This window comes from Leucoraja erinacea, chromosome 17 (assembly GCF_028641065.1).
Source record: "Leucoraja erinacea ecotype New England chromosome 17, Leri_hhj_1, whole genome shotgun sequence".
NCBI lineage: Eukaryota > Metazoa > Chordata > Chondrichthyes > Rajiformes > Rajidae > Leucoraja > Leucoraja erinaceus.
The window spans coordinates 13960659-14215968 of NC_073393.1; the positions used below are offsets into that span (position 1 = coordinate 13960659).

The 255310-nt window shown below is 42.5% G+C and overlaps 1 protein-coding gene and 1 long non-coding RNA gene across 4 annotated transcripts; one reads left to right on the forward strand and one right to left on the reverse strand.

Moving 5' to 3' along the window:
* Window positions 1-41771: 41771 nt before the first annotated feature.
* Window positions 41772-241070, forward strand: LOC129705161 (guanine nucleotide-binding protein G(o) subunit alpha). Of its 3 annotated transcripts, none has more exons than XM_055648601.1 (8): window positions 41772-42453; window positions 42673-42715; window positions 110521-110662; window positions 188328-188488; window positions 207896-208024; window positions 211753-211882; window positions 217172-217325; window positions 221048-221561. In XM_055648601.1, the coding sequence occupies exons 1-8, from the start codon at window positions 42336-42338 to the stop codon at window positions 221233-221235; spliced, it is 1065 nt and encodes a 354-aa protein (XP_055504576.1). In that variant the 5' UTR covers window positions 41772-42335; the 3' UTR covers window positions 221236-221561. The 3 variants fall into 3 exon arrangements, with proteins under 3 accessions (XP_055504576.1, XP_055504577.1, XP_055504578.1); XM_055648602.1 differs by lacking the exons at window positions 217172-217325; window positions 221048-221561 and adding exons at window positions 230146-230299; window positions 238360-241070 and having other exon boundaries at window positions 41789-42453; XM_055648603.1 differs by lacking the exons at window positions 217172-217325; window positions 221048-221561 and adding an exon at window positions 238360-241070 and having other exon boundaries at window positions 41791-42453.
* On the reverse strand, window positions 118516-131698 carry LOC129705162 (uncharacterized). The gene is made up of 3 exons (XR_008724861.1): window positions 131501-131698; window positions 127736-127966; window positions 118516-119421 (listed from the first exon to the last, which is right to left on the reverse strand). It is a non-coding gene; the product is annotated as an uncharacterized LOC129705162 (long non-coding RNA).
* Window positions 241071-255310: the final 14240 nt, after the last annotated feature.

A 255310-nucleotide genomic window follows, 5' to 3' on the forward strand; every position in this document is an offset into this window, starting at 1 on the left:
GTTAGGGATAAGGGAAATGAGAGATATGGACGATGATGTGGAGAGATAAAGAACAATGAATGAAATATGCTAAAAAGTAACGATGATAAAGGAAACAGGCCATTGTTAACTGTTTGTGGGGTGAAAATGAGAAGCTTGTGCGACTCGGGTGGGGAAGGGATAGAGAGAGGGAATGCCCGGGCTACCTGAAAAGGTTGTTCAATGATATTCAATGAGTCAGAATGCTGTGAACCTCTCAGAGAATTGAACACAAAATGTATACATTCTTTCCTCTAGCTTCACAATTCACAATCCTTTTGTCTCACATCTTCTGTTTTTTCATATCTGGCCTTTGTCCAAACATCTGCCTATTAAATAAACATCCTCACCTGTGTCAGCCTATTACCAGCCAGGTTTTGTCCTGCACCTCCTCACTTCTAGCTTTCTTCTCCCCTCCTCTCCACAATCAGTCTGAAGAAAGGTTCCAACCTGAAACGTCACCTCTCCATTTTCTTCTGAGATGTTGCCTGTCCAGCTGAGCTGCTGCAGCACTCTGTGTCTTCTTTTGTAAGCCAGCATCTGCAGTTCCTTGTTTCTACAAAATGTATATCGACGGTTCTGTGCAGTACTGAAGGAATGCCGCCATTACAATGAAACATTAAAGTCAAATCTCTGCACCCTCTCAGATGAACAAAAAGTGCCCCATGGTACTATTTATGCAAGAGGAGGGTCATATCTAGGCCAACATTTATAACTGCACCAACACCTCAAACAATTTATCTATTCATGCATCTCACTGCTGTTTGCCAAGCGCGAATCACATGCTGCCTGTCCTACATTTCATGGTGACTACACCTTCAAAACAACAAATGGCAGCTCCATTGAAACAGCTGAGCACCTCATCCATGAAGCAATCACTGTTTTTGGGAAGAGATTTGATGCATCTCAGGGCCTTGTAAGGCATCGTAATTAATTGCTAGCTTTTCATGTTTGTCTCTTATCATGCTGTTTCTCTCAATAACGCAAACACTCGTAGGATGAATAAATTGTTGCACACCTTACAGGCTACATTTAAAAAATAAAACATTCTGTCGAGCATCATTGTAGCTGGGAGCCGGGGTGGGGGGGGGTAGATATTTATTTTTAGCTCATTCCTGGATTCAGAGGGGAATGTACTGAGCTCAGTAACGTAGCAGGAACCCAAATTCAATGGAGTATATGGAGATACAAGAGACTGCAGATGCTGGGATTTGGAGCAAAAATGAAACTGCTGGTGGAATTCAGCAGGTTAGAAGAAGGGTCGCGACCCAAAAAGCCAATTGTTCATTTCCCTCCACAGATGCTGCCTGACCCGCTAAGATCCCCCAGCAATTTGTTTTTTGCTCTGTGTATAATCCTGGAAAGGTTTCTAAACAGAATACAGTTATCTCGTTACCATACACTGTTTGCAGAGTTTAATGTTACCTGTGCATTTTCTTACGTGTGTGGGAGGAATATTTCCAAGGCAAGTGGAAACAGACATACATTTTTTTTATCCTGAAATAATTAAGAAAATCTTGGGAATGCCATTTAATTCCCTCGCATGTTCTCACCAGATACTGTAGATTGAAGTTTCTCAGCACCATCCTGACTGCTCCGCTTCAGCTCGATCAAACACATGCCAGGTATTCCCACAAATCAGTGAGAATATTATATTTTTTCAAAGAAGCTTTGAGACTCTCCATTGTGAATACATTAAAGTGCAAAGCAGCCAACAATATAAGAGCTGAGCTATTGGTTGTGAATTAACAGAATTTGCTGGTTGATTTATTCTGCAATTTTGCTGTTTTGCTACCTACAGCTGCTTTCCTATTATTTTTTTAAAATATTACTGGGTTTGCACATTAATTGCCTATTACATTTGCTGTTGAAAATAAAGGCTGATAATTAATACCACCAGTACAAATTTAACAACATGATAATTGTTAATGCAGCACTTGTTCATATTTTTGGCGCATAAAGGGAACATTTTAAATTATATTGTCTCATTCCTTCATGTTGATAATTATTGTCAGAGACTTGAAAAATATAGCATTTCAATTTTTTGTGCTTTTCTTCATTTTCCTTTATGCTGTTTCAGTTTCTCGTTATATCCATGAATTTTGGCCTCACTGCATTTTTCATTCTATACTAAATTTATATGTATTTCATTCTCCTTCTGCTCATGCCTGTTTTATATAATGTGTAACTGCATGGAAACAGGCCCTTCAGGACATCATGTCTGTGCTAGCCAGCAGCATCATCCAACCTCGTGTTATAGACACCTTCGCTAAGGTAAAGATTACTCACTCTTGGCCCTGTCTACACCCTTCACAGTGTTTATATCTATCATGTCTCCCTTCAGGCTCCTCCATTCCAAGAAAAATAAATCCAGTCTATCCAAATTCTCCTCATAGCTGAAACACTCAAAGGCAAGCAACATCCTGCTGAATTTCCTTGGCATCCTCTCCAGTGTAATCACACCCTTCCTATATTTTGGGGACCAGAACTGTAGTCAACTGTGCAATGGTCTTATTTTGAGCTAATGAAGGCAAGTATCCCGCATGCCTTAATTCCTCAACAATCCTTAACTGTCATTGCTTAAGGAAGTAGACTGTTGACATCACCATTCGCTGATGTTTCAATTGCCCACAATTAAAAGTTAGCAGTTTGCACTGCCAGGAATATGCAGTGTCAATGGCTACTGATCTGAGAAACCAAGGTGTGCAAGAAACAGTGAATGGTGCAAAATGCCCGGTTCTGCAGCATTTGGTAGATGACATGTACAGCTACTCAGGGAAAATGTCCAATTTCAACACACACTGTCACAATTTGCCTGTGGTGATAAATTAAAAAGCAAATGTCAGTTGAAGTCGTTCAGATATAACTTCTAAGTAAACAAAAAATGAGATGTGACCAATGGCAATAAAAGTATTCTAAATATATAATCAATGCTTCAGTTCTAGGACCCTTCATCTGATGCAAATTGCAATCTGTTCTGATGATGTGCCCAGACTGTACTATGATGAACATGTCTTTCCGAAGGTGTTTGTCCAGACCTTACAATACTCCAGTAGTGTAAAATGCACGAACAGCTGCATTTCCTAGTTAATGAAGGGTGGCAGGGTTTTGCAGCTGGTAGAGTTGCTGCCTCACAGTGCCAGATACCTGGGTTCAATACTGGCCTTAGGTGCTGTCTGCGTGAAGTTTGTTTGTTCTTGGTGTTGGACAACAAAGATTGTTCCATCGTGAATTTGCTGATCTGTTTTTTAGGGGAATATTCTTATTGTGGTGAACGCCAGGTTTAATAGGCTGGAAGACAATCTTATCTGAAATGCCTTGGTCTTTTTGTGCTTATTTTAGTGAGAAGATGTTAATCACAGGCTATATAGGTTTCATTTTATTTTTCTAATTAGCATTGGTGAATGTTTATTATTATCACGTATACTGAGACAGTGTGAAAAGCTTTACTTGCATGCTGTCCAGTCAAATCATACAACACATCAGTACAATCAAGCCAGACCTAAGTATCAAGAGAAAAATACCAACTGGACATATCCACATAACACATAGGAAAGACATGTTCGTGCTATAATTGGTTGTAATAAATTACCTCTTAGGTGTAGGTTCATGGCAAAAAGATATCAAAGATGAATTGATGGGCAAATGAAAGAAAGCAAGTTGTGGGGCTTTAGTGAAAGAAGGAGAGGGAGTGATGAGACGGATGGGGTTTTCCTGTATGGACATCATGGGTAAAATGCCCTCCTTCCATTATAGGTTTGTGCATCATTTGTTCCAGTCATCACGGACAAATTTCCTGTGCTGAGAATGGATTGATGATCAGTCATGCAGTTGAAACTACTTTACTGCTGGTCTTAAGCCAGATCACCTTTGAGAATGCCTTAGGTATCATTTCTGCTAGGTGGCATAATAGCATGGAACATGGAACAGCACAGCAGAGAAACAGGCCCTTTGGCCCACAATATCTGTGCTAAACTTGAGACCAACATCAACTGCCTACACATAATCCATATTGTTTCATTCCTGCATATCTATTGTTTATGCAAAAGTCTCCTAAATGCAACTATCGAATCTGCCTCCATGGGCACCTGGCAGCACATTCTAGGCACTCACCACTGAGTAAAAAAATTGCCCCACACATCTCCTTTAAACTTTGTCCCTCTCACCTTATGCCTTCTGGTATTTGATGTTTCCATCCTGAGAAATAAGTTCTGATTGTCTACCCTATCAATGCTCCTCACCATTTTATATACTTCTGCCGGGTCACCCTGCAACCTCCAGGGTTCCAGAGAAAACAAACCAAGTCGTCCAACCTCCCTGTAACTAATACCACCTATTTCAGGCGTCATTCTGGTAAAGCTTCTCTGCACCCTTTCCAAAGCCTCCACATCCTTGCTGCAATGGGGAGACCATTGCGCGTGTGGGTGAGTTTGCGCATGCACGCGTGGCTGCCAAAAAATTGTGTCCCCTGTCCCCTCCATGTTTTGATAGCGAGTTCCGCTTTTGCTTGCAGTAATTGACGTGATTAGAGGTGAATGGAGGTTAATGCAGCCGGAATTCATGACTTAGGACAAATACATCGAGGTCAGCTGCAGAAATAGAGACACTCATGCAGTGTACACTTACTGTTTATTGTCCCTTTTCTAATAGCTGCAGTTTGAATTACAGCTAAGTAACTGTCCGGAATATAACAAGTTATTATTCATTCACAGGCTGAATGGCAAAGGATATTTTTAGGAATAATTTGTGGTACATCGTTGATTGTCCCCTACACGTTTGTACAAAAGCAAAATGTGGCAAAAACTGGGTACCTGAAATAAAAACAAATATTCTGGGAATGCCCAGAAAGTCACGCGGCATCAGTGGGGAGAGAAACTGAGCTAATGCTTCAGGTAAATTTCATCAGAACCAACTTAAGGTGTAGGTTTATATTGGCATGTGCTCTGATGTACAGTGAAAAGCTTTGTTTTAAATGCTGTCCAATCTTTACTCTGAGTTGTTGCTTTATGTATAAAAATTATCTTGAATTTTGAAATATTTTCATGAACCTTAGCATACATATCTGTCTTATGTGTCATTTGGGATCTCTGGTAATATAGTTATCGTGCTTCTGAATCTGGCTCCTATCCAGTTTGAGGTCATATCCTAGGGCGCGATTCCAGTGCATTATTGAGGAAACGCTATACTGTCTCGGGTTCATTCACCAGACACGTTACACACCGTGTACTTCTCAATAGTTCTGGCAGAGGTTAGAGGCTGTCTGGTATGCTTAAACATTGGACACATCAACAAAAGCCGAGTAATCAATTCTGATTCTATGAAAATTGGCATTAAGAAGTTGTTGTTAAGTGATATCTATATTACTAAAATTCTGATCTTGTCAACTTCCTGTTGTTCTGTATATTGATTTTAGAAAAAACGCTGCCACTTACGGCTGTGAATTTTGGCCACCTTACTCAAAGTCCCCCTCCACTGCGCAGGACAAGAGGATTTTTCCCATTGATGAAAAATAAAAGAGTTATTAGTGTTTAAAAAAATGTTAGGATTCCCTCTTCTGAAGGCCACGCCCCTTCCGGAGGGACTATAAAACCCGGAAGTGTTGAGTGCCTCAGTCAGTCTCTGCAAGATGGGGTAGCGAGAGGGTCACGTCTTTCAGTCTGAACTGAACACATGTCTACTAAACTGTGAGTGGTTTTACTGACCTGTCAGTGCTCTTAATGTGGTTTGAAAATATAGTTTGGAAATGCTAAAGCTGTGTTGCCTTTGGTTTGGAAATGCTAAAGCTGTGTTGCCTAATTAAAGTTGCCTTGCCTAATTAAAGTTGTCTTGCCTAATTAAAGTTCCCTTCTATATAATTAAAAGTCTAACCTTGACCATTTCCTATTTGCGCTTTATATTGAACTTAGAAAAGACGCTACCACGTATGGCTGTGATTTTTGTCCATCTTACTCAGTCCCCCTCCGCTCATCAGATGCTGAGGATGTTTCCCAAATAAAAGAGTTATTAGTGTTTAATAAATGTTCAGATTGTCTTTCCTGTCAATCAAGCCATGAAGGCCACGCCCCTTGAGGTGGGAGGGGGGACTATAAAAAGACAGAAATGTGGGCGTGGCTCAGTCTCTGCAAGATGGAGGAGGGAGAGCTCATGACTCACTGTCTTTAGTGGCCTTGCACCCTGCTTGAAATGGTATGAAACTGCACTAGCATTTGGTGGCCTTGCATCCTGCTTGAAATGGGATTTCAAGGAATAGCCGTGAGTCAACTGCCAGCCCACCAGCCGTGAGTGAGTGAGCTGCCAGCACAACAGGCTTGAGTGACAGAGCCGCCAGCCCAAGAATCCATTCAGCCCACAATGTCCATACTAGCCCTCTGGAAACCTGTCCCTTCAGCCCACAACACCCATACTAGCGCTCCAGAAAGCCCCTCCCCCCCCCCTCCCCCCCCACCACACTGGCCACCAATATTGGAACTGGTGGAGAGGTGGAATATTGTGTTGGGGGAACCAGCCCTCCCGTGTGATGCTGGAACCCAACGGGTCCCGCTTAGTCTAGTTCAGAGATAAAACTGAATTTACTCTGCATCTTAGAGCTAAGGTCCAATCTTTTCATTTCTCTTGGTCATGTCGTCTTATTTGAAGGATTGACTGGAAATGCACTGGAACAAAAAGGCAAGAGACAATATTTAATACATCTGCTGTATTAAATATTGTGTTGAACTACAAGTAATGTGCCCATTAGCCATGGGTGACATATGCCCCGGTACAACATAGAGATGACAAGTCAACATTATACGCAAGCAACAACAATTGGTAATGTGTAGAAAGGAACTGCAGATGCTGGTTTATGCAACTGGTCTGCAGCAGCTACAGAATGGTTCATAACACTGCCAAATGAAACTCGCTCAGGGAGCTGCAAGGTAACTACATAGTCTTTGGCCCATTGTCTCCACTCCAGGGCTATTGGTTCAAGTGAGCAGCACAGTGGCACAGCTAGTAGAGCCCCTTGCAGAGCGAGAGGCCTGGGTTCAGGTACTGTCTGTGTGGAGTTTGCATGTTTTCACATTGACGTGAATGTCATTTGGCTGCTCTGGCTTCCTCCCTCCCCCTTAAAGTGTGAGTGAGGAAACCAGTTAATTGGCTGCTGGGAATTGCCCACTGTAGTGTGCAGACGAGCGGCAGCATCTATGGACATTTGATGAGAACATGGCGTGGTGGGGCTGGATAAAAAATAGATTGACGCTGGATCAATGCAAGTGCGTGCATGGATTTGGAGAGCCAGAGGATGTTTCTGTACTGTATCTGTGACTTAAATTCTGCCCTGGGTTTTAGGCCAAAAGGGATTCAAAGCCACATTTGCCCACCAGGTACGAGAACCGTGGGGTTTAACAATATCTCGATGTTTGGCTCCCTCACGTCTGAGTTCGTAGAAGCGTGGAATCATAGAGAGGTATTCATTTATTCTGATCCTAAATCAACTAATTTTGCTCCCCCCACTCCCCCATATATTCTATTAGCTAAACCCCCCCAAATGAGCAGACTAGCAGTAAGTTGATATGTGTAAGGAATTACCTTCTGCATAATGGACTGTAATGTTCTGTAGCATCACAAAACAGCTAGTGCCACTAAGCACTTACATTGATGGCACCAAGTCTACAGCCCAGTAACAGGCTCTTTGGCTCAGCTGGTCTATACTAGCACAATTCCCCTCCTTTTATCCTGCACCAAACGCCATGATCATCCCCTTATATTTCTTTCCCTCTCGTGAACTAACACACTCTTTGCCTTAAACTTGCTTGGGTGGCCTGTCCACATTCTAACAAGACAGTGGGTTAAAGTTCTCCTCTGAATTCCCCAGCTGGATTTATTCTCCTATAGTTTAGACCTTTGCCCATCATCACACACAGCCCCTACCACCTTGGCCATCCCAATCCTCCACAGAACAATAGCCTCATTTTTCACCAATGTGTTTCAATGCATCTTCTCATGACTTGAGAATTAGTGAGCTTTCTCAATGATACATCACAAAGCAATCACTTACTGAACCTCTTGACTAACAGACTAATGTTGACACTCTCACTATTCTGAGGTGTAAGGAATGGTGTCGGCATCTCAGCATTCTAACAAAACCACACTGAGATACATCAAGATCAGCTGCCAAACCAGGTCAGGCTAAATCATTGTTTAAGAAGGAACTGCAGATGCTGGAGAATCGAAGGTACACAAAAAAGCTGGAGAAACTCAGCGGGTGCAGCAGCATCTATGGAGCGAAGGAAGAGAAGGGTTTCGGCCCGAAACGTTGCCTATTTCCTTCGCTCCATAGATGCTGCTGCACCCGCTGAGTTTCCCAGGCTAAATCATTGTCCTGGTTATCGGTAGGATTTAAAAAAAAAACATGTCAAAGTTAGTGTGTGAAAGTAAAGTGCGATGAATAAGTCCATAAGAAGTAGGAACTGGAGTAGGCCATCCTGCACCCCTCCAGCCCACTCTGGCTTATGGATCATCTGATGAACTCTGCATGTCCTCCTGATTTATTATTCAATTGCCATTTATCTTCCATTTTTCATATCATAGGCATTCTATAGAAGGTGGTCATTTAGCCCACTGAGTCTATGTCAGATCTCATCAATCTCTTTCCTCCACATTTTCCCGCAATGTGTTCCCGATCTCCCGTCAGCCTGCTACACACTCGGGCCAACTTATAGTAGATGATTAACCTCAAGCTGGAGTTTGCAATACGAAAGAAAACCAGAGCACCTAGTGAAGCCCACATGGTCACAAAGAGAAGTTGCAAATTCCACGGAGACTGCACCAGAGGTCAAAGTTGAGTCCCGGTCACCTGAGCTATGAGACAGCTCCTGACCTCCAGTACCACTGAGCTAAACTGAGAGACAAAACCAAAGGCAATCAGCTTGTGAACGTCCCATACAACAGTCTAGTGTGGAAATAACCCTGTGTCTCAAGGGCATTCACAATGACTTCAATAGCTTGGCTTTGGTATGGACATAATAATCCTGCTGCAGAATCAGGGTTGATGGGTTCAAACCCAGCCCAGAGGTTTTAGCAGAGAGTGGTGTGATGTTCTAATGCTGAAAGGAGGCACTGTTGGAAGAATGTTTTTAACACAAGATATCAATTTGAAGCTTGCTCTCATCTCTCAGTGGGTGTAAGAGATCTGATGGCATATTTTTGAAGAGAGTGGTTTACATTCATCCCTCAATGGGTATCACTGCAAAGAAATCTAATTATGGTCACATTGCTTGTTCTAAGAATGAGCACTGCAAAGATTTCCAACAGCCACCATTCATTGGTGAGAACATCACTTGGACCACCTGGGATTATAAGACTTTCTTTTCATTTCTTCACAGTGCGTGGTTGTCACCAGTAGTGCCAACATTTACTGAACATTCTTAATTGCCTCGGAACAGTTAAAAGTTTACAACATGGGGCGGTATCGTTTACAAGTAGATGTATATCACATAGATCTGTCACATCCCAAAGACATGCAGGTTGACATGTTAACTGGCCACTGTAAATTACCACTAGTGTGTAAGCAAGTCATAGAATCAGGGCATAGTTGATAAAATAGCAAGGAAATTAAAAGAATGCAATTAATGTAGGATTAGTTTTCATGGCTGGTTAATGATTGGCAGACTTTGTGGGCCAAATGGCCTGTTTCATGCTGGATCTCTCTGTGACTATGACTCTTGACAAGCATCGGCAGGTACTGTAAAGATGGCAGCTTTCCTTCCAAAACAGGTGGATTTTTATGACCATCCAGCAGTTTTATACTTACTATTTCTCAACAACATTTTAATTGCATTTGAATTCTAGATTTACTTAATTATCAGAATTTATATACCCTAGCAGATATGATGGAATTTGACTGTACATATTTGATCAATGGTCTGGAATTCTGGTAGCTAGCCCAGTAATATTAAAGAAAGAACAGCAACTGCTGGTTCAAATCGCAGGGAGACACAAAATGCTGGAGTAACTCAGCGGGTGAGGCAACATCTCTGGAGAGAATGAATGGGCGATGTTTCGGGTTGAGACCCTTCTTCAGACTGAATGTTATTCAATGCTCTTGATGTTAAACAAACACTAGTTGAGTCCGAAGAAGGGTCCCAACATGAAACGTCATCTATCCATGTTCTCCAGAGAGAGTTTGAAGAAGGCCCCTGATACTAAATGTCACCTATCCATGTTCTCCAGAGATGCTGTGTTTAAGAAGGAACTGCAGATGCTGGAAAATCGAAGACTCTGAACAAGGGTTTCGGCCCGAAACGTTGCCTATCTCCTTCGCTCCATAGATGCTGCTGCACCCGCTGAGTTTCTCCAGCATTTTTGTGTACCTTCTCCAGAGATGCTGCCTGACTAGCTGAGTTACTCCAGCATTTTTGTACAAATTTTGAATTTGAGGTTCCTTGTTTCTACTCGTTTTAAAAAAATATATTTTTCCTGTGCGTTCTCACCTGGAACTTTTATATCCACCTGAGTTCACAGTTCTAGAGATTAATGTCACTTCCACAATAGAACAGTTCTACGCTTCAGTAGTATATAGCTATTTAGGTTTATGATGCTATAAATGTTGGTGAGTCATTTACTTCTTCCTTTATATAGAGAATAACAGATGGTGGAGAGTCACACATAACTCAAGGGGTTTTGATGATGTCAAAGACCGTGAGAAGAAGCCTCATGCATTTTTGACCAGCATTCAAATCTGCACTTTGGTTTAAGTACATTGAAAATGAAATCGCACTTGTCTTGCAAGTTCTAGGTTGAAATACAAATTCAGTTGGGTTTGACAGAGATATCTCCTTAAGTTCTGTTTAAAATCACTCACCATGACAACAGAAACATTTCACCACCGGTTCAAGACTACATATTTAGCTGCCAATTGTATCAGCTGCCATATTAGAGGTCTAACCAATACAAATATTTCATTCTTGAAACCATGCATTATGAGCTGTAGCCATTTTTGCAATATTCACTTTCTTTAAATGCCTTTATAAGTACATATACCTCTAAAGAAAATTCATTGCCACTGTAACCAGGTTCATTGAGAAGCCAATTCTTATCATTATTGGAGAAATCAACAATGTTTTGATAGTTTTTCAATGCATTGCTTAAAGTTGTCAGTAACTGCTGAATTGAAACTTTATACTGCCAGAAGTTTAATGAAAAATCTGCAAATAAACGCAATAAGTGCTTAAAAAAACAGCCACATAACTCCACATCTTCACTACACTACCTGGATGAGTATAGCTGTCACTAATGATGATTCAAGGTGTTTTGTTTCCTCAAGATAATGTTTTCTTTCCTTGTGAATATTTTTCACATACCACTGCAATAGGCAAAGCCAAAACTGCTCCAAATGGAATCTGAAAATTCCACAGTGTTACATACCAATTTTATGGCCAGAAATATTAGTTTACAGGTTACCTGGGTCTCTTTTTTTATCTCTGGATAATCCAAGGCTTGTGTACATTAAACAGTAATAATATATCTCTTTAAAATCCTTTGGTACTTGTTCAACAAAGAGGGTTGAGTACTTATGTTAGAAATACTAATGTGAGATCGATTGGCAATGCCCATCCTTTTGGTCAGTCAGAGATGGAGCAATTTCACTCTGCCCCAACTTGTGTAAAGAAAGTCTAAAACCACATTTCAGCTAAAGTGACCACTGAGTACTAACTGGTGAAGCCAAAGGCGGGGGTAATAGTACAATGTCTGATGGGGTTCATGAAGCCCTTTTCCAGCTTGGAAGAGCTAACTCCACCATTAGGCAGTGCCTCTATGTTCAGGGACTTTATGTTTCTCTAACATTGTTCTGTCTTATACACACCCATGATAATAGAGAACGCAAATGTCTTGTCAGGTGCTTTCTTGAAATACACTAAACTGAGTAAAGATTTTGTTGACATTAATTCATGGGGATTTATTTTCATTCCATCATACGGATGACATGATACCCAGTCAGTCTAGAACATGGCTCTGATTTGATGGAACAGTCAAAGACACAGTGGCACAGTGGTATATTTGCTGCCTTACAAGCGCCAGAGACACAGGTTTGATCCCGACGACGGGTGCTCTCTGTACAGAGTTTGTACATATGTTCTCCCTGTGACCACGTGGGTTTCTCCGGGTGCTCTGGTTGCCTCTTACATTCCAAAGACGTGCAGGTTTTTAAGTTAATTAGCTGCTGTAAATTGCCCCTAGTGTGTAGGATACATCTAGTGTGAACGGGTAATCATTGGTTGGTGTGGACTCAGTGGGCCGATGGGTCTGTTTCTAAACTAAGCACTCGAAGTAGTCGAATCAATGCTTGTCAAAGTGACTGACACCACCAGGAAAGAACGTGATGAGGGACTGACGATGCAAGCCCTTTACAAGCTTTTCTTACAGACTTTTTTTAAACACCAGAATCACTCAAAACTCTGGTTAACTTGAGCATCTTTGCTCACTCAATGAAGGTAATGCTGTGACTCACACAAAGAATTGCACTGATCTTTGCTAGTTTTTCCTTTCTTCTTCCACTTGACTTACAACTAAGGCAATCAGAAGTGATTGTTGGATTTTTTTATAATGGACTTCAAGTAGATGGGCCATGATCTTGTTAAATGGTGAAGCAAGTTCAAGGATGAAATATTTTGCCACTGTGCTAAGCAATCATCATGTTCAAGGCTGAAATAGATTTCCACTGTGCTAAGCAATCATCATCAGTAGCCTGCTCCATTATCCAGGAGACATCACTCTATGTAGGCTTTGCATTTTTGGGTATCTGATAATTGCTGTTAGTTAAGCTGCTTACGAGCATTTTGATGGAAGTGATCAAGTGAAGCAGATATTTCTTAAGAGCAACTAAGCATCTGCTTACAGCAGAGAAGGGGAATTATTTAATTGTACAGGGCCACAAGTGAAACACAAGTGAAACATAAACATATACCCCTGATAAATAAATACCGGTTCAAATATTTTCCCAAAACATTCCTCCTTCTAGCTTTGATTGAATGACAGATTGTTGTTTGCAATTCATATGATTTCCATTGTAGAGAGAAGCCGGGCTCTGAACTCTATTGTGTCTTAGTTTTTCATGTGTAATATTGTGGTTGTGATGGCCAATGTAGCTTGGACTCAAGCAGTAGAGTGGTTGGCGCTCTGGACCCCCAGGGGTGCCGTAGGATTGGCAGCCCCGCCAACAGTCTGTCTGTTTTTTCCTCTTTTTCTTATTTTTAGTGTGTGTTAAAAGTCTGTGTAAATGTTCTCCGGTTTGTTTTATGTGGGGGGAGGGGGTGGGGGAGGGGTGTCAGGAGAAACATTTGCCGGAGATGCAACTTTTTTTTACGGGTCGCATCTCCAGGCGCTCTGCGGCCTACGCATCGATGGAGTTGGAGGCCTCCTCGGACTGACGTTGGGCCCCACCGCAGGGCGTGGACTTAACATCGGAGCCGATCCCTTGCCCCAGGATCGCTCCAACCGCGGCCTACGGACTTACCATCAAGAGCTCGCAGTCTCAGGAGAGGTTTGTCGGAAACCTCCAACAACGCATAGGCACGACCAGCCATGACCTAGTTCCGATCGCCCAGCGTAGGGGAGCTGACATCCCCCCCCCCCGATGCAGGAGCTGATCTCCCCGATGTGGAGGCCTAAAATGCCGTTGTAAATTGCCCACAAATCTTACACTTCTGCAACCATCAACCTCAATGTCGATGCTGCAAAAAAGTCTTGAATCTACTGGGACAAGTAATGATGGCCATGTTTTGATGTACTTATTAATAACCAGCATCAGAGTAAGACGCTTGTAAGGTCTGGTGCAAGTTTCTAATTGAAGGCCTATTGTTCTAGAATATTGGATCATGGTGCATTGTTCTGGAAAATCATTTTGATGGCAAATTATCCTGGAGAGTTGAACACAGCAGATCATGCAGCAACGGGCATTTATGGCCAAGTTAAGACTCTACATGTTTAACAACTTTGGACTTGAATCATACTAAATGGCGCCAGAAATGTAGCGACACTTGTGTACTGTCTCAGTGTAATCTACTATTCCTGCACTCCTGTACTTGTCTGATTGTGTCTATGTATGGTAATTTTTTTACTGAATAGGAATTTCACTGTACCTAGATACATGTGACAATAAAGTATTGACATTGAGTCATTGGATACCTAACACATGGCGAAAGATTTTAGTATATTTAACAATGGGAGACTGTTCTGGAATAGCTAATTCAATCCGTATTGTCCCAAACACCCAACTGAAGGCACTTTCGCCCAGAATATCTAACATTGTTCTAGAATATCAAACTGCAGCCAGTGTTCCAGATTATTTAATGACAGCACATTGTTCTGGAATATCAATTTGCCGACACAACACGAAAGATTATTTCTGTACAACTGCTAATCGGGAGTTGTATGGTAATACTTCATGGACTGTTTGTAAGAAAAGAACCTCACTGTGTGTTTGCACTTCACACATTTGACTTGAGAATTAAGGGACTGAAGTTTAGGGGTAACATGAGGGGGAACTTCTTTACTCAGAGAGTGGTAGCTGTGTGGAATGAGCTTCCAGTGAAGGTGGTGGAGGCAGGTTCGTTTTTATCATTTAAAAATAAATTGGATAGTTATATGGATGGGAAGGGAATGGAGGGTTATGGTCTGAGCGCAGGTATATGGGACTAGGGGAGATTATGTGTTCGGCCCGGACTAGAAGGGTCGAGATGGCCTGTTTCCGTGCTGTAATTGTTATATGGTTATATGGTTATATGGCAATAAAGCACCATTGAACCATTGATATTTAATTCATGACAATCATCATGAAACATCTAACATGTTCATTCTTCTAGAATATCTAATCGAAAGGAGAAAAATAAATTAATAAATTATCTATTAACATGTATTTTATCCTGAAATCCCACTCACAAATCATAACCTATCATGGGTCTCGACCCAAAACATCACCCGTTTCTTCTCTCTAGAGATGCTGCCTTTTGCTCCAGTTACTCCAGCATTTTGTGTCTATCTTCGGTTTAAACCAGCATCTGCAGTTCCTTCCTACACATATTAGTGCAGAGCACCATTTTCCTTTCAGAACAACATTCAATTAAGGTGAGCACTCTTTTCATGAGTGTCTGCTGTTTCAATAGACAATAGGTGCAGGAGTAGGCCATTCAGCCCTTCGAGCCAGCACCGCCATTCAATGCGATCATGGCTGATCATCTCCAATCAGTACCCCGTTCCTGCCTTCTCCCCATATCCCCTAACTCCACTATCTTTAACAGCCCTATCTAGCTCCCTCTTAAAAGCATCCAGAGGACCAGCCTCCACCGCCCTCTGAGGCAGGGAATTCCACAGACTCACAACTGTCTGGGTGAAAAAGTATTTCCTCATCTGCGTTCTAAATGGCTTACCCCTTATTCTTAAACAGTGGCCCCTGGTTCTGGACTCCCCCAACATCGGGAACATGTTTCCGGCCTCTAGCATGTCCAAACCCTTAATAATCTTATATGTTTCAATAAGATTCCCCTCTCATCCTTCTAAACTCCACAGTGTACAAGCCTAGCCGCTCCATTCTCTCAGCATATGACAGTCCCGCCATCCCGGGAATTCACCTTGTGAACCTACGCTGCACTCCTTCAATAGCAAGAATACCCTTCCTTAAATTAGGGGACTGAAACTGAACACTTCCTGTTTTTGCTACCAAAGTAGATAACCTCACATTTATCCACATTAAACTGCATCTGCCATGCATCTGCCCACTCACCCAACCTGTCCAAGTCACCCTGCATTCTCAGAGCATCCTCCTCACAGTTCATATTGCCACCCAGCTTTGTGTCATCTGCAAATTTGCAAATTTGCTACTTTGAATCCCTTCATCTAAATCATTGATGTACGTTGTAAATAGTTGCAGTCCCAGCACCGAGCCTTGCGGCACCCCACTAGTCACTGCCTAAGATGAAGAAAAAATAAATTAAAACCTGTATTTCCGAGAATACATTTGGACTATTCTAATACTATTCAAACTCAGTCTGAATACGACCTGGTCCGAACCTTTGACATTCAGTATTAAAACTGAGAGTATTTCTTGCTGCCTTACCACCTCATTATTAGCTTAATTGACTGTTAATCGTTCATGGTGGTAAGAGTTATTATTGGTCGTCAACACTGAATAAAAACTGGAGAAAACACTCTCCTTGTAATATGGACCGAAATAAAATATGGATTATCAGCACTATCAAATCTGTTAAATTACTAGCTTGTGTGGTAACAAAATCTGTTAAAAACAAATAAATCTGATATGTCGAATGTAAATACTGTAACAGGCACATCGGCATTATAAGGCAAGACAATTCTGACAGGCGTCTCATTCTTCTAAGGGACTGAGACAGTGAATAAATAAATAATGTGAAGCATTTGCAATGCAGAATAGTTTTGAACATGTACGATAATTTTATGAAATGCTCAAACTATATTTATGTTTAGAAATATATGCATCATATACCACCTCTATAAATGCAAGATATTTCTTTCAACATTGGACATTTCTTTGAAATTATTTGTGGGTCGTATTTAAAAATATATAAAGACATTACTAGTTCAATTGAGTGATCCTTTGTGTATACAAGATTATTCTGTTAACTGATATAAATATCAGATGAGGGTGTAATGAAAATGGTAGAAGATTATCCAATTAGGAAAGATTCAGAAGGTTGGATGCTGTTAATACCCTTTTCCTTTTCTATTTCATTTAATTATGAATGTCCAACGTGGAATGTTTGTTTAAACCATATAAATCAGTCCTGTCCTATCAAGTTATAACGCATATTATTCCCACTACTTTTCCCTGCAGCATTCCCATCACTTCCCGTATGATTCAACCATTCACCTGCACTTAAGGGGCAGCTCATAGTGGCCAATTAATGCACCCATATGATTTTGGCATGTGGGAGGAAGCGAGTACCCAGAGGAGATCACATAACCACATGGACAGCCTGCAAACTCCACAATGCCAGCACAGGAGTTCAGAATTGAAAAAGGCTTATCGGGGCTGTAAGGCAGCAGCTCTATAGGCTGTATCACTGTGCCACCCTAACTTTCCATGCAAACTTAAAAATGGAGTCCATTGTGACATCTATCCTTTCCTGAATTAGCTTTTGTTACTTTGAAGGTCTGGAGGAGAATCACTCGAAACAGTCTCCCACGATGTTTCTCTGGTATATGTTCCTGATCAAATATTACAATCATTTTACCACAGCTATAAAATGTTAGGCCTTCCTTCAAAATACACAACGCCATCAAATGTTGTTTTGAGGCGAGGAATATGTTGTTATATTAAAGGTGGCGAGTCTCAACTCTTTCTGGTTTTTGTCTGTGATTCCTGGTCTTACTCCAGTGGTACTAAACAGTTTTATTTTTCCAGCAAGGGCCAGATTAACAACTTTGGATCAGTTTTGAAGGCATTCATGGAAAAATGTGTGGGATTTCCAGACTTCCTGAGAGGCTCGTGGCTGTCATACTGGCTGTAGTCCAGCACTGGACTCCAGAGAGACAATGCCACGCAGTTTCCCAACATTTATCTCCGTCATTCACTCGGTCAGAGGTACTCAAAGACCTTTGACAGTTTTAACGGCTGTTAATCCGGGTTTCGCCAGCTATTGCAATATTTCTGGGGGTAAAGGAAGGCCCGAGCTTTGCAGGACTACCCCAGTCTGTAGCTGCCTTTGAGATCAAGGTGTTGCTGTAACTCTATGAGGATAGGGGAGAGGCAAGTACCATACAGTGACTTGGCTGCAGCCTAGACTGAGTCCACTCATGGACAAGGTGTAGTCAGTAGAACTATTGTTTTAACCTGACCTTTTTTGTTTTATCCTGACCTGAATCAAGGGATATGGGGAGAAAGCAGGCACGGGTTATTGATTGGGGACGATCAGCCATGATCGCAATGAATGGCGGTGCTGGCTCGAAGGGCCGAATGGTCTCCTCTTGCACCTATTTTCCATGTTTCTATGCCAGCCTTGTGAGCTAGGCAGTAAGACTCATATTAGTAATTCTTGTGCCCTTCTTTAACTTGGTCCTTTACAGTCACTCACATATGACAGCGGTAGAGTTGCTGCCTCACAGCGCCAGAGACCCGGGTTCGATCCTGACTATAGGTGCTTGTCTGAATGGAGTTTGTACATTCTCCCCATAACCTGCGTGGGTTTTCTACAGGATCTCTGGTTTCCTCCCACACTCCAAAGATGTACAGGTTTGTATGTTAATTAGCTTGATATAATTGTAAATTGTCCTTAGTGTTTGTAGGATAGTGTTAGTGTGCAGGGATCGTTGGTCGGCAGGGCCTGTTTCCGAGCTGTATCTCTAAACTAAACTATAAAAAGCTAAAAAGCTTGGATAAACAAACCAAGCTTATGTTTGCTTCAATGCTGCAAGTTTAATAATAGCTGGAGAAAGGAACAAAGGAGGGTCCCGACCTAAAATGTCATCAATCTATTTCCCACCACAGATGCTGCCTGACCTGCTGAGTTCCTTCAGCTGTTTGTTTTCAAGCAAAATTGGTATTCAATTGTAAATATTTCCTACAATACAATAATGACTGCATTTCGTACAATGCAATAACGACTGCACTTCAAAAGTGCTTTGAGAGGATCCTGAAATTATAGGACTAGAAATCAAAGCTAGAGGCATGCTCCACTAAGGCCTCATCTCTAAAACTTTCATTTGCTCCTAGAGTTTATATATCATTCTGAGTAACTCTAACTGGATCATGATTCACAAAGAACAAACATCAACAAGAATCCACTGTGTTGGTTCTTTGATAAGATTTCAGGGTCACCGCTGTTAATGACGCTATGATCCAGCGAACGTTTCTCCGCACACCTTTATAAACATATATCCCCAAGGATCAGGAAAGTCTTCTTCCTGTGGTGATTTCCTTGCATTCCCTGATCCTTGCAGACTGGGATGTACAGACAAGCATTGCATTGTGCAATTAATAATTATTCAAACCACAACATTGCATTTGTTAAACTACATCCATTCTCGTAATTCTTATCTTCTTTGACCAGATAATTCTGAACCCCTTTGAAATGAAAATTAAGACATTTTTAGAAGCAAGGTTGTTCTGATAGAACATTATAATTCCATTCCTAAGAAACCTTGCGTTGTAGTAAATTGTATTATAAAAGTAATTCTACCTATGGGGCTAGAGAGTTCCACTCACAGTAGTAATGTTATTTTACCTGCATGATTTTGAAAAATAAAGATCTTTTTTGTAGCTGTAGTTTATTTTTGTCACTCCAAGCTAAAAATACTAAAGTATCATTGCTGAATAGCTCGAATAGAAGTGATTGCTTGTCAATTTCAATGGCAACCCGGAGTGAAACTAATAGTTGTGTTCTTAAGAGACAAGTGTGCCTGATTACTGTGAGGAGGTTACATGAAAACTTGGCTTTTTTACCCACATACTGTTATTTTTTTAACCTGAGACAGCTTGTTCTCTGCTCGTTTATTTCCAAAATAACTTTTGAGAGGTTCTCTAGTTCACGTTCAAAATTGGCTTCTAACCGGTACTGCCTGCATAATACAAATAGTATTTCCTATTTCATCAATTGTGTCATATCAAATTATCGTTCTGGAAGCATGCACTCTAGCAGAACTATATAGCAGAACCCATAAATATATTTTATAGTATGTTCGGTAACAGTCAAGATGTGTGTGAGATTAATTTCCTGTTATATTCACATTCTAGTCTAATTGAACCATAAGGAGATTGATTGATTGATCGATCATTTGATTGATTGCTTGCTTGCTTGATTGATTGCTTGCTTGATTGATTGATTGAAAGATACAGCATGGAAACAGGCCCTTCAGCGAACCGTATCTACGTCCACAGTTGTCCATGCACACGCTCTTTATTATCCCAATTACCGAGGCCTATAAACTCATGCATCTTTAGGATAGAAAACTGGAGCATGCGGAGGAACCAGTGCAGTCACAGCTGGAACGTGCAAACTCCACACAAATAGCGCCTGAGGTCAGCATTGAACCCGGGTCTCTGGTGCTGTGAAGCAGCAGCTCCACCAGCTGTGCCAATGTACCGGATGAAATTTAGGTTGAGACAACTTACAATCTTCCTAGCTTTTTTTGACAATTATCAAAACAGTATAGAACAAAAGAACCTTCAATTTCGCCCTCACTTTCAGCTCATTTGAAGCTTTTAAAATAATTCTGGTGGTGTGGTGCTGCTAAATTAATTTACACGTCAATCGTCGCAAGTTGCCCTGAAAAGGAATGGGCAGACTGATGGGATTAGTGGCCTCTGCAGCCGTTTGTATCAGCTGACTGGTTTGCAAGATCACTTCAAAGATGAGATTAGGTAAAGTGAACCTTTATACAGTAGGTCACTAGAGTTTTATTACAACAATCTGACAGCTTCATAGCAGTCCCAGATTTCAATTTGTAGATTGGTTGCCGATACCGAATTCAGACTGATACTTTTGCAGTGCGTATTAAAGGCATGAATTATCACTGCAGGTTTCTGATTGCTAGTCCCGGAATACAACCACAGCATGGCTGGCCCCATATTTAAATTCTTATTGATAGTCTCCTGTGTGTAACAATGATACAATCCTCGTTGGTTGAGCTGAATGAGGGTGATTTCACTTTAGTGGGTGTAGGTGGACCACAAAAAACTGGCCACAGCTCAACATCATACTGGCAGAGTCTGTGAGAAGAAAAGGCAACTCGTTCCTCAAGGATTGCCTCATTTGTCCTCTTCATCAGTGCTGTAAACATCTGCAGTCTTTGACTCTCCCCATTTAGTCTGGCAAATTATTCCAAACTTTTATCTCTGGGCGAAGTGATATCTCCCTTAATTTTACCATTCATCAATCCTCCACTGAAGTTTTGATGTAGAAATATCCTGTTGATGAAATGGTGACATAAACTGAACAAAGGCACGTATAGAATATAGTGTGACAGTGTTATAGTATCACAGCCACAGCGAAAGTGCAGATTAAATAAAAAGAGCAATGAGGTGGGTTGGGAGATCGGGATTGCGATTGTGATGAATGGCCTGATCAAGATATTTTGATATACAGGAATAAGAGTCATGGAAGTCTGGTATAAGAAATTATTAATTCACAGTAAGGCAACAGGGTGCCTCTATTGGGGGAAGGAAAAGGATGGGGTATCTTGTTTTGCAGCAGAATAAGCCCCACCATCATCAGTTGTTTTATTAATGGCCTTCCCTCAGTGATGTGCTCAGGACGCTTACATTTGACACCTTTTGGAGAGGCATGTGGACTCATGCATATGTACTGAATGTACACGTGCATGTCTGTTATACGATGTTATATTTATGTTTGGTTGATTACCATCTCAACTTGGTTTGGTGAAAGCTCGTCCCAGGATCACAAGAAATTGCAGGAAGTTGTGGATGCAACCCAGACCAGCACACTTCCCAGACTCTCCACCAGGGGCTCTGCACTTTACACTGCCTCAGAGAGCAGCCAACATAATCAAATAATCAGACTCCAGTCATTCACTCTTATCCCCTCTCCTACTGGGCAGAAGGTACAAAAGCTTGAAAGCCCATGCCACTAGATTCAGGAGCCGTTTCTTCCCAGCTGTTATCGGACTGTGAACAGGCCTCTCAAAGATAAAGGTTTGTTCCCAATCTCCCAACCTACCTCTTTACAGCCTTGCACTTTTTATTTAACCTGCACTTTCTTTGTAGCTGTGACGCAGTAACACCTTAACACTATATTCTGTAATCTGGTGTCTTTCTCTTTGCACTACCTGTTGTATTTGTTTATGGTTTGATTATAGTCATGTATGGTATGATTTGACTGGATAGCATGCAAACATGTGTTTTCATTGTATCTCAATGCACGTGAAAACAATAAACCATTTACAATACTAAGGTTTGCCCCAATGACAAGCGGATTTGAAATAAATCTTCGGCACAACTTGTCCATTCTGACCAAAACGCCCATTTATGCTGCTCCCATTTGCCCCATCTTTGGCCCATATTCTACTCAATAATTCCCATCCATATACCTGTCTAACTGTCTTTTAAATGTAGTTACTGGACCTGCCTTCACCACTTCCTCTGGTAGCTCTTTCCATATACATAATCACCCTCTGTGTGAAAACGTTGCCCCGCAGGTTCCTTTTAAATCTTTCCCCTCATTCCTTATACCTATGCCCTCTAATTCTTGATTCCTTGACCCTGGAAAAAAGACTAAGTACATTCATCCTATCTACAATCCTCGTGGTTTAATTAATCTCGATAAGATCATATCTCAGTCACCTATGCTCCAAAGTAATTCCTTCAATGGAGAAGTATGAGGTTTGTAAGGTAAGGGAGGTACATATTTCACCCAGTATCAATATGTCCGTTTTCCATTCAGAAAAGTCGGGAGCCTCTCTCTAACGTCAGACTGATGTATGTTTGCTATCTTCATGGGCTGTTACATCCTGTTGGTAAATATAATGCTGTGTGTTTTGAGGTCACAGCCACACACCCAGGTTTCTGCGGTTCTGAGCTTCAAAATACCATTGCATAACCCCATTTGTAATTGTCTCTCCATCCCATAGTCTTTTTAAAAATATAAGCAAAGCCAGAATATATTGCCCAAGCTTTACTTGCTTTGTAAAGGTGTGTATGCGCTGCCTTCAGTTACAAAGACTGCTAGCGTAAATAATAGGTTTATAATTGATTAAAAACCTGCAGACATTAGGGGATGTTAAGTGTTCCTGGTTTGTGAGTGGGTGAGTTCCCTTTCGCACACTTCCATACACATACACTGGATTATAAGCTGTTTGTGCTAACCAGTTATCTTAGTTATGTTGGCATGGCCCTGAAAGGTTTAGTGTGAAATTCCTTACATGAGTTATCCATCGCTGGGTGATGTAGGTTAGAAAACAATCCTTGGTGTCTCATGCTTCAGTTTGATAAAGATATTGGGCAAGTGCTGTTCAGATCCTTTTGTTTATGAACAGTACGTTTCAGAAGGATGCGAGCCAAATGCAGGCAAACAGTACAAGCATAGATGGAGGATCTTGAGCGGCATGCACGAATTGGGCTGAAGGACTCTATGACTATGACTGTATGCTCTCCTGGCCTTTCTTTGTGGTGGAGATTGTGGGTTTGGTGCTGTCTGTGTGGCTTAGGCAAGTAACTGTAATGCATTTTATTGGTGGTAGACGGCAGGCAGGGAGTGCTAGTGGTGGAGGGAATGCATGTCTAGGGTGGCAAAGCAGGTAACAATCTGAGTGTCAGTCAAATAGCAAAGGATTTGAGTATAGGAGCAGGGAGGTTCTACTGCAGATGTACAGGGTCTTGGTGAGACCACACCTGGAATATTGCGTACAGTTTTGGTCTCCTAATCTGAGGAAAGATATTCTTGCCATAGAGGGAGTACAGAGAAGGTTCACCAGACTGATTCCTGGGATGTCAGGACTTTCATATGAAGAAAGACTGGATAGACTCGGCTTGTACTCGTTAGAATTTAGAAGATTGAGGGGGGATCTTATAGAAACTCACAAAATTCTTAAAGGGTTGGACAGGCTAGATGCAGGAAGATTGTTCCCGATGTTGGGGAAGTCCAGAACAAGGGGTCACAGTTTAAGGATAAGGAGGAAATCTTTTAGGACCAAGATGAGAAAAACATTTTTCACACAGAGAGTGGTGAATCTCTGGAATTCTCTGCCACAGAAGGTAGTTGAGGCCAGTTAATTGGCTATATTTAAGAGGGAGTTAGATGTGGCCCTTGTGGTTAAAGGGATCAGGGGGTATGGAGAGAAGGTAGGTACAGGATACTGACTTGGATAATCAGCCATGATCATATTGAATGGTGGTGCAGGCTCGAAGGGCTGAATGGCCTACTCCTGCACCTAATTTCTGTGTTTCAATGTTTCTAAATAGATGGGGTTGTCATGCATTCCAGAGGTCTGTTGGAGCTGCACTTATCCAGACATGTAAAGTGAGGGGGACAAAGTTTAAGGAAGATGTACGAGGCAAGTTTATTATACCGAGGCTGATGGGTGTCTGGAACGTGCTGCCAGGGGTGGTGATGGAGGCAGATATGAAGGCGATGTTTAAGGCTTTTAGATAGGCACTTGTATATGAAGGGAATGGAGGAATATGTATCATGTGCAGACGGATGAGATTAGTTTATCTTAGCACCATGTTCAACAGAGACATTGTGGGCCTGAATGATCTGTTCCTGTCCTGTACATTCAATATTCCATGTGTAGATTATACCTGATTTGTGCCTCCTTGATGGTATGAAGGTTTTGGTAAGGAGTCGCTTACCACAGTCTATCCACCCTAAGACTCACTCTTTTGACCACAGTATTTAATTAATCGGAAGGAGAAGGCAGGAGAATGAGAAAAAGATAGATTAGCCACGATTGAATGGTGGTGTATATGCGATGGGCCGAATGGTCTAATTCTGCTCGTATGATTTATGAAGTTATGAACATTTCTGCTCTCACTCCCAGGCTGTTGCTGGTGAGGTTTCAGCAAAGATAACATTTTTCAAAGTCAAGCAGAAACAGTTGGAATCTCTCTTGTGGGATATGGCCTATGTCTGGTGTGTTGTGAATGTCGATCATCATCAGCTCAATGAACATCCTGCATGGAGGCAGTGGCCAATGCATTATCTGAGGAGCTGCAAAAGGAATTGAATGTTGTGCGATGTTGTGAATGTTGGCCATCCCTACTTCTGACCTCAATGATGAAGGGAAGATTATTGACGAACCAACTGAAGATGGTTGAGCCTACGGAATGTGAATTCTTGCAGCAAAAACCATGAGGCTTGGATAATTGACTTCCAACACCACCAATAATGTATGAAGAAGGGTGTCGACCCGAAAAGTCACCTATTCCTTTTCTCCAGAGATGCTGCCTGACCCGCTGAGCCAACCCAGCTTTTTGTGTCTGTCTTCAGTTTAAACCCGCATCTGCAGATCCTCCCTACACCATTAATAATTTACTTTATACTAAACATAATTCGAATCATCGGAGAGTTTTCCTTTTTGACGCCAAATTATTTCACTTTCACCAGGGCTCCACAATGCTTCACTCAGCTGAGTGCAGCTCGACCTCGAAGGCAGTCAATTGTACCGCACCTCTGGAATTCAACTTCTTGTCAATGTTCACTGTAATGAGGTCTAGACTCACTGGTCCCAACAAAACCAAAACCTAGCATCAGGAAGTAGGTTACTGGTAAGTGCTATTTAACAGCTCCATCAGTGACACATTCCAACCCTCTGCTGACGATTGATAGCAGACTAATGGAGCATTAATTAGTCAGATTGGATTTGTCCTACTATTTGTGGATAGCACAGACCTGGGCAATTTCCAAATTGACAGGAAGATGCCAGCATTGTATCTACATTGGGACAGCTTGGCCTGAGGTGCAGCTCGTTCAACAGTGCAGTTCTTCAGTCTGCAAGTGGAGCGGTGTTTGGCCCCATCGCCGTTTCACACAACTATTTCTTCACAATATGTGGAGTGAATTGAATTGGCTGTAATCTGGCACCTTGCCAGGGGAGACATCAGAAGGAGGAACATTGTCCAAATGGCACTCTGGGGAAGAAGGTAATTCCAAATGCTCCATTCTTTGGCCAGAAGACGGAAATAAAGGATAGAGGAAATCTGAAATAAAAACAGAAGATCTTAGACACACTCAGCAGGTCAGGCAGCATCTGTGAAAAGACAAACCTTTCAAATTCTGAGACTCTGCTAACTGTCTTTCCAAAAAATGCTGCTGAGTTGCAGTGATCCAGCATTTGCTTCTTTTTATTATCATTGAATATGGAATTGTTTTTGAGCCACTTCCTCTACAAATGGTTATGACAGTGTTCAGAGCTTTAATCTGATCAATTTTATGAGATCACTTTATTTCATTATTCTCTCAATGTTTCATATGCTTTATTTAGGTTTATTACTGTTACCTATACCAAGGTACAGTGAAAAAGCTTTGTTTTGCATGCTCTCCAAACAGATCAAATAATAATGTACATAAATGGAATCAATTCAAACTCAAGTACAATAGTTGGAGCAAAGGGGAAGAAACAGAATAGGTCTCAGCATTGCAGCGCATCAGTTCCATAGACAACATTCGATGGCCATATGGGGTAGCGATAAATAGAACAATACTTATGGAAGGACCATTCAGAAGTCGGATAATGGAAGGGTAGAAGCTGTTCCTAAATCTTTGTGTAGTTTTGTTAAGGTGCATCATTTTAAGGTGAGCATGGTACCACTCTGGCCATGGCCACCTGCACACCTTGAATCAGATTGGCTTCCCTAGCTTGAAACTAATGGCACCGTTCTGTGTGGTCAAGAATGTACAAGTTCCAATGGAGTACAGTTCTTCTGCTATCTCCAGGAATGTGTAGTATTTACTCCCAACAATACTGTCACACTCGGGTGCATTGAGTTGCTGATGGTCTGCAGCAGCCGACCTAATCTAGCAGATATTTCTTTGGGGGCTCGTTCAACAGTCAGTGGTAGGGACACATTGACTGAAGGAAAGGATTCAGTAAACATAGCTCCAATCAAATGTTCATGAGGCTTCACAAGGATAACTGGGAAGACAGAACCTTTGCTACATCTGAGACCAGTACATAGATCAATATTGGATGTACTATTCATTTTATTCTTGTGTTTAAATAGACTGGTTTAATTGGGAGGTATTCCTGATCTTCCAATCTATTTTGCTGCAGTCCTTATTTTATTTTAATCTGCACTTTCTCTGCAGCTATAACACTATATTCTGTACTCTGTTTATTTTCTCTGTTGTACTACCTGTTGTACTCATGTAGAGTATGATCTGTCTGGACTGGAAGTTTTTCTCTATTTTTCAGCACACACCACAATAATAAACCAATTTAAACTGTGTGGCTTGCAAAGTTAATGCAGAAGGCAGTTAATACTCAACCTTGTAGCCATAGGTCAGGAGTCACCTAGAGACTAGACTGGGTGACAGAGTCATCAGTGAAATAAGTACATTTGTTTAATCAGAATCTGGCAGTTTCAGCATCTCCATTCCTCTTGAGACTTTACTTTAGACTTTAGAGATACAGCGTCAAACAGGCCCGCCGGCCCACCGAGTCCGTGCCGACCAGGGTTAGTCACCCCATACACTAACACTATCCCACACACTAAGGACAATTTACAATTTAACCTAAGCCAATTAACCCACATACCTGTACATCTATGGACTGTGGGAGGAAACCGGAGCACCAATAGAAAACCTACGCAGTCACAGAGAGAAAGAACAAACTCAGTACAAACAGCACCTGTAGTCAGGATTGAACCCTGGTCTCTGCCACTGTGAGGCAGCAGCTCTGTGGCTGTGCCACTCTGCCACCCCTCTTATTATTTTATTTAGAATGTAATTTTCCTGGTGGACTGTCAACTGAGGGGTTTGGATGATTTGGCCAGGCCTCTGGATTGCCAGTCTGACACTCCATTCATTATGTTGTCATTCTCTTAACGTCTTCTCCTAACAGTTATTATCTTGATGTCATTAACTTTTCTCCCCCTTCCCAAGCAGCTGCTGCAGAGTTGTGAGGGTTGGAATACCTTACCCGTGCCTGATCTCTATTAAGTCACCTGCATTTATGTCAAAACAGAGGCAACTTCCTAGGCTAATGTTACCCTCCTTGTCCGAGACTCGTGTCTGGGAGCAATGCACTTTTGCAGATTCAGCTCTGCTATCTCAATCTCTGTGCCTGCAGAGGTCAGCATCTTGAAACCACTGCAGAAAACAGTAAACAGCTGTAAAGCTGTAGAAACAATGAGAAATTAACCAGCAACACCTCCTGTAAGTGACTGATGATCCCTTTAAAAAGGACTGGTGTTGGGATCCATCCTGTTGCTCCACATATGTTCCGTCATTGCTGTTGCATTGAGCTCTCAGTGACAAGCCTTGAGTCAAATCAACTGAGAGCCTGCAGTGATTTGTTTGCCTGCTCTGCGGATTTATGGCAGGCATTCAGCGCGCACACACACAAATATGCCCTGTATTGCATAACGCTTGAATTTGCACTACAGATGCTATTTTGGATATCTCAGGACTCTGATATAGAATCATATGTAGACAACAGTGTGCTGGTTTTCACTGAGCTACAAGGACTGCAGATCAAGGGATTGCTGTCAGCTAGTGTGAACGGGTAGGAATTAGAACTGTACCCATCTCTTGCAAATGTAGCTGTTGGTTGATTGTGCAAGAACTTGCTTTGGAGTGGACTGGTGAGGTATAAATACCAGCCGCACATTCAACAGAAGAGGCTGAATGAACAATCTGAAACGACAAATCTCCCGATCTGACCTACATTGCTGAAAAGGTATTCGAAGCTGGAACTTCATCAACATTACTCTCGAGCAACCTTGTGAAATCTGCAAGCAATAATTGCTCGAATGGTTCCACACCCATATCACGATCTTCCAACATCATGCACACCTGCTCAGTACAGGCCGATTTTGCATTCCAGAGGAATTATCTTGCAGTAGAATCAGAATCAAATCAATTGGGCTAAAGAAACAAGAAAAGTAGAACATTGAGTAGGCAGCAAATGGACACTGAACTCTATGACCAAGAAATATTTGACATAATGATGACATCCTGTCATCCATCGTTCCCTTTATATATTTTCCTTGAATTATGTCACACTCTCTTAACTCAAGCTGTCCATTTTGATTGAATGGTGCAGGTTTTTGGGCCCACCAAGTCCACGCTGATCATCGATCACCTGTTCACATTAGTTAGTGTTATCCTATTTTCTCATCCACTCCCTACACATTTGGGACAATTTACAGAGGCCAATTAACCTAGTAGCCCTTAAGTCTTTGGGATGTGGGAGGAAACCGGAGGACCCACAAGAAGCCCACTTATTCACATGCAAACTCCACACAGACATCACTCGAGGTTAGGATCAAACCTGAATCTCTGGCGCTGTGAAACAACAGCTCTAACAACTACACCACTGTGCCACCCATTCACCCTCAACTCGTAGAATCTTTCCTCATAACATAGTTTGCGTTATCTTTAACTTTTCACATTCCTTCAATTTTATATCTCTTGATTTGCGACAGGCAACCCACAGATCATGTCAGGGTTCCGTTACTGAGAGTTGTTTGCAGTCTAATTTCTCCATAAATTTCTGCTTTCTATCATGACCCATATCATCTCACTCGATACACATGATAATAATTCTTTCATTTATTGAACAGTCAGCCTAACATCCCCCATAATTAAACTAATGTAATATATGCTGTATCCAGTCATCAGTGAATACCTTGCTTCAATTTCACTTTTCCGTCTGTCAGGTCATTCGTAATATGGGTGACTATTTCCAGCTTTCATTGTACTTGTTTTTTATTACCATATTATTCAAGCAATTAAAAACCTTGTAAAAATTTCCTCTAATCACATAGCAATATAAACATCTTGTAAATGTGTGTTTTTTCTACATCATCCAATATTGTCACAGTAGAGAAAGATGTTCTATACATGGAGTAAACTCTCATTTATCCAGGTTTAATACATTGTGCAATTTGCCAGAATTCTTGTGCAATTTGTTAAGACGTTCTAAGAAAATTTAGCATTATGAAAATAGGATAAAACAGTGGCATTTAGACAATAGACAATAGGTGCAGAAGTAGGCCATTCAGCCCTTCGAGCCAGCACCGCCATTCAATGTGATCATGGCTGATCATCCCCAATCAGTACCCCGTTCCTGCCTTCTCCCCATATCTCCTTATTCCGCTATCTTTATGAGCTCTATCTAGTTCTCTCTTGAAAGTATCCAGAGAACCGGCCTCCACCGCCCTCTGAGGCAGAGAATTCCACAGACTCACAAATATCTGTGAGGATAAAGTGTTTCCTCGTCTCCGTTCTAAATGGCTTACCCCTTATTCTTAAACTGTAGCCCCTAGTTCTGGACTCCCCCAACATCGGGAACATGTTTCCTGCCCCTAGCGTGTCCAAACCCTTATAATATTATATGTTTCAATAAGATATTTATTTCAAGTGTTATACAAAGTAAGTGCGGAAAGATTTATTCTGTACTCCCGTACAGAAGGGGAGTGCAGTTGTTGGCTGGTTTGCAGCAGCATCCTCTGGAGATTTTACTTCATGTGATTATGAGTTCAGATTCATTTGATTTATTTTTGCTTCATTTTATATTAATATTACATTTTATATTAATAGTGTTTGGATTTCAAATATAGAAATTTGCTGTAAAACACATTGTTATTTAACGTAGTATGAAGATAACATATAGTTTGGTAATTTATTAAAACAGAGTGTTAGAACGCTATGTTTTAGAAATGCCCATGCTAGTGAACTAATCACACAACTGACACCTTCCATTATCCATGGTTGCCGAATGGCTGAGAGTCTACTGTATTATTTATACTGTAAATCTATGCCGAGCCACTTGACTGTGCTTACTGGATGTGATGACATGTTCAGGTATGATGTTGGGTGAATTGCAATATATTCGCCATCAGCTGGTTGTAGCAGACACAAAGGATGTAGCAAATTACCTTTTGTCTGAGGGTATACCACTAGATACTGTGTGGGAAAGAACTGCAGATGCTGGTTTAAACCGAAGATCGACACAAAATGCAGTATTACTGTACCTTAATTGGTACACCTGACAATGCTGGAGTAACTCGGCAGAACAGGCAGCATTCTGGAGAGAAGGAATGGGTGACATTTCATGTCTGAAGAAGGGTCTCGACCCGAAACGTCACCCATTCCTTCTCTCCAGAGATGCTGCCTGTCCTGCTGACTTACTCCAGCATTTTGTGTCTGCCACTGGATACTAATCCATTTGTCCATTCTGCTGACCTACTGTAGTTGTGGGCTTGTAGTTGTAGGCTTGTAGCTTGTAGCCTGACCAAACCTCTTCTTTCCATTTTTTATCCTCTCCATTTCTCTACCTTGCATGTGAAAGCTTCCTTCTTGCTATATTCTCTGAAATGGATGCAACTGTTGGTGCAACAGGGAGAGTATTGATATCAAAATCCCATGGTTCGTAATAATCTGCCCACATAAAAGAAAACTCCATTACAGGAGGGAAACAGAACAAGATCTTACTGCATGTGAAGGAATCCAAGAAATGGGTGGCCTCAAACCTCCTTAGGCATAAAAGAGAATTTGCTATTTGTTTTGCAAAGTTGCAATATAATTTTTATGAACTATTTTCATAACTGGCATCTTCCCCAGAATTGTGATGACAGCTTCTGCCGTGAAGCTCTTTGTGCAATAAACTATAACCTTCAACCTTAGTCTATCTATTTTTATGGTGCTGCTGTTTGTGACACTGCCTCAATAACTGCTGGACAAGCCTGTATTAAAATATTTTATTTTGGTTTATGTTGATTGCATTTATTTTCTTGCAATCCCCATCAATTCCCTTTCTTGTCCTGTATGAGGAAACTAAATGCAAGTTTGAATTATGGCTTGATACAGAGCAGTGTTATATTAGAAACTTCAGAAAGCTCACTTAAAGAGTGAAGAGGATTAGACATTATTGCCTTCCAACACAGTGAGGAATGTGGGGAATCCTTTGTGGTGGATGTTTATGTTAACTTTTATGGAGTTGTGTGTCTTGTTGCATTTTCTTAGTATGGCTGTACCAAGCATCACTGTACCTTAATTGGTACACGTGACAATAAAATACCCCTTTGAACCCCTTTGATTTTTGGGCATTATTGTATTATCCTGGCGAACAATGGCTACCTCGCCAACAGTCTGTTTGTCTTTTCCTTCTTTGTGTTTTAATAGTATGTGTTAAATGTATGTTTTTAGTGTTCTGTAGCTTGTTTTATGTGGGGGGTGGGGGGGAAACTTTTTCTAATCTCTTACCTTGACGGAGATACGATTTTTTTCCATATCGTATCTCCATCCACACTGCGGCCTAACATCGAGAAGTTGGTGGCCTTTGCTGAGGACCGATTTCGAGAACTCCACTATGGGTGCCTACGGGACTTTAACATCTCAGAGGCCACAATCCCTTTGCCAGGGATCGACCTCGGAGCCTCAACCATGCGTGCTTGCGGACTTTAACATCATGGAGCCCGCGATCCCTGGTCAGAGACCGACTTCAGGAACTCCAAGCCGCAGGAGTTTCGACCACCCCGACATGGGAGCTTCGACCGCCCCGACGCGGGAGAATAAAGAGGAAGAAGTTGGACTTTTTGCCTCCCATCACGGTGAGGAATGTGGGGAATCCGTTGTGGTGGCTGTTTATGTTAACTTTCATGTTGGTTTTGTTTTCTTATGGCTGTGTGGTAATTCACATATCAATGTACCTTAATTGGTACATGTGACAATAAAAGACCTTTGAAACGTTTGGAGTTTGCAGTTCTCGGTATCAGAGCCTTTCAGTGGCCTGGTGGTCTCTCGGGGATGAACTGTAGAAGGATTCATTAGGTAGCAATGTTAATGGACTTAGTGGTTTTGGGTGGTGCATTTAGATCAACTTCTTCAGTTGTCAACCCAGAGTTGTATGAGTTGTTCTGTTCACATTATGAATATAAATGCTTCATAAGTGCATACAAGTAAATAAATATTTTATTTTATTAAGTTATCAAGATGATGGCTATTCCTTATAACTGCAATAAACAGGGCATGGATGAAAGCAGGGTAGCAACTTCATACATGCTGCAAAATGTTTAATTGATCACCCATATTCATTGTCAACATTAGAGAAGATCTCCTCCACCTTTCAGCAATTGGATGACTAGCCTCATACACTGCTTTGTACAACAACCCCTTATTACTCACCTAACAACAATTGTTATCAATTATGCCTCCTACCTAACATTTATGGGCCCTATCACAGCCCAACTAACATATCATTACTTTGGATTAACACCCACATTTCACACTCTCCCAGCTATTGAATCAAGACAGACAATTGGTTCTGATTTATTATTGCCACGTGTCCTGAGATACAGTGAAAGATGCTGTTTTGCTTGCTCTCCAGGGAAAGCATACCATACGAGAGAACATCAAGTTAGACCAAAAACAAAAAATAATCAAGGAGCAGAATATAGTGTTACGGCCACAGAGAAAAGTGCACGGGCTGCACAAAGTAGATTGGAAGATTAAGAAATCATCCTTACCATAGGAGTCTGATAACAGTGGGGAAGAAGCTGTTCATGAATTTGGCTGTATGTGCTTTCAAGCTTGTGTATCTTCTGCCTGACCGGAAGAGGAGAAGAGAGAATGACTGGTTCTAGAATATGTTAGTTGCAATCGAGAGGCAGCATGACGAATTGATGGAGTTGATGGGGGCGAGGCTGTTTTGCGGGATGAATTGGGTTGTGTTCATAACTTACTGCAATTTCTTGCAGTCTTGGATATTGCCATTCCAAGCTGCGATGCATTCAGATAGGATGCTTTCCATGGTGAATTTGTAGAAATTGGTAAGAAATGGATCATTGGTGACATACTGAATTTCCTTAGACTTCTGAGGAAATAAACATGTCGCTGTGCTTTGTCGGCCATTGTAGCTTGGTTATTTCCTACTAACCAATTGTAGTGCTTGTTAGTAGTTGCTCCGTTTAATATGCGATTTATATTACCAAGACTCAAGATTCAAGATTCAAGAGAGTTTATTGTCATGTGTCCCTGATAGGACAATAAAATTCCTGCTTTGCTTCAGCACAACAGAACATAGTAGGCATGAGTCGAGTCGAGTCTAGTACCAACTCGACTCAACTCATTACAGCCATGGCATTAATGTGATTGGACTAGGACAAATTGTTAGTGATTGTTCTAGGAACTTGAAGATCGCGACCATCACCATTTTCACACACACCATGTTTCTTGAAGTCGATGTCCTGCTCCTCTGTTTTGCTGACATTAGTGGTGAGGTTGTTTCCTTGACCCCATGCTACTAAGCTCTCTATCTGTTTCCTGTACTGCATCTCATCATTATTTGAGATCCAACCTGCTATGGTGGTGTCATCTGCAAATATATAAATTGTGTTAGCCCAGAATTTAGCTGCACATTCATAAGTGTATAGGTAGTAAATAAAGGGATGTGTAGAATGCTTGGTGGGGCACTGATGTGTCCTTACTGATTATGGTCTTTGGGTCAGGAAGTCAAGGATTCAATTGCGGATGAGGTGCTGCGACCAAGGTCCAGGAGTTTGTAGATGATTATGGCATTGAAGATGGAACTATGGTCAATAAATAGGAGTCTGACATAGATATCCTTGTTGTCCAGATGTTCAAGAGTCAGTGTATGGCCTCTGAGATGGCATCTGCCATGTACTTGTGCAGAGGTAGATAAATGACAGTGGATCGATGGACTTTGGGAGGCTGGAGTTGATGTACACCATGGCCAGTGTCCCAACTTCATGATGGTGGATGCCAGAGTCACCAGACAGGAGTCATTAAGGCACATTATCTTGTTTTTCTTTGGCACCAGGATCACAATGGTCTTCTTACCTCCGATTGGAGTAGAGAAAGGTTGAAGATGTCTGTGGAATCTCCTTCCAGCTAGTTCATGCAGGTTCTGAGGGCAGAGCTGGGGACTTCATCCAGGCCAGTTGCTTCCCATGGTTCTCTCTCAGGAAGGCCAACCTGACGTCTGCAATGGTAACCGTGGGTACAGATGCACCCAAGGATGACGGGGTGGTATGATCTAATTCCACTGACCTTTTGTTCAAAATAAGTATAGAATTAATTGAGCTCGTCGTTGTTGCCAATGATTATATTGCTTTGTAGCCCATTATACCGTGCAAGATCTGCCACAACTGGCAGGTGTTTATGTGGTTAGCTGGAGGCTCCAGCTTGGTCTGAAATTGTTTCCTGGTGTCCTTGATGGCTTTGCAAAAGTCATGCCTAGATTTCTTCTGCAGTTAAGAACCACCTGACCTGAACACTTCAGGTAGACACAAAAAGCTGGAGTAACTCAGCGGGTCAGGCAGCATCTCTGGAGAATATGGACATGTGACGTTTCAGGTCGGGACCCGTCTTCTGATATAAACCAGCATCTGCAGTTCCTTATTATTGCAATTGAGCACATCAAACTTGGTCTTCAATCGGGAGTGGATAACACGGTTTATCCATACTTTCTGGTTTTGGAAAACGGATTGACTTATTTTGCATGGCAGTCCTCTGCGCACTTTCCTTGATGTTTGTGATACACAGATATATGCTAAAGCATCAATCTCTGTCTTGTTGGAGAAGGTGTCTCACAATCACACCAGCATTTGGCAGAGAAAACACTACAATTTACATAGAACCTGCCACAACAAACCTCCGCTCCATGTGAACCTGCTTTCGAGCCTTTCTTATATCAAGGAAGCTGCTGAGCTACGAGGGAGCAAAGAAGGAAGCACTCCATCTGCCCATCTGACACAGTGTCATCGTCTCAGATACAGCCACATGGTGCACCATAGAGAATAGCATAGAAAGACACAAAGTGCTAGAGTAACGCAGCGGGTCAGACAGAATTATCGGCTGAAGGGCCTGTTCCTGTGTGTACTGATCTATAATTTCTGATAAGACATTAGGGACACTAACAGGATTGCCTGAAAGACTGCGTGGGATGTACCCCATTGTGGGAATCCCTGTCCAATCTTGCACACGGATTGTGTGGAGCCGACAATTCAGCCTTTCCAGGATGCAAGTGGTTGCCAGCTTCATTACAACACTTGCAGTCCCAAACATTACATATGTGTGAGGCCCAAGATTTCACTTTCCATTGTAGCAAGAAGCTGAAGCTCCTCAACACATGCACATTACAATGCAAGCTCGGACTGATTAATAAGGCACAGGCTACATGTTACAGGCACAGGCACATGTTAAAGCCATCGCAACTCTCCATCTATCCATCTGTACTTCAACTGGTATCAACTTCTTTGTACCAAAAACCGCTAAGGTACCAGTCTGGAAGAGTGGAGCACAAACCAGCTGACCTCTCTTGGAACAACAACATTCATGACTCCGCCACTATCACTCCCGGCCCCATCACTGGTGTTTGTCAGCTAGCCCAGACCCCGAGGCTGGACTAAGTGGGTCAATAATTGCTCAAGATTATCCGTCCATGGCTGTATATGGGAGGCTCGCCATCAACCTGGCTGCAAATTCTTGAGCAATACTGTAGTGGGCAGCACAGTGGCGCACAGGTAAATTTGCTGTCTTACAGGGCCAGAGACCCGGGTTCAATCTTGACTATGGGTACTGTTTCTATGGAGTTTGTACGTTCTCCCTGTGACCGCGTGGGTTTTCTCTGGGTGCTCCGTTCTCCCCCCACTCTCCAAAGAAGTACAGCTTTGTAGGTTAATTGGCCTCTCTAAAAATAGTAAATTGTCCCCAGTGCGTGTAGGATAGTGCTGGTGTATGGGGTGATCGCTGGTCGACGCAGACTTGGTGGGCAGAAGGGCTTGTTTCTGTGCTGTATCTTTAAAGTCTAAAGTCTAAAGGTGCTGTAGGTGAGGCTAAAGAAGTCAGACACCAAGGATAAGGTGATTAGTAGGAAATTGTATGGTTTAACTGGTATTGTATATATATAAATTGGGGCAGCATAATGGCACAGCTTGTAGAGCTGCTGCCTCACACCTCCGGTGACCCAGGGTCATTCCCTACCTCCAGTGCTGTCTGTATGGAGTTTGCACGTTCTCACTGTGACAGCAAGGGTTTCCTCTGGCTGCTCCAATTTCCTCCCAAATCCCAAAGACTTGCAGATTGGAAGATTAATTGGCTACGGTAGCTAACTTGCATGCAATGTGTTGGTGAGTAGTAGAATCTGGAGAAATCGATGTGAACGTGGGAAAAATAGGAAAACTGGGATTAATGTAGGATGTGTGTAAGCGGTTGGTTTGTGTCCGGCACAGACCGATGGTGGGCAGAAGGAAATGTTTCCATGCCATAACTCCCTGTGACTCTCTAAATGTGGTTTGCAAATGATGATATGGTTGGACTGTTTTCAGGAATTGTGGTCTTGTGACTCTGACGAAGATTACAAAAAGAGTGATGGTGATGTTGCAGCTCTGGCAAACGAGGAATCACAGTTTATGTTATTAACCCGTGGGTATGGACATTACTGGGAGAACAGGATTTAACAATCACTGCTAACCGCGTTTGAGAAGATTATGACAGACCTTAACACTATAATTGTTGCAATGCTGTTAAACCTGGAAAACTAGAATGCTGATCCAGTGATAAGGGAGAAGTGCAGCCTAATTGTAGGTTGGTGTGTGACTGCACCTCAAGTGATTGTGAACACACGTCTTGCTGCCAATATCTCTCCACATGACAAAGGCAACAAGTAAGTTTGTCACTGTCACCACAGCACCCATTATTTCCTGGTCTAGCCTATTATCCCCAGCTATATAACATTGATTCGCATTGTACACTGTAGAAAATCTCTCGGTGTTTTTAAATGTACACAGTATACTGCATGTCCCATTGTTCTCCAAGGTACTGTGATAGGAACTAACATCATTCACTGGCAGTAAATTAAAATTTAAAAAAAAACTACAGATGTTGGAATTCTGGAAGAAAAAAAGAAACAAAGGTGTTGGTTTCACACAAAGGGCAGTGGGTGTACGGAACGAGCTGCCAGAGGAGGTAGTTGAGCCAGGTACGATCGCAATGTTTAAGAAACGTTTGGATTGGTATATGGATAGGACAGGTTTAGAGGGATATGGGCCAAGTTCAGGCAGGTGGGACTAATGTAGCTGAGACATGTTGGTCAGTGTGGGCAAGTTGTGCCGAAGGGCCTATTTAACACTGTAGGAGTCTATGACTATAAAATGCTGGAAACATTAAGCAGATCAGGCAGCATCCGCAGAGAGACAAACAAAATTAATGTTTCAAGCCTGATAGAGTCCCTCTGGTAGACTGATCAGGAAGGTTAAGATGCATTGGATCCATGGTGACTAGGTCATTTGGATTCAGAACTGGCTTACTCATAGTACACAGAGGATTGTGGTGGAAGGGTATTATTCTGGCTGAACATCTGCGACCAGTGGAATTCTGCAGGGATCTGTGCTGGATCTTTGTTGTTTGTGATTTATTTATATATATATATATATGACTTGGATTTAAATGTAGATGGGTTGCTTAGGAATTTTGTGGAGTTGCAGACAGTAATGAAGGATGTCAAAGTATACATTAGGTACAGGATACTGAGTTGGATGATCAACCATGATCATATTGAATGGCGGTGCAGGCTCGAAGGGCTGAATGGCCTACTCCTGCAGCTATTTTCTATGTTTCTATACAACAGGGTATAGATCAGCTGCAGACGGGGGCGGAAATCCCTATCAAAACATGAGAGGGGGGACACAATTTCTTGCAGGCCGCGCGCATACCCACACACAAACGCGAGGCTTCGAGAGGCTTCGGCCATGGGCCCTGTGGACGGTAACATCGGGAGCTGACCTGGTTGGTGACCGACTCTGAACTCCAGCAACAGCAGCTTCGTCCACCCCAAATCGTGGGGCTTGAATCGGCACATTCGTGGGGCCTTTCATCGCTCAGCACGGCTTAAAATCAGCCAGCGGGGACTTCAACATCGGGAGCCTCGATCGCCTCGATGCAGCAGAGTGATTTTAAGCTGGGCCGGGCAATGAAAGGCCCAGCAAACGGGCCGATTCACCCCTTAGAAAGCGTCTGATACCCGCTTGAATCTTTCAAAAGCTACAATGTGATAAATAGCGCAAACAAATAAAACTGAAGCAAATTAATGCAAACAGTGCACCAACCTTGGAAGGGGGAGAGAGAGAGAGAGATGGTGGCCGATTAGGAAAAGGAGAGATGCAACGAGACCTGGGTGTCATGGTACACCAGTCATTGAAAGTAGGCATGCAGGTGCAGCAGGCAGTGAAGAAAGCGAATGGTACGTTAGCATTCATGGCAAAAGGATTTGAGTATAGGAGCAGGGAGGTTCTACTGCAGTTGTACAGGGTCTTGGTGAGACCACACCTGGAGTATTGCGTACAGTTTTGGTCTCCTAATCTGAGAAAAGACATTCTTGCCATAGAGGGAATGCAGAGAAGGTTCACCAGACTGATTCCTGGGATGTCAGGACTTTCATATGAAGAAAGACTGGATAGACTCTACTTGTACACGCTAGAATTTAGAAGAATGAGGGGGGGATCTTATAGAAACTTACAAAATTCTTAAGGGGTTGGACAGGTTAGATGCAGGAAGATTGTTCCCGATGTTGGGGAAGTCCAGAACAAGGGGTCACAGTTCAAGAATAAGGGGGAAATCTTTTAGGACCGAGATGAGAAAAACATGTTTTTTCACAGAGAGTGGTGAATCTGTGGAACTCTCTGCCACAGAAGGTAGTTGAGGTCAGTTCATTGGCTATATTTAAGAGGGAGTTCGATGTGTCCCTTGTGGCTGAAGGGATCAGGGGGTATGGAGAGAAGGCAGGTACAGGATACTGAGTTGGATGATCAGCCAGGATCATATTGAATGGCGGTGCAGGCTTGAAGGGCCGAATGGCCTACTCCTGCACCTAATTTCGATGTTTCGATGAGAGATGGGAAAAACATACTAAATACTGTGAGTGACCTGAATGAGGGACTGACCTACAAGCCAGCCAGGAAACCCGTTCGACCGTATTCCTTAATGACCTGACCCATTTAAATCCGATACCCGTTTAAATCTTTCCCATCCACCAATACATCCAATTAGTTGAAATAGTAATTGTACCCACATCAGACAGCTTAGGAAATCAAAACATAACTGGTGACACATTGTGTTAATACGGTGTTAATAGAGACATATAACAAGCGCTGAACATTGATACCCCCACTGTCTCACGGAAAGCGGAGATTTTAAGGGTTTTTTTTTCACCTAATTTCAAAATCTGGATTAAAAAACATGGGGCTGCGGAAATGGGCAGAGAAATAGCAGATGGAGCTTAACCCAGTCAAGTATGAGGCATTGCAATATGGGAGGTTGAATTTGACCCTTAACAATGTTGATAAATAGAGGGATCTTTGGATCCTAGTCCATAGCTCCCTGAAAATGGCCACATAAGTAGATAGAGTGGTAGAGATGGTAGAGTGGTAGAATGGCATGCTTGCCTTCATTGGTCGGGCATTGAGTATGGGCATCAGAAAGTTTCATTGCAGCTTTATAGAGTTTTGGTTAGGCCGTATTTAGAGTATTGTGTGCAATTCTGGTCCTTTTCAGAAAGGATGTGGGGACCTTGGAAAGAGTACTGAAGTAAAACAGAATGCTGCCTAAATTAGAGAGTTTTAGCTATATGGAGAGATTGTGCAAACTTAGATTTTTTTTTCTGAGGCATCAGAGGTTGAGGGGGACCTGATGCAAGTATATAAAACGATGAGAGGCATAGAAAGGGTTGACTGTCAGAACCTTTTGTCCCTAAAGTTTAGAGGGCAAAGCTTTAAGTTGAGCGGAGCAAAATTTAAACGAGATGTGTGAGCATGTATTTTACCCAGAGAGTGTTGGGTTTGTTTGTACCAGCCCTTTCGGTCTTCTTGGGTGGGAGGATGGGGCGGTAACCAGTGCCCATTGAATCATGTGAACTTTGGAACGACAGCACTGCAGCGGCAAGCAAGCGACGTGGGACATGTAGGGCGGGGAATAAAACAGCTCCTTCGACGGAAGGCCAATTCTCAGGCGGAGCTGGTATTCCGGCAATTATCGAAGTTAGTGTCAACCCACATTCATCCCAGAGTTTTCACAATTCCCATTTTAGCACGCCTTTCATCTTCGCCTCTACTCAACACACCGCCGATGCACATCTCCTCAAACCACTTCATAAATATTGCATTGATTTAAAAAAAAAAATGTTTAGTAAAACATAATCCTCCTAATGGATGATCGGATATTGTAAACCTGTTTGCTGCGGGAATTATTATTCTGGGGGGGGGGGGGGGGGGGGGGGGGGAGGGGATTGATCCAGATGTCACCGTGGGAGAAATTATCAGTTAGGGATATTTTTTTGGGGAGGATGATGTTCTACAGAGATTGTAAGAATTTCACAGGCAGTTGGGAAAGGGCTGTTGCAGCGGGAGGGGTTTGGCGGTGGATATTATTTATAGATTTGAATTGTCAACATGATGCTTACTTAAGCTGGGCGGGAGCTTGTTTGGCTTGGGTGCCCTGCCTTGCCCATCTCAGGTACACGCCCAGAGACCTGGAAAATAGCATAAAATTAACAGCATTTATTGGGCCGTAGGCTCACGTCCCCGACGCCGTGTTTGTGCTAATCTAACACCACTCCCCTCGCTTCCCGGTCTAATAGTCCGATTTAAGACGCGTTTTCCAATCTGCGTTACGCTAAAACGTCATAGGCATTAGTGCTTCAGCGCCCGGCGATATTGTGGTTAAAATCCATTCGGAGACGAGGGTGTGATCAATTGAAAGTGCTGACCATAATATCTGGCTCCCGGGGGCGTATGGATCACAATCCCATTTAAATTCGATACAAGGCATGTTAAACGAGCAAGCGTGCACGTGTGCGCAGAAGTGAGAGCGGGTCTCAGACACTGATACTGCTCCGCTTTGCATTGAATATTGTAAGCACACAGGTTGATGGCTCTGAGTTCAGATTTCGCAATGCAAATATTGACTTCAGTCGCCTTGATCCCGTACGTCCACTCCCACAAACAGTTTGAGGGGGGGGGGGAGGAGGGGTGTCACAGGCGAGATTGCAGCCTTTACTGGCACGCCTTGCAATGAGGAGATGCACTCGGACGCCCACACCCCACCACACCTCCAGTGCTCCCTCCCGCTGCTTAAGGTGCAGTCAGCGGCGGCGCTGGGTGTTGGTGGCTTGGCGCAGGCTCAGTGTGTTTTGACGTCAGTGTGGAGCGGGGCAGAGGCTGGTGCACTCTCGGGCTCTCTCTCTCTCTCCATTGTCAGCAGTCGAACGATGCGATCAGGCTGAACCGCCGCCGCCGCCCAGCACATCTCACCCCCACACTAGTCCACTGACAGCCTCGGCCGGCCCCAGTCCCCATTCTTTCTCTCTCTCTCTCTCTTTCTCTCTCCTCCCCTCCCCATCCGAAGGCTCATCCGCTGTCTTGATTGTGCAGAGCTGCGGCGAGAGAGTGAGGGGAAAAAAAATAACGCCAGCTTTTTTCCAGGATATTCGTGCTTCTGTACAACGGTAAAGGGACGGAGTGAGTCCGGCTGCTTTTTCCCCACCCCCCCACCTTCCGGCTTTGGATGTGCGATTAGAGCCCCGGCGTCTCGCAGCGAGAGGGTTCAGTCGGAGCGAGCGAGTGTGAGTGAGTGAGTGAGGAGAGAGGCCAGAGCTGTGCGAATTTCCACACACTAACCATGGGATGTACAATGAGCGCCGAGGAAAGGGCAGCCATGGAGCGGAACAAAGCCATCGAGAAATCCATCAAAGAGGATGGTATCACCGCCGCCAAGGATGTGAAGCTGCTGCTTCTCGGTAAGCCCTGAGTTCCCCGAACCCCTCCCTGCCTCTTCCCCGACTACCCTCACTGACAGCCCCGGCCAGCAGGCAGCGAGCTCCCGGCAGCTCGGCGGGCCTGCCCGCTCACTCTAATCTCTCTTTATCTCCTTACATTCACGAACGCACCCTTTCCCCCCGTCCTCCGTAACCACTTTCTCTCATCATCCCTCGTTCTCTCTTTCTGTTTTCCTACAGGGGCGGGCGAATCGGGGAAAAGCACCATCGTTAAGCAAATGAAGTAAGTGGCTTCTGCTTTTATTTTGAGGGGGGCGATGATTTGATTTTATCATTCGAAATGGATTATAATATCGCGCACACATCACCCTCTTCATATGTTCACGCCTTAGTTTTGAGTCGAGACTGTATCTCGAGGTTAGATGTGTATTAATGATAGAGACCGCCATATTTATGGTGCTGTTACCCAGTCTCCTGTCTCCAATATATTGAAGGTTTTGGTGGAAGGGCAGTGACTTTTATCAACATGTGCACTTTGGCCATTGGAGGGTCCAGACTTGTTTTTGCTGAGGATTGGCTGTTTATTTGTGTCCAGTGTCCTCAATTCTTTGGGAAAGGGTGTGGATCCGGTGTATTTAACGTTGTAGCTGTGTTGGCATGGCTGGGTCTGCTCCAGTGAATGTGCGAGTATGCATCAAGGCAGAGATTGGGGTTCGGTATCATCTACCGCTACCAATTAAGATGTAATACCAAGCTCTCATGTTTGTCAAGTATTTTTGCCACGTTTGACACTGGGCTGGAAGGCCAGCTCTCTGAGATTTATTAAAACAAATGTCTACATTGGATGCGAAATTAACCCGACAGACGGCAACCTGGACATTTTATCGTCACGATCCATTGTGGTAATTAATCAGCCTGGTTGCACAGATTCCGATTCACAGTATTAATAAATGGGTGGAATTCGTGGAATTTCTGGTCAGTTTGGTCCCACCCTATCCAATACATTCATTTGAATCCTGATTTCTTCAGGCAATGTGGGATGGAGACGATTTGAAAGGAGGGGGGTGGTTTAATAAAGGAATGTGCTGAACATTTCTAATCAGTCTATTTTTGCTGTATAATAATGATCGAGGCCTGTCTGTAATTTTTATGGCTGGCCCGGGTTTGTGTATGGTGGAAGTGAATGTCCATGCCCACAAATCGCTAAAAGATAGTGAGTGGGTTGGGACAGCAGTCCAAGGCATGTCTCATTTGTACAGAGCGCATCTGGAGTGTCATGTGCTGTTTTCTGGTCATTCCATCCTAGGAAGAGTGCAGTGCCTTGGATAATAAATGCAGCACAGATTCACTAGGATAATATTGGAGCTTAAATTACGTCCTTGGCTTGTTCCCTTGAGTTAAGAATGCTAAATGGCAATCTGTTAAATATTTTTTGATAGTTAGAAATGATAATTTCACCTCACACTGCCCCGCCCCAGACCAATTGAAACACAGGGTACATTAAAAACCAATAATAATCTTGGCATTTCAATATTGAAATCATAGAAAGCTTTCCCCATGTAAAGGTAGTAGAAATCTGGACATTTCTTCTCCAGAAGTGTTATGATTGCTGAGACAATTGAATTGTTCAGGACCATGATTGATAGGATTTAATTTGGTACGGTGTCAAGAAATGTCTTGGCGGTGATTGCATGGAGTTGATTAAAATAAAGCATGAGCTGATTGAACAGCAGAGCTGGCTCCAGGCTAGAATGGCTGCATGTTTCTTCCTGTGACAATGCCTGCATATCTCTTTGTATATCAACGTGGAAGCTGGAGATGGTGCAACTCAGTGGGTCAGACAGCATCTTTGGAGAAAAGTTAATAGGTGGCGTTTTGGGTCGAAACCCTTCTTCAGTGAAAGCTGGGTTCATATCTGGGTGATGAAGTTTGAGTCTTACGTGCTTCTTCTTGGAAGAACAAGCAGATAAGGTTGAAGATGCTGTTTCTGGGACTCATGTCGGTGTTGCAGCCTAAATTAGTTTGGTTTGTGGATTGTTTTACACTGGGTTGGTACAGTTCAGAGACACCTAGTATGGTCAAGGTCTACTTTCTGAACTATGCCTTCCAGGCATTGGTTCTTTTTGTACACATTAGCAGAGGTCTGCTACTACTGCTACTACTATGTCAATGTTCTATATCTCCAAACTGCCTCAACTAAAATCTCACCCATATTCATGTTACTTCTGGACAATATCAAAAATCGACCCTTTATATCCAAACTAGTGCCAAGTTCTGTGTTTCCCAAACCCCTACAAACCAGATTACCCCCCCCCCCCCCCCCCCCCTTAACTCCAGTCACCTGGTAAAATCCCACCCTTGCATTTAGATCTTTCCATAGCTCCATCAGTTTACGTTTTCCACCCTGCAAGGCACAGACAAATGTGCATCTCTGGTTCTAGCTTTCTGGTTGTCTTTGCTTCACCACAAGAAGCCAACCATGAATTTATGTCTTCTACCCACCCTTAAGCACCCGGCCTCTCCACCCCTCCTCCTGAAAAGCGCTTCTTCTAGTCCTCTCACCACAACCAGGCATTTGATTATATGTCCAATGTCTTCTGTCAAGCATTTTTGGAGATATTTTATCCCGTTTTGTGGCGTTTGATGCCGGTGTCCGTGCCATCACCGTCCACGTTTGATTTGTTGGGCTCTTGGCTCCATGTGTTATGACGGGCCCTGTGTGTGCTGAGCTGGGTCAGTGCGCGCAAGGGGTGCGTTTCACCGCCGCTCAGTTCTGCGTGGGACCAGAGTTTAGCCCGGACTGTGCTCTCTGATCGGCCGGGATGAAAGGTGATAAACCCTGCCCTGTCGCTCCTGACCAAGAGCTCCATTCAGGGACTGTCCCTGCCCCCTGGATGGGGTTTTTAAGCTTGGAGCCAGACCAGTGGCAGGTTGGAGCCGGGATGAGGAGCCGGGGACCGAAGGGCGAGAGGCGGCGTGAGCTTGTGGAGACCGGTGGCGGCCCAGCGACTTTCAGCCGCTTTCGTTGGTGGACAGCGCCCAGGCAGATACGCCGAGCGGCTTCGGCAGCGCTCGGGCGAAGTCGGCGCCGCGGGAGGGAAGGAGAAGGCGGGGAGAAGGGCGGGGCTGAGCGGCCACGCAGCGGGCGGAGCTGCTCGAATCCCCGCGGGTGCTCCGAGCCTGGCGTGCACTGGGCTAAAAGCCCGGAGCTCACCGTGCTGGCTCTGGGGAACGCTGTTAACAGCAGGAAGAGTGGCGAGGTGCGGTGCGGACATCAGCAGAGAGAACCATTCTTGCTTTCCTCACGACAATCCTGCCGAAATTGTCCCAATCTCCGCGCCGTCAAACAGCACAGAACACCCCGAGGCAATTAGGGAGTTGCACCTTTTCTTGTTGCCCCAGCCCTTGGCATGAGTGAGCTATGTACCACACAGGCATGAAGCACTGTCTACCAAAGATACAGTATCTTGCTGCCTACCGGTACAGAAAGGGTGCTGGAAGCAAGGCTGTAATATGTTCACTTACACAGCACGCCTGTCGCTAAGACTGGTGTCACCAGTGAAATAAAACGAAGCTACTCTGCAGTTCAGAATTGAAATATATTTTACCGTGTGTGTGACCAGATCTTGCCACACGGTTGGAACCCGGCTATGCGTGTTCTGAGTTTGATATGATGTGGTCTTTGCAGTGTTTCAACCGATTTGAGGTCGAGTGTTGACTGACCCGTGGAAATTGTACAGAAGTTGAAGTCCATGCAAATGATGCAAATACAATCACTTATCTCTCAAAATAAATAATTTTCAAATATATTTACATTTTTTAAGTATTGCAGTACTGACCAATTGACACTACTGGCAATGGCACCAAACCTAGTTGTTGTAGGTGGATTCTGGACCAGTTTGGTTTTAAAGGAAAGAGATGTCGAATGAAAAACATTGTCAGCATCTGAGAGTTTAATAGCTATGAAGGAAAATAACATTATTATTAATCATTTGTGAATTATGGAGAGAGATAATGAATACAAAATATTGAATTATTCACATATCTTTAGTTGGGCACGGAATGAGGGCAGGGACAAACAGTGGATACAGTCTCTTCGAAACTTTCCACTGACATACTCTGTATGATGTGAACAACAACATTTAGATATTTGAGATGCCCCTGGTGATATTATGCAAGAAATGCAAATGTTCAATGGATTTCTGAGCACGGTTGCTTATTTGCATTGTGATGTGCCTAGGGACATATCGAGCTATTGGCAGATATGTGCCATAAACAATATTTGAGTCACAGCTGGTGGCAAATTGGCTTTGGACAATTAGGTAATTCTTAGTACAGACCAACATCTGAACATGCAATGTCACTGGGTGGAAGTTCGTGTTTATTAAATAGTTTTGCTTGGATTGATTAAGCGAAAGATTGAGAAAGTTGTTCTAAAATTGTTCATTGCTGGAATTCACAATTGAGCTGCACACAATTCCAAACTCCCTTTCCATCTTGGAGAACATTCAGAAATGTTAATCGATGTATGATACTTTGGTTGAAAGCATAATCATTTTTGGATACATCACAGAAACAGTCACGTATAACGAGTGTTAGAGCACCAAGTCTTGCCACAAGATGATCTGCAATAATGTGCAGAAAACTCACATTGAATCAAATTTATTTTGTTTTGGTTTTATTTTAGAACTCCCAATAGTACCACTGTTAGGTCCCTGATCTTTGCAATTCAAGATGATTAAATACCGTTATAATGAACTTTTTGCACCTGATCCTGTGTAATCAGTTATTGTGGAGGGTGACAAGTGGGGCGAGGGGGTCCAAAAATAGCCTTTACCCACTGCTTAAATAACTAAGTCCAAAATAAATCTTTACATTGCATGGAATGTCACAATTCTATTTGCAATTAACTGGAAGTGTATTGTTGAGTAAAATTGAACTTCTTTGGGTTCTTAGTGGGAGAGTCTTTATATACCGGCAGCAATATTTTCCCATTTTGCAGCTAACAAAATGACTGTGTCATAGAGCAGCTGCTAAAGTCCAATTGTGTTCATTTGAAATGGCACGTAATCCATTTAATGTTTAGGTCGCAGCTCCTACAGCCCGTGCACTGCTCGTGAAATGCTGTAAAGTATAACACCTTGATGCCAGGTATTTTTCATATCATTCACTCATTACTGACATAATTACATTTTGTATCCATCATAAACAGCGATTTATGAAGTTTGTGGTCATTTGGTCAGCTGCTGCTGACCTCCACTCCTCCCCGTACCTACCCACATCTTGTTTTTAAACAAAGATACAATAAAAGGAATTGGGAGCTTCCAAGTGCTTAAATGGTTTCACGTAGAACATTAAGGAATCCCAAGCCGTTCAGCTGAAACTCATTAATGGTGTAATATTTCTCAGTGCATAATTGGTGAATGCACACTAAGAAAAAGTGCGAGTTGCACAAGAGAATTGGGGTTTGGAATATTCTCTTCAAAGCTTGAAACTTTCCAACTAAATTAATTTTTCCCACCTTGAAATTTTACCAATTATTAAAACTTCTAAGAATTTCAGGAATATTTTTATTCATAGACGAAGGAGATTTAGAGATCACCGTGTTTTAACATAAAAAGTGTCAAGATTCGGAATCCTATACAGTAAAACAAAACAAAAAAACACTTTCATTTCTGGTTTTCCCAGGACTGAGTCATGTGGTTAAACGTTAAATAGTTTAGGATGAGAGCTATTTGTTTGTTGACGGGACAGAGCATTACTAAATAAACTTACAATTCTGTACCTGGGAATGGTGTTAGATTACAGAGAAACCTAAAAGGGGATACCTGAAAAAAAGGTCTATAGATCTCTTACAATGTGCTTATTAGTTGGTGCAAGTTCACAACACAGATTATCCACCGTTTTTATTCATTTGTAATTGTAATAAAGGATATGGATGGCTAAGTAAAAAAACATACATCTCAATATTGGTGCAATGACTTTCTTTTCAAGGATGAACCTAAGGCTAATTGAAACAATAGTCAGGGAGTGATTTTCTTTAGGAGCTTAATGGGGCAATGTGGATAAAGCTTTATTTTTGTATCTTCTCACTGAGATATCCACGAGGGATTGATAAATTGGTTTCTCGGGCTGGGAAGTCTACATTTTGGGGGAATGTTTTCACAATAAGGAGTGAGATGAGGAAGCATTTCTTTAAAATGAAGGGTTGCATATATTTGAAAATCTCTACTTCAGGGGGCCACTGATGCTTAGTCATAGCACCATGTTTCTTTAGTGCTATTGGAGATGCTTTGTTCCAGTCAAGTAGAGAGTTTTCCGTCGCAATCCTGGTTTGTGCTGTGGAAATGGAATAATTACTTTGGGCAGGGACGACGACCATCCTGGAAGTGGTGATGTGCAGTAGAGGGGAAAAGGTGGAGACACATGCATTTCAATTTAGAAAAATTGGATTAGAAGCATACAAAGTAAATTCCACATAGAATGATGGTCCAGAGGGCATCGGAAAGTGAAAGTGCAGTTGAATATGAAGCCTTAGTCTATCTTTACTCCCACTTCAACAGTTATGGCTGTGTGTTCAACAGCAGACAGCCATTTTTCTTCCAGCTTTCTACTCTCTCTATTAAATCTTTTTTTTCTTAGCCTTTGCCTGTTTTCCTTCTTGCCAAAACCCCGATTTTTTGATTGGATTTCTGTGAAGTCCTTCACATGTTTAGTTTTCCTGCAATAAAGGTATAAAATAAGTTGTTGTCGAGAAAGGGTAGTCCACATTTATTACAAACACAGGAACTCTCATGTGCCTCAAGCATAGAAGGATATGGACCTGGTGCAGAAAATTAAATTTGTGTCCATTGGCAAATAGGTTGCATGGATTTAATGGCCAGAATGATCTGCTTCTGTGGGGTACTTTGTCTTTATAGTTTTTGTGGACAGAAGTTGACCTGTCATAATTATGCCTGGGAAAATTATGGGACTTTAATGTGAAGCTGGATGATATGAGTGCTTTTCGTGGACCTTGGAGAGGAAGAGCATATGATGAGCGGTTGACAACTCTCGGCCTGTACTCACTGGAGTTTAGAAGGATAAGGGGGACCGCATTGAAACTTAGTGAATAGTGAAAAGTCTGGATAGAGTGGATATGGAGAGGAAGTTTCCACTAATTTAGTTTGGTTTAGAGATACAGTGCGGAACAGGCCCTTCTTCTCACCGAGTCAGCCCTGACCAGCGATTCCCAAACAGTAACACTATCCTACACACTAGGGATAATTTCCAACTTTTACTAAAGCCAATTAGCCTACAAACCTGGAAGTCTTTGGAGTATGGGAGGAAACCGGAGCACCCGGAGAAAACCCACGCAGTCACAGGGAGAATGTACAAACTCTGTGGAGACGGCACCCAGAGTCAATGTCGAACCCAGGTCTCTGGCACTGTAAGACAGCAACTCTACCACTAGGCCACTGTGCAGCCCTTTTTTTTTACTCATGGGAGAGTCCAGGACCAAACTGCACAGGCTCAAAATAAAAGGACGTACCTTTGGAAGCAGGATGAGGAGGAACTTCTTTAGTCACAGTGTGGTGAAACAGGTTCTTGATTAGTAAAGGCATTGAAGGTTTTGGGGAGCAGGCAGGAGACTGGGGTTAAGAGGTAGATCAGCCATGATTGAATGGCGGAGTGGACTCAATGGGCCAAATGGCCCAATTCTTCTCCTATGACATGAACTTATGAAGGATGGATAGAATTGGAATTACAGGCAGGCATTTATAGTGCATGAAAAAGAGAAGCAAAGGGAACATCAACTTACAATGGGGGAAGAAAGGAGAGTCGAATGATGAGAGAATTCGTGGAAAAGTAGATAGAGATTACAAATGATAGAAGCTGAGGGGTGAATAGATGATTATACTGCAAGGGGAGACTTGTGGAGAAGGTGGGCAAATGAAAGAGATACAGTAAAACTCTAATACAAGGGACCTCTGCATTATAGGAGGAACTGTATTCATAGTATTGGTCCATTTAGCAAATTTCCATAAGGCAAAGTTGTGTCATCTACAAATGCGTCAGGAGCACAAGATGAAAAAATGCATTTTAATTTCAATCATTTATTTTTTCTCACATGGATACTGTAAGGATGATTTTCACTTGCACGAACAGTGGTAACGTGGAGGTCACCTATAATTTGGTATCCAGTTGCTCAGATTTCCTGATGATTTGACTTGCATATCAGACCAAAGTGTGATCTTGTGGTTGGGAACGCGAGCGTGGTGTGTACCTGGGTCTGAGTCTTTTGACTTTTGACTGGAACCAGAAATGGGTCTGGAATATGAGAGGTCAGGAACATTTGTTGGTTTATGGTCAGATCCAGGATCTGGAGTGTTTGTATATATGCTGCTTCCTTTAAACTCATTGCATTCACTGGAAAATGTATTGTACTGATATGGAATATAAAAAGAGAGTGAAATGGAAATCTATATTGGTATTAATAGAATTTAATATCCAATAGTCTGGTAAAACAGTCAAGTCAAAAAGGTGCCAGATTCTCATAATTTTACTGTAAATTGTAGCAGTAACTACATAGATGGTTCTAAGTTTGAAGAAGAGAAAGGCGATGAAATCAAGACAATCCACCTCACCCTCACCACCCCTTGTCTGCGTATTCCTTTACACATTTTGGGAACTGAGCAAATGTTGTAATCAAATAAAACCCAGTATATTTAGATGTCATCTCTCTCTATGATGACGAAACATCTGAACAGGTACCCTAATAATAGATTGAGGTTACAAAACAACAAAAATACAGATAATTCTTAGAGTACACAACTTATAATTGTTCTGCTATTTTTATTTCATATCTTGTGCCTGGTTGAATAGATTTGACCACATTCATTTCACATGGGAAAAAAATCATAAAGCCTATTTAATTGAATGTCCAGTTGTAAATTCTATCCCAAATGAGTTATTTGTTTAAAAATGTAGGGAGAGGATCACCTCTGATGTTTCAAACTACCATATATGAAATCTGTCAGAATAAAAATCTGGAATTTGCATTGCCACGTAATTCTCCGCTATGCAAGATACCCCATCTCCCTCTGAATTGAGTGCTGTCCCAGTTAGCCTCTCCTTTGGAACCAGGTTTTAACATAATTTTCCATACTTTTCAAATTCCAAACATCTGCTCTTCCTTTTAAAAGAAACTTAATAATTTAATCTGTAAACCAATGCAAAGGAACTGGAAGTTTGTCAGTGATCGCCTCAGTGGGGTCATGTAACCTCATGTTTTGATTTGATAACATAACTGGACAAATAGACTACAATATGATAGTCTGTTAGCTGATTGTGGTATTTAGAAGTATTGATTAAATTATATTCCATAGAAACTGATATATTACTGTAACTGCTTGTTTTAGACTGTTCTAAAGACCAATCTACCTGCACCCCTCCCTTTGGCCTCTTACATTGGCATTGACTATTCCATTTTTTTTCCAAACAAAGGAATTTCTTTCCTTTGAAGTTGCAATACACTGCCCACTGAGAACCCACACAAACATTATTGTTAAACCAGCTGACAAGGGTGCTGCTATTATTTTGTTGAACTGACTTCTGCCTCTGCGAGGTTGAAAGCCAGATCGCAGACATTCCCTCGTGCCTCCCTCTGGACCATGTCAGGACATTGTCTCTTAATCACTGCCCACATTTCCTCACATATCATCTCTCCATAGCCTCCAGCATCATAGTCTCCCAACCCCGCGCAACCTGCTTCTACCTTTCTCCCTATGGCCCACAAGTAGGAGTAACCTTGGAGTCATAATTTCTTCTCTGGTGGAACCTATTTCCATTTGTGACATCTCTGATGACCTCTGCATCGTTGAGTTTCCAGTATCCTGGTCCCAACAGGCTCATTTTCACCATGGGCATCCCATCCCTGAACACCTCCACTTTATTGCAGAACAGAGACCCTGACCATACCCCCTCACCATCACACTGCTTCATGTGGCTGCTCATTCTCACACTAAACAACTGCTCCATTTTTTTAAACTGCAAGTCAAGGGTGCAGATATGAAATCCTGCAGAGGCCAATATGTCTGTATTGTTGTGGGAGGCTTTGGAAACTTATTGGTTCAGACCTATTTGGCCTCCTCCCTCTCTTCTTTCCCACCACTTGTTTGATTGTTTTGGTGATGCTTGGCAACCTTGTACAGAATTTAAACACATTGTTGCTGCCAGTTTCACCCCACTCTCATTTTGATATGATTTTCCTCTACTCTTTCTCAATTTATTTCCTCAATCTCAGCGGACAGGTTAGCAATCAATATCTATCAGACTCCCACAGCTGTCCTGAGCACACCTCCTCCCATTCTACAAGCATTCCATTCTCCCAGTTCCTCTGGCTCCATTGCACATGTATGGATAAGGCAACATTCTTTAACCATGCCTTTTTCATCTTTCATTGTTGACAGGACTTCAACTGCATCTAATTCATTTCTTGCTGTTTTGCACTAACCTACTCTCAACCCCCCCCACTGCAAGGATAAGGTTCCCCTGAAATTTGCCTTCCATTCCACCAACTTCCACTTCCTCTGTAATTTCCACCCCCTTCTACATGATGCCACCACCTGGCACAACTTTTCCTCGCCTCTTATCTCAATGTTCGAACTGGCTCCTTGGTTCTGCTTTAACAACCTCCGAAGTTCTAACTGCAGTTTCCCATGAAACAGTAGGAGAGGCAACACCTTCCCTTTTGCCATTTCCTTTGCTCCGTCCAGGGAGTCCTGAAACATCTTCCCCGTGAATCAGTGATTTCCACTCCAGTGAACTTCATCTGGAACTTGCAAAATGGTCTCTTCTATATCGGAGAGAAATCTAATGCAGATTGGGTCAACACTTTTCAAAGAACTCCCCTTCAGTCTGCAAGAGGGTTCCTCAGCTTTCAGATGCCTGTTTCTGAGTGGAATATTTTTAGGTCAGTCAACTGCACTAACCAGCCTGTTGTGAGACAAGATCGAGGATTGATGTGAAATCTCGCTTTAAGAATGCCTAATGTGACCTGTAAAAATGATGTGTTGTCATAGAAAAACTCTTTGACTGCAGTTAGCATTAATTAGTGGGGCAGAACTGGGTGCTCTACATTTCATCCTATTCATACCATGGCTGATTTGGGAGCACTTAGGACAGCAATGAAAGGTTTATTCCTCGGGTCTGCCGTCAATCATCTTTTGAGCAGAGAAATAAACATGAAATTTGAGAGGATTTGATTGGGTGACTAGCGTAAACCTGTTTATGCAAGATAACTCGGGTTTGGACATTCTTCACAAGTCCGCCTTGTTTCCACCACTGGCATTGATCCATCTTGTGGAGGTATTGATTGAAGTTTGGCCAATCCCCATAAGAAATAGTTCGAATGTGAAGCATTACTGTGCCACATTGTGTGGTTGGCAAAAGTTGAAACTTTTATCAACTGAAAACGCTGTTGGTTCCGTTGATACATGTCAGTGGTATCATCTCGCTGAGGCGGTGAATCTGTGGAATCCCAGAGGATTGTGGAGGCAAGGCCATTGGAAGTATTTAAGAGGAAGTCGATAATTTTTTGTAAGTTTGGGGAATAGAGAGCAATGGGGAAATGGCTTAGAAGAGGAGATAGGACTAGGGCAGGTCAGCTGTGGTTGAACTAACTTGAGGGGCCGAGTGACTGACCCCAGCATCTATTTTCCTATATCCTTATGTTCACAGAAATAAAAGGATTTTTGTGGATGTGACCCATTTTTGGACCCATTTGCTTTTAATTGTGAGAAATTCCATGTACCAACCTTTTTAAAAATAAATGTTGTTAGTGTGGCCAGGTTTATTGGAATATTTAAGCGATCCTTGTTTCTGATTGCCAAACCTAGTTTGTGAGAGCTCCACCTAATATTGACCTTGCTGACTCTAAAGTAATTGATGGTGATTTTAATTACACAGGAAAGAATAAGCCAGTATCAGTGTGGAATCAGTACCCAGTGAAGCAGGTCGTGTATGACTGGCACTAACTACTCCCTCATCGGTTCTGCTGCTGTAACTTTGGCAGAAGTACAGCAGGGTTGGCTGTGGAAGCGTACTGGTTTTTGAAGCTGTGGGTTTATGTCACTGGTAACATCAAGTGGTCCCTCTTGTTCCTTAATTTTCCATTTGCTTTGTTGATCGCTGCATCGGCTGGGGCAGAGACAAATAGGCAGAGACATTGTGTGTCTGTTGTAGATTAATGTTAAGAAGTTAATGTTTTCATAAGACAGGAGCATTTTGTGGAATAGATTATGTAAGACCATAAGACATATGAGCAGAATTTCAATTCCATAACTCGCTAAAGGTGGTAGCGCAGGAAGATAGGGTGGTAAGGTGTGCTTGCCTTCATTGCTAGGGGTATTGAATATAAACATCAAGAAGTCTTGATGCAGCTCTATGGGACTTGGAGTATTGAGTGCAGTTCTGGTTGTCCCAATACAGGAAACATGTGGAAGCTCTGGAGATGGTGCTGAGGAGATTTATCTGAATGCTGCCTGGATTAGAGGGATTCAGCTATAGAGAGAGGTTGGATAGACTTGGATTGTTTCCTCTGGAACGTAAGAGATTGAGGGAGACTTGTATATATTTGTATATAAAAAATTATGGGAGGCGTAGATAGGACAGGCAGCCAAAGCCTATTTTCCCAGGGTGGACATTGCCGACACCACAGAGAATAGCTATAAGGTGAGAGGGGGGGAAATGGAATAGAGATGTGCGGGGCAAGTTTTTTACACACAAGGTGGTAGGGCATGGAACACATGGCCACAGATGGTAGCGAAGGCAGATACAATAGTGGCAGTTAAGAAGCTTTTACATAGGCACATGGATTTACAGCGAATGGAAGGATATGGATCACTTGCAGGCAGATGAGATCAGTTCAGCTAGGCATCATGTTAGGCACAAACATTGTTGCCTGAAAGGCCATCTCCTATGTTGTACTATGTTCTAATTAGGCCATTCAGCCCATCGAGCCTATTCTGCCATTCAGTCAAGACTGATCTATTTTTCCCTTGCAACCCCATTCTCATGCCTCCTCCCTGAAACCTTTGACACTCTTACTAATCAAGAACCTATCAATCTCCGCTTAAAGAATACACAATGTCTTGGTCTCTGTCCAAGCTCTATCACAGCTGTCTGTGGCAATGAATCCACCAGCCTCTGGCAAAAGAAATTCCTCCTCATCTCCATTCTAAATGTGCAATTTCAGGTTTATCATTAGTTGCTCTATATAATTTTACCAGCAAAAATTAGATTAAGCATTGGTGTGCTCACTCAAATGGAGAGATCCAGAGACGAAGATGAGCTGGCTGTTTCGCTTCTAATTACTACCTAATGCACAAGAATAGGTTTCAGTTCACAGAAGGAGTGTCCCCTGAAAACTATCTTGTGTGAAGAGGATGAATAATTAGAGTCATACAGTGATACAGCATGGAAACAGGCCCTTCGGCCCAACTCGCCCACACTGGCCAACAGGCCCTCGGCCCAACTCGCCCACACTGGCCAACATGTCCCAGCTACACTAGTCCAACTTGCCTGCACTTGGTCCATATCCCTCCAAACCGGTCCTATCCATGTACCTGTCTAACTGTTTCTTAAACGATGGGATAGTCCCAGCCTCAACTACCTCCTCTGGCAGCTTGTCCATACACCCACCACCCTTTGTGTGAAAAAGTTACCTCTCGGATTCCTATTAAATCTTTTCCCCCTCACCTTGAACCTATGTCCTCTGGTCCTCGATTCCCCAACTCTGGGCAAGAGACTCTGTGCATCTACCAGATCTAATCCTCTCATGATTTTGTCCACCTCTATAAGATCACCCCTCATCCTCCTGCGCTCTATGAAATAGTGACCCAGCCTACTCGACCTCTCCCTATAGCTCACACCCTCTAGTCCTGACAACATCCTCATTAATCTTTTCAGAACCCTTTCAAGCTTGACAATATCTTTCTTATAACATGGTGCCCAGAACTGAACACAATATTCTAGATGCGGTCGCGCCAACGTCTAATACAACTGTAACATGACCTCCCAAGTCCTATACTCAATAGTACACAAAAATTCTGGAGAAACTCAGCGGGTGCAGCAGCATCTATGGAGCAAATGAAATAGGCAACGTTTTGGGCCGAAACCCTTCTTCAGCAGTCTGAAGAATACTCAATACTCTGACTGATGAAGGCCAAAGTCCCAAAGGCCTTTTTGACCACCTTATCTACCTGCGACTCAGCCTTCAAGGAACCATGCACCTGTACTCCTAGATCCCTCTGCTCTACAACACTATCCAGAGGCCTACCATTTACTGTGTAGGTCCTGTCCTTGTTCGACGTCCCAAAATGCAACACTTCACACGTCTCTGTATTAAATTCCATCAACCATTCCTCTGCTAATCTGGCCAATCGATCCAAATCCGCCTGCAATCTTTCACAACCATCACTATCTGGGAAACCACTAACTTTTGTATCATCAGCAAGATTTGGAAATGTCACAAATTGTGATACAGTTCAAGTAATTCTTTTTAAATCTAAATATATCAAGCTGATTAACACATGAGATGATATGAGTGCTTCTGCACTAATTTCTTGAGGTTGCAGTAAAGAATATGCTCCAGTAAATGAGAGCTATCGATCACCAGCAAGACTAGTATTTATGGCCCATCCTTGTGGTCCTTAAATGTCTGGATCAAGCAGTGATCAGTTAAAGGTCATAAGCTGACTGGTCCAATAAGGTGAGCCTAGGGCGGCACAGTGGCGCAGCGGTAGAGCTGCTGCCTTAGAGCCAGAGACCCAGGTTCGATCAATGACCACGGTGCTGTCTGTACGGTGTTTGTATGTTCTCCCTATGACTATGTGGGTTTTCCCCGGGTGCTCTGGTTTCTTCCCACATTCCAAAGACGTGCAGGTTTGTAGGTTAATTGGCTTCATTAAGCTGTAAAATTGTCCCTAGTAATATTAGTGTAGATGGTGATCGCTGATCAGCGTGGGCCCAGTGGCCGAGGGCCCTGTTTTCGTGCTGTATCTTTAAAGTCTAAAGCCAATTTCCTCACTCTGAAGAACACGTACATCATTTGGGTTTCTTTGACAATCTGACTTAACTGGCACCATCTTTTCATTTCTAAATAAAAGTTCTCTTTAATATTTTAACACGACAAATCTTGATTTTGTAATTTTAAAGTGAAAGTCTCAACTGCTTTAACAGCAAATGATTTATAAATTTCTATTCACTTTTGTGTTAAGCAGTGCATCTCAGTGGGACCCCTAATCAGCCCGGGCCTGGTTATTAAATCAGGACCATGGTAATATTGGTAATTAAAGGGAATCTCTTCTGAAAGGTTCAGCATGCTTGCATGTAAAATGCTTCCTGTGTACCATTTATTATTTCTGCTGGTATTGTGTGTTCCACTAAGAATATATATGTCGTGTTCCCATGCTTGTGTGTTGGTGATTTGGTGTAACAGTATTGAAAAGCTGCTGCACTGGAGGAGTGAGTTCCTAAACTTCCCTTGACCCTATTTTTTTTTTGTTAATTGAACGGATATCTTTGGTGCCCAAGGCAATATTTAAATTGACATTTATAATCAATTTAATTACCCTGCCATCCAATAATCCACTTTGTCCTATCCATTCCCCCCGGCTCCATACTCTGCAACGTAAAGACACCATTTTCTTTTTAGCTCCTTCTCAGTTTGTGTCTGATGAAGGATGCTGGACCTGAAACATTATCAGGTTATCTCTTGATACATTATCTCTAGTTTGTCTCCCCACGGATGCTGCCTGACCTGTTGAAGAGTTTCCAGCATTTTCTGTTTATATTTCAGAGTTCCAGTTTTTGTGTAAAAAATAAAAAATTCTAATTGATTTGCGATTGGTGAGCATTGTATTGATTGTTGTGGGGACATTTGTGTAACTTGACTGTTGTGTTTATTTTTTCCTATTTGTGCTTTGAGGCTTCTTAAGAATATAGGACTAAGAGAATAGGTCAGATGAATATGTGGCTAAAGGGAAGGCATGTGAGGAAGAGCTTTAGATTTCTTGGCAAGATGAGACGGGTTGCACGAGAACTAGACAAAGTAAAATATTCCCAAGGAGGTTCGGAAAGATTTAAACTGATTGGGTCTGGAAATGGGACACAGAGGAGATGTGCATTTGGATGAATAATGCAGTTAAATATAGGAGGAAAAATTAGACCAGTAGTCAGAGTAGACATGAGCAAAAGACACATTGGAGGAATACATGGCAAAATTATAATTGTTTTAACGCAAGAAGTCTGATTAGTAAAGCAGATTAACAGACCATTGTTCAGCGCATAGGAATGTGAGATAATTGTGATCACATGGACATAGTTGAAAGAAAGACAGGACTGGCAACTCAACGTTGCAAGATACAGTCTTCGGGTGCAATGGGCGGTGAGGGGAGATTCAAAAGAGGAAATAGCATTGCAGTATTGACTATGGAGACCAACACTGCAGTAGTAATGGACAAGCTTTTCAAAATGAGACCATGTGGTTAGAGTTTGCACACAGAAAGGAGGCAATCGCCTTGCTTGGGGTGTATTACAGACCTCCTAACAGTCCGCAGGAGATTGAGGAGCAGGAATGTAGACAGCATCCAGGGAAAGTTGTCACATTGGATTCAAAATTGGTTTAGTGTTAGGGAGTAGAGGGTGATGGTGGAGGGTTTTTGACACGATTGGAAGGCTGGTGTACCACCGACATGGATTCTTACTGTTTCCTACATATATTAGTGATTTGGATAGGAATTATAGTAGGTATGGTCAGTAAGTTTGCAGATGGCATGAAAATTGGTGCTGTTGTTCATAGTGAGAAGTATATTTGTAGGTGCAGGATGATGCTGATTAGTTGATAAAATTATGAGACATTTCATGATGGGTAGAGCAATGCAGGTAGAATGTCATGATGGGTAGAGCAATGCAGGTGGAATGTAATCTTGATAAATGCAAGGGAGGACTAATACAGATAGGGCATACACAATGAATGGTGTGGGCTTAAAGGGTATTGAGAAACAGAGTGCCCTGAGTGTACAAGTCCACAAAACCTCAAAGTTGGCAGATAAGGTGGTATAGATGCTTGGACATAGAATATAGGAGTGGGGTATTAAAATTAAAATATTGGTTAAGCCACAGGTAGACTACCATGTATGGTTCTGGTTGCTACACCACAGGAAAGATGCTCCCTGGTCCGCTGAGTTCCAGCAGTGTATTTTATTGCGACAGGAAAGACAAGATTGCACTGGAGAGTGCAGAGCAGATGCATCACATGCACCCTAGCACAGAGCATTTCCTTTATGAGGAGGGACTGGAGTTTCTGGGATTGTTTTCCTTGGGTGGAGGAGACTGAGATGGGTCCTGATTGAGGAATATAAAATGATGAAGGATGGGATGTGCAATAAAAAACCTTTCCCCGTGGCAGAGATATCTAAAACTAGAAGACGTGGGTTGAATGTAAGGGGTAAGATGTTTCAAGGTGATCTGAGGAAGAACGTTCTCACCCAGAGGAGTAGTTGGATTCTGGAACATATTGCCTGTTAACTTTTATGTGGCTGTGTGTCCTGTTGCTTTTCACTTAGTATGGCTGTATGGTAACTCAAATTTCACTGTACCTTAATTGGTACATGTGACGATAAACTGACCTTAAAACATTGAATGGGTGATAGCAGCAAGTACATTCACAATGTTTATGAAGTATCTAGATGAGCAAATAAATCCTCAAAACATTCTTTGGGCAGCACTGTGGCGCAGCAGTAGAGTTGCTGCCTTCAGCTCCAGAGACCCGGGTTCAATCCTGACTACCGATGCTGTCTGTATGGAGTTTGTACGTTCTCCCCATGACCTGTGAGAGGGTTTTCCGGCTGCTCTAGTTTCCTCCCACACTTCAAAGACATCCAGGTTTGTAGGCTAATTGGCTTGGTAAACTTGTAAATTGTCCCTTGTGTGTAGGATAGTGTTAGTGTGTTGGGATCACTGGTTGGTGTGGACTCGGTGGGCCGAAGGGCCTGTTTCCATGCTATATCTCTAAACTAAACTAAACTAAACTCAGAAGGCTATGGACCAAATGCTGGTAAATGGAATTAGTATACAAAGCACTTGATAGATGACATAAACATGGTGAGCCAAAGAAACTGGTTCTGTGCTAAATGATTCTAAGAAAGGTGCTATATTAACGCAGTGTTATTTTCTTTCATGAGTTTGGTTTTTGCTAATGATTTACTAATTGCTAATGAATGAGAGCCACTGAATCATTCAAAATGGGACGAGTTGGGAATGGGACGTGCCTGTTCACTTACCAGATTTAGGCAATGCACTGTTCATCTTTCTCTTCAGCTTGTGCCTTTCTGTTCTCACAGATCACAGTGATCAATTTTCTTGTCAGGCGAGGTTATAGCAGGTACATATCAGGCCGATCATGTAACAATGGAAGCCATGCGAGTTCTCCATTGAGAGACCAAATTGCCGGGCTCCATGGGAGTTCATGCCTTCACAGTCACTGATGATGGCCGTATTGATCTCATGCCAATAGAAAACATGCCAATTACAAGCTGAGAGAAACCATGCCCTTCCTGTGCCAAGAGACCAAACTGGTTCCTGCCGAGCGACGGCACTTTTCTATGCTAGGTATTCATGGGGTAAATCAACCACATATGTAGAAGAGCCATCACGACATATGCCTTGGAGACTCTGCCAACCATTGCCAGGCTTCTCGTAAATTGAAGTTGCATTAAGAGACCTTGCTCAGTCTATTCCTGGAGAGACCATCTGCTCTATTGCAGGAGCTGATGCACGTGCTCAAGTTATATAATCTTTGCAAGTAACTGGCTCCTGTTACAAAACAGTCACACAGCTTGTCTGATTGCACAGTTGGTGAGAGTGGGATGAAAGTGAACCATTGGTTTTTAAGATATCCCAAGGTCAGAGTGTCTGCACACATCTGACATATAGTGGCGTACTCTGAGCTATAGACAGAAAATTGTTGATCATTTACTCGTTGAGGTCAGGTCAAGAAAGTTTTATCATTATATATCCCAAAACAGAACAAGAAAATTCAACACAACAATGCAGCACATATGTAAAACAAAAAATGCAGCACAACAGATATGTAAAGATAGTACTCTGTAAACACCATAATAAGCAATTAAAAAGTTCAGTATTTAAAATCAAACAATAATTGTGGAAAGCAAAAACAATGCTCCAGATCTATGTAGTTCTGAGCTCAGTTAGAAGTTGTAACGTTTAATAGCCTGATGGTTGATGAGAAGTAGCTGCAACTGAACCTGGGATGTTACCGTTTTCAGGTTCCTCCTATAGCTTCTTCCCAACGGCAGGAGTGAGATGGGAGAGTGGCCAGGGTGGTGTGGGTCTATGATGATACTGGTTGCCTTTTTGAGAGTGACTCTTGTAGATCCCTTTGATGGTTGGGTGGACTTGCTACAGTGAGATTACCCAGTGCTGGTAACTGTATAGATGTAGTTATGCATTACAATACACAATAGGTGCAGGAGTAGGCCATTCGGCCCTTCGAGCCAGCACCACCATTCAATGTGATCATGGCTGATCATCCCCGATCAGTACCCCGTTCCTGCCTTCTCCCCATATCCTCTGACTCTGCTATTTTTAAGAGCCCTATCTAGCTCTCTCTTGAAAGCATCCAGAGAACCCGCCTCCACCGCTCTCTGAGGCAGAGAATTCCACAGATTGAATGAACTAAGTCACAACCAACAGAGAACACTAGGGTTATGATGAGTTGCATATTGATAAATTATGGACAGCTACAGATAAACCAGTATGCTCCTGAGTATACAGTAAAGAGTCCATAATTATTTTAATTTAACAATCTGTATCTTTTCATCGGTTAAGGCTATGTTTCACAATAGTAAGACCATTCTCCTCTCAGAATCATTAATCCTTAGTAGTGAGGAGATGGAGCGCTGGGGAGGATGATGATTTGATAGCTGTAATGATGACAACAGTTGTGTCCCTCATCTGGTTATTGTATCACTAGGAAAACCAAGGTGTGATTGACCCATCTAAGTCAGTTTTGAGTTCATCTGGATAAAATTTGTCACAAGAATAGGAAAATCGCACTTAATTTTTCAGTCCGGAAAGAAGAAGAATGGAATTGGTTCCTTTTGCAGAGCTACATGTGGATATGGAAATTGGGCATAGATAGGGTTAAGTCTGGTTCTGAATTACTCTCAGAATAAAATAGGAGGTCTTACTTATGAGGCCAATTTTTCCTCCCAGATTTTGTCTGCAGCAAAATTGTAAACCCATTTATAGCATGTATTCTGAAGACTTTGCTATATTTGGGAAATATTACCTCATGTCAAACATCCATGCAGCTCTGGAAAGGGGCGGTGTTTCAGGAGGGAAATTAAAATATTATTTCCAGAAGGGAAACAATGAATTGGAAGAAATTATACCATTTGAGGGCTTCAAATTAAATACATCTTTTAAAAAAAAAGTGATAAATATTTTATTCCTGTTTGAAGCAATGAACCACCTTCTTGAGAATTGGAGATTTTTCTTTAAGCAGGAAAATGATCAAGCTGCCTGAAAGGGTGGAGGGACAGATTCAATGATAACCTTCATGGTAGATTGAATGAATGCTTGGAAATGAAACAAGTCTGAGATTATTGAGAAATTGTCAAGGGATGGGGTTAATCGGAACACTCTTCCAAAACAATTGGCACATGTACAATGGTTAGAATTACTTTTTCTACTTTAACACTGAGTTTGTTGGTTTATTTAATCTTGTTTCCGCCACGGGAGAGTCTAGAATGAGAGGGCAGAGTTCCAAGATCAAGCAATGGCCATTTAAAACTGACAGTGTAGGAAATTCACCCAGACAATGGTCAATCCATGGAATTATTTCGCCCAGAAGGTTGTGGAGGCTTGATCACTGGGATATTTAAAGAGGAGCTAGATATTTTTTTTGAGAGGTCACAGAATTGGGGCACTGGGTAACTGGCACAGAAGAGGAGCAGAAAGGAAGCGTGGATCAGAATGGGCCATTATCATATTGAAGGGCAGGCAGGCTAGAGGAGCTGAGTGGCCTCCTCCTGCTCATCTTTTATATGTTTTTATGTTCTAATCTATACTGGGCGAAGGCTCATTCATAGAAATCTTTCATTCCTCTGTATGCTGAAACAAGAGGGGATTCCTTCCATTGAGAAGATCAGTAAGTCTTTCCTGAATGCTTTCCCAACAATTAGGTGGCTTGTGCATCTCTGTGTTTTGCTAAGGCAGGCTGATGATTTCACAAACCTTCTCAAGCATTTAGCATACACCGTGAATGGCTCGATTGTAATTACGTATTGTCTTTCCACTGGCTGGTTAGCATGCAACAAAAGCTTTTCACTGTACCCCGCCCAGTACACGTGACAATAAACAAAAGCTAAACTGAACTGCTTCCAACAGTGTTGTCGCTCTATGATTATTGTGCTCGCATCTCTTATTGGCTTCAGACCACTTAGCCTTCAGACTTAGAGTCAAGGAGCTGAGCTCTGGCTGACATTAATTATACCCCAATTTCTTGAGATCTCTGCTGCTCTGATAGGAACATGATATTGACTTGATCCGCCATCCATCCATGTTCTCCAGAGATGCGGTCTGACCCACTGAGATACACCAGCATTTTGAGTCTTTTTTTAAAACTGGCTTTTACAGTTCCCTGATTCTACTCTTTTCTGGAATGTCTTAGTTTGCTTCTCCAAGTTCATCCATTTGACCAACTTTTTATGTCACCCTGTATTAAATCTCTTCCTTTCTAGCCTGGCTTCCATTTCCCTTGTGTCTCTTTATGTGTATACAGTTTATAAAAGCAGAGTTGTGTAAGTGAGTTGTGTACACTGGGGTGACATTTACGATGAATTCAACCTTTAATGGAGTGTGAAACTGACTGAAGGGGAGTTTCAGAGTTGTATCTCTGAAATCACTGTGCGGTTTTGTATTTTGAATGAAACACGAGAGTCCCTTTCATTAAATAACCTCTACAGCAGTCAAACCTTTATGGTTGTTCTTCTTCTTGCATATGGCGTGCAAAGCCTAAAGTTGTAGGACAACTTGTTCTATTTGATTGTGCACGCTGGGCTGATTGCATTCGTCGAAACAGGGCGGACCACGTGAAGGTTGCAATCTTCCACCCCAACATTTATGGATAGAAAAGATCTTGAAGAATGTGGGCAGGTGGGACTAGTATGGATGGGGCATGTTGGTCGGTATAGGCAAGATGGGACGAAGGACCTGTTTCCATGCTGCATGACTCTATGACAGGATAGGGTGCCATTATGCAGTAGCTGGTCTATTATTGTGGAGACAGATTTTCTTACTATGAATTAGATGCAAGTCTGACCTTGGGACAAGGGCAGGGCTATTCTTACCTATGTCTGATGAGTAGGTGTGAAGTGCCTTCTGACGCATTAACCTGAGAACAAGAGCAACCTGAAATGCTTCAGTTTTATTCCATCTGTTTAGAAAGTGATGAAGGGAAAGTTGATGTTTTGTTGAAACAAGTTTGTAACAGCACTTTATGCAAATATATGTGCGTGGAGTAATATTGTGATTCGTGCACTGGGAAATGGGTGAATGAAGCTGTAATTGGCAGCAATTAACAGATTGCATGAGATTTGGATCTTGCCTTGGTAATTAAATGAATACCATAGACTCTCGTTGGGCTTTAACATTATCTATCCCTTGATAGGTGATGTAGGTAAGCATTTGAGGGACAACGGATTAGAAGGATGTGCTGATGAGGTTTTCATTATTGGGGTTGGAGAAAACTCACTTGCATTGTAAGCACTGAGCATTAGGGACCAAATGACCCACTTCTGCGTTGTATTCTGTAATTTAAGAGAGTGTTGTCCACCAGTATGGTTGCAGCTGGAGGATAAAATCAGCATTTGGGAACTGGATATGTATAAGAAAGAACTGCGGATGCTGGAAAAATCGAAGGTAGACAACAAATGCTGGAGAAACTCAGTGGGTGAGGCAGCATCTATGGAGAGAAGGAATTGGCGACGTTTCGGGTCGAGACCCTTCTTCAGACTGAAGAAGGATCTCGACCCGAGACGTTGCCAATTCCTTCTCTCCATAGATGCTGCCTCACTCGCTGAGTTTCTCCAGCATCGTTTGTCTATTTAGGAACTGGATATGGTTTGTAAATATTATTAACACTAGTTTACAGGATTATAATCCAGCAATGTGCTCAGAACAGGAGATTTGAGAAAGGTAATCCAGGATATGGCTTGAAACAGAACATCCATGGCATCAATTCATGAGCAGAGCAAAAGGGGGCAGTGCTAATGGTTAACCCGATAGACATCTGTAGAGATACCATAAATAGCCGATAGTTGACCAGAGCTCTGTGAGAGTGGGGACTGCAGTCGGGCTCTGCGGTTGTCAAACTATATTGTTTTATTGGAACTTGAGGCAGGGCGATAGCTTGCAGTCCGCAGGGCAGCGTATTTTAGTGCTATCAGTTGCTGGTACATCCCGTCCACAGGCCAATGACAAGCACTCAATGCCAGACTTCTACAAAATGACAATGAAATAAGAGCAGCTGCTGAAAAGAAATGTGATTAAATGACATTAGGCCAAGTTCCATTTATATTTAATAGCAGGATTTGTACATCTGGACAGAGGAAAAAGCAACGTGGATTGCCGACGTGGGGATTGGCGACAGATAGAGATTACTGATTAAAAGTACCAGCCCGGATTTGCCCATGGCTTTTTTTTTGAGAAAGAAATGCAGCTGTTTGAGGATAAGTGGGTTGATTTGAGATTTGCAAAGTAAAATATGCTTCAGATCCCTCTGGTGTGTGCTTGTGCGTAGCAGATGAGTGATGGGATGTGCAGAATAGCAACAATAGCACCAGCAGACACTAAACCATTGGATGCTCTCAGTGCAGAGAGAGGCTCTCTAGTTAATTGTGTTTGTGCCAAGTCTTTGCCAGAAAAATCCAAAACCAATCCCACTGCCCTCCCCTCCCTGCAGACACGTATTTCGTTGTTTCATATGTTTATTCACGTCCCTTAAAAGAAAACCTATTGATATTAGATTGGTATCAGTTTCTCCCAGAAGTAAACTATTTCATACTTTCACAAAACACCAAGATAGTTTTCATAACCTCTCCGCTCACTCCTGAGAATTAAAAACATTTTGTCTATTCCCAATTTCCCTGTGAATTCGGCTCAAGCCTGGTTGAGAATCTTAAGAGTTCAGGGCCGAGGGAGTAGTGGCTTTTAAACAAGAGGACCCCCTTTCCTTTCCATCAGGTCATAAAACGAGCAAGGTGTCATTCATTCACTGATGAAGCCCAAGGGCATTTTCCCCATTAAATACAATGACTACTTGCTGTTCCTGTGACAGTTTTGCCAGATAAAGATGTCTTGACCTTTTCAACATTCTGATTTGATTAAGAAGCTTGCATGTGGCCTTGCATTATTTCTGCTCCGTCTGTTACTTGCTCCCTAGGCAGAGTATCCTTCTATTTCTAGTGTTCTATTTCTTGATTATTTTTTTTCCTCTCCTTATGCTAAATTTACTACTTGGGACCTGAACTCAACACTCTCCCGATCTCCCTGACGCTACCCCATTCTGGTCAATTACCTTCCACCAGAATGATACATACAGAATAAATTGCAATACACCATTGTTAACGAGACCCCAGCCAGCTTTTCTTTTACATTGATGGTTATACACATCAATTAATGTTTGCCCATTAGTCTTTTAAATAGTTAGAAGATGAAGGGTGGTACAGCGATGGTTTCGGCAGATCAAAAAACATAGCAGTTTAGGCCCCACATTTGGGCTCAATTAATTCTTCCAGTCGTATCATTTCTGAAGGTTATTTTTGGTGGATTTTAATCCTGGTTCTGAATCTCTATAAATGTTGAGTATTCGTTGCCAATAAGACCCAATAAAGTACACCATCAGAAACTCAAACCATGGCCACGGTGGCGCAGGGGTAGAGTTGCTGCCTTACAGCGCTTGCAGCGCCAGAGACCCGGGTTCGATCCCGACTATGGGTGCTGTCTGTACGGAGTTTGTACGTTCGCCCCATGACCGCGTGGGTTTTCTCCGAGATCTTCAGTTTCCTCCTACATTAAGTGGGCTGATGGGCCCGGTTCTGTGCCGTATCTCTAAACTAAACTAAACTAACCATTTTTCCAATTTGACTAGATTAATTTCTCAAGTATTAATTCAGTGGATAAGTTTTTGAACCATGTTGTGTAAATAAGCGGTATGAATTTCTGCTGCAACTGTAGGAAACAAATTTCCAATTATAAACAGTTGATGACTCAGGATAATGAAATATTATAAATGTCACATAACTGTTCTTTAGTATTTTTTTAATTTTGCAATGACACAACCATATTGCTTGTATTGCAGTTTATAGATGTCTTGATTGAAACAAAATATTTTGGCAAGGGAAATGTATACATAAAAAATGGTCATTATTACCCTTGGGCTTTCTCTTAATTTCCTTGGTTTTCTTCCCTTTATGTGAAGTCTTATTTTATCATCACCAATAATTACTTGTTCCATCTCTGGCCTGCAAAACTTCTAATCGTTCTCACTTGGAAGCTTGGAGAGTCAGAACAGCTTCCAAATATCTCCGATCCGTGCCTGATGCAGATCAATTGCATAATTGTTGCAGTGATTAATCAACAGCTCTGCTCCACCTGTATCATTCTACAAAGATAATGGAAGGTGAATTAAAGAGACCTTGGGCCGTCTTGCCTAATAATTCATTTTTATTGGCCAATAATTCCTCCGTACAATGTTGTCATTCCTTTTCAATAATAACACTTCACTTTACATTGTAAAGAAAAATAAATGTGACCCATAATATCATTCAGAATGAACATCCTTGCGTTCTTAGTGCATCCTTGAAAGCTCGGTGCCACTTATTTTTCTTTCTATCCCAATTATTGGAAAATCCATGTCAGAATATGAAGACAACCTTCATGCTTGAATGGTAGAAGGGAATACATCCTTTACTCTACAAATTAATGACCCACTACCAAAAATCACAGATTTCCCAAAGACCACTGTGCAGCCACAATGCCTTTTGACTTTGTTGGTGTACCATTTATTTTGAAAGGTTACAGATAAAGGTTTCTCCCAATACTGTTCATATAGTTGAAGGCTTCAAAGAACAAAGATCTATTCGTGTGTGTTTAATGAGAGTGAGCCAGTGTGCCCAGAATTAACAGTTACCCTTTTCAACTATAATTGGATTCCAGAACCCATAAAGATATCCAGCACACATACCTTGTGCTTTGGGCAAGTAGACTCTCAGTAGCAGATCGAGTTGCACAGGTGAACATTGTTGAGCATTCAGATTTAGAACAATACAATGAAGTGCTTGAAGGCGAGAAGATAGGAAAATATTTTGAAAAATAACAGTTCACAGTAGTTTTAAAAATATTCTGCAAAATTGTAGCAGTTTCTTTGTAGATTTCTACAAAGCAGAAGTCACGTAACATTCCAAATCTAAGTTCAGATCCCAAAATAGAATTAAATCTGTTCTATCAGAACCATAATTTATGTCAAGTGAAACTTTTCTGGGTTACAGAAAAGCTGTAGATCAGTAGGTATTCTGAGAGTAATTTTATTTATCCCTTGTGGAGAGACTTTAATGTCAGGATGTAACCGTCTATCAGCAGAAAGCTTTCATTTCTGCTTTAATTAAATTTCTCCATCTTTGTGTATACTAACTATCACACATTAACATGTTGCACATCCTGTCCAACACAAGTATTAATGAATCTTTGAGTAGAGGTGATGATAAAAGGAGAATTTACCCAGGACAGAAATTGCTAATAATCAGACAATGTCTGAGCTTTGTTTATAGAATCCTCTATCAAATTTCCAGATCTGTCTAGTTTTCTAATGACTGCCTAATGCCTGCCTCAATTAAGCAAGGGTTCCCTTATAATCCACGCTTATCTTCAAAGTTTTTTTAAGTCTTAAACAGGTACAATTCCTCATTACCCTCTCCAGTTTCACAACCCTGACATTTTTCCATTTTCCATTATTAGTATTCCATCTCGTCCATAATATGCATGTCTGAGGAATACTGTTATACCTTGGTCCTTGTTAGTTGTAGTATTGAAGTGCAGTTATTTAATATGGTAGGCATGAGATGATGCTCTTACCACTGCATTGAATAATGAGGGCAGTACCAGTCACCTTATCCCCATGATATCAATATAGCAGTTCCTCGGGCTTAGACATCTTCAACTGCTTCATCAAAGGCATACCTTGAACCAGAATTTCAGAAGTGGAGTTGTTTGCACGTCCAGTTCTGTTCCCAATTTCTCAGCAAATGTAGTTGTGGCCCATGTGCATCAAGCTTGAGGTAATAATTAGACTTTAGCTGACAAGTCATATTTTCATTACTTTGTTAAGAAACAGCCACATTATTACTAGAATCAAACCCCAACCATCAACATCCTGGAGGCCACCATTAACCAGAGTCCTGATATAAATATCATGGCCAAGAAAACATTGTGCATGAAACCCTCATAAAATATGAAGCATCACTGGTGAAGTGACTATAAGAGCCAGCTTTGACCAATTCTGAAGGTACGACAACAATCATATTTGAAGGCCAGTCCACCATCCACCTGCAGTCATCACCAGCCTCACTCTGCACAATGAACACAGAATTCTTGCATCTACAAACACCTTGTCGCAGCCGATATCTACGCCTAACACACATCTTCACAGATGGCATGGACCTCAATTCACCATCTCCAGGGCATCTCAGAGACCATTCCATAGGAGGCAAACAGGATGCCAGCATTGTTTACAAGGAGCCACTGTCTTATCAGAATACTAATGTCTGTCTAGGCCGTACTTTCTCAGGATGATCCTCATGGAGCTCTATGCTCATAAAATCTCACGTACAAGCACACATATGTTCCTGGACAACACGTGGTCGAGGACCGTGTCTCTGTCAATGAATTACAAATGTCCTCAAATGGGTCATAAGGTATATGATCAGAGGAGCATGGATCAGGAGTAGTAAACTCAGCCGCTCAAGCCTGCTCTACCGTTTAATATGATCAAAATTGATCTAACTGCAACTCAACTCCACATACCCATCTCCCCAACACTAAGCCTTCACTCTCTTGCTAATCAACGATCTATTTAACCCAGCCCAAAATATATCACTTTGCTTTAACTGATCTGCGAGGAAGAGAGTTGCAGAGACAAAGGACCAGCTGAAAGACGTGCACCGGGAAGATTGGCTTGCTTTGTAGGTATTTGGCCTCTGACATTATCTCAAGGGAAAAGTAAATGTAATTTAAATGAGGAATGAAGTTGCCTTTTTTCCAAGGATGGATGGTGATGACAAATAGACTTTCTCAACAATGCCTCTGGTTCTGAGTAAGCCCCTGTTGCTACATAGAAACATAAAAAGATAGAAAAATATGTGCAGGAGTAGGCCATTCGGCCCTTTGAGCCAGCATTGCCATTCAATATGATCATGGCTGATCATCTAAAATCAGTACCCCGACCCTGCTTTTTCCCCAAATCCCTTGATTCCTTTAGCCCAGAGAGCTAAATCTAACCCTTTCTTGAAAACATCCAGCGAATTGGCCTCCGCTACCTTCCGTGGCAGAGAATTCCACAGATTCACAACATCTAGCTGACACGGAGGAAGGAAGGCTCTGTCCATTTTTGGCTCAGTAGATGTCTTGGAGTCACAGCTGCAGTATGAAGGTTGCAGTGAGAGATTGGATCATTCTAATGAAGACTACTTGTAAGGTTGTGGTAGCTGAAATAATGTTGCAACTGTAAGTGATTTTAAAGTGAGCGTGCAGGGAGTGGTGGACGTAACGGGATTTACAAGTACCTTTCCATGATCAGACGCTGTATCTTGGTACATCCACATGTGTGTCCTCTTGAGGTTGCCGGATGCCTGTGAGGCCCCTGTGGCTGCGGGTCTGGGCTGAGTAGTTCTCCATCCTCGACTTCCTCTTCCACCAGGTGCACGTTTTCACCTGAGTACTTCTGCTGTCTGGCCTCAACATGCAATGCTTCAGCTCATCTGAAGAAGGATCTCGACCCGAAACGTCACCCGTCCTTTCTCTCCAGAAATGCTGCCTGTCCCGCTGAGTTACTCCAGTGTCTCCCTTCAATTTTGTGTCTACCTTCAATTTAAACCAGCATCTGCAGTTCTTTCCTACACGGTTCAGCTCGTCTAATGGCCAAATTATCCAGCAGACCACACTAATATAAGTAATTATGGCTGGTGATTGCTGCAGGGTATCACTGCCACTGGTGCTGGACATTAACGTCGCACTTTCAGCAGCCCTGCCGTGGTCTCTGCTAAGATCCTTGGCTGTGACATTGTCCAGTTGGTATGCTTGGAGCTGTGAGTGGAGATGGCTGAACAGGGGAGTGAGGGGTTGGGAGGGGATATGGCTTTGTCCCTCAAAGTCCATCCTTAAGGGCAGTGCAGCCCCCGAAAAATGAGAAGCAGTTGTGATCATTTCTGAATGAATGAGCCGTAGGAGTTGCCGCTTCTTATGGAATTGACCATCAAATTCCGGTTTACAATGCCATGCATGTTGTGAGAATGTAGCCCTTCCTATCAGTGATCGTTTGTGGGTTTGTTAATGGAAACTCCAACAAGTGTGGTGTAGGCGTGTCTGCACAATGGGGAGTCCTCTGTCTTTGGGTTTTGGACCAGAGGGTCAACTCAGCACTGCAGGCTAATGCTTCTGGAGCAGAGAGGGTTGTGGTTCTGTCTTCTCCTGGGGTTTGAAGGAAGACAGAGAAGGCGAGGGAGAGATATGTAGGACTGCAGGGGAAGGGAGAGCTGCAGGAAAATGGAAAGAGGGACAATGGCGAAGGGAGGCAGAGTGCATGTGAGAAAATAAGTGTTACTAATCAAGCCTTATCAATCCCCACTTTAAATATACCCAATCTTGGGTACTTAAAAATACCCATTAAACTCATGGGGCCTTTATCTCCATACTACCCATAAACCCACTGTCCCTAAACCTTGTGGCCACTGTGTCCCATTGACCCTAAACCCATGGGATCGCTGTGTCCCACACACCCCCTAACCTCTCTGGACCTCATCCTTTATCCCAGTGGTCCAAGCTTCCTTGCTGTCGCTGAATTACTGTAGAAATCTAATAAAACGATGCATGACATGCGATTTATGGACCACATCATCCATGCTGCACTGGAGCATCAACCTAGAATATGCTTGTAAGTCTCTAAAAAGCAAGTCCACCAGCTACCGGTTGCAAACTCAGCCTGGCATCTCGATTTCCTCATGTACGCCAAGCGAAAACAACAAAGGAATTGATTCCCTCCCAACCAACACTTCAAGATAGTGGCAGGGTGTTTATTCCCTGCATCTTATGACCTCCAGCCATTTGTGACGTTAGCATTTCATTCTTTGTTTGCGAGTGATGTAGATTAATGAGTTAGATTTCTTTAAATAAATCAATGACTGACTTAATCTCATTGTACTAGTGATTTTGTGGAACTTATTTTCCTCCCAATGTAATTTTACTGAGGTAGGACTTTGGCTGGTCATAAAAAGCAACGTCCATTTCCTAGTGTTGGTAAATGAACACAAGTACACTCCCTTATTCCTTGTCGACATCACAGCAGGTGTCCCTGTGGCAGACGATCTTTAAGATTGTACAGCAGACAATAAACACTCTGCATATTTAAGAATTCTAAAGCCATTAAATAAATGGTTGCCACATTGGTAAACATTCCAAAGGCCATACCACCTCTCTATTCCCTTCTGATACTGCAAGATCAGAACAAAACCTACTATTTATATTCCGCCTTTAATGTAATAAAGTGCCCAGTGCACTTCCCAGGAGCATTTCGGACTCGTTTGCAGGAATGTTCTGAGCTGTAGAATTTTATAATGCATTAACGGAGTAATTCTCTGGGAACCTGTTATATTTTTTTGATGGATAGCTTGCTGACTTGCGATTCTGTAGCCCCACTTATATTGGTAGAAAAGTATTGTACCTAGCACCCTCCTGCTCGGGTTTTGTGGCTTTCAGCGGGTCTGTGGAAGGATTCGTTGCAAAGAGAGCCAGGATTTTCCCTGGTCAGCTGCCAGTTCCTGTTTAGAGTCGCTTTATTTCAGACTGTGAGTGGATTAGGTGTTATGGGTTCAAAGGATGGCTCCCGTCTTGTAGAATTAGGACCTACTTGATTAAGTGTAGGAGCGTGGAGCTTGTACGCGCACATTCAGGATATAACAGCAATGTGGATTTAATTGCTTAATACTCATTTGCACTGCTTTTTAACATGTGGAAGAATCAGTGTTTTTTGCTCTGTGTAGTAACAACATTGGATTCTCTCCAACAATGTTCTGGACTTGCTTTTCTGTGAAGGAAGAAATTCAGACTCTTGAATCGGGTCTCTTTCAAAGGCCAGTGCTCCCATTCTTCAAATACTTTGTCCTTGTTTCCACAATCCTTCACTGCCTCATCTCTGAGCGTCACTAGTTAATTGCCTTCAAGTTGAAGTATTCTGAGTTGTTCTGTCACCTACCCAAGCTAGAACTTTCAGGAATTCCCTCTAAGAACTGGTCACTATCCTCTCACCTCCTTTAAGATATCTTTTGAAACCTAGTTCATTGACCAAGGGTTTGAGCCAGTATCTCTTTTTGTGGCCAGCTATTGATAGTGCGGTTGTTACAGTAAGTAGCTAAAGATCCCAGATATGTGCTTGTAGTTGGCTTTCCAGAAAGATGGCTTGAGGTTGTATAGAATTGTTCAATGGAAGCTTGTAAGTTTGGAGGAAGAGAATGTTACCTGTGATCTGGTGTTCATACTGATCCAGTGGAGACCTAGGATCGTGTCACCATTCTGAATGGCAAAGGAGGCAGCTCTACAATTGCAATATTATAATGCTGGTGCAGGGACGGCACGGTGGTGCAACTGTATAGTTACTGCATTAGAGTGCCAGAGACCCAGGTTCAATCCTGACTACGTGTGCCATCTGTATGGAGTTTGTACGTTCTCCCTGTGACTGCATGTGTTTTCTCCAGGTGCACTGGTTTCCTCCCACATCCCAAAGACGTACAAGTTTGTAGGTTAATTGGCTTTGGTAATAATTGTAAAATTGGCCCTAGTATATAGGACAGTATTGATGTACGGGGTAATCAATGGTCAGCACGGACTCAGTGGGCTGAAGAGCCTGTTTCCGGGCTGTACATCTAGATTATAATAATTGATAGAGATAGCTTTTTTTAAAGGATGACTGATGCAATTTCCTCCTTCAGAAGAGGGATTTGATATTGTAAAATGACCATTTATAATTTAGAGGAGTATTCAATTCTCTGCATGTTTGGATCCCAGTCAGCGAGTCTGAACAGAGAGTTCCCAGAAGGAATCTATGGGTTTATGAGGTGAATATGAGTCTAGCAGTGAGCCCCTCACCTCCCTGGCCTCCACCCTGTCCATAGTGAGCTAGTGCCTTCCAGCTGTAGTTGTGAACAATCGTCAGAGATCAGTCCTCTAAACTTTGAGTTTGGGAGGAGTTAGGGCTGTCATTTGGAGGGACTGTGCCATCATCCTGCTGAATGTGTACAGGTTTAGATAGCTGCAAAGGATGACATTGGGATGACATTGAGCGCACGCCGGGGGCTCCAACATCAAGACCCGGTGTGCAACCTCGCACCACCCGGCGTGGCTTCAATGGCCGCGGGACAATCGCCATCGCCAGCCGGGGGCTTTGACTTTGACTCTGACATCGGGGGGGGGGGGGAGAGTGCAGTGGAGAGATAAGTTTTTTTTGGCCTTCCATCACAGCTATGTGATGGATGTTTATGTAAAATGTAATTATGTTGTGTCTGGGGTCTATTTGTGTGTAATGTATGGCTGCAGAAACGGCATTTCATTTGGACCTCCAGGGGTCCAAATGACAAATAAATAGACTATTGACTATTGACTATTGTCAGTGAATTCCCCCACTGTCAATTCTGTTGTTTATGATCAGGACTTTGCACGTTCTCCCTCCGGCCGTGTGGGTTTTCTCTGGGTGCTCTGGTCTCCTCCACATTCCAAAGACGTGCAGGTTTGCAGGTTAATTGGCTTCTGTAAATTGTCCCTAACATGTAGGATAGAACTAGTGTATGGATGATAATTGTTCGGCAAAGACTTGGTGGGCCTAAGGGCCTGTTTCCATGCTGTATCTCTAAACTAAACTAAACTAAACTAAAAATGAAGTGTGTAGGAAGGAACTGCAGATGCTGGTTAAAATGAAAAATGACTTTCTCATCAATAATTGTAATTGTCACTTGATTCATGGAAAGACAGGTCTCCCTATAATTGCAGCACAGAGTACCCGAGGCAGAAGGTTCCTGATTTGTCAGCCACGTGAGAAATAATATTACAGCTAATAAAATCCACTGGGTAGCATAATGACTTTCAAAGCCTGTTTAGATATTCTCTTTCTATATTTTCAAAAACAGTCAGCATCGCCTTATGAGGTACAATGGAAACTCTTTACAGCAGTTATCCGTGAAAGACAGACATGCCGGAAAAAGGTCGACACCAAAGAAGAAAGACATTGGCCTAGCCGCTGGTAAAGGGTTCTGACATAAGAGTTCTGAACCTTTTGCACACTCTGTCATCTTCTTGAGCTGGGCAAAATGTTAGTCCAAGGTTTGCAGATATTTATTGAGAAAAACTCCTCAATAAGTTTAAAGGGTGTGTGGGAACCAGGGCCCCAGTGAGTTGCAAGGAAGCATAAGTACCGGAATTCCAATTAGTTTCAAGGGAGCACTGGAAATGGGGCACCAGTAAGTTTAAAGAGGGTGGGGACCAAGGCACCAGTGAGTTTTAAGGGAGAGCAGGAAACATTATCTACTAAGTCAGATGGCAATTCATTGGCTTTCAGAATAATAGTATAGTGAATTATCCAAATTATTACAAACCATCAAATTCTTTCAGATGATGGAAATCAGGATGTTTTACAGTTTACTCATGTTCAATATGAAGGCCGCAGATTGTTCTGCTTTATGGCCAATGGGAAGGAAAGCAAGTGGTTTCAACTGTCTGATGCTGGTGTACCTCATTAACCTACTTCTCTTTAGTTTTTTCAAGTTTGCCTACGACAGACTTCCAGCCTTCCTGCTTTTGCTTCCCTTTTCTGTGCACAATAAAATAGAAACATACTTGCTGTAGAAATAATTGATCCAGGTTGGCTGCCAGTATAGGGCAGATTGGGTGTAAGCAGTGGTACACAAAAATGCTGGAGAAACTCAGCGGGTGCAGCAGCATCTATGGAGCGAAGGAAATAGGCAACGTTTCGGGCCGAAACCCATTAAGGTGCCAAGACGTGGGGTTGACTCCAGCTGATACTGGCCACAGAGGCATGAGCTTGACCTTAACTTCCTCTTCTAGACAGTAGATGACAGCTGATTCCTGGATTAAAGTTCTGATTTAGGCTCTGAAGGTCTCTTCAAGTTCCCAGTGAGACTTCAAAAGGCAGTGTGGGTTTTCCTGCATAGGCCAATGCAGCAACACAAGGCATTGGGGTCTGGATAGGGACACAACTGCATGGATTGTTTTTAGTACTTGTGTGACCCTGGTGAACCAGAGGCCCCCAGAATCCCACCCACTTGATCCAGTACCTGGAGCTTATCAGTTGAAGACCTCCTGGTCCTAATTGATAGCAGAGCTCCTTGGGGTTTGCTGAGAGATGGCCAATGCTTCTCATCAAATGAGCTTCTCTGCAGAGGTCCTTGTTGGAAGTTAAATTTAGCGTGGAAAAGTGGCACTAGAGGCTATCAGACAGTTGCCTGTGGACACTGAATTGGAGAATGTATCATCAAATTTAATGAGCCCCAGGAGAGATCATTAATGAGAAAACATTTGAGACTTTTTTCAAAGTTTTATGAAAACTGCTTGGCTAGGGCTGTCGATTACCTTGGTTCGCACCTTCAAACCAAGATCTAAAATGTGCTTGTATCTATCTGCTTGACAAGGTGAACTGTAGGTGAAAAGAATGGTGCTTGCTGAGGATATTGTGGAATTTTCCTTCTATTTGTGGCTTACAGTATATTTCACTTGAGGTGCAGCGGTGTAGAATGCATGCCGGAGTGGGTTGGAGGTGGATGGGCAAAGATGGCATAAGTAACCGGAGTAAGATCTGGACAACCATTCATTTGATAGACACAAAGTGCTGGAGTAACTCAGCGGGTCAGGCAGCATCTGACTGAGTTACTCCAGCACCTTGTGTCTTATCTTTGATGTAAACCAGCATCTGTAGTTCCTTGTTTTTCATTTGATAGCCTAGCTACTCTGTCCTGCAGGTTCTTCTACGATTGCTTTGGCGTCATTATCGCCCATTATTCTTTTCCAACCAGGATTATTTTACCTCGGTTGGGAAGCCTTGATTATAGAAACATAGAAAATAGATGCAGGAGTAGGCCATTCGGCCCTTCGAGCCAGCACCGCCATTCAATATGAGCATATCTGAAAATACACGAACTTTGGTGAGAGGAGAGCACCCGCATTTTACTGCCCTTGAAGTTGGCTCCTCTGTTGGTAAACTGCTAGGAATCTTGATGTAGCACTCTTGATGAGGTGAAGATAATGGTTCTGCTAAGAACAGAAGAACACATGAACAGGTTTCCAGCAGCTGTAGGAGCAGTCGACTAGGCACCTCAAGCCTACCCTGCCATTTAAAATGGTCATGTTTGATCGATGCTGACCTTAGCAACTCTCATGTGCCAGTTCCCCATAACCCTTGATCTTTCAAATATTTATCTGTCTTCACCATCAATATATCAAATGGCCTGGCCTCCATCACTCTTGGGGGCAGAAAGTTTCAAGAATCTCTGGGAGAAGAAATTTCTATGCACATAATTTTTAGATAATCAAGCCCTTATTTAACAACAATGCACCATTGATTGTCCCCTCTCCCACTTTTGAAAACATCTCCACATCTAAAGAAGGGTCTCTACCCGAAACGTCACCCATTCCTTCTCTCCAGAGATGCTGCCGGTCCCGCTGAGTTACTCCAGCTTTTTGTGTCTATCTTCGGTTTAAACCAGCATCTGCAGTTCCTTCTTCCACATCTACCATGCCAGGCTCCTTATTTATTTGAATGAGGTTTGTTTGACTGATTCCTGGGATGTCATGACTTTCGTATGAAGAAAGACTGGAAAGACTCGGCTTGTACTCACTAGAATTTAGGAGATTGAGGGGGGATCTTATAGAAACTTACAAAATTATTAAGGGGTTGGACAGGATAAATGCAGGAAGATTGTTCCCGATGTTGGGGAAAGACCAGGACAAGGGGTCACAGCTTAAGGATAGAGGGGAAATCCTTTAGGACCGAGATGCGAAAAACATTTTTCACACAGAGATCTCTGCCAGAGAAGGTAGTTCATTGGCCATGATCATATTGAATGGCGGTGCAGGCTCGAAGTGCCATATTGAATGGCGGTGCAGGCTCGAAGTGCCAAACGGCCTACTCCTGCACCTATTTTCTATGTTTCTATGTTTGAACTCCAGGGAGTGTCGACCTAAACTGTCACTTGGCAGGTCAACCCTCTCATCCCAGGAATTAGCCTTGTGGAACTCATTTATACTGCCTTCAACACTTCTATCCTTGCATCGGTAACTTCTGTTTCTCTTTCCACGGATGTTGCCCGACCTGCTGAGTGTTTCCAGCATTTTCTGTTTTTGTTTCAGATTTCCAGCAGCTGCAGTTTAATATTTGATTTTTAAATAGTTCCTCAATTTCCGGAGCAATCTCCGCAGAGCATAACTGAGAAATGGGAAATTATTTTTGAGCTGCTGAGCAAAATCAAAATGTCCAGCAGACTTCTTGAATGATATCATGGTTGAGCCTCTTCGATGAATTTTCAGGATTTTCTTGAAAGGCCATTGGTGATATTCATAATGCTGTACTCTCATCTCTGACGCTGAGATCATTTCCATTGTCCAAGCTTACAGCTTTACTGGCTGTTCCAGAGTTCCTGCCTACAATGATCATGGACAACGCCTAGTAGGTAAAAACCTGCAGCTAAAACGCCTAGCCATGTTGGTACTGAATAAATTGATGGACTGGTATGAGATAGAGAACAATTGTTCTCAGCTAAATATTTGCCCATTGAGATGAAACAACATGTGACCACAGGACTTCTAGCAAGAGGTCTAATTACTTGGATTACTCTTTCGATCAAACATAATAAAAAATTCCAATCAAGAAGACCCTGGAAGGACTATAATTTATTTTTGGTGGCAAATATCTGCCTTTTCTCAGCGAGAAAGGCTTTCTGTAAAATTGTTAAATTGTGCAGAAAGAATGGTAGCTTTTACCTAAACAACCACATCTAATCAGGAATGCAGCACAGATACCACAGCCTTCATCTGGACTGGACTGCCGAAGTCAGCCCAGATTTTGTGCCCCATGTTCTGGAGTCTTGAACCGATGACCTGAGTATTTATACAATCATATTATTAACATAATTTCTAGGTTATGGTGTACAAATTGAAAGCCTATGTTTGGCTGCGCAGTGTGATTAGTCATCAAGGGATTGAATATTAATCAGGAAAGGTCTTTGAGAATAATGTCTGACACATATCTTGGATCATTCATCCTCTTAATAATAGGCCCTTACAGCGTGACAACCTTTCGCACTTGTTCAAGATATGAAAATCCCAAATCGGTGGTCTCCTTTCAGCTCAAGGCTCGAAAGAAATCAGCTGTGATATTATTGGCAATGCTACTGGAGTGAATCAGTGCAATCAAATCAGTTTATATTAACAACAACACTGTGAGGGGAAAGGACAGAAAATGAATATTTATTTAATTGCCTGCGGCCATAGTGGTTTGTTCCCTAATGTTTGTGTTGTATTGTAGGAAATAAAGTATTCAGATTCCTTTCCCCTCCACATGCTTCATACACGACCAACTCAGTCTTTATTGCTTGGACTAAAATGAGAATTGGTTTAATGAAGCAGAGCTGTTGACAAGCTCCCAGTATATTCTCTGCCCCTAGAGACACTGGTTGTAATGCAGGCAGGAGCATGGTATGGAAATATACAGCAGCACTGGTGGTGTTAAAGACGGCCCAGTAATCCAGCAACCCCCCACCGCCACCCCCACCCCCACGCTGTTCTGCTCCTCAAAAACAACATGGCTGCATCCCAATGTCACCAGCACACCTTGAGTTTATTGATAGTTAAAGGCAATTGGTTTTTAGTTTAGTTTAGAGATACGCATTGAAACACGCCCTTCTCCCTACTGAGTCAACGCCAACCATTGACCACCCATTAACACTAGTTCCGTGCTACACCACTTTCTCATCCACTCCCTACACATTTTTTTTATTTACAGAGGCCAATTAACCTAAAAACTCACACATGTTGTGGGATGTGGGTGGATACCTGGAGAAAACCAACCTGGTCACAGGGAGAACATACAAACTCAGACAGACGTCAGGGTGAAGCTGTGAGGTAGCAGCTTTACCAGCTGCGCCACTGTGCTGCTCTAATTAACGAAAGCCAGTGAAGTTCGTATATGTTCACATTCAGACTAGGTGTAACACCTGTCAGATTAGCTTGGAATATATACGTGTAGGACTAGGGTGTGTAGGTTGCTGTGGGCCACAAGTCCACATTAGATAGGTTGGTGAGACAACAGTTGTTCAGATGGTGGGATCTGATGAGTTAGTTAGGCTCACATTAGGCCAGGGAGTGTACATATTGGGGACCTGATGTGCTGGTGGCAGTCTGTACCTTCTTTGTTCGGCGTGTTGAAGGTGCGATGGTTTGGTGTAGGCTGATAACCACAGCTGGTGCACACCTTGTCAAAACAACCTTATTTTGCAAACCTAAAGGCCCCCTGGGTGATAGTACCATGAGAGTAACCAGTCCACAGAGACACCCTACGAACTTTGCTTCATTTGTTTCACAAAGAACAACATGCATGTAATGATGGTGATGGAAAGAGTGATGCTTGTCCTTTCTCAAGAGTACACAGAGTTCAGCACAAAGCGATCTTTCAGTGATCCACTGTGGGAACAAGGAACTGCAGATTTGCTGGTTTGCTGGAGTAACTCTGGAGAACATGGATAGGTAACATTTCAGGTCGGGATCTGAAGTCTGAGGAGCGGTCCCAACCCAAAATGTCACTAGAGGTGATGATGCCTGCTCTCCAGACTTTCTGCCTGACACGCTGAATCATTCCAGCATTTTTTGTCTTTTGTTCAGAGCACTTGCAATCCACCAATTATCCCAAGTTCAATGATTCCCTGTAGACAATTCTTTAGGCACAATGGCTGACGTTGGGATTCTGCCATTAACACACTGGAAAATGGCTTGTGTTTTCAGTGCAAGGAATAATGTCAACTTGGGGATGAATGTGAGAAGGGAGATCATTTGTTTTATTGGTAGAACAGGAAGAAACTCCCACATTCGGACAATGCTACCTATACTGATTTCAAGAGATCAAGAGATCACAAAATACATAACAGCCAATTAAGTGATTATCATGGATGTAATGCAGGAAACATGGCGTGCCGAGCAAGATCCCACTATGACAAGGCAATCATCACTAAAATGTAGATTGAATGGTAGCTGTTAGCATTGGTGAAAAGCTGCGCTCTTTCAAAGAGTGTCTTGGGATCTGTTATGGTTTCCCAAGGGAAGCAGATGGGGCTATCCAAAGGATGTATGGAATGGGAGGGTGTGTATTTCGAAAAAAATGTCTCCTGCCTTCTGCAATTTCCAAGAGTGGGAATATTTTCTTTCAGTCCTGTCCTGTTAAAAACACAATAATAACATGAGGAATAAAATCAGCTGTGGCCATTCGGCCCCCTTTTTGTCTTCTCAGCAAGATTGCAGCATTTATTTCATCGCCACGTTCTTGCTCTGAGCCCACGCTTTTTGATTCCTTTGATCATTGGAAAATTTACAGATCTCTCCCTTGGATATATTCTTAGCCTTCACAGCCTCCGGGGATGGAACATTTCAAAGATTCCTCCTCCCCGGGTGAATGCATTTCTCCTCCATTATCCCACGGCATCCATCTTGACTGCGCTGAGAGATTTTGACAGACAGCTGATGAGCGAGGAACCTCATGACTGCATCATGACCCTGCTTGTGCACAACAGTGTAAGAATAAGAAATGCTCTGGAAGTCAGATGGAGACACAGCTGATCTCTCTAGCCACCTCTAGACCCTCATCACAGATGTTGCCTAACCTGAGTGTTTACAGCAGTTTCAGTCTTTCCAACTCTTCTGACATGCTTTTTTTGTCTTTTAGGTTAAAGGTTGCGAAATGTTAAGAATTTTTTTGGATAAATTCTTCTCTCTTTGGCTTCATTTCCTCCTTCTTCATTGCTCTATTCCTCAATATATAATCCCTGTTGCTTCCACTCTTTCACACTCATTCTCTCCAAAACTCATGGTCATGTTAACATGCATCTGTGAACCCAATCTTCTATGTTAGAACCTCACCTGTCACTCTTACCACAGCAATAAATTGGCAGCAGAGTCACCAACAATATCTCCTAGCTGTGACCATGGTTCCCCATCCTTCCTCAATCGTCCTGCCATCTTTGCAGCTTTGGATGTGGTTCAGATTTGTTCCTTGTTGGACACCTGATGACCCTCCCCAGGTTCCAGCCATAGCCACGAAATCTCCTGCAAAGGCACTTCTCCCATTCAATTAGCATCACTGTCAGAATCCTCCCCCAAACACCATCTTCCATATCATCCATTTGTTCTCCATCAGTATTATCATTCAAAGGCATCAAGCAGGACACATTATTGACAGCCTTCAGTTCCGTCTCCCTATCCTCATCTCCTCCTCTCACTACTTTTGCGCTCTCTGGTTGCCTGTCTGATACATAACACCATGTTGAAACCAGTGACAATTGGCTTGTTCATGCACAACCCTGAATGAGTTGCATTTTACTCTGGTTAAAGGTTTTGAAGGTCAAAGCCAGGTCTGATGCCACAAGTTTGGTGCCATCCCATTCCAGGCCAGTTTTATGATGGGGTAGGTTGGTTCCGATCCCAGTATCCTCTCCAACCCCAAGATTATCATCTCTCCAATAGGAGTTCCTACTTCCTGCTGTTCTTTTTATGCCACACCACAATCAAAGTTGGAAACCTTTGTGCTTATTTTACCACCGACTGTCCGAGCTGCTCCCTCATCTTCAACACTTACCAAAGCAGGTGGTGATCCAAAATGCTTGTTATATCCTAACTTCATATGTGAAAATTTGACTTGTATTCGCTACGGTTTAGAAGAATAGGAGAATGTCTCACTGGGAGGGCTTGAGAAGTGCAAGACCAAAACAAATTCAAGACTAGTACATTCTAAAACCCGTGTCAGCTTAGAAATTAGATAGTGATTATTTCGCATTAATGAATTCAGTGTCATGGCAATAACTGTTTGTAGGTACTTTCATTTTAATTTTAGAATCCCTCCAGCTGTTTTCTAGTGAGTAATGGTTGCACAACATGCATGGTTTCCACATCAGCAGCCTGCAAGTCATGCCTTTCTCTGCCAACTAACCCACCCTTTTGGTCCATTGCTGGGAAAATTAGACCATCCTGGTGTGGCAGTGGTCAGCATTCAGGATCAACTCCGTACTTCCATGTGAAGTCAAAACATTGTGTGGGTTGCCCGCCTGACGGTGTTGGAGTTGCATGAAGTGAGAATGATGCACAGTTCATACAACAACATCAAAGGCTTGCCTTGTGCAATGCTGCGGTAACACTGACATCACTTTCAGTCTGGTGTGCCCTGAGGATGCGTTGAAAGGCCTGGCTCTACTCAGCAAGAAACACCGCAGGGGCCATCCTGACATGCAGCTCCTGAAAGGACAAATCACAGAGCAAGCAAAACTCTTCTAACACCATCTGGATTGTGCAAATGAATAAAGGGATGGTGCAATAGTGGGAGAGCGTTGCAATGATCAGAGGGTCTAACAGTAAGAGGGTGACGGAAAGCTTTACAGTGCCAGAGGGCAAAGGGGAATGTTATAGTGAGGGGAAGAGAGAGAATGTTATAGTGTGGTGGTGAAAGATAATGTTACAGTGAAGGGACGAGGAGAGTGCTACAATGTGGGTATGAGGGGGAGTGTTACAGCGAGTTAGTGAAGGAGTGTGTTACAGGGAGGGGGAATGGTGTGCGTTAGAAAGAGTTACAGTGAGGTGGTGAGGTGAGGGAGAGTGTTGCATTACAAATGCCTGGTTTGTTTTTAATTTCAGCTTGTTATCTGTATTTAAATTCCATATCTGCCGTGGTGGGAATTGAACACTAAATTGTTAACATTGTAATTTAACTGCTGCACCACCATCCAGGTATGCTGAGAGGTTACCGAAAATTGTACAATTCAATGGTACGATACAAAAGCAAATATGAAATTTGCTCTCAGTCTTGTTGGTGTCAAGTTTTAAGAAGTGTAATTCATCTGGAGAACACTCAGTGGAACAAGGCCTCATCTACAAGGGAGAAGGTCTTGTATTTATTGTATACCACTCTCTGACCCCAGTGCCGAAATGGCACTCAGCAAAGGGGTTTACAAGTTGTGTCATTCACACAGAATAACATTCCTTATCCCATCTCAAAGCTGTTTCATTTCCAGTATGTCATAATGAATGGGAGAGTCAATTAGGGCCAAAACATTAACACTATTTAACAACAGTCAGGCCAGCAGATACATGAAGGGCACTCCAGAATCGCCATTAGTTGTGATTTACATCAAAATGATCACAGTATCCTTTTATTTCACATTTACTACCCTGAACGCTACTAAAAGGGTGATTTGACACGTTTAAACCTAACTCATTGGCTAACAAAAAATTCCGTGGTAATGACAATTATACCTTGAGACCGAGAGATGAAGAGAGTGGCATCCATTTCTACAAGTTTCCAATTGGATGGGCTAGGTTCAGCCTCCCCTTCCTCTTAACCTTGCCAAGGGAAAACAGGGAAATGCTTCATAGTCTAATTTCCTAAACTGTACCCTGGTCCTTTTATCTCCTTGTGGTGAACACTGTCATGATTCTAAAATGATCCAGGTTTGACTGTTAGAACCTCTGGGGTTGAATGGGCGATTGTATAAACAGAACTTGGTTTACTGATCATAGGAGGAGGTGTGTATTCATATAATTGTTTTAACCATATGTAACAGAGAGTAGGCTCTGTTAACAATGTTAAAATGGGAAGAATGAAAGAACAAAACATTTGGAGCTCAAAAATGTCACATATAATGGGACATGTGTAGGCGGTGCAATGGTGCATGAATTCAGCATTGTGCTGTCACGTACTGCAAGTGGAGGACTTGGTGCAGTCGTATACATGGGCTGCACTTCACCATCTAACTTAGTAACATGGCTGCACAGGACGGCACAGTGTTCTGTTCCTTTCAGTTCAGAGATACAGCGCTGAAACAGGCCCTTTGGCCCACCGAGTCTGCACCAACCAGAGATCCCCGCACGTTAACACCACCCCACACATACTAGGGACAATTATTTTTACATTTATTCCAAGTCAATTAACCTACAAACCTCCGTGGTGTACGTCTTTGGAGTGTGGAAGGAAACTGAGGATCTCGGAGAAAACGCACGCGGGTAACGTACAAACTCCGTGCTGACAGCACTTGTAGTCGGGATCGAACCCAGGTCTCAGGCGCAGTAAGGCAGTAGCTCTACGACTACGCCAATGTGTTGACCCAGTGATGCAGCAGTAGAGTTGCTGCCTTACATCGCCAGAGACCCTGGTTCGATCCTAGATCCTGACTACAGGTGCTGTCTGTATGGAGTTTGTATGTTCTCCGCTGACTGTGTGGGTTTTCTCCGGGTGCTCCGGTTTTCTTCCACATTCCAAAGATGTGCAAGTTTGTAGGTTAATTGGCTTATGTAAATTGTCCCCAAGGTGTAGTGTAAGATAGAACTGGTGATCATTGGTAGGCGTGGACTTGGTGGGTTAAAGGGCTTATTTCCACGCTGTTTCTCTGAACTAATCTGCATTACGGCATAGAGGGAATGCTCAACAAGTCAGGGTACGGTACAAATTTGTGCTGGTGTTCAAATTTTGGAGGAGGATGTTGGCATATGGATCTCATTCAGATTTACAAGGGAACCAATCTTAACTGTGACAGGGTAACATTTACTGCAAATCAATATTTTATACACAGCTATAAAACTAATGGCAACCATATGCATGGGATGCAGGGCTCTGAACTGAAGTTTGTTGACTGGAATGATACTATGATCAGTACTGTATTATTGTAGCAAAGGCAAAACTGATGGGGAGGTGGCAAGTGAATTCCAATTCTGAAACAGTAGATGCAACATGGCTTATTTGCTTTATCTTGTTTTGGAACCTTGAAAGATACAGACAGAGAGGTTAAGTCTTAAATGGCATCTGCATCTCAGATCAATAGGAAATATGTCCAGTGTTTAAAAATGCATACACTTTCCTTAGTGTTGTGTCTCACTGATCTATTGCATGCAATTACAACTACATGAGAATCCTCAGTCTAAATGCAATCTCTGCTGTTGGAACTACAGTGTGTACTAATTCTAATTCTAGGTGATATATTAAATGTTAATTTAATTGCACAATTGGCCGCTTTATATAGCAAAATCAGATTGCATTGAGATGAAACTGTTTTTGTAATTTCTCTCGGCTGTCAAAACTTTCAGTGGCAAGAGAGTAGTCCTGTACTAATATTAATTCCCTGGAATTTTGGAACCATTGTCCACAGAGTGCATGAAGGTTACATCGTGATGGACAGAAGGTCTAATGTGGAACGGTATAGTTCCAATCGAATAATTACCATCAGGCCTTATTATTGTTTATGTATGCGAACAAATATTTGTTTTGCTTTGCAAAAATTGAATGGGATGCAATGGAACAGTAACCATTTATTTTGACTAAATTAATCTTGCAACTAAGACGTAATAAGTCATGTTAGTTAAAAGGACCTTTTGTGCAAGTGGAATAAATTGGTTTCACTGTTTGCGTTTATGGATCAACATAGTGCAAAGTCACAAGGAGCTACCAAAAAACATATTGCTTGCTCGCAAACTCTGCTCCAGCTTAGGATCGCTAACACTAAAACGTCAAATGATAAAACTTATTTAAGGCACTCTTAGTTAATGCATTACCAAATAATAATACTCTTAATTATGGTCCTCATCTATTCAATTACTAATCTTAAATACCTACAATGAAAACTACAAGGTTTCATTGGCTGATGACACGAAGATTGGTAGCATTGTAAATGCAAATCTGTGCTCAAATGATTTGAACATTGGCAAAGTTGAGTTTATGTACTTTGGACCTAAATAAATGAAAGAAGAGCAAACTTTCTAAAATTGGAAAGCTAGAATAGGAGAAGACTCAAATGTCTACAATCTTTGGAATCCAGTGATTATTATTGTGCAACCACGCCACACGCGTCTTCCTCATGTTTGATGCACAGAGCTGTATTTAACGAGAATATTTGATGCACAGAGCTGTATTTAACAAGAATAATTAACTGTACACATATGGCCATAATCAAGACTTTATAAAGCTTCAGCGTAATCTTTACCTCCTAGTGTTCTAGTACTGTGCGGTATTTTGAGCCCCATGCCCAAGGATATTATCACTGGATAATGCAGTTCATATGCATCAATTTGATGTTCAAATAGATGGAGGGAATTAGACGATAGATTAGATCGAAGTTGGAGCACAGTGAATAATTCTGGATACCATTCTTTGAGAATAGGTCAATTGGCCTTGGGAGCAGAGCAGCCTAGATTTATGAGAATATTTCTTGGATTCCAAGGGTTAAATTACAATGAGAACCGTTTTGCCCTGGAGTAAAGAAGAGTAAGAAGGAATGAACAAAGTTTTCAAGATTCTCAGGGGACCTGTTTTGGTGGAAAGAGAAGATTATTACAGCTGGTTGATAGGTCTGGGGCAAGTTGAAGTGATTGGGCCTTTGAACGTATTGGGAAAGACTGGTTCATGGAAAAGGGGGTGGATGTATGGAATTCTGCTCCACTCCTAGAGTCATACATCATGGAAACGGGCCCAAGATGTCTAAACTGGTCCTATATGCCCACGTTTGACACGTTTTCTTCTAAACCTTTCCTATCCATGTACTTAAGTCCAAATGTCTTAAGTGTTGTTACTACATATAAAGATTAAATATAACATTTATAATAATATTAATAACATAATATTAAATGTTAGATATAAGATCTGACTGTGGGTAGTAAAGGATTTGGAGCAAAGGCAGAGAAATGAAGTTCCATCTTAGATCTGTCATAATGCCAAAGGACACATTAGGATTGAGGATCTGAGCGCCTGACACACATCCCTTGTTCATGAACTACTACCCTCAACCTCACCACTGGGCTCAAGTTCAGGCAGCTCTGATTTGAGCAACACATGAGCTCAATGTATTGCAGTTTCTTTCAAATGTTGCTGTTTATTGAGGGGAAAGACATGAAGTTGTGTTTTCCAGATGTCAACTCAGGGTTTTAAAGCGTAACCTACTGCAGTCCTTCATATTGTTTAAATAGCTACGTGGAGCATAAAGTAAAACAGGCAGTATAGACTCATTGACTAATCAGATTTGACAGATCTGCAGAGTTGGAGATTTCAGCCCTTCATTCACCATTAATTTTGTAAACAGCAATATTCCAACAGTGTAACTGGAGGAGGGAGTCGGGTTACCCAAACAGAAAAGATAGTTCCCAGGAATGAGAAAGGATCCGAAAGATGCATTAGAGGATGATCTCGATCCGTCTGAAGAAGGGTCTAAAACCAAAACATCACCTATTCCTTTTCTCCAGAGATACTGCCTGAGCCGCTGTGTTACTCCAGCATTTTGTATCTACCTTTGGTGTATACCACAATCTGCAGTTCCTTCCTGCATCGGAAGATGCATTGCCAGGTTAAGAAATAAATGGATGGGTGGTTTGTATGGAGGTAAATGATAGTAGAGAGTATTTGGGCCAAGTGGTCAGGCATGATGGAGTGCACTTATGTTATTAGTAAATTTGGAAATTCATTGAAAATAATAGATAAAACAGAAAAATAATCTTGTTTGTTACATGCTTTCTGCACTCACCAGCTTCTTGCGGTCCTCCCACAATCTTTTCTGTCGGCAAAAACAGGCCTGTGTGGGGCAAACTGAGGCTGTTGCAAATGGTGTTTTTGCAAATGAGAGTCTGGCTAAAATGCTACGAGCAATGAAATGAATGACGTGAGAATATTTTTTCAGAAGCAGCCAGAATTTACAGCAGCAGTCAGACTACATTTGCTGGAGGCATGGCGAGGCGAGATTGTGGCTGTGGCAATGTGTTTCAGCAGTTGCTATTCTTGCAAACAAGCAAGCAGCAGAACAACTCCACGAACAGAGTGTTTGATTAAGGGAAGACTAGCTTGCCCCTAGCAACCTGTACAGGACATTATAGTGAATCCAGCAAGTATCACTATCCAGTAGCAATATGCGTCACCTTTCCAAGTACAGTATTTTAATATAATACCAGGAATCTGCACAATTTCAGTTTCCTCCCAGGAACACATAGCTGGCATAATTCCTCCAGTTGCCTGATTGTGATTGTGAGTTCCCCTGGTCCTCATCTTTCACCCAACACCCTCTGCAGCCAACACATCTTTCTCTGACACTTCAACAATTGACTTTTCAGCAGTCCCATCTTTCCAGACCCCTTTCTACACTTTTTGGTTTGCTTACCCCTTTCCACCAAACCAGCCCTTGCACTGGCACTTTCCTCTGCAACTGCAGGAGATGTAATTCCTGCTCGTTCAACCCCAATTTAACATCCATCCAGGGACCCCAGCAGCTCTTTCAGGTGAAATAGAGATACGAGTGCACCTCTTCCAACCTCATCTATTGCTGTTGGTGCTCCCGATGTGGCCTCCTTTACATCAGCAAGACCAAGCATAGACTAGGTGACCATGTCAACCTTTCTGTTCTAGGCCTCCTCCATTGCCAGAGTAAGGCTGCACATAAATTGGAAGAGCAGCACCTTATATTCCACATGGGTAGCATACAACCCAAATATTTGAGAAATGCATTCTCCAAATAATCAGCTCCCATTTTCCCTCCCTTTCCCCTGTCCCCTTCCCCACCACAGTGCACACACATTTCTTCCAACTTCTCCTCCCACTCTACTCGCACTATCCCTTTCTCCTCCTCTACGTTCAACCCTTTTCCAGCTTTCTCTCCCCAACTCCATCAGTCCGAAGAAATGTTCTGTCCCGAAACGGCCCCTGTCCACTCCTTCCACATGTGCTGCCTGACCCGCTGAGTTCTTCCAGCGCTTTGTGTTTTGCTCAGGATTCCAGCACCTGCAACTTCTTGCGACTCCTGCTTGTGATTGGTGGTATCTGATTCACAATTCTATTGAAGGCTGCTGACTCTTCTTTCCTCCGCCATCTCCATTAGTTATTGAAGTGACTGAACAGCAGGTTTTGTTACACCGTCCAATGTCTTTTGGTGTGCCACATATTGAACAAAGGTACATGGAGTTCCCTTCGGCTCAGTGCATGGCAGTGGAGATGACAGTTCTCTGTGCACTGGGTTGACAGTCAGTAGAGAACAAACATCTAGTCGAAACAAAACACCTTCATCTCCACTTCCCTCCTTATGCCCACACCCTACCCCAGCTTCTGTCATTTCCCTTCAATGTATTTGAGAGTCTGGCAACAACAAATTGGATTTCTGCAGCTTCTTTGACATAATATTTTACTGGAGCAGATTGAACAAAAATTGCTACCTAGCTTTTTCACCAATAGCCTGCCTGTGCTAAAAGGTATCTTTGATGCCAAAGCAAGCAGAATATGATCTGCTAGATACAGGTCAGTGCAAGAGGTTGGCTGCCTCACTTACATCCAATCACGGATGAAAGAAGCCAAGCAAACCATTGTATTCAATCCGCCCTGAAGATTTCTTGACACCTGTAGGCCCCGCCCATGACTTTTCTGGTTTGTGAGTTTATTTATTTTTGATTCCAAGCTCAAGTCTATAGTTCTGCATCTTCTGCAGTTTTGGGAAGGTTATAGATTTGTGCAGCAGAGAAATAGGCCCATCAGCCCACCATTTCCCTATCAACCATGCATATACCGATCATACCAGTTCCATTTACCTCCATGCAGTCTGTCAAGGTTTATCAATATTCAGTCTGAAGAAGGGTCCCGACCTGAGACCTCACATATCCATGTTCTTCAGGGATGCTGCCTGACCCGCTGAGTTATACCAGCACTTTGTGTCATTTTTAAAAATCAATATTCTAATTCTGTTGATCTAATTCAAAAAATTTACACTGACAGATCAGCAAGATGTGCCGCATTACAAAGCATTAATTATTGTGAATAAAATCACTCTCTAATCTGTTATCCGTCTTCTGCTCGATGTTGAATCACCAGGGTTTTTGTCTTTATATTTTTGTGTTCAGCGTTCAGTTATGCTGACAGCTTGTCATCCGTCATTCCGACATGATAAAAGAATGTCATGACAACGCAAAAGCACTTGGCAAGTGAGGGCATCAAGACCTCAAGAAGAGGAATGAAAAATTGTGAGGCATTTCTTTTAATTTAATGGGGGAGTTGAATGAACAATGGAGCAAGACAAATGGTTAAATTACATTTGTTAGCTAGTTTTGGGACAAAACTGTGGATTTGCCTCGGCCTAGCATAGCCTCAGCACAGGAGGTAGCACAAATGCGCAGTTAGTAGAGTGACTGTTTTAGAGGCAGCACAGCGGTGCAGCGGTAGAGTTCCTGCCCTACTGCGCCAGAGCTGCAAGTTAGATCTTGACAACGGGTGCTGTCTGTACGGAGTTTGTGCGTTCTCTCTGTGACCGCGTGGATATTCTCCAGGTGTTCCGTTTTCCACTCACATTCCAAAGAAGGCAGGTTTGCATGTTAATTGGCTTCTGTAAATTGTCCCCAGTGTGTCGGATAGTTCTTGTGTACAGATAATCGTTGGTCAGCACGGACTCGGTGGGTCGAAGAGCCTGTTTCCACACTGTAGCTCTATACTAAACAAATCTCTAAACTAAATTAAACTCTTAACTATATTGTCTCACAACGCTTGCGACCCAGGTTCAATCCTGGAGTTCACACAATATCCCTGTACCACATGATTTTTTTTTCCCGAATGTTCTGTTTCCACCCATATCCCAAAGACATACAGTGTAGGAAGGAACTGCAGATGCTGTTTTAAACCAAGGATGGGCACAAAATGCTGGAGTAACTCAGCGGAACAGGCAGCATCTAGAGAGAAGGAATGCGTGGCGTTTCGGGTCGAGACCCTTCTTCAGACTGAGACATACATTTTGGAAGGTTAATTGGCCACTGTAAATTACCTCTTGTGCTTAGGTGTTCTAGTAGGCTCTTGGAGTGGGGGGTATTAATGGGTATATGGGGTGAATAGGTTGGACGGAAATTTAGTGGGTAATTGGCAATGCTCCAAAACCCAGTATGAGCACAATGCTAAGAGCCTGCCTTACATGTCATAAGAAAATAGGGTAACATAGAAATTCTCATTAACACCATTACCATGCCACCTATTGCTTTAGTGGAAGAATTGTGTTATTTTGTTCTATATCTTGAGCTGTCATGGTTTAAAGTCACATTTCAACGCAATATTCCAGTGCGCTGCACCTCAGAATGCAACATTAAATTGGGACGCAAATCAAAATACTGCAGATGCTGGAAATTTGAAATAAAAACAGAAAATGCCACAAACAATCAGCAGAACAGAGGGCACCTGTTGAAGGGACTGTGACTGAAATGTTAACTGTTTCACTTTCCGCAGATTGTTACTTGACGATATAATGTGCTTTAGGGGATGTTGTCAGCATCTTTCTCTTCACTAGATAAGATGGGATAAACTCTGAATTTAACACAAAATAACACAAAATGCTTATTATTTAGTCCAAGAATGTTTATTTGTCATTTATCAGTGCTCTCACCAGTTTCTGCATTTTCTATATTAAAATTATAGTTTTGTACAGTCCATCCATTGAATGCAATAGACACAAAGGTAAAGAGTGAAGTTCTCAGTGTCCTGACCAACCCTCAACCAGTGCTAGTCACTTATCCCTTTGTGGAACCTTGTATGCTAAATGTCCACTTTATTTCTGAGATCACAGTGATTACATGTTCGTTGGGAGTGGAGCGCATTGGGACGTTTTGAGTTGGGAAGATTAATTGTATTTCCCGTTTGTTCATATTTGACATCTGTTTTTTATTTTCATACTCTATTTTCTCAGCCCTTTCTTTGGACCTGTGCAAAAAGCACTGGAAATGCGCTTTAAAATATTGTTCTTCCCACTGTGCTTATTAGTCAGTCGTAGAAGGTTTATTGTGCCAGTTGTCAGTGCTCCTCACCCACTGCTCCAGTTCCTGCAGCTCTGGAACAGATCACTCGCCTTCATTTGAAATAATTAATTGAATCTCTGCCCCCAAGGAGTACTCATTAAGGAGACAACCTTTCTATTGGTTACTGTTTCCAGATTGTGGTTATTTTGGTATTTACTGGAAATCGCCATTCTGGTTTTGATTTGTACATGGGCAAAGACTTTATTAAGATTTCTAAATTATTTTTCCTTTGTTAAACCAATTTATTGATTCTGTACACTGTATGTATTTAGAAGGACAGGCGGTGGATCTGGTGCTAAAATAATTGAGCACTTTATCAACTGCTTCGTTTTAAGGAAGAGGACCAGGGTTTGAGTAACGGCTGACCAATTTCATTAGAGGTTATCGATGCTTCTTAAAGGTCAACATTAAGGTTCCCATAACTGTATCTAATTGTTACTGAGATGGAAACAGTCATTTGAAAATGGGCATGTTAATGTAGTAATTCCACTTCCATCGACAAATAGTTAATATTTGAGCTCAGCTCGATTGGAAGATGTCTAAGAACAAGGAGAACAATGGCCTTTTGCACCTCTTTGTAAAAGCTAGGTCATTAGTTCCATTCCCCCGCAGTACAATTTATTTTGCTCTTTAGGAATGTGTCTAATTTCCTTCAGCGAGTTACTATTCATTGTATCTCCATCACTTTTTTGGGTAGCGCAGTCCATACATCTCCAATTATTTTTTCCCAGTTACCTCAACTGTGCATTCTCCAGCAACTGTTAATCCACATCCACACTCCTACACAATAAGAGATACTGCTCAGAAATAGTGGAGCTAATAACAAATAATCCCACTATAATGGAATTGTAGAATTACAGAATTGTTATAGCACAGAAGGAGGCTATTCAGCCCATTGTGCCTCTACGGGCTCTGATCCTCTTCCCGAACTTTCCCATATTTATTTTCAGGTCTCTATTGAAAGCCACAATTGATTCTGTTTTCGTTGCCTCTATAACTGCTGAGTTCCAGATCACACTGCTTTACAGCTTTCCATCTCATCCCTCTTGTCTCTTTGGCTTCAACATTTCAAAAAAATAATCTGTGCTCCCTGTTCAGTGAAGCAATTCAAATGGGAACAGCTTCCCTCAACTCACCCTTTCTAACTTAGTCATGATCAATTCTCAACCTTCTTTGTCCAAGGAGAACAAGCACAGCCATCTCCATTCTACCTTTGTAGCTAAAGTCCCTCATGCCCAGATCCATTTCCAGTGAAGATTTTCCATAACCTCTCCAGGATCTTTACACTCTTCCTCAAGCGGGCAGACCTGAATTGGATGTTAACATTAAGTGCATAGATAGATTAACTTGCAACACTTGTCCCTATGAAAGCTCCAATTGATGAGCCATTCACCTATCATGATGTTATCTGAGACTTTGTAATAAAGATCAAAAGGGCCGCACCAATTACGATGTTTCATCAAGGAACTTTTCGCAAAATGTTATTTGCACATGTGACATTTTGCACAACTATTAGCCTTCACCTTAGACTTCACCTTTTGGGCTACCAGACTTGGGATTGTCATCTACCTTTACATAAATATTCAAAATGTACATGGTGTAGTAAGTAAATGGTTTAAAACAATCACTGTGCTATGATTCTCCAACTCCCCTTAGGATTCTGTATGCTCCTGAATAAGTGAAATCCATGCATGACCTGTGTACTGATTGATCCACACAACTCCACTATGACTGGTTAAAATGAGAGTTGACCAACCCTCCACAAACAAGAAACAAATAACGAGAAACCAAGTTCATGGTGGATGTGAGTTGCTGATAGGTTCAAAATAACATTTTGAGATTATTGGTATTACATACACTGCAAATCTTCTGTTTTACACACATTTTATTTTCAGTGAATGGTACAATTTGTTTTTCATCAAAGGCTCCACATGCTCAGCCCTGACATCCATCCCATTTCATGAGTTAGATTTAAGGAAATCAAGGAATATGGGGAGAAAGCAGGAATGGGGTACTGATTTTGGATGATCAGCCATGATCATATTGAATGGTGGTGCGGGCTCGAAGGATTGTACTCCTGCACCCATTTTCTATGTTTCATCTCTGTATCAACCATCCACTTTCCCCAAACATTGGAGATAACAAAGAAACACAGAGAGATCATGGACGCCTCCCAAAGAATACTGCAAGTGTAGCTGGACATCTCCAATTTGTTTTTCCTAGTTACCTTAACTGTGCATTCTCCAGCAACTGTTAATATCACACATCACCACCCCTATACAATAACAGATACAGCTCAGAAATAGCGACGCTAAAACAACAGCACATTCATTGGTCACAGTAAAGTTCTCTGCAATAAATATTAATTTCTGCAACAAGATTAATATATGATTCATTACTTTGTATAGCTGGTGGATAGTGAGTTGCGACCAGGCGGTTATGTACTTTTCTCCTGTTCTTTGCTATCTTGGCATTCTGGCATTCTTATACTATCTCAGTGATAATTGCTGCATTTTTAGCTCTGAATGCTCTATGGATTCCTTACTAAAATCCGGCTTGAACATCATTTCTCCCTCCTTTGCCTCTACCATTGGAAGATGTGCCTGTGCCTTGCGGCTTAATGGACCAGAACTCTGTCCATTGCTCTATTCAGATTTGAAAGCTGGACCAATAATTCCAATTTCTGTTTAGCAACCCAAGTCTCAGAAATCTTGTACTGCTGAGGTTTTGCATGTTCGGAGTTCTTCAACAACAAATAGATTTTGTCGCCTTAAACGTGATCACGATTAAATTTCAGAAAAGCAATAGATTGTACCTGACAAAGTATAATTGACCAATCCTGGTGTTGTCTGTAGGCAATGCCACAGGAAATTAGCCAATATGGTTCATTTGCTTTCATTATCCTCATTATATTTCTACATATTTGCCTGAAGCTGGAGCGTTATTTGAAAATGCCAGTATCTTTACTGTGGTACTGGGATAGAGGTTCCAATCCTTGTCTAGGTTTGGGTACAGTGGTTGCTGCCTTATGTCATCGGAGACCTGGGTTCGATCCTAACTATGGGTACTGTCTGTAAGGAGTCTGCACGATCTCCCTGGGACCACTTGAGTTTTCTCTGGGTGCTCCGGTTTCCTCCCCAATTCCAAAGATGTGCAGGTTTGTAGTCTAATTGGCTGCTGTAAATTATCCGATGGCTGGCTGGTGAGGTCTCGGTGGGCCGAAGGGCCTGTTTCCACATTTTATCTCTAAACTAAACCACATGACCTTTGCTGCACTGTTGCTCAGTGGTACCAAGTGAGGTTCAAACTGGAGGGGTTGCTGTTGTGGTTCCTCACAAGCCCAATTATGGGCCAAACTGCAAGCGCAAACAATACCTCTTTCAATGTCAGCTGAAGAACAGCTCCCAAAAACATGAAACACTGCTTCTCTTGTTTTCATTGCAGCTTTCGAGATACTTATAAATAAATCCTGTGAGACAGTAAAGGGCCTGATCGAATGAGCAAGTTGACAAAGTCACTCCTTTATTGTGAGCAGGCCACGTGTTAGCTCACATTCTCTGTGGCGTTGTTGCCACAGTTCAGATCCACTAGGCGCAGCTGCACGATTGATGCCATGGAGTGCCTTTCCCCCAGGAGAAAGCACTGGAGCTGGAATGAGGCCATATGATGTCTCTGTAGAGACTGTGTGAAGCACAAGAGCTTCAGTTAATAGGCCACTGGGTGTGGCTGCAACAATGAAAGCACCATTTGGAAGGATCCAGCAGCACTGATTCCTAACTGGTGTGGTTTAGTTTAATGTAGAGACATTGCATGGAAACAGGCCCTAGGCCCAAGGAGTCCACGCCGACCATTGATCTCCCGTTCACACTCATTCTCTGTTTTCCCACTCACCCGCTGCTTACACACTATTTACAGGAGCCAGTTAACCTACAAAGCCGCAGGCCTTTGGGTTGTGGGAAGAAACCCGAGTACCCGGATGAAACCCACATGGTCCTGGGGACGATATGCAAACCCACAACGTGCAGTAGATTTATTCACTCGGGCTGCTTTCCAATTTATAAATATGTGGAGTCACACAGAGATACAGCATGGAGACAGGTCCTTTGGCTCACCAAGTCCAGGCTGATCATCAACCACTCATTGACACAAATCCTAAATTAATCTCATTTTATTCTCTCCCTATTGCCATCAACTCTCCCCAGATTCTACCTCATACCTCCACGCTGGGGTTAATATACAACCATCAATTAACTCACCGACCTGCACACCTTTGAGAGAAGGAGGAAACTGGAGTACCCGGAGGAACCCCACGCAGTCACAGGGAGATTGTGCAAACTCCACAACAGAGGAATTGAGGCCTGGGGTAGATCAGCCACGAGTGCCAGATGAACGATTCTGCCCCTACTCGGTGGGGAATCACTGGTGGAGCTTGGCCTGCAGGGCTGTGTAAGACTGGCAGCCATAACACTCACTTTCCAGGTGACTGCTAGATTGGATTGGGTGGCAATCAAGGGGGGGGCACAGTTGGCACAGCTGGCAGAACCGCTGCCTCACATCTCCAAGACCTTGGTTCAACTCTAATCTCTGTAACTGTCTGTGTGCAGTTTGCACATTCTCCCTAGTTTCCACTGGATGCTCTCCTTTCTCCCATTTCCCAAAGCTGTACAGGCAGATTCATTGGACTCCAATAAATTGACCAGAGTGTAGGTCAGTGGTAGAACCTGAGGAGTTGAAGAGAATGTGGGAAGAATGAGCATGAGATTAGTGTAGGGACTAGTGTAAATGTTGTGTGTTAAATGAATGTTGTGAACTTGGTATACCAAAGGGACTATGAGTGCCTTGCATCCTGTGCACGTGTCATCAGAGAGCCTTCACTTCCCCCTTGCTTCTTGATTTTAAGCTTAATGTGGGCAAGAGGGAGGGTGAGGCTCACTGCTGAACATCCTGTTTTGCAAAACCACTACATTTCAGGCAGAATCACTGAGGAAAATTCTATGCTTAAAGCTTCCTGTACCGATAATAATATAATGAAAACATAGTTTAGAGATACAGCATGAAAACAGGCCCTTTGGCCCACTGAGCCCACGCCGATCATTGATCACCCGTACACTAGTTCTATGTTATCCCACTTCCCGCATAGGGTCAATTTGCAGAAGCCAAATAACCTTCAAGCCTGCATGTCTTTGTAATGTGGGAGGAAACCGGAGCACCCGGAGGAAACCCACACCGTTACAGAGAGAACATACAAACTCCGCACAGAAAGCACCCATAGTCAAGATCAAGCCGGTGGTCTCTGATGCTGAGGCAGCAGATCTACCACTGCACCATTTACATAGATATACATGACTTGAGATGCCCAGCAGCCAGCATTAAGAGCATAAGCAAAGCTTCGGTGTAGGAAATGGAATAGTCAAATGGCAAACTGCAATGTGATCATAACCAGGTCATCTGTTTGAGTGGTTGAGGGATAACAAGGCTATTAAATGGTTGCAGTGTGAGCGCAGACTGCAGCCCTGCATGTCCCCACTGCAGGCAACGACAGCAGATGAATCAGTCTGCCACCATCATGAATGGCGGGAGCGGACGCTCTATATTCATCAGGACACAAGCATACGGCCCTACTCTATGAGAGAGGATCTTATCACTACCAGTGACTTTGATTAGCAAGCAGATTTTACCCTCCTGGTGAATCTGCTTTTTATTGTGATCCTTTGTCCTGCTTGTGTCTTTTAAATGTGTGACGTGAAAAATGCCACCAGTATATATAAGAGCACAGTGGCGCAGCTGGTAGAACTGCTGCCTCACAGCACCAGAGACCCTGGTTCGATCGTCACCTCCGGTGCTGTCTATGTGGAGTTTGAATGCTCTCCCTGTGACTGTGTGGGTTTCCCCTGGGTGCTCAGATTTTCTCAAACATTACAAGGACATGCGAGTCTCTGTAAATTGTGCCTAGTGGGTAGGGAATGGATGAGAAAGTGGTACACACAGAAATGGTGTGAACAGGTGATCGATGGTCAATGTGGACTCGGTGAGCGGAGGGCCTTTTTTCATGCTGATACTTTCAATCCATTCTCGTGGTTATCTAGTCCTCACTCCTGCGGCTGTGAAAACTGGTGTACATCACGCCTGCTCCCATGGTCAGAGGTTACGCTCAACTGGCAGGGTCACCCTATGATTTCCCCTTGAATCCCACTTTATATCTTCTCTTCCAAGCACTTGGCAAAGATACCAACCTGAAACATGCAGAGTCCTGGGTTTAAAAATAATCTTGGCATCCGGCTCCGGCTCGGGTGAGGAATACACGGCATCTTTCCCACCAGGTTCGGTCAAGAGGGAAAGCGATCAGATTGGAAGAGGGCATTCCTTCTGAGTTCTCTGTGGAGCAAGGGGCGGGAATGTTTGCTCCTTCCATTCCCTGTCACTTGCCTCCCCATTCTAAACCGGAGTGCTGGTAGCAAAGGTCACCTGAATGTACGCTGCTCAACAACTGAAACCTTTAATTGCCCCGGTTAACACCTATCCGTTTGCCCAGTGGCCTGCTTCTCCAAGCCTGCCATATTGACACAATCTGCTGGGTTTTGACTTTCGGCAATCTGAGAGCCTAAATGTCACGTTAATAGTTACAGTCCTGGGCGGGGAGGGGGACAAGTAAACACTGCAAAGTTCGAGTTGCTGCAGACAGGGTGGCACTGCATATTGTCTCATGTTACATTGATAAGGAAGTTTTACTGCTTTTTATATATGTAACATTATCTTAGGCAATGGACATATGGTGAGTGGGCCTGGACCAATCTAAATGTTGTTTAATGACTAAAAATGTTCACTGAGGGAGAAAGCTTCATTTGTGGGCCCCAGTCTCTGTGGGCTCAGGCTCTGTGGGCTCAGGTTCTGGGGAGAATAGGGCCCCAGACTCGGTGGGCCTGGGCTCTGTGGGGACTGAGGGCCCCAGGCTCTGTGGGGACTGTGGGCCCAGGCTCTGTGGGGACTGTGGGCCCAGGCTGTGTGGGGAATAGGCCCCCAGACTCGGTGGGCCTGGGCTCTGTGAGTGCTCTCTGGGGATCAGATGAACCTTTCTCAACCTGTGGAATGGTCTGCTCCAGTTCTTTTGATTGGATTAGTTTCAGATGGGGTTTTGATGGTCCTGTAAAGGTATGAGGGTAAACATGCTAATTAGAAGCATGACTGCTCTTTGATCCATATGTACAAATATGATTTAATAAAGTTCAGGGAAGTTTGTTGCCTGAGTTAATATTTGTCCCGTATTTTGACCTTTTGTCCCATATTTGGGAGTGAGAAAGTTGGTACCCAACAAAGAATGAATGGAAAGGTGTAATGGCCTTTGAATGCTGGACTTACAGACACCATAGAAATGGTCGAGCTCCCACTCATAGGAGAGCTGTGTTTAATTCACAGTGTGTGACCATGTAAGTCTATAAACACTCCTAAAATTGATCTTCAGAGGACAGGTTTGCTATCCTTTGTTTCCTCAGTGTCACTTTAATGATCAACAACTAGTCGTGCTTTAACTTTATCAAGCTTTAATGCTATAAATGTGTGTACGGTCTCCCTGGGTAATAAGCAGGGTTTTTTTACAGTTGTCTGTAAGTTGATTTTATCCATAAGTAGGAAAATGCACAAAAATCACTCAATATGTAACCATACCTCCACATTACTTTTACGAATGGCATCAAAAAGCATATTAGACTGATAAAAAAGATCAATTACCAGAAATGGAGAGGGAGAAAGGAAACTAGTTCTGCCACTCATAGGAACGAACATGTACATTGGTCTTTTGACCACTATTATGGGAGCTCATTTCTGGGGGTGTCCATAAGTCGGGTGTTCATAACCTACAAATAATAACACCAATAATAACAACATAAACTCTACAATAAATGACAGGCTGATTGCCTTGCCTAAAGGTTGATCATGGATTAAAACAGTCTGAAGAAGGGCCTCGATCCGAAACATCACCCATTCCTTCTATCCAGAGATGCTGCCTGTCCCGTTGTTACTCCAGCAATTTGTGTCTATCTTAGGAGCAAGTTTGTCTATCAGCCCCTCAAAGCTGCTCATTACTCAGCCAGATCATGGATGGTCCAATATTGATGTCAATGTCATTCTTCCACCATTCTCTCAAGAGGCATGAGATTAAGGTGAAATAACCTCTGGTTCAATTTCTGGCACAGCATTAAACACGACAAAAAAGTGTTGCAGCAGCCATTTAGAGTCGTGGTTATAGAATGATACAGTGTGGAAACAGGCCGTTCGGCCCAGCTTGCCCACACCGGCCAACATGTCCCAGCTACACCAGTCCCACCTGCCTGTGCTTGGTCCATATCTCTCCAAACTTGTCCAATCCTTGTACCCGTCTAACTGTTTCTTAAAAATTGGGATATACCCATCCTCAACTGCTTCCTCTGGCAGCTTGTTCCATACACCCACCACCTTTTGTGTGAAAAAGTTACCCCTCAGATTCCTATTAAATCTTTTCCCCTTCACCTTGAACCAATGTCCTCTGGTCCTCCATTCCCCTACTCTGGGCAAGAGATTCTGTGCATCTACCCGATCTATTCCTCTCATGATTTTATACATGGTTCTGCAAATAAGCAGCTTAGCAGCATCCAGTATCCAGGCCGAACATTGTCAAAGTGTAGTCACAGTCATGATGCATGGAACTGAGTGGGGTACTCTCACCCAATGAGGCCCTGTAGACCACAATGAAATTAAAAATCAATTTTACTGAGGTTGAATGGAACTTTCTCCAATCTTCTGACAAAATCATAGGGATCCTTTATATTCTATGACTGTGAGTCTATTTTGCTTGAGAGGGGATTATGGGGCCTCAGTTTAACACCACATCTTTCATCCCTTGAATGCTGCATGGTGGAAAATATTGCTCATGGCTCTCCGTTTTCTCATGACATAAAGGAGGCCATTCGGTCTATCAGGTCTGATGGTATTTCTCCTCATCTTTGGGAGGAAATGAGAGCGCCCGAGGGCAACCCACACGGTCATAGAGAGAACATGCAAACTCCACACAGGCAGCACCAAAGGTCAGGAGTGAACCTTAGTCATTGGAGCTCTAAGCATCAGCAATATCTGCTGCACAACTGTGTGGCCCAAGGTAAGGGTGTTACTCTGCTGAAGTCACTGAAGCATGAAACTCGGCAGGAGAGAGAATTGTACAGTTGGGGTGTTTGTACCATTGCTTACAGTAAACCCCAGGCCTTTACTTTCAATGTAATGAGGAGGGAAAGAGGGATTACAGGCAACCTATGTGTTACAGCCTTCCAGCTACGGAAATTCATGAATCACCAGTATTCATAAATCACCATCTAAAAATGGCAGGACAATGGCGCAGCTGGTATAGCTGCTGCCTCACAGCGCCAGAGTCCCAGGTTCGATCCTGACCTCGGGTGCTTTCTGTGTGGAGTTTGCATGTTCTCTCTATTGCCAAGTGGGTTGCCCTCGGGAGCTCTCATTTCCTCACAAAGATGAGGAGAAATACCATCAGACCCGATAGACCGAATGGCCTACTTTATGTCATGAGAAAACTGAGAACCATGAGCAATATTTTCCACCATTTCTCCTGTGACCGTTTTGGTTTCCTCCCGGTGCTTCGGTTTTTCCCCACATCCAAAGGGCATGCGGGTTTGTAGGTTACTTTGCCTCAGTGAATTACCCCTCGTGTATGGGGAATGGATATGCAAGTGGAATAACACAGAATTAGTGTAAACCGGTGATTAATGGTTGCCATGGACTCAGTGGGCCAAAGGGCCTGTTTCCATGGTGTATCTTTCAATTGATCAATCAAAGTTGTGATGTGTAGGAAGGAACTGCGGATGCTGGTTTACACAGAAGATAGACACAATGCTAGAGTAACTCAGTGGGTCAGGCAGCATTTGTGGAGAAAAGGAATAGGTGATGTTTCGGGTCGAGACCCTTGTGATATGGAATCAAATTCATTCTCACAGAATTTATGTGAGAAAAGTACATTAATTTTTTTAACAACTCACATTTTGTGCTGCACACACAGAAAACATGATGTGGAAAAACAAAATAGGGACAGTTTTTGCAGTACTCGGTTCTCCTGTAATACATTGTTTTAATAAGAGTGTATTTGCCAACCTAATGTGCAAAATCATTCTAAGATAATTTGAGTTACTCGTATTTTGTTCCCCATGATTCATCTTTTACTATATATTGTATTTGGATATGCAAGGAGGATGTGCATTAAAAAGTGAGCAGATAATACTGCATGTGGGGATTATTTGTACAAAGTCCTTCACTTCAGGCACCCGATTAATATGTTTTAATAATTCACCTTATGTCGAGTTTAATAACATGTAGATTTTGTGTTTTATTTCATCTAATTTGAGAGACTATCTGGTTGGCCAGTTAGTTCAATGGAGTGGCAATTATGCTATTTGAAGTTCAATCTTGTGTGCCCTCTCAAAACTAAATGGGAATGTGTGTGAGGAAAGATAATAGTAACCTTGCTTGAAGAATGGCACGGACCTTCCAAATAAAATGTGGCAGAGTGGCTTTAAACTACTGTCTGTTATCTACCTAACTATAAAAAAGTTCAAGATTCCTGAGCAATGCCGGAAATCCAGAAGCTCCAAGCTTCTATTCCCAGAACAGTAATGCTGTGCAGTTGGATTCCTAGTAAGTTATATCCCTTTAACCATCAACAATCTTCCAAAGTGTTTGTTATTTTGGTTGTGTCCGCTCTAAGGATTCAATAGGAACATTGCATTTTTGGGCCATTGCAAGTTGAGCCACAGGTAGTTTTCCGATTGTTCTATCGGGTTATTTCCCCATATTGGACAAAACACATGGCAATCGGCTGGAATAACTTTGATCTGCTAAATATCCTACAGAATATGACTGTGCAGTAGCAAAATCTATTAATACAAATTCAGAATGGATTTTATGTTGACTGATATAGTTCACAGACATGCAAATGGGCTCTTATCATGTCCAATACAAACAGAACATGCTGCAAGTACAGGGCCTGTCCCACCAGCATTCGATTGCATGCGTCTAGCGCGCCCAAACGTGGTGGCTTAAGGCGTACGGCCTTGTGGGGCCGGTCTCACTTCCAACCACGGAGGATGGTCCCGACATCATACTCACCAATCAGCTGGGCAGTAGGCGGGCCGACTGAATTTGGACGTTGCATGGCGTCGGGCGGTTACTTCATCACGCAACGGCACGCCGGGCGGTAATGTCATCGCGCAATGCCACGCGCTAGGCGTACGCCGTCAAGACGCCGTCAAGACGCTGCGTACGGCTTCAAGACGCTGCGTACGGCGTCAAGACACTGCGTACGGCGTCGAAACAGTGCGTACACCCGTCGAGGCGCTGCGTACGGCCTCAATGCGGCTGCGGGCCGACAGGCCGTTGCCGCGCGGAATTTTTGGACAGTGTCAGTTTTTCGGAGCCCCGCGCGATGTCGGGACCAGCCCCACACAACTCCATACGGCTCCGGCGATCGAAGTGGGACCGGCCCCGCGAGGCCGTACGTCTCAAGCGACCATGTTAGGTCGCGCTCGCCGCATGCAGTCGCATGATGGTGGGACAGGCCCTTACTCAGCAGCTAAGATGGCAACTATGGATCCAGAAGCAGGGTTAATGTTTGAGGCTGAAAACCCCTGGTCAGAATTTAACCATTCTGATGAAGGGTCCTCAATCTTAAAGCTTAACTCTATTTCACTTTCCACAACTTATTTAACATTTCCAGCATTCTCTGTATTTACTTTATCTGCAGTGTTTTGACTTCCTTATACAACCCAGTTCTTATGGCAGACACCCTCCAAAGACAGGCTTGTATTGATTAACCTTTCTGCTGCCAAGATCGCCAGTGGAATAGACTGGGTAAACTCAATTTAACCCAAGCCACTGAAATTAAAGTTTGATATTTGGAATCTGAACTATCGTTTCAACTTGTGAGAATTTAAATCTTTTGGCAAGCTTATCCAAGTGCTCCGTTCTAATTATTTATCTTTTGAATAATTGAGTATCCTTTCACGGAATCTGATCAGATGACTAATTCCTGAAACAATGATCCTTTTAAGCACCAGTGCTGCATTAAATGAGCAGAAAGACTGTGCGAAAGGAGTGATATCAGAGCACTAAAGGGGGACTGATACAGCACTAAGGATTCAACAAAGCATCATTTGGTATGATTGAGCACCACTTGGTTTGCGTTCAAGTGGCCTTTTATTTGTATCTTGAAAGGAATCTCAAGCACATGGTTTGGCTGGATGTCCAACTGGAATGCTCTCAAGGTTTATGTTGCCGCCTCCAACTGGCATCCTCCCCATCAATGAAAAGACCCACATTCCATCTGAGCTTAAACCAAGCAGGTCACTTTTTGAACTACAGAACACCACTTCCTATCCAAGCTGCCAATTGGCACCATCTCAAAAGCTTGCTATAATGATTCAGCCTGTTAGATGGGGGAAGATCAGGCTATCAGTGGGAGATCCTATTTATTAGCCTGCTAGAGATACAAGTCCAGGACTGGCAACATCACTCTCAATAAATGGCTTATTTCCGTAGATAAACCTACAGAAAAAGTAATACTGCGAGAAGGTTTGAACAGTAAAATAAATCAAGAAGGAAAGGTTGGTTGATTGAAGGCATGGAATTTTAAAATCATGTTAGGACGTCGAAACATGCTGGGGTTAAGAGCTCCATAACGTTTGAGTCAAGGACTGAATTGGCTGTTGGATGGGGCTGAAATAAAGAGAGAGTGAATGAAAAGTGCTTTGAAATGCAAACAAATTGGTTGTGGGTTGCTTCCAATAATGTGGTAACTAACCCCTTTCATTGTTGAAGCCTTTGCTAAACCAGGTGGAAAATGTTCGATCTAGACCATCCCCACCTTTAGAGAGAAGTCTGGGTTCAGATGGCTGCTAAGACCATTGGGTTGTGTTCCAGGAGCATTGGTGGGTACGATGCAGGGACAGCGGAGGTTCTGTCGTCTAGAGTGGGTTGAGAGTAACTGGATATACTGGATATATATATATATGCAACCTGAATTGTATGCCTGAACATAAAGGATTTAAATATGCCACTGTGCAAACAGTTTCCTGCAGGTTATGTACTTGTGTCTTCTGGTTGTTAGGACCAAATAAGGTTGAACTGGACTGAATTTTGAAGACATTAACTGATTAGCAAATGTTGACAATGTCCATAACAAGAGATGACTAATGAATTGGGCTAAATTTTAAAAAAAAATCATCATCTGAGGAACCATATTTAATAAAAAAAGGAATTTATATATACTGTATTTTGCATCATCTTGTATCTCAGAAGTATCTCACGATGCTGCTGAATTACTCTGTAGTTATGAGGGGATAACATTGACCATTTTGTACAGATGGTTAATCTAGTTTAACATGATCTCTTGGTAAAGAATTTGGTAAAGAGACCAAGCAGAACTCCTGCAACCATAGAATCTTTTCAGCATCCGCTCCTGCACTATTACAAGCAGATTAGGATTTGGTATGCATCGTATTTAAAGAGGAGGATACCATCAGAGGACAGTGCATCACTGTCCCGGTACTGCGTAAAGAAGCAGTCTATATGTTTGTGTCCCTGCAATGAGGCTTCAACTTGCAACATTCTGATCTAGAGGCAGGACTACTACCAACTCAAGTTGTTTCTCCAAATAAATTCAACAACTGCTTATTATAAATGACAGCATTAAGATATTAAGAAAACAGCAGGTGGAAATCACGAATGAGTAACTGATTGCAGTGATCATTGGAATATTGACAAACTAAAGTGTTCTTGCATCAACATAAAGAGTTATGGAACTTCAAGGTTATTGGTAGAGAGAGGGAAAACTGATATTTTTCAGTTCATAGGGAATAGGTTAAAATCAGAGAATTCCAACAGTTTCATTGGATTAAGATTCCCCGAAGTGAATTGTGTGGAAACAGATTATGGAACAATTCCACCAATGTGTATGAAAGTTTTTTTTTTAATTCTGAATGACAAAAAAAATTGATGAAAAGAAAGGGATTTTTTTTTACTGGCGGAATATGTTTATTTTTGAGTGAATTTTGAATCAATTTGGTGGAAATGTGTGATGTTGAAAATAACTCTGGGAATTGCCATTATATTCCAGTGAATCAGGAGTTATTAGAAGGTGAGAAGGGGGAATAAGTCTTCATAAAGGATTTTGTCATTAGATTCAGTCCAAGCAGGACTGGCAATCTTGGGCTGTCACTGTAGCAACTGTGAAATCCAATCACATAGTGTTAGTTTTTCAGTACAATGTGATTAAATTTTTTTTTTCCAGGAGTAAAATGGATAAATATAATTTCTAGGTTGTTTCATTCACTCTGGAAATGTGACCGGGCACTTCCTGTAGTCTATCACCTTTTGCGCCCATCACAGTTTTAATCTCAGTTGTGCATGACATGATTCATAGCCTCTGCAACACTTGACAAGGTTCTGCATGGTCGGCTGCCCTGGAAGGTTAGATCACATGGGATCCAAGGGGAGCTAGTTGACTGGAAGATTGGCTTCATGGAAAGCAACAGAAGGTGATGCTGGAATGTTGTTTTACAGACAGGAGGCCTGTGACTAGTGGTGTGCCTCGGGGTTTGGTACTGGACCTTTTGCTGGTTGTCATCGATATCAATGATTTGGTTGAGAATGTACTTGGCATGATTAGTAAATTTCCAGATGATGCAAAAGTGGGTGGTATTATAGATAGTAAAGATGGTCAAAAATTGCAAATTGCAGCAGAAATTGATTGGTTGGACAGGTGAGCTGAGGAATGGTAAATAGAAATTAATGCAGAAAAGTATGAGGTTGCATTTTGGGAAGTCCACCCAGGGCAGAACCTACACAGTAAATGGTAGGGCTCTGGGGAGTTTTGTAGAGCAGAGGAATCTAGGAATGCAGGTACATAGTTCATTGAAAGTGGTGTCACAGATAAATAGAGTGGTCAAGAAGGCTTTTGGCACATTGGACTTCATGAGCCAGAGTGTTGATTATAGAAGTTGGGAGGTTATGTCACAAGTTCAATAAATAAATGGCACAGGTCAATATACTTATCATTTGTATATTTACAATAGATATCTGCCAATAGCTAGTAACCAGTGAAGTGAAGTACTCGAGGGCACCTAGCCTTTCATCTTGCCATGTTATCAATAAATCCTATAAAGATTAAAGTGTGCATTGTATGAATGGGTTTCAGAGTCACATGATCAAAAGTGGGAGATTGTATTTTTTTTTTTAATTAGTCATTCGAAATGTGGATGGCAAATGTGGGTTCACAAAGAATCGCCCGGGAACCATACACACCTAGATTAGTTAATATTAGACTCCTTAGTACAAGTGGGATTCAGATTCCCTCCACACCACTGACTCCTCACCTTAAACCTTTGCCCACTTGACTTAGTCACCTCTGCGATCGGGAAAAGATTCTTCTACATACCGTAGTTATGCCTCTCATAACTTTGTACACCCCTCCTACAGCGTACAGCGCCTCCTCCGCTCCAGGGAAAACAGATTCAGTTTAGTTTATTGTAATATACACCAGGATGCAATGAAATTCTTTGTTCACATGAAGCTCAGTATACAGTATGCGTTGTGACGAACACAACAATGAATGCAAAACGGCAGAATGGTGCTAAGATTGTAGTGCAAATCGAAACCATGCAAAAAAAAAAGTGCATTCATGCAATAACCTAATGAGGTGGTGTATGTGGTACCTCCTCTAGGAACGGGGAGAGAAAGAGGTGACTGGTTCAGGAATTTAAAAACAGAAGGTGTGCCTAAGTCTGGACATCAGAGCTTTCAAACTCTGGTAAATTCCAGAAAATAAAATATCAGATTGAATGCAAGGAATACAAGCATCCTTCGTGCCTCTGGATGTATTGCACTGTGAAGATGGACTTGATGGAAGGAAGTGAATGACCTGTGATGGAAGGGGTTGTGTTCACCTCTCTCTGTAGGTTCAAGAGCAATCTAGATGCAACCCGTCAAAATCTAGATGCAACCCGTCAAAATATTTTCTATGGTGCATCTGATGCGCTTTCTTGATCACTGCCTATCCTGCCTATCTAGCCTCTTCCCATAATTAAATATTCCATCCCATGCTAAATCCCAGTGAATCTCTTCCGCATCCTCTCCGGTGCAATCCAATTCTTTCTATAATGTGGGGACCAGAACCGCACAGAGTATCGCAACTGGAGCTAAACTTATGTTTCATAAATTTGTGCCGATCTCTCTCCTGTTATTCTCCTTGAAAACAAGACTTCTTCACCACCCTATCTTTCTGCCAAGCCACCTCTAGGTATGTTTTCAAAGACATAAGAGATCAGGGAAAGTGAAGTGGAAGCTGCTAAATAGATGATCCTGGTTAAAGGAAAATTGAAAAAAAAAGATTAAAATGGTCAGAGAAAGGTGAGAGGTGACTTGTGCAGGTAATTTGTTTTCTTATAAGTGTCATGATGAGAATATTAGAAATGCCTTAATCGGTCTCGGTAGAACTGAAAGCAGATTAGGTTTTATATAAGGAGGAACTGCTGGTTTATACCAATGATGATTCAACAGGTCCGACAGCATCTCTTGAGAAGTCTTGATTTAGTCATACCCTTGTAACGTTATAACTTGTGTATTTTCCAGGATTATCCATGAGGATGGATTCTCTGGTGATGATGTGAAGCAGTACAAACCTGTGGTGTACAGCAACACCATTCAGTCACTGGCGGCCATCGTTCGTGCCATGGATACCCTGGGCATCGAGTATGGTGACAAGGACAGGAAGGTAAAGTGGTAAAAACACATACAACACAAGGGTGGAAAGGAAAACTGGCTTGCATTGAGACATGATACACTGTGTAAAATGAACCAAACAGGAACAGGGAAATGTCAGTATTATCTGATAAAAGTGGGGTAACCTGAGAGATGTAGGAAGGAACTGTAGATGCTGGCTTAAACTAAAGATTGCCACAAAAAGCTGAGTAATTCAACGGGCCAGTCGGCACCTCTGGAGACAAGGAATGGGTGATGTTTCGGGTCAAGACCCTTCTTCAGACGAGGTAAGGAAAAGGGAAATGAGAGATATAATCGATGATGTAGAGAGATAAAGAACAATGAATGAAAGATATGCAAAAAAGTTACGATGATAAATGAAACAGGCCATTGTTAGCTGTTGGGTGAAAACGAGAAGCTGGTGCGACATGGATGGGGGAGGAAGAGAGAGAGAGGAAATGCCGGTGTTACTTGAAGTTAGATAAATCATTATTCATACCACTGGGTATAAGCTGCCCATGGAAAATATTGGACGTACAATGTCTATCTAGTCTTTAAATAGTCAACACTTGAAATAACAGTTTAGTAGAATTGGGTACATAATCTATAGCTCAGATAAACTACCTGCAATACACGAGTTCTGAGAGATTAGTGAAATCTCAATTATAGATAAATCTGGATTTGTCTGTACCTTACACTTGTTTTATCACAATGACCTCCACGTTTTACATCTGAGCAAATGTATGTTTTTTACTTCCTGATTGCTGAGGCTTTGATAAGTTGCTTGTGCTAAAATCGATGGTTCGTTTCTGTCGTTGGATGTCATGACACCAGTGTACTCTGGTGTTGGGACCCGGGGTAAGTGTCTCTCCTTCTCTGCCAGGCCAAAACTTTGTTCAGTTTACATTCACAAGCATTTTGAGAATTGGCTCACACCACACAGGGCAAAATGGGCAGCATGTTTCCATTGCAGTGCCATTGCAGCATTTTAGACGGACCATTATTTCTTCTGCTACAGTATTTCAGTCACAATTTAATGCACAATCAGTTTGGATGGGTGGAGCTTGAACATGCAAATTTGGTTTTTGTTAGTGTCGAGAGTGCATGGACTCCCTCCTGTGGACTGGTGATTCACAGGATTGCACCATTTTACCAGTTAATTTGGAGTGGCATTTGCGAAAATGCAATCTTGGAATCAATGCTGAGTTCATTTTGCGATTAAATTACATCTTTATTGAGGAGTTTAAGCACAATGAATTGGTGGCTCAATCAATCCTCCCCCCTCAGCCCAAACACGCTCAAATATAAGCAGGAAACTGTGCCCAAAATTGGACCTTGAACTTTGGTAGGCTATATGTACGTTCAGATAGAAAACCCATTTAAATTGCAGTAGATTAACGCGCAACTTTGAAACGCCTTTACTTACACTGTGTAGACAAATAAGCTCTTGTGATTGCTATGGTAACATTTCTGAAATATAAATATAAAGCTGATCAAAATGCTATCTTTACTATGTTAATGCTTGTACAAGATATCAATGAAAGAGAAACACAGATGTGCAATGGAGAAACCAAGAGCATAAGATATACAAAAGCAGCTCTGTGTTATCGGAAGGTAGATTGTGTCGCATTCAATTCAGCCATCTAATCAACACTGTATAGTTATTTATGAGGGGCATTGCTAATGGTTACATAGTTGGAAACCAATGAATCCGTAAAATACTTTTAGAGATGTGAAATGGTTGCCTAAGCATGAAATATACATTTTAATTGAGGGAGGCCAGGTTTCTGACTATTGATTCCAACCCTATGATTTTTGAGTTGGAAACTATATTAGGGAGAGCACATCCAATCCCGTCATCAGAAACATAATAAGGTGATCTTGTTTTGAATTCCACTTTCGACCGAGCTTCACACGTGAGCTATCCCTGGGGGACATTTCAGATGTCACATCCAGTGAAAAAAACAAATAACAACTCAGTCTCCATTCAATTCTTCGGTAAAAATATCAACAAGAACTGTTTAAATTGCCTTTGTTTACTGCGTTACGTGAAACTCTCACTTTAATTAAGTATCTTATAAAATCCTTGTGATCATCAAATTGTTTGCACAAGATTCAGATTTTAATGTAATGGAATGCCTGTGGTGATTATTTTTTAATGTGCTCATTAGAGGTTTGTTGGGATATTCATTTGTAAGCATATATAATTCTAAACATTTGTAGAATATAGAACTTGTGTGCTGGTGGAAGGTTTTCTGATTTTATCCCTCCCCCTCTACCCTGGAAGATGCAGACTCCTCTGAATCCGTCGACAGATTTTCGTCCGTATCATGCTGGAGATGTCATTTTCCATGCATGGGTCTTCCTATAGGAGTCAGCAACCTGTTACCCCCATGGGTGCATCACGACTGACATAATGCTGTACTCTCAGATCACAGATGGCAATTCCAACAGGGGTTAATGGTTGGTGATTAGGAGCCGGAAAGCATGCCAGACTTCTGCTACCTCATCCAGAAATTCAATTGTTGTCATTGCTTCAGTTTCAGCATTGGATCATAGGCTGTGAGTTTAAAGCATGACTGTTTTCATATCTCTCTTCTGCTTCAAACTCCCTAACCAGCTGAGTTATATCGTCCTGTAGAACTTAAAGAACTCGTCTTGATCTAACTGTGGCATGCACTGGATTGCTGGAAGAAATGAACCAAGTCGTAATATTTAAAAACAATTTTACTTCTAGAACTGAAGGGATACAAATACATATGTTCTATAGCTGGTAGTTCCCTTGAGACTGGTGTGATATGATTATAGTTGTTATGTAGAGGATATTCCCTTAAGACCATGTAATGTGATTAGAGCTGTTCTGTCGAAGATGTTTCTCTGGGTATAATTAGAAGTGTAATACAAAGGATACTCTGTCCAAACAATCTTCTGCTCAGGATCAAGCCCAAGGCCGGTGGCAATACCAACCTCTCTTTTTAACACAAACTACGTTTGCTAATCTTCCCTACCCCATCTGCTCTATCCTCACCCCTCACTTGTGAAGCTGACGGGCGACTTCTTCAGAGCCAAGACTGTCCACCAGCTGCCCGACCATCTGCCCACCCTGCAAAATTGCTCAGGCCGCCACCTGCAATGGTTTGTTAGATTCATTTTCTTCCAGAAATGCCCAAGCTTCCAACATTGGAACGACTGCATTTCACACGGTTTGCTCTCTATACATTGCTCCATCTCCACTCTGCCCTTCCTCCCCAGACAATCTGTTTCTTATGTTCATCCACTAGTCCTTCTAACTGAAGAAAGACACAACATGCTGGAGTAGCTCAGAGGGACAGGCAGCAGCATCTCTGGAGAGAAGGAACCAGCATCTGCAGTTCCTTCCTACGCAGTCCCTCTAATTGGCTTTCCTTACACCCACCTCCAGTCAAGGTGGTCTTCTGGTCACTGCCATCAATGCCAGCCAGACTGAGTGACCGAGGCATCCTGCCATCAGGCAACGTCCTCATTAACTCGTGACGAATGCCGTTATGTGCCTGTTCAGAATGGAGAAACAAGAAACTGCAGATGCTGGTTAAGACATGAAAAGGCACAAGGTCTCGGAGTAACACAGAAGGTCAGACAACCTGCTGATTACTCCGGCACTTTGTGTCCTTCTACTCAGTGCTCCCCGCTTTTCACATGGAGTTATTGCACACAGAAATTCAGGTCCACTGTGCCCTCATATGGAAGCCATGCTGTTGCTCAGAGGGAGCAGGGTCTCGGACCACTGTGGTTCAGGAGGATCAAGGCAATGATCTTCCCAATGACAGACAGTATTTTGAATAGACTTATCTCCTTTCTAGAAGATGGGCACAAATTTAGCACCTCTGAGATCTTCGGGCATGTGCTCATCTTCTCAGGCAAAGGAGTAGAGTTTGTGAATTTATAACTAAGCTTTCTCTCTGCTGAGTTTGAGAACTAAGCCACAGGCCACATAACCCTCATATCAGGGATACTAATTTGCCCGATATCCTTGATGACTTTGCTTCCTTGCCATCATCCCCTTTTGAAAAGACCAGCACCCGATTCCTATAACTTTACAACCATCAATATTTTCTCTTTCCTCTCCAAGTAGCATTCAGGCCACATCAGATAATGCTTGACTTCAACTCGAGAAGATCTAATGAACTATCCTTCACATTCAGCACCATCACCAGGTGATCTCACCACCAACAATACCCGGGAAGGCACCACTGAGTACAAAGTGGACCAGTAAATAACTGTAAGAGCAGATCAGAGGCTGGGTATCCCACAATGGATAACTCACATCCTGTCGACAAAGCACAAATCCAGTATTATGAAGTACCCTTACATAAATACGTTCAACTTTTCATCCCCTGTGAATTTTTATTCCTTGAAGAGGAGGAAGATAATAGGTGATCTTTTCGAGGTGCATAAGATCATGAAGGGAATTGTTAGGGACAATGCGTAATCTTTTACCCATAGTAGGTTAATCAAGAACCAGAGGACGAGAGGGGAAAGATTTAATAGGAACCCGAGGGGCAATTATTTTCACACAGTGGATATATAGAATGAGATGCCAGAGGAGGTAGCTGAGGCAGGTAAAATAACAACATTTATAAAATATTTGTGGACAGGTACATGGATAGGAAACGTTTAGAGGGATATGGGCCAAATACAGACAGGTGGGACTAGTGTAGATGGGACATCTTGGTCGGCACGGGCAATTTGGGCCTAAGGATCTGTTTCCATGCTTTATGACTATGACTAAAATTCCAGCAAGATGATGCCTAGACTACTGTGACAGCACCTAGCAAACCCACTGGCTCTACACTAGGTACTAGGACTTTATGAGCCTGTGAACCCTGATGCCTGTGGGACCCCCCCCCCCACCATGTCCGGCTAACTGGCGAATATATCACCATTCCTTCATTGTTGCTGGGGCAAAATCCTGGAACTCATGACCCACAGGCCAGTGGAAGAAGCTTTACCAGAAGGACTAGGGTTACACGTGAAAGCATCAGCTCCATAAGGAAGAGTAGGGGTGGGCACCAATGCCTTGTTCACAATAAAAGGAAAGAACCTAAACGTCCGGTATAAATTTACATATGAACATAGAAATTAGGAGCGGGAGTTGACCATAAATATATGAGCCTGCTCTGCCACGTAATACGTTTCAGCAATAGGTGAACTAATGTGAAGTGTCATCAGACAGTTATGTTGCTGGTAGATATATGGTCTAATGTTGTACCAAAGATGGGAACCCTTTGGTTCAGTCTTAAGACAGTCGCCAAGGGGAGAGGCAGAGTTGGAGGCCTGTCAAGAGAGGACTTCATGACAGGGGCCAAAGAAGTTGCAGAGGTATTGCACGATGATGATCAACCATCTAAAAGATTGAAGAATTCGTATTCCTAAGTTCTACAATTCCATCCCCAAGCAGGTTCAAATTTCAACCTCTGAACCTTTTAAACTTGCCACTAGAAATCTATCTTTTGTACCAATCATCTGGCCTCCTGTCCTAAAACATCCAGAATGGTTTGATGCCAGATTTTGGGATATTGCTATCTGAGGTATGTCATATTATCTGTTGTAATTGGTGGTGACTATTGATGCTCCGTGATAGAACCCAACCACATGTTGCCGCAGTCTAGGGTTCAGTCTTTGCCTGAGAACCACCTATCCCCCATCTCACCCTTAGTACTATTAAAATCCTGGTTTATCTCATCCTCATTGTTAGGATCAATTATTTTCCTACACTCCTCACCTTGCTCAGTTTTGCTGATTCGCAGAGCATTGATTTCAAAATCTTGGTCTACATCTACAAACACACCCGTGGCCTTGCTTTATCAGTCTTCTCCTGTGGTCTTCTCCTACTCCACCGCATCAGCATACTCCCCCTGTCCTTCCTTGAAGATAGACACAACATCCTGGAGTAACTCAGGCAGCATCTCTGGAGAGAAGGAATGGGTGACGTTTCAATAAGGGACCAGCTGAGTTCCTCCAGCTTTTTCTGTCTATCTTCGGTGTAAATCAGCATTTGCAGTTCCTTGCTACACTCTCTCTCCTTCCTCTTTGTGTCTTCCACCACTCCTCATTAAGAATCTTTATTCACCACGCATGCGCACATTCTAATTCAAAGACAACATTCTCCGTCTTGCCATTTTTCCTTCGTCCTTCAAATGACTCCTCAAAATGTATCTATTTGTCCATGTTCTTCAGGCTTCTTCCTGCCCTTCTACCAAAGGTAAGCATCTAGTTGCAAGACATGTGGAAACAGTCAAGTGATTAGTGGTGTTAAGTTGAGCATATCCTCTGAAGACTGGGACGGTATGATTAGAATTGTACTTCAGGGATGTTCACTCAGGACTGATATATTTAGAGGTGTGTACAGAATGGAACTGTTGGGGGAATACGAGTGACTAAATTAGCCTGTTGGAGCTGCTGATGAGTAGCTGCCATGAAATTGCAGCATCCCAGCAATAAGTTCACTTCTACTTTTCATGATCACGGACTCTTATAGACCTATGTGAGTGAAAGATGAGGGGTAAATGAAATACCTTGTCCTTTTTGTTTCCTGAGAACTAAATGTAGACTTAACCATGCACACTTTCCAATAAGGTAGGCGTAAATAGCAACGACATATGGGCCTACACTGGATTATATCAAACATTTTCTGTTTGTCCTCATGTAGAGACTGCGTGATAACACTTCTGATAAGCTTCTATTCACAGTGCTGGCAGTGCAGCGGGTAGAGACAGGGGTGTGCAGAATTTAATTCTCACTTCAAGTTATTAATAACTCCTTATCTTTCACTCCCATTTAAAGAAAGCACAGTGTTAGTGCCTTGAATCAGCTTCAGTGAATTTGGAATCATGTAGGAGCAACTTCCCATGAAAATGCTGCAGTCATTTCTCCAATCAGTGCTTTTATTTAGCTTCTGGCGCTGACCTCTACTCCATTTTTCTGTGCCTGCCTTTATTTAATTTTTATAATGTTGGTTTGATGCCTGTTCCATTCCTGTTTAATGCCTGTGGCTATTATTAACTTGGCTTCAGCAAAGAGGACTGTGAGCATATATTTCTGGTTATCACTGCAGATTTTAGAAAGGTTTTAAATTAAAGAACCCTCACTTTTTCTACGTATTCCTCTTTGACAACATTTTTAAAATCTATTCAGGAAGCAGGTGTTGGGCTTTAAGTGACATGACACCAGCTCAAGCAGTGAACATTTCATTGAAATTATGCTATGGGAATGATTGATATTATTGAACATGGAATCATTAATGCTTTATTGGTCCTCAATCACTTCCATAAAAACTGACAAACAGAAGAGTTTATTTTAATGTAAAATATGGCCATATGTTTACAATCTTAACGTTTCGGCGAAATCCAAATACTAATGCTATTGGAGCATCAAAGGATTGAGTGTAATTAATAGGTTGACCATTGTGACTAGACTGGAATCACTGATTGTGTTACTGATTTGGGTTACACAAACTCCGTCTAAAGGAAATAGCTGGACTTGAAATTTAATCCTTATTTAAACCATTCACATATGATAGTCATATATCAGAACAGGAGAGAAAAAAAATGTGGTTTTGTGTTTCTACAGTCGAATAAAGCACGTCTCGATATTTCATAAATAAATACATAAGTTCAGCCGATCAATCCTGTCTAAAACAGGGGATGTTTGGGTCTGTGGCTGGTTTTAGAATCCTTGCTCGTAGGAGGAAGGGAGGTTCCTGCTCGTTATTGCATATCCTATATCTTTCTCACCAGGACTCAAAACAGACTTTCTTCTCTGGGTAAATTATTCACCGTCTGCTAAGAGAACGAGAAATGGGATTGGACTCACCTATGATGTCCATTTATCTTTAGACATCAGAGATACAACAGAGAAACAGGCCCTTCAACCCACCGAGTCCGTGCCGACGAGCAATCACCCCATACACTATCCTAGACACTAAGAACATCTTAATTTTTTTTTACCTAAGCCAATTAACCTACCAACCTGTATATTTTTGGAGTATGGGAGGAAACCAGATAACCCGGAGAAAACCCACATAGTTACAGGGAAAACGTACATACTCCATACAGACAGTACCCCTAGTCAGGATCGAACCAGGATCTCTGTTGCTGTAAGGCAGCAACTCTACCGCTGCGCCACTGTGCTGTCCTGTAAAGAGCATTTATCATTCTGCTTAGATGGGAGCATGCAGGTACTAGGTTTGGAGGCGGATTTGTGTGTGTAGCATATATGTAAAATTAGCTCAAGCATAAAACGACATCTTCAGAGGACTGGTCAGGTATTAATCATAGGTTTAATTCCAATGTTAAGCCCAGGCCTTGCAGATTAACTTCAGCACTTCCAAATTCTACAGCCTACAACAGATTTCATTTTGCCACACAATGTAATAAAGGATTATCTGATACAACAGAAACCATCCCCCCTCCCTCCCTTCCCCAAGTCCTTCAACTTAATAAATAAATTGAAGACATTGTGTTTCCAAATGTAAGGGGACACAATAAGGAGGAATTGCTTATTCTTTCACTAAATGAAGGAAAAATAAATATGTGTCTCCAGAAAACAAAATGAGTGTCTCCAGAAACTGGAGAGACATACACCAACAAGTGGGATTGAGGGTCATGAGAAATTTGAGTAGTTGAGTGGACGATCTTTCAATTTTCCCAACTGTTGCTTAGTTGCGAAATAATTTTTTTAAAGAATGCTTCCGTAATCCAAGATATCTTGAGTTGAACATGCCAGGTCGACTTCCTAAGAAGAGAATGAGATGTGAAAGTTGTTTCTTTAAGCCCTGGAATTTCTGCATTACCTGCTAGTGATGGGATAGTGCAGTTTATTGCGTCCCTTACTCTTGTCTCAGCTTGTATTCATCCTTTTAGAGGTCTCTGATCACTGATTGTATTCTAAGTTGGCGAGTGTAGTTGAACTATCACATTTCCGCATTGTTTTTCGGGATTGATTGACTGTAAGGCACAGCGTGGAAACAGGCTCTTCCGCCCACCGAGTCCGCACCGACCATTGTTAACCCATTCACACTAGTTATATGTTATTCTATTTTCTCATCCACTCCCTACACAATGGGGGCAATTTACAGAGACCAATTTTACTTCGGAGTCACGTGAGTGATTCCGTGAAGAACCCAGCAGGTACTGCGCATGCGGCATAATCGCACAGCTGTGCAACGCGGCCAGCGGGAGTCGGGCTAGCTCCCGCATCCAAGGAACGAGAGGTAAGTACTTACCTTAATCGGGCCTTGTGGTTTTTGCTCCAGGGAGAGCAAAGTAGAGAGGCATGGTGAGCGGCCCCCGTTTCGACTCCAGCGTGGAGCCGACAGTGGACGGGGAAAAAGCGCTACCTGGACCGCAAACGCTGCGGACCGCTGCAAGGAGCTGCGCTATACCGGTCCGCTGAACAGCTGTTTGGTAACAGCGGCGGACCGGCGGGAAGTTTAAAAAACCCGACCAGCAGCCCTGCAGACTCCTGACCAGGAGAATCACCGCCCGGGAACCGCCACAACGCCGCCTGAAAAACGGCAGGCAGCCTCTACATGCAGGTAAGAGAAAAATCTTCCCAATTTACAGGTTCTACAGGAGCCAACTTCCTCCAAAACTGGAACAGGTTGGAGAAGGCAAAATAAGTATGTCTGTCTCCCCAAGCCAGAGGAGGTCATGGAGTTCACCTCCAGGAGAAAAGGGGCACTGGCTGAATGCCAAGGGAGCTGACTCCTACCCCAGTGCTATTGCACTAGCCATCTCCCTTGTCGAGGGATTGATGCAACAGCGGAGTTTGAGCTATGCCTCCTCCAATTTAGCACACCCTTTTGCTCCCTCTTTTGAGGCTAGCTAAGGAGGCCAGGGCTGGGCTGGCTTAATCGCTGGGCAGGCGGACGAGAACAGCAGTATGCCAGGGGAGCAGGATCAGGAAGAGCTACTGGGTGTCGTGGGCCACTACATGGCTCCTCCACGCGACCATCTTCCCAACAAAAGTCCTGCAGGAGCAGGCCTTTCCAGAGGCAAATCCGCAGGCAGCTGGGTCAGCAGACTCGCAGACAAGCAGCGAATTCTACAGAAGGGTCAAGATGTTACCGCCTTTGCTCGCCTTTTCCACGGATTATACTCTCCCAGGATGAGACTATCCCATTGCACTACCAGGGGGCTGACGCCTAAGATGTTCCCAAATTTGGGATACTCGACTGAACAATGGTGCATATAGACCTGCCCGCAACCCCAAATATATGGGGCTATGCAAACCGCTGCTGCGGGAAGAGAGGCAGATAAACCTGTGCGCCTCATGAAGGCAGGCCATGGAACGAGCAGGACATCGCATCCAACACCCAGCTGGCAGCACCCCTCGGCATCCACCAGTGAATCAAACAAGGACTGGTGAAAGCCTGGCGACCGCTTCACTTTACCCCCAAAGTTCTTTTTAGACGGGGCCCAGAGCGGAGCCGTGGGAAGATGCGCCGCCCCACCGACAGCACCAGCATACCAGCAAACTACGCCTTCATGAAAAAACAACAAACATGGAGGTAGGTAGTCTGGTTCCTCCCGTTTACACTAAACAAGGGTGTTCTACTAACTGCGTGGGGGGGCATTTACACTTGTGGATAAAGCATGGGATGCTGTCACAAATAACTAAAATATACTCAACAGTCTTAGAGGATAAAAACGAATTCAAATTGGGCATATTACCGCCAGTTCAGCAATGCGCCCAAAGGGCATTTTCTCCCTCTAAGAAAAGAGAAGTGAGAAGGTCAAGCTGAACTAGAAAGGCTCATTACTAAACGGATCATGGGAGCAAACATGAGCCATTGGAATTTGTATCGAATATATTCACCAAAACTACAAAAGATGGTGAATGTAGCATCATCATTGATCTAATATCACTAAATAAATCTGTTGAGTATATACACTTTAAGATGGACATGGGTTCTTGTCACTGCCAGACATCTGATCTCCCTAGGATACCTATGGGGAGCATTGATATGGAAGATGCTAACTATCTTATACCCATACACTAGGATCATTATAGATACCTAAAAATTTTTTACCTGGATAATGGATATCCCGGTTAGGGCAACCATGGGAGCATATAGCATTCCCCATGGTCTAATCTCAGCCCTAAACTATTATATATGGCCATGAAAATATTTAAAAAACAAGCATAATCATGGCATATATGGGATGATATCCTCATATTAGGGGAAACAAAGGAATTAGCTGTGGCAGCAGTTCTAGCTACGAAACAGCTCCCTAAGCTGAGGTTTATCCCACGCCCAGATAAACCAGAATTGAAGCGTTAACTACCAAGGATTATCTGGGCTTCAATAATAATTCCGTCCATATGACTGTTACTTTGCCAAGGCACTTGGGTCACTATAATCAAATCATGAATGTACCCACTGAAGCTATATCACAATTAAGGTGGTGGGCGACATATTTGGCATAGTTTTCAGCCCTATTATCATCACCAATCCCAACCTGGTTATTAAAAACCGATGCCAGTACTTTAGGCTGGGGAGCAACTAAACTCCATATCCAGCACAGGTAACAGATGGACCAATTCACAAACATCGTTACTACACATACCGGGCATCAACTACTTGGGATTGGTGATCGCCTATTGGGCTAAAAAGCATATGCATTTCAAATGCAGCACGTACATATGTGGTTACGGATTGATAATACTATGGTGGTGGCTTATATCAACCATATGGGGAGCATAATAATCATTATTGTGCAACAAATTGGTCAAACAAATCTGGCAATGGTGTGTCAAAAGACATTTTAACTATCAGCTGCCTATGTCCTAGGAAGCTAGAACACAGTGGGAGACACCATGTCACGGGGTAAAATCCATGATTACATTCAATAGATGTCAAACCCTAAATATCTGCTAAATTTATTAAGCAGTTTGAAAGCCAGATATCAATTTGGTTGCACAAGACGGAATCACCAGTAACCCATGTATGTGACTTAGGAACCAGATTAGAGGCAGCAGCGATAGATGCCTATACGCTGGAAGGGGGAATTTCTGCTTTGCCTTCCTCCCTTCTGCCTCATCAGACGGGCACTTCGCAATACAGAGGGATCTGTCTCCGAGATATTGAACGTGCCCGACCGGCCTACACAGCCATGGTTCCCAGTTCATCACGACACGGTGGGCGAGTCACCTATGGATTTCCCTAGTGGACCATGGTTGCTGACTCAACCCAGTATCAGGCACAAGCCACCCATGCCAGGGAAACATCAAACTCCTGGGTGCAGGGTTTGAATAGACCTTACCAGGGACTGGGATTATCCAAAGGAACCATTACCACCATGTCGGCATCCCTGCGAACAGTCACTAAAAGCTAACATGGGTAAAATACTGCCACGACGCAGGGACAACGAACTATTCAACCACTGACGTATTGGAGTTCCTGGAACATCTACACCCATGACTAAAAGGTGAGTTACAGTGCCGTAAATACAGCATGGAGCGCCTTATCTGCTTATCTAAAACAGCATGTCAGCAGAGCATGGGATCCCATCCACTGAAGGTATGAAGGGCAACTATAATATAAGCCCCAAACACCCAGGTATATACCCATGTATGGGACATTGGTGTGACATTGACATGTCTCAGAGATGGCACCAGCCAGATCCCTCAGCTTGCTTAATCTATGTTTTTAAAAAACGCTCATGCTTATGGCTCTCGTACACGCTCACAGAGTCCAGTCACTCCATAAACCAGACTGGATAACATGGTGATTACCCCAGACGCATCACGTTCATATTTAGGTCTGGTAAAATCTAACTCGCAGGTATATGGGACTAGGCGAGATTATGAGTTCGGCACGAACTAGTAGGGTCGAGATCGCCTGTGTTTTCCGTGCTGTAGTCGTTATATGGCTATATGGACCAGGAACGCCCAATTCACTGGTGGGATTCCGGGCCTACCCACCAGAGTCCAGGTTGAGTGTGGTGACCCATCTACTACTATATATAGACACAACCCACAATCTTAGAGGGAGAGGAAAGCCTATGGGTCAACCCATAACCCAAGACGGGGTACGAGCCAAACCACTCCAAGGTGGCTCAAACAGGTACCGAAAGCTGCCGGAATAGATAATAAATACATTTAATCCCATTCCACTAGGGCAGCATTGGTATCAGCGGCTGAACGAATGGACATCCCGGTTGACCACATTTTCAATACAGCAGAATGGTCAAGGGAACGGCGTTCAGAACATTTTGTTTTTATTATAAACCGTTGATAAACCTGATTTAATTGCAGGAGAATATTACAAACTGCAATATTAATTTAAGCTCAGAGGAGCTCTTTTATGTTGTTATTGTTAACAAATACCTTTCTGTTTCTTTTGAAAGCAGATCAACTGGTTGATTACGATAACACTTCCTCCCTCATAAACTTCGGCAGTGAGTGAAATAAAAACTGTTACACGGTTTGAAATCACAGACCTTTGAAGTCTTCACGGAATCACTCACGTGACTCCGAAGTAAAATAGTTAGATTAAACGAGTACTTACCAGTATGAAGTTTGATCTGTATTTTATGAGGAGTTACGGTGAGGTATTACGTGCCCGCCGCTCCCACCCTCATTATATAGATCAAGCTAATAAACTGATGTCTCGTGATCTTTACTATCTTACTTCAAATATTGTGTCTATTCTGTGATTCCACACCGCTGCTTCGAAGTATGCCGCATGCGCAGTACCTGCTGGGTTCTTCACGTAATACCTCACCGTAACTCCTCATAAAATACAGATCAAACTTCATACTGGTAAGTACTCGTTTAATCTAACTATTAACCTACAAACCTGCATGTCTTTGGGATGTAGGAGGAAACCGGCACACGGAAGGAACCCATGCAGTCTGATGGAGAATGTGCAAACACCTCACAGACAGAACCCAAGGTTAAAATCGAACTTCCACTTTTAATTAAATTGAGGTAGTCAGGATGATCTCCTCAGCTATCCATTGGCTTTACGAGTTTTGACCTGACCTTAGCTCTCGGTAAATGTGCACTTAAGCTTGGCATTCAATACTTTGATGGGAGAGGGGGGAGGGGTGGAAGGCAAAGTAAGATCAATATTGCATCGCACTCGATGATAATAACATGGAACAAGTAAGGGAATATTCTGTTCTTCGGGTTATAATTAACTTCCCTTGATTACATTTAAGTATCTATAAAAACATGTCAGGCATTATTGAGGAATCTGGGAACAGTGGTGCACTCTAACTAGACATTTATCCAGAATGAATCATAAGCAAAAGGTAGCGACAACATTGTCCACAACAGCATAGTTTCTCCCTTCTGCTCCATTCATTAAATGTCACATAACCTGGTAACTCGAGTCTGGGTATTCAAGGCAGACAGGACTTGATTAAGTGTCTGGTTCAGGTTAGATTGGTGATATCAAGATCAGTGGTGCAACAGTAGATTTTCTGCGCCAGAGACCCAGGTTCGATCCTGACCATGGGTGCTGTCTGTACAGAGTTTCCACATTCTCCACATGACCATGTGGGTTTTCTCTGGGTGTTTCGGTTTCTTCCAATATTCCAAAGATGTGCATTTTTGTAGGTTAATTGACTTCTGTAAATTGTCCAGTGTGTAGGATAGAACTAGTGCATAAGGATCGCTGGTTGGCATGAACTTGGTGGGCCAAAGGGCCCATTTTCATGCTGTGTCTCTAAACTAAACTAAAATTCTTGTTGAAACCGGAGCCAATTCCAGAGCAACGAGCCCATCTGAGAGGCAGTGAGCACATCTAGGTACTTATCAAGCTCAGTGCTGATTTGATTCAAACCACTGAAGACCAGTGGATTGGTTGCAATTTACAGACTGATTTGAGATATTGGACAGATGTTGCCCCTGTGTGGAAATTTCAATTCATTCAACAAAACAAACGGCCTTTCCTTTCATCCCTCACTCTTTCCCTCAGCAGTAACAGGGACCCGGTATTGAGAATAGGCATAAATGCCGGCAGTCCGTCCCGACCTCCACCCCTCTATTGTTCTTCCTCGCCAATTTCCACATCTACCCCTCCCTTCTGCTCCTCCCTTCTTCCCACCTTTCCTAATTCCTTTTTGGTCCCAACCCCTTCTCTTTACCATCCCTGCCCTCCCTCTTGCTCCCTATATATTTGACTTCCCTTAACTTTTTCCTAATTCCCCCATGCAGGATCATGCCACTGTGTCACCTGGATCACTTGTACTCACTCTCTTCATAATGGTCAGAAACCAGGGTGGAGGGAAGACCACTTAACGATTCTATATAGATACTGTGCTCTGTCCAGGGTGCTGAGAGATCACAATCTCCGCAGCAGTTTACAAACGATGACATCGGGCCTCTCCACCAGAACAGAGCAGCTTGAATTCCATTTCACAGATAAGGAAGGGCCAACATATCTCAATTATTGTTCTATAATTATTAACATGCACCCAATATTTATGAAAATTAAAATATTCAGTATGTTACTGGAGAACGCAGTGTACTTTAATGTCACGTGCACCGAGGTACAGTGAAAAGCATTTTTGTTGCGGGCTATCCAATCAGCGGAAAGACTGTACATGATTACAATTAAACCGTCCACAGTGTGCAGATACAGGATAAAGGGAATACTGTTTAGTTCAAGATAAGGTGCAGCAAAGTCTGATTAAAGATAGTCTGAGGGTCTCCAATGAGGTAGTTGGCAGGTCAGACACTCTCTGACTACCATCTTGATTTGGGGCAATCGCACCACATTGATTTAGGGCAATAATATTTGTCTGCAGTTTTGGGAAGCTGCAACATTTGCTGAACATGGTGAAAGTTATTTTTTCACCTTCGAGCCTACTCTTGCAGTTATTGATCAGGAACTTGCAGCTCCTGAATTTTCATACTAGTCCTGGATCTATAGATGCTCTGCACCTTAGCCATAACTGGCAGGAAAGTTGCCACTGGATTAAATTAAGCAAACCTCATCATCATCATCATGGGAGATACCTCTATTGATTCATCAGACCCAGCTTTAGTATGTTGAAGCATATTTCGAGATATTGGATATATTTTTAAATAAGAATGTTCTGTCTGAAATTGAAACTGCTAATGCAATGACTGGATACACTAAGGACTCATTGTTTAGGAGAGGCATGTGCAATGATGAGTTCATTTGTTATTCATTCGAGGGGCACAGGGCAGCACCAGTCCCTCCCACATACTCGAGTGGAGTGGTTTTTCCCCTGATCTCACTGTGATTAGCAAAGACTGAAGAACCAAAGTTGAAAACATTACGATTCTCTTGAACAGCCAGCGCATCCTTGTTTACTCTTGCAATTCTGTGAGTTCAGTTTGAAAGACTTTGGGCTTTTAACTCTGAGTTCACCACTCCGTGATCAGCTTCCTCATTTGTTCTGTTTCCAGCCTTTGCACACTTCAGGGCCTTAGATATACAAATGGGCAGTTAAATATATTCAGTTAATCTTGAATGGGATGTCAACTCTTCCTTCATCTTCCCCTGTCTTTCTTTTCTTCGTCCTTTATATTTCCCCCTCCTGATTCCTCCCCTTTATCCTCCCTCACCTCCTTCTCTTCCCTTTCCTTCCCTTTTCATCTTGCCCTTTCCTTCTTCTCTTTACCATCCAACATTCCATACCCAGATAAAATTGGGGCTGTGACGATCTTTTCCTCTTATCTTCTCTTGCAATTCTCTGAACATAGTAACTACTGGGAAGGTCTGAAGTAGGGTCTCGACCCGAAACGTCACCTATCCATTTTCTCTAGCGATGCTGCCTGACCCACTGAGTTACTCCAGCATTTTCTGTTCATCTTTGGTAATATGAAAGAACTTTGTATCGTTGGATTTTGTTAAATTTCCAATAAAGATGAATTGCTATATCTATTCTGCAAAATATTTAACCGTGTCACGAATCTTTGGCCTTAGTGGATTCCTTTTCAGACCAAGTTGAGGGATAGCCATGTCAAATATAGGCATGCTCACTTTGAGCCAAATGCAAAGAGAGTGTGCCAAGAAAATGCTCAATCTCTTACGTAGGCAAAATGTGAAATTTAAATGTATTACCTGGATTCAGAAACACAGTGGGGCACTTCAGAGAACCATTGTCTCATATCAGCATAGTCCCAGATTCAATCCTGACCTCAGGAACCCTGTGTGGGGTTTGCCTTCTCTCTGTAATCCCATAGTTTCTAGGTGTCCATTTTCCTTCAACGTTCCAAAGACGCGCGAGTTTGTTGGATAATTGGAGATGTAAATTGCTCCTTGTGTGCAAGTGGATGATAGAATCTGCAGAAACTGTTGAGAATAAGAAGAGAATAAAAATTGGGATTAATGTAGGATTAGTGTAAATGCGAGGTTGATGGCAGTCACAGACTTGGTAGGCCGAAGGACCTGTTTCCATGCTATTGGGGGAAAAAATCAAATACTAGCTTTAAGTTCAGAGGGGCAAAGTTTAAAGGAGATGTGCGGGGCAACTATTTTACACAGAGCGTGGAGAGTGTCTATAACGTGCTGCCTGGGTTGGTGGTTGAGGCTGACATGAAAGTGACATTTAAGAGGCTTTTGGATAGGCATATGGATATGAAGGGAATGGTGGGTTATGGGTTGCACACGCAGGTAGATAAGCGATGGTCTTGGCATCATGTTGGGCACAGACATTGTGGACCGAAGGGCTTGTTCTTGCACTGTACTGTTCTATTGATATCCCTTGATGGATCGAGAAATTCACTACAGAATGGTCCCATGTTCAGATGAAGCCAAGCTAGCAAGGCAATGGAAGAGGGGAACACAAAATAAGTGTGTTAGGAAAGATGCTGATAGTTGTTTGGGACAACACAGAGGAAGGAAAAATAAGCAACACACAAACTAAAGAAATAATGGTTTAAAAAAAAAAGATATACAGAAAGCTGGAAGTAATCTTAGGAATTTGATGTTCAGGGAAAGCAGACTGATCAGGTTTGTTGTCCATTAATATAGATCACAGAGTGGGCTTAGAGAGTCATGGACCATGGAAACAGACCCTTTGGCTCACAAAGTTCAGACCAACCATCAACCATCCATTTACACTAATCCTACATTAATTGCTTTGTTGTTCTCCTTGTAGTCTCCTCAACTCCCCCCAGCCAACTTCAGATTCTACCACTCCCCTATACACTAGGGGCAATTTTTACAGGGACCAATTATCTTTGGTCTTTCGGATGTGTGAGGAAACCCGAACACCAGGAAAAAAGCGATATTGTGACAAGTAGAATACAAGGTTAATTCCTAGGATGGCGAGACTGTCATATGCTGGGAGAATGGAGCGGCTGGGTTTGTACGCTCTGGAGTTTAGAAAGATGAGAGGGGATCTTATTGAAACATATGATTGTTAAGGATTTGGACACGCTAGAGGCAGGAAACATGTTCCCGATGTTGGGGGAGTTGAACCAGGGGCCACAGTTTAAGAATAAGGGGTAAGCCATTTAGAACGGAAACGAGGAAACACTTTTTCTCACAGAGATTTGTGAGTCTATGGAATTCTCTGCCTCAGAGGTGGAGGCCAGTTTTCTGGATACTTTCAAGAGAGAGCTAGATAGGGCTCTTAAAGATAGCGGAGTCAGAGGATATGGGGAGAAGGCAGGAACGGGGTACTGATTGGAGATGATCAGCCATGATCACATTGAATGGTGGTGCTGGCTCGAAGGGCCGAATGGCCTACTCCTGCACCTATTGTCTATTGTCTATGTCGCCTCCACACAGACAGCACCAGAAATCAAGATTGAACCCTGTATGTGGAGCTACGAGACAGCGGCTCTATCAGTTGCACCACTCTGCTGCCAGGCCCACTTGTTATTATGTTGGCATCTGACACCCCTTTTGTCTCCTTTCAAACCCCCATTTCATGTATCCACCAAACACTTGCCAGACTTTGTCCCATCCCCACCTCTCTTTTCCCCACTTCTGCAAACAGTTGGAAGAAGAATCCCAACACAAAACATGGCCTATCCACTCCTCCCCAGATGCTGTCTGACCTGCTGAGTTCCTCCAGCACTTTGCACTTTGCTCAAGATCCCAATTTCCGCAGTTCTTTGTGTCTTCATGTTAGGAAAGCAATCCTTCGAAACCACACAAGGTTGTAAATTCAACATTTTTAATCAAAATAAATTAGTTGGGTAGGACAGGGGGACATAGGGAGAAGGTGACCTAAGTAATTTTAGATAGGGTTGAGTGTAACCAAACCATTTCCTTTCCAGCAGCTCCCCTAATTTTCAATCTAATGCCTGGAGTGATTAACACGGCATAAACTTCCAGGTGGAGTGATAGAGGGGCAAACTGTAGAATCATTTTGAATTGGATACACTGTGGGGTGGGAGAGAGGGAGAAGGCACACAAGAATCTTCCTGGATGTTTGGCCTAACTTAAGCAAATGGCCTTGCATATTTTTTGACCCCCAGATGAACTGCGAACATAACAGACCACAGTGTGATTTATCAATTAATCTGTTTCTGTACCTTTCATGATATTGTCTCTTGACGACTCAAATACTTCAAGGTTGGAAGCCACAGTGAGGGTTCATGGTTCTAGTTCAGACATGGTAGACCTGTTTGTGCTACCGTGAAATGGCAGTATTCGCCATTTATCATCGACGTCGACACTTTGCTGAAATCACAATCGCACTTGTCTAACACTTGTCAAATCTGATCAACCTTACTTTGAGTAACGACTTGGTGTGTCCTTGAGTTGCGGGTTTTTTTCCCCTATTCAGTGGCTTTGAATAATTCCAAGCAGGAACACTGACCCACTTCCACAGTGTGCTCAGGGCCCCTAACGGGCATATTCGCTGGCTGCAATTAACTGTATCAGGTTTTGTGCTTGAGCCAGAATGAAAGGCGACCACCCACTTAATTTAGTTCCCGTTAACCATTTCCTGAAACTTGTTGCAACCCCTTTTTTCCCTTGAGAGTATGACAGTTCAACATGACAAAAGCAAGTCAATGAGTGGCAGTGAGATGGAGAAGCAACATAACTATTACTATTTTACTACTTCCAAAAGGTGAAGTATGAAAGAAGGATTGCATATTCAGATCACGGTTAAATGGAGTGATCCTTAATATGATGATGAGGTTATTTTAAAATAAAAGCTATCTCGTATAGTTTATGACTCAATACGACAAGCCTGTTGAGAATGATTAACGCACCAATTTCTGGGAGTTGCCTGTATTTTTGGGATAATCAGCCTTAATATTTTTTGCTGAAGAACTAGTAATTTGTAATGTAAATCCTTTGGATTTTTTAAATAATTAATGGATTTGGAATATTGACCAATAAATGATGCAAATGGCTTTGGCAATGCAAGAAGGTCTGAGTTAACATAAAGCAACACAAGTTAAAGCGTTTAAAATATAGACGAGCTAATGGAAATTGAACATCAAGTGTTAACTGGTGTGGAAAGAGTCACTGAATGTTTAATAGGTTGGCCATTTGTGCTCAGTTAACAATCTTATATTTTAATAATAATGCACACATTTATGTCAAAATCATTGTGATTTGGAATGTCTGTGTTCATTACTTTGCCAGAATCCTTAATAGTGGAGAGCTCTTTCATTCATGTCAGTAGACTGTGAGATCAAATCCCTTTGCAGAGTCTTGAACAGTAAACATAGATCAACACTCCAATGCAGTGTTGAGTCAGTCTTCTGCTCAAGTTTGCAGTTGCATTGATTCTGCCCTGTTTTTTTTAATTTCATAAGCATACCATTGGGCAAGATGACATAATCTACATATTATGGGAACACTATTGACCAAGGTTTTTTTTTTCCTGAGTTTTACAAAATAAATTGAAGTTGTTACCTCAGAGTTTTTAAGATGCCTTCTTTGTGGGCCTACGCTGTCACTGACGGCCCTCAGCAATCCATCTCCACCAATAGATTAACGTTTAGGCTGCAATTTTAAACTGTCCTTGGAAGCAAGGATGTGTAAACCCTTACTGTTGTATGGAGGAGTGGGTCCATAAAAATAGAAAAGTATTCTGCTTCAAAGTGATTGATATTGTGTTCTTGCAAGCTCTTCAGATCTTCAGTTTTGCCTGCAGGGTTGGGGTGAAAGACTACTCCCTCGTGTGGAGGAATCTGAGAAGTATTCACTAATGAGGCAGCAAGAGGCTTTGAAGCAGAGACTTGCAGCACAAAGAATATTTGGAGAGGATTTAAATTTCACGCTCTTTACACCTGGAAACCAGCTGTTGGCAGGAACACCACAGCACTAAAAATAAAATTGCAATAGGATGTAACAAGTAGAATGGACAAGGGAGAGCCAATGGATGTGGTGTATCTGGACTTTCAAAAAGCCTTTGACAAGGTACCACACAAGAAATCAGTGTGCAAATTTAGAGCACATGGTATAGGGGGTAGAGTATTGACATGGATAGAGAACTGGTTGGCGGACAGGAAACAAAGAGTAGGAATTAATGGGTCCTTTTCAGAATGGCAGGCAGTGACTCGTGGGGTGCCGAAAGCTCGGTGCTGGAACCCCAGTTATTTATAATATATATTAATGATTTAGACGAGGGAATTAAACATGACATCTCCAGGTTTGCGGATGACACAAAGCTGGGTGGCAGAGTGAGCTGCGATGAGTATGCTATTAGGCTGCAGGGTGACTTGGATAGGTTGGGTGAGTGGGCAGATGCATGGCAGATGCAGTATAATGTGGATAAATGTGAGGTTATCCACTTTGATGGCAAGAACAGGAAGGCAGATAATTATCTGAATGATGTCAGATTAGGAAAAGGGGTGTTGCAACGAGACCTGTGTGTGCTTGTACATCAGTCACGGAAGGTAAACATGCAGGTACAGAAACCATTCCAGGTACATGCAGGTACAGCAGGCAGTAAAGAAAGCTAATGACATGTTGGCCGTCATTGCAAGAGGATTTGAGTTTAGGAGCAAGGAGGTCCTACTGCAGTTGTACAGTGCCCTGGTGAGACCGCACCTGGAGTATTGTGTGCAATTTTGGTCTCCTAATTTGAGGAAGGACATTATTACTATTGAGGGAGTGCAGCATAGATTCACCAGGTTAATTCCCGGGATGGCAGGACTGACATATAATGAAAGAATGGGTCCTGGGCTTGTATTCACCAGAATTTAGAAGGATGAAAGGGTATCTTATAGAAACATATAAAATTCTTAAAAGATTGGACAGGCTAGATGCAGGAAAAATGTTCCTGATGTTGGGGAAGTCCAGAACCAGGGATCACAGTTTAAGAATAAAGGGATGGCCATTTAGGACTAAGATGAGGAAAAACTTCTTCACCTAGAGAGTTATGAATCTATGGAATTATCTGCCACAAATGCAGTGGAGGCCAATTCACTAGATGTTTTCAAGAGATTTAGCTCTTAGGGCTAAAGGAATCAAGGGATATGGGGAAAAGGCAGGAACAGGTTACTGATTTTAGATGATCAGCCATGATCATATTGAATGGCGGTGCTGGCTCGAAGGGTCGAAAGGCCTACTCCTGCACCTATTTTTCTATGTTTCTATGTAAAGGTACTGGAGTAGGATGAATATTGGTTTACCGGAATTAGAGCAAAACTGAAATGTTGAACGGAAATGCCTGGAACTCAGATGCTGGAATCTTGAGTGCTGGAGTCACACTATATGTCAGGCAGCACCCGTGGAGTCTGAAGAAGGGCCCTGACCCAAAACATTGCCTAGCCATCCCTTCACAGATGCTGCCTGATCTGCTGAGTTACCCCAGCACTTTGTGTTTTACAGAAAAATTGAGATCATTTCCAATAAATGGGGGCTGGAATCTGTCATGGATAGCGATGTTTAAATTCATGAATGGGTGGCTGGAGTTGAATACAGAGGAATTGCGGAACTAACATGCAGTCGCTGAATTAAATAGAATCGGTAGACATACGGAAGTTGATAGGTACATGACGATGAAAGGCTGACAGAGATGTGCTGATTTGATGAAACAAAATGGAAGGGAGCTTATTCTGTAGTTTAAATTCCAAGCATTGACCAGTTTGTTTATGTGCTGAAATTCTGTGCAGATTAGATCTCTTCAATAGTTGTTTCCCACTGAGGGTGATGGTACATAAAAAACAGATTTTTGCAATGCTAAAATGACGGCAGCCAACATAATGTGTGGCATGCAATTGGTGCAACATCTGTTGAATGCAATGGCCAGAACATAACCCATAGACCACTGTACATTCAGCTTTGCTGGTTGTTTATGAGCTGAAGAGATGCTTCCAAGATGGCATTTGTCATTTCCAAACAAAATAGCTATTTTCAGCCACTGCTCCAGAAGGATGAAGAGAGGCAGATTCAAGACACAGTTGGGAATACTGTAGATATTCTGTCTATTAATCATGCAGACTGATGGTTTGAGAAATAATTGGCCAGGAGAAAAAAAATTCACCTGATTGTACATTACAGCAACTAGTTGTGAGAATCTAAATTGGCTAGACCACGTTTATTTCTTCAGTTAAGACAAGGAATCACTGACAATGTGCTCACCTACCAAAAGGAGGCAAAAGGAAGGAACAGATGCAAAGGGCGGATCCCTTGTTGATTATCCAAAGCAATAAGGGAATAGATAAACTTGATATTTGCAGCATGTTAATTGGCCAGAGTGTTTCCGATTGTGACCTTTGGGGGTTCCATTCCATTGGAATTTTGGGGCCTGAAAACTGATACATCAGTGCCAGCTTTTGTTTGTCCCCTTTGTGAATACGCTCCTGAATAAGCTCCTGAATAATTTCAGGGCAATTTATCACAACTTCTACACTGCCAAACAATTGTATCAAATCAATTTCCTTCCCGAATTGGATACGAGATGTTCTGAGTGTGTATTGCTTGATGTGGCTGCAATTTTTGAGAATCTCCTTTCCCCCTCACGCCCCCTCAACCTTCTCTTGTATTGCTTCCATGCACGGCTCCCCCATGCTTTGTTGCTTGAGTCATGCCTCATTTTATTCCTATAGAATGTCCTTGTTGCTTTGGGGTGGCAGCAGGAGTGCTGGTGTTGCAGGCAATACCGCTGCTTGAGACGCTACTGTGACCCGGCTTTGATGCTGTCCGTGGTGCCTCTGGTTTCCTCCTACGTCCCAAGGCGTGCGTGTTGATCGGTTAATTGGTCTTACAAATGATCCCTCGTGTAAGTAGGTATGCGATAGGAGAATCGGGGTGAGGTTAATGGGCATGTGGAAGAGAATAGGTTGCAGAGAAATCAGTGAGGGAATGCGATTAATAGGACTGCTCTGAGAGCTGGCAGAGTCTCAATGGGTTCTGTGGCATTCTGTGTCATGTGAAGTATGAATAAAATATGAAATCTCATTTGAATTTTTCTTTCATGATTTGGAGACAGTTGGAGCATTACATCAATCACAAATAATAGATTTGATTGTGTGCATTTTTTGGCAGTGTGGGTCTTCTCTAGGGATTATCTTTTTTTTAAATTACAGCACGCCTGTAATTTAAAGGCCTTGGTGTATTTATTGTGATGCGTTCTTAATTCTCTGCTTTACACTTCACAGCCAAACGAGTGTAGGATATTGATCACAGTGCCTCATTTACTTTTTGTTACTGTTATACAGATTTGCAAAGTAAAATATTTCAAATAAAAGCACTGCTCTGGATTGAATAATAACAAAAGAAAATCAGTGGCGCAGGGCGATCACACACGGAGCCAACACAAGACTGAAATAGAACTGGAGGCAATTTAGAGGTTTAGCTCCTACTGGTCTATTGCCACAAACAGGACATTGAACTACTCACACACTAACATACTCACACACACGCTAATCAGTTAGATTGTTCACGGCATAGTTTTCAGTGAAAGTTAATTGTTATGAGCCTTCAATTTAAGATGGCACCAGGATTTGTTTGACAATTAGAGATTAGTGCAGAGATGCAGCTTGGAAACAGGCCCTTCAGCCCGATGAGTCTGTGCCGACCTGCGATCTTCCGTATACTAGTTCTATCCAACACACTGGGGAGAATTTACAGAAGCCAATTAACCAACAAACCTGCATGTCTTTGGAATGTGGGAGGAAGTCGGAGCACCAGGAGCAAACCCATGCGGTCTGAGGGAGAATGTTCAAGCTCTGTAGAGACAGCACTGAGGTCTGGATTGAACCTGGGTCTCTGGCGCTGTAAGGCAGCAACTCAACCTCCGCGCCACTGTGTCGCCCGACATTGTTACCAACCAGGTTAGATATAAAAGCTTTGGTTTTGAATTTGTTTACGGGATGTGGGTGACTGTTGAGCTGTCTTCATCCACATGTCCAAACATGCGGAAAGAACTACACTTCAACTATTACCCAAAAACTTGATTTACTTTGGACAACTCCAGTTGATTTGCTTTGCAGAAGGTACTGTGTCAACTGGTCTTTTTATAGACACTACCAAGTGCATACTGGATAGGCAAGAGGAATTTACACCAACCACTTATTTTATGTAAGTGATGCCCTCTCATAAGGTAACTGTCCATTTAAATTGTACCTGGCACAAGAGAGTAAACTTTTATTTGCGATAAAGATGAGGTCGCCCTGTCAACCATCTTGTGCTCCAGGACCTAGAAGATTTTGCCATCAACATCCAGTTTGCAGAGATCCAGAATGAAACCCATAGACCAATGCTTCACTTCAAGTGCGAGATTAACATTAAACTGGCATTGTTAAGAGAGGCCCACCATAAAATCAGCGTATCTAATCCCCTCAAATTCTGATGATGCTGGAACTCAGTTGATTTAATGAACCAGAATTCCCATAAAATTGAATTACAGTATATGTTTTCAGTAAGTTGAGCGTTAATTAAATTGAGAGCATGCGCAATATGCAAAGCTGCCTCTGAGGACAGATGTCTACCATTTAAACATCCATATAATAAAACTGTAGAGCCATGATATCATTAATCTTTGCTTTTATAGTGTAATCATGCCATTTCCAGGATCATTGAGGCCTTCAATATAATTCACATGACATCACAAGTAATGCTTCCTACATTGTAACATTACCACACATCAGAAAGACTTTATCTGTGGCGATCCACTTTGAGGCATTCCAATAGACAGATGAAAGATTGTGTTTGTCATTGTGAAACATTTTGCACATAAAGGTAAGTGCTTCAATCTGTCGTTGTGAATCTATTATCATCAAACACTGGGAAGTAAATACAGGGAATTGCATCATGGAGGCTCCTGAATTTCAACTGGTTTTAATCGGTTGCGATTGACAAAGTCAGTGATTTTGTGTAGACAAAAAGGTGCTGGGATGTATATTGTTCCTTGCAGTTGCAGTTGGTGTCTGTGGTAGATCTTGGAATATAGAACAATACAGCACAGGAACGGCTCCTCTGGCCCACAATGTTTGTGCCGTCATTCAGGGCCTCACTGCATAATTTAATTATAACTTTTATTTTTTCAACTTAAGTAACCTTGTGGCGGCACGGTGGTGAGATCTTCAGTTTCCTCCCACACTCAAGAAGTTCATGTTTGTAGGTTAATTAGTTGGTATAAGTGTAATTTGTCCCTAGCGTTTGTAGGATAGTGTTAACGTGCGTGGAAGTGTTAAGGGCCTGTTTCCGCGCTGTATCTCTAAACTAAATTAAATTAAAATACTAATCATTCAAAAATTAATCTTTTCACTTTCTGGAGGTGCCAGTACACTATACGGGTACCATCACATAAAAAAGCACCGGGTAAAGTAGATGTTGTTATGATAACTCCCACAGGTTCCAATGATAAACAGGTATAGATGCACTGCATTGCGAGCATGTGAGACAAACACAAGACTGCTTGTTTATCTCATTGTGCATTTACCCTGGATGGAGTTTTGTTACTATGCTAGACTATATAGCAAAATAGCAACATGGCATTTCACAACATAATCCACTCCACAATCCACAGGAATAGACAATTTTGGTGGCCTTTCCAACAACTTCCACATCTCAAAACATAAATAAAAATAATTTGAGAGTGTCCTCAGTCCCACATCACATATTTGTCATAGAATGAGAATCATACAACATGAAATAGGCCCTTTGCCCACTAATTTTACACTGGCCATTTAACACCCATTTACACTATTCCTACTTATTTCCTCCATATTCTTATCAACTCCCCCAAGATTCTACCACATGCACTAGGGTCAATTTACAGGCCCAAGTTATCTACTAGCCAGCACATCTTTGGGATGTGGGAAAGAACCAGAGCACCCAGTGGAAGGTCAGGATTGAACCAGATCACTGGAGCTATGAGGAAGCAGATCTAGCAGCTGCACTACCATTGAAATGTCATGTTGATATATTCCCTATTGTGGAATTGATGTTGATGTAAAATGCTGCTCAAGTATTCTTGGCTGCTTCTGCTCCTTCATGTTGTGCTTTTGTTATCTGAGCTCCATTCCATTTTCATCGCATCTTTTCTATCTCGATAAAGCATTTTCAGAGTCAAACAATTATTTGTAGCACATGGGAAAAGTTGGCCCACCCTGGCCACAGCCATGTTCTCTCCCAATCAGGAAGAAAAGTGAGCAGTTCAACCTTTCTGCCAGCACGACTATACAAGAAGCTGATGTTGTTCAGGAGACAAGACAAACTCAGCTGGTTTTCATTGTGCTTTGCAAACCCTTTGCTGCCAGTTAAATGAACCTTAGCTTAACCCCTCAACGGCCACCGATGTGGCATTGGGGTAGGGCTAAAACAGCTTGCTGCCATGCGTGACAATACTATCATGTGTCGATGCCAGCAGGTGGCTAGTATAAGACTATAATTATTTCCCAGTGAGGTGTTTTTCAGACCTATGGAAGTAATAGACCGGAATCGCAGTGGGGAAATGCCATTTCTGCACCCGGCATTTGCCTATGCAAGAGTCAGGAAGTTCAAAACTCCCACAAGAATATAATAATCCCAAATCCAGAGCACGACCAGCTGCACTCCGATGGGCTCCTCATAAAGTCTACCCGTGAGGCATGAACACTACAGTAACCCAGCAGTTATAAGACAAGCCAACTGATTAAATGGAAAGAAAGGGCAGCAGTGAGGCTAATTATAATTTAACATACAATTTTTGAATTAATTAGGTTTGCTTTCATGCTTTTAAATATTCTTCTTACATTTTCAGTATTTTTAAATGTTTTAATAAGTTTATTGGTGTTAATTGTTTTATAGCGAACACAGTGGATATTCAGAGGTTTTCAATACATTTGACAGCTGGCAAAGCCAGGGGTCGCGGGCACAATGTGTTTGTCAGTCATTTTGTGGTCAGTGCTTGTTCTGTCCCTTCAGCAGGTGTCAACGGTACATAGCCGTCACACAGATCAGGACAGCTTTGAACAGAAGTTGGTCTGGCCAAGGCAAGCTTGTCATTGGTACGCACATCAGCAAATTAGCGTGACTGGCACAAAGTTGTGACTCTCTCCGATTGTGCTTTTACCTTCCCTGTAACACACAGCTTTTCTTTTATTCCAAAGTACCATGTTGATTTTCTTTGCTTGGGTGAAAATTAGCATGAAAGGCAGGGAACAGTGAACAAACCTGCCAAATAGAATACAATTCCAATGAGTTGAAGCCAGCATTGCTCCTTACTCAGCAAATGTCACTTCTGAAATAAGCTTTGTGCACTGAAGACTGCAAGTTAATGATGTCTGGATCCCTGTGGAAAATGCGCAGATGCAAATATTCTGCCACTGCCTTTTCATATGTCTGCTGGTTTCCCAGTCCAGAACTGTCACCGCACTGTTCACAAATTCACAAATTATAGGAGTAGAATTAGACCATTCAGCCCATCAAGTCTATTCCGCCATTCAATCATGACTCATCTCTGCCTCCTAATCCCATTTTCCTGCCTTCTCCCCATAACCCTTGACACCCGTTCTAATCAAGAATTTGTCCATCTCTGCCTTTAAAATATCCACTGACTGTTGTACCAATGTTCTAGAGCTACTGGCCTTGTTCAACCACATACAGCATTGCAGCAGCACCAACTCCTGTCCTCATGTACAGCTTAGTTACAGGTAGAATTATTGCCTTCACCATTCATTCCACAGTGATTGGAAGCCAGGCCTCAGGCTGACCATCCCCATAACCATTCTCTTGAACTGATCAGGGGTTGCAAAGCTACTTTTACTGATACTGGAAACAGTTTCTGCCCATGCACCCTTAACTATTCTGATTGTGTACACCTACTTAATGATTAGAATGAGCCTGTAGCTTTGCTAACTGAAGCATGAATCTGACCGCATGCATTCTCCGAATAGGCTTGGTGAGCGGATTGATGCAACATTGCACAACCACTGCAGGCCAAGGAGGGGTACGTGGAGATTGCTCGTATATCTGCATCCATTTTTCTTCCCTCAGGTGACACAGCTGGGAGAATCGCTGCCTCACTGCACCAGAGACCCAGGTTCAACCCTGACCTCGGGTGCTGTTTGCATATACTTCGCACGTGACCTTGTGGGTTTCCTGTGAGCCCTCTGGTTCTTCTCACATCCCCAAAACATGCACATTACGATGGGTTAATTGGCCGTTGTAAATTGCCCTGAGTGTGCAAGAATATTGTGGTGGGCGGGTTGATGAAAATGTGGGAGAATAAAAACTGGGATTAGTATAGGATGAGCATAATTGGGAGGTTGAAGGTCAATGTGGATTTAGTCGGCCAAATAGCCTATTTCCATGTTGTATCGCTCTGTGATTCTACAAAATTATTCTATGCATGGGATCCAGGAAGAGAAAGCCGACTGGATAGAGAATTGGCTTCAGAGAAGGAAGCAGAGGATGAAGATGGAAGGCTGTTATTCAGACTGGTGTAGTTTACACCAACAATTTGGTGGGAATGTAAAAGGCATGATTAGTTAGTTTGCAGCAAAGGTCCTATAGGATCTTTGGTTTGCAGATGGTATCATAGATAGTGAAGATGGTTATCAGAAATTAAACCAGGATCTTGATCAGCTGGGCAAATGGGGCGAGGAATGATTAATGGAGTTTAATGCAGATAAGTGTGTGGAGTTGCATTTTGGGAAGTTAAACCTGGGCAGGACCTTCACAGTGAATGGCAGGGTCCTGGGGTTGCTGTAGAGCAGAAGGATCTTGTGTGCAGGTACATGGTTCCTTGAAAGTAGCGTCACAGATAGATAGGGTTGTCAAGAAGACTTTTGGTACATTGGCTTTCATCAGTCAGGGTATTGAGTATAGAAGTTTTGATGTTATGATTATAAGATGTTATAACGAGGCCGCATTTGGAGTATTGTGCTCAGTTTTGGGCACTGGCACCATTAGGCAGCAGCTCTAGCAGCTCTAGACCACTGTGCTGCCCAATGATAACAGTGGTCTCCAGCCTTTGGATTGTATTGTCCGTAAGGTCCAGTTGAGGGATTCTGCTTTCCAGAATGCTTCCCAATGACAAGATATGCTAGGGAGCCAGATTATCTTTCAGTGGTTGTTACCCCACAAGAGGCAATGGTAGGCATTAGCTCAGTGATTAGTTTAGTTTAGACACATAACACAGAAACAGGCCCTACAGCAAACTGAGACTGCACCGACCAATGATCCCCGCACACTAATACTATCCTACACGCACTAGGGGCATTTTACAATTTTACCAATGCCAATTAACCTACAAACCTGTATGTCTTTGCAATGTGGGAGGAAACCGGAGCACCCAGGGAAAACCCACACGTGTCACGGGGAGAACATACAAACTCCGTACAGACAACACCCATAGTCAGGATTGAACCCGGGTATCTGGCGCTGTAACTCTACTGTTGCGCCACCGTGCCTGTATTCCAGTGGGTGACTTTTATACTGTTTCGGTCACCTGAGTTCTGAGAAGCCCAGGGCCTGGGCAGTCTTGAGTGCCCGCCTGTTTGCTACGCAAGCCGTACACAGTGGGAGCACTTTTCCTCCCTCTAGTGAACAACAGAGGAAAACAACAGCAACAATACACTAAAGATGAAGCACAGCTGCTTTTGTTTGTGCCGAACAATAAGGCAGCAGGTGCAGCGGGAGCAGGTTGTAAACAGCAACAGATTAGGGGTAGGTGGAGATCGAGGTCACTGAGTGGACTGCAGGTCATCCAGCAGGACGCATGCAAACTCTGACACAGCTCCAGTCTGTTGGCCAGTGCTCTGTGCAACTTGCCCAAGAACTGCTCCAGGCTCACACCTATCAGCAAACAAACCTTTCCAATCAAAAGCCACAAAGTGCTGGAATAACTCAACCTTTGCAATCCTTACTCAGGTTTGCAAGTATATGATTTTTTTTTTAATTAACTCTCCTGTTGAATGTTTAATTACACAGGGATCAGAGATTAATATTCTTGGCACATTTCAAAATGGAAACCATCCCCACCCAGCCCCAAAACTCTTTCTGCCTTTGCACGAATGCTTGGGATGTGTACGTGACTATTGATCCTGGGTGTAAGGACAATCACAATCATTAACAGCTAGAATGTTTTAATAGTTTCAGTAGGAAGCTATATTTGTGTAGTCCAACCATTTTCTTTGATGTTTGCTAGAATATCCTTATCCTGTGTTCAGCCAGCAGCAACTGTGCAAATTGGTGTCAATATTCTATAATGTCATCCTTCCGTTAGGTGGTTGGTGCGTGAGAGAGAGTTCTGGTGTCCATGCTTATAGTTCCTCTGTTCTTCCTATGCTTCCCCCCCACCCCCCGCCCCCCCACTTTACTGTCTTCTTCTGCCCAATTTAATGAGAGGAAATTTTAAGGGATTCTTCCAGTTAAATGTCGTAACATATAAGGGTGAAATACAGAGACTGATTCAAATGTTTTCAGTCCCAAAGAGCTGCCTGAGTGAAGTGTAATCCCATTTTACCATGTGCCTTGCTAGCACTGTCTTTTTAAGGTCAGGGTGGTGTTATAAATAAGATTTACTTCTGCGGAGTTTCCAGGCGGGGAGGCATATGTCCAGGATTACACCACAAGGCTGGTGCCCTGTGAGCTCTGTGTTAAGACCCTGCATGCTGTGAGGCAGATGGGATTTTAACAAGTTCCTCATTTGAGCCAGGAAGATGAATCTTTGCTGCAATAATGCAGGACCCATTGTATCCTCAACTGCAGCATATCCAGCGCATTCTGCATCGCATCACTCGACACCTGCAGATCGAGGCTGGGGCGGTTGCCACATCACGATTAAAAGGTTTGAGGCCAAGGAAAATTCTGCATGTAGTTCCAGATCGCAGGATATGTACCGTCAGAGTGGAGTGGCTTATGCATCAGGGGGTTGCATGTAATTGTATTATCCTTGTTATAGCTGGATAATTGGCCACAACAAGTTGCATGCAACATCCATGGGATTTTTCAGTTTAAGAAGGCCTGGGGCATATTCTAAAGCATTCTTTCATTGTGGGAATTTTAGTTTACTCGTTGTACTGAACTCACGGAAGGTCAGAAGCTTCCCCAGGAGAGAGGGGCTTGGAGACTGGGTTGGCACAAACCATATTACCAACCAGCTGAGGAGCAGCCTTGCAGAACTGCAGGAGATGTTGCTGCTCTTCCCTTCCAAGCCCACCTTAATGCGGGCAGGTCATTTCCAAAGTGAGAGAAAACGAACCACATGTAGCAAAAGATTATAACTCCCCAAAATTGAATTTGCTTATGTTCCTGCAGAGTAAATTAAAAAAAAAGGTGGCACGGTGGCACAGCAGTGGAATTGCTGCCTTACAGTGCCAGAGACCCAAGTTTGATCCTGACTACGTGTGCTATCTGTACGGAGTTTGTAGGATTTCCAGTTTCCTCCCACATGCCAACAGCGTATAGGTTTGTAGGCTAATTGGCTATAATTGTAAATCGTGCTCCTAGTGTTTGTAGGATAGTGTTAGTGTGTGGGGATCACTGGCCGAAGTGGATTTGCTAGGCCAAAGGGCCTATTTCTGTTCTGTATTTCTAAATTAAACTAAACTCAACTAAACTAAAAAGCAACATGCATCAGGAGTGACAAATCTTCTGCCTGTCTTTGTGTAAAGATAGGAAACTAATGCTCAAGAGAAACTCGAACACCAAGATTGGTCCATTAGTAATAATGTTTCCCAGAAAGGGTGTATTTTGCTTTTATTCTGAAGGCTGTACTCAGAGTCTAGGCCTGAGGCTGAATGGAAAGTTACATAAATGCGGGATAAATCCCAATTGATGATATTCGAGAAAGGAATATGGACCAAAACAATGATGTCCATTATCAACAAGGCTGTAAACATTGCCTGCCCCAAGAGTTCATAAGATCATAAGTGATAGGAGCAGAATTAGGCCATTTAGCCCATCAAGTCTACTCCGCCATTCAATCATGACTAATCTATCTCTCCCTCCTAACCTGAAGAAATTGCAGATGCGAGTTCCTCTTGCACTTCCTTCATTTGCTCCTGTAAGCTGTGCCGCCCTTCCCATTGCCCCCACACCTATCACTTCCTCATCCATTTGTAACTGTGCAGAAACAAATGGGTCAGGCTGCCACTTGTCCTCCAGTATAGATTGTTGTGATGTGAAATGCATTGCGAGAAAAGGCGTGCAAGCAATTACAACAGCAAAAACGAAAACAATAGTATCAGTGCACTCAAAAATCATTACAATTCGCAGGCACATGGTGGAAAGCAGAAGACTGATTACTAACTGGATTACTGTCCAAAGATTTTAAAAGATTTAGACATCATGATGCATAAATCTTTAAAATATATTGAACAGACACAAAAAGTAATCAAAAGGGTTAATGAAATGGCTTGATATGCTACCACTAATGAAATGGCTTGATATGCTACCACTCTGAGGCCAGATTCCACCTCCCCGGGAGTACTGTTGGTATATTGGGGATATACTTGAGGAAGTATATATCGGACGTGAAACAAGTGTAACCTCGATTAACCAAATGATACCTACAAGCATAAGGTGCAACATAACCGTAGAAATTAACTGTTTCAGGATCGGGTGAAGGGTGGTCAAGAATAATAAATAGCTATTTCTCCTTCAGTCCCCTGTTTTCTATCTCCCCTTTTTCTCTCTCTATTTTCTCTCTTTTCTTCTTTCCTTCACCTCACTGTTCGATATCACGCACTTCTCTATTTTTCTACTATTCTCTTTCTTTTCCTCCATTTACTGCTATAAAAAAAAAGTTATGTACATAAAATAAAATGTCAATATATATTAGGTATCTACAAGGTACCACATTATTGTACTTACTTCTAATAAAATTAAAAAATTAAAATTAAAATAAAAAAAACAAATGATCCCTGTACATAAAGGAGAGATCACACTAACTCAGGCTCTAAAATGTAAAAGATTAGAGGGCATTAAATGAAGTTTTGAAGCTGTAAAGGGGACCCAATAGAATAGATGGAAAGGAACAGTTTATGTGGATTGAAGAAGGGTTTCGGCCCGAAACGTCGCCTATTTCCTTCGCTCCATAGATGCTGCTGCACCCACCCGCTGAGTTTCTCCAGCATTTTTGTGTACCTTCGATATTAGGCCGCAGTGCAGACAGAGATACGATACAGAAAAAAATCTCCTTCGAGGTAAGAGATTAAAAAAAGTTTCCTGCCCACCACCCCTCACACATAAAACAAGCTAAGAACACGAAAACATACATTTAACACATACTATCAAACAACAATGAAGGAAGGGACAGACAGACCGTTGGCGAGGCAGCCATTGGTTGCATTTGCTTCCAAAGGTACCATGTACATGTATATCTGAAGATACAGATAGGTCTCCACACAATAGACTTTGGATTTCACATCCTTATCGCTGACGTTACCTGCAATGTTCCAGCCAGCTACATAACTGAGATTAGATAGGGGAAATGCAGAGGCTTGGTTCAGATTACATGAATCAGTTACAGTTATGGTTGGTTTGCATGAGATTGGTGAGGCTTTGTAAAGCAGGTGAATGAGCCCTTCCGAATTAGAGTCAAGGGACAATCAAGAGAATGGCTTGGCTCAGTTGTGTAATTCTGACTCAGGTGGGCACTGCTGTTATTAGCTGTAGCTAAGGAGTGATTGTTTAATTCAATGCTACAGGGACTTCTTCCCTCCAATTACAGTTATCTGCAATTGCTATTGTATTCTGCTGTTTGAAATGGGTTCTGTGGCAAATTAATTAGTCGTGTTTATGATCATTACACCTTTGACTTCAGTCAGACTGGAAGGACAATCGACAGGAAGGCGGTACAGGACAGGTCACTGTTGCAAAATGTAAGAAACACAAATAGTGCGAATGGGTAACATTAAGTTAAACCGACTACAAGGTATAAGTGAGAATATTTTCAACAGTATTGAGAGAGAGAGAATGAAGAAACAAGCCAGAATTTTAATTTTAATTCCTTGGTGGAATTAGTAAAATGATTTGATTTTTCCCTCAGTGACTACCACCGATTGCTTCCTAATTGTCCTATCCCATTAGCAATCCATCTGACGATGCCAATCATTGAGGCTAAAATCTCAGAGTGCTTTCAAACATTGCAAAATAATTACAACAAAAATTTGGTCGGAGATTTGACATAGATCCTGGAATTGCCTCCCTGCACCTTCTGTGAAGTAATTATAGGATACGTGCACTACATTAAAGCACTGTGAATGGAGGCGGTTTTCACAAAGATCAAAGGGAAGCTTAAGGGGAAACTACACAGTTCTCCACACAGGCTGCAAGGTTTCTGATATGTGGACTTGCTCCCATCCACACGTTTGGTGGCGAGATGCAGGGAGATTTGTTGCTGGTGGGTGTGGAGGCGATGCCTATGTGTCGGAGCACCCCTGTCCATGTTCTCCTGCCTGGGTAAGTGGAGGATGCCCCCGTGGGGGAGAAGAATGTAATCCATCCTGAGCACTGAGAACAGCACTCAGTGAGTTCCTCAGTGTTTGTTTTTGTCATTCAGCAAGGTGTCCAAAACTCGAAACAGGAGGGGAAGAACGTGACTCTGCTCCCTCTCTTTGTAAAGAAGAAGTGGCCGTGGTTGATGCGACAAATGGTTCCTCTCCCCAAGGAGATCTTAAGACAGTGGTACCCCATTGATCCAATGACCGAATACTACATCCAGCCACCCCTATCGACCTATAACCATACAGTATCCTGCATATTATTTGTATGTTCATAAGTGACAGGAGCAGAATTAGGCCATTCAGCCCAACAACTTTACTCTACCAATCAATCATGCCTGATCTATCTTTCCTGCTTAACCCCATTCTCCTGCCTTCTCCCCATAACCCCTGACACCTGTACTAATCAACAAGCTATCTATCTCTGCCTTAAAAATATCCATCGACATGGCTTCCAAAGCCCTCTGTGGCAAAGAATTCCACAGAATCACCACTCAGAGACCCCGGTTCGATCCTGACTACGGCGCTGTCTGTAAGGAGTTTGTACGTTCTCCCTGTGACCCCATGGGTTTTCTCTAGGAGCTCCAGTTTCCTCCCACACTCCAAAGACATACAGGTTTGTAGGCTAATTGGCCCGGTTAAATTGTAAATGATCCCTCGTGTGTGTAGGATAGTGTTAGTGTGCGGGGATCGCTAATTGGCATGGACTCGGTGGGTCAAAGTACCTGTTTCTGTGCCATATCTCTAAATTAAACTAAACTAAACTAAAGATGTGCCTTATGTGGTGCAGTGCCCTGATCGCTGCGCCATCAGGAAAGAGTAGCAGTTGTGGACCGCACCCATTCGGTTAAACACAAGAATGCACACAGGCCTTCACCTATGGCTTGTCTGCTGTAGGTTCCACATTGAAACAATCAACTTGGCAGCTATGGGCTGTCAGCAGGGAAATTCTGCAACTACCTCCAGCAGAGATATGGAGATCGATACCATGACCACAAATGACTTGGGCAGATACTGATCAAAGTATGGCAATGCCATCACTGCACTCGGATGTGTTCATAGTGATGGTCACTGCGGACAACTAGGAGCTGCACCTTAACGTAGTGCAGAATGCAGCTTTTGGACCAGCTGCTGGTTAAAATCAGGGAAAACGGAGCTCGTCAGGAAGCTGGTTACGACCCACCGGAATCTGCATTTAACCGCATCAGGCTGTATCCCAGCAACACTTCACGAGCATGACTTTCAGCTTCGAAGTTAATTGCTTAATTAGGATGATGTTAATATAACTTCATTAATTGAACTGTGGATGTTCCTAAAACTTGATGATAAAAGGAAGGGGTGAGTGGAGGAGCAGGAGGCGGTACTGGAGAAATATTACGGATGATTGCTGATTTCTTGACTTCCATGGGTGGCTTTGGCCTGCTTGTCGATTTGACCTGTCATACTTACTCCATGTAGACCTGAAATGCCAAGATCCACATCCATAGTTTACATAGTCCACACATTGTCTTCCTCAACATGGAAAAGCACTGGTGTCTCACATCAGGCAGTGACAGATATCTCTAGCTTGCTACGTTATCCTGATGGCAATACTTTATCAGTGTCTGCCCAAGTCCTCTGTGGTCAAGGGGTTGGACAGGCTAGATGCAAGAAGATTGTTCCCGATGTTGGGGAAGTCCAGAACACGGGGTCACAGTTTAAGGATAAGGGGGAAGTCTTTTAGGGCTCATTGGCTATATTTAAGAGGGAGTTAGATGTGGCCCTTGTGGCTAAAGGGATCGGGGGGTATTGAGAGAAGGCAGGTACAGGATATTGAGTTGGATGATCAGCCATGATCATATTGAATGGCGGTGCAGGCTCGAAGGGCCGAATGGCCTACTCCTGCACCTATTTTCTATGTTTCTATGTTTCTATATCATGGTATCGATCTCCATATCTCTGCTGGAGGTAGTTGCAGAATTTCCCTGCTGCCAAGATGCTTGTTTCAATGTGGAACCTACAGCTGACAAGTCATAGGTGAAGCCCTGTATGCATTCTGGTGTTTAACAGAATGGATGCAGTCCACAACTGCTACTGTTTCCTGATGGCACAGCGATCATCCCACAACTAATAGAGTCGCTGCCTCACAGCTATAGAGACTCAGTTCAATCCTGCCTGACCGGTTGAGTTCCTCCAGCACTTTGTTTTTTTTCTCAAGGTTGCAGCACCTGCAATCTCTAGTTTAGAAAAATAACTTGATGGGAATGCATGGAATAATTTGGCATTACTATTTTTACAAACTTCTCCCTCTTTTTCTGAGTTTATAAAACGGATTAGTACTTGTATATATCTTGTCAGTGGATTAATCATTCTCTATATTTAGGAAACCTAATATCCTACTGAGGGTTGTTTTCTATTCAAGACCTTTCTCAGCAAATTGTTTTTACACTAGGGATGGTGGATCAAAGATCCCTTTCAGCAAAGGAACGGGCCACTTTCAGAGATTCTCTGCATTGCCTATCAGGAAAGAGTATAAACTGGCAACGTTTACAGACTCGGAGCATTAAGCAGCTTACATATGCTCAACGGGGATTCTTTCCTTTCCGGCCCACCCCCATCCAACCTAGTTGTTGAGTAGTTCCAGAATTATGCACACGGCTAGCTATCAATATAAAAATAGCAGGCTGCCTCCCCATACCAATGATAATGATTAGTGACTCTACGTTGCCTAAGGGATGAGCTGCTGTACAATAGGCACGGTGCATGTCAAAGGTTGGGCAGCCTTTCCTTTCTCGAGCGCTGCATCACTTCAGGAAGGAAGGAGTGGATGCAGTGACCATGGCATCTGTTATATCTCATTGCCTTCTCTTGGATAATTATCAGGAATGTATGGCCCTTCAGCCTCTTCCCTTCTGTTATCAGGATTCTTAAGAGTCCTTGTCCAATTCACCTCTGCCCCATTGCAGACATTGGACTTAGTCTATGGAACAATTGCACTACAATGCTGAGAACTATATTCTGCACTCTGTATTCTCACCTTTGCTCTACCTATTATACTGGAGTTTGTCTTGATTATATTTATATATCGACTTTAGATATTTGAGATAAAGCGTAGAAACGGGCCCCTCGGCCCACCGAGTCTGCGCCGACCAGTGATCACACCCAGTGAATTGTATGTGGAAGTACAATTCCACATACAAGGGACAATTTACAGAAGCCATTTAGCCTACAAACCTGTACGTCTTTGGAGTGTGGGAGGAAACCGGAGCACCCGGAGAAAAAACAAGCGATCATAGGGAGAACGTACAAACTCCGCAAGGACAGCACCCATAGTCAGGATCGAACCCAGGTCCCGGTAGTTGAAAGGCAGCTGTGCTAATGTGCCCCCCCTTAATATTATCTAATCTGATTGAACAGCGAGCAAAAACAAAGCTTTTCACAGCACCTCAGTATATGTGACAATAATAAACCTAAATCGAAACCTAAATATAGAGCTTCGTGAGGATATAATTGCGAATTGATGACAGCAATATAAATCACTAATAATTGGATTTGAACCATAGTACAAAGATGCTTCTGTTCAACTGGTTGCAGAAGATACCATTAAATGGCTAGGGCAATCTTGTAGTAACTGCTTGAATCTGGAAACACCTGGGCCTGAGGGAATGATGGTCACAATTGTGACACAGGAGATGGAAAAAGTGGACAGTTGGATGCATCGTAAGCAGAAGTGGGTGAAAGAGCAAGCAGATCAACAGCAATGAAGGTAGACACAAAAAGCTGGAGTAACTCAGCAGGACAGGCAGCATCTCTGGAGAGCAGGAATGGGTGACGTTCCGGGTCGAGACCCTTCTTCACTTTGAAGAGGGGCTCGACCCGAAATGTCACCCATCCCTTCTCTCCAGAGATGCTGCCTGTCCCACTGAGTTACTCCAGCATTTTAGTGCCTACCTTCGGTTTAAAATAGCATCTGCAGTTCCTTCCTACACAACAACAATGAAGGTGTTTATTGGGTGAGAGTGTCACAGTGGGAGTTGAGTGCATGAGAAATAACTGATAAAGGAGCAAGGAGATCGTTGAACAAAAGCATCCAGCCATTAATATCCATTTCAAAGTAGCAGGAATTAGGTGAACACTTACAGATGGAGCAAGATGTGGCATTGAAAGCAAATGAAACCCAGATCAAACCAAATGGTCTTAAGAATTCTTAAGTGCTCTTAAGAAGTCTAAAAGCTGGGCATGGGAACTATGGCGATTAAAAGTGATAGTTTGATTGCTAAGAAGACCAAAACTGAATTGATTTCTTTATAGGGAGATTTAGAATTTTTTTTCACAAAGGAAATATTTCTCTTTATATTCCACCTCTCCTCTTTTGCCCAGTTCTCATCCCACCAAGTCTACATTTTATTAAATTAGATCATTGGGATTATTTTACCTTTGTCTTCCATGTCACAGGTCTGACCTTCCACAGGCCACAACCTGCCTTTATTATTTGAGCTAATCTCCCAGGACAATCATCACAGAGCAGCAGGCAGTTGGAGGTAGTCGGTTCTGTCTAACCTACCACATACAACTGCGATGGCTTAGGCACCATGCATTTAGGCCCCGATGCATTCAGAAATGCATGTGACCTCCTGCAAAGGGCAAAATAAAAATGGGTGAAAATCCATGTTAATTTGAAGGCTGCATGATCTGAAAAATCACTCGACAATTTCCTTGGAGAATTGATACCATCAGCTGCGGCTCTAGGAGCGAGCCAAGCCCAAGACTGTGGAAAGATTTCTGCTGCCGTCAATGAATTGGATGGTATTAGATTGAAGCTTCCCCAATGCTGTACCATCCTCCTTTGATTATCGGTATCGGTCTTGGTGTTGTGACTGACTACCCAGCAGCTCTGAGTACCTACTGAGTGACGACATTGGAATCCGATATTGCTGCAATCGGTACAGTAGGATCTCTGCATTATGCACGTGTGTAGGAAGCGGGTGGTCACCAAGACCATCTCTACAATTGGTGCCTAAAGGAAGTTGGTGCTGTCTCTCAATCCCGGCCCTAACAAGTCTCACTGAACTCCAGGTCTGAAAAGCACTGTTAGAGCTCTAGTTTATATGATGATGAACTCGCTGCTTCCTGTGCGAACAAGCTTGGAAGAATCAGGCGATTACGTTTAAAACAGCGAACAGGACCTTCAATTGTAGCTGTTGCACTGAACTTACCTGATAGTTCTGGTGGGCAGAGCCTGTGAGGGAAGCTGCTGTGGATGAAGGATAATATATGAAAGGCAGCTGAACTGAAAGGGCAAGCCCAGCACGAAAATAATCACCCTGTGCAATTTATGTATATTCAATCGTTTATTATCGTTTTCACATCAGATTCCTACCGCAAAGCAGTGACACATTGTTAATAATTCATTTGCATCCCTGGAGGAGACTCTCCAAAGAAAGAGTTTGCAGGCGTGTTGCTAGGGCGTTGCTAAGAGGTTGCCTAGGCAGGTCGTGAGGTAGAAAATGGTACAGCCCGTTGCTGTGGACACTGATGGATGTCTTGTGAAAGCAGGAAAAGAACAACAGAATTAGCTAAAAAAAAGTGGAGATAATCTCATATTCTGCCCAGCTCCAGGGAAAAATATAATTTAAACATTTTCACAGCTACAGTAGCGTCTTTTAATTAGGATGTGTCCTGCATATTGCCCCCTCAGGATTAAACACTGAAACTGATTTATTTTTCTGCTTGCATCGATGAAAATGCAAAGTACTATTTGCATTGAAGGGGTAAACAAGAAACTGATCTGTGCACAAGATGGAATTATTTTCTCTCTTTTGTTTCAAATGGTGCTGTTTTATCTTCATTTTGACACTGCTCCTCAAAGCGTGCAGATTCAGCAATTGGGAAATTCTGCTGCTGCTGATCATAATATCTACACTGCTCATGGATCAGCCTGCACACAGGAGAATGCACTTTACATCAGTTTGGCTGCCACGCCACAGCATACACCTTGTGCCCAGAGTCAGGTACAGGAGCACTCACAGAGAACGTTAGATTGTGAGCCTTGTGTGTCTTGTGTATCTGAAGTTCAGTAGCTGCATCACTAAATGATCTGGCACAGCAATCTGGGTTTTCCGGCAATAATTACTTCTTCTTATAACCATATAACCATATAACAATTACAGCACGGAAACAGGCCATTTCGACCCTTCTAGTCCATGCCGAACACGTATTCTCCCCAAGCCCCATACACCTGCGTTCAGACCATAACCCTCCATACCTTTCCCGTCCATATAACTATCCAATTTATTTTTAAATGATAAAAACGAACCTGCCTCCACCACCTTCACTGGAAGCTCATTCCACACAGCCACCACCCTCTGAGTAAAGAAGTTCCCCCTCATGTTACCCCTAAACTTCTGTCCCTTAATTCTCAAGTCATGTCCCCTTGTTTGAATCTTCCCTCCTCTCAGTGGGAAAATATTCTTCCTTGTGTCCGGCCATCTTCCATATCACGTCTTTCCGGTCGGTCAGTGACGGTTGACGGTCGGTGGTTGCAGAATTGGCTACTTCAAAAATGAAATGAAATGATTCAATTTATTGTCATTGTCAGTGTACAGTACAGAGACAACGAAATGCATTTTTAGCATCTCCCTTGAAAGGGAGACACAGGGCGTCGCGGTGTGCCCGCGCCTGCCGCCGTAATTACATTCCATTACAGGCAAAGGTGGGTGAAGTGTCTTGCCCAAGGACACAACGACAGTATGCACTCCAAGCGGGATTTGAACCGGCTACCTTCCGGTCGCCAGCCGAACTCTTAGCCCATTGTGCTATCTGTCGCTCCCCAGTCACTGTGGTGCAGTTCCTGTCGTCAGCATTGCCCGGGATGCGCCATGTGGAGGCTTCTGCTTGCATCCCGCAATAATTACTTGGAGATTGAGATACGCTACCTTTGTGCCAAACCACAGCCTATATTCTGCACCTGTCAATTTTCCAGTTCTCATTTCTGAACAACTTCAATCACTTCTCCTCTGCCCCCATCCCTTTTAAAATTGACTGAAATTATGCATTGTTATTGCTGGCAATACCCATATCACATGAAATTAGTTATCAAGTCATGGATATTGGAGACGGGACCATTGGCCCACCAAGTCAAGTTCCCATTTACACAAATCCTACTTTTTCTTACCCAATTTTCTTCAACTCCTCCCAGACTCAACTGCATACCAACACATCAGGGACAATTTACAGTGGCCAGTTCGCCTACTAGCTAAACAGGGGCCACAAAATGGCTTTGGTGAGTTGGATTAAAGAAAATCACAATGATTTTTCTACCAAGAGGATAACCAGGGAGAAGGTAGGAGCGCTGAGGGTAAAGGAGGGAATTTGTGCTTGGAGTCCGGAGATGCACATGAGATACTAAACAAATTCTTTGCATCTGTTCATAGAAAGGGAGAGAACTGTTCTATGTACTAGCACATCTGTGAGATGTGGAATGAAGCCAGAGCACCTGGAGGAAACCCACACTGTCACGGGGTCCCTGGATCTAAGAGGCAGCAGTTCTGGGGACTGCACTAACTTGCTGCAGTGTGATTCCATAGGCGTCGTCTGAGTGGTGCTACAATGCTGAAACTTCGAAGGTGCGCTTAGACTGTCCGTGTTACTCTTCAATACAGTTTGTCTCCGGTCATAAGTATTGTATTAGTGTGCTGACACACAAAGAGATATCATCAGTCAAATAAATCTGGAAGACAGAAGCACCCATGGAGAAGAGAAAGTGGGCTGAAGATGGCAAGAACCTGAAGAAGATACTGTGTCCAAGCCACTGCCAGCTGCCGGAAACATCAGGTGCAAAGTGAAAATGGAGATTCTCCCTCGATTACCATACCTGTTACCACAGCAACAATCTCCTCTACTTCTCTCCCACTTCTGTACCACTTGCAAAATCCCACCCAGAGTCCACAAGACGTCCAGAAATAGCAGTCGGGTCCCTAAATGGTTGAAAAAATACCATTGATAACAAAGCAGATCATGTGAAAAATACAATGCCTAAATGATGGTTTCTGTGCATGGATAATGAAAGGCTGGTAGAATCCCATCTTTAACCAGTGGCTCTGTGATAAACCACGGGCTGAGCAGAGTTACTGCACGCACAATTTCAGTAAATATCCACTTTGTACATTAATCCTTTACTTATTTCTGTGTCCATGAAGAGTTGGTGACAAAATTGTGACACCATCTCTTACTAGTGCACCAAGTTGTTTGAGTAACGTCAAAAACCTGCACCTCTGTATCTGCACCCCACTCTCTTCCTAAAGAAACCTTGTTTGACTGAGCTTCTGTTGCCATACCCTCCTTTGGCTAATTATCCAACACTTTGGTGGTGTCTCTCTAAGGTCTCTTTTGATATATTGTCTGTGTTGGGTGTGTTATAGCACTGAAAAGTGGCAGTGATGATGATGTAAAGCTACAGCTGTTGAAGCCCCAGCCCCCAGAATCTATGTTCTTTACCTCTTGATGTGAAGAATGTATCATGTTGTTTGGATATTTAGCGGGATAATTGTTCAGCCATAGTCAACTGACAATGCCATTTTGTAGGGGAAGCTGGCAAGCAGAGTGTCCCTTTTATAATCTCTCTCACAGCTGCGACCCACTCTGTTCACAGCATCCACCAGGAGGGGTTCCATTCCAATGTTTGTGGTTCCTCATCATGCAGCTGAATTTGTGCAATTGACAGAAAGCAACGTGATCAGGCCTGGCTGCAATAAACAACAGGCCAAGGCAGGGGGAGATCAGGCACAGGGTGCTCTTGTACTGCACTGACGCTAATATTGATAGTAGTACTGCCCGTTAGAGAATCCAGATTTAGTAAATAAAATAACTTAGATCAGCCGCACGGTCCATTGTGCACACCGACGTGATACTTGATAGCTTTTCCGCCATCTAATTATATGTCATTATGGTACTGAGTGCAGGGTATGTTTTAAGTGATCATCATTACATGCCAACAGCAAGCAGCCTGCCTGCTGATTACAAGGCCAAAATTATCATTTCACATTGAATGGAGTATATCACTTTTGCTGGGAAGGAGGCATTCGAGGTGGTTATTGAGCCAGAGTCCTGCAGACCCAGACAAAGCTGGGTGCTGCTCTCGATGCTTTTAGTTGCAACGGAACCCGAATTAGCAAATAAAATCAGGTGACTGACCTCACTTCTGGCAGCAAAGGCATGAAAGGTTTCCAACATTTGGACTAAACTACATTTTTCATTTGAAATGCTGTGTGCATAGAGTATCCATTAACAATTCACGGGGCAGCGCGGTGGGTGCAGCGGTAGAGTTGCTGCCTTTCAGCGCCAGAGACCCAGGTTCGATCTTGACTACTGGTACTCTGTGTACGGAGTTGGTACTTTCTCCCCGTGACCTGCATGGGTTTTCTCCGGGTGCTTTGGTTTCCTCCCACATTCCAAAGATGTACAAGTTTGTAGGCTAATTGGCTTTGGTAAAATTTGTAAATTGGCTCTAATGTGTGTAGGATAGTGTTAAGTCCCTGCCCCACGATGTGAGTTTACCCAAGAGCATTTTTCACAGTGTTGAAAAAACTTCACGAGTATCCGCGTTTCCCGAGTACCTGCCGTTAGCATTACGAGCCGCTACGAGGCATCCACGAGCTCCGACGTACCCGCTACGTACATTCTACGTACTTACCATGAGTTTGTTTTTTTTTAAACTCGGGAGAGCTCTTGGGTAAACTCGCATCGTGGGACAGGGGCTTTAGTGTGTGGGGATCTCTGGTCAGCGTGGACTCGATGGACCGAAGGGCCTCTTTCCATGCTATATCTTTAAACTAAACTAAAATAAACTAAATGATTCAATGATACTTTATTGTCACATGTACCTAGGAACAGTAACATACTTTGTTTTGAAGACAAGCCAATAAATTCATACAGCAGACCTCACCTAGGCAGTACACGAGTCGCCATGTTTCTGGCACCAACAAAGTTAACAAGTTCACTGAATAGTTTTATTTCTGCTTGCCGCACATGTGGCAGCATCTGCCCCCCCCCCCCCACCCCCTGAAATGTATGCCATTCCTCTCCATCAGTGTCAGATCACTGACATCACAAGGCAAAGGTGCTACCGACTGCACCACTGTGTCACCTTTAACATTGGCAGCCACTCCCATCCACTCACTCAGAGGATTGTCACAAGTTACAGTTTAGCAAGTTGCTGCTTGGTGAGCCAAGGACATGAAATCCTCGATCACTACTGCTCTATTCCCTCTGGCCAATGCACATTAATGGGGGCAGCCACTCTCACTCCTGGACTCGAGCCTGAGAATTGTAGACCAAGTCTGTGATTGTCTGCTCTTCTAACCAGTCAGAGGTTGTGCCAGGGAAATGGCATTGAAGTGTGCGAATGTTGATTCATATGCATTGAAATGTGACTGTAACCTACGAGGAAGTTGTCTGCTTTAAGGCACTGAGAGGGACTGTTAGCGCTCAATCCAATATTGATGAAGAATGAAGGGCAATGAGTTAAGGATATCAGGTGTCCAAATAGGGACACTTGCACTGTGAGAGGCTCGCTCTGCTGCCACTGAAACATAGTTGGACCATTCCGTAATTCCAAGGGAGCTTATCGTTCAGTTGGTGGCCTTTGCTTCTGACCCATCCTTAGCAGCTCAAAGAACAAAAAGTATCTGTATTGATTCCTTCTGACTTTCCCAAAATCAGGAAAATGTCTGACAAACAACCTTACTGATCCTGCAGTACTTCATAGCCAACAAAATTCTCTCTCAGAGTTGTTAGAAATTTGGCTGTAATCCTGTAATTGTGGGTTGTTGTGAGGACATACAGCAAATATAGTACAGGGGATTCACAAGCCTATCAGTACACTTTCCATTCACTACCAATGTTTGCAGAGAAAACCTGATGGCTAGAAACCATTTCTTCAAATTTTCAGATCACTATCATTTTGATTCCGTTTCAGTTTATTCCTTTATGAATCCATAGGATGAGAAATACGAGCCTATCAGTCAGTCAAAGACAGTGTGCGGGATATGATTGGCTTTCGTCGCCTTGATGCTGTGCTTTTGGGAATGTGAAGCAATTTAATTTTTCACTTATGCTTTAGTTTAGTTTAGAGGTACAGTGCGGAAACAGGCCTTTCGGACCATTGAGTCCGCGCTGGCCACAGATCTCCACACATTAACATTATCCTACACACTAGCATCAATTTGTAACTTTACCTAAGCCAATTAAGTTACAAACCTGTATGACTTTGGAGTGTGGGAGGAAACCAGAGTACCCGGAGAAAACCCACGTTGTCACGGGGAGAATGTATATAACGGGCAGCAGTATATTCCAGTGAGTAGCAAATGCCTGTGCTTTACTGATGTGACTTCCTAATGAGATAGGGCACCAGGAAGAAAGAGTGACAATAAACTTACATTCATGATCTGGGGAAGCCCCAAAGTGCATTACAGCCAATGAGGTTACTGTCGTAATGAAGGCACTTGCTGCAAGCTATTTGTGTACAGCATCACATCCAGAAACAGCAACGGTATTAGCACCAGACAAACCATGAAAGGAAAGTTGGTACAGAGGAAAGTAATAATAATAATAATAATACATTTTATTTATGGGCGCCTTTCAAGAGTCTCAAGGACACCTTACAAAAATTTAGCAGGTAGAGGAAAAACATGTAAGGGAATGAAATAAATAGTAGAGACATGACTGGTACACAAAGTAAAGACAGAATTCAATACAAAACACAATATGAGGCAATTAATGCACAGATGAAAAGGGAGGGGGACGTGGGGCTAAGGATAGGTAGAGGTGAAGAGATGGGTCTTGAGGCGGGACTGGAATATGGTGAGGGACACGGAATTGCGGATCAGTTGGGGGAGGGAGTTCCAGAGCCTGGGAGCTGCCCTGGAGAAGGCTCTGACCCCCAAAACTGCGGAGGTTGGACTTGTGGATGGAGAGGAGGCCGGCTGATGTGGATCTGAGGGACCATGAGGGTTGGTAGGGGGAGAGGAGGTCAGTGAGATATGGGGGGGCTAGATGGTGGAGGGCTTTGTAGGTGAGGATCAGGATTTTGTAGTTGATCCGGTGGGAGATGGGAAGTCAGTGAAGTTGTTTGAGGACTGGAGTGATGTGATGCCAAGATTTGGTGTGGGTGATGAGTCGGGCGGCTGCGTCCTGGACCAGTTGGAGTCGGTTGATGTAGGTGGAGCTGATGCCAAGGAGAAGTGAGTTGCAGTAGTCCAGTCGGGAGGAGATGAAGGCATGGATGAGTCTTTCAGCAGCGGGAGGTGTGAGAGAGGGTCTGAGTTTGGCGATGTTGCGGAGATGAAAGAAGGAGGTTTTAATGACATGGCGGATGTGAGGCTCAAGGGAGAGGGTGGAATCAAAGATCCCCCAAGGTTGCGGCCTGGGGAGATGGGGAGACAGTGGTGCCGTCGATGGTGAGAGTGGGGTTATTGATTTTGCTGAGTGTGGCTTTGGAGCCTATGAGGAGGAATTCTGTCTTATCGCTGTTAAGTACAGGTCAGGACACCAAGGACAGCATCGTTACTGCTATTTCTCTTTCCACGCTGTCTTTAAACTAAACTAACCACGCTAAACTACACTGCTGTCAGACCTGATTAGTGTTTCCAGTACTTTCTGTGGTGGCTGATGGCTTCTATGGACAAGAGACCAGTCAGGCTCTTTGCAGCAGTCAGATCACCTTCTCTGCTCTCACGACCTTCTATTAGACTGAACGATAGTGGAAATCTGGGAGCTGATTGCTTCAATGGCTAGCAGTGCTGTGACATGTCGCGAGAGATTGAAAGCAAGAGTTGATAACATGAAGGGAAAAGCATTCAGCAAGTGCTAATTCAGGTCTGGTCAACCACTCCTTGTGTCTGAAGAAGGGTCTCAACCCGAAACGTCATCCATTCCTTCTATCCAGAAATGCTGCCTCTCCCGCTGAGTTACTCCAGCATTTTGTGTCCACCCTCCCTGTGCTGTTGCATTGTCTGTCTCAATTGTAAGTTAGTTTGCCAATCCTGGAAACCAAACACTTCTTGCATGCTGGAAGTGTGTACCTCCCATTGCATTGCAGAGGCTGCCACTTCTGCACTATTGAAGATCCTTCATTCCCACACCATACATTGAAGAGAATCAGTCCCTTTCATGAATCCTGCGTGAAGAAACTGCCACATATTTCTGATATTGTCAAGCTCTGTAACCCCTACCCCCAAAGAAAGCTCAATTAATTGAGATATTTCAACATGCCGTAGCAACCTGAAGCCTTCCATCATTTTCTGTTAAAATTCAATTATTTCCAAATGAGATTGAACGATTATTGACCTCCTTTCTAGTCCAGACTCCCATAGGAAGGCGCTCTTAAATCTTCACAGTGTGAAGGATTTCCTTATGTTATTGAGGATTGATTTTGCTGTATTGCTGGTGCACATTGTTCTGCTGAGGAGACTCGTGTACAAATTGACCTACGGACATTTCCAGGGCAATTGTGTGTGTAGCACAAACTGCAATTCTAGAATCATAAAACAAATGATACAATTCAAACATTTCTGCTTTAAGAAACCATGACAAGTGTCTTCTCCCCTTTAAAGATGTTAAAACCGGCAGGCAGATGGCAAATGGGTCTCCATGGGCACCCCATGCCCTACTTACAGAACCAAGTGGTCATCCAGAGCTGACCCCAAGCCCATTCATTACTCCATGTCCCAGGGGTAATGTCAGCTCAACTGTGTGAGGTGTTGTGGGCAGCAGTTAGCAATCCACAGACTGCTCGTCCTCAGTTACAGAGGACGATGATCTCGCTGACCTCTTCAACTTGTCTGCAAACAGTATAGAATTAGGTTAATTATGGGCAGTGCTCAGGTGATTATTCAATAAAACAAAGGAATTGTAGCAGGTATATGTAGAGCAATACAATATTGGTTACTGTAGAAAACGGACTCTCCTGACTTACGGAGAAATAGGATCATGGACAGTTTTAGTGTGGTTTAGATTAAAGCCACAGTGCGGAAACAGGCCCTTCGGCCCACCTAGTCCACACTGACCAACGTCCCCACACATTAACAGGGTTGGCCCTAGTCAGAGTTCCATACTTTCAGCAAAGACATTGTCCAAAATCATACGGGATGAATTAATCCACTTTCTATTAAGTGATTAAAAGTAGTTGCACCCATTGATGACCCTGTTGCCCATCTGAGGGTTAAACCTGCACTGGGATGAACTACAACACCAAGTGCCGGTACACGTTTCCAGACTGGCAGGGTGTCAACAGGAAGCAGGCACAAACACTTCCAAGCAAGCACAGAACCCTTTCCAATGAACAGTTTGTGGATTAGTTGGTGCAAAGCCCAGGCCTTTTCCACATGGTGGTGGGTGGAGATGGCAATGCTGATGAGTCATAAGAAACTTGGGCCAGGACCTAGTGCAACTGCTGCCTCGCAGATGTAGGGGCCCAGGTTCGATCTTGACTTTGGGTGCTGTCATTTGTGAGGTTTGCAAGTTCTCCTTGTGACCATGTGGCTTTCCCCTTGGTAGCCCTGTTTCTACTCACATCCCAAAGACTTGCTCGTTGGCAAATTGGCTACTGAAAATATTACCCATCAGTGTAGGTCAATGACGTAAAAAAATTCAAAGGAAAAATTGATGGGCTTGTGTGAGAGATAGTTCCAGGAAGGAGCAGTAGGTGGGGTTACTTTGCTGGGATAGTGCATGGAGCTAATGGGCTGAATGGTCTCCTTTGTCATAATAATTAAGCAACAGCAGTGTTGACACCAGGACCATCCGCCAGGACGAGAGGAGACAATACCATCTCTGTCTCCTGCATCCCACACAACTCGGCCAACAAGAACACTTACTACCCCTTGCCGTAAAGTCTCTAGTAAAAGTAGGAGCCAAATGAGGGAGAAAGAGAAATGAGGAATGGTGAAAGGCCTGGATACAGTGGATGTGGAGTTGATGTTTCCACTAGTGGTAGGGTCTGGAATCAGAGGCCATAGCCTCAGAATAAAAGGACGTACCTTGAGAAAGGAGATGAGGAGGAATTTCTTTATTCAGCAGGTGGTGAATCAGAGGCCAAGTCGATGGATATTTTTAAGCTGGAGATTGATAGATTCATGATTTGTCTAGGTGTCAGTCACGGCCCACTTGCTATATGCTTGAGAGTGTGAAACTGCATTAAATTCAGGTTTAATGTAATGAACATAAATCCACCCATATTGTGAAAATGTATCACCATGGTCACGTTACAATCACAATCTACTGCCATGATCCTAATGCAACAGTATACATGTTAGTGTCGCAGTTATTGAGAAGAGGAATTTCCAGGCAATAATCATTCTCCTGCCGAGGGTTCCTTTGACTCATCTGTGAGGCCATCAGTAGGTCATTTGATTGAGCCATGAATCATTAAATTATTGAATTACTGTAGATAAACCACTGCCCTTTGGCCAATTCCTATAGTAGTTTGGCTGCTAATTGTGCTTTTATACTGTGCTTCATCTTGCTGCTAGAGGGAGTTGGATCTTCCCACTTCTGTATAATAGTATGTACTGAACACAGGGGTACATTTTGTTTTTATGTTACAAGTTTATTTATCATGGCAGTGGATTTCTGTTGATATGAAAGGAGATTACAGGGTGTCACCCGTGACCTGGGGGTGCCCAGACCGCTCTATACCCACTGAGGTGAAGTCACTAATGCAGGAGATGTGGCGGCCATTAGTGCAAGCTCCAATGATGTCCAAATAATCTGTTTTCTATTTCTGTTCATGGAGGGATAAGTAGAACAGCCCAGCACTTTCTTTTTTTAGAGATACAACATGGAAACAAGCTCTTCTGCCCACTGTGTCTACACAGACCATCGATCACCCATTCACACTAGTTCTATGTTATTCCACTTTCTCATCCACATTTGGGCACTTTGGCACAGATTTCTGAATTATTCAAAGAAAGATTTCACTAAATTAAAATGTTATTTCCATGATCCAGGTGAATTGTGCATTGGATTAACATTTATCGGAATGGGCTGCACTGTATACATTTTAATGGCAGCAGTGTTGTATCTCAAGGAGTTTCCTTACTGCTACTTTGAAACCATAAAACAAATGCAGTCATTCTCACTGAATGTGCTTCAGCAGGCTATTGAGTGTCCATGCATTGATCAGAATGTTATCCTCTAAATCATTGTATCGATGTGTTGATTAGAATTGTATCACCTACACCTCACACTGTATTGATGCTATGAATAGATTTGTATCATCTACATTCTACACCTTACATGTTGTACTGCCCATGCCAGATCCCTCCCTCAAGTCATGGCCCTTTACTTCCATTTGAGGGGCTGGGCCTGTATTTTGTTTCAGAATGCCTAAACTCTCAGTGAAGTGTTGGGATGCCCTCTGCAACTTATCCCGATGGCAACCCTGGCCGTACACTGCAGAGATATTTTCTTTGTTTAAGAAGGAACTGCAGGTGCTGGAAAATCTCAGGTACACAAAAATGCTGGAGAAACTCAGTGGGTGCAGCAGCATCTATGGAGCGAAGGAAATAGGTAACGTTTTGGGCCAAAACCCTTCTTCAGACTGATGGTAGATTCAGTCTGAAGAAGGGTTTCGGCCCGAAACGTTGCCTATTTCCTTCGCTCCATAGATGCTGCTGCACCCGCTGAGTTCCTCCAGCATTTTTGTGTACCTGAGATATTTTCTTTGGTGTATACAACTCTCCCCACCCTGGCTGCATCTTAAAATTAGCATATTTTCTCTCTCTTTACCACTTCTGATAAATGTTAGCTCTGCCTCAGTCTCCACTGATACCGCCTGACTTGCTGAGTCTGTGTTTTTTGAAAAGGTTTGCAAGTGGTAGAGATTCATCAGAAACCGTGTTGACTTTCACTTCATTGGGCTCCGAGGGTCTTCAGCACTCTTAAAGGACGATAGGGTGTGGCGGGGAAGTGCAGGATCTTGAGGAGAATGAGGGTAGAAAATTCTAAAAGGGGTAGGTATGTTGGTTGTAAAATGTTTTCTAAAATAATCGTGGGCTCCCTGTTTGTAATCAGGCAATGTTAGGTTTATGTCGGTGAAGAGACAAAGAAATAATGAAATATGGAGAAAATTGTATAAAAATTTCAAAAGGAAATGCAAACAAGAACGATGAAAATGAAGCAACGTTAAAACCATAAGTGATTTTCTTTTCCTTGAAGGTGCCAGTGTGTGTCTTCCATTTCTGATTGCAAAGAGTTGCCATAGATACAAGGACCAACTGGGATCAGAATGAATGCGGGGAGGGGTGGGAATAGAAAAATATATTCTTGGAAAATCTGTAGGAAAAATTCCTTTGTGGCTGGATATTTTATGGGTCATTATGTGTCGACAGTGAAACATTCCAAACCAGAGTCCTGCATTTTGCATTTTGTGAGTTAGCGAGATGATGCTTATCTTTTGAGCAAATGATCAGTAAGGTTATATATATATACACCATTTTGTACATGCAAACAACTGTTATTAGGTCTTGTGTTTGCAGAATGCATTGTTTCAAGCCAAGGTCAGAATCACTGCAACACACAATTTAACTATGGAGCAGTTCATGTGCAAGGAAATTTATCAGCAAAGCCAGTGAGAGGAAGATAACATATATGTTCCAAATGCATGTAGAAATATGCTCTCAATCTAAGTGCTCCAATGTTGATTGTTCATGGGAATTTATATATTCAGGATACAAATAGTTCATATGTGGTTCAGGAGATTAAGTATTGGAAAACTGGTTTAGGTATTTACAAAGATGCTGCAAATACTAAACGATCAAAATGTCTGTCTGGGATTATTAATGTGATGGGAAATTAAAGTCGTGCCCAAACAATTGAACCATGCAGCTCACTATGTACAGCATCAAACTAACTGTGGATGGTTGGTGGAGTGGAGTGAGCGTAGTATGAAGATGGCTGACGTTGACACTCCATCCCATCCTGCCCAGTATTGCTGTGTATTTGGAAGGAGACAAAGTAAACTCATAGAAAATTATAGAAGCCCCCCTTAAAAAAAAACACATTGTCAGTGTGATCATGAATCACTTAGCTGTTCATGATGAAAGGTCTTTAAATCATTATATCACCGTTGAAATAACAATGACTTAGATTTCTATGTGGAGTGGAAAATCTTCAGAAGCACAAGGAATATATAAATTCTTCGAAGTAATTTTGCAAAGAGGGTAGCGTTAGATTGGATTTCCTAGATGTGTTGCCTTAATTACCGATGACTGCTCAACAAGTTGCACATCCAACAGTTCCAAAATATCCACCAACTCACAGGGCAACATCAGACAGAGCAAGAATGTATGTAATGGTACCAAAACCCCAGTATATATGCCTCAATTCTCTATGTAACAGACAGGAAATACCATCCAAAGGATCCTAAATGGATCAAGGCAATAGGCAGTAGTGTGGGTAGCTTCAGAGATTCATTTCGCACAATCATAACAGGCAGCTTTGTAGATCAATGGAGGCTGACCATTCACCACACGGCCCCATCGACTAATTGGGAATAGAAAGACAAAAAAATGCTGGAGTAACTCGGGGGGAATATGGATAGGTGGCACTTTGGGTCGGGACCCTTCTGCAGACCTGACCCAAAATGTCAGCTATCCATGTTCTCTGGAGATGCTGCCTGACCTGCTGAGTTACCTCAGCATTTGGGTATTTTTATGTCCATTAAATTGCATTGTCATAGAGTCTTACAGCATGGAATTGGGCCCTTGGCTCAACTTGCCCATACCTGCCAACTACCTGCATTTGGCCCATATGCCTCTACACATGTCCTAGCCATGTACCTGTCTAAATGTTTCTTAAACGTTGCAATAGTAACTGCCTCAACTATCTCCTCTGGCATCGTGTTCCGTACACCCACCATTTTATATGTGAAAAAGTCACTCCTCTTGTTCCCATTGAAACTTGCCTCCACCCTCTCACCTTAAGCCTATGTCCTCTATTTCTTAATTGCCCTATTGATTAGGTGTATTCCTTTGGATCAGAGGCTCCTAACATAGATGTTTGCGGATAACGTTTAAAGCAAACTCCATATTCTGTGCGGTAGAAGAGCTAGGGGCTGCAAATCCTCACATGTTTATTTCAGAGTGGATCCTCTGTCTCATCATGGCTTGCAGCCGACAGCATCTCATCACACAGAAGGGATGAACAGACTGCGGCCCGTGAGCTGTTGAGCCATTGGGGCTATCAGCCAGAGATAGGATTAAGACCTGTGATTTTATTAATTTGTAATGATCCTGATGCCAGTGTCAATCATCACAGTTTATTGTCCACCCATAACTATCCTCGAGCCACCTTCTTGAACTATTGCAGTCCCTGAGGTGGAGGTACTTTCACAATGCCATTGACTTTCAAAAATTATATTTGGTGACAAAATTGGGAGCCAAGCCACGATTACCATATTGTTAAAAAATAGACATAACTGAATATCCAGATCCTTGTTTACAAAATGTATCTATTTTTATATATTTCATTTCCAGGATGAAGATTTTATTAATATTCTTCATCGGTATAAATTAAGAAAGATATATTTAATAATGAATTATTTAAGAAGGAACTGCAGATGCTGGAAAATCAAAGGTAGACAAAAATTTACAAAGTTGAGGCCAGCTTGTTTCCTTGGGATTATGAGAGGGTGGGACTAAAGGGCCTATCCCTCTTACGCAATTTTTTCGGTAGCTTGCCGGCACCCGTCACATTCGCAGCAGGTGGCCGAAAATCCAGCGGCGACCAGAAAAAGGTATGACTCTTTGGGCGACTACTCACCACCAAAAACAGGCATCACTGTGCGATGTCGCCTAAAAAAAATCCGTAAATGGGACAGGCCCTTAAGGCAGAGCAGGTAGAGCTGTTGCCTCTCAACTTCAGTGACCCGGGTTTGATCCTGACCTCGGCTGCAGCCTGTATGGAGTTAGCATGGTCACTCTGCAAGGTTTTCCTCTGGATGTTCTGGATTCCTCCCACATCCAAAATGCTGATAGGTTAATTGACCTCTGTAAATTATCCCGAGTGTGTAGATAAATAGTAGAGTCTGGAAAGAGTTAAGGAGAAAATGAAATGTACTGAGTTAGGGTTAGTGTAAATGGGTGCAGGATGGTGGACAGGAATTTGGTTGGCTGGGCCATGTTTTCGCGCTGTATCTCTCTGCGATTCCGTGACTGTAACAAAATCATTATGATTTTGGGATGAAATGAAAACCCGTGGTAGTGCTGGCCAAGTACAAATCATCATTGTGACTCTGCACCAAAGAGTGTGGAGCTGAGAATTTAAGGGGAACTTGAAATTCCATTTATGGAGCACTTTTGATCTAATGCTATGATTAACTATCAGTCAGGATACTTCCAGCACAGTTGGATTTTTGGGGGTTACCAGGAAGTAAATTGTTGTCTGCTGTCCTGCATTAGGCCTCCTGGTGTTACTAAGCCAATAATCTGAGCCGGTGGTACCAGGTCAAGTTAAGTTTGAATTCTTGGGTTGTTATGGAGACTTGGTTCCATCTGCCAGATTTGAATCAATTTTAGGATGGGCTTTCATGGATGTTCCTGAGTTGTGGTTCTTCACTAAATGAGAGTCTCCTGTGAAGGGCCGATTTTAACAGCTGGATTTGTGGAGTAAGAAGGTGTGTGTTTAGCATGATGTCTTCCAGTTGGCATTTTACCAAGCACATAGTGTGAGAGGTGTGCAAGCAATCATGCAGACAGATCTGGCCAGGACACAACCTGCTAATGGAGCCAAAACCCAGGTGTAGGCCAGAGGTTATTCAGGTGCAATGCTGCTGTTCCAGTTAGCAAAGAATAGCCTCAATGGCGATGGCTGACCAGAATACTGCCCTTTCCCGCTTTATTTGGCTGAGAAACGTGTACTCTCTGCCAAAATGACAAAAGTGGTTGATAGAGTTCAGACGCCAGGCTCTTTGAGAATAATGTTGAAACAAGCCTGGAAGATTCAAAAACGTTCAGGCTATTTCAAGACATTTTTATATGGAGCTGACTAGACAGTGGTTAAAGGCAGCCCAGATAGTCAGAACCAAAACATGCCTTCATTTTGAACGAATGGTGCCTTCAATACAGTGCAGTGGTTTGTAAATCACTGCTACTGCAGATGTTCATCGTGTATTATGGTGCAATGACAGGTGAAATTCAGAACATAGAAAGAAAAACTATTCAAGCCTTTTATTGAGGAAGGAAAACGTTTTGTATCTGCACAATGTCCTTTGCAGGCAATTTCTGATTTGCAATTATTGGTGCAATGTAGGAAATATGACAGCCATTTTATGCACCAGGAAGGTTTACAAACAGGGATCTGATCATGTAGACACAAGGAACTGCAAATGCTAGTTTAGTCAAAAAAAAAAGAAACAAAGTGCTGGAGCAACTCAGTGCGTGGGGCAGCTTCACTGAAGAACATGGAAAGGCAATGTTTTGTGTCGTGACCCTTCTTCAGACCTTCTTCTGATCGTATTGTCCAGGTAATCCCTTTCAGTGTTGTCAAACAAGGGCTAAATAATTATGTGTAGTTAACCATGTGGGTGGCACAGTGGTAAAGATGCTGCCTTGCAGAGTCAGAAATCCAGGTTCAATCCTGACGATGGGTGCTGTCTGTGTGGAGTTTGCAGCTGCCTGTGATTGCGAGGGTTTTCTCCAGGTGCTCCGGTTTCCTCCCACATACCAAAGACGTGTAGATTTGTATGTTGATTGGATTCTGTAAGTGTGTAGGATAGAACTAGTGTACAGGTGATCGTTGCTTAGCGTGGAGTCGATGGGCCAAAGGGCCTGTTTCCCTGCTGTATCTCTAAACTAAAAAAGAATTGGGGTGCATTTATCAGGAACTGATATCTACCCACCGTGGGCTGAGAAGTCCTTGTATGTGCCGATCAGCAGTGACATGAACAAAGTCTCCGTGCCACTTGACATCGCCTTGTGACGGGGGAAGGGACAGAGGGAGTCCATTTCATGCAGTGTGTACCACCATCTAGATTACGTTAAAGCACTAGCATTACCCCTTTCTGCTCAACAGCTGAAAAAAGAATGATTGGAAAGATCAGGCAGCGTGCCTATTAACATGATCAACCAAGCAGAAAATCATCAGCAGCCTCCCAGCCAGGAGCAATTACGCACTGATTCCTGGGTCATGTGGCTCTCAAAACAAGATGCACACTTTGGCCATGTTCCTGACAGAAATGGGGCTGATCCCAGTGTACCTGCTTCCCCTTGAAGGGCAACGCCCTGATCACTTGCTCTTGTGCTTTCCTCCCTGTGAGAGGAAGGCGGATGATGATCATTTTCTGCTTGACTGAACATGTTAATAAGCGCACATCTCATGTGGCCAATCAGTCATTTAGCCCTTATGCTGACGGACTATTAAGTATTTCAATTTCCCAATTATTGGGCCCTGAATCTTTGGATTGTTTTGTTTTCAGTAGAAATGCCTTTGTTTTTCCCACGGGTAACATTTTCCATTAATTTTCCATAAGCTCACTTCTCCTGGCCTTTTGCTGCTAAGAGATGGGTGGTTGTCATGGCAACAGTCCTTCCAAGATGCCTGGTGTCTCCCTGATTGGTGCATTGGTGCTGTACTGCTTTCAGATTAATTTTTATTGTGCTTGAAGATACAAAGACATGGTCTGTTGTGCTGGTTAATGTTTCGGTGATCGTTAGAACGTGGGAGGGTCAACGTCTGCAGAAACCTCCTATTTTTTCTCCATGGCTAATCCAGTTACTCCATTCAGGCAGATCGGGGGAGACTCCATGTTGGTTGCAGAGGTTGTCACAGTTGTGATAAAGCAATGTGGTTCCTTAAGATTAAACTCTTTATTAAGGTAAACTGCCCGGGAGAATCGCGTACGATGGAACTGCAGATGCTGGTTTAAACAGAAGATAGGCACAAAATGCTGGAGTAACTCAGCGGGACAGGCAGCATCTTCAGAGATGCTGCCTGTCCCGCTGAGTTCTTCCAGCATTTTGTGTCTATCTGCCTGGGAGAATCGTTCCACCAATACACTCCTGTTGCGGTAGAGAGGCAATGTGCTCCGTGATGAGGTCGTGGGCAGACAGAGGGTGTTGGCCTTGGTCAGGGGTAGTGGGAAGCCATATTGTCTTATGCACAAGTATGGTGAAAATCTCCCACGTGAAAACAACTCAACATCTACTGCACCATTGCCTTCTCAGGATCTTGTATGTCTCAATAATGTTACCCCTCGGTCTTCTAAACTGGGCACAGGCACCAGCAAAAGTAGTTGACTGGTCTCCAGACTGACTACACCAGGGCAATGCGTGACTCTCACGCTTTGAGCATGAGAGTCACGCATTGCAGCCAATTTTCACAGTCTCACGCTGTTGACAGAATTCTCATGCTGCCTTCAGTCCCTGCACAGTTTGTCTCTTTGCGCCACATGACAGTGATCTGTGCAGTCTGGGGAAGTGCATCGGTTGACGGCTGTGAGTGACGTTGCGTCTCTTCTCTTCTCTCTTGGTCGGATGTGCAGCCACCGACAACATAAAGCAGCCGGAGATGGAACTAGCCACGTGAATCAGTTGTAAAACATGGGGGGGGGGAGACCGCAATGAGGCCAAACATCTAGGGTTTGGCAACCTACGACACGTGGGCCGTATCCGGTCCGTAACCCGAAAAACCGTGGGGTTTTTTTCAATTAGTTTTTGTGGCATCGGGGCAGGTGAGCCGACCTGGAAACTGCAGCCAGTCCCTGAGATGTGAGCTGATCTGGGAACTGCAGCCAGTTCCAGGACACGCAGAATGCCAACTTGATCAGTATGGACAAATTGGGCCAGCCATGTACATGTTGTATAACTCTGACTCTATGCAGATCTGAATGGACTTAGAATAACCATTTAAGCAAAATTGCCCCCACTTTCCCCATTGTTATTCTTGATATTAATATCCCTTTGCTCGGTTAACAGTGTTAAAGTACTTATGAGGTAGAGTCAGGAAAGGGAACATGTTATTTTTTTTAGTTTGCTTTAATTTGTTAGTTGATTGTTAGTTGACTGCCATAATTTCTGAAAGGGTCTTAAAGTAACTTAACTGCTATAAAGCAGTAATACGTGATTTTTGTCCAAAACATTTAGCAGGGCTGCCAACTCTCACGCATTTCACAAAATTCTCATGCTCTCACGCTGATCACAAATTTTTCACGCTCAAAAATCTGCATGTGCTGGAAATTCAACATAAAGCAAAAATAGTTGAGGTGAGTAAAAACCATGAGGAATATAAGGTGAATGCATAGTCTTTTTCCCGGGATATGTGATTCAAGAACTAGAGGGCATTGGTTTAAAGCAGGGCTGTTAAACTACCAGCCCGCGGGATGATTTTTGGGGGGGAAAAAGTATTTTCCCGTGCAGATGGTGTGATAGGTGAGACACGCTGGTGGTCCCAGCACCAACCCCCCTCCCCCCAAAGGCACCACTCACACCTCCCACCCTCACCTCCAGTGGCTCTGTGTCCATCGGCCACTCTGTCCACACATCCCATGGAGTTTTAACCCCGGCCGGGAGCCAGGTGCAGACCGGGTGAGTGGGGGCGTCGGTTCCGCTGCTGGAGCCGTGGGGATGAATCTCGGGCTGAGGTCCGATGCCCGACCCCCGGGAGAGGGAAACGCTCCCCGAGTATCGCCAAGTCTCCGCTCATTCCGGATGTTGTCACCGCTTCACTCACACACACTCTCACACACACACACTGGCACACACAAGGTTTAAAGGGATATAGGCCAAATGTGGATAAATGGGACTAGTTTAGATGGGAAATCTTAATCTGCATGAACAAGTTGGGATGAAGGGCCTGTTTATGACATTGTAGAAAGGGTGCAATTGCTCTGGAGAGGATCCAGGGGCGATTTACGAAGATGTTGGCAGGGCTGGAATTTTATTTTCACTTCGAAGAAAGATTTGATAACTGGGATTATATTCTCTGTGGCAACGGAGATGCAGGAAAAACTCAGTTGGGCTGAAGGGCCTGTTTCCATATATATCTTAATTTCATTGAACCATATACGATTGAATATGTGGTATTATTTTCGTCTTGTTTCTATAGTCAAAGGGTAAGGTTGATTAATTTATTTGTGCAGAACAGTGATGGATGTCCGACTCTTGCCTTGTTCTCTGTTTTTTATCTATATATATATATATATATGCATAACAGCATGAATTATAATCTGATTTCCATACATGAATATAGGCATTCATGTGCTGCATCTGTTGATCAGAGCCTGGCTCTACTGTGGAATGTAATTAGGAATGTAATTTAGCGTAACCTTATTCATACCTAATCCAATTTAAAGCATAAATGTTGCATTCAAGTTTAAGTTAAAAGACTTGCTGTGGTGGGCCTGTAGAGAATTAGGACACGTGCACACAAGTAGGTTAATTGGTCACCGTATATATTAGCCCTCATATGCATGTTAGTATTAGCATCAAGAGGCAGTTGATGGGAATGGCCATTTGCTGGGTTGCCACTGTGCCCAGGGATTAGTTGAGGATTAATGTAAATGGGTGCTTGATGGTCGGTAGTGACTTGATGAGCTAAAGGGTCTGTTTCCGTGCTGTATAACTGTGTTAAACAGGCTGGCAAGGCTGCAACATGCACGCATGCACACACATACACAAATACACACAAAGGACAAGAAATTCTGTTGCCTGGAGCTCTGAGACACTACACAACATGACCGATTTAAGTAAACTATTGAGCCCTCATCAAAGTCTGCGGACTTGCCTCCAGGTCCTCTGTGCTTTTGGTGCATTCATGCTGCAGTGTTGCTTCGAGCTGCACGATTGCACAGCCACCTCTGGCAGATCCTGTTGTACACAGGTGGTTCATCAATGGCTTGGACCACTAGGGCAGGACCATGGTTTCACAGCAGATCCATGAAGCCTGCTCCAGATCCACCAGGGCAGCAGACTAGCCTACAGGTGTCTGGGCTCTATGCAAAGCTCCTCACTCCTGCTCTGCCTCAGTGGCAATGAGGAAATACCGCCAAGTGATTTAAACCTGCAGAGCCCATTCCATTGTGCATGAAGCTTCGGGACCTGTGTGTAGTGGAATTTTGCAACTGTGGGCTCTCTTTACTTTGGCCATCCCTACCTTTCCCTTTTAATGCACTTGTTCCAGAGCCAAAGAATTTCTAAGATGCTCTGGTTTGGAGGTTTCTTGATTGTTACATTGCTTGGATTGGCATCCATAACACATGTCAGTGTGAGCTAGTGTTGTGCTGACCTACGACAGGATTGTGTCTTCACTGAAGGAGGTAAAGAATATTCTCAGTGCTTCCTTTCTTCGTGATGCAATTCAGTGCTCTTGGATGATTAAATGACTGTAGATGCAGCCACAAACTGTACTATTTTCTAGAGAATACCCCTCCCTTTACTTGTATTATTCACCGCCTCATTGGGACTGGATGGGAAGCAGACGGAAGGTTTTTCCAAGTCCACTTGCACTTTCACAGCCAGCCATTAGGTGGGGCACAGAGTTGTGATGGAGTCTATTCTTCCCCATAAGCTCTCCCTCCTCCTTCAGGGGAGAGAGTAAGAACCGAAGGTACACAAAAAAGCTGGAGAAACTCAGCGGGTGCAGCAGCATCTATGGAGCGAAGGAAATAGGCAACGTTTCGGGCCAAAACCCTTCTTCAGACTGGAACCGAGGTTGTGGGGAATGCCGTGCCTTTGCTTGTGGCCTGAGCATGGCGTTTTGGAAAGGTGCCATTATTAGATATTTTTGCACCGTACACTTTGCTCTTCTAATTTTTTTTAAACCAGAGATCACGGTGGGTGGAGCCTGGAACATGCTGCCAGGAGTAGTGGTGGAAGCATATAAGTTAGTGAAGCTTAAAAAGGCAAACGGATATGCAGGGAATAGAAGGATCGTGATCACGTGAAGATAGGGATTAGTTGAAGAATGTTTGGCATAGACATCATGCCGACAACATATCGAAGGGCCTGTTCCAGTGCTGTACTGCTCTATGTTATATTTCTCAGCTAATAGCCACCCATCCCTTTAGGTGTGATGGAGCCTCCAATAGATCATTGCTTGTTCTGCATCTACAACAGTCAATCTTTCAGTTGTGACTTACACCCACTGCGTTGCTCACTAATCTAATGCATGTGATTCACTTTTATTGTAGCCGGTCTGTTTACACCTTTAATCCATGCGGTTCTCTGAGGTTTTCTACTTTTCCTTCTGAAAACCAGGTTATGATCCCACTGGCGCTGACTGCATCTATTTTTTTTCCCCAAAATAAACTTTATTCAGAATAAAAAATATGTTCAAGAGTTCTAGGAGCAGAATAAGGCCATTCAGCCCATCTAGTTTATTCCACCTTTAAATCGTGGACTGATCTATCTTTCCCTCTCAACCCCACTCTACTGCCCTCGCCCCATAATCCTCGACACCCTTACTAATCAAAAATCTGTCAATCTCCGCTTTAGAAATATCCATTGACTTGACCTCCACAGCCGTCTGTGGCAATGTACTCCACAGATTCACCAACGTTTGATTACATTTACCAAAGACTATACAAAAAAAATTATGTAAAAACAAAAAAAAAGAAGTGCTTCATGAATTTGCATGTAGCTCTTTGCCTCGCAACAAGGATAGCTTCAGTTAGCTGCTTTATTTACAGAAGATTACTCCAACTTTCCTGATGTATCCTGGCAGATAGGCTTCGTTGGGTAGCAGGCAGTGGCAGATTTGCTGGGTGACTCACTGTCTTTCCTTTTCTCCCATATCCCAGTTCATAGGACAGTAGCCAAATGATAATCTAAGAGGACATAGATTTAAGGTGAAGGAGGGGATTTAATGGGCATCTGAGGGGCAACATTTGTACAAAAAGGGTGGTGGGTATATTGAACAGCTGCCAGAGGAGGTAGTTGAGGCTGGTACTATTACAAAGACATATGGACAGGTACATGGATAGGATAAATTTAGACAGATATTGGCCAAACGTCAGCATAGTGTAGATGGGGCATGTTGGTTGGTATGAGTAGGTTGGGCCGAAGGGCCTGTTTCCATGCTGCATGTTTCTATGACTATGACTATAATACTTTAATATTTTACAATCTATCTCTTTCTCGAGTACGCTCAGTGACATCGCTCTAGACTAGAGAATTCCAAAGATTCACTTCCTTTGAGAAGGAATTTGGTAAATAGTAATTATGTCTTCCCTCTCATTACTTGCGTTGAGACAGTGAACACAAATTCTGGACAAATCACCTCTCATTCTTCTAAACCCATTCTCCTTCTTTGACTAACAAACTAATCCGTGAATAAATCAATCATGATTTTACTCATGGCAGATCTAAGGTACACTGTGTGGCTTCTTGATGTGTTTTGTTTAGATCACTTAACACCAGGTCATCGAGAAGCTTCAAGAAACTATGCTAATCTCTGTTCGTGCTTTGTTGGACAATTCCTGCATCACGCTGCCAATCCTGCCTCATTGGAAAGCAACTAAACAAACACGTGTCTACATCGCATCATTCCCAGTACAAGGGTTTTCCAAATTCTTTAACCAATTAGGTCGTTGGTGCAGCGGTAGTAGCGCTGCATTACAGCGCCAGAGACCCGGGTTCGATCCTGACTACTGGTGCTGTCTGCTTGGAGTTTGTCCGTTCTCCCCGTGACCTGCATGGGTTTTCTCTGGGATCTTTGGTTTCCTTCCACACTCCAAAGACATACAGGTTTATAGGTTGATTGGCTTGGTATAATTGTAATTGTCCCGAGTGTGTGCCAGATAGCGTTAGTCTGCGGGGATCGCTGGTTGGTTGATGTGGACTCAGTGGGCCAAAGGGCCTGTTTCCACCATGTATCTCTAAATTAAACAAAACTAAATTAAATGTTGTAGGATCAAGGAATCTGCAGATGCTGGTTTACAAAAAAAAAGACACAAAATGCCCTTTCCACCAACATTCCTTCCTCTGGCTTCACAATTCACAACTCTTCAATCCTTTTGTCTCACACGTTTTAAAAATCCCTGGCCTTGTCCAACCACCTGCCTATCCACCCCACTCCCCCCCCCCCCCCCCCCCCCCCCCCCCCCACCCCACATCGGCTGTGTTCACCTATTACTTGCCCCACTTTATCCTGCCCCTCCTCTCTCTAGCTTTCTCTCCCCCACCCCTACACTCAGTCTGAAGAAGGGTCTCGACCCAAACGTCACCAGTCATCAGTCTGAAGCGTCGCCTATTTCCTTCGCTCCATAGATGCTGCTGCACCCGCTGAGTTTCTCCAGCATTTTTGTCACCTATCCATGCTCTCTAGGGTTGCTGCCTGACCTGCTGAGTTACCCCAGCACTGGATGTCTTTTTGTCAGGTGTTGTGGGAAATGTGGCAGGCAAGTTGTGAATGGAAATATTGCACAGATAAAATAGTGAAATTGTCCATGGTGATGTGTGGGCAGTGGAGCATCGTGCTATCCAGGGCATCAGGAGCACAACCCACAGTGCCATTCAATTGCTGGAATCTGCCAGGGTTGGACATGGCTTAACAGGATGGCGACACTTCTGACTGTCCCTTCATCGCATGCACTTGGTTGGTTCTATGCTCAGTGTTTTCTTGTACGACTCAGAGGCAAGATTGCTCTTATTCACAAAGCTCCGAACTGTCTATTCTATGTTGCTGTTGTTGTTTAAGACCACAGCTGCAGGCAGAACAGTCTGCTTTCAAATGGAGTTGCTGAGTATGCATTGCATTAAGGGGCTTATGCATAGGCCATGACCAGATAAGATATCATTCTAGTGCATCAGAGTGTGAAACTGATTGGATTTACAGGTATATTACCGAGCTGGCAGCTACATACAATCCAGGCAGTGGATCCTGTAAGATGATGTTTAATGATGTGGCTGTACTTCAAAGATACCTTTTGCTTCTTGTAGCACTTAACACAGGCTTCACTTCATCGAGGCCTGATAGTGTCTATGTGAAACAAAACTCGGCATCATTCTAGGATTGAAGTTCCCCAAAATGTAGGCAGTTTCAAAGAATTGTCAGTTTACAAGGAGCTTCTGAGTTTGCAGACCATTATACCATGGATTTTTCACACTTTTTTGTGGCTGTAACTGAAATTGGCCTTCATTGGTCAGGGTATTGAGTATCGCAGTTGGGATGTTATGTTACAGCTGTACAATGTATTGACGAGGCCACATTTGGAGCACTGTGTTCAGTTTTGGCCAGCCTGCTATAGGAAGGATGTTTTTAAAACGTGATGGAGATTTATGAGGGTGTTGCCAGGGACAAGGGGCTGAGCTATAGGGAGAGATGGGCAGGCTAAGGCTTTATTTCTTGCAGTCCAGGTGGCTGAGGGGTGATCGTATAGAGGTATATAAAGCGTTGAGGGGAAGAAATAGAGTGAATGAATAACCAGGATAGGAGAATCAAAAACCACATGACATAGGCTTAAGGTCAGATTTAATACGAGCCTGAGGGATAACTTTTTCATTCAGAAGGTGGGTGGTATACAGACTGAACTGCCAGAGGAGGTAGTTGAGGCAGGTACTATAACAATGTTTAAAAGACAGCTGGATAGATGCATGGATAAGAAGGAACTGCAGATGCTGGAAATTTGAAGGTAGACAAAAGTGCTGGAGTAACTCAGCGGGTGCGGCAGCATCTATGGAGCAAAGGAAATAGGCAACATTTGGGGCCAAAACCCTTCAGCAGGGTTTCGGCCCGAAAACGTTGCCTATTTCCTTCGCTCCATAGATGCTACCGCACCCACTGAATTTCTCCAGCACTTTTGTCCACCTTCAAAGTGTTTCTTTCAATTTTTGCGTATAAATGTGATTATTGCAAGGTAGGCATCTCTAAAGTCTCCAATGTCGGTTGCATAGGTCAGTATTGCAGCCTGTTTGAGAGGAAGCTGAATGTGACTATTGCCCCCAAACTAAGTTGGCAATACTGCTGGTCCTTCCAGAAGAGACTGGTCTGACAAATGTCCATGCATTCAGCCAAAGCTGGTTTCAGCCATAAATTTCGAAAATGGGAAGCAAAATAGTAAGTTTAAGACAGAGTTGACCTGGGTTACTCCCCTTGTTGTGTGCTTGGTGTTGAAACAGTTTAATTAGAGAGCCAAATGTTTATATCTCTATTGTTGGTAGAGATATTGATCAAAGTAGGGTGCCTCACTCCCTCAGACTGGACATCCTCATTACATCCACCGCACTATCCTGACCTACCTTGTTCAATGGACATGCCAAGCTTCCTGCTGAGGTTATCCATTCTGAAACCCCACCTTCTCTCAGCAGCTCATATTGAGACCTATTTTTCAGATGTATATCTCATAGATTCATTCTTTTTACACCTCATAGTCATGCTCATCTCCATGTACCTAAACATGCACATACACATGTGTAGGAAGGAACTGCAAATGCAGGCTTACACCGAAGATAGACATAAAAAGCTGGAGTAACTCAGCGGGTCAGGCAGCATGTCTGGAGAAAAGGAAAAGGTGACGTTTAGGGTCGAGACCCTTCTTCAGACTGCGAGTCAGGGGAGGGGGAAACGAGAGTTAGAGAAAGTACATAGAAGAAATGAATGACATTGCATGCTTATGTAACATCTTCAGTAAAAGGGGCTTAAATATAGATTTACCATCATTTGTATCCATCCATCCTTACTGTTCTTATCTCACAGCCTCTGACAATGGAATCACATTTGTTTCTTCACATATTCCCAGTCATGCATGGTTGGGCTGTCTATAATATCCAGTCCATAAACCAACTAGACTGGTCCAATGGTGCAGAGCTGCACTGATAACACGACAAATGCAAGTATTAGCTGGGGTTTCTAAATATTTCATGATATCAATAATTTAATGACAAAACAGGCAGGAGCCTCCTTGGTGGCCTGTAGATTGCATCGTCAGCGAGTGTTAGTTGCTATGGTTACCATCTCACTCTGCCATATGATGGAGAATGAGGGTGGGAGCTGGGATGGGTGTTTCCATAGCTACCATGAAGAATATACTTGCTGATGTCTTAAAGAGAAAACACAAAAGCATAATTAATCCTTACTCATCTTCGTTGTACAAAATCAGAATAGATCAGGCATCATTTCCCTGACCAATGTTCAAAGAACAGACGGACTGAGATGATGCCCAGTCAGAGCTCCAGCTCTTTCCAGGTACCAAAATGAAGAGATTGTCCGGCTTGTCTTGATGGGGGTTCATTTAGTTTATAGATACAGCATGAAACAGTGCATTCAGCCGACTGAGTCCATGCCAACCACCGATCGCCCATTCACACCAATCTTATATTATCCCACTCTTTGTATCCACTCCCTTAAACACTAGGGGCAATTTACACTGACCAAGTAATCTACAAACCCGCACGTCTTTGGGGTGTTGGAGAAAACCAGAGTGCCCGGAAGAAACACAATGGGGCCACAGGGAGAACATGCAAACTCCACACAGCACCCGAGGTCATAAAGGAATCTGGATCTCTGGCGCTGTGACGCATCAGGTCTATCGCTGTGCCATTTGTATTATGACTCCTTTATATGTTGTGTTCACCATTAAACACCCCTAATGACAAACAAAAATGCAACATGAAATATATCAGTAATTTTAAAGTACCTTCCAGCTTATTGAAAACTGATAGGCTGCCTGGTTTAAAGTAAGTGCTTGATTTGTAAGTGCCATGAAAAATACGCAGCCATATGATCCATTTTACATGGCCAGCACAAATGTCTCATCAATGAATGCTCTTTCTCCACAGTCTAGCCCCACCACCACTGTCGGCACCAGTGCTTGGCAGTGTTAACAATGCTAAATTTAGTTTAGTGGCGACGTTTGAGTTGTAGTTTGTGGCTTCTGGAACAATGACTCAAATGCAGCAGGATCCAAACCTCCGAGGATCCAACCTCCAGGATCAGAACATACCATTTTGTTCAACGCTTCAGTACCATAGTTGGGTTGGCAGAGGTTGCGATATTGTCACCAAATCAAGTCCAATCATTTGGACGGATCCAAAACACTTTATGGCACTTTTTGAAAAAGGGAGGAGCTCACTCTGGTGTAGCAAACATCCTAGAATGGCAAGTATGTCATTTGAGGAAACATTAAGTAGACTAGGCCTTTATTCTCTGCACTGAATGTGAAGTAACCTCATTGAACCATGGAGAATTCAGGAAGGAAGATTCCTCTGGCTGAGAAGTCTGAAACTAAGACTGTTCCAAATTTAAGAGGCCTCCTTTTCAGATTGAGATGAGGTAAAATTTCTTGGAAGGGTTGTGAGACTTTGGAATTCTTTACCAGCAGATGTCAATTCAGTTATTGATATCATTTAACACCAAGATTTCTGGGTGTTAGAGAAATTAATAGATGTATGGACAGTGCAGGAAAGAGGTTTTGAATCAAAAGATCTGACACTGAAAGGCTCAGCAAGCTGGAGGGGCAGAATGGTCTATGTTCACCCCTATTATTGCTATTACTGATGTCATTGTGTCCCAGGTCAATATCACTCGGGTACATTATTGTGTCATTATCTCACTGTCGTTTGAAACCAAACAGTGGCAGGCAGACAAATCCAGGGCAAAAATCAAAAAGGGCCACTTTTCAACGTAATTGTATAAGGGATAACTGTTGTAAAAACAAGCCTGAAGGCTTTGTGTCAATGCAAGGAGCATTCGTAATAAGGTGAATGAGATGAGAACAAGGGGTCACAGTTTAAGGATAAGGGGAAGTCTTTTAGGACCGAGATGAGAAATTTTGTTTTCACTCAGAGAGTGGTGAATCTGTGGAATTCTCTGCCACAGAAAGTAGTTGGGGCCAGTTCATTGGCTATATTTAAGAGGGAGTTAGATGTGGCCCTTGTGGGTAAAGGGATCAGGGGGTATGGAGAGAAGGCAGGTACAGGATACTGAGTTGGATGATCAGCCATGATCATATTGAATGGTGGTGCAGGCTCGAAGGGCTGAATGGCCTACTCCTGCACCTATTTTCTATGTTTCTATATTTCTGTTTCTGCAACCCATAACGGTGATTATGCTTCAAGTGGTTGTGAGGCATTTGAGAAAAAAGATAAATGTGCTATGTAAAGGCAGCCTGGCTCGTGATTAGTTTGCTGTGTCGATGAACTGCAAGAACGTTTCCTTCCCTGTGCAGTGGTGATTTTAAATACCAATATAATGAACAGCATTTCTGTTCATTAGATAGTTTAGTTCATTAGATATCTTCATTAGATAGAAATAACACCGTGAACAGCAAGTCCCCACACAACACTGATGTCATTGGTGATGAAGAAACATTGACCAAGGCACCAGGATAACTTGCTGCTGTTTGTTATACACTTTTGGGACCAGAACACAGATGCTGATGTCTCATCTAGTGTCCAGTCTCCAGTATAGCATCAGCTTAGCCCGTATCACCTGGCCTCTGGTGGAAGCCATAGATCTGGGATAGACAGAGCCAAAGGGATGGCCTTAAGAAATCAATGTTGGAATTATATACATGCACCAAACCATTATCAATTCTGGCAATTTTGGAAGTGCCTAGCCTTGAGGTTTTCACCCATGGGAGAATCTCGAACAATGTGACGTAGTTTCAAGATAAAGGGCACGTAAATTAAGACTGAGGTACAGAGAAATGTCTTCACACAGATGGTGGTGAATCTCTGGAATGCTTTGCCTCAAAGACTTGTGGAGGCTAGATCACTGGAAGTATTTAAAGGGCAGGTAGATAAGCCCTACAAATACAAATTGAGGGTTTGAGGGACATGAGGATATGAGGCCTGGAATGGATCAGCCACAAAATCACTGAATGATAGTCACTGCCACCATTTTACAAACGCAAGCTCAAGCTCCCCTCCCCCACCCTCCCGTCTCCCCCCCTGGCCAGTGATGTGATGGACGCAGGGTCCGGACCAATCACTGACAAGGTCTAGGTCAAATCCCGTCCCCTGAGACGTCATGGCTTTTCGATGTCATGTCTGTTCTGCGTCTTGTCTTTGCGACGTGGTGTACGTTCGGGTTCGTATCCTTTCACCGTCGTGTCCATTCGGTATCCTGGCTTCCACTTGTTGGCTTCGGCTTCTTACCCTTCGACGTCCCGTCCTCACACGCACTATACACTCAATAAGTCTGTACTTATTGTCTAATCTACAACCAGCAGTCAACTATGTTTTCTTATTCTAGGTATGGGAAAGGGGTTATTTGGTGAAGCTAAATCTGGGATGTCTTTGGGAGGAGGTTTGTCTTCTCTTACTACTCTATGTCCTTGGGGCTGCAAGATCTGCATGGCCTATTTTTTCCAAGTGAGCCCAATTATAATTCGAAGCACCAAATTATTTTTGTAAGCGATTCTGCTTCCACGACATAGGGACTGATAGCAGCCAACTCTGGTTTAGCTGTGAAGCCTGTTTTATGCAAGGTTGCCATGGAGATGGGGTGATCATGACACTCGGAGACTCTATGACGATACGAATCACTGGCAGTGCAGCTGTACATTCCTCTTCGAGACAAGTTGCAGGCAGCAGTACAGGGACAAGTGGTATAACGAATATTGTAAGTCCATCCAGTGCTATGGTCTGTTCCCCTGAAGGTACAGTGGTTGCATTAACAAGGCCTCATAGCTATGGAGCTGGAGCATGTGGGTCTTTAAGGCAAGGTTTGCAGCACCTGAGATGTTGAAGCTTTAGCATGCAAAATTCATTCTAAAATGTTCGCTTTTGCAAAAATTCTGAGATAAAACATACAAAACCTTGCAAGATATAAGATTGAATATGAACTGAAGGCTGTGATTACATTTTTTTTAGCATAATGTTCCTCATTTCATACATGCAGGGAGTGCATAATTGAACTCAGTAAAGGTATGGACTGGAATAACTTTTTTTAATCAACTTGAATACCATACAAACATAGATTTTGGAAATTTGTTAAATAGACTCATAGAGAATTTGTATCTGGCAAACCAAGATTACTAGAACTTGATCCAAACCACAGAAACACTTATTGCCTGAGATATCTTCCTGTGTTGCACCGTGTATAACACGAACACCCAATTACATTTCCTACAAAATACATGGAATTGGTCAATGAAAAGGGAGCTCTGGAGGTTTACATCCAGAATCGTGCACTAAAATGGAACTTGTACAGTTTCCGACCTAACACAGCCTCTGATATTTGCCTGGAGACCTAAGAAGCCCTTGAAGACACACTCCCCTCGACAGGCTTAGGGCAGCAACATGGATCCTGGCTACAGTGCTGCAGGGAGACAAGCCCTAGGTCAAATTAAAGCAAGTTGGGGTCCTCATCAGGGAGAAAGTCTGGTGAGCCTGAGCTAACCAGAGGTGGCTCTGGGCTCCCCCTCCCCTGTGGGAAACCCCACTCAGCAATAAACTCAATGTCCACAGTTGGCATGTCCAGGCTAAACCGCACACCTCTGCAAACTGTCCCAGTGAGCTGTTTCAGTAATTGGATCCGGGACTCATTCACTGATGTATCAATGGTCAACACAATGCTTCCAGAAAGAAGAGTGTGAGTAATTATAGGGCATCGACTGAGCTCTTGCGACTGACTTCTGGTGATACTGGAGTGTGCAAAGCAAACTTTGCATTACGCCCAAGATGTCTTTCAAGGAGAGCAAACAGAATCACTCAAGGAGTCCCTTATTGACACATAAGCCAGTGTCCTCCTGTCCTTTGCTGGCTTTCTGCCGGCACTTCCCTCAACACCTTCCATGTCCTCAGGGTCCTGGTGTCCCTCAGGCTGCTCTCCCTCATTCATCAGCACCAGAGACTCAAGTTTGATCCTGAATATGGGTGCTGTCTGTATGGAGTTTGTATGTTCTCCCCGGGACCATATGGGTTTTCCCTGGTGCTCCTGTTTCCTCCAAAAAAGGTACAGGTTTGTAGGTTCAGTGGATTTGGTAAAAATGGCAAATTGTTCCTAATGTGTAGGATAGGGCTAGCGTGCGGCGATCACTGGTTGGATAGTGAGTTGGATGATCAGCCATGATCATATTGAATGGCGGTGCAGGCTCGAAGGGCCGAATGGCCTACTCCTGCACCTATTTTCTATGTTTCTATGTTTCTATGTTGGTGTGGATCCGATAGGCCGAAGGGCCTGTTTCACTAAACTAAACTGAAGTAATCTAAATCCTTTGTCTATACTAGACCTTTGTCTCATCATTCATGTGCCAGCTTTTCGATAAGCCAACCAATCAGTGACACTGTGCAATCTCCCTGTGGTCCAGCTTTCTATTTCCCTTCCAGTAGAAATCCAATTCTCCCTTGAATCTTCCCGCACATCGACCGCATTCAGACAGTAAGATCCAGGTCACAAAATAAAATTGTCTCGTGAAAAAATTGTCTTATCTCCCCAACCCCACCGCTTGTTATTTGGCCAATAAAACAGAGGGGTTGGTAAACATCACCTGTCACCATAAACCATTCCAGATCCAATAGAAAACCTAACTGAAATATCTAAAGTTGTTATTAATGGGAAAATTCCCTTAGGGGAAAATTGATTCTCCTAATTTTGTGAAATCGCTAGCAAGGTTGCCAGACCATGCAACCTGAACAATTGCCTGCAAAGCTGAAATGTGGCTTTTAATTGACCATTGACCATTGACCTTAAACACTCTCACAGTACTTGCTATGTGCACAAAACCTGCATATTCATTTTTATGAACATATCTATTTTAATGGTCCTGTCCATTGTTTAATTGGATTTTCTTAAACGAACTTGTCATACTTCAATTCCCTGCTTTTAGTTGATAATTTGATTTTCCACTGGGGTCCAGTTGAGTTAAACAAACCAGAACATTGTCAATTAAAAGCCACATTTCAGCTTTTCGGGCAATTGTTCAGGTTGTATGATCTAGCAAAGCCAAAGGCACCTGCTAGGTCTCTGCCATTGGATTAAAATTTAGACCTTTACACAATTTTGCTTATTCCTCCTGTTGTAGTGTTATCTGTATTTGCTCCATGAAGATGTCTATCTCTTAGTTTTAAAAGATGCAAGATGTGGTATCGTATATAATAGTCTTGAAATCCCTTTTTTCTAAAGCACATTTTTAAAATATAAATTCCTTCCTGTTGTGGAAAGAATATATTGGTCATGGCCGATTTTCTAGTGATTTCACAAAATGAGGAGAATCAATTTTCCCAAAGGGAATTTTTCCATCAGTAACAACATTTGATGTTGGTTTTCTTTTTTTATAGATACAGTGAGGAAACAGGCCCTTCGGCTCAACAATTTTATGATGAGCCTTGATCACACCCATTCACACTGTTATCTATATTATCCCACTTTCTGATCCACTTCTTGCACAGCGGGGGCAATTTGCAACAGCCAATTAACCTACAAATCTTTGGGAGATGGGAGGAAGCTGGAGCACCCGGATGAAACCAACACAGTCACAGGGAAAATATCTAAATTTCATTCAACCAGCACCCGAGGTCACGATTGAACCTGGGTCTCACTGGCATTTACATTTCATGGAATAGAACTGGTGGGATAATATATTTTAATTTGAAGAAGGGCCTTGACCTGAAACGTCACCCATTCCTTCTCTCCAGAGATGCGGCCTGTCCCATTGAGTTACTCCAGCTTTTTGTGTCTATCTTCGGTTTAAACCAGTATCTGCAGTTCCTTCCTACATATTTCTCTTTGATCAATTATATGTATTAGGGTTGGCGAATCCAATAGTTCTTGCAGCAGGCCATTCAACCTACCACGTCCATGCCAATCTTCAAGTTCCTTGCCACAATAATCCCATTTTCCAAACACTTGTTCAGTAACCTTCTGTGCTTTGGCAGAATACAAATCTCTTGCATATCAACCAGTGCCTGTGTAGTGCTCAGGGGGCTAACTCGCATGAACCAGAGGCCGGGGTCTATACCTGCTGGTGACAGTGCGCACTGGGCCAGATGGAGCAGGGAAAGGGGATGTTACCAGGTTGGTGCCCACAACACTGAACATCTCAGAACTCTAGTAAACCCAGCCTGTAGAAGTCTAAGGCATCTGTACTTACCCTGAGCCAGGACTGCAGCCTGTCCTTGCCCTCACCATGGCAATGGGCCTTGGGCCTTGGGCCTCATCTTGTTGGGTGTGGCTGCTGCCACTTCAACAGCCGTCATGAAGAGGATATCCCAGCCCGAGTCTGGCCTTTGCCAACATGGTTCCTCCCTGAAAGCTAACGGCAAACTGGTCTCTCTCAGTCCCAGGCGACTCTCCTGAGCCAGGTACAGATAGTGAAACCTGATCCCAGTTTCCCAGTTAAACCCCATCCCAGTTTAGCAAAGAGTGAAAAGACTCCTTTCAGAAAAAAATGATTGGAACTTGGTTCCTGATGAACTTTAGCTTCACGAAATATATGAGGAAGCTTTGTTCCAATGTTCCAGTTAACTCCGTGCCCTACCTATTTCTATTTCCCTCTATTTGTTCTGCACCGTCCCATGGAAGTGGTTACTTCCTACTGCTTTGACCTTCATGCACTCGCTGAGGTTGAGTTGCTTCCCTCACTAGTTCTCTGTAACACGATGTCCGCTCAAGAACTCACTGGCTGTCGACTGTCTTTCTCACATAATGTGCAAACAATGTAATTTGCTTAAACCTCAGTGAAGTTTGTGCAGTGATCTGTCAGTAAACACACCACTTCAATCTGCTGCTCATTCCATCCTAATGTTGGATAATCTCTGATTTAGTACATAGTAAGATTTTTATTTGCTCCAATTTTTTTCTAGAGGAATATGCCTTAATTTTGCCTTCAAAGCATTTGAAAGCGATGTTTGATGTAATTACTCAATAAATTTCTGTTTGGCGTTAGTCAAGAGGATGTGTTCTAGGTATCAAGTTCAAATTTCCCAAAGTACGGTGCAATCCTTCACCATGCCTTCACTAACGGAGGATCAGCAGGGGGGTTTCTGGATTAGATTCTGCTGTATGGAAGTCAGTGAGGCATTTTACATCTGCCTCTTTTATCCCTCTCTTAATCTAATCTTTCCCTCTTTATTTCAAAGATTTTGTATGCACTTGTGAGTGTGTGTGCAGGTACACATATATGTGTGTATGAGAATGTGTGCACATGTGTGTGTGTGTGTGCGCTCATGCGTGAATGTATGCACGTGTGTGTGTGTGTATGTGAGCGTGTGAGTCTCTATGCACACGTGGTTGTGTGCTAAAAATATTAATAACAGCTTTTAACCTGTTGCTTTAAACCTTTTCCTCTGTATCTAAATTAATGCTGAGCAGCTGCGAGTCAAGCAAGAAATTCATGCCTTTGAAGTTCACTGACAACTTTGTTCAAAGCTTTGAAACCTTTAAAACTTCATGCCATTTTAACTTGAATTGCAACCATAACACCTGCAATAAATGTACAAATTAGCGAGGTCGAGGATTGCTGATCCACAAGAAGAGAAACTAAACGGTTTACAATGGTGACCTTCCTTTGACTTGCTCCCAAATGATGCCGAATCCTCTGAGTAGCACCAAACCTGCTTTAGTTTGGACCTGATGGTGCAGCAGTGCAGGTGAACATCTTGTGCAGGTTTCTCTCGACATCTGAACCTGTTGCCCGGGGATGGTGGTGGAGGTGAGGTTCGAGGGAAAGCTTAGTGTCGACGGGATCAATGTCTCGGGCTGCATTACTGGTGTCTCTCTGCTGATTGCCGTGGGCAACAGAGGCAAAGATTGCTTTTAGCGCATCAGTAATTATGATTACCCCATAACCAAGTTTAAAATTGCATGAGGTTTTCCAAGTTTGAACAAAGTTATCAAGGAACAATAAGGGGAGCAAACGGTACTAGACCAGTTTACACGCGGAATGGTTATTAGTTGCTACAAGATGAGTGCTTCATCCTATGCTGCAATTGGTGGAGATGCCATAGGTGTAGATGTATCAGTTCCTACCAGTCCATTCTCTAGGATGGTGGGACATTAGTCCAACCTCCTACTTGAGGATGGTGTGTCCTGGTATTCAAAGGAGATCATGTGTAAGATATGTGAGAATCATGAGTGCAGTAGAGTCATAGTCATACAGAATGAAAACAGGTCCTTCGGCCCAACTAGCCAATGCCGACCAAGATGCCCCATCTACACACGTCCCACCTGCTTGTGTTTGGCCCATATCCCTCTAAACCTTTGTTTAAGAAGGAACTGCAGATGCTGGAAAATCAAAAGTACACAAAAATGCTGGAGAAACTCAGCGGGTGCAGCAGCATCTATGGAGCGAAGGAAATAGGCAACGTTTCGGGCCAAAACGTCGCCCATTGTTCTCTCTTTATAATAGACATTTACAACATTCACAAATGGTGGCCACAATAGATCTCCTATTGAATCATGGTTAGACTCTTTCTACCTACAAATGAACAAACATTCACAATACGGCCTGGGGTTGTTGCTAGTCCTTGTGGACCAGCAGGTCCAAGATTGATTTTGAGTTAGTGGTGTTCCTTCTGGAGGTTTGTTCTAACTGCCAACTGGGTCATAATTCTCTTGTCTGGCTCGTTATGGATGAGTTCTGTAGGGTTACCTCCAATCATTGGAACAAGCCCTAGCTGGGTTGGCTTGCTGAAGAGCATTGGCATAATGTGGGCAGACAAGGTGCTGAACTACAGATGCTGAAATTGTGAGTCAAATACAAGGTGCTGGAATCATTCAGTAGGTAGGATAATAGCATCTGTGGAGGGAAATGGATAAGCGATGTGTTGCATGGGGACCCTTCCTCAGAACGACAAGCATCATGGGATTGGCTTGTTGTTCTTCCTTCCCATGGCCAAACAAGATCGGTGCTGTGGTATCCCACGGTGTGATTGACTTTTTGCTCCCCCTTGCTGATCCGCTTTGTTGCTGTCTCACTCTGACGGGTTTTTCTTTCTCCCCAGGCTGATGCCAAGATGGTGTGCGATGTCGTGGGCCGAATGGAGGACACGGAACCATTCTCCCCGGAGCTGCTGGGCGCCATGAAGCGACTCTGGTCTGATTCCGGGATGGTGGAATGCTTCAGCCGCGCCCGTGAATACCAGCTGAATGACTCTGCACAATAGTGAGTACACTCTCAATATGTGTGTGTCCCATTCACCTTTGATCGGGGATGTGTGGGCTACTGTGCTGGGTCAAACCAATGTTGAGTCTGTCATGCACAAGTTGAGTGAGGTGCAATGTCGATTGTCGTGCACAATACTGCCAATATGGTCATGCACAAGTACAGGGTGGTATAATGCAAATCATGCTTGCAGCAACATCACAGGAACACAGACCCAGACAACGCACATAAAATATTAGTGATACTTAAAAATTCAACAAGAGAGTAAAAAGGAAAAAAGACTATGCAGGAAAACAAGACACAATTAGAAAGTGCCGTTAGCATCATACCCAGAGAATGAAGATACTTCATTGGCCATCCCACTAAGGCAACTTCGCCCTCATATCACAACATGGGAAGTATGGAAAAGTGAGGAAGCATTAAAGGAGATGTGAGGGGGACCCACCCAGGCAGGAGGAATGGGTAATAAAATCAGTGGAAAGTTTGAGATAAGAGGTCAGGAACGTTTGAGGAGCTGACAGACAAGTGTGGCCAGAGACCGCAGCGGTTTTGGGAGTCGACGCGGAGTACCATAAGGGAGCCCCGGAGACCCGTCGGCTCGTATGGGAATGGAAGTGTTGACGGTCATTTCATGAGCAGGGGGGCTGGAGTGAGGGCAGGACCACAACGGCAGAGGCTTGAGGGAGGCTGTGGCTCACGAGGACGCACAGAGTCCCCCGTCAACAGAGTGCAGGGATGGCAAATGGAATGGATTCAAGCTAAAACTGAATGTCCTCACCTCACCTCCTCACTGGGACCAGAGTTCAATTCAGATGCAGGGGGAAGGACTGGGTAATGGAGTAAGCGTGGAGAAGTGAGGACATTCTGGTCGCAAGGCTCAGGGCACTTGCCCGGCTGGAATTTGGAGGACGTGACTGTTGCAAGGTCACTGGTGGGAATTGTGTCCAGCAGAATTCCTGAACTGTTGTATTGTAGATTGAAAGGCATGGAGCATGAGGAGGGGAGAAGCTTTTGCAGCGCTTCAGAAATAAATTTGAGCAATATTGAGCAGCTGCAGAGTTAGAATGGAAGTGTTGGGTCGCTGTGTGTTGTATCGTGCATTAAGCCAAGGACTTTTGCTGATAGAATATGGAGAAGTTCAAATAATGGAGCATAAGAGTCATTAAAGGGCATTCTAGACAGGGGATACACCGAGTCTACAGATTAGAGTTACACAGACCCTCAGCAGCCTCCAGCAGAAACTGGGAGATTACATGGGTGGTCAGACGAGGTAATAGATGGTTTGTTTGTAATTAATTTGTAGAAGGAGCTGAATAGGTGAACGCAGCAACCTGTAGAATGCTGGTAACCAGCAGAGGGATCCCAATCAAAGAGAAGTGGGGAGAAGATACGCAGTGGGAAGATTTTAGAAATGTGAAACTGTCCACTTTAACTCCAGAATTCTGGACCTCTGGCCACAACAATGCCAGCCTTTGGGGCCTGGTGACATCTCGGCTCCATCTCATTCCTGGTTTTCACCATTCACTCGTGTTTAGTGGTGAAATTTACAGCCGTTTTGTGTTTGCTGTCGAAGAGGCAAATCTAGGAAACACGGCGCTCTAAATCAAACTCTAAATCAATCTCGAGTGGTTCTTGACCTTCCTTGACGGTAAAACAGGCGACTATGAGCGGGCAGCCATTTAGTATCTCTTCCATTGATGTGGGGAGTGAAGCAAAATGGGTCGGAGCCCAGTTGTCGTCCACTGTGTCTGGGATTGGCGTGTCAGACTCCTGCAGTGTTCGGGTGTTGCCACCAGATGTATCTGCTGAGCTGCGATAGAGCTGTGGGGGACTCTGCTGGCAGAAGTTTAGTCCTGCAGTGCCACTCCTCTCATTTTCAACTCCTCACCAGCCTAAGAAGCAAAATACTGCAGATGCTGGAAATATTAACTGAAAACAAGAAACCCACAACCAGGGGGAGAGCGTTAACTTTCGCCAGATTCTGACGAAAGATTATTGACCCAAAACATCAACTCTGGTTAAAAATAGTTAAAGTAAACTCCTGCTGCAGTAATCGCATTGCAGGGGCTCCAGTTTGTGCTTTATTTACTGAGTGCAAAAGTGGAACAGATGTGCTCTCATGACGTCAACTAACAGGATCCCCCGCAACACTGTTGACAAGTGCTGGCGTTGAGGCCATGCAGCCAGTTCGTGGGTTTCTTTTCTTAATTATATCGTGGATTCTTCATGTTGGCTCTGTTTAACAATTCCACTCAGATTACGTGTAACTTTGCTGTTAATCTGGGCCTCAGCACGTGGTGAGGCTGGAATACATCCAAAGAGACTGCAGATGCTGGAATCTTGATCAAAGCACAAAGTGCTGGAGGAACTATGTGGATCAGGCAGCATCTGTGGAGGGAATGAATAGGCAATGTTTCAGATCTGGACCCTTCTTGAGGTGTGAAGGAGGGTCCCAACCCGAAACATCACCTGTCCATTCCATCCAGAGATGTTACCTGAATTTCTGAGTTCCTCAGACACTTTGTGTATGGATCAAAAGAAAATGGTTTGCTGTAGAAGAGTCAAATCTAGGAAACGCAACGCTCTAAATCAAACTCTAAATCAATCACCGAAGATAGACACCAAATGCTGGAGTAAATCAGAGGGTCAGGCAGTATCTCTGGAGAAAAGGAATAGGTGGCGTTTCAGGTCAGAACCCATTTGGGTGGGAAAGCAAGAAGGGTCCCAACCCAAAATGTCACCTATTCTTTTTCTCCAGAAATGCTGCCTGACCTACTGAGTTACTCCAGCATTTTGTGTTTATCTTCAGTATAAAGCAGCATCTGCAGTTCCTTCCCACACCTCTGGACAGGGAGACGCGCAAGTTGCTCATCAAGGTTGCTGCTCCATTGGACACTGTGACACACCCACCAACCAATGCCGAGTGCATGTAGTCGTTGTACTCAGCCACTGAGCTGGCCTGTAACATTGAGGTTTGAAAGTGGATTTTATTAAATTATTCATTCAAGGTATGTGAGCTTCACAGGCTAAGCCAGCATTGAATTGCCCATCACTATTTGCCCTTGGGAAGGTGATGGTGAGCTGCTTTCTTGAACCACTGCAATCATTGAAGTGTGGATAAACACACAATGCTGTCAGGGAGAGAGTGACAGGACTTTGATGCAGTGACAGTGTAGGAACGGTCATATGTTTCCGAGTCAGGATGGTTTGCGGCTTGGAGGGTGATGTTGTTCCCATTCTTTTATTGCAACCTTGTTTTTCTAGCTGGTAGTGGGTTTAGAAGGTGCCATGAACTACTACAATCACTCACCAGGCCCATATCACCCAGAGCCAAGGATCTTATAACACATATTTGCTGAATTTTACCTGTTATACTTTAGAAATACAGCGTAGAAACAAGAATCCACACTGACCAATGTTTACCCGTACACTAGTTCTATCCTACACACTAGGGATAATTTTACAGAAGCCAGTTAACCTACGTCGGTTTACAACCTGTACGTCTTTGAAGTGTGGGAGGAAATTGTAGCATCCTGGATTGAACCCGGGTCTCTAGTGCTGTAAGGCAGCAATCTACTGCTGTGTCATTGTGCCTCCCTAATAGTAACAAGAGTTTTGCATCTCTCTGGTTCTCAAGGTTAATAGGGGTGCCGGTGGAATAGATAGGTTGAGTTCTTTAAATGTGTAGTTGTTTAAAGCGGTGAATACACAGAATAACAGCTATAAAACCACCCATGGATCACCCAATATGGACCGCTCATATTGAAACAACGGCTAAGAAATCACACCAACTCCTCTACATCCTGAGAAGGCTTAGGAAGTTTGGCATGTCCCCAACAACTCTCACCAACCTCTACAGATCCGCCGTATAAAGCATTTTATTGGGATGCATCACAGCTTGTTTTGGGAACAGCTCCACCCAAGACCGCAAGAAATTCACACAAACCATTGATTCCATTTATACCTCACACTTCCTCTGCAAGGCCACCAACATAATCAAGGACAAGCAGCACCCTAGCCACTCCCTCACCTCCCCTCTCCCATCGGGCAAAAGAAGTGTGAAAATGCACACCTCCAGATTCAGGGACAGTAACGTCCCAGCTGTTATCAGGGAACTGAACCATCCTACCCCAACTAGAGTACAGCCCTGAATTATATCTACCTCATTGGAGACCTCAAACCATCTTTGATTAGACATGACTGGCTTTATCTTGAACTAAATGATATTCATGTCATTCCCTTTATCATGTGTTTGTACATTCTGGATGGCTCAATTATAATCATGTATTGTCTTTCCACTGACTGGTTAGCACACAACAAAAGTTTTTCACTTTACCACGGTACACGTGACAATAAACTAAACTCAAACTCAGAAAACTTTGAGGCCCTTAAGTTCTATGGGATATTTCCTGCTTCCCCAATGCAGCCGACAAAACCCCAGAGCTTTGGTTCCAATGGCTGAGATCTTGTCAAGCAACAGGATCCAGGCACTCTGAGGTTTTCATTCATCTTCCTTTAAATGACAGACTAACATTGGCACGCACCCCGGCCCCTGACCTCCGAATCGGCCTGGCTTCTCCTCCCATCCTGGTTCATGGTTGTCCAACATCAGGCCTGACCCAGACCCAGACCCAGCCCTCTCGGCTGTTACGCAACCCCTTCCCATGTCCTGACTGAGCACTGCAAGTCCAGTGTCCACCCTCCTCGTACCAATGGCAGGAATATGGGGAGAACAGGCGAAGGAGGAAACAGGTGGAGTAATGGAAAAAGTTATGTGAGCCAGCATAGGCACGACGGGGTGAAATGACTTCCGTTTAACTTGGTGAGAAAATTTGAGAATGGTCATCCCAGTTTTCTTCATCATTGTTACTTTTTTGCTTCCATTCATTGATCGTTATCTCTCTACATCATCGTCTATATCTCTAGTTTCCCTTCCCATGACTTTCAGTCTGAAGAAGGGCCTCGACCCGAAAAGTCACCCATTCCTTCTCTCCAGAGATGGTATCTGTCCCACTGAGTTACTCCAGCTTTTTGTGTCTATCTTCAGTTTAAACCAGCATCTGCAGTTCCTTCCTACACATCCCAGATTGGTATTCCTTTCCATCCAGAGGATAAGCAAACAAGAAGCACAGATGTCACTTCATCAGAAGGGCACAGGCACAGGCCCATCGATTCTGCGCTGACTAGCATCTGCCCATTTACACCTATCCCATTTTGTCCTCCCCACATTCCCACCAACTCCCCCCAGATTCCACCTTTTTCCCGAACACTGGCGACAACTTATTTGCTGTCAGGCTGTGAGGACCAGCAGTGTATCAGTACCGACTCTCCGACCCCAGCTGCCCTGGAGATGTTGGCAGTGTGCCTCCATCGGCTCACATTACAAAGGTCTCACAACAGCACAGTCGGAGTTCCACTATGTTGGCACAGTGACAAGGAAGGAGTGCCGAAAGCTTGGCAAATTTTGATGAAGCCTGCTGAATGTTCTGGCTGTGATCCAAGATCCCCTCATTTATTATGGATTGTGAATCGTTCTTTCAAAATCAGGAATCGGGTTATTTTCCTATCAGATCCAATTCATTGGTCCCAGCAGCAGTGAAGTGTTCCCCTATACTCTCTCATTGGTCCCAGCATTAGTGAAGTGTCCCCCGTACTCTCTCATTGGGCCCAGCAGTGATGTACCTTTACTTTCTGTCTTTTGATAGTTGATCTATTTTTAATTTGACTCAAAGGAAAACTTTAATTCTCAAAATGATCTGACGACTGTGTTTTGGCAAGGGTTGATAGTCATAGCTCACTCTTGCCATGCACACACTGTATAATGTATTTCATTGCTATCTTGTGCCTTCCTGTATATAAGGGCACTCTAATACAGAGGTGGAAATTCTCTCCACTTGACGCTACCTGAGATGAAGGGAGGAATTGAGTGTGCAAATCCTTCTAAATGGCAGCCGCATTACCTTAATGGGGTAGACAGTCAGAATCTATTTCCCAGGGTGGAAATATCAAATACTAGAGAACCTAGCTTGAAGGTGAGAGGGGCAATGTTTAAAGGAGATGTGCGGACAAGTTTTTTTACACCGAGGGTGGTGAATGCCTGGAACATACTGCCTGGGGTGGTGGTGGAGCAGATATGATAGTGGCATTTAAGAGATTTTTGGGTAAGCACATAGCTATGGAGGATTACGGGCAGCTAGATAAAGGTTGGACTCGATAGGCAATAGAAAATAGGTGCAGGAGTAGGCCATTCGACCCTTCGAGCCAGCACCGCCATGCAATGTGAGTTTGGCTGATCATCCCCAATCAGTACCCTGTCCCTGCCTTCTCCCCATATCCCCTGACTCTGCTATCTTAAGACTCGGCATCATGTTTGGCACAGACATTGTGGGCCAAAGGGTCTGTACTGTTTTAGGTTCTATGTTCTAATGATAAACTGATCATCTGATGCTGTCCTTGCTTTGCAAATTGGCTGGAATAGTAATGTACAACAGATAGCAGCTAATCTCAGTGTTGTCTCAAACACAGAGTGTTGGTGAGATTACAGAAAGGCAGGGGAGAGTCACATGAGGAAGGAAAGAATGGAAGGCTTGAGTTTACATGAAGCCTTACCAATCTCATAATAAAACGCAAAAAAAACTACAGATGCTGTAAATCTGAAATGAAAACAGGAAATTCTGGAACTACTCTACAGGTTAGGCAGCATCTATGGAGAGACAAACAGTGAACTTCCCAGTGAACTTTCATCAGAAATGTTTTTATTTTTTAACAATTTCATTGATTAGCATGGGTGTCAGGGGTTATGGGGAGAAAGCAAGTTAATGGGGTTAAGAGGGAAAGATAGATCAGCCATAATTGAATGGCAGAATAGACTTGATGGGCCAAATGGCCTAATTCTGCTCCTATTACTTATGAACATGATGCCCCAAAATGTTTCAGATAGACATGTAATTTTAAAGTGTGATCATTGCTTGAGTGTAGGAAATGCTAACGGCCAGTCTCATTCATGATATTGGATGGGGATTAAATATCGAATGGGACATTGGGATAAATTCACCATCTCCTCTTTGAATGGAGCCATGGTTTCCCATGTGGCAAACAGAGAAGGCCTCAGGTGTATCTCTCATTAAGAAGGTAGTACCTCCAGATAGTTGCATCTCTTTCCCTCGGCACTACACTGCAGATTTAACCTGGATAAAGTAGTCATGCCACCTGGGTTAAACCATCAGACCCCACTCAGTACAGCCACTGAGCTAAGGCTAAGAATGGGGTAATGACATGTAGATCTTAGCCAAGGGTTTGATAATGTTGGGTATCTGTGCAACCTGCACTTGGCGGGACAAATGATACTCTCAGCGTACGCAGGCAAGGGACCTATTTCCAGATGGTTATATGATTGGGTTTTATGTTTAATAGAGAAAATAAAAATCTAAATGCCAGCAGCTCTCGTGTCAGTACAAGAGTCATTGGCGCAAATTGTCCCAATCAGAGGCAAATGGTGCACGACACTGATTCCCCAGAAAGAACTAACGTTCTTCATAGCGTTTGGCTTCATCTTTTCCATGTTGATTGCAGTCAGATCTCAGCCTTAGGGCCCTTTTGAGTTCCAGCAATGGTGATATTATCCACATACAGAACGGCCAGTCCTATGGAAGGATTCTCACCTGTAAACGAGGTGAGAAGTAAAAACTTCAACTACTGAGTATTAAATAAAGACTTGTCTGCACATGCATTCTTAAGCTAGAATTTTTTTTTTAATGTAATTTTTATTAAAGGTATATTGAAATAATTCTGAGCCTACGACAATCAACACAAATAAAACATGTTAAGATGAGGGAGGTTGTTAAGCAGTAATTATAACATGGTGTGCCAAAAATTCACATACCTTATGCAACAACATGTAACATTTATGGGGGAGACAGAATTTTCAATGCCAAAAATACTTTGTAAGTACCCAAAACATTAATTATTCTGTTGCATTTTGATGATTATACGGGAGAGGCCTGCAAGGCCGAGTGCCCCGCGGAGAGGCAGTGAATATCTGGCAACAATATTTGGATTTCCATGCCTCATTGCGAGGTCACATATTCCAGAGGTTGCTGTCAGAATTGCACCATTAAAACTGCAACCACTAATCTGGCACTGCTGTTCCTCCTGGCTATCTCCTGGCAATCATTCTCGAACAAAATGATGTCCAGGCGCTGTTAATGGCGGTGAACACAGAACAACTGTACCATTAGTACAGGCCGTGAGGACACATGGTGTTCCAATTGAAAATAGAATTGAGAAAACCATGCAGATTAACAACTGATGAGGAATGTCCAAGGACCGCAGAATCAACAAGGCAGACAACTCTGATGCAATAACATGGTGTTCTGTGTAGATATAAAATCGTACACTACGGAAAAGCCCTTTGGGCCATTGAATCTGTGCCAGTCATCAAGAACCTTCAGTGAAAATCCTATTATTCTTCCCACACTCATGCCACTATCACCAGACTCTCTGCCTCACCGGCACATTAGGGCAATTTGCAGTGAGTGACCAGTTAGCCTACCAATCTTTCGGATGTGAGGGCAAACCAGTGAGAGGGTTTTCCCCCGATGCTTAGGTTTCCCCCCTCATCTCAAAGATGTGCAGAAAGGTAGGTTAATTAGACTTTAGGAGGAAACCAGAGCACCTGGAAAAAACCCACATGGTTACAGGGAGAACTTACAGATTCCATACAGACAGCACCTGTAGTCAGTATCGAACCCTGGTCTGTGGCGCTGTGAGGCAGCAACTCTACGCTGCGCCACCTTGCCACAATTGACCACTGTAAATTAACTCCAGAGTTATGAGAATGTGGAGAAAATTTTAAAAATAGGATTATTGTAGGATTAGTGTAAATAGATGCTTGATGGTTGGCAGGGACTCAGTGTGCTGAATGTCCTGTTTCCATGTTATATCTCTGCGATTCTGCAGACCTGCACCAGCCAGTTTATTATATTGCAACTATAAGCCAAGAAGTGATGAGTCAGGTAAAAATGAGACTTATTTCAGTGATCAGTAAATTAGAGAGGGGAAAGAAAGGAAGAGAACGAGGAGAAGCAAAATATACTTGGTAGTAGCTGCACCTGAAAGACAGCAGTGTTGTTGTTAATCCCTGATCTCTCGTCCCTGAGGTGAAAATATTCAGCAGGTTATCGAGTTCTTAATTCACAATCCCCCCCCCCCCCCATAAATACTCATACAGCTCACACAGTTGGTGAGTTCACTAGGCTTCCAACATCCTGAGCAGGCTCAGGGGATTACAATAAAGTGGCACATCAATCTCATTTAATGGATTGTTATCATATTAATTGAGCTTTTGAGGCTGTTTTGGAATTGCAATGTCTACGGGCAATGGCTCATTTGTGATAGCTTGCCTGATGTTTTGTGGGACACAGATTTAGAGTGTAATTTAAGTGCACTTTCAGTGATCTGCTGTTTGTTACCCCCTCACTCATAACACGTTAGGGGGATAATTACCCAGGGTAATGTGGAAATGTTCTATAATGAATCAACCTTGGACAAGATGAGAATTCGGCCTCTGTGGGGCTCAGCCACACATGTGTGTTTCTCAACAGTGTTTCTCGTGGCCATTGTGATGTGGTGGGGAAACTGGGACAGCAACACTTTAACGATTCAAATATCACCAGATTTGAAGGAAAATATGATAATGCAATGAAAAGGACTTTTAATTCTGGTTTAACAATGACAACAGTGATTGTGGGATCACCTTTTTCCCCCCTTTATGAGGTATATTGTTCCATTCCTCATATTTGTGTTACCTGGGCAAGAGGGAGAGTGAATGATTTCTCCACCCTGCCCGCCCCCCCACAGCTCAGCCATCCTGAAGGCAGGTATGGTGATGGGACCAACCCTTTTAATATATCCCTTCACTCCCTACAAGAGAGCTCAAGCTTTGCTCAATACCTGCCCAAGGCAATAATGCTGTTAGTGGTGGGTGGGCCAGGATGCTGATTTTAACACTGTGGCACTAACTACTCATATAGGAACACCACATACAACGTTATTCTGTGTTGTTTCAGAGGCTCCAAAGTTGGTACTGGTTTCCATATCACCATCTTGGCAATGAGCTTTGAATTTTTTTATAACTACCGCAATGACATTGAGCTATGCTCGGTGTTGCTTCCACATTAATTCTCCTCAAGTCCAATAGATTGGACGTGTTTAGTGGAAAGATGGTTTGTGATACTGTACATTGGAATATTTCCATAGTAGAATAATTAGCCTCATTGAGGAAAATCTGCTGCAGATATGATTGTGTATGAATCTTTTAATAAAATGCCAAGAATCAGCATGCCAGGTACTTTCTCAAAAAGCCTGTGTGGATTGTAAGTCAATGCAAGACAGAACAAATCTTGTCCACACTGTAACCTAACTCTATTTACTGTTCTGAGAGGATGCTGCAAACAGCACAGGTTGATTGATGTGTGCACACTGAAAGCTCTTAGAGATAAGTAGCAATTCGCCTGTGAAATAAAGAGCAGCAATGTAAGTAGATTCCTCCTCTCCAACGGCAGCCCTGCAGTATAGGGCTCTGGAATAATTAATGCTCACAGCAGAGTAAATGAGTAATTTACTGTTGATGTCACTCAGTGATAACATTGTGCTATCAGGTGGAAGATAGAACTACGTACATCTGAATGAGATCTTACTGGGATCTTTGGTCCAACATGATTAAGAATTGTACTTAGCAAGCTCTTTCTGACTATTGTGGAATCCAGACGTGGTCTGTTGGGATGAAAACTGGATGAGAGCATTATGAATGTTATAGGATGTACAGCACAGGAGCAGGCCATAGCATTATGGAATTGTACAGTGCAGATTCTGGCTCAGAATCAAGCCCATATCTCATTGATGAACATGAAAGATGACAGAGGATGGTCAGTCCATCAATAATACAACATCTTTAAAGAAGAATCAAGTTAGCCCACTCGCGTGATCTCTTCTCACAGTCCCTAATCTTCTTCTCTCCCACATTTATTCAATTTACTTTCAAAAGTTAGTATTCAATCTCTACACACAACCAAACTAAATTGTGCAATCCAAAGCTTTTCCATTTGATAATTTTTTTTTTAAATCCTCAAAGGCAAGGATTTCATAATCGTGTTAATTGCTGTGTTAACTTGCTCTACTACCCTTGAGGACAGTCACTAGTATCACTTGCATCCCAGTTTTCAAATTGTATTTACTACCATGTCCTCATACTTCTAGTTCAACTGGTCGACATAAACATTTACACTCCACTCAAGTCTTCTCACATTCTATTTCATCCAAATCTGTTTGATTTTCAAGGGACAGCTATCGCTTACATTCCCATCATCCTGTCTCCCTCATATGTTTACCTCACTTTACCATAAATGCAACCTATTCACCTCAATCACAACCTGCGATAACATCTCCTTACAACAACAAAGAAGGAGGCCATTTGCTTCATTGGGCCCATGTCAGCTCCCATTAATCCCATTAATCCCGGTCCCCCATCTCCTCAGTTCTCTCGCGCACATGTCTACCAACTCCCTTTTGATTGTTTTTGCCATTAACCTGCAGTTAGGGTGATTTGCAGCAGCTAATTAACCATCTTTTGCATGTGGGAGGAAATTGAAGTGCCTGGAAAGAATCCACAGGATCACAGAATAAGCAAACTCTACACAGACACCAGCCAGATCCCTGGAGCAGTGAGGCAGCAGAGCTACATACTGCACCCACCAGTTGCGATTTTAACCATTCTCCACTCAGATAACTTTCTCCTGCATTCCATGGATTTATTAGTATTCAGCTTGTTTTTATGCCCTTTAGTTTTGGATTGCCTCCATTGATAAATTCTTGCCCTCTGTGCATGCTACTTTCAGTACAGTGGTGGCGCAGTGGTTAAGTTACCAGACTAGTTCAGAGACCTATTCAAATCCCAGCATACCAGCTGTGGAATTTAAACTCGATTAATAATCTGCGATTGCAAATTCAAAAACTCATTAGGAATAATGACCTAGATCCACTCGATTGTGATTAAAAACCCACCTGGTTCCCTTGGGAAGGAAACCTGCAACCTACTGAATTCTATTCTTCTCCTACTCTCCCACATACACACATGCATTCACGGAAACCTACAAATATGTACACATACACACACATGGGAATTGGTGACTTTATTTGGCTTCCATCCTCTTGAGCATGCTCATGGAATTTCAATAGTGGCACAGAAATCTCATTCATTATTATACTGATTGTGTTTTTGATGCTGTTTTGGAATTGTATTTTTTCCCTAATGAAAACATGAATTGGCATAGCTTGGTATGGATTAATGATATAGAGTCTTTCACTTGGGTAAGGGATATGCATTCTTATCTGTGTAGAAGGAACTGCAGATGCTGCTTATACTGAAAGTAGTCACAACATGCTGGTTGCAGATCTCCTGTCGGGGAAAACGTTTTGTTTTCTCCAGGGATGCTGCGTGACCCGCTGAGTTACTCCAGCATTTTATGTCTGTATTCTCGTCCGGTTTATACGTGACTCCAATCCCACAGTAATGGACAAGTGATAAAGAACTAAAGTTGTATTTTTGAGATTTAAAATCGTAATGGGTCTGTCCCACTTAGGCGACTTTCTAGAGGACTGCTGGAGACAATGCAGTCACCACATGGTCGCCACATGTTCGCGGGTGGTTGCCGGGGAGTCGCCTTCATGGTCGTGAGGAGTTCCCGCATTCTGGGATCTAGTCGCGGTCTCATTATGGTCACCGCGAATTTTTCAACACGTTGAAAAATTAGCGGCGACCAGAATTAAGCCTCCATGGAGAGTAGCGAGAATTCACGTGCTATAGGTGGGTCGCCAGGAGGTCCCAGTGGGTTGCCAGGAGGTCGAAGTTTCTCGTAGGTTCTCGTAGGTTGTAGCCGGTGCTGACCGGTGAATTTCATTGGCTCATTGGGGAAAATAAAACGTAAGCAATAGTTTTCAGAACCAAGGATAACCGACCGGTAACGTTAAATGTCCGCCATGCTTCACAGCTGTGTATCTCTGGCTTCTTAAAAGTATTTCTGACTTCTTAAGTTGTCTCCACTCCTTCTCTCTCCTTCTCCCCCGTTCTCACCCCAATCCACCCCTCTTTTAAAGGACTTAACCGTACACTGTGCTTTCACCGTCTTAATTACAGCGCCAACCTTCCTGTTCATCTTGGTGTGTGTCTATATCACCTTGGCTTTGCACCGTATGAATTTCACTCAGACAGCGCTCCCCCCGCTGGCCCTGTCCCCCACCTGATAACGGGCTGGTGAAGGAAGCGATGTGTGTGTGTGTGTTCCACTCTGACAATTGCCGTTCCAGTTGCCGCTTTTTTCAGAAACTTGACAATCGCCGGCAGTCGCCTGAAAAATCGCCTAAGGACAGGCCCATAACTGTGGAATCACTTTCTGGAGAAGTCGACCTGAAACCTGACTGCTGGGATGAACTGAGAAGTTCAAAGAATTCCACCATTTGGGAGACCCCAGACACTAGTCTGGATGGGAAGTGGGAGGATGGTTAAAGTGATTGCAGCCTCAACCTTGAAATTACTCTCATACTCTTCACAAAGCTTGGTGTACAAAACCATCACCTCATCTCCTTTGGTACCAGTATTGAAAAAAAGGTGTTGTATTTATTTAGAAGAACCGACTTACTTGTCAATTATATTTCCTTATTTATTTACTGGGCCCCACGAGCAAGGCCAGCTTTTATTCCCCATCCCCCATTGCCCTTGAACTGAGAGGCTTGCAGTCAATCCGAGGGCATTTACAAGTTGAACTCATTGGTGAGTCTGGAACCAGATACAGTCCTGAGTGGACACAAAGTGTGACCGCCGCAACTCACAAGGTCAGGTATGAATTCTGGAGATCACAGAGTGGTGAAGTTTCAGGTTGAGACCATTCTTCAGTCTCAATCCAAAACATCACCTATCCATGTTTCTCAGAGATGCTACCTGTCCTGCTGAGTTGTTCGAGCACTTTATGTCCTTTAATGTATTAACCAGCATCTGCAGTTACTTGTTTCGGCGGTCCTGAGTGGGTGAAAGGACGGACAACCTGCCTGAAGGGTCTTAGTGAACCACAATAGGTTTTACAGCAATTTGGCAGTTTTTGGTCATCGTTAATGATGAGTAGTTTTATATTAGATTCCAGATGATTAATTGAATGTAAATTCCACAGCTGTCACACTGGGGTTTAAACCCTTGTCCTGGCCTCTCAGTTATTAGTCCCATAATTTAACCTCTGCACCACCAGACGTATCTGTTCCCAATTATGAAAACCTACACTGGTTGCAACCACTGACTTCATCGCTCTACCAGGCCACAGTCTGAGGCAGAACCTGTCACGACCTTGGTATCACAATGAACTTCCCAGCATGGCCACTGGTAAACGGCACATCATGCAGGGTTTGATGCATATATAGCTGCTTTCTTTTCCCCAGTCTCACAATGCTGCAGTCTAGAACCAAACCTATCTGACAAGCAGTTAGTAAAGATATCGTTGACTCCCTTTAGTGTTTCTGCATATTTATTGCTTGTGGTCTTTTCTTCTCCTTTTGTCAAACTCTCTCCTCTGACAGTCTTATTTGGTCTCTGACCTTTCGCCCCTAATTTTCACTCTGCATATTGGTCTCTCTTTCTCTCCTATCTCCTAATTTCTAAGTTTTCTCCATGACTTACCACCATCTCTGTTGACTGTTGAGCCATCTCTGAATTGTCTGTAGGTTCAAGAGGGAAATATTTGTTCCAACCAACTGATGGGAAGATGAAGCTGTTACCTTAGTGACTCACAAAAGACTCTGGTCCCTACTCACTGTTCCTCTCACTCCCTACAACTGTCGGAGCTGAGCAATGCTCATGACCCTGTGTTCATAGTTAACCCCAAAGTGAGATTTTGGTTTCAAATTAGTTCCTTCACTAAGGATATGTACTTACACCCCCATCGCTATCTCCACCCTTTCCTCATGTCTTGCCCATGTTTCAGTGCTGTCCTGGCTACCCATTTTCCAGCTCTCTTCCAGAACTATAGATTTCCATACAGAGGTGCAGAGTTTAAATTACATCAACATTCAAGATAGTTTAAATGTCAAATGTACAGAAACGTAACAGTGAAATTCTTCCTTGAAGCAATATAACAAGTCTGTCGGTAACAACAAACACAAAAACAGTTCAATAATTTAAAAAAAAACTATTAGTGCAAAAAAGTACAATAGCTCAAAATCTCTATGCAACCAAAACAGTTTGTAGTTCAAAGTTTAAGAGAGAGTCAAGAGTCAAGAGAGTCAAGAGTCAATTTAATTGTCATTTGGACCCCTGGAGGTCCAAACGAAATGCCGTTTCTGCAGCCATACATTACACACAAATAGACCCCAGACACAACATAATTACATTTAACATAAACATCCATCACATAGCTGTGATGGAAGGCCAAATAAACTTATCTCTCCACTGCACTCTCTCCCCCCCGATGTCAGAGTCAAAGTCATAGCCCCCGGCTGGCGATGGCGATTGTCCCGCGGCCATTAAAGCCACGCCGGGTGGTGCAAGGTCGCACACCGGGTCTTGATGTTGGAGCCCCCGGCGTGCGCTCGTAGTTGTTTTTTTGTACTGTTCAATGGACTGATGGTTGTTGGAAAGGCTGGAATGTGAGATTTTACATCGGAGATGTGTCACTGCATTTTGCAGAGAAGTTCTGAAGGGAATAGGTTCGTATTTCACAATGCTTTCACTGTGAAACCAGATCCACTGGCATTCCAGGGGAAATACACGACATCCTTGATAATAGGAGATTTAAATGTCAGAGAATAATGTTCCCCAAGAAAGGTGATAGATGACAAAATAAAATATTAATTGGTAGGCATGGTCAGAAATATCCCGAGGCACACTACCTGGAGGGGTCCCCCGACCCAGTACAATAACGCCTTGAAATCAAACCGTCACACATTGGATTATTACCCCCTGTACAACGGTTAAACCCCATTCACAACACCACACAACACCACTCTGGAATAGCACTTTACTCACGCACACCAACACATGTTTTCACCCTGAGATCATAGCTCCTGTAAGGTCAAACCAAAATCTGACCTACATGCATAATCAGAACTTCCTGAGCTCTCAGCCTGTGTTGCACACTGACCCACAGAATCACACTGCCATGAGAAGCCACGTACCCACATACCTTTTACGCTCTGTCACACTGCGACACAAAATCACAACCAGAGGTCAAGAACCCAACCTTCAATCACGTCCTAAGGTCATCTCACCAAGCACAATCAAACCTGATATTGCAACCACATACAATCAATCACTTGTACAGAATGCACGTCAGAGATCCAACAATATCTTCAATTAGCTAATGGCGAGTTAACGACCACATGCAATTGCATATGATGCAAAGGAATCTTTAAATGAGTGTGATTAGATTCAACATGGAAACATCTTTTAAGGGGTCAAAAATCAAGAGTCAAGAGTATTTAGTTGTCATATCTGTGTGGCGGTAGACAAATTGTAGTATGGATCCATTCCTGATCGCATAATCTGGGACATCAAACCTGCACTACTTATTATGACCGCATTTTAATAGACTTGAATGTAAGAGATCTGGTCCTCGGTAAATTAAGGACTTCCTGCTGCAACCAAGGCATCCAAGAGTGTGATTTGGGCTGGATACGAGGAAATTATTGAATGATTATTGAGCTGAGAGTAAATCGTTATGATTAGTGGAGATGGTGAAGAAATTAGCAAATTAATATGATAGGTGTAGATGTGAATTGATCATTGGGCAACAGACAAAATTGATGGGAGTGGATGGTCTTTGATCCACATGTGCCACGCTACCCCCAGGACCAAAGTTAGTGTGAAATATACATGTTACCTTTTACAGCCTAACCGATTCAATCATCTCCAGACCTTAAGAAACAAGTGACAACTGAGCCTTAGGTCCCAGAACCTGAGACGCCACCTCCAGATTACCCTAATGGCATTTTGACAACCTTTGCTACCACTAGCCATTTAACTGCTATTTAATATCCCTAATGATCAAAAATATTTAAAAACGGTCCCAAAGGATTAAAATACCTAAAAGAAAAATTAAAAACAAATGTACTTGTGAACGCAATGATATAAATTCATTAAAATCATTTCCATTGAGTAAAATATAAAAAGAGAAGCAAGCCAACAATATGATAGAATATGCACATGCCTTTTCAGTCATGTGACTGGTATAAAACTGAGGAGGCAGGGTATGAGATGTATTCATTCTCCTCAGTTCAGGCCATTGGGTTCCACACTGAGATTGGGAATCAGATGTTCTAGGACCTGACCTCCTCCAATGTGGTAGAATGTACAGACATGGACATTCCGTGCTGTAATTGTTATGTGGTTATATAAGGGACATGTTGGCCTCAAAGTACATCTTGTCATCTTTCTTTACCAAGCTACCAGCACTAATAAGTGTGTTCCACCAAAAAGTTTGATTTGATCAGATGTGAATGAACTATTGAATGACTGTGATTCATTTTGTCATGATAGATTGAGTATTCTTGTATGTTTGAATAGCATTAGTTGGAAAGGATGTGCATCTTACTGGTATTTGTCTCAGTGTACCTAATGGTCGCACCGCTTCGTGGAATTGTCTGGGAATGGCCAAACATTTAATGACATTGCATCAATAAATCTATCAAAGTTAGTGTGAAATATACATGTTACTTCCTTCAATATTGTGTTTCTACACCATAAATCACATCTACTGCTAGTGCAGGGTATGTAAAATAAATTACATAGAATCTATGCACAGCATAATGAACACATAATTGAAATCTTCGCAGCACAATACCTATTGTCATTTAAAAATGTCTCATCCTGGCCTCGTCAGACTTTCAGTGACAATAAGAGCAATTCTTTTTGACGTGCGAAAATAGGTAGATGCTTCCTCTATAGAAAGGTGGAAAGATCTAGCCAGGAAAATATCCTCATTGAGTTCATTGTGTGTGGTTAAATAGTACCCCCATCCAATCTGAGAAGTTAATTATTGTTATTCACAGATGGCACACTGAGATCAATGGGGAGTTAATTGGCCTTAAATATAGAAAGCAACCTCCACCCCTGTGGTGACCATGCAGATGAACATTTCCACTTGCAGCGAGAGAGTTCATCTCCCCTGCATCTGCCTGCGTTGCAGAAAATCAAAAAAAACATATATGCATGCATAACCTGCAGTTTTCCCATAAGCATTGAAGGCCCAGAAGTGAAAGCTTTTCTTAAAGTGATAGTGTGGTCAACTCATCTGACCAAAAAGGCTGAATATAGACACAAAAAGCTCGGGTAAATCAGCAGGTCGGGCAGCATCTCGGGAGAAAAGGAATAGGTGACATTTTGGGTGAAGACCCTTCTTCAGACTAACAGTCTGGAGAAAGGGGAAAAAGAGATATAGACGGTGATGTAGAGAGATATAGAACAAATGAATGAAAGATATGCAAAAAAGTAATGATGATCAAGTAAAGGTGGAGCCCACAATGGTCCATTGTTAGCTGTGGGCTAGGTGATAACGAGTTATATAGACAATGAAACTCAACATGATGGCAGTGAAACTAGTACGACGACTAGAGTAGGGGAGGGATGTAGCGAGAGAGGGTGCAAGGGTTACTTGAAATTAGAGAAATCAATATTCCTACTGCTGGGTAGTAAGCTGCCCAAGCAAATTATGAGGTGTAGTTCCCCCAATTTGCCTCACTCTGACAATAGAGGAGCCCCAGGACAGAAAGGTCAGAATGGGAAGGGGAGTTAAAGTGTTTGGCAACCGGGAAATCACATAAGCTAAGACAGACGGATCGAAGGTGTTCAGCAAAGCAATCGCCCAGTCTATGCTTGGTTCAGTGAAACGATCGCCCAAATGGCTATCAGTATAGCACAGAAACAAGCCCTTCGGCCCATCATGTCTGCACTGATCACGTTGCCAATCTAACTCATCCAATAAGGCTGCACATGGTCTCTATCCCTCCATTCCCTGCCTGTCTAAATCGTTGTAAATTGTGTTAACGAGTCTGGTATTTTGATACCGTTCAATCAACCCAGAGTGCATGTGGTCAACACAACAAAATGGGAAACTCATCTTTACAATGGTTGGAAAGAACTCGCTAAACACTCTGCATTCCACTATTTCTGTTCGCCAGTTGAATGTTTTAAATCAATGTTTATGTTAATTACATTGTTAGGAGCAACTCTCTGTGAAAAAACATATTATTCATAATAGAATTCCAATTACAGGCACTTCTCTGGAGATATTTCATCACTTTGTATGCGTCCTTGAACTCTTTCACTTACAGTGCAGTTGAGGGCTCCTTGTAATGTTGCCTCTTCTCTTCCAGCTACCTAGAATGCTTAGATCGGATCGGTGGGAGCGATTACCAACCAACAGAGCAGGACATCCTCCGGACCAGAGTGAAGACCACTGGCATCGTAGAAACCCACTTTACATTCAAAAATCTCCACTTCAGGTGAGCCTAGTTACTAGTTACTACTCTAGTCTAGTGTGGAGTCACGTAGTGGTTTCTTCCTATCACATCAATGGCACTATATATAACCACTAGAATTGATTAGATATGCGGAAATCATAGACTGTGAATATACTTAACATGAAGATTATAATGAATACAAAACACATCTGTAATAGGAGCGGCTTGTTCATTTTGCTATTACCTTGGTGACAATATACTATATAGTACTTACTGCTGACCTAACAGGTGGCAAAGAATTCCACAGATTCACCATCCTCTGACTAAATAAATTATTGCTCATCTCCTTCTTAAAGAACGTCCTTTAATTCTGAAGCTATGACCTGTAGTCCTAGACTCTCCCACCAGTGGAAACATCCTCTCCACATCCACTCTATCCAAGCCTTTCATTATTCTGTTTAAGAAGGAACTGCAGATGCTGGAAAATCGAAGGTACACAAAAATACTGGAGAAACTCAGCGGGTGAAGCAGCATCTATGGAGCCACAAAAATGCTGGAGACTCATTATTCTGTTCGTTTCAATGAGGTCCCCCCTCATTCTTCTAAACTCCAGCGAGTAAAGGCCCAGTGCCGACAAACGCTCATCGTATGTTAACCTACTCATTCCTGGGATCATTCTTGTAAACCTTCTCTGGACCCTCTCCAGAGCCAGCATATCCTTCCTCAGATATGGTGCCCAAAATTGTTCACAATATTCTAAATGCGGCCTGACCAGCGCCTCAGCATTACATTCCTAACTTACTCTCCTCTCTTACCTCCTTTTGTATTGTCAGCACATTTGACTACTATACACTGAGTGCCTTCATCTCCGTCATTAATAGAGATCGTAAATAATGAATGTCCCAGCACTAACCTGGCACCTCACCAGTTGCGGTCTACAAATCTGAAAATGACCCATTCTTCCTGACTTTCTGATTTCCGTTCATGGCTGAGCCACTTTCTGTGCTAATATATTGCCTTGAGCTCTAACCTTACATGATTACCTTTATACAACACCTTAATTAATGCCTTCTGGGATTCAAGAATATTACATCTGCTGGTGGTTTAACTCAGCATGCCCACTACATTCTCCAAGAATGCTAATAAATCTGATAGAGCTGATTTCCCATTTCTTAAAACCGTTGACTTTGCTTGATCATGTTATGCTTTTCAAAATACACTGCATATACTTCCATTATAATAGATTCCAGCATTTTCACAATGCTAGATGTTAGACTATCTGGCCTATCATTTCCAGCTTTCTGACTCTGACCTTTCTTCAATAAGGATGTCACATTTTTGACTTTCTGAATCTTTCTGGAATCTGGAGTATTTTGGAAGATCAGACCCGATGAAGCCGCTATGTCCACAGCCCCTTTTTTTGTCAGCCTGAGATGCAAGTCTTCACTCTATCATTTTGCCCACTGATTGTGTCTCCAATGAGTATGATTACCCTCCTTTTCTGTTTCAAAATCAACTCCTATTATTGGGATTCTTTTATTGTCTACTATCCATAAAGACAGATACAAAATATTTGTTCAAAGTCTTTATCATCTTTTTTATTTCTCATTATTAATTCCCCAATTCCAACCTCTGAGAGCCCAAAGTTCACTTTTAGAACTCTCTTACTTTTTATCTACTTGTGGAAATTCCTACTGTCCATTGTCATATTTCTTTCTCACTTACTCACTAATCAGTTTCTATCTTCTTTATATTGGTTTCATCATCTGGCTTTTTGGCTATTTTCTAATTCTTCCAAATCTTTTGGTTTTCCACTAATGTTTGCAATTTGCTGTGCCTTTTATTTCGATTTTATATCACCTGCAACATTCTTAACTTGATTATCCTTCTCATAGAGCCTTCATTTATTTCATTGAGAAGTATGAAATAACTCCTTAAATATCTGACACCCCTTCACCTTTTAAACTGGATTATTACATGAAATGGAGGGATTTCAGCTCACGCCAGTACCTTATCGTTGTATTTACCTGGACTCTATATTGCAGAACAGTGGGAGAACCAGCATCTTGTAGAACTGTTTCACATAGGAGCTAATCAGGTGTACACACAAGATAATGGAAGTGTCAGACCATTCAGATGTTCTCTGGAGATGGAGGGCCTCACAAAAGGGCTGGTGTGTCAGACATTTCCATTCCCCAGGGTCTGATTCGCATCTCAAAAGATTTTTCATTTCATTAAGTTTCATTTTATTTTAAAGATGCGATTACGTAGTTTTCTGAGAGACAGTTTAGATGCCTGTTCACTGGAAATGATACACCTCATGGGAGTTGTTAGCTGGAGATTTTCGGTAATTAGCCTCTACGGGCAAAGACAGAGTTTTGATTAGTAAAGAACTGCAGATGCTGATTCAAATCGAAGGTAGACACAAAATGCTGCAGTAACTCAGTGGGACAGGCAGCATCTCTGGAGAGAAAGAATAGGCAACGTTTCGGAACGTTCTCTCCAGAGATGCTGCCTGTCCCACTGAGTTACTCCAGCATTTTGTATCTACAAAGTTTTGATTGTTAACTTTTTAAAACGCTACCAATGATTTAATATAAAACATCATATTTACTTTTTCAAACAACATTTTTTCCCATTAGGAAAGATAATTGTAAATCGAGGGAGATAAATTTAACTGGTGTATACAAATTCTGCACTTCCATACTCAGTTTGAAATACAGTTGTAGACCATTATTAACAAGGAGTTACTGTACATTATGTGCCCAGACCAGAATGTAATATTCTCTGCCCGTGCTAGTTCCCTCGAATCTGGACCTACGCTAATACTCCCTCTTAACATAAAAAAACTTTTGTGTCCTTAATTTTATACCCACTGTAATCCTAATCCTGTGACCAACAACTACCATTTAACTTGAGATTAGTGTGCAGTTCATGCTCATATCTGGTCATCTGATTAGGACCCACAAGCTTGTACCCAAATCTGTAAGCAGTATTTAACACTGTGTTATTGGCAGTGTACCTGGCACTCATGGTTGTCACCCTGGGCCATTATATGAGTGACTATATATTGAGTAAACAGCATACTAATGTTCATTCCATTCCATATATTTAGCCATTGGAGTGAAATATTTGTAAGTACTATTCCATTACCACTGCCCCAGTGCAACTCACACCCTCTGCACCCAATGAATGACAAGAGCGCCAGGCTCCATCTGAGGTTTTTTTTAATCAGTAAAGATTAATCTAAACCATTAATAAACCTATTTAAAACCTGTAGTTTGTAAAGAGACATTGGTTTGTCTAAAAGAGATACAGCTGGAATCAACAGCACAGTGGAAGGACACGCCACCCATCTGATCCACATGGGTGTTAATGTTTCTCACAAGCCTCTCCCTTTTCTGCCAATCCATTCAGCACTGACTTATCATCTAATCTCCACTTAAATATATCTCAACTATTCTGTATCCACCCAAATTCAAACCACATTCTGGGTAAAGATGGTTACATATTAATGACCCTTAGTTTTTGGATTCTCCCCACACCCTACACATGTTCTGAAGAATGGTCTAAAGAAAGGTCCCGACCTGAAACGTCACCCATTCTTTTTCTCCAGCAATCTGCCTGACCCGCTGAGTTACTCCAGCACTTTGTGTCTGTCCTCGGTTTGTTCAGCTCTTTCCCAAGGCTGGGCTACAACTGTTTGCAAAATGCTTAAAAGTGAGGTCAGCCACTGCATCCCATTAAAGAAAGTGATTACTTTTTCGCAGGCTGTTTGATGTGGGAGGTCAAAGATCAGAGAGAAAGAAGTGGATCCATTGCTTTGAAGATGTGACTGCGATTATTTTCTGCGTGGCACTGAGTGGCTACGACCAAGTGCTCCATGAGGATGAGACCACGGTGAGTAGGGCTGAGGAAGCAATGCCAAACTGGTGCCCAATGTGTGGCCTGGCAGATCATGGAATGTCAAGGTGCATCCTATCAGGCACCTGGATTAGTACCCAGGTATAATCATGGGTTTGCTGATGCGTATGTGTGTGTGTGTGTGTGTGTGATCTGTACATCAATGTTCTCAAGTAGTAATGTGATTAAAATCGTAGGAGTGAAACTAAAATTAATATTGTCTCTTTATGTAGAGTGTCTGATGACTCTTTTTGAGAAACTTAATAGAGGGGAGGATGGAATAGTGATTCCTCTTTATTTATTGAATTTTAACAGTATAATTTGCATTTTATACATTAAACTTTTAAAATGGTGAAAGTCCTGTGAGATGTGGATTGCTGCCTCTGCTGTTGTCCGTGAGATACCGAGTACACGTAATGCTGTTTATCTTGTGTTTTTAATATTATCCATCTCTCCGGATTGTGCTGCCTCAGGTTTGACGACTTTATTTCTGGTTAAATATGTTGCTCTTCCCTATTGATGTTAAGGAAAATCTTTTGTTTCGTGATGCACTGCTGATCAGTATTTTCTCTTGAAAGTTTTTCACATTTTTAATGTAATGATGAAAATGGCAAAAAAAAAAGAAAGAAAATAATGGATTTTATAATACGTTTTAAAATAGAGCTTCATGTAGTCAGTGTTGTTGAGTTGTACAGGCATCTGTTTAGTGGCTCTTGCATCCATAATAATTCTGTTCCAAGATCCTCAAACCTATCCAATCAAGCCTTCACTAATTTAACAAGAAATTATTGCCTGAAAAACAATTGTATTTTTGTAAATACACTTGCAGGATTTTGAAAGCAGCTGACAAGAAAGAGTAGATAAGACGATCATGAAAAAATGATAACCATCTAATTTCCCCTTCATTTCTCTGCCTTTAAAACACTTCTGTCGTATGAACTAATTATTAAGATTCTAGGAGTTGTACACTGACAGTTTTGCTTCCTGGGTGAAAGTAGAAGTTTAATTGGAAATAGACATAAAAAGCTGGAGTAATTCAACTGGACAGGCAGCATCTCTGGAGAGAAGAATGGGATGTGGTTTATAATAGTGCTTCTTCCAGAAATAATCGAAAGCTGGCAATGGTTGCTGCCAGATTGCCCAACATGATTCCCACACACAAACTGGACTGTATAATGCGTTGATGCATTGTAGAGTTTCCCTACAGAAGACAGGACACAATTTCATGTTACCATTCTGCTCCCTATCTTGAAATTATGATCAAAGCACAGAGATCCAGTGATTTTCACTCATTCATTGTGTCTGTCAGCTATGCCTTTTTTACTAGATGCTGTGCGCTCCCCATACAAGTTGAATCTAACCACCACATACGACAACATTTTCAAGTCAAGTCAAGAGAGCTTATTGTCATGTGTCCCAGATAGGACAATGAAATTCTTGCTTGCAGCAGCACAACAGAATATTGTAGGCATAAATACAGATCAGACCAGTGTGTCCATATACCATAGAATAGATATATACACACATAAATAAACAGATAAAGTGCAGTAGGCTGTTATAGTTCAGAGTTTGTTTGAAGTTGTGTTTAATAGTCTGATGGCTGTGGGGAAGAAGCTGTTGCTGGATGTTGCAGATTTCAGGCTCCTGTACATTCTACCCGATGGCAGCGGAGAGATGAGTGTGTGGCCAAGATGGTGCGGGTCCTTGATGATGCTGCCAGCCTTTTTGAGGCAGCGACTGCGATAGATCCCCTCGATGGTAGGGAGGTCAGAGCCGATGATGGACTGGGCAGTGGTTACAACTTTTTGCAGCCTTTTCCACTCCTGGACGCTCAGGTATAAAAGAGGTGAAGGAATCATTAGGTGTTGTAATGTGGTAATGCCAGCAATCATAAAACTTTGCAAAAGAGTTTGTATAATAATGAAAGTTAGCCAGCCCTACCACAGTCATAATCACTGGTAACAATATTCCTTCACTAATTTTAATTAAAAATCATATATTTTTTTAATATTACATTTACACAACCCAGAGAGAAAAGAAGGAATGGGGCCCAGTTGTGAACATTGTGTTCTAGGAATATGATCTATCACTATGATTTTCATTAGAAAAATACAGTGTACATCTCTGCTGAATCAAAATCAATGTTATTTCAGTTCAAGCAGATTACCAACAACCAATTAGGGTTTAGTTGTAACGTTTTGGCAATACATGCATTGAATGCGTACTTCTATCCTTCAGGTTAGTGGATGAGTGGAGGAAACTTTCGAATAAAGTACCGGTAGTTAATTTGATCTTCAGACTTTTAGATCCTTAGAATCTCTTCTGGGACAGAGGAGACCTGTGCAAAAGAAATGGTTGCACCTGAATTGGAGGGGGACCCATAACCTTCCAAGAATGTTCACTAGTGCTACTCGGGAGGTTTAAACTAGAGAAGCGTGAGATTGGGAAAGAGAGGAGTAGGTCAGCAACTGAAAGAGGTGATGGGATGGTAGAGGTTACGACAATTAAGTCTCAAAGGAAGGACAGACAGGAGGAAGTGAAGGAATATGGTGTGGCTGATAGGCTGAGGTGTATTTATTTCAATGTAAGGGGTACTGTGTGGTAAGTAGAGTGATTTAAAGTCTAGATTGGTGCTTGGGACTGTGATGTTGGAGGGATTGCAAAAAGATGGTTGCGAGCGGGGCACGACTGGCAGCTCAATGTTCCGGGATGTTAATGTTTCAGATGTGATAGAGAGGGAGGGTGAAGAGGTGGAGCAGCCACTCTGCTAAGCAGAGAGAATGTCACGGTAGCACTCAGAGAGGACATACTGGATGGCTTGTCGCTGAGGCGATATAGGTAGAGTTCAAAAATAAGAAAGGTGCAAGCACTCGAATGGGATTGTACTATAAGCCCCCCCCCCCCAATAACCAACCGGATATAGAGGAACAGATATGTAGGCGGATTATCAAAAGATGCCAAAGCAAAGGGGTTGTCTTAGTGGGTGCCTTTAACTTCCACAATATTGACTGAGACTTACTCAGTGCCAATGGCATAGGGAGGGCAGAATTTGTTAGGTGTATCCGAGAGGGTTTTCTGAAACAGTATATGGATAGTCCACGTTAAGAAGGAAATATACTGCACCTTGTATTGGGAAAGCAGCCTGGCCTGATGATTGGTGTTTCAATGGAAGAGTATTTGGGGGATGGTGATTGCAACTCCTTAAGTTCTAAGATTGTTTTGAATAGGATGTGTGGATCTTGTGGGAAGGTAAGGCAAATTGTAACGTTATTAGGCAGGTGCTCGGAAGGGTACATTGGTAGCAGTTGTTAATGGGTAAGTCCACATCTGACAAGTGGGAGTCATTTAAAGGCCAGTTGATCAAAGTTCATGTCCGGCATGTTCCAGTAAGGAGGAGGGATAAGGACGAGTTTCTTTATTTAAAACAAAATAAAGGAAATATTTTATTTCAGATTTGGTCAAAATCTGAAATAAAATTATAGAAAGATCCAACTGCATCTGAAAAGAGATTTCAGGTATGTAATATCTTCATAAAAGCATTGAGTTGCAGCCAGTCTATATTCAGAGATGTTGTGTTTATTAAGAATGCTCTCTGAAACTTTTTATGCATTGAAACTATAAGGTAGCAAACTGGATGTCTGTGACATTGTTTATTTGCTGCAGAACAGCCATGTAGTTAGTGTATCTCGTGTCCATTCCGGTTCACAACAGGAATACCGAGCATGCTCATGCTTACAGGTAAATTTAAAGAAACATGACAAAGTAGTACCCGTTCATCAGGAGGGTGTGATCATGGCATTTTGTTTAAGTATAATTCCTACCAGAAAAGTATTCAGCACTGCATGTAATAAGAGGAATTCTGACAAAGTTATCTTTATGCACACTTACTGATTGCATTCAGTCCTTCCTGCATGGGTCTGCTTGAAATATTCAAATGATCTCTGTTAACATGCTGTTCAAATCCTATCTCCTCTGACTATTGCATTCCATGTGATTCTTCTGTCCAAATGCATGTGTGAGATCAGTGGGGGTTATAGCAAGGATTTCCAGCTTCATCACCCTTAAAGGCAATGTTGGTATGTAAAATAGCAAATAGACGCAAAGTGGACTTTTGCACCTAGCAAGTACAACGCGGTGAAGTAGAATGGTATTATTTTGAAACACGTTAATTTTATGGTGTAAGTTGCATTACTTAAATTATATATTTTATATGAGAAACCTCCAGAAGTAAAATGTAATCAAAGTATGGTCCTTGTTTGAACATTCAATGGTTTCTGCCTAAATTCCACACAATCCATGATGTAAAGTGACAGCTCTCGGGCACACTGTGCAGGTTATTTTGGATTGCACTGTGGCGTATCAGTGCGGTGTCGCGAGCTGTGTGACCATCCCATGACTCTGGGTGTGCTTCGTCCTCCTTTTGTCCGCTCTCTGGTATCACGACCCAGGGGAAGGAGGTGACCCTGCAGCTACAGCCTCGTGCTACAGCCTCTTGACACCGCCCACCACCGGCTGAATGTTGCAGACAAAATGCTAATAATGAGATTTTGAGAGAACAACCCAAATTGGCAGGTATGAAGCTTCTCTTGACCAAGAATTGAAAGCAGCAGTGTGACCTCTGGCCTGGATTTTGTTGGGTACACTTTCCATCACTCTGTCCCCTTCGAAGGCTTGCAGACCTTCACCGAATTGGCCATTTACTCTGCCTCACTGCTCGTTCTGTAAAATGGCATGTTCTTATGGGATCACATTTTGGCAAGAGACAAATATCTCTGTGAGCTGATCCGGTGCTATTCAGTCACCTCATAAAAATCTTTGTTCCTTCTCTCTGGCCTATTCTTCACCACTTTCAAGTCATTACCACAACAAAGTTTCAGAGGTCAAGAAGAGGTTAACCACTGACTGTTTTCAAGTCTAGATTAATTCAAGGATCTCTCGATATCCTGGGTTAATGTATCCAATTAATGTATGCCACTGCACTCTGGTTACAAGTCTCTGCATGGATTTTGAACCTAGAGATAGAGAAAGGCAGCAAGTCTTTGGCTTTAGTTTACCAGTACATGCATGATGCATGAATTATATCATTTATAATTACATGACTTTAAAAGGAATAAAGTCTTGCAGCATAGCATTGTGTAAAATGTCAAAGTACTAGTGACCTTCCATAATTAACGTGCATTTAATGTGTAATTGTAAAATTATACCTTTGCTCAGCTGCCAAGATAGAAATGTTGCTGTTTGATTGCAAGCATTTGGCATAACCACGGGTGATTCTTTCTATTGCAGAATCGCATGCACGAGTCACTGAAGTTATTCGACAGTATCTGTAACAACAAATGGTTTACAGACACTTCCATCATCCTTTTCCTTAACAAGAAGGACATATTCGAGTCAAAAATTAAGAAATCACCACTAACAATCTGCTTCCCCGAATACGCAGGTAACATGACCACAGCCAGATCGCTAGGGATGAAATTGGATGGGCTGGGAGAACAGAGGTTTTTTAAAATCATTTGGTAATTTATTTGAACTTATTTGGCTTAATGTACAGTGCCCTCCATAATGTTTGGGGCAAAGACCGTCATTTATTTATTTGCCTCTGTACTCCACAATTTGAGATTTGTAATAGAGAAAATCACATGTGGTTAAAGTGCACATTGTCAGATTTTATTAAGGGGTATTTTTATACATTTTAGTTTCACCATGTAGAAATTACAGCTGTGTTTATACATAGTCCTCCCATTTCAGGGCACCATAATGTTTGGGACACATGGCTTCACAGGCATTTGTAATTGCTCAGATGTGTAATCATTGCCTCCTTAATGTAGGTATAAGAGAGTTCACAGCACCTAGTCTTTCCTCCAGTCTTTCCATCACCCTTGGAAGCTTTTATTGCTGTTTATCAACATGAGGACCAAAGTTGTGCCAATGAAAGTCAAATAAGCCATTATGAGACTGAGAAACAAGAATAAAACTGTTAGAGACATCGGGCAAACCTTAGGCTTACCAGAAGCAACTGTTTGGAACATCATTAAGAAGAAAGAGAGCACTAGTGAGCTTACTAATCACAAAGGGACTGGCAGGCCAAGGAAGACCTCCACAGCTGATGACAGAAGAATTCTCTCTATAATTAAAAAAAATCCCCAAACACCTGTCCGACAGGTCAGAAATACTCTTCGGGAGTCGGGTGTGGATTTGTCAATGACCGCTGTTCGCAGAAGACTTCATGAACAGCAATACAGAGGCTACACTGCAAGATGCAAACCACTGGTTAGCCGCAAAAATAGGATGGCCGGGTTACAGTTTGCCAAGAAGTACTTAAAAGAGCACCCACAGTTCTGGAAAAAGGTCTTGCGGACAGATGAGACGGACACTAACTTATATCAGAGTGATGGCAAGAGCAAAGTATGGAGGAGAGAAGGAACTGCCCAAGATCCAAAGCATACCACCTCATCTGTGAAACACGGTGGTGGGGGTGTTATAGCCTGGGCATGTATGGCTGCTGAAGGTACAGGCTCACTTATTTTCATTGATGATACAACTGCTGATGGTAGAAGCATAATGAATTCTGAAGTGTATAGACACATCCTGTCTGCTCAAGTTCAAACAAATGCCTAAAAACTCATTGGCCGGCGGTTCATTTTACAGCAAGACAATGATCCCAAACATACTGCTAAAGCAACAAAGGAGTTTTTCAAAGCTAAAAAATGGTCAAGTCTTGAGTGGCTAAGTCAATCACCCGATCTGAACCCAATTGAGCATTACTTTTATATGCTGAAGAGAAAACTGAAGGAGACTAACTCCCAAAACAAGCATAAGCTAAAGATGGCTGCAATACAGGCCTGGCAGAGCACCACTAGATAAGACACCCAGCAACTGATGATGTCCATGAGTCGCAATCTTCAAGCTGTCATTGCATGCAAAGAATATGCAACAATATACTAAACATGACTACTTTCATTTACATGACATTGCTGTGTCGCAAACATTATGGTGCCCTGAAATGGGGGGACTATGTATAAACACTGCTGTAATTTCTACCTGATGATACCAAAATATATAAAAATGGCCTTAATTAAAATCTGACAAGGTGCACTTTAACCATATGGGATTTTTTTCTATAACAAATGTCAAATGGTGGAGTACATAAGCAAATAAATAAACGAAGGGTCTTTGTCCCAAACATTATGGAGGGCATTGTACATTAAGCCAAATAGGTTCAAATAAATTACAAAATATTTTTTTTTAAAAAGCCCTCTGTTCTCCCAGCCCACCCCAAACATTATGGAGGGCAGTGTACATCCTTTGATTGATAGTGCAAAATATGCCAAGTCATCGTGATCTCCCTGTTCAAAAAATTTACTTCAAAGCAGTTGTGTTAAGGAATAGGACCAAAATATTGTTGGCGTATAACCAAGTGGAAATGTCCAAAATAACCAATGTACCCCACCGGAGTCTATTGATGATTCATCCATCTATTTCAACCAAGGCTCCTGCAATTTCTTCTCTCGCCTCCCACAGTGTCCTCAGATATATCTGATCAGGCCCAGGAGATTATCCACCTTCATATGTCTTAGGACATCGAGCACCTCCTCTATTCTAATACAGACTGTTCTCAATACATCTCCATTAACTGTTTCAGGCTCCCCAGACTTCATGACGTTCGCCACAGTAAAAACAGAGGAGAAATAGTCATTGAGGACCTTGCCCATCTCCTGTGGCTTCACATGGAGATGACCGTTTTGGTTTCTGGGGTCCTATTCTCTCTCTAGTTATTCTCTTTCCCATAAAATACATTAAAAATTATTTAATATTATCTGCCTGAGCTATCTCCTACATCCTTTATGCCCTGATTTCCTTCTTAATCATACTCCACAGTTTCCGAAACTCCTCCAGGGATACACTTGATCTCAGCTGCCTATACCTGTCCCATGCCTCGAAACGTTGCCTAGTTCCTTCGCTCCATAGATGCTGCTGCACCCGCTGTGTTTCTCCAGCATTTTTGTGTACCTTCGATTTTCCAGCATCTGCAGTTCCTTCTGAAACACTTCAATTTCTCTTATCACCCAGGCTTCCTGCGATGCCCTTTGTTCTAACAATCCCAGTCAAAGATTAGGTGAATGCCTTCCTCTGCAGCAATACTGTTGATGCTTTCACCCGTGTCCCTGCAAGTGATTTCATAAAAATAATTCTCAGCTTTCGAAGATCCAGGAATAAATAGAGAAATATGTGTTTTCAGTTTTTTAGACATTGACATTCAAAAAGCTGAAGGAGGTGCTGGAAATCTGAAATAAAAACAGAAAATATGAAAAAGACACAGCACGCCAAGCACACTGTGGAAGGAGATACAAGGTTAATGATTCAGATCAAAGACCCTTGATCAGGATTGATATTAACTGTTTCACTTTCCGCATACTTACTGTATGCTGCCTGACTTGCTGAGTGTTTCCAGTGTTTTCTGCTTTTATTTCAAAACCTGCAGATTGATCTGAGAGGCTGATGTTTATCACCAGAAAACAGTACTGTCCAGAATAAGGAGGATAATTTTCAATGTGTAGGAAGGAACTGCAGATGCTGGTTTAAATCGAAGATAGACACAAAATGCTGGAGTAACTCAGCGGGTGAGGCAGCATCTCTGGAGAGGAATGGGTGACGTTTCGGATCAAGACCCTTCTTCAGACTGATGTCAGGAGAGTGGGAGGTATATAGATAAGGAATTGTATAGATAAGGAAGTGTACGGTGTGAAAACGGGACAAAGGGAATGGAGATCAAGGAAAATGTAGAATAGATCAGTTAGTTGGGAGAACAGAGCAAACAGAGATAAAATGTAGTCGGAGACAGTAAGACTGGTTGGAGAACTGGGAAGGGGTGGGGGGGTGTTGGAGAGAGAGGGAAAGCAAAGTTTACTTGAAGTTAGAGAAGTCAATGTTCATACCGCTGGGGTGTAAGCTGCCCAAGCTAAATATGAGGTGCAGTTCCTCTAATTTGCACTGGGCCTCACTCTGACAATTGAGGAGGCCCAGGACAGAAAGGTCACTGTGGGAATTGGAGGGGAGTTAAAGTGTTTAGCAACCAGTTAACTGGGAAAAACAATTTGCAATATTGCTGATGCTGTTTTTTCCCTGTGTCTGTCTGTCTGTCTCTCTCTCTCTCTGTTTCAGGCCCTAGCATGTTTGCTGAAGCTCTTTCTTATATTCAGACCCAATATGAGAACAAGAACAAGTCCGTGAGCAAAGAGATCTACACGCACATCACCTGTGCAACCGACACCAATAACATCCAGTTTGTTTTTGATGCAGTAACCGATGTGATTATTGCTAACAATCTGCGAGGGTGCGGACTGTACTAGAATCATCGGATGCAAGAGGATGGCATTTTTGCAGATAATTCTACCACTGGTTTTACCATAGAAGAAAACAGAGCAACCTATTTTCAAAATCAACTTGCAGCGAGAGCGGGATTGGACAGGTTTTATCGTCACTTGCACTCATGAGTCAGGGAGCGAGATACATAACCCTTAAGGCACAGTTATACTGCTACTCTTGCATTGATGATGTAGGTGTCCTTCAGTGCCTAAGTAGTGGTATAACTAATGAGGCCACTGATAGCTGAGGAACCTGGAAGTGGGAGGAGACACAAGGAACTGCATATGCTGGAATCGAGCAAAAAAACAAAGTGCTGAAAGAACTGAGGCCAGGCAACATCTGTGGAGGGAAATTATAGACATTGTTTCGGGTTGAGACTCTTCTTCAGACTGAAGAAGGATCTTGACCTGAAACATTGTCTGTCCATTTCCCTCCACAGATGCTGCCTGACTTACTGAGTTCCTCCAGCACTTTGTCGTTTGGTACAGGGAGGGTGCCTCTCATTTTAGTTGGCTCCTGCATTGAGTGCCATATACTGTTTGCTTAGTGGTGCTGGCCCATTCATTCATACCTAAGCTTTCACATTTTTATCAATGTACACATGTATGCTCAGGTAGACATACTTGGCCCCAATATATGAAACACACACATACACACGCACACACACACACACACACATGCGGATTGCATCCTTGTAAATTGTTCTTTGCCGTCAGTTTTGGCGGTTTTACTCTCTCCTTTGCATGTTCTCATGGTGCGTTCAGTTCAAACACATTTATCCTTGCGTTAACTTTACCTAAAATGTTCATCATCTTAATTATGTAAATTTCAGAATTAAGAACTATACAGCTCACTCACTTCTCAATTTGCTGGACAAGCTGATTATTTTTGGTGCGACTGCTAAAACTAAAATGGTGATTTAGTCAGAAAGATATTGCTGAGGAAATGGTGAATGGTTATCTGGCTCATGCTGGGATTACAAGTAGGCTGGGCTTTGTCAAAACACTACTGACTAGTTGTGTGTTGTCTGGTCCATGAGGATGAATGTTATCTAGTCTTGTGGACCTGCGTTGGCTCTCTTGTGTGTCCGACAAGTGAGGAGCCATATAATCGGCTTCGTGCAGACCTGTATTATCGGGTCAGAAGGAATCACAAACAGGTGTTTATGGCTCAACGAAACAAACAAAGTCAGCACTGGGGCCATGTGTTAATGTATGTTCAAGTGTCTGCCTTCCTTGGGCTTCACGATTACAGCCAAAGACTTAGGGTCCAGTATTTGAAAATATTTATAATATCTGTCATGGTTGGACAGTTGTTCACTTTCAAGAACTCCGGTAGGAAGACCTGAGAGGTAATTGAGTCCATTATATATGGACCAGCTCTTAGAAAGAGCAAGACGTGCAGATTATTTTTTGCCAATTAATCAAACTGCCAAAATTTTAACGGTGATCCTTTTAAACACTCCATAATTGTAACTGTGTAAATAGTGTACTTTCCCTGCATGTGAGAGGAGATTCATTCATGCTTCATCCTTAATTAGAAGCCACATTATATCTTAAAAGTCACAACGTATATTAGAGACTACAAAAATTAATATCAAGATGACTTAAATCAAAATTATTTAACAGAACTAAAGTAAAATAACTTTATTTCTGCCCCATTTAATGACGTGTTTGTCCTTTCAAAACAAGCTGTATTTGGAAGATTTATTATTACATTGAGTTTTTCTGCAGTGTTCCTCCCTCTCCCCAGGCACAGGACGAGTACTTTGTGGAAGAACTCCAAAACCATAAATAGCATGTTTACATTCTGATTGCATGGAAGAGTCTGGGCTATTAATTGCTTGTGGGGTGGATAGGTGCAGAATTGACTTTCTTGGGTGTTTTTCACAACAGTTGAGTCACAGTTTGGCTATTTAAACAATTAACAGGACTCAACTCAAAGCTTCAGTGGAAGGTTTTGGCATGGGTGGCAATAAGTGTTTATTTACATTTGGAACAGAATCAAGGGATATGGGGAGAAAGCAGGAACGGGGTACTGATTTTGGATGATCAAGAGGGAGTTAGATATAGCTCTTAGGGCCAATGGAATCAAGGGATATGGGGAGAAAGCAGGAATGGGGTACTGATTTTGGATGATCAGCCATGATCATATTGAATGGCGGTGCTGGCTTGAAGGGCCGAATGGCCTTTTCCTATACCTATTTTCTATGTTTCTATTTTTCTGTATTGAGTTATCTCATTTGAGTGATGCAGATAATTGCAGTTGGTGTCCAATTTTTCACCCAACAAGGGAAGGCTTAGCTTACCACACAGGTTCTCAACTAGCTACCAATAGGATCAGTGTCTATGAATCTAACATTGTTTCAGAGAAGGTGATAGAATAATCTTTGGTCCTCCAAGGCCTTAATTATTCCCTCTGACAACATATGCAATCTTTTTTTTAAATTTCAAAATAGACTTTATTCAATTAATAAATATATACAACACAGGAACTGTGTAAAAAAAATCATCCGACATTCTCGGAGGGTATACAAACATTCAATACTGTTTACACAAATGTATCCCCCACCCTTGCCACTCATGTAGTCCACTGGCGTGGAATCCCTTCCCTTATTTTTGAGGGGCGTCTCCACCACACCATATGCAATCACAACAATAGGTGGCAGCAAATAACCAACGTGAGCATTAGAGAACGATTCAGCGGATTCTGCTCCTGATATTTTCTTCGCCTTTTAGAGAATCATTCAGGCTTCGGCCCTTGTATCCACATTGTCAGAAAGTGAACTTTTCTTCTCATAGAAAAGCTTTACCGTGCTTTCCAACTCCTGGACCAGTGCATTGGCTGTAACAGCATCTAAAAGCAGGGGTAGTTTCTGGCACTAAGCTACAGACTTCCTCCCTCCCAAATTCCCCCACATGCACACACACCTATCCTTTAGCTGAAAGTAATAATTACCTTAAATCTGTACACCTTGACGTTTCAGGGAAATTGGCTTCTATTGTAATTCTATACACCCCAACAAACCCTCTCTTCAGCTTCCTCTGTGCCAAAGAAAACAGTTCCCATCTGATCAATCTCCGTTCCTCCCTAAAATTATCCAGTTTAGGCAAAAAATCTCCATTGTTAATTTCTGTACGCTCTTTAAAGGTGTAACATCTATTTAGTAAAATGGCCACTGGAGCCATGCACAATACTGTAATGTGACCCAGCCACGCCTTTTTGTACTGTTCTGCCACAACCTCGATAGCTTTCTTAACCACTTCATCCATCTGTCTTGCCACCTTCAGGGAATTGTGAATATGTAGGAAAAGGTCCTATTTCTCTATCCTACACAAATGTAATGCCTTATAATTCTCCGTATTAACATGTCTTTGCCATTTTTCTGCTCACCTAACGAGTTTGTTGACAATTTCCTGTAGCGTTAACTTTTCTTCTTCCCATCAACCACATGCCTATTATTTTCAATATTTGTTCTTACTCTTTTCTTAGTTTTGTTTCCCAGTTGAAGCATTTTCTTGATTTTTGAATGTTGTTTTCCTTTCACTGTCTTATAGAATGTATATATAATTTATGTTTTATGTGTTGTCTGAGTCCATATGCCTTTGATGCTGCTGCTGCAAGTAAGCTTGTCATTGTACCTGCACTTCATCATACTTGTGCTTATACCCGTAAATCGACTTGACTTTTTAACTTCTTAATCTTTATACTTTTATAAAAGTCTATTGACTTTTCCTTGATTTCTTTGCCAGTAGTTTTTCAGGTTCTCTTTTTATTTGGCAAAGTTCCTTAAACATTCAACTGTAAATATTCAACGCTCTCTGTAGGAGTCGGCTCAAGATATGTGACATGTCCTTTTTTGCCTTTTCCTATCTGAAGATTCTTAGTCATGTTCCTCACCATCAACCACATGCCTATTATTTTCTGTCTAAATGTTGAATAATATCGCTCAAAAGGCTAGGGACCTATTTTCAAACCCCGGTGGAAATTGTTGCCCAGTCATTGAAATGCTCAACAAACATTGCTCCTTATTTCCACTGGGCTAACTTTATGTCCACCTTGCATCGTTACTTTGGATCCCATGGGATTTTGTTTTTCCAATTAGTGTGCCCCAAAAAGACCATGTCAACTCCATACCCACTAAGTATACCATAACACATAAAATGCTGGAAACAATGAACATGACTGGCAACATCTGTGGAGAGTGAAACATCACTAACATTTCTGATTGTTGACCCTCAAAAAATGTAAACAAGTTGCTCATATACAACTTTCCCTGAACAGATTCCTGCTGACTATCAGCTGATTTGAACCTATCAATGGGATAATTAATACAGTCACCCAAATTATTTTGCTATTGCTGTGCCCCCCCAAGGTTGGACTAACTGAGCCACAATTACTCAGCCTATCGCTTTATTCTTTTTTCTTACAATGGCACACCAACAGTGCTCCAGGACCATGCTAGAGTCAGAGAAAATTGTAAAATGGTCAGAGTATTACTGTTTCCTCTCTAACAGCATGAAATGTATTTTTCTAACAGCCTCGAATACATTTCATCCTAATGTGGCAACTTACAGTGCTAAACACATTAACAATCCCTTTCTACAAAACCAATATTGTATGTTCCTTCTCAGTCACAATGTCTACTTACAACCATGCACTTTGAACATTCTTCTGCACTTCCTGCAGTATTGACCTCATAATGCCTGACCTAAGTTATTTTCTCCCTTTCACTATCCTGTACTATCCTGCAGTTGTACAGGGTATTGGTGAGACCACACCTGGAGTATTGTGTACAGTTTTGGTCTCCAAATCTGAGGAAAGACATTCTTGCCGTAGAGGGAGTACAGAGAAGGTTCACCAGGCTGATTCCTGGGATGTCAGGACTTTCATATGAAGAAAGTCTGGATAGACACGGCTTGTACTCGCTAGAATTTAAAAGATTGAGGGGGGATCTTATAGAAACTTACAAAATTCTTAAGGGGTTGGACAGACTAGATGCAGGAAGATTGTTCCCGATGTTGGGGAAGTCCAGGACAAGGGGTCACAGTTTAAGGATAAAGGGGAAATCCTTTAGGACCGAGATGAGAAAAACATTTTTCACGCAGAGAGTGGTGATCTCTGGAACTCTCTGCCACAGAAGGTAGTTGTGGCCAGTTCATTGGCTATATTTAAGAGGGAGTTAGATGTGGCTAAAGGGATCAGGGGATATGGAGAGAAGGCAGGTACAGGATACTGAGTTGGATGATCAGCCATGATCATATTGAATGGCGGTGCAGGCTCGAAGGGCCGAATGGCCTTCTCCTGCACCTATTTTCTATGTTTCTATGTACACATACTGCAGGGCCCAGAGTTGAAAATCATGGGGTAATATTTGCATCAAATTATCTCCTTTTTGAATGCCTTGCATTCCTCCAAAATAGCTGATTCCAGTCCACTTTGGCAAATCACACGCATACCACATAATCTTTCCCTAATTGAAGCATTCATCCCAGGCTTTTATTTGATACATTTATCCATGATTGCACAACATTTAACTGGCATTATTGGCTACAAAGACTTTTAGTGACAGATCAAAGGACCTGTCAACCTGCTGATGGAAACCTGCTACATAGCGGAATCCTGGATAGTGCTTAGATTGTGACTGCATTCATTTACTTCAAATGTTGTACTGAAGGACAATGTTTATGACTGAGAATAGAAAATAATGATGCCACAGCATGAGGTTAATAGGTACTGATCCATGTTTTGCATTTTATCTAGGACAGTGATGGAAATTGCATAAAGATAGTGTGTGTTGGGTGTTGTCCATTTACTAGAAACAGAACCGATATTGGCAGCTCAATTGCAGCGTACTATGAGCTACAAAGAGAGTTTGGCAAAGGGAGCAGATTCCTGAAGATGGTATCCATCTTGGAATGTTGATGTTCTCTGTGGGAAGTGGATGAAACGTGTGTTGGTGGATGTAGAAAATAAAAATCATTCTTTCAGCAAAGGAGCATGTTTAATGATTTTGCTACAGGACATACATTGTCCTTTTACTGAAGATGGGACGTAAGAATGCAGTACTGTTGTAGAATGATGATTTAATTTTGTGGTGCTAGGTTATTGCTGCCTCAGAGCTGCTCCATATGGGAAAGTAATTGAGATAGCTTATGCCATTAATTGGATAGATGTCACCAACTGTCAGTATTATTATAGTATAAATCTTCAAAGGCCATCCACTGGCTTTGAACCACTCATGAAGGTCTGCCACTTGCTGTAAAGGCTTTGAATGCCAGTTATGCTTATTTACCACTGAAAAATGCCCATCGAACCAATAATATGGTATTCCCTTCCACAGTTTTAACCACAAACTGGGTGATACCTAGTAGAGGTGAGTACTTCAGGCATGTGAACATTGAGGAACATGGGAGTACATCTTTGTCCAAAATCTAGTTGTAATGAAGTCCTCACTCTTATAGTATGTGCCAATGTTTAGTGCCAATCTCATGGTCATCTCTCTGTGGGGCTATGAACCAAAACATGGTTTAAATGACGACTTAGGCTAATGTCGTGTTTTATTGCTAATTACACATAAATGACATAGAATTTACAATACGTTTGTAGGAAGAATGTGTCAGTTTGTACATTAGCATGTACTGTTATTTATTTCTGTTGTTAATGTATTTATTAGTAAGATGTCAATAAAGTGCCAGCTGTTTACTAGTGTATCCATTTGTCTCCTTTTTGTGTCTGAACTAATGAAGCTGAGCATATTCTTTGTGTCATTTAGACCTGTGATTCTGTCGTGAGAGACCCAGTTTAGGGTTGCTCCTAATTTTCAAGGAAGTGAAGATCAGTGAAGTAATCTTGGTCTTTGGAAAGCTTCTGAACATCTTGCAGGATTGCTTCACGTTATATATTTGTGCCGATAAATGACTGACCGTCATTCCTATCTATATAGGATATCTGGACTGTTGTCTATCGTTTCCATTATCAATGTTAATTACTCACATACAGAGTTTATGATTCTCTCTCAACAAGTAGATGATTTTAGTTTGCTCAACTGTCTGCTTTTTCCTCTTATTTAACTGACATTTTACAGGATAATGTAAGACAACGAGTAGAATAACTGAATGCAGGTGTATACCTAATGTAATTTCAGAGAATAGTAGTGTCTGATGTTGGAGGGAGCAGTCTGATATTTGATATTCAAAATGGTAATGAAATTCAGCCACATGATGTGCCTCAGATATATCTGGGAGCCACATCTCAATAAGACTGCCTTCCCTTGTACAGTATGTTGTTTACTTCAAGAAACCTATGGAAAAAAATATTTTCAAATGGATGGATAGATTTGTTCAATTGGTTGGTCAATACAAATGAAAACTTTGCAGATCTTATTAAATTGTTATTTACAACCAATTACAGCATCTAGTGAAGATTGTAACATTGCAGCTGGAATGATATGGCAGAAAACTATGAGAATTTATTTCCTTCTGTGAATGTAGTCATTGCTTACAAACCTTTTGGACAGTAGTTGGGGAGAGGGCTTGATGGAGCATATGATCCAGCACAAATCTCATATCAATGCATCAGAACAGTCAACAGAGAATGTTGTAGTTTATGGTCTCATTGTTTGACTGAGTGCAGCCTGATGTGTTTCATACCAATGCTATAGTGCTCAAGGCATGTTTCTTCATGGAAGGAAGTGATATGATTGAGTTGTGTACCTTGGGTTTAAATCTGCCCAAGCCAATTGATCTCTTGGCTGACCTTCCAGTTTAGACATACTGGATATTGAGCTACTTCTTCTGCTTCTGTTTGCTATTGCACAACCGCCAACAGCTAGGTTATCTCATGCAGGTTACGCTGGCATGAGCACTGGTTGCAAAAGGGTTATTTAGATTTTTATGTGAGCAAGTTTGGTGAGATGATCCATGTCCAAGTTGAAGAGCTGTGACTTGAAGAGTGACAAGGTTGGTGCACATCTGGTGGTGGCGGGAAGGACATTCCACTCTCGGATAGCCCATGGATGTAGTGACTGCAGTTAGCTATTTATGTTTGCACTAATTCAACCCTGACTAAATAAAGTGACCTGAGGACTGTCTTGTAGATTTCTGCCAACAAAACTAAAGAAAAGCCAGTTATCTTGTTACAGGGTAATCTCTTAGCAAAATCTCATGATAGTTAAGTAAATGAAGATACAAAAAAATTGCTGATGTTGGAAAATAGATAAAACAGAAAACGCCGAGAAGAAATTCTGCAGGTTAGGCAGCAGAAACAGAGTTAATGTTTCAGGTCTAATATTCTGCAAAAGAATTAGGAAAGAAAGAAAACTTGTTTTGAGCGTGGAGAAGGTTTGGAAGTGATAGGTAGAACAAGGGAAATATCTGTATTGTTAATATATGCAAACAAAATGGCAGTCATTGTGCATTTTGATGTTTGCAGCAGGTTTAATGACTGTGATTCCCATTCTCCACAACCCTCACTCAATTAGAATATGATATTTTAACCTGGAAAGATTAATTTTGTATATTGTAAATGACAACTTTAACAATCTATAGACATGGTCAATAATGGAGTGAACAAGTTTAAATTTAGTTAAGAATTAAAATGGGGCCTACCGATGTCAACAGAACAGGGCTAAATTCACATGTTTCTACATTGAGCAAAAAGAGAAGGCTTTATATTTTAGATGCTGTGTGTGTGTGTGAGTGTGTATGTGCGTGAGCATATGCAAAATGTCTCTGCTTCTAAACATTCAATTGCCTGAACTCGGTAGAGTCTTATCTATATCTAATATCTATTTGTCTCATATTTATTAACCACGCTCGTTCATACGGTTTCCCCTTTCTGATGCTAACGAATCCTCCTTTCTCTTTCTCTTCTTTTCCTTTCTCTTGCTGCAGAACCGCATGCACGAGTCTCTTATGCTGTTTGATTCCATCTGTAATAATAAGTTCTTCATCGACACCTCCATTATTCTTTTCCTCAACAAGAAAGATTTGTTTGGTGAGAAGATCAAGAAGTCACCTCTCACAATCTGTTTCCCTGAGTATACAGGTAGGAGTTTTACTGATTTAAACCTACCTTTCTTTAGTCTCTCTCGCAGTGTTTGCCTCACCGTGTGCACGTTTATGCATTCATTCTGTTCCTGTCAAATGATATATGTTCACTACTTTCAAAGATACTAACCCTTTTCCATGTCATGTTTGTGGGGTCCATATCCTCAGATGTTCCAGGCTTGCCAATTCCAAATGCGTGTGTGCAAACTGTGATTGTAAAATACACTGGGGCTGGCTGAGCGAAGTTGAGGGTGTGGGTGGAAGGGGAAGAGAGTTTAGGTTGCATACTGCATCAGGGAGGAGGTTTTGCAGATCTGAGGTCTTGCCATATTTTGCATAGCGTTTGAGGAAGCTTTAGCTTTGTGTAAGTATATAAGATGGATGACAACCAATGAGCATCACATTTTTTTCACTAACCTCAAGAGAAATGGAAAGCCAGAAGATGTGTAACACGGGCTGCCAATGGGAGAATATTGATACTGTACATTAATGAAGCTTCAGTTCTTACCCCCATGATGGTCACAGATGGAAATACTTAAGAGATTCCAATGAAGTAAAAACTGTGAAGGATTCATGAATCTTCAGATATTCTTCATGTGTATGCAAGAAAATAAAATATGAAAATAGAAAGGGGTTGAAATGCTTGCCAGGTCTGGCCATATCTGGAGAGAAGAGTTCACTTTTCATCAAAGCTGGATGGCAATTGAATACAGTCTAGTCTCTTGACATTGGTGTACATTTCTGTATATTTGGTCATGTTTCTGTATCTTTGTAGTATGTTCGTGCTTGTTTTGGTACATGTGGATCTGGGTGTCCATGCATTTATCTGCTTATTTCAAACTGCAAATTATCTGTCCATTTATGTAAAGATCTGGATGCGTGTGTGCATCTGCATATCTGTGACTGTGCTCATATAGGTGCCCACAGTAAACCATTACATATTTGAGCCATTACATCTGTCCATTTGTACATGTGTGTGGATTAGGCAGTGGTCAGTGGTACCTGTCATGGCATGGGCAATGTGACTATCCCTGCAGTGTCTCACTCACTCAGGTGATAATGTCATCTTACAGTTCCCTGTGGATTGATCTGCAATGTTGTCAAGAGGTCTTGTGTTTGTCACTCAGGTGAAACCCGGTGTTGGTAATGACAGCAATTTTGTCCGAAGCCGAACTTAAGACATAGGAGGTCACCACCCTGTGGCATGGGATTAAAACATACAGAGACCGTTCTACTGCATGGGCATTAGCACATACATAGGTGGCCTACCGTGTAGGGGCTGAAAGCACACACACACTAAACACCTACTCCTTTGACCTCCCCTGATATCCTCCATCTTCAAAACTCTTCTCCTCAGTGACCCTCATTTCTTAAACTCCTCTGCCCTTTCAGTGCCCTCCCTCCAATCGCATGTCCCTCTCATTCTAATTTCTCTGATCCAAAGGAAAGGTTGTGCAGTTGACATTGGGTTTATGCTACAGTAGAGCAAAGTTGTGACTGTTTCAGGTTCACCAAACAGCAATCCACCCTGACCTTCCCCCTGGGAGTTTAGCTGGCTCAGGAAATATGTGTCCAGAGTGTTATTCATGACAGTAACATTAACAATGCTGCAATGCCCTATGTTAACTTTCCAGCTTGGCTTTCAAACTCATCGGTCTGAAAAATTACTTGTATATTACTCACAGAACAACCAGTTACTAATACCATTTTGCCTGAAGGCCAAGCATAAGTACTTTGCAAAATTGAGACACATCAGTTTCTTATAACATGCTTGAGCTCAAATAATGCATCATTACACCACGGAACACAACAACACTATTTAATAGCATATCACATATGAAAATTGTGATCTTATGAGCACTTTTAAAAACAGCGATAACATGCCCCACAAAAACTGAGTAAACACAGATAAAATATAGAAAAGGAGTTTCAAGACCACAAAGTGAAGCACAAAGTAAAATGACAAACAATACAAATTTATGGTGACGATATGAAGTGTAGACAGATCATGAAAAGGGACAAGGAGTAATTGAAATTAAAAACAAGTAATGAAGGAATGGCTGATGGATAAAGGGAATATGCTTCAATGAAGTGTCCAGGAGGCGACAACTAAAGTTGTCTCGAGGTGCATGATGAATGAGGAAACGTGAACAGAAAATTGGTTGACAGAAAGGATGCAAGTAAATGAGTGTGATTCTGATAGAAAGGTGGATGGGGAGTAACCTATGGACAGCTACTGAGTTCTTATTAAAACATAGATGAAGAGTGTGGATAAGGAGAGTAAAATCTCAATGTTCACTGATTAAGTGATAAGCGTTTGCCAAGGAAAATGTGCTAGAGTGCGTTGAAAAATTATCAATGTTTTAACAGAAAGGATTGAGGATTCCTCCTCATTTAGGAGTGACTGATGAGAGGTCATCAATTTATAATGTGAACAGAGACCTTTGATCTGTCAGGTAATTGAGAGTTATGGCAACAGGCAGGAAAGTGCAGCATAGGCTAAGTTCAGATAAGCCATGACCAGCAAAACCGGCTCGAGGCCCAGAAGCCTGTTACTGTGCATAGTTCTTCTGTTGGTATATTGAGAGATATTTCTTTGCATGAGATGTTGCTGGAATTCTTTATCACAGGGAGTTGTAAAAGTAATAATAGACAATGGGTGTAGGAGTAGGCCATGATTCAATGTGATCATGGCTGATCATCCCCAATCAGTACCCCGTTCCTGCCTTCTCCCCATGTACCCTGACTCCGCTATTTTTAAGAACCCTTTCTAGCTCTCTCTTGAAAGCATCCAGATAACCTGCCTCCATCGCCCTCTGAGGCAGAGAATTCCACAGACTCACCACTCTCTGTGAGAAAAAGTGTTTCCTCGTCTCCTTTCTAAATGGCTTACTCCTTATTCTTAAACTGTGGCCCCTGGTTCTGGACTCCCCCAACATCGGCACATGTTTCCTGCCTCTAGCGTGTCCAAACCCTTAACAATCTTATATGTTTCAATGAGATTCCCTCTCATCCTTCTAAACTCCCGAGTGTACAAGCCCAGCTGCTCCATTCTCTCAGCATATGACAGTCCCGCCATCCCGGGAATTAACCTTGTAAACCTACGCTGCACTCCCTCAATAGCAAGAATGTCCTTCCTCAAATTAGGGGACTAAAACTACACACATCATAAGCATTACATCTTTTAAGGGAAACTTGGTTAAATATTGGAGGTACAAAGGGACATAGGAGCATAGAGGAGAATAGGGCAGTCATATATTTGGATTGCTCTTAGCTTTGACTCAGTGGGTTCAATTGAAACCTTGTGCTCTGTAAGCGTTTGCATATGTAATGTAGGAAGATTATGTGAGTAATCTTATATAAGTAAGAGTAAGATTATATAAAACAGGTGATGGCAAGATGGTGGTCTGCTTTGCATCTGTCCTTCCTTTTGTTTCTATTGAAAACAATGTAACTTGAGCTGCTAATTTGCATTAGCCAATATTTCATAGCCACACAAGATAAAAGATTTATCTTTTTGTGCACTTGTGAGCTGGAAGGAAAGAAATGCCACAAGTGCATTGAGACTAAGCTTAAAATACTCCTGCAACAGGTATTCTGAGGTCAGGTAGAAAGGATTAATGCCAATTGATGGGATTAATGCAAAGCTATGTGTTTACCACTCTGGTTATGTCTCAGAACGAGCCTCAGATCACTTCTTACATTGCCCACATAATGCTTTAAAACACCGATCCTTTATAATCTTTATAAGAATTAATGTTTGGGAATAAACTACAGTTTAAATCCCACTGTGTTTAGTGTTTTTTAGAAATGGTTCTGAGGTTTAAAATCATATTTCCAACATTATTGATCAGCAAAATTCAGTAGGTTTGAATGTAAATTGTTAATTCATCTTCATATAAGTAAGTGCAGAGGGGTGAGACCACAGGGGAATGAGCTACACTGACTGTTAAATTGGAGATTTGATTCAACCGACAAGTCAGAATATTGCCTGAAATAACCTCCTCTCTTTTTATTTGAAGGAGCATCAATGACTTCATGCAGCAAAGTATTCTCAGGAACTAAAATTATCTCTGACTATTCTGCTAATATACAGTATGTGCCAAGGTTCACAACTTAGATTTTTCTCAGTTAGACATTCTACAATTTCCATAAGGCATCCTGAAGTTTGGCATTCAAAAACTCCCTGTACTTAGAAGGATTATTTCCAATAACCTCTGCATTGGCTAATGCTCTCTCTCGTTAAAATCTTTACAGTCTAGCATAATCACATGTCATCAAATTATAGAGTTTTACATCGTAGAAGCAAGTCTTTTGGCCCAACTTGCCCACACCGGCCAACATGTACCATCTACGCTAGTCTGCATTTGGCACATATCCCTTTAAACCTGTCCTATCCATTTACCTGTCTAAATGTTTCTTAAACGTTGCGTTAATACCTGCCTCAATTACCTTCTCCGGCCATATACCTGCCACCCTTTGCATGAAAACATTTCCCCTCAGGTTCTTATTAGATCTTTCCCCCCTCACCTTAAACCTATGTCCTCTGGTTCTCGATTCCCCTACATTGGGGAAAAAACTTTGTGCGTCTACCCGATCTATTCCTCTCATGCATTTGTACACCTCTATAAGATCACCCCTCATCCTCCTGCACTCCAAGGAATAGAGTCCTAGCCTGTGTTTACTGTTTGATTACTCTTTTTTCCTAATTACTATTCATTTAGGGGATGTGAGTATTGCTGATAACTCAGTGTTTATTCCCCATCCCTGAAAGCTTGGGAAAATTATGATGAGCTAGCTCTTGGTGCCACTAAAAAAGGATGGGTATTCCCCACAGTACTAGTAGGTGGTGAATGGCAGAATGCTGACTTGCCAGCCATAAAAAAAAAACCCAGCAATATTCTCTGTGTCAGGGTTTTGTGTGTGGAGATCCTAAAGTCCCAATATGCTTGGCTGCCAGAATATTGGCCAGAACACCTGGGAGAGCCTCTGTGCCCTTCTTCATGATCATGCATTGGGATATTTCACATCCTCCTGAAAGGGCAGAGGAAATTCTCTTTAACGACTGATCTAAAAGACAGCATTTCTACAATGCACTGCAAATGTCCTTAGTCCTGCACTGCTGAGTGTCAACCTTGTACCAGGAGTAAGTTTCAAATCTACAACCTCCTGCTTTTAACGCAAGCATGCTGTTCACTGCCACAGTGAAGAGTCGTCTGTGCTGGCAACATATCGAGTGCCTAAGTCTTTTCGGTATCAGATTGCCTGTGCAGTTGTGTTTTCTATGTGTGTGTGTGTGTGTGTGTGTGTGTGTGTGTGTGTGTATATATGTGTTAGTATATGTGCATGTTTGTGTGCCCTCCCTTTGTATGGTGTCTGAGTATTTAGTACCTGCACATCAGGACTGATGGCTGTCATCATGACTGACATCACGTAAAAACTCTGCATCTTGGCCTTGGTGCAGGGTGTTTCAAAGCATGTCCATTGTGAAAGGGTATGTTTAAGATGATGGAGATTCAGGATATATCTTTGGAATTAATAACTTATCAGGAGAAAGCTTCCAATGCTCTGGGCATCTCTACAGAGCAAAACAGTTATGATTAGAAGTTTGGTTGTTCAGATTATTTTGGTCAAGAACAAAACATCTTAACTGTGGTGTCACACGCAGGTTCCACTGCACTAAACCCCTGTCATGAGAGGTCCATTACAAGGAAAGTAGTTATCTGATAGAAATATATAGTAATAAGGCTTGACTGTATTTATCACTGGTTTCAGCAGAAAACTGATACGAGGGATCAATTCTGCAGCATATTCACCCTATGCCACTCAATTATGCTGCAGCACATTATAGCCACTGTAGCCAACCTCAGATGCCTTATTGGAATATGCCAAGAAAAATATTTCTGATGTTGATGCCGAACAAGCCAATTATCCAGAAGAAAAAATGGGGCAGCTTGTGTATAGCCGGTTAGAGGAGACATTACTGCTTGTTAATTAAACTACTTTGAACAGCTGGGCTCAGTCATGCTACGAAATATAATTTGTGTCAGAAATCACAAAATATACCTTCTGGAACATATTGTCGTAGTCAGTCACTTTATTATTACAGAAAATATTGGGGATACTCAGGAGCTCAGGCAGCATCTGTGAAAAATACGTTTTTCTCATTTTTCCAGTTCTGATTAAGGAACATCATCCTGAAAAATTAATCCTGTTTCTCTCTCCATAAATGTTTCTTGACTGTTTCAGCATTTGTGGCTTCATTTCTGCTTTTCAGCACCAGTAGTTTTTTTTCAGTTTCAATTCTGTGTTATTATGATCGCATCCAGTTACAGCTTCACTCCAGTTTACGAATCCCCAACTTATGTGCACTCTGAATATGAACGAGCGTTTGGCAGACTGGCAGTGTAGATTTACCAGCTGCTATGGAGTTATAAGCTTTTACGGGTGCAGTATCAACTTATAAACTGTTTGGATTAAGAACGGTACAGTTCTCAGGAATGGAACTCTGTCATAACCTGGGAAGGTTCGGTACACACTCACATTCCCACCTCACCTAACCATAGAGAGAAATGTTTCACTTTTCCTATTTCTCTTTTTAGAGTGTGGCTGTTCAGCAGTGAACCCAACCAACTACCAGAGTGCTTAGTCCCATTGTAGAAACAAGAAACTGCAGATGTCGGTTTACAAATAAAAGACACAAAGTGGTGGAGTAACTCAGTGGGTTAGGCAGCAAACCTGGAGAACATAGATATGTGATCTTTGGGCCGGAGCCCCTCTTCAGACTGAAGTCGCGATCCTTCTTCAGTCACATTACCTGTGTTTTGTTCTATTGATAAATATGATGTAAAATACTTTGAAATCATGAATGAGCTCTGCAGGCTATTGTTCCAGGACAGCTCATTCAGGATTTCAATGTATTTGTGCAGCTCCCTTAATATCTATTAAATAGATTGCCATCCATTTTCCAAGTTCATTTACATCACTGGTCCAGTATCAACAATTACTGCACTCACAACCCATGAGGTTGATCCCTCCTTCAGCCAACTAGTGAGTGGCAGAGCTCTAATTGGGGTGCTTCATTGAAGACCCACAGAATGGTTTGTCATACATTGGGCCAATGTATGCAGGTAAGAACACCAAATTTCCGTCCCAAGAGGACATCAGTGAACTGTGTGGGGAGGAGTTTAACATAACAATGCTTTCAAGGTCACTTTGCTGCAGTTTTAGTTAATCAATTGTGAGATTATACTCACAATCTTTGAATTTGTGTCTGTTGACCATTAGTCCAATAACCACCCTGTCCCACTTAGGAAACCTGAACGGAAACCTCTGGAGACTTTGCGCCCCACCCAAGGTTTCCGTGCGGTTCCCAGAGGTTTTTGTCAGTCTACCTGCTTCCACTACCTGCAACCTCTGGGAACCACACGGAAACCTTGGGTGGGGCGCAAAGTCTCCAGAGGTTTCCGTTCAGGTTTCCTAAGTGGGACAGGGGCATAACTGAACACACGAACCAGCTGTTAGTCAATAATTTTCCAGATCAATAACATTGAGGAGTTGTAAGTGAAATCAATAGATTTATTTTCACAGCTACACCACTTTTCAAATTGCTCTGTGCCATCAGGTATCACTGAGTGGGAGACAGGACAGTATGAAAATGCCAGTCTAAGTACACAAAATAGCTAACATTTGACATAGAGTATTAAGTGTTTTGGTTATTATGTTATCAAACTAATGGTCAGAAAACATCAAGTCAGATCCCATCGCAGCAGCTGGAGAGGTTCAATGTGTCCATGCACTACAGACCAGCCATTACCAAAACAGACAGGATGCCATAGCACCAGAGTACAAGTTGGAGGAAAACCTACTGATGTTAGTTGGTGCTCTGACCTCACCGTTGATATTGTGATTCCGTGACTGTGCTATAAAGGAATGACAGGGAAGGAAGCTGGATTTTATCTGAGCATGGACTGTCAGCAGTTTTGTATGGAAAGTCTGTTATGTGCCATTCCTTATGCTGAAGCCTACTTTTTCTTCCCATTACACCTTTGCCTTTAGGCTCCAACACTTATGAGGATGGTGCAGCCTACATTCAAGCACAATTTGAGAGCAAGAACCGCTCTCCCAATAAGGAGATCTACTGCCACTTGACCTGCGCTACAGACACAGGCAACATCCAGGTGGTCTTCGATGCCGTCACTGACATCATCATTGCCAATAATCTCCGAGGCTGCGGCTTATACTGACTTTACTGTCTAGAGGCAAATTTGGTGATGATTATTGAATGCAAGTTGGTAAATAAAGGCATAACGTATATAATTCTTTTTAGTTGTTATCATAAGCTGCCAACAGAACTAGACTCCTGAAACCCGCAGCCTTATCACAAACTTGTATACGATTAACACCTTACTTCACTTTAAGAGAAATTTTACAAGAATCTTTGAAAAAAATCCCCAAATCCCCGCCACCACCTTCCACCAACACTGGAAGGTGAGCCCTTTTATTGCTATTGTGTCTGCCTGTTTTTAACACTTGACTGTGCTCTGGAACCCGTCTGCCACTTCACCTTCCAAGCACAAGGCCGAGTTTCCAGTGTTTAGTTCCGTGGCAGCTCTTTGACTAATATGTTAGGAAACCTGAGGACGCACAGGACAGCACCATATCAGCTGCATTGAGCCTCCCTCTTCACATGGTGGAATGGAACGGCCCTGAGTTAAGCACAGCAACAGCCTTGGATCTTTCCACTCCGACCGAGGGAGGAGAGGGGCTTCCGTTTACTAAAAAAGCTTGAAGGTCTACTCTTGCCAGAGAAGTTTTATTTTGTTTTCTTTCTTTGACTATCCTTACCAGTGCCAACTTGCCCCTCCAGCCCTTTCCTTACCCTTCCCTGTGGTGAGCTTGTGAAAATGGCTTAGCCAAGTTGGTGACCTGATAAATGTTTCTCCTGCTCCCTCCCCTCAAGAGTGTGCATGAAGAATCTATTGCGTGTTTTGTGTGACGGGAAGGTTCCCCCCAGATTCCCTTTCTGCAGACTGTATAATGGACTATCCTGGTGCCCTTATGTACAGATAGCATGATCTTTGGCCTTTGTGAGACACAGCCTTCCTACACGGTCAATTCAACCTTCTGGAAACTGAATGGTGGTTGTGTGTTTCAGTAGAATGCTGTATATCTGGTTTTAGCCCAGTCTTTAAAAGTAGAAGCTAAAATAATAAATTATTAAAAAAATCAATTTCCTGTGCTTTGTAGCTTCAAAAGGTAATTTTCCCCCAATTGTTTTTTAAATTCAAGACATTTTGCTGAGAGGTTGTGTACAACACTTTGATTAGTTGACCCAAATTAATGTTTTGGATTATACTGTTTCAGCACTGCTTTGATTACTCTTTAGCCACATTCTGCATTTGCAACATCTTTACTAGGCCCGGAGTCCTTCAGCACGCACTATGGACCCTGACTGTCTCTCAAGACAGCGCAACTGTACAGTAACAAGGAAACTCTGCTTAGATTTCTTAGTTCTAATTGTATTGGGATTAAAAATATAATTAAATTTGTTCACCCTCCAGGTTTGTATAGAAAAGCACAGCTCTCACTGGCCAAGTAGGTGCAGTAAAGATGTCCCCTTTTACAATATTTGCTATGATAATGTGTAATATATAAGTTAGGCTTTATTTCTTTCTCAGTGAACTTCTGTGCTGCTAATTCTTCTTTTTAGTGAATGGTGTTTTCTCCTGTGGGATGTTAGTGACGCAAACACCTCGAATGTAGTGTTTACATTAAAGCCACAGTTTTCATGACCAATATTGTTTGTCATTTCCTAGTTTGATTGAAACAAGGTTGCACCCCACCGTCTCACTCTGAATAACTCGTGACCCTTAAACGCTGACAGTGAACCAGCTTGTAGGAAAATGGTGGCTGTCCGTGGTGGAGGCGTTTCTACTTTATTTATTGATTTGTTTCTTCGATCTGGTGTCTGTTCAACGTGGCCAGTCTCTTTTACAGATGATGGAATATTCGTGTGTAGCTCTTAAATAAAGAGGAAATTTGTCAGTAACACCAAGTCTCCTAACCTCTGGTTTTCAGAATTACAATGTTCCTTCTGTTTATGTTTTTCTTTATGTGCTTGGTACATTTGTGGAGTCTTTGTTTTTTTTTATTCTCTGTTGAAATGTGTGGGAGCTGCCTGTTATGCAGCATTACCTTGCCCATTGAGTGGTGCTGCTCATATTTCAGTCCTCACGTGGGATGTTTGGTTGTGATCAGTGACAATAAGCAGTGCAGAGGAACCACAGTCGGTTTCATTTGAACTTAAAGCACACCAAAAAGTCTTGCGTGATGCCTCATCTACTAAATTCTTTAAAAAATATGTAGCAAGCTTCTTTCTGTGCCTGACAGATTAAAAGAGTGACAGAAACAGTCTGTTATCTTTGAATTTCTGTCAGACTCTTGGTGAACAATTAGGTTTTAATTCTCTCTGGTTTTATCCAATTTAACATTTAGCCTCATTCCTATGTTAAAACACATCCTAATTTAAGCACTTGGTGAGCAGACCATTTATAATAAGGGCCACTTTGGAATCCAGCAATTCTTGCATGTAGATGCCAGTTTTCTGGGTTCAAAGTCAATGTAGCAATGAGACCTTTGCTAATTTTAAGGATGAGTTTCACTGATATTGGGAGCATCTTTAATTTGGTGAAATGTTTTAAGCATCACATACATGTCATGTTTGTTCATTTGTAGCCGAAAGAATTATTAAACTCAAATGAAATTAATTGTCCCTGTTATTACCTCAATGAATCAGATGCATAGTAACATTAGATAGCGGGAGTGCAGGGGATGGGTTGGCATGGGTTGATGTTGGGGTAAATCAACAATGAGATTAAATGTGTTTACGCACAGATTTTATGACATTACAAAGTGATTTCTGGTTTTAAATGAACCTCAATTGGTAGTTTAATTCCAGAGTTAAGTTTCAGCAGACTCCATAAATTCTGCAATGGGAATACGCCATCCGACATTTCCAGTGCTTTACGGATAATGTAAGACTGTCAATTAAAGCCAATTGATCTCAAATGTTTCCCAAAAAAACATTGATTCACCCACCTGATCTCCAAAACAGTGATGGTTAATGTGAGCCAGAACTGTCCCTGGCAATGAGAATTAATGGATGTAAACTATGTAAGAAAAAGGCGGCATTGTGACACAGCTGGTAAAGCTGCTGCCTCACATTGCCTGAGACTCAAGTTCATTCTGATCTCGGGTGCTGTTTGGGTGGAGTTTGCATGTTTTCCCTGGGACCACATGTGTTTTCTCTGAGTGCCTCAGTTTCCTCCCACATCCCAAAGACGTGCAGATTGGTTGGTTAATTGGCCACTATGAATTGTCCCTAGTGTAGGTAAGTGGTAAAATATGAAAGGAGATGATAAAAATCTGGAGAAAATAAAAAATTGAATTAATATAGGATTAATTTAAATGGGTGGTTGATGGTTGCCATGGACGGTGGACTAAAGGATCTGTTTCCATGCTATATCTCTGTGTAGCTCTATGGACATAGCAATTGATTAGGGACAAGGGAATTAATACTATTAAAGGGACAGTCCTGGAAAGGTAATCAGTATTGTCACGGTGGACTTTTGGAAGGATACAAAGAGTCCTGAATTGGTCTTGGAAGTAATATATTTCTTTAAAAATTTAAACCATCCTGCAAAAACTTGCAATGGTTTCCCTGTAAAGATATTACAGTACGTGCAATGCCTTTTATGTCAAAATCTGACCAGGTCCAGGAATGAAGAATTATTATATTATTTAAAATTATGAAAATTATGTTTCAGTAGAATACTAGCTGTTACCCACACAATCCCAGGAAATGATATTAGACTACATTTTTTTAAAAAGGGGTGGGATGCTTTGTATCACATTAAATGCAAAACTAAACATGCCCACTTTAACAGATTCAGATATCGGGCAAGATGGGCAGATTATGGGAATTTAGTTGCCTATTTAACTTGAATAATGAGATTTATTGGGTTTTATTAATAATAAATAGGGCTACAAAAATAGGACAGTCTTGGTGTTCTATAAAATCGCACGTGGAGTAGCGTGAATGGTTTCTAATCTCCTTATCTAAGAAAACATAAATCTGTCTTGGTGTATGTAGATTCACTATATATATTCCTGGGAAGTGTGAGAGTGAGTAATTTTAGCCAACACTATGTGAACTCAGAAGAATCTGTGAAGATGTTATTCAAACAAGTAAGGCACTGGGAGGGATTGATAAGGAAGAAGTTTGTCCAACTTCTACTTTATACCTAATACCCTGCAATCCAGGCAGCATTCTGGTAAACATCCTGTAATACAGTGCCAGAACTCCACAGTACAGGTGCACAACCTTTTATCCGACGATCCAAATAACGAAAACCTCCGAATAGCGGCCATTTTTTCGGTCCTTGTAATACAGTGCCAGAACTCCACAGTACTACAAAGGAATATTATACTCGATACAATACTTTAACTATTAATTTCTAAATTCTGGAGAGTCGTACACCCCACCTACACCCCTCTGCTTCCCGGCCAAGTGTGGCTTCCCTCCCCTCTCTCCCCCCAAATGGCGATTCTAACGCCTGCAGTCCCTGATAATCGGGACACCGACCCCCTGGTGCAAACTATCACTGCAGCCCAGCTCCCCTCCAACTTCTTCTTGTAAGTATCGCGACCTTGCGGATATACTACCTTGGCCAGCCATTAAAATCTACGGAATTCAGAAGACCGACAAACATCTGTCCCAGGCTTTCGGATAAAATGTTCCAGTATACAAAGGAATATTATAATACAATACCACCCACCCCCTCTAAATTCTGGAGAGTGTAGGCCAAGTTGGCTTCATCTCTCCCCAAATGGCGAACCCTGCACCCTGATAATCAACCTGGTGAACTATCACTGCACTCCCTCAATTGTAAGTATGTACTACCTTGGATAGGGAATTCAGACATCTGCACAATATTCCAGTATATAAATTAATTCACCCACCCCCTTCACTACACTGCTGCTTTAGTAACCTGGTATCAAAGTTGGTCATGTGATTGCATGCATCAGAAATTCCATGTCACCACCCAAAGAATAAGCCTTGATCCTTCACCAAGAAAATGGAGAGAATAACGACTTAAAACTCCCAGCCTCAATAAAGCAGATCTGAAGCCATGTTTTAACACCCCATCTGAGAGAGAAGCAGAGTTTGTGGTTGAAGGCTCTTTGTCAGTTCAGATGCCACCTGACCTGCTGACTGTTTGCAGTAGTTCCTGTTTTTATTTTTGGATGTCCGGCATCTGCAGCTTTTTGATTTTCATCCCATGAATTGCCCAACCACTGCTTTTCATAGGAAAGTTATTTTATCCTCCATTTTAGTAAGAAGTGCTTCCTAACTTCCTGCTGAAAGGCCTGGTTCTGATTTCATTTATCCTATGTCATAGACTCGCCAATCAGTGGAAAACATTTTCTTTCCCCATCAAGACCTTTCAAAATCCTAAACAATAAAATCAGCTGAAAGTGAAAACTCTTGTGATTATAAATATAGTTTATGAAATATCTGCTCATCATCTAATCCTTTAGAGCCTCTGTAACATCCAGGTGAAACTGTGCTGCACAGTCTTAGATCACCTCAGGCATCTGAAGTTGCCATGGCAAGAACACCAGGCAGATGTGGCTCACTGTGAAGATGTAGAGTGCAGCAAAACAATTACAGGTTGTCCCCAGGTTACCAATGCCCAATTTGTGTTATTCCCATACAAGCCAATAAGTATGTGGACAACCAGCTAGATGGATTTTCCGACTGCTGTGGGGCTGCAGATGACAGGTCTTGCCACTAGCTGGAATTTTGCCACATCAAACCCAGGAAGACTGAATTCCATTTTAACTAATTGATGTCCATTTTGTGAGAAAGACACCTTCCGGTCCAGCTGCAGTGCCCTTTTTAAAGCCACCAAAAGCATTTTAAACCTCATCTGCAGTAAAATCACTATTTTTTTCTGTTCTCATGGGACAACCTACCTACGGAGTCATCATCTGCTGAGTGGGAACTCCAGGCCCAGTTCTGCCGTGAACTGTTAGGAACTATTCTCGGTAACCAAATCCTGCAATAACCCAGAATGGACGTCTCTACATTCTAGCTCTCTCTTTAAACCAATTAATATTCTATTTGCTTTCTGTCTTTATTTGCACCCGACCTTAAATTTACTGTACACATTAGGTTTCATCAAGGTCTGGAATTCAAGATTGTTGAAACTGATTGTTAGCCGCACATGGCTGAATTTGTCCACCTGTTCCTGCACTGGTTTTCTTTGTCAGTATTTGCTTCCTAGTAAAGAAAATGACACTAAAAGCCCATTAATCTGGCATGTTGAAAATTCTAGCCAGGCTAGATTTGCCAGTCTATCGGATGCTATTCTATTCATTCTCCAACAGACATCACACATTTAATTCCAGTGTCAGGAACCCCCCCCCCCCCAACATATCTCATCTACCCAGTCCCACCTCCGCATGCACACACACACCTTTTTTTCCTTTCTATCCTTGTTCACCCATTTCCTTGTCCCACCCTCCCTACTCGGGGTCCCCCATTTCTCCCCCACGTAATACACGTTTTCCCAAAATGTTACACGGTAAAATAATGTCTTCTTTCCAGTGAAACCAGTAAGTTTGAAGGGAGCAAACCACAAAATGTTGGAGGATCTCAGCAGGTCGAGCAGCATTTGTTGAGTAGTAGGGAGAAAGCTGGAAACGTAAGGTGGAAGTGGGACAAAGCCTGGCAAGTGGCAGGTGGATAAAAGGGAGGGGGAGGAGGGGTTGCTTGGCAGATGGGTAATATATGTGACAAAGCCTGGAGATGAAAAGGAAACAATGGGGCGTCTGACAAGGAGAGAAGTGGAAGAGTGAAATGTTAAGCTAAAGGGAGGGGGATGGGAGATGAGAATACAAAGGGTATCCAGGGGACTGGGAGATTTTGGGAGAAATGTGTGAACACTGAAGTGGGGGGGGGGGGGGGGGGGGGGGGGAGAAGGCGGGATAAAGAGATGGGATATAGGGGGGAATATTACTTGAAATTGGAGAATGTGATGTTCGTACCATTGGGTTGTGAGCTTCCCAAGCAGAATATGTGATGGCATTTCTCCAGTTTGCGTGTAGCCTAATTCTGAAAATGGAGGTGGCCTAGGACAGAAAGGTCAATGTGGGAATGGGAAGGGGAGCTAAAATGATTAGCAACCGAAAGCTCCAGAGGGCCTTGGCAGAGCACATGTTCAGCAAAACGGTTGTCTAATCTGTACAGTCTTGGAGGTCAAATCGGGATCACCGTATACAATAGATAAAGTCTGGAAAAGTTGCTGGGGTTCCTGGATGAAAGTGAGGGAGGAGGTGTGAGCACTGCAGGAAAAAGTTACAGATTGCATCTGCAGGAAAAAGTTGCAGGTTGGGTGGGAAGAGATGAGTGAAGGAGTTGTGTTTGAAAGGGAGCATGGGAAACAACGCATAGCTGAGTTCAAAAGGGGCTTAAGTAGAATTAGCTATTCTAGGATTCCTCAAATTAGCAGAAATTTCATGATTCCAAATCTTAACTCGAAGGTCATCTGGGCCAATGGATAGCAACACAATAACTGGCCAGCAGATGTCACTCCTGGTCAAGACCTGAATTCAAATTGCCTTGAAGATAAGACACAAAATGCTGGAGTAACTCAACATTTCTGGAGAGAAGGAATGGGTGATGTTTTGGGTTGAGACCCTTCTTCGGACTGATGTCAGGGGAGTGGGCAGTACAGAGATAAGGAAGTGTATAGATAATGAAGTGTAAGGTGTGAAAACAGGACAAAGGGAATGGAGATCAAGGAAAATGTAATCAGAGAGCAGGAGGAAACATATAGGGGGCGCAGTGAGAGATGACGTTGCTGAACTCTCGTTGGAGAGACGAGAACTTCTTCAAAGTAGACATGCCTTGAGGAGTTTTTGCAGTGTAGACAAAATGTGTAGGAAGGAACTGCAGCTACTGGTTCAAATTGAAGATAGACACAAAATGTTAAGTAACTCAGCGGGACAGGCAGCATCTGTGGAAAGAAGGAATGGGTGATGTTTCAAGACCCTTCTTCAGAATGATGTCAGGGGAGTGCTCTGTCAGTCTTGGTGCTTGCCATATGTATCCATGAAGCAAAGAATCCCAAGTAGGTCTCTAAGTCCTTACCGCCTACACGGGACATGCTGCACCATGGAAACAAGATGCAAAGATAAGTGAGTGAAATGATCCCAAGCAGAATTATCTCATTATATGATGCAGCAGGAGCAAGGTAATGATTGAGTTTTCAAATGTACTTTTCCTGCAATTTACAACTGATCCTTACAACATAGGCTGGGAGCCATTTCTCCTCATCATGCCATATTTCTTAGGAAGAAGTTGCAGCCTGCATTGGGTGCAGTTCCCTTGAGAAACAGAGCTATGGGCTCCATAGGGGTCAAATCCCTGAACTAGGAAAAGGAGACAAGGGAGCTATTATGGCAGCACATTGGCACAGTTGGTAGAGCTGCTACCTCACAGCTTCGGAGACCTACAGTGCCCTCCATAATGTTTGGGACAAAGACCCATCATTTATTTTTTCCCCTCTGCACTCCACAGATTTATAATAGAAAAAAATCAGTCGGATTTTAATAAAGGCCAGTTTTACACATTTTGGTTTCACCATGTAGAAATTACAGCTGTACATCCCCCCCCCCCCCCCCCCCCCCCCCCCCCCCCCCACCCCCCCCCCCCCCCCCCCCCCCCCCCCCCCCCCCCCCCCCCCCCCCGATCTCAGGGCACCATAATGTTTGGGACACAGCAATGTAATGTAAATGAAAGTAGTCATGTTTAGTGTTTTGTTGCATATCCTTTGCATGCAGTGACTGCTTGACTGCAATGGACATCGCCAGTTGCTGTGCGTCTTCTCTGGTGATGCTCTGCCAGGCATGTATTCCAGTCATCTTTAACTTATGCTTGTTTGTGGGGCTAATCCCCTTCAGTTTTTTCTTCAGCATATAAAAGGCATGCTCAATTGTGTTAAGATCGGGTGATTGACTTGGCCACTCAAGAATTGACCATTTTTTAGCTTTGAAAAACTCCTTTGTTGCTTTAGCAGTATGTTTGGGATCATTGTCTTGCTGTAGAATGAACCGCCGGAAATGAGTTTTGAGGCATTTGTTTGAACTTGAGCAGATAAGATGTGTCTATACACTTCAGAATTCATTATTGTCCTACCATCAACAGTTGTATCATCAATGAAGATAAATGACCTTCAGCAGCCATACATGCCCAGGCCATAACACCCCCACCACCGTGTTTCACAGATGAGGTGATATGCTTTGGATCTTGAGCAGTTCCTTCTCTCCTCCATACTTTGCTCTTGCCATCACTCTGATATAAGTTAATCTTTGTCTCATCTGGCCACAAGACCTTTTTCCAGAACTGTGGTTGCTCTTTTAAGTACTTCTTAGAAAACTGTAACCCGGCCATCCTATTTTTGCGGCTAACCAGTGGTTTGCATCTTGCAGTGTCACCTCTGTATTTCTGCTCATAAAGTCTTCTGCAGACAGTGGTCATTGACAAATCCACATCTGACTCCTGAAGAGTGTTTCTGATCAGTCGGACAGGTGTTTGGGCATTTTTCTTTATTATAGAGAGAATTCTTCTGTCATCATCTGTGGAGGTCCATTTGCGATCAGTAAGTTCTCCCTTTCTTCTTAATGATGTTCCAAACAGTTGATTTTGGTAAGCCTAAGGTTTGACTGATGTCTCTAACAGTTTTATTCTTATTTCTCATAATGGCTTCTTTGACATTGGCACAACTTTGGTCCTCATGTTGATAAACAGCAATACAAGTTTCCAAAGGTGATGGAAAGACTGGATGAAAGACTAGGTGCTGAGAGCTCTCTTATACATGCATTAAGGAGGCAATTATTACACACCTGAGCAATTACAAACATCTGTGAAGCCATGTGTCCCAAACATTATGGTGCCCTGAAATGGGGGGACTATGTATGAACACAGCTGTAATTTCTACATCGTGAAACCAAAATGCATAAAAATTGCCTTTATTAAAATCTGACAATGTGCACTTTAACCACATGTGATTTTTTCGATTTCAAATCTCAAATTGTGGAGTACAGAGGCAAATAAATAAATGATGGGTCTTTGTCCCAAACATTATGGAGGGCACTGTGGATTAAATCCCGACTTTGGGGTTCTGTCTATGTGATGTTTGTTTATTCTTCCTGCGACCGTGTGTGTTTTCTCCAAGTGCTCTGGTTTCTTCTCACATGCCAAAGACACGATTCTTTGAAGGCTGACTGGCCTCTGTAAATTTCCCCTAGTGTAGAGGGAATGGATGAAAAAATGGGATAACAGAGAACTAGTGATCGATGATCGGCATGAACCAAAGGGCTTATTTCCATACTGTATCGCTAAAAAGTCCACACTGGCTGCTGTAGTGTTAAGGGGTCAAGTAAGGCTGGGCAACTACAAAGCATTGATACCTCAATGGTTGCTTTGAGTCACTGGAGCAGCTCTAATGGAGGGAAAACACATCAAAGCTCCGCAAACTTTCATCAGAGTAGAATAGCTCCTTTGTCTCCTTTGCTCGTTCAGAGGCTGAAAGCAATTGCTACCCAATTGAAATTTGTTTTGGTTCAAATCCTTACAATCTGGATGCTGACTGCTGATGATGTTTGATCGGAAATATGAGGCAAGCATCTCCACCCCAGGTAATGCTTGTCAGGCAGTCCCAAGATTGTGACCAAGTATCAGAAACATTGATTAAAGAAACACTGCGATTATCAATATTGAAATAAAACACCAAGTGGTAACTGCACATTAAAAAAAACCAATATTTTGGTTTTAAATAAAGTTGCAATGCCTGACAGAGACCAAACATAATTGTGACCTTCCTGCTATTTATGTGGAAGGTGGTTGCTGTCCATTTTCAGCTCAGTAAATGTGGCAGACATTCATAGTTGCGATATGGCTGCAGTGTGAAGGTAGCAATGGCTGGTTGCTAAATGAAGATGATGTGTAGGATTGTGCAGTGGCTAAAATAACCTTGCAACTGTGAGTGATTTAAAAAATGGATGTTCAGGAGGGGATGGATGTAATAGCACAATACAAGAACATTACCCAGTTCAAATAATTTCAACACATCCACTTGTCTGTTCTTTTTGGGGTTGCCAGGCATGAAGACAGCTGTCGTTGTGAGTCTGCGCTGAGTGACTCTCCACTCTCATCCTCTTCTTCTTCCAGTCTTCATATGAATGTGTAGTGGGAACTAACAATGGGAATGGACAATTAGAAATAGTAAATGGTCAACCACCAACTTTGTGTTGTGAATGTGCATTCTATTACTTTAAAGCCTGGCAGACTTTCCTGCTGGAATTCATCACATCTGGGAGAATAAAGAGTGGAAACTTGCAGCAGGGGCAACTGCAAGGAGGGAGGAGGAAGGAAAGGAGGGCTTTTGGCAGAGGTCTTCCTTATCCTGCAAGAGACCGACTGAAGAGTATGTCAATGAGTGTTGTGTGGTATATCATGCAATGTATACAAACTGAAAACTCGGCGCCTGAGGTAGAGTTTTAAAACATAATTCTGACTGGGTTGGATGTTGGCAGGATGTTTCTCATGGCTGGGCAGTCTGAAACAAAATACGATAGGACTGAGATGTGAAATTTCTGAACTCAGAAGAGATAAACTTAAGAAATTATTTACCAGGGAGGATGGTGGAGACCAAATCACTGTATGTAGTCAAGAAGGGATTGATAGATTTCTAGACACAAATAACATTAAATACTGAGGGAAGAGAATAAGAATATGGTATTGAGATACAAGTATTTGACTTGTGGAGCAGGCTCAAAGGGCCAAATAGACTTCTCTTACTTTTTCCAATGATTCTAATTAAAACCAAGTCCTACCTGTATAGCTTAAATAGTCAGCAATGATGAATTGGGCCGAAAAGCCTGATTCCATGCTGTTTGACTCTATGAATAATTTCATTTAGAATAAAGCATTCACTACTTTTTGGCTCTGTGCAAATGTATTACCCTGCAAAACGGTCAAAGATTCATTACAACTGCTGAACTGGTTTTCATATCTTACCCAGGTTAACCACCATCAACATTTGTTGACTTAGTTTAGACTTAATGTGAAAATCTGCTTCTTAAATCAGCATCACCGGATGTCCCTTCGTCTCATTTTGTTTCCTATTCATTTCTCTCTTAAATTTAGTTCTTCTCTTAACCACTATACTCTGATTGCACACACACCAGCATGCACAACCAAACAGATATATTAACCAGTGCTCAGTAATCTCTCAGTTCAATACTAATCTTGTTTTGTGCAATTGCCCTGCTGAAGTAATTAATGAATGCAATTCACATTTTTATAATTTCACTCAAACCTACTTCAGGGCAATCAGGCAGACTCAAATTGTTTAGGAGACCTTTGAACATTCCACAAATGTCTTGGCTCCGTATTGATTCAGAGCATTTTGCCTCCAATGACTGTTCTGCCCACTGTGTAAAAGGACAAACCCAGAAATTCTATCAATCAAAGTTTTTTTCTTATGCTATCATATGAATATCATAGGAAAACTAATTGCTAACTGAGATCAGGGACTTATTGAGTTGATCACAAGGTTTGTGATTTTCCTTCCAGGACCTGTAACTTGCACATGGATATGTATGGCTATGACCAGTGGCATCCAACAGTGTACACTGCAGGTTTGACATTTCATTCATAGAAGTGAAGTAATCAAGATAGCAGATCACTGCTGCTCTGGCGACAATGTCTGAGTAGGTCCGGTCTGTGGACTCCAGCTCTGGGCACCAACCAAACAGCTGTGCACAGTTCAGGTAAAGAACGTGCTCTTTGTGAAACATCAGTTCATCCATCCATCCTGTTATCACGACCTTTTCTCACTGTAACTCAATCATCCCCCTCCATCCTTTACACATGAGATCAGCCTGTTAATTCCTGTACCTGGAAAAAAATTCACTGCAGCAATTGCATGCTCATTGCCCTAAATATTATCCGACAGGGTTTATTTGATTTACTGATGGCCAGTTACATGCTCTCTTTTAACAGATGTGTAAGTTTACAAGGTATGAGCACAAGTAACTGCCAATAGAGCATGAACCAGAATGCAATGTTTCACCGTGAAACTATTTGTATGAAAAGAAGAACACTCAGAGCTGACACATAACATGCTAGCATGTGTTAGTATTGCTGCTTATTTTCCCATGTTTCAATCCAAATAGGAACCAGTTGAATTTATTATAATTATAAGACCAAGGCTATACAAAACACTCCCCCCACATTTCCTCCTGGTTGATCTAGCAACTGGTATTATTGTACTGTAGTGCCTGTTACTTAATGACTGGATCGATTTGAAAGGTTTGAGTGCAGGCCCGCTTGTCTGTCTGGGTATTGATCACTGGAGCCATATTAATCATCATCTCACCTTCAGTACTTGTTCCTATTGTCAGCTCATTCATCATCCTTTCAAATTGCCCCACAAACCCTGACCACACCAATATTGGAATCATTTTGGGATTTTTAGAATAAATGCAAAGCTGATAAACATCAAAACTACATTTATAATTAAAACAAGAGACTTTTGCTGTTTCCATGCAAAGAAATAAATCATAACCAGCCGAATTCTTATATTTACAATGCAGAGGTTTTTGAGATTTTGGGTGACATCAGTTAGTTGAGTATTGTGTGGACAATCCAGTCAATTAATATATAATATGAGGTATAATGGAGTGTACATTCCATTGCATTAAATATAAATGTGCAATGATCGAATATATAGGATAAAATAGAATAGAACACTATATTATTCAAACAATGTATATCATACATAATATACAATGCACTATACAATAGGAGATAAATATATCAGAATGGAATCACAATTTGCTGAACAGTATAACTGTGCTCAGGTGGCACTTATTACTCACTCCAATAGTAAATTGACGGCTTTGGGAAGCACGTGGCACGTCTTAGAGCTTATAGCTTTGTATGGAAAAAAATAAACTAATTACCTATTTTCATGAGTGAAACACAAAACTCATGAAAATACTGAATGAGGCTCCTTGTAATTTTACCCAATCACCTGCCCACTTTGTGAGTTCTAAGATCTTTTCAGTTACTATAAATTCACCTGTTTAGATATGTAAGTATATCTGATCGGCAAGAGATGAAAGTCGCTAGACATCGTTGCAATCATTGGATGACTCATTGCAGAATGATGTCATTTGGCATATCATATTAGCAAGCTATTTAATTAGTCCCATTCATCTGCCCGTTTTCCATAATCCTGAAGTATTTACCTAACAAATATTTATGCATATATTAAACTTGGAAATTTATTGTAAACATTTTCTTCTGCTGCTTTTTGAGGCAATACAACCCAGATTACAATAAAGCAGTCAAATAAGTCTCAGATTCTTATCTTCATCATCTTAAATCTGTGGTCACAAGTTATGGATATTTTTTGATACCAGAAATAGGTACTTCTTAGTTTATCAATCAAAGCCTTCACATTTTTGAACATATTTATCAAATCTCACCTTATATTCTAGGAACAATGATGTTCCATTTAACTTAAGTCTATTACTCTGGCATCATTCTCTACCTTCATGTTAGCTTTGACATTTTTTTTTAATTGTTGTGTCCACAATCAGACACAATACTGGGGCCGAACCAGGGTTGTTCTGTCATAAGAAACTAAGAAGATAACCCAGTTTGCTTTGGCAACATAAATACTTCCCACTTCCTGGGCCAAATTTGCACTGGCATTCATTCAACCAACAAACCTGAGGGCTCCAGTGTTTGGAAAATTACACAAATCGTCCCCATGATCTGACGAATTGCCATAACATATTTGAAATAATATACCTAATAAATATTTGCACAATTCTTTATTTGAAATTTGCTGTTGAATGTTCTTCCAATGCCCTTTCAGGCAGTACATTCCAAATAATAATAACTCACTGTACAAATAAGGAATTTAATGACATACAGTACTTTTGTTGCAGATAGATCTTCATTCTGGATGACAAAACTGCTTCAGAGTATAGGGAATATAATTTTAATTTATTTAGATGTTATCTAATGTTTATGGACCTGATGGAATAAGTAGCTGTGAATTAGTTTTTGGTATGGAGTTATTAAAATAAACATTATATCTGTTTTTCTCCATTATTGGTGCTGCCCAGTTGCTGATATTATTAACTTGATAAACATATTCTGGAGATATATTCCTACCAGAAGTAATATTCTCAACAGTAATCTTCCTGCAAGCATGCGGTCTTTAGGGCAAGGGAGCTCTGAATGTACTGTAGGCAGAAGTGAAAGTCACGCTGTTTTCATGAAGTAGAAACGGGTGTAACTTTGTTTGATAAAAGTATTGGAGGTAGACAAAAGTGCTGGAGAAACTCAGCGGGTGAGGCAGCATCTATGAAGCGAAGGAAATAGGCAACGTTGCGGGCCGAAACCCTTCTTCAGACTGATGTAGGGTGGGGGGGGGGGGGGGGGGGAGAAGAAAGGAGAAAGAGAATAGAAGGAGCCAGAGGGCTGAGGTAGATCTGAGAAAGGGAGGAGACGGCAAGGGCTACCTAGAATTGGAGAAGTCAATGTTAATGCTGCTAGGGTGCAAACTGCCCAAGCGGAATATGAGGTGCTGCTCCCCCAATGGTAGACAAAAGTGCTGGAAAAATTCAGCGGGTGAGGCAGCATCTGTGGAGCGAAGGAAATAGGCAACGTTGCGGGCCAAAACCCTTCTTCAGACTGATGTAGGGTGGGGGGGAGAAGAAGAAAGGAGAAAGGAAGAGAAGGAGCCAGAGGGCTGAGCCTACAGCTAGACAACCAGAACTGTACACAGAACTCTATATGTGGCTTTATCAACATCGTGTGTAACTGTAACATGATATTACAACTCTTGTATTAAATACACTGATCGATGAAGGCAAGAATTCGGAAACACCTTCTTCAGCAACCTTTCTACTTGTGCTGCCACTTTCAAAGAACCATGTACCAGCATCCGTCGGTCCCTCTGGGCTACCACACTCTACAGGGTCCTCGTACTTACCATGCATGTCCTTCTCTGGTTTGTGCTACAGCTCACATTATCTGAATTAAACTCCATCTGCCATTCGTCAGCCATTGGCAATTGATTAAGTTCCTATTGTAATCTTAGATCTTCACTGTCCATTATACCACCAATTTAAATTAGCTCTACAAACATACCAACCATGCCACCTATGTTCACATCAAAATCATTAATGGTTTATCCAGCACCGAACCCCATGGAACACCACTTGTTGCAGACCTACAGTCTGATAAACAACTATTTACCTCCACCTTCTATTTTCTATCTTCGTCAACTTTGTATCCAATTGGCTAGCTCGCCCTGGATCCCATGTGATACAAGCTTCTAGATCAGCTTACCTTAACCAGTGTGGTTCCTTGTCAAAGGTATTACTAAAGTACACGTAGACAATGTCCACCATACTTCCTTCATCAATATTTTTGGCCACCTCAATCAAATTGGTGGGACATAATTTCCCACACTGAAAATCATACTGACTATAAATTATGTCATTTTTTTTAATTCTGTACCGCGAATGTTTTTGGTAGATTTGTGAATTCCATAAGGGTAAATTCCTGTTACCCAAACTGCTGTATCACAGGGATACATTATGGTGGCGAAAGTTACAAAGAAAGGAGAATAAGGATGAGAACGCAAAAATAAAAATATCATGGCAGGAGCTCATATAGGGTTGTTGGCAGAGGTTGTGGCTATGGATTTGCCTAGTGAGAATTAAGATACTTGCAATTTTGGATAAAAGATTTTGGATGGGAGATTTGGGGCTACCTTTGATAATACTGGCACACCTGGAATTTTTCCAAGCATATGGCAATCCACAAATTCCATGAGAAGACCTTGTCCTT

What these genes read in the sequence shown, in the direction of transcription:
- LOC129705161 (XM_055648601.1), top strand. Translation starts at nt 42,336, where the DNA reads ATGGGATGTACAATGAGCGCCGAGGAAAGGGCAGCCATGGAGCGGAAC. An exon ending in TGTGAAGCTGCTGCTTCTCG is followed by an intron (nt 42,454 to 42,672) that starts GTAAGCCCTGAG and finishes GTTTTCCTACAG; the next exon opens with GGGCGGGCGAATCGGGGAAA. An exon ending in CTGAATGACTCTGCACAATA is followed by an intron (nt 188,489 to 207,895) that starts GTGAGTACACTC and finishes CTTCTCTTCCAG; the next exon opens with CTACCTAGAATGCTTAGATC.